Consider the following 256,945-nt stretch of genomic DNA (forward strand, 5'->3'; position numbering starts at 1 on the left):
TTGGGTTACAGTTTCAAAACTTGTATTTAACCCTACGAAGATTTCTCTCAATGAACATAGTTCTGTGTTGAAGTGGCAACTCTTCTCCTTAGAGGCTTCCAGCTCTGTAGTAAGCCTGTGAACCTCTTTCTGAGATGCTTCCAGTGCTGCGTCAACTTGAGCCATGAAAGTCTGGTACTGGGCAGAATCAGCGTAGGCCTTCTCCAGCTTACTTGACAAGATCACCCTGTCATTCTCCAACTGATATTTTTCTTTTTCCCAGTCACCCTCTGCTTTTTCCAGCGCTAATTGCATCCTTGACTTTTCTTCTATCAATAGTCTCTTCTCCTCTTCTGATTCATGAAGTCTTTTATCTCCTTCACTGGCTTGGACAGAGAAGTTCTTACTCATTTGGTTTATAGTTTCAAACCTACTATTTAACTCTTCGGAGGCGTCTCTCATAGAACGTATATCTGTTTTCAAGTAGCATCTCTCCTCCCGAACGACTTCCATCTCTTTTTTGAAGTAGCAAATCTCCTCCTGGGAGACTTTAAGCTCTGTATTTAGCCTGTCAATTTCCTTCATAGAGCTTTCCAGGAATTCGTTACTTTTAGAAACGAGGCGCCGATTTTCAGCAGCATCAGCATATGCCTTCTCCAGCTCACCTGACATGACATCCAGGTCACTCTCCAACTGGTGCTTTTCTTTTTCCTGGAGAACACACTTACACTGGCGACACACTTTATTCGAGCTCGGCTAGTCCCACGAATTCGGGTATACCCGGGTGTATTGAGGTTTGTGACTGTTTTCTGCCCGAGTGCATTGAGGTATTTTCCAGGCAGGGATTGAAGCATTTTATTCCCGCTGGCTGCAATACTGCACAGTATATATATATATATACTGCATTACAATTCATGAATTTATGCCATCTGGTAGACACGCGAAGCATTGCAGCCTATTAAATCCTAATCATTATCATTTAACAGATCAGCCGCCCGTCAGCCAGGCATGAACCCAGGCTGGGAAGGCAAACGCAACGGGGCTTGTCAGAGGTCTGGAGCGGCGCATTCCAGGTATCTGCCAGGTACATACTGGGTATTTGCTCGAATAAAGTGTGTCGGTGCAGTAGCAATTGCTGAGGATAGACAGCTCTGTAGTGCAGCCTTGGCTTCTTGCTCCTTATCTAAACGTCCATGAAGACAATCAATCTCTTTTCGTGCAGATTGAAATGTCTGAGTTAGGGCATCTTTTCCTTGATTAAATACATCGTTCTTTTCTTCCACTATTCTTGGGATAAATCTGTGAGTTGCCTTAAACTGCAGCATATCTCTTTCATCAAATGCAGACTCTGGGGTTAAAGGTTCATCCTTAGTTTCAACTTCCATAGTAATACCTCCCTTCTTTTTCTTCTTCTTCCTTGCTTTGAGAAGTTCTGAAGAATCAGTGGTACTGTGTTCACATTTACTGCTCAAGACTGTTTTTTGAGTGGGAGCCATAATTTCAGACATGGGGAAACCACACTTCCCAAGAAACCAGTAAAGAGGAAATGTGTCTTTAAAGCAGAAATATTAGAATGAACAACAGAAATATTAGACACAGAGAGACAAGATAGGAGAGCTGACCCTTTTGAGACCTTAGCATAAGTCACGGAGATATCACACAGAGAAACCTGCAGTTAAATCTGAAACTTTTGACATCAGACATAGGAACATCAGACAGAAAAACCTGCAGTTACATTTGAAACTTTAGACATCAGGCGTAGGGATATCATACAGAGAACCAAACTTTAGGGGAACTTGCAGGTAAACCTGAAACCTTAGAACCAATCATAGGAAGAACTACAGATTGCAGAAAAAATCACAGTATGCAGTAACAAAATAATGGATGCACTGAAAATGTCTTTTGAAATGGGAACCCTGTGAACAGCAGTGGTCCAACCAGGGATGCAGAGACGAGCCTTGTCCAGGGAATGAAAAGTCAGAATCTAAAAAGGTGGCAACAGGTACTGCAAGGGTTAACCCAGGCACTGCACAAAAGAAAAATCTCAAAGAAAGGTGCACTAGTCTCTGCAGCAACAGTTCTAGTCTCAGATTTTTTTTTTTTTCGTTATGAACGCAATAATTCTTGCAGAACACTTAGCAGCAAAGAAAACCCTTCCCAACTGGGATTTCCAAAAAAGAAACGAAAGTACTTATCTTCAACCATGCGGATGTGGTCTGCTGCAGCAGGCAGGAAAGGGTGGAGGCAGAAGAAGAATCTGTTCCAGCGAGGTCCAGAAGTGGCCTTTGCTTTCTGTCACGGGAGACTCCTGTGGTGGGTAGGATCTCGGTGGCCGGAACAGCACGAGCGTAGTAGGGGTCACAAGCAGGGGTCCAAGGCAGGCGGCAGGTAGCGAAGTCAGGTACAAGCAGAGGTCCGAGGCAGGCGGCAGGTAGCGAAGTCAGGAAACAAGCAGAGGTCCGAGGCAGGCGGCAGGTAGCGATGTCAGGTAACAAGCAGAGGTCGGCAACGAAGAGACTGGAACAGGACAGGGGAGCAAGGACAGGTCTGGGGTCAGGGACTGAGAACAGGAACAAACAGGGACAAGACAGATTACCAGCAAGGGCTTTTACTGTGAACAGACTTCTATAATACAGGTACAGGTACAGAAACAGATCAGGATCAGAGGCATGTGCATAGGAGTCTGACTTCAAGCAAAGGCAAAGGAAACAGACAGGAAGCAGAAGCTATAAAGGACAGAGACAGGAGCAACAAGAAGACAAACAGGCAGACAGAGGAACCCAGAGGAAACAGAAGACAGCAGCATTCCCGGTGGACAAGTATATGTACTGCAGGCTAGATCAAGACATTGAGAGTGGCAGCAGACCCGGTGGCCAAGCATGGGTACAGCAGGCTAGAGAATATGACACTTGTCTTTATTCAATTTGTTTAAAAAATGGATTGAAATTTCTACAATATTAGGGAAAACAGCATGAAAGCATGGATAAAATTACAAGCTACACATTCTAATGGGAAAAATACACACATGACTTGTCTAAGGTTATATTGAGAATATTATTGTTGTAAGTATATCTTTATATTGCACCATCCAGGTACATAGCGCTTCACAGCAGTAATACATGTGACATAGTATTATACTGTAACACACAATGGTGTAACCCCTCTTTCCTTCATCTCGGACTACAGAACCTGTTACTGTACTGAGGTGGGGGCCCGAGTCCAATAACTTGGGTTTTAACTCTTTTATAGTGAGTGGGAGCCAGGAGTAATTTAGACACAACACATACTGTAAAGACTTAGGACAAACTTTATATTTTTATATCTATAAGTTTGAACAGGGATACACACACAACCACACAGTGGCTACAATCCTACCCAAGATTACTAGTACTGGGCTTCTGATTTTATATATTAAAGTCACTGCATCTGAGTTCACATACTCTGTTGATCAGACAAGGTGTTTGCACAAGAACACTTTCGTTGGAGCTCTTGATTCAATAAATATTAGATGCAGGCCTGTGATTATTTTAATTACTGTGATAACATAACCTTTGTTCCAATGCAAAGGAATCTCTTTCACTTTGGGTCTTTCCTTATGGGCTGTCTGACTCCTGATTTTCTTCCTCTGGGCTGGGCAGTGCTCACTGAGGTGGGTCACTGTGCTTTTATACTGGCCAGCAACTCCACCAGTCTCCTCGCTCCATGGATCTGTCAGGCACTTGCAGAATACTTTTGCAAACACCCTCAAACTCCAAACTCTCTCCAGCTCTGACCCTCACAAAATGGCTTTCTCTGAGACATACTTGACATACTTGAAAATGAGAGGTAACTCTCAATGTATTACTATCTAGTAAAATATTTTACAAATAAAATCAATGTTTCACTCTCTTACTGGTTGATCCCAGTCACATGTCCATTCATGAGCATAACTGTTAAAGGGACAATGTCCTGCATAGCATAACAAAGAAAGGGGCAATGTCATGTGCTGCTTGCAGGCACAGGGGGTTACAATGGGAAAAGGCTCTTTTATGCCAGAACGATGAGTAACACATTTCTTTACTAGAGGTATTATATTATACCAATATCAGAAGAAGAGCCCTCCCTCCAGCTTTACATGATGTATTTTCCTTTCCTCATTGCCAGGTTTCCCAGTGGTTGTGCCGGAGAGGTTGGAGATTAAGTCAGAGACAGAAGAGGCAGACACTGGGGATAATCTGATCCAAATAAAGAGGGAAATAGATGCATGTCCTGTTGGTGGTAAGTACCCTTACACCCTCACATGTCTTTATTCAATGTGTTTAAAAATGGACTGAAATTTCTACAATATTAGGGAAAACAGCATGAAAGCATGGATATAATTACAAGCTACACGTTCTAATGGGAAAAATACACACATAACTTGTCTAAGGTTAAATTGAGATTATTATTGTTGTAAGTATATCTTTATATTGCGCCATCCAGGTACATAGCGCTACACAGCAGTAATACATGTGACTTAATAATATATCAGATAATGGGGATAAGCTCTACATACAGAAAAGTAGCAATAAGACAACAAGACACTGCCCTAAAGAGCTTACAATCTAAGTGGTAAGTAGGAAGAATTTAGAGTCCGTTGGAGGATGTTCTGGTAACTGGTCAAGGTCGGTGTATATGAGATGTATAGTATGAGCCAGAAGTGATACCCATAAACTTCGTTAAAGAGGTGTGTTTTAAGATAGATCTTAAAGGTGGAGAGAGGATGCAAGTTGGATATTGAGGGGAAGGGCATTCCAGCCATGTCGGTTAGAGAGTGAGACTGGATTTAGGCAGGAGAGGACTTCAGATACAAAAAGGGTATACAGAAGACGTCTTTGAACAGAATGCAAGAGTCGGGCAGGTGTATAGTGAGATATTAGGTCTGGGATGTAAAGAGGGGCGGAAGAGTGTATACAGTAGCCTTAAAAGAAACAGGGAGAATGTTGCAAGTAATACAGGATTTGATAGGAAGTCAGGAAACGGATTTCACCAGGAGAGATGCTGAGACAGACTTAGGACCGAGTAAAGTGATTCTAGCAGCAGCGGAGGGACAGAGGAAAGGGTGTTTCGTTACAATGTTACAGGGGGGAAAACGACAGATTTTTAGCTACATCTTGAATGTGAACGAGTCAAATGTGAAATTTATTTATAAATAAAATGACCAGGAAATAATACATTGAGAGTTACCTCCTTGTTTTCAAGTATGTCCTGGGCACAGAGTTATGGTGACAATACATTGCTACATTAATGGAACAGAGATTTATACAATCAATTTACAGACATTTAGTGGACAGTTGGAGATCATGATTATTGGTGTATGTAACATTTACAGACAAGATTACAATGTGCGACAGCTGAAGTCTGAAATTACTTGTGCTGGAGGCGGTTTTGAGAGTCTCTGGTAGGTTGTTCCAGACGTGCGATGCACGGTAACAGAAAAAGGAGCGACTGTATTCCTTGTTGAACCTTAGGACCGTGCATAGTTTTTTGGAGTCAGATCTCAGGTGATAAGAGCTGTGTGTGGTAGGGTTTTTAGATAGCCGGATAGCGTGTTAGTGTTAGGACATGTGATATTATGGTCATGACTTGAAAGTGGCTCGCAGGCTTATACGCTTTGGCCAAAGGGTTAACTAAATGACCCTTTTTTCAAGAGATATATAGGTATTTCACTGTGTATTTTTGTCACATTGGATGTTGCTCTGGACTTCTTTGTTTCTTGTTTTATACAATTAGCCATGTCCAGTAGCACTCCTTTTGACACACATATATATATATATATATATATATATATATATATATACATACATACATACACAGTGGTCGACAAATCACCAAAAAATCTAGTCGCCACACAAAAAAATCTACTCGCCACCTAGTACCAAACGTGTGCTGCTTGGGCCAATAGGAGCTCGCCACGACGTTAAATCCACTCGCCTGGGGCGAGCAAATGTATAGGTTTGTCGAACACTGTGTATGTATATATATAATATATATATATATATATATATATATATATATTAGTGGTAATTTTGGGGGGTTTCTGAGAGCTTGCTGGGTATCTGTGTGTTTGTTAGCCGGGTAGCTTGCCAGAAAGTATTTGAAGGCAAGAAAGGAAAAATGTATTTTGCGTTTGGACTCAAGGGATAGCCAATCTAGTTCATGGAGTATTTTTAAATGATGTGTGATATTAAATTGTAGTACAAAGTGGCATATTGTGTTGTAGAGTGTGTCTAGTTTATGCAGGGGAGGTTTGGGGTGCTGTACCATCTACTATGTCTTAGGGTTGGGCGATATACCGTTATATCACAATAACATAATTTCCCGGTGTTCCAATATGGGAGATTACCTGTTATCGCGATATTTTGTGATGCCGGTGCAGTGAGAGCAGCTTTGAAGCTGCCGCTTTGCTGTCTCTGCCTCTCTCTCTCCCGGCGTCCTCCTTGTCCCTCCCTGCTTCTAAATGCTGACTCAGAGGGAGCTGGAGTTTCGAGCAGCATGGGGAGAGAGAGCATGTGAGAGCAGCGGCTGGTGTGAAAGGTACTGTAGAAAGTCCTCGCTTTTCTTTTGTTAACCCCTCCACACCCCCTCCCTCTAGGGGACTTAACCGCTTCCTCTCTTTCGACCCTAAAGGACCTTGAACCCCTTCCCCCTTGGGACCATTAACACCTTCCTCACCCCCCCCCCCCATTGGCACTTAAACCCTTCCTCTTATTCTCCCCCCACCCCCCTGGGCACTTAAATCTTGACTCTCTCCATTGGGCACTTGACCCTTCCTCTTGTCCCCCTGGAACTCTTAAACCCTTCCTCTCTTTCTCATTGGGACCCATAACCCATTCCTCTCTCCCCCTCCCCCCCCCCCACTGGGACTCTTAACCCCTTCCTCTCTCTCCCTGGAACCCTTAACCTGTCCAATTCCATACCTGCACTTCACCCTTTCTCACCTACATTGCTTCCATCTCTCTCACCCTTTATGAAAATGTAAAACATTTATTAAACCAGATTTTTCGACAATTCTTGATTTGTCAAAAAGTTTGTTAAAAATATATTAAACATGAGTGAAATGTGTCTTTAAATGGAGGGAGGAAGTGGACGTTAGGGAGATGAGCAATGTAGGTGAGTGAGGGGATGAGGGGTATGTTAGGGAGTTGGGAGCAGTGTAGGTGAGTGAGGGGAGGAAGAGGATGTTAGGGAGATGGGAGCAGTGTAGGTGAGTGATGGGATGAAGAGGACGTTAGGGAGATGAGCAGTGTAGGTGAGTGAGGGGAGGAAGATAATGTCAAGGAGATGGGAGCAGTGTACAGTAGATGAGTGAGGGGATGATGGTGATAGGCGCAGTGTAGGTATGAAAAGATGAAGTGTAGGCATGGATATTGTTTGGTAATTAAGGTTTCTTTGTTCTAATCTAAAGAAAATGTATTTTGAAAACATATTTTATTTAGATTTACTACAACATTTTCAGACTTTTTATTTGAACAAATTTATTGTGACATATATCGTTATCGTGATAAAATTTTGGAATATTGTTATCGTGGAGAAACTTTTTATATCGCCCAACCCTACTATGTCCCCATATAATTGGCATTAGGGTCTTTCATTAGTACTCTGCATCTACCATATTTGCCTGGGACGCCCCTCATAGCTTAACTGGCTTTGTGTTTGTAGAGGGAGAAAGGGGGTGGCCCGGTATTAAAGGGGTTGCACCTCATATGGCCATCCCCTGACCTCACCAGAGAGACAAGGGGTTAACTGGACTGCGGTCCAGGGATGAGGTTTGCACCTTATTATACCTTGAAAATGTATGTTCCCCTGTTCCCATGTTTCATTATGAGCATGTATATTAATGTTTTAAAGTGCATTTCTGTATCTCCAATTCTGGAGGTCGCAGAGAGTTCATATTTGGCCAATATGTGGAGTCACTGTAGACATTAAAAACTGGCAAAGGTCGACCCACTGAGCCCACCAGAATGGAACTTATTAATATGTGTAGATATTAAAGTGTATATGTATTTTATTTTGGATCTGTTTTGAAAATGCAGACGCCATTTGCTAGGCTAATAAATCATGAAGGGCAGACTGCTGAGTAGCCTAAGCACGGTGATCAAAAAGTAACTGCCTTGATTGTTACCCAATGTCTAGGGATTAAGTATCAGTCAATCAACAAACTCTGCCAGTCTAATTGTTACCTGAGGGCATGGGTTAGTCTGTTAGTCTGTGTCTCCACATTAGAGAGTGGATACAGATAATTGTTCACCAATAGGCTGTGTTCAATGTTAAGAATAGGGTTGCACAGGTATATAAACTGTGTCAACCCTACAGTTTTGAGTTGTGCTGGATTGCTGGAGTTGTGCTTCTGATTCCATCTTGAATGTCACTGGACTGCTGGAGAATTGCTAGTGGATACTTCTCCATCCCCCAACCCTAAGTAAGTGTTATCTTCTTGCCTGTTAATTGTACTAAATTGCTGTGTTCACCTTATTTAAGGAATAAATTATATTTTATTATATCTAAGCCTCGTTCAGTTCAACCCAGATATTTGGTGTTCATTATATCTTGTCATAAGCTACAGTGACAAGCTCTATAATTAACTGGTGGCAAGCGGTGGGATCTGAACTGAACCTGTATTACAGTGTACGGTAATTACCCTGTAATATAGTGGGAACTCGAAGGGAATTGCGAGTTCCTGGGACTAAAGATATTGAACACACAGTAGTGCAGCAGTTAACACAAGTTGAAACACCACCTCACTGCTGCGACTGAACCATGAGCGAGGCTGAAGGCTCATCCAACATGTGGACCTGAGCTCAGCTGAAGGACAAGTGCCGTGAATATGGACTGCCCTATGAGAACCAGGAGGTCGCAGACAAGGTTGACACAATCGGTGACTATGAAGCCCGGCTTGCAGAGCCTCAGGATACGGCGCGGCGGCGGAATCTCGGGGAGCGAACGAGTGCACCTCCCGGGAGCAGTGCAACAGGAGGGGTACTGGTTGCTGCGGCTACCAGTCCATTCACCCCTGAAATGTTGGCACTAATTACTGCATGGGGAGACAGAGGGACACCGGAGGAGCGGCTGCAGTTTATCACTATGGCAGTGAACAGATCTGCTTATTGCCACCCTGTCCAACCCAACACAGATGAACTCAAGCTGGACCAGCACAGTCTCACCAAGTTCGTGGAAGGTACTGATCAGATCGACAGTTTTTTAAAGAAGTTTGAGACACAGTGTCGGCGGTACAAAGTGCTTCCCCAGCAGAGGGTTTCACGTTTGGACCCCTTACTGTCCGACTTGGCTAAGCAGACGATGATGGCGCTTCCAGATGAGTATGCTGATGACTACGAACACCTGAAAGAACTGTTATTGTTTCAGTATGGTTTTACCCCTGAAGCCTACCGGGGTAAATTCCTGCAGGAAGAGAGGCAGCCCCAGGAGTCCTATGTTACCTACGTGACCCGCATGGCTTTGTACGGGATACGCTGGGTGGAGGGCTATGAGGCACGGACTTACCAACGCCTGCTGGACCTCATCTTTCAGGAGCAGCTCATGCAGCAGTGCCCGCCGGCGGTGAGGGCTTGGGTGTACGACAAGAAGCCCAAGACTTACCAGGAGGCGGCGAGGCTTGCAGACGACTATGTGGCCAGCCGAGCCCTGATGACCGCCAAACCAGTAGCCAAGGCGGCGGTGGCGGAGGCACCGGTCAGAAAGTCTGCCAATACCCCCCAATGGACTCAGAGGCTGCCTGCGGGCAGCAGTCCACTGCAGGCGGGGGAGCTCCGGCACGAGCGCCGGTGCTACAACTGCAACCGCCCTGGTCACATCAGACCAAATTGCCCGGAACCCCTGCGTTCCGGCGGACCCCATCAGGGGAAACGCACCCCAGCTGCAAAGCCGGTAGCCCGCGTGCGGGTGGCTTCCACCACCGACTCCGGACCGGTCCTGGAGACAACTCCCAGCGAGACGTCCCATGCCACACCTGTCCCGGTTTCATCGGTGCCTACAGCCAGGAGCGGAGGACATCTCAGCACGGACCTGCAGCAGACGGACGGCCGGAGCAGACATCTCACCCCGGTTACAGTCGGTGACCGGCAAGCAGTCGGCTTGCTGGATTCAGGAGCTGCAGTGACCCTGGTCCGACCTGATATGGTCCGGCCAGAGGAATTGATCCCAGGCCCTGGGATACAGATCACTGTGGCCGACGGAGAGCCACGTTTCTTGCAAGTGCCCAGAATCTTTTTGGATTGGGGGGAGGGCCAGGGTGTGCGGGAGGTGGGGGTTTTACCCTGTTTGGATGCCTATGTTCTTCTTGGCAACGATCTGGGACCGATGACCTGCACCTATGACCGAGTGCCCAAGCCCGCTGCAGTGCCGGTTGTTACCCGGAGCCAGACAGCGGCAATGGCGGCGCCAGTCCCCCAGCCTTTGGGATCAACGTTAGCGGAGGGCGCAGAGGAGCCCGGGGAGGTAAGCCAGGATCAGTTGCAACCACAGACTGACTTACTGTTTCCCCTCACCCTTCCCCATTCTCCGGACAATGACATGACTGGGGGGTGGCCAGAATTAGGAGCCCAGTTTAGGGAGGCAGTGAAGGCAGACCCTACCCTGGCCAGCGTGAGACTTCGGGCATCCGAATCTCAGGCAGGGGAGGGCACTGAGCGCTGCCTATGGTATAAGGACTCCTGTATAGAGAAGAAGGGAACCCAGGGATAGAGGAGGGATTGACCGGTAAGCGACAGCTAGTAGTGCCCCAGGGGTACCAACAGCAACTGCTACGGGTAGCTCACTCTATTCAGTTAGCGGGACATCAGGGGGTCAACAGAAAGCGAGCCCGGTTATTACAGCGTTACTACTGGCCGGGGGCATCTCGAGATGTGGGCAATTTCTGCCGCTCTTGTGATGCCTGCCAGCGAGTGGGTAAGGCGGGCGACCGTATGAAGTCACCCCTGAAACCCCTACCGATAATAGGGGAACCCTTCCAGAAAGTAGCGATGGATCTTGTAGGACCCCTTATGATTTCTAGCAGGCAGGCAAACACTGTGGAGCAGGTGGAGATAGGGGCACAGTTGAGTGCTAGGCAGAAGGGAGAAGCCAGGGACATGCTAGCTAAGTATGGGGCCCTCTTCACTGACATGCCAGGGACCACACATCTCACAAAACACCCAGTGCTCACAGGGGACCTGCGGCCTCTGCATAAGCACGCTTATAGAGTGTCAGCAGAGGTCAAGACCAGTATGGAGAGGGAGATAGAGGAGATGCTGACCCTATGGGTTATTACTCCGTCCCAGAGTCCTTGGGCAAGTCCGGTAGTCCTAGTTCCTAAGAAGGACAAGACCACCCGGTTTTGTGTGGACTACCGCTTGCTCAACGCTGGGACGGTGTCAGATGCCTATCCCATGCCCCGCATGGATGAGTTACTAGATGAACTCGCGGGGGCAAAGTATCTGACCACCGGAGGCTTCCGGTGACGTCACCAGGAATGGTCGGGTAGGCACTGAGCTCCGTGGACCCGCTGCATAACCTGTATTAAAGCAATACACACCACCCGATTTTCACCCCGTTTTTTTGGATCAAAACAAGGGGGAAGGTATCAAGAATGTCTGGGAAAGGAAAGAAATCCACAAATCAAGGGGTTTCAAAGTACTTCTCACCACAGCAGAGGAGAATGGAAGAGCCGGCAGAAAAACAAGATGGCGGCGGGCCACGAGGCCCATCTGCTGCAACGAGTGCTCGGAAACACACTGAAGAGACCCCAGCATCAGGGATGCCAGTAACCAGGGAATATATGGAGGAGCTGTTTGCCGAAATGCACACTAAACTTCACCAGTCCCTACAAATTGATCTAAAGGAGGCAGTGAGGGGCATCAGGGAGGAAATCTCTACCCTGACAAAGAGAACAACGGACACTGAGGCAAAGGTGGAGGACACCTGGACAAAACAAGCAGCTGCAGAAGAGGAAATAACACGCCTAGGGGAGGAAATAGCAGCTTTAAAAGAAAATCAGGAGGAGCAAGAAAACAGGGACAGACGCCAGAATATACGCGTCAGAAATGTCCCTGAGACAATTGCCCCCTCTCAAGTTAAAGCATACATAATGGAACTATTTGCACTGATCTGTGGAGACATCCCAGAGAAAGACCTGGAGATTGACAGGGCCCACCGAGCCCTGGGTCCTAAATCAGACGACCCCAAGAGAAGAAGGGACATTATTGTAAGGCTGCACAGCTACTCCTCAAAAGAAAGGATCCTTGCTGCCAGCCGAGAAATGGAATCCCTAACCTTCCAAGAGGAAAGCATACAACTGTATAGTGACCTCTCAAGGCAAACAGTAATCCGGCGCCAAGAGCTGAAGCCTCTGACCTCATTCCTGAGGGAAAAAGAAGTGAAATACCGATGGGGGTTCCCCTTTAAGTTAACAGTAAATAAAGGAGGAAGGTTTTTCACTATACGACACCCCAAGGACATGTTGCCGTTTGCCCAGGCCTTGGGTCTGACCCCCCCTCCATCGTGGCTGGAAGTCCCCCCAGCCAGGGGTCGCAAAGAAGACAGAAGTGGACCAGCAAGAGCCTCTGAAAGGATCGCGGCCCTCCAGCAAAATGTGCCAAGAAATAAATAAAGTGGCGAATAAATAAACTTTCAACTTACCTGATTGATCCGGATTGTCCTGAGACCCTGAAACCACTGTGCCCCGAACCCCAGACCTGGAAAAAAAAAGTACCGCAGCTCCCCTGCGATCCCAACGCCCCTGAAGACGCCTGCCTTCTGACTGAACCACCAGGTTCCCGCGCCTGGCTCCCCCGCGCGAGAAGAAGGGACATCGCGAGAGTACCTGACTCCCCACTGATCGCCGAGGCCGACGGAAGCGACGACAACCGGGAGGGCCACGGCCGCCCTGAAGAAGCCCAGAGGAGACGGTACAGCGGAGGGATCTTTGCTGAAGAGCTCCTGAGGCCCACTGGAACTGACCCCCGGACCCCCGTCAACCTCGGTAATGCGGTCCCAAATCTGCCGACTGGCCGGGGAAACCCCTAAACGGGTCGCCCGGCCGGACGGGGGAGGGTCCTACATACCACAGCCCCGACCTGAAGCAGCAGCCCACCTGGAGCAGAGACAACAGATGTCGGAGACCCCAAGGCGCAGGGCGACAAGTCCACTCTCCAGACAGTGATGAGCCCGAGGCGGCGGAGGGTTTGTGGGGATGTTTAGGGGGGGGGGACTTCTCTGCTGGCGTTGAGTCCCTGGAAACGGTACAAGCGGGTCCTTTCGGCCCCCCCGGTCCCCTCCCCCCCCCCCGGTCCCCTCCCCCCTCGGTCTCCCCCCCCTCGGTCTCCGCCCCACGGTCCAACTGTGTACATACCCCGATCCCCCCCCCCGTCATAAAGGCACGCAAGCAGTAACCTCCCAATATCAGAAGTGTACAAATCAGTGCACAACACACTCGGTATAGCCCTCCTCCCAGTTCAGCTCCTACCCCTATCCATCCCTCTCCCCCCCCCCCACCCCCACCGGCCCTTATTCCTCCCCCCCGGCCATGGAGGGGGGGAAGTTATTAAGGTGTTAAAAGGAAGCTGCAAACAAAAAATAACACCACGAAAGGGAGCTCTATCTGGTGAACCCCCCTCCCTTGCCTGCCCCCCCTCTCCTCCCCCCTGTCCTGCAGAATTTTTATGGAAAATGCTGAGGCTCCCTGATTGGGAAACAAAAGAGAATCGCAATGGGATTTATGTAAGGTGAAAGCAAAAGTTAACTGTGTCTGTGTTTCTAGATAAGGCCCCACATGGTATGGTGGCCAGTTGTTCACATTTATAAAGCTAAGTGTTATGCAAAATGTTTACCCTGACAAATATCCGGTTTTTAAAAGCATATAAACTAACATGATGTGAACATAGCTCTGCCCTCCCCCCCTCCCCCCCCTCTCCCCCCCCTCTCCCCCCCCTCTCCCCCCCCTCTCCCCTCTCCCCCCCCCTCTCCCCCCCTCTCCCCTCTCCCCCCCTCTCCCCCCCCTCTCTCCCCCCTCTCCCCTCCCTCCCCCCCTCTCCCCCCCTTCCCCCCCTCCCCCCCTCCCCCCCCTTCCCCCCCTCCCCCCCTCCCTCTCCCCTTCCCTCCCCTCCCCCCTTCTCCCCTAGACCCGGAACTACCTCCCACGGGCCTTAAGCCCAACAACCGGCTAGTAGACTACCGGTTTATATTTTTACTAGGCCACTCAGAAGCCTAGTTTCTTTTTTCTATCCTTTCCCAAAACCCCCCGCTGATGCTGTCCCAGCAGGAACCCCTCCTCCCTCTCTATCCCAGTCCCGGTCCTTCCCCGTCCTCCCGTCCTCCCCCTTGCCCCTGGGGGGACGACCCAGGTCCGGAAACACGGCCCCACATCCTAAAGGAAGTACTCAGGCAGACCCTCGTTGTTGGGAAAAGCGAGGCCCTAAAAAACTTCGCTGATAAAAGCCCCTATGGCTAGCAAATCCGCAATCAAATTGGTCTCCCTTAATGTAAAAGGCCTACAAAACAACAGAAAAAGACGATTAGCTCTTCAAGAAATGAAGAAGTCTGACGGAGATATCATTTTCCTCCAGGAGACGCACTTTACATCCCAAGATCCGCCCAAAACATTTCAAAATGCATTCCCCTTGGGGTTTTATTCCTCATTTAGCAGTAAAAAAAGGGGAGTAGCAATTCTAGTCCGCCAAGGAACCCCATTCAATTTAACAAAAACAGTCATAGATCCAGAGGGTAGATTTTTAGTGGTGTATGGTACACTCTCGGGCACGGAAATCGCTCTAGTCAACCTATATGCCCCGAATGAAAACCAGACAGTATTTCTGAAAAAAGTGTTAGAGGATCTGGACCCAAAATACTTGTCATCAGTGATAGTGGGAGGAGACCTGAACATGGTCCTTAACCCATTAGAAGATAAATCACTCATCCCAGGCCGACCACACCCACCCCAATCCTTAAGTAAGGGGAAGAGATTCAGAGAGATACTAAAGGAATTTTCCTTAATGGATATATGGAGAACCCAGCATCGGGGCCAAAGAGATTATACGTTCTTCTCGGCACCTCACCAGACCTATTCGCGCATTGATTACTTCCTTGGATCCAGGAACATTTTAGAGGCCTCCGCAGGCTCTGACATAGACCCAACAACCTGGTCAGACCATGCGCCAGTCACCTTAACTCTATCGGTCCCCTTTGTAAAAACATTTTCCTACAATTGGAAGTTGAATGACACACTATTAAATTGTCCAGAGGTAGAGAGGAAGATCAAAAAGGCCCTTAAGGAGTACTTCACTAACAACTATGGCACGGTCTCATCACCTGCTATACTATGGGAAGCTCATAAAGCAGCAATCAGAGGTGATTTTATCTCGATTGCCTCCCATAAGAAAAAAACTAAGGCAAAAATAATAAAAGATCTAACAGAGAAAATAACCAATTTGGAACAACAACATAAAATTAACCCCTCAAAAAGAATATATAAAGCACTGACCTCCACTAGAAATGAATTAAAAAACATTCAGCTAGAAAGTGTGGAAAAAGCCCTCAAATGGACTAATCAGAGATATTACGACAAGGGGAACAAGGCCGATAGATTGCTAGCTTCTAAGCTAAGAGGTGTACAAAAGAGATCCCAGATCACGGCGATAAGAAGCAGGTCTGGGGAGGTGCTATACAATGAGAAGAAAATAGCGGACGAATTCACTAAATTCTATACTAAACTTTACAATTTGAAGACTCAAAAGGGGGCCTCAGAGTCGGCAAAGTCGGAAGCAATCTTAAGCTACCTGGCTGACTGTGATCTCCCCAAGTTGACGGAGGAAGAAAATTCCCACCTCAACTCCAAAATCACTAAAGAAGAACTGATATCCGCAGTAAAGGTCTCTAAAATATCCAAAGCACCAGGCCCAGACGGCTTCTCCAATACCTATTACAAAAGGTTTCTCCCAGTCTTGACCCCACACTTGCTGAGCCTGTTCAATTCATTCCTGGAAGGGAACCCTATCCCCTCATCAATGTCCCTAGCTAATCTGGCCATTATCCACAAAGAAGGGAGAGACCCAACACAGTGCGGAAGCTACAGGCCCATCTCACTTCTAAACAACGACCTGAAACTTTACAGTAAAATCTTGGCGAATCGGCTGAACCCCATTCTGCCAAGACTAATAAACACTGACCAGGTAGGGTTTGTCCTAGGGCGTCAAGCCTCAGACAACACCAGAAAGATCTTTGACATTATTGAACACGTCCACCTCACCAACTCCAAGGCAATGTTACTAAGTTTAGATGCAGAGAAGGCATTTGATAGAATCGATTGGCTTTTCCTTACCAAAACGTTGGAGAAATTCGGCTTTAAAGACACATACTTAGAAGGAGTAAAGGCGCTGTACCAGAATCCGTCAGCAATAGTAAAACTGCCAGGAGGAAATTCAGAGAGATTCCAAATACGAAATGGTACAAGACAGGGTTGCCCCTTGTCCCCCCTCCTCTTTGCTCTCACCATAGAACCTTTGGCGGCTAAAATTCGAAGTAACATAAATATCCAGGGCATAACGATTGGAAAAACAAATTACAAAATATCCCTGTTCGCCGATGATATCATCCTAACGCTAACCAAGCCCCAGACCTCCCTCCCCAACCTCCAAAAGGAGCTTGAGGACTTTGGGGGCATATCAGGATACAAAATTAATAGTGATAAATCAGAGGCCCTAAATCTCAGCCTAACAGAGCCAGAAGTGAAATTAATTAAAATAAACTTTGCATATAAATGGAGCCCCTCATACATTAAATACCTGGGAGTGAATGTATCGAAGGACTACCAGTCACTATATCAATGTAACTACCCAGCTCTCTTTGACAAAATCAAAAAGGATTTGAGCAAATGGGAAGATTACCAGATATCGTGGATCGGAAGGATGATTTCTCTCAAAATGAATATACTCCCAAGACTACTATATTTTTTTCAAACCCTCCCGGTCCATGTCCCCGGCTCAGAGCTCAAAAACATCCAAAACAAGATGTTCCATTTTATTTGGCAAGGCAAAAGACCCAGAGTAGCCCGCTCAGTTCTACTGTCACCACGGGGGAGAGGGGGTATGGGAGTCCCAGATATCCAAAAATACTATCAAGCCGCCCAACTAAAGCAAACGGTACTATGGAACACAGACCCAGCCCAAAGACGCTGGCTCCAAATAGAAACATTCTACTCTAAAATGCCTTCTCTGCCAGCATGCCTATGGAGTATGGAAAGAGAAGACATGCCACCGCGAAAATTTAAATTAAAAACGGCAAGACACACTTGGGAAGTCTGGCTAAAAACTAAACTCAAATATAAACTCACTTCTACGGGGTCACAACTTACTCCAATATTTGATAATCCTAAATTCCCCCCGGGGTGTGCGTCAAAACAGTTTAACCAACTAAAGTCAAAAGGAATAAAGACATTGATGGACATAATGTGTCTAGGAAGTCTCCTAAGCTACCGGGACCTAAAAGCAAAATATAAGATCCCGAATTTGGATGCGTTTAAGTACCTCCAAATTAGACACTTCGCCCAAAAGGTATCTCCAAACCCGGAATTCCCCTTTCCCACTAGATTCGAGAGATTATGCAAGCCCGATTCAGACCAAAGGGACTAATCTCCAAGATCTACTCGGAAATGGAAACAAGGGAGGGACCTCCTCAGCATGATTACATGCTTAAATGGGCCGCTGACCTGAATATAACAATTGAGGAGGAAGATTGGGAAGAAATCTGGGGAGCGGCCACAGAGACATCCATCTGCACCACCACAAAGGAAAATATTTATAAGGTACTCTTCTACTGGTACCTTACGCCAGCGAGACTAAAACAAATCTACCCTCTGGCATCGGATCTGTGCTGGAGAGGCTGTGGTCAAAGGGGGGACATGGTCCATATATGGTGGACATGTCCAGAAATTAAGAAATACTGGACTACGGTCCAAAATTTAATAAAAGAGGTCACAGACCTCGAGTTACCCATTGAGCCGCTGACCTACCTACTGGCCAGACCAACTGAGGAAATTGGTCGTCCAACTAGGAAATTGATCTCCTTTATTCTCACAGCGGCAAGATGTGAAATAGCGTCTTCCTGGAAGAAGGTAGCCCCCCCTACTAAGGGAATGATAAAAAAAAAGACTCAACGAAGTGATGCTTATGGAAAAGCTTACGGCCTACCTAAAGCAAAAAGCTAATTCATTCGAAAGAGTGTGGGAACCGTGGCTGTCACTATAGGACGAGGGTCCCCCTCGGGTCAAAACAGGACCCCCCCCCCCCATGGAGATCTAGCAGCCCTAATAACTGGGACGCAGGACGCCCAGAAGAAGGAATACTCCTCTCCCCTCCCTCCCTGTTCCTCCCCCCCCCATACAGGTTCCCCCTCTCCCTTTCCCCCACTTTGGTACTATACCAAGCTTCCCCCTCTTGGGAAGTGCTCCTTAGGGGCAAGCTGCCTTGCCCCCCCCCCCGACAAAAATTGAAAATGGCGTCATGTATTGGGATGAAAAATGTTGTCATTTGTATTCATGTAACTGTGTACCTACCCAATAAAAAAGTTTGGAAAAAAAAAAAAAAAGTATCTGACCACCATGGATTTGGGCAAAGGCTACTGGCAAATCCCACTGACCCTGGAGGCTAGGGAGAAGTCAGCATTCATCACTCAAAGTGGCCTCTATGAGTTTTTAGTGATGCCATTTGGGATGAAGAATGCCCCGGCTACCTTCCAACGCTTGGTCAATAGGTTACTGGAAGGGATGCAGAGCTATGCCAGGGCTTACTTAGATGACATTGCTGTCTTTAGTAATTCCTGGGACTCCCACTTAGGACATGTAGCTGCGGTGCTGGATAGGATCAGGGAGGCTGGGCTCACCTTGAAACCCACTAAGTGTATGGTAGGGATGGCAGAGGTCCTGTACTTAGGGCACAGGGTGGGTGGAGGACACCTCAAACCAGAGCCAGCCAAGGTAGATGCCATAGTTCAGTGGCCTGTTCCAAAAACCAAGAAACAGGTCATGGCATTTTTGGGCACCGCAGGGTACTATAGGAAGTTTGTCCCACAGTACAGCGCCGTGGCCAAACCCCTGACTGATTTGACTAAGAAGCAACTGCCTGTGCTTATCACCTGGACTCCTGCCTGTGAAACTGCTTTCCAGGCACTGAAAACTGCGCTTGCTGGGGCCCCCATACTGGCTGCACCAGACTTTACCAAACATTTCCTCATACAGACTGATGCCTCGGACTATGGCATTGGGGCTGTGTTGAGCCAAGTGGGGGACGACGGTAGAGAGCACCCTGTGGTGTACCTCAGCCGAAAACTACTCCCCAGAGAGGTGGCCTATGCCACCATTGAGAAAGAGTGCTTGGCCATTGTGTGGGCACTCAAAAAACTCCAGCCCTATGTGTATGGAAAGGCTTTCACGGTCCTCACAGACCACAACCCCCTGAGTTGGCTGCAGAGGGCATCAGGGGAGAATGCAAAGTTGCTAAGGTGGAGCTTGGCCTTGCAAGAGTTTGAGTTTACTATTCAGCACAAAAAGGGTAGTGAAAACAGCAATGCTGATGGACTTTCACATCAGGACTGTCCCTCTGAGACTGAGTTCGTTAAGGGTGCCAGCAGTGCCCCACTCCCCGTTAGGGCCAGTGGGCCACAGGTCACCCATTAAGAAGGGGAGGTGTAGAGGGAGAAAGGGGGTGACCCGGTATTAAAGGGGTTGCACCCCATATGGCCATCCCCTGACCTCACCAGAGAGACAAGGGGTTAACTGGACTGCGGTCCAGGGATGAGGTTTGCACTTTATTATACCTTGAAAATGTATGTTCCCCTGTTCCCATGTTTCATTATAAGCATGTATATTAATGTTTTAAAGTGCATTTCTGTATCTCCAATTCTGGAGGTCGCAGAGAGTTCATATTTGGCCAATATGTGGAGTCACTGTAGGCATTAAAAACTGGCAAAGGTCGACCCACTATCCCACCAGAATGGAACTTATTAATATGTGTAGATATTAAAGTGTATATGTATTTTATTTTGGATCTGTTCTGAAAATGCAGACTCCATTTGCCAGGCTAATAAGTCATGAAGGGCAGACGGCTGAGTTGCCTAAGCACGGTGATCAAAAAGTAACTGCCTTGATTGTTACCCAATGTCTAGGGATTAAGTATCAGTCAATCAACAAACTCTGCCAGTCTAATTGTTACCTGAGGGCATGGGTTAGTCTGTTAGTCTGTGTCTCCACATTAGAGAGTGGATACAGGTAATTGTTCACCAATAGGCTGTATTCAATGTTAAGAATAGGGTTGCACAGGTATATAAATTGTGTCAACCCTACAGTTTTGAGTTGTGCTGGATTGCTGGAGTTGTGCTTCTGATTCCATCTGGAATGTCACTGGACTGCTGGAGAATTGCTAGTGGATACTTCTCCATCCCCCAACCCTAAGAAAGTGTTACCTTCTTGTCTGTTAATTGTACTATATTGATGTGTTCACCTTATTTAAGGAATAAATTATATTTTATTATATCTAAGCCTCGTTCAGTTCAACCCAGATATTTGGTGTTCATTATATCTTGTCATAAGCTACCGTGACAGTGTTTACTTTAGCTCAAAATTCATCATATGTCCCATCTCGCGATTTGTCACTGTGTGCTATCCCTCTCAGTGATTGGTCTGTAGGTAACCAATCACACAGCGGCATCAGCCGTGCCCACACACAAGTGACGTAATTACATCCCGCCCCTATTTCCTATTGGAGGATGTCCAGCCAGGACCCCTGCATTACGCAGTTAAGAGACTGGAACGGCGTACTACTGGCACATCCTTTGACAATGCGCCTATGCGAAATGGCCGTTTGGATAGCTGACCGTCTCCACAGGCAATCTGTTTGCTGCCTTACCAGCTTTCTTCACCAGGCATGGAGAGTGAGCCGCCCGCTTCCACGGACTATTCAGCGACGATACCGCAAGTACTCTAAGTGCACTGATGTTACCGTAGTCAGTAACTTAAATTTATATTGGGACACACGTTTTGTGAAGTATGTTAAACTAAGCTTATGTGCTGTACACATCGCTTTGTTATATCCAACACTGACGAGTTCTATATCCTACAGTGATGGCGACTGTCGATTCTCCACCTCCCTCTGATACACACTAGCGATTTCCCTATTTAAGGAGACCGCCATAGTGACACATCAAGCACACCTACCTGTCAAAATTACTATACAGGGGGGTCTCGCTGCTGGCTAATATTCACTTTTAGTAAGTCTTTATAGGCTTATGAGAGTCCTTTTGTGCACACCATTTTTATTGCTACTTTACTACTTCCGCATCAGTACATAAGGCTAGGGACACAGTAGGGACAGCCACCTACCTACCTGTCCTAACACTTTATAGCCTTAGATGGGATATTAGTAGCCTTTAGCAGTTAGATGGTGCACAGCTTTGTGCATCACAGTAGCTTGTTTGCCAAGCACAGGACTTCTGTACTAGGTCTTGTGACTCTGTATGATTGTAGCACACCACTCTTATCCAAGGTGGCTGCCAGTGCCTTTTTATCCAGCAGTTACACATGTTCTGTCACCTAGGGAGTATAGTTTGTGTGCACACTATTCCTATGGCTCACTAGCCACCTCTCTACCAGCATCTTAGGCTAGGGACACCCACCTGTCCGACCACCCCATAGCCTTAGCGGTAGGGCTATCAGTAGGCTTATGCTTCGAAGCAGTGCACCCTCATGCACATCATTATTTTGCAGACCCCACCTGGGAAACTCCCTTACTAGCAGTGGTCGTAACTGGGAAATTCTATATATACACTTAACCAGACACCAGGCTGAAAAATTTATTACCCAGTCCATTGAATTTAATCATCATTTCAGGTACTATTGTGTCCAATATATACACTTACATACTGTATATACACTTTGCCGGTTGTGCTGACTATCTAGGCTCCCATTATTAGAGTTACATTTTCACTTTATTGACATAGCACAACTTATTTTTTAGGCAATTTTAGTACTTATTTTGTTCCAATCTGGTCCAATATATTTTAATTACATACCGAATAAATTTGGTTTTAATTTACCAATTTTTCACTACATATAGGACTCCTTGATAAAGAACACTTGGTGTCCGAAACGCGTAGGAGGATTCTTTCCACCTCCAGGGGTGATGTTTTTTGTTACTGTGCTGAATAAGGGCCGTTCTATACAGCATGCGGCCGTGCGTTCCTATGCGAACGCGCGTGCACGTGCCACATGCTCTCCATGTATATAGTGCCGGGAGCTGCAGGTAAATGTATATGTGTGTGTATGTGTGAGTGTATGTGTGCATGGGTTGTGTGAGTGAAATGAAGTTTAAGTAAGATATTTTTTAAATAAAAAAAAAAGTTTAATATATATATTTTTTGTGTAATCATTTACCCCCACACACAAACACGCATCCACGCATTAACGCATACATACATACATACATTTGAGTGCGGGTAGCGGCGCGAAAAAATGAATTTCTTCATCTTCGCCGCTGTCTGTCGGCTCCCCTCTCCCTGCCGTGCAGGCGCGTGGCCCTTGTGTAGAAGAGCTGACTCACGTCAGCCAACTAAAAATCCACGCACGTGCACGGCGTAGCACGTGCCAGGCACCATAGAACGTGCCTAAATAGACTTTTATTCTTCACACCACCTAACTCCCTGGCAGTGCGCTGTTTTCTCTTTTTCTCTACCTCTGGATTATCGCATTGACGGCTGGCACGCCACCCTGGACCCCTTTAGACTGAAGGAGTGGGTAAGAACTTTCCAATGTATCTATCTAGTCATGATCATATATGGATGGGTACCAGCATTTACGGTTTTCCTCCAATGAGGTTACATCAAAGTGATTTCAAGCATTATTGATTGTTCCCTTCAGGAGAAGTGATTTTGTCATTGCACTGGTCACTCACAGATCATAGTTGATTATATACCCACTCCGTAGTACAGTCTTATATGGGAGCCTTTATTGAAGGATTTATTACACGGAAGTTTTACCCTTTTTGGAGCACCCATCCCCCACATTTTCTGTACATGTAGTACCAGTCTATTGTCTGACTGTATATCTCTGTCAAGGGAGACTCCTGTGGCGGGTAGGATCCCGGTGGCCGGAACAGCAGGAGCGTAGTAGGGGTCACAAGCAGAGATCAGAGGCAGGCGGCAGATAGCGAAGTCAGGTAACAAGCAGGGGTCCGCGGCAGGTAGCCAAGTCAGGTAACAAGCAGAGGTCGGCAATGAGGAGACTGGAACAGGACAGGCAAGCAGGGACAGGTCTGGGAGCAATGACTGAGAACGGGAACAAACAGGGACAAGCCAGATTATCAGCAAGGGCCTTTACTGTGAACAGACTCAGGTACAGGAACAGATCAGGATCAGAGGCAGAGGCATGTGCATAGGAGTCTGACTTGAAACAGAGGCAAGGGAGGAACAGGAAAGGGAGGTTATATACTGTATGCAGGCTGAGAGGGAGCACAGGTGCAGAGGTGTCAGGTACTGTATCAGAGTCTGGAATGTTCCTAGTTTAGCAGCAGCAATCCCGGTGGACAAGTATAGGTACTGCAGGCTAGAACAAGACATTGAGAGTGGCAGCAGTCCTGGTGGCCAAGCATGGGTACAGCAGGCTAGAGAATATGAAATTACTCCCCCCTCCCAAGAGCGTTTTCCGGACGATCATCCAGGCTCTTCCCGGAGGCCTTGATGAAAAGTGGACTCAAGGTGACCCACCTCTGGTGGTTTGTCAGCGGGCAGAGGGTACTCCACAGGCACATTGAGTGCTGCAAGGAATCTCCGAATTAGTGCGTTCAACCCAAAAGCAGGGGCAGAGACATCAGGAATGTGGGCATCAAGGACGGATGCAGCCTTTCCACATGAGTCAGTGGGGACACAGAGTTGGCTCACCATGGTCTCCTCTTGCGACTGCCGTTTCGTAGCATCACCCAATGAAAGACCAGCTATTTGAGTTTTCAGCTCTTGAAGCTGTCCTTCTGCACTTCTTTTCCCACTCAAAGCAGTTGTCAGTTCAGCTTCTTTGGAGTTGAGTCGCGACTCCATCTCTCCCAGCTGACTTAGAACAAGGCTTAAATGTGTTTCTTTTTCTTTATTTCTGACCTGTAGCTGCCGGTACTCCTCATAGACTTTGTCCAGCTGCAGCCAGGCCTTCTCATGAGCTGTGTGATTCAACACTTTGCAGGCATCAGTCATCCTGACCCCACAGCGCAGTGTCAGGCCAGCCACTTGACGGACGGACACCTCCTCCCTCTCTTTTTTGGCAAGCTGTGTCTTGAGCTCAGCGATCTGCGCCTGTAGCGCTGTGAGATACTGTGATGTATGTTCAGCTGTCAGCTTTAGCTCTTTCATTTGTAGGTGTTGTTGCAATTTCCACTCCTCAGTCAGAGATCCCTGGTTAAGTGCATCCTGCAATTCTCTTCTCAGGGCTTTCATCTCTTCACTGTGATCATGTTGAGCTCGCTTCCATGCATCCCTCATCACGTCTTGGAGCTCTGCAAATTCCTTTGCTATGGTCTCAGCAGCTTGTCTTTTCCAGGTCTCTTTCTCTTGGGTGTACTGGCTGTTAGGGATGGAGCAGTGTTTCTGCTCCTCTAAGTCTTTCTTCAGATCCTGGACCGCCTTGTGCTCCCTCTCATACAGGGTTACCTGGGCTCTAAGCTCCTCCTCAAGTGAGGCAATGGTTATGCTCAGTGTGGCCTTCAGCTTTTCATGCTGCTCTTTGGGAACACACTGGGTACTCAGATACTCTTGCAGCATTTTTACCTTGTAGGCAGTCTGGAAACATTCTTCCTGCAGAACTCGCTGCTTTTCCTCAGCATTCACCCATTTCTCTTTCGTGTCCTGCAGATGTATATGCAGTTCTTGCAGCTGACACTGTAGCATATTTTCTGCTTGTGTGCGCTGCTCCAGGGAGACACGTTCTTCTTGCAGCACTCTCTCTGTATCCTGCAGTGCTGTCTGCACGTCTATTTTTTCCCGGGCCAACTGTTTCTTCTCCTCTCCTAATTCATTGAGTTTCTTATCTCCTTCGCTGACTTGGACATAGAGATTCTTGCACTCTTGGGTTACAGTTTCAAAACTGATATTTAACCCTTCGAAGATTTCTCTCAATGAACATAGTTCTGTGTTGAAGTGGCAACTCTTCTCCTTAGAGGCTTCCAGCTCTGTAGTAAGCCTGTGAACCTCTTTCTGAGATGCTTCCAGTGCTGCGTCAACTTGAGCCACGAAAGTCTGGTACTGGGCAGAATCAGCGTAGGCCTTCTCCAGCTTACTTGACAAGATCACTCTGTCATTCTCAAACTGATATTTTTCTTTTTCCCAGTCACCCTCTGCTTTTTCCAGCGCTAATTGCATCCTTGACTTTTCTTCTATCAATAGTCTCTTCTCCTCTTCTGATTCATGGAGTCTTTTATCTCCTTCACTGGCTTGGACAGAGAAGTTCTTACTCATTTGGTTTATAGTTTCAAACCTACTATTTAACTCTTCGGAGGCGTCTCTCATAGAACGTATATCTGTTTTCAAGTAGCATCTCTCCTCCCGAACGACTTCCATCTCTTTTTTGAAGTAGCAAATCTCCTCCTGGGAGACTTTAAGCTCTGTTTTAAGCCTGTCAATTTCCTTCATAGAGATTTCCAGGAATTCGTTACTTTTAGAAGCGAGGCGCTGATCCTCAGCAGCATCAGCATATGCCCTCTCCAGCTCACCTGACATGACATCCAGGTCACTCTCCAACTGGTGCTTTTCTTTTTCCTGGAGAACACATTTAGCAATTGCTGAGGATAGACATCTCTGTAGTGCAGCCTTGGCTTCTTGCGCTTTATCTAAACGTCCATGAAGACAATCAATCTCTTTTCGTGCAGATTGAAGTGTCTGAGTTAGGGCATCTTTTCCTTGATTAAATACTTCTTTCTTTTCCTTCTTCTTCCTTGCTTTGAGAAGTTCTGAAGAATCAGTGGTACGGAGTTCACATTTACTGCTCAAGACTGTTTTTTGAGTGGGAGCCATAATTTCAGACATGGGGAAACCACACTTCCCAAGAAACCAGTCAAGAGGAAATTTGTCTTTAAAGCAGAAGCATTGGAATGAACAACAGAAATATTAGACACAGAGAGACAAGATAGGAGAGCTGACCCTTTTGAGACCTTAGCATCAGTCACAAAGATATCATAAATGCAAGGAAAAACAGAGAGAAACCTGCAGTTAAATCTGAAACTTTAGATATCAGGCGTAGGGATATCAGACAGAGAACCCTGCAGTAAAATCTGAAACTTTTACACATCAGGCGTAGGGATATCATATAGACAGAGAAAAATCTGCAGTTAAATCTGAATCTTTAGAAATCAGGCATAGAAATATCATAGACAGCAGGAAACTACTACAGAGAAAACTTTCAGTTAGATCCAAAACTTTTGACATCAGACATAGGGAATATCAGACAGAGAAAACCTGCAGTTAAATCTGAAACTTTTGATATCAGGCGTAGGGATATCACAGGTTGCAGAGAAACAAACTTTAGGGGAACTTGCAGGTAAACCTGAAACCTCAGAACCAATCATAGGAAGAACTACAGATTGCAAGAAAATCACTGCATGCAGTAACAAAATAATGGGAGCACTTTTGTCTTTTGAAATGGGGACCCTGTGAACAGCAGAGGTCCAACCAGGGAAAGCAGTAAATCAAGGTAACCGTCTTAAATAGAAATGTGAGTCTGAAAATCTGCAGTGGCCCACCCACAATGCAGAGACAATTCTTGTCCAGGTAATGAAAGTCTGAAAATAACAAAAACAGGTACTGCAGGGAGGGTTTTTTTTTTGTAAAAGGGAATTCTTCTCAGGGAGAAAGTGGCACAAAAAGCCCTGCAGAAACCTTTGCAGCAACAAAACCTTCAGGATCCCAACTGGGATTTCAAAAAACAAACAAAAAAAGTACTTATCTTCCTCCAAGCGGATGGGGTCTGCTGAAGCAGGAAGGCAGAGAATCTGTTCCAGCGAGATCCAGAAGTGGCCTCTGTTTTCTGTCACGGGAGACTCCTGTGGCGGGTAGGATCTCGGTGGCCGGAACAGCAGGAGCGTAGTAGGGGTCACAAGCAGAGATCAGAGGCAGGCGGCAGATAGCGAAGTCAGGTAACAAGCAGGGGTCCGAGGCAGGCGGCAGGTAGCGAAGTCAGGTAACAAGCAGAGGTCGGCAATGAGGAGACTGGAAAAGGACAGGCAAGCAGGGACAGGTCTGGGAGCAGGGACTGAGAACGGGAACAAACAGGGACAAGCCAGATTACCAGCAAGGGCCTTTACTGTGAACAGACTCAGGTACAGGAACAGATCAGGATCAGAGGCAGAGGCATGTGCATAGGAGTCTGACTTGAAGCAGAGGCAAGGGAGGAACAGGAAAGGGAGGTTATATATGCAGGCTGAGAGGGAGCAGAGGTGTCAGGTACTGTATCAGAGTCTGGAATGTTCCTAGTTTAGCAGCAGCAATCCCGGTGGACAAGTATAGGTACTGCAGGCTAGAACAAGACATTTAGAGTGGCAGCAGTCCTGGTGGCCAAGCATGGGTACAGCAGGCTAGAGAATATGACAATCTCTTATTAGACAGGGCATTCTCCCTCCACAGATCTTGAGTGCAGTATCAAGGGACTTATCCGGGTGGTAGTATCTTTGCTCCACCCGGTGTTTCTTCTTCTCATTGTCCAATATACAACCTATTCTAACCAGGAGGTTAGCGTACTCCCTCCATTCTGGTGTATCTCCCTATATTTTAATCCCCATTCTTTAAATTATTGTACTATTCAAAGAATTTGAATGTTATGGGAGACGGAGCGGGTCAGTGAGTAAAGACACTGAGTAACCTGGTTCAGTTCCCGGTGTCAACTCCTTGTGACCTTGGGCAAGTCACTTTATCGCCCTGTGTCTCAGGCACCAAAAAAATAGATTGTAAGCTCAACGGGGCAGGGACCTGTGCCTGCAAAATGTCTCTGTAAAGCACTATGTAAACTAGCAGCGCTATACAAGAACAAACTATTATTATTATTATTATTTATGTTTACATAATACAATACTTATCCGGTGAAATCTCTTAGTTCATTAGCTATACTTACATAGCACCTCCATGTTGGTGATATTGAGTTCATGTATTCGGGGTCTTTACTGGATCACTGGCCCGTGTGGACCTAATGGTACCCAGTTAGTTTTGTTGTATTAGTGTTTATTCTCTCCCTATTTCACCGTTCACTCTACATAATAGTATTACCACATTCCTGGAGAGCTGGTATCCCATCTATTCTCAACTATATGTCCCCATATAATTGGTATCAGGGTCTGCTGGGCAATGCGCTTGTTCCTATAAAGTACACCTAGTTTGGCATAGGTTTTGGATGTCAAAATATCAATGTGTAACCCAAATGTTAAGTTGGTGTTAAGCCAAATTTCAAGATACAGCTGAACCCCATCATAACGTGGTGCTCGGGGGCCACAGAATGAGACCGCATTATAAAAAATGGTAGTGACAGGGACTACAGTGGTGTTAGAATTGGTTCTGATCTGCAGCTCTGTCATTGGAAGTTTTAGAAATGTAGCTTTAGTCACAAATACCATCGATACAGTTTTTTGTCTGTATTTAAAAACAGTTTGTTTTAGTTACATAGTAAATGAGGTTGAAAAAAGACATGCGTCCATCAAGTTCAACCTATGCTAAAATAAGACAACAGATACTTTATCCTATATCTATACTTACAATATATTGATCCAGAGGAAGGCAAACAAAAAACCCCAGTGACATATCATCCAATGATATCTCATAAGGGGGAAAATAAATTCCTTCCTGACTCCAAGAATTGGCAATCGGATTATTCCCTGGATCAACATACTTCTCATGTATACTTATTTGGTATATCCCTGTATACCTTTCATTTCTAAAATGATGTCCAACTTTTTTTTGAAAAAATCTATTGTATCTGCCATCACAGTCTCCGTGGGTAATGAATTCCACATTTTAACTGCCCTTACTGTAAAGAACCCTTTCCTTTGTTGCTGGTGAAATCGCCTTTCCTCCAACCTTAAATGGTGAACCCGAGTCCTTTGTACTGCCCTTGGGATGAATAGTTCATTTGAAAGCTCCTTGTACTGTCCCTGATTATATTTGTATAAAGTTTTCATATCCCCTCTTAGACGCCTCTTTTCTTTTTTTTTGTTTCAATTTTTTTAATTGTTTTTCGAGAGAATGACATCATATAACATGTTTTAACATACATCTGTTACAACTTCATATTTTACAGCGAGAAGAAATATTAAACATTACTTTACAACATTAATAGCATTTTGTTGTCTTCATTTCTTACATATTAATTTTCATCTGTTGTTTTCTACAGAACTTTTGTTATTTTGTTTTCAATTTTTACAACATATTGGGGAAGCAGCCGCTTCCGGACATATCTCTCTCAGAGAAATTCAAGAATAGTGGAGAGAAAAGCAAGAAAGAAGAGGGCAAGGAGGGGGATGAGGAGGGATAAGAGAGAGAGGGGGAGGGCTGTCTTATTGACTCCAGACTTGTGTGACCCAGTTATTCATTTGTTAATTGTCTGGCCATACTGACCAAACCTTATGAAATTTATGCACCTTTTGACTCAATTGTGCCGAGAGGAGTTCCATTAATCTTATTTCTCTAATACGTCTCAATACTGTCTGCTTGGAGGGGGCGTTTATCTTTTTCCATGCTGCGGCAATCGAGCAGCGGGCTGCTGTGAGGACATGACTTATCATTTTTTTCTCTTGGGGTTGTAGGCCCTCTTTTCTGAAGCCAGGGTCACGTTTGATGTGTGAATGGCTCCCGATAGCATTAACTCAGTTCCCTTTTAAATCACTCCAAGCCCTGTAATATTTCCTCCACTTTATTGGGAAAAGCAGCAGAACACAGATACTTGTGGATGGTATGTAGTGGTGATTATTAGTTAGAAACCGGTAAAAAGAGATGGCCTCACCATGGGGGATGAACAGAGAAGGGTCTTGTACTCACTGTCTCCAGGGTGGAAAAGGAATTGAGGGGCAGTATGGGTAAAGGGAATAGCCTTGGGACAGACTATCTAGACCAAACAGGAGGGGGGGCAGACTAGCCCATTCTGGTGAGGATCACAGGGGCTGCAGTAGCAGCTCACTGCTTTCATGCTCAGAGGCAAGAAATGCAACATTGTTGCAATTTACACAGGCACAGTATGTGTGTGCAAACTCCATGCAGCTGAGAATAAGATCTGACAGGCAAAAGCTGCAAAGGAGAGAGGGGGGTGAGTCAGAAATGTGGTTCTTGTTCTATGACACCCTCTATTGGTTTAGACAGCACCTGGGTCAACGGGTCCACCTCTATCTCCACCTCCAGGAGCTCTCGTATCATTGTTTGTATCATGATTCAGAACCCCTGAATTTTTGGGCAATTCCACCAGATGTGAGCCATGTCTCCTTTTTGCCCGCATCCTCTCCAACACAAATCTGAGGACCCGGGAAAGATCTGGCTCAGCCTATTTGGGGTTAGGTACCAATGGAATATAATTTTGTATATGTTTTCTTTTATAGTTGTGCAAATTGATGTTTTAGATTTCGCTTCCCAGATATCCTCTCAGTAGTCTCTATCTAAATCTAGGTTTAAGTCTTCTGCCCATTTTAACATGTAGCTATGCTTAGCTTGTGCTGCAGTTGACGCCAGGCCCAAATATACTTCAGAAATCAGACCTTTGCAATAATAGCCTCTTCTATATAATCTCTCAAATTTTGTCATAGCCGAAAACACTGAGGGCCTTATTCAAAAAGCCTCGATAAGGCCCTTATCGAGCACTTATCGGCCAAAATGGGTACTCGTATTCAGATAGCCTTGATAAGTGCTTGATAACGGCCTTTATCGACGCAAAATTTTATCACCATCCGAAATTCGCCAACTGAGTGGCGATCAGCCGCTTATCGACCATTTTCGAAGGGTTGATAAACTCGCGCGATTCAGAGACCCGCGAGTCGGCTGTCGCGGCCTATCGCAGCCCTAAAAGGCGTTCTTCTCCCCAAATCCAATTCACCACAAAAATTTTGGTCAATTGGTGGGGAGATGCGTCGATGAGCAGCGATGTGTCGGGACTTAGAAAAAAACAGGCCCCTTTCCTGCCTCGGATTGATGCCGGGGGTCTCCGGAGCTGATAGCCATTAATAGCAGCAATAACAAGCGAGAAATGCCCCCCAAATATTGTCATAATAATGTATTAATCTGTACCCTAAAGAGGTACAGATTAATATATTATCAGTCAATGTGCCTCTCCCAAAAAATCAAAAAACACATCCAAAGATTAAACCTGTAAAAAGAGACATTTGCAAACATTGAATATATTACTTACCATTAGAAGCGGTGGCCCTCCGACTCCCGGGGAAACAGGAAGCTCACGTACCTTGAAGGCCTCCAACAGCATCCGATGCCATCCGCCATGAAGATCCGGCTCAGGTACCCCAATCTTATTTTTTCTTTCTTTAATCACCTTCTTCTATCTTCATCTGTCACCATTTCTTGTTCTTCTTTATCTTCTTTCTTCATCTGTCAATCCAAAAAAACCCATGTTAAATCCCAGCCGATGCTGTCTCGTCGGCTTATTGGGCTCAAATGAGGCGTCACGGCCTTAAATGTGGCTTGTGATGTCACATTTACCCTCAAAATGGTTAACAGCCACCTGATTGGCTGTTAAAACCATGTTCCGACTTAAATTTTTTTTTTGCCGTGACTAAATCCAAGATGGCGGCTGTGTCACAAGCTATTTTAGCCAATCAGAGTGTGGAATTGGTTCACACGATCTGATTGGCTGAAATACTATGTGACGCCGGCCATCTTGGATTTAGTGACGTCATCTTAAAGGCAAATGAAGCACAGCCATTCTGATTGGCTGGCATCATTCCCTTTAAGTGACGTCATGTCCAAAAAAAAAATTTAAGTCGGAACATGGTTTTAACAGCCAATCAGGTGGCTGTTAACCATTTTGAGGCTAAATGTGACGTCACAAGCCCTATTTAAGGCCATGACGCCTCATTTGAGCCCAAGAAGCCGACGAGACGGCATCGGCTGGGATTTAACATGGGGTATTTTGGATTGACAGATGAAGAAAGAAGATAAAGAAGAACAAGAAATGGTGACAGATGAAGATAGAAGAAGGTGATTAAAGAAAGAAAAAAGAAGATTGGAGTAACTGAGCCGGATCTTCATGGCGGATGGCATCGGATGCTGTTGGAGGCCTTCAAGGTACGTGAGCTTCCTGTTTCCCCAGGAGTCGGAGGGCCACCGCTTCTAATGGTAAGTAATATATTCAATGTTTGTAAATGTCTCTTTTTACAGGTTTAATCTTTGGGTGTGTGTTTTGATTTTTTGGGGGAGGCACATTGACTGATAATATATTAATCTGTACCTCTTTAGGGTACAGATTAATATCTGTACCTCTTTAGGGTACAGATTAATACATTATTATGACAATATTTGGGGGGCATTTCTCGCTTGTTATTGCTGTTGCTATTTTTCATTGCAGTTTATTATGTGGATGTGATTGTTTGTTTGTTCATGCTTAATGTAATAAAAGGTTTGCGATTGGTGTTCGCTTGTACTTAATGTTATATTATGTTAGCTAATGTGTTTTATCGTTACTTCAGAGATTGTTTTAATTTATTTCTTTGTCTTTTAATGGTTACATTCATTAATGTTGGAGTAATTCATTGTTTGGATTGGTTAGTGTTACTATTCATTTTGAGTTAGTTTAGGAATTAATTGGTTTGATTGGGTAATGGTTTAATTAATTCATTGTTGATGTAATTGCTTCTATTGATTGGATTAGCTGGCTACTGATTTTATTTAGTGACGTGTGATTTGTTGGAGTTTAGTTATGTTTTATTACTGTGTGTCTTGTGTATTACTGTTTTGTGATTAGGGTGCCCATTGAGTGCTATTGAGGCTTATCATGCCCATATTATTATTATAGGGGTATGATGTACCACTATACTACTCAATGGGTATAGGGTGGGTATAGTCAGTCTGGGGTGGGTGCTTAGGCCTACCGGGTCAGGGTGGGTTAACCCCTTAATGACTATAGCGGTTAGTAACTGCTAAGGTGAATAAGGGGTTAGGGGCCATTAGAATGTATTTATTTTGTATATATGCTTTCTGGCAACGGAGGACAGAGGGACCTGCTGTTGTGGTAAGTATAACTTTATTTATTTATTTTATTTATGTATGCTAATGCAGTGTTTAATAATGGGCAAATAATCTATTATCCATATCTGGATAATAGTTATTTTGCCCATTACTGTACTGTATGGGTTTGGGCGGAGGGGGGGCATGTATTGATGTTTTAAAAAATATTTATTAATATACATTTCTTTAATAGTGTAGAGGTGCAGGGGGTCTCCGGAGCTGAACCACGTTGGTTTTATGTCCGGGGACACCCTGCTTCCCGAGATACAGGCACCTTTATGGGGTGCCGGTATCCCTCTGCATTGAAATGTCCCGCGTCACGTGACCGGGACATTTCCTTGCGTAGGAGATACCGGCACCCCATAAAGAGGCCTGTATCTCGGGAAACAGGGGGTCCCCGGACATAAAACCAGCGTGGTTCAGCTCCGGAGACCCCCTGCACCTCTACACTATTAAAGAAATGTATATTTAAATAAATAATTTTCGGGCGACATTTCCACTGTGAGAGGTGGCTCTCTCAGAGCAGCTCTCTCTGCAGCAGAAATGAATCGCCGGTTTAGGCCTTTTCAGAGGCTCGATGCTGTCGCTGGCAGCAACTCGCCCATTTTGGGAATTTTGCTATCACTGGTAATCGAGCCTTTCTGAATACCGTGATAGCAACGCCCAAAAAACAGTCATTTTAAATTCCCTGGCGATTTTTTTTTTATCAACCCTCTCTGAAAAAGGCCCTGAGTCTTTTGAGACTGTTTGCAGATAGTGTCGAATTTGTAAGTATCCAAATACTGGTAAATTTGTAATTTGATGTTTTTTCTCCAAATCTGGGAGTGCAAGGATCTTAGCTGTGGATACAAAATCATCAGCTATTGCCATCCTTAGCTCTTTATATTTACTAAGTCCCTTTGGGAGGCAGCCTGGCATAAACTCTGGGTTGCTAAATATGGGGGTCATTAGAGTGGGGGACAATGCCAAATGGTATTTCTCCTTATTTCTAGACCATATCTTCCACGTACACCTCATTGCTCCCAGTTTTAATTTATCTACTAGGCTCTCTATGGGGTCTAAAGGATTGCTGGCAGAGAAAGGGGTCCTGCATAGGTAGACTCAATCCCAAGCCAACAACTTGTAGTTGGGTCGTTATTCCACATTATGTAACTGTATTTAAAAAAACATGTAATTGTTATCATAACTCTGTGCCCAGGACATACTTGAAAACGAGAGGTAACTCTCAATGTATTACTTCCTGGTAAAATATTTTATAAATAACAATATTACTTGTTTTAGTTGGGCCGCCAAATAGTATTTAGTAATATCCGGGACTCCCAGACCTCCGCAATCTTTTGGAACTAGCAAAATTGTTCTAGCAACCCTTGGTCTTTTGTTTTTCCAGATGAATTGAAAAATTCTATTCTGGATATTTTTAAGTTCTGCTAATGGAATGTCTATTGGTAGCGTCTGGAAATAATATAAGAGTCTCGGCAGGATATTCATTTTAACTGTGGCTATTCTTCCTAGCCAAGATTCGTTCCAGCTCTGAAGATCTTTTCTAATCTTTTCAAAGAGGGGAGGATAATTATATTGGTAGGGACGTATAAGAGCTCATTATCTGTATTCCCAGATATTTAATTTTTATCGAGCTCCATTTATAATTAAAGTTTGCCTGTAGCAACTTGATTTCTGATGCAGTTAATGTAAGATTCAGTGCCTCCGACTTGTCCGTGTTAATTTTGTATCCCGAGATGTTACTAAATTGGTCTAATTGGGATTGCAAATTCGGGAGGGACATCAATGGGTTGGACAGGGTTAGAATAATGTCGTCGGCAAACAGGGATATTTTGTAAATTGTCTCTCCAATTTCAATACTTTTGATGTTCTTTTTGGCTCTAATTGTCGTTGCCAGGGGTTCTATGGAGAGGGTGAATACAAGCAGAGATAGGGGGCATCCTTGTCGGGTATCATTAGTGATTTTAATGGGGTTTGAGTCTCCTCCTGGGAGTTTCACTACTGCTGTGGGAGTTTTGTATAGGGCTCTGATCCCCTCTAGGTATTGGCCCCTAAATCCAAATGTTATCAAAGTTTGATCCAAAAAGTCCCACCGTATCCTGTCAAATGCTTTCTCTGTATCTAAACTCAACAGGATAGCCTTCGTGTTCGAGAGGTGTACATGGTCTATAAGGTTGATAATTTTTCTGGTATTATCAGAGGCCTGTCTTCCCGAGACAAACCTGACTTGATCTATATGAATTAGGCTGGGTAATATTGGGGTGAGTCGGTTTGCCAGGATTTTGCTAAAAAGTTTTAGATCCGAATTAAGGAGGGCTATGGGGCGATAGTTACCGCATTGTAATGGGTCTCTCCCTTCCTTGTGTATGATTGCCAGATTTGCTTTTGACATTGTTGTCGGGATATCTGCTCCCCCTAGAAACGAATTAAACATATCCAGCATATATGGGGCTAGTACCTTCTTAAATTTTTTGTAATACTGATTTGAAAAGCCATTTGGGCCCGGTGTTTTACTAGCTTTTAATTGAGCAATGGCTTCTAGAAGTTCTTCCTGCGTTATGTCCTTGTTCAGTTCTAAGATATTGTCTTCTGTGAGTTCTGGAAGTTTACACTTCCCCAAATACTCGGAGATAGCCTCAAATCCAGATGATCTATTCTTTGGAAAGTTTAAATTGTATAATTTAAAGTAGAATTCAGAGAATTCTTTTGCTATTTGCTTCTCGTTATGCGTCTTTTCTCCTAAACTGGTTTGAATAGCTGAGATTTGCGTTTTGGTTCTCAGTCCTCTAAGTTTGAACGCCAATAGCCGGTCGGCTTTGTTACCTTTGTCGTAGTATTTTTGTTTGGTCCACCTTAACACCCTCTCCACTTCATCTAGTTGTATCTGCTTTAATTCAGATCTGGTTTTATCTAATACTTTAAATAGTTTTTTTGAGGGGTTATCTTTATGTTTCTGTTCCAGGGCCTGTACTTTTTCAGTTAATTCATTATATAATTTTTGCTTAGCTTGTTTTTTATGTGATGCTAAGGAAATGATAGTCCCTCTTATTGTGGCCTTATGGGCTTCCCGTAGCATTGCTGGTGACTCTACGGATCCCTTATTCAGCGTAAAATATTCTCTGAGTTTTTGTTCAATCTCTATTTCTACATCCATTTGGTTGAACAGAGAATCGTTTAGTTTCCAATTGTATTGATTGCTTTTACTGAAGGGGAGAGAGTATTAGCGAGACCGGAGCGTGGTCTGACCATGATATTGATCCTATGTCTGACTGAGAGGATGCCTGGAAAACATCTTTGGTTCCCAGAAAGTAATCAATCCTTGAATAGGTCTGGTGCGGGGGAGTAAAGAACGTATAGTCCCTCTGTCCCTGGTGCTGTGCCCTCCAGATATCTATGAGTGAGTTCTCTTTTAGGATATTTCTAAAGTCTTTAGCATTTTTTTCAGTAATGCGTGGGTGTGACGTTCCTTGCGCACTTGTTCTGTCTAGTTCTGGGGTGACTATCATATTCATATTTCCTCCTATCAGTAGTGTGGTTCTTGGCTGGGGGGATATGTTATCGCATAAGTCCCTTAAAAATTTTGCTTGTCCGTCATTTGGGGAGTATACATTCACTAAGACTATTTCTACCCCAGTGAGCGAGCCATATAGAATTAAGTATCTGCCTTCTGGGTCTGATACCGCTTTTTTAGGGTGAATGGTGTATTATGTTTGAATAATATAGCTACCCCTCATTTTTTTGTTGTGCAAGACGCGTAATATCCTTGGGGGTAGTCTTTTTGAAGGTGTTTGGGGGAGATGTGGGGTTAAAATGGGTTTCCTGAAGGAATAGTATATCTCCTTTTCTTTTTTTGAGTTCCTGCAAGGCAAGCCTTCTCTTTATTACTGAGTTTAGCCGCTTTACGTTAAGGGACACTATCTTTAGGGGTGTTTTACTTGCCATTTTTCCTTTTTTTTTTTTTAATTTTTTTTTTTATTAGGCAATCATATTTTTACAGAGTGTTGACAATACAGTAATGCAGAGTATGGGCCTAATACATCTTTTTTCTTTTTTTTTAACTGAAGGGAAAGAAGAAAGGCTCAACGTCCCCCCTGGCCTTAGTTGGTCCATCGGGGCGGCGTGAGTGTAGAAACAGAAAAAGGGGATGGGGAGGGGAGGGGAGGGGGGGGGGGGAAGGGGTACGACCAAGACAGGTCTTACTCTCCTACTCCTTGTCGGCTCTTGGCTGTGTCGTGGCATTTTATCTACTTCTGGGTTATTATGGGTGAGTTCGGCATAACAGAGTCATATGGGTTTCCCATGGGTCCCAGATTTTATTAAATGTGAAGGAAGACCTTTTCAGGAAGGCTGACAGTCTTTCCATGTCCTTTACTGTTTGTACTCTTTGTATTATTATTTGTTTTGAGGGAGGAGACACCTTCTTCCAGGCCGCAGCCACCGCACATCTAGCCGCCGTTAGGATGAAGGAGACTAATTTTCTCGTTGGCCGGTCCAGGTAGTCTAAGGGCCTGGCCAACAAGTAGGTCAGCGGGTCAATAGGTATTGTGAGGTCTGTGACCTCCTCTATTAGTTTTTGTGTTGTTTCCCAGAATTTCTGAATTTCCGGACATGACCACCATATGTGGGCCATGTCCCCCTTTTGACCGCAGCCTCTCCAACATAGGTCGGATGCCAGTGGGTAGATTTGATTTATTCTAACTGGAGTAAGATACCAGCGGAACAGTATTTTATATATATTTTCTTTGATTGTAGTACATATGGAAGTTCCTGGAGCATTTTCCCAAATACTTTCCCAGTCCTCTCGGTCTATAACTATATCCAATTCTGCAGCCCAATGCTGCATATAATCATGAGTGGGGGGATCTGTGGCCCTTTCCAGTTCTATACAAATTTGTGTTATTAGACCTCGTTGGTGGCCTGCTTCTCTGCATAGCCGCTCAAATCCTGTGAGAGGGGGAAATTCCAACGTTGGGGACAATGTTTGGATAAAGTGCCGAATTTGTAGGTACTTAAAAACATTTAATCCTACCATTTCATATCTGGTTTGAAGATTTTGATAGCTCAGGAACTTCCCAAAGCTCAGGAGGTCGGCTACCGCCCTGATGTTTTTGGTTTTGAATTGGTCGAATTGCCTGGGCTCACATCCAGGAGGAAATTTTGGATTTTCGTGAATTTGTATTAGTTGAGATTGGGGTGTGGTGAGCTTAAATTTGAGTTTGCATTTCGCCCAGGTCTCCCAGGTGTGTCTCATCGGGCCTAATTTGAATTTGCTATTCTGCATGTTCTCTCTACTCAGTGACCAAAGGCAGGCCGGCAGTGAAGGCGTCCCGGCATATTGTGTCTCTATGTCTAGCCAGCCATATTGGTGTGGGCTCGCGTTCCAGACTACCACCTGTCGCAATTGGGCGGCTAGGTAGTACTTTGTGATGTCCGGGACACCCATTCCTCCTCTCCTCCTTGGAGCCAGGAGGACTGTTCTCGGGACTCTGGGTTTTTTACCCTGCCAAATGAATTGGAAGATTATTTTTTGGATGTTTTTCAATTCTGAGCCAGGGATGTGGACCGGGAGGGTCTGGAAATAGTATAACAATCTAGGGAGAATATTCATTTTAACTGAGATCATCCTCCCGATCCATGATATTTGGTATCCTCCCCATTTCCCTAGGTCTTGCTTTATTTTTTGGAACAACGCCGGATAGTTATGCTGGTACAATGTTTGGTAGGTCCTCGATATCTTGACTCCCAAATATTTGATACAAGAGGAGCTCCAACGGTAGTTAAAATTTAGTTTGAGGAGTTGCACCTCTGGCTCTGGCAGGCTTAGATTCAGGGCTTCTGACTTATCAGTATTTATTTTATATCCCGAGATTTTTCCAAAGTCTCGGAGTTCTTTTTGTAGATTGGGGAGGGAGATTTGAGGATTGGTAAGGGTTAGGATGACATCGTCTGCGAATAGGGATATTTTGTGCTGCCTGTCTCCAATTTCTATTCCCTGGATGTCTCTATTGAGTCTTATAGCCGAGGCCAGTGGCTCTATTGTAAGTGCAAAAAGGAGAGGAGATAGGGGGCATCCCTGTCGAGTTCCGTTGGTAATCTCGAATCTCTGGTTATTGCCCCCTGGTAATTTTATTGTTGCTGACGGGTTTTGATATAATCTACGGACCCCCTCTAGATATGCGTCTTTGAAGCCGAATTTTCGCATAGTTTGGTCCAGGAATTGCCAGTTTATTCTATCGAACGCCTTCTCTGCGTCCAGGCTTAACAGTAGTGCTTTGGTCCCTGTGAGGTGGACATGATCGATAATATCGATTATCTTCCGAGTATTGTCTGAGGCTTGTCTGCCTGCGACAAATCCTACTTGGTCTATGTTGATTAATCTCGGTAAGATGGGGTTCAATCGGTTTGCTAATATTTTACTATACAATTTGAGATCACAGTTGAGTAGGGAGATTGGGCGATAGCTTCCACATTGCATCGGGTCTCTACCTTCCTTATGTATTATAGCTAGATTGGCGAGAGACATTGATTGAGGGATTTGGTTCCCTTCCATAAAGTGGTTAAAGGTGTTTAGGAGATGCGTGGAAAGAATGGGCAAGAACCTTTTGTAATAGACGTTGGTGAACCCGTCAGGGCCAGGAGACTTTGTGACCTTCAGCGTTTTGACCGCCTCTTCCAGTTCCTCTTTTGTAATCTTGGAATTGAGGACTGTGTTTTCCTCCTCTGTTAGTGTGGGGAGGTGGCATTTGTCTAGATATTGCTTAATGAGTTCTGGAGCTATTGGCTCCGGTCGCCCATTTTTGGCTCTTAAGTTATAAAGAGCGGTATAATAATTTGTAAATTCTGTTGCGATTTTGTTATCGCTATACTGAATCTCACCAGACCTACTCTTGATCGCCGTTATTTGTGATCTTTTTTGTACCCCTCTTAATTTGCTGGCCAAGAGCCTGTCGGCCTTGTTACCCTTATCATAGTATTGTTGATTGGTCCATTTGAGGGCCTTTTCAACATCCTCCAGCTGAGTTTGCTTAAGTTTTGCTCTGGCTGTTAATAAAGTTTTGTATAGTTTTTTCGAGGGGTTGGTTTTGTGGGCCTGTTCTATTGTTTTAATATTGTCCGTTAGTTCCTTGATTAGGGTTTGGCGGGCTTTTTTCCTGTGGGATCCGATGGAAATGAATTTCCCTCTGATAGCTGCCTTATGGGCTTCCCACAGGATTGCTGGAGAGGAGACTGTTCCTGTGTTGAGAAGGAAATAGTCCTTAAGTGAGGTTCTTATTTCCCTCTCTATTTCGGGATGGTTTAATAGGGAATCGTTCAGTCTCCAAGAGTAATTTGTTGTTTTCTCAAAGGGTATTGAGAGCGTCAGGGTGATTGGGGCATGGTCGGACCACGTGATTGAGCCAATGTCTGATTCAATGGTTGCCGCCATCACGTTTTTGGTGACCAAGAAGTAGTCAATCCGGGAGTAGGTCTGGTGGGGTGCTGAGTAAAAGGTGTAGTCTCGCTGGCCCTGATGTTGGGATCTCCAAGTATCTACTAGGGAGAACTCGCTTAGGATATCCCTGAACCTTTTCCCTGTGATTTGGGAGTGGGTTGTACGGGGGGGACCCTTTGTAGTTGATCTGTCCTCGGTGGGATTTAAGACCATGTTTAGGTCTCCTCCCACTATCATCGACGACAGATATCCTGGGTCAACGCCCTCGAGAACTGATTGTAAGAATTCCGTTTGGTTCTCGTTTGGTGCGTATACATTGATCAGAGCAATAGCCGAGCCCGCTAAAGAGCCATATACCACTAGGAATCTACCCTCTGGGTCCTCTGTCGTTTTGGTATGATTAAATGGGGTGCCCTGCCTGATTAGGACAGCTACACCCCTCTTCTTACTACTAAATGATGCAAAAAAGCATGTTGGGAACACTTTTTTGAATAAATTTGGGGGGTCTTGTGATGTGAAGTGGGTCTCCTGCAGGAATATGATGTCTCCTCCTGATTTTTTTAAGTCCTGTAAGGCTAGTCTGCGCTTTCTATTATTTTGTAACCCTTTGACGTTCAATGACCGAACCTTAATGGGGGCCGTGGTCGTCATTGTGGGTTGTTTGTTTTTTGCTGTGTGGGGTCTTGGGACCTCCTCCTTCCCACTGGGAGGGGTCTTGCATGTGGTTGTTGGGGGTTTGTCGTAGTTAGTTTTTTGTTTTCCCTAGGGGCGGGGTGGGGGCTCTTTAGACTTCGTTTGGAGGGTGGGCAAGGCCTGTCAAGGAGGGGGGAGGGGTGAGGGGGGAGATGGGGGGGGAGGGGGATAGATCTGCTGGGACAGAGCCAGCAGATAAAGAAGAGATAGAATTTGGGCCCTGTCGGGTCCCAACATGTTGCTGCCAGGTCTCAATGTGACCGGCATTTTGGGCAATACGTGCCCTACTGGGGTGGGTCCGGTGCAACAGTGGCTTGTGCGCAACAGGGTGGTCCGGACCTTTTGTTGCTGACGTGATGCGCCTTGCCCCTCTCAACCCTTTTGTTCTAATTCTACGATCTATCCTATAAAACTTTGAGCGGGGACAGGGTTGATAGGGGAGGGAGGGGGGGGGGAGTGGAAAAGTCCTCAGGGGGACTAAAGACGTGTGGGAGGGATGGGTAAACCTTGTTCAGGAACCTTGTGACATTGGTCCTCAATGTTGGGCTCTGAAATAAACAACCATACTGAACCATTTCAATACCCTTGGGTATCTTAAACACTGTAACAACCATTAATGTATAACATTTTCATTTCCCTATCATGCAGTGACGAGCTATTTTGTTCCTGCGAGCTCGCAGGATGGGGCCCTCGCCAGGGGCACTCGGTCAGTGTCGCCCTTGGGCGTTAGGTAGAGCAGGCTTTCTTGCCTCCCTCTTTAAGCTCTGTTGCCAGCCCTCGTGTTTCCTTCTCGGAGTGCTTAGGCTACCTTGTGAGTCGCGTGCGGTGGGGTGGGGGAAGGGCGGGCTCGGGGAAGGGGGGGAGGGAGGGGGGCAGGGGAGGTGGGAGGGAGGGAGGGGGGGAGGTGGTGGGAGGGAGGGGAGGGACAGAATGGTGAGGGAGGGTGGGCAGTGGAGGGAGGAGGGGAGGGGGAAATGGGGAGGAGAGGTGGGTAGGGGGGGGGGAACGGCAATGGGGAGGGGGAAGTGGGGAGGGACGGGGGGAGGTCGCGCGCCACCCGTGCGGGTCAAATAGGGACGCTCCCTTCTGTTCGGTTTCATGCTCCGCCTTGGAGGCTTCTTATTGTTCACTCTCTATTGCCCCCCCAGGGGTCGTATCTATTACCCATCTCCTTCTCTGTCAACCTTGTGACCTCCTAGGTGGACACTCTATCGATGGCTTGATGTGGCTTGGGCCCTCTGGTTAGGTCGTGTTGTTTTCTTATAGGCCTTTCGTCAGGACAGGCTGGAGAAGTAGGTGAGGTGGTAAGGGGGGCCTCGGGCGGAAGGGGGAGGGAGGGTGGGGGGGGAGGGTGGGGGGGGCGGAAGGGGGAGGGAGGAGAAGGGGAAGGGTGGGGCAGGGAGGGGGGGAGGAGAGGGGGGGCAGGGGGTGGGGGAGAAGGGGGTGGGGGGGAGAAGGGGGTGGGGGGGAGGAGAAGGGGGGGGTGGGGGGGGGGGAGAAAGGGGGGGGATTCTTTTCTCGCTGCTTTTTGGGGGCCGCGTCCCCTCTCTTAGGCTTTTGTGTCGCATGTTTACAACATTGTGTATAATCTGGACTTCGATTCAGGCCAGCTCGAGGGAGGAGTTGGTAATTGGCAGAGGTACATGCATCTTCTTCAGGTAAGGGGGGGGTGGGGGGGGGAGGTGCCGGGGGGAAGGGGGGGGAGGAGGGGTGAGAGGGGAGGGGGGTGGGGTGTAGGGGAGAGGGGAGGGGGGGGGATAGGTGGGGAGGGGGTGCCTGCATCTTCTTTAATATAGCCTCTCCCTCCTTATACACTGTGAGGTAGGCAGAGCGGTATACATGCTTGTTACATTTTGATAGATCTTCCACATACAGCGAGTCTTAACCTGTCATTTTGTGTGCTTTGCCGTAAGGGGTGGGCCCCGCTGCGGCTCCCAGGCCAGCCCCGGCGTCCACCAGCCTAACACCTTAGGTAGGCTCCCTATCGAATATAGTTTCTTATTGGGTATGAGGGGAAAAAGGGGGGGGGGAGGAGGGGGAGGGAGTAGGGACATGGGGGGGAGCACGGGAACACAAGGGGGGGCTAGCTCCGGTAGCAGTTGTTGTGCTAGACATGTCTGTGCTCTGGTTTAGTGGCAGGTAGGCCGCCAGTGTGATCAGAATAGGCCCTCAGCTCATTGGCCGTGGGGGTCTGTCAAACCATGCCAGGCGCCTGTCTCTTTAAGAGCTCTGGTTTCGGGGCTTGTGGGGCGCTGTACTCACGATTGCGGGGGGGATCAGTTCTCAGTCTCCGCCTTTCGGCCTTTTACCTCCGCGGGCAACAGCTCCGCGGCCTCCGTCCTTAGGCCTCCAGGGACTCCCCCCCCCCCCCATGGGCAGGAGGGGGATCCGGGAAGTGGCCAAGTGGGGACGCAACACGAGGGGGGGACAGGCGCAACCCCCTCCAGCCTCCCCCCCCCCCCACACGCCCACCGAAACCCCCCCGCCCCGAGGACCGGGCCCGGTAGCTGATCCGGGGAGCCGGGGGGATCCCGGCTGCGTCGGCGGCCATCTTTCATCTGCCTCTCCTCTGTTGCTCCCCCAGGAGCCGATGGATCCTTCCAAAGATGGCCGCACAGCTTGCTTCAAGGGCGTTTGGTGCTTAGGGGTCGTATGTCCATTCCGTCCGTCTGGCTTCGGGTCTCCGGGGCCTCCGTCGCCCGCACTGCAGGGTAGGGTCTGATTAGGGCTGAACTTACAACTGGGAACAAGGGAACAAAGGTAAGTCCTGAGCTTTTTATCTCTGCTGCAGCCGTTGACCTGCCAGGCGCTGCGATGCTCTCACAGTGGGACCGTCAGCGTCCCTGCTCTGGGTCTCGGATGTGTCTGAGTCCCACGCCGGGGGGGGGTCGAGGCCCACAGCTTTGGCTAGGCGGGTCATCTCTGTGGGGTGCCTGATTGTGAGGAACTTCCCGTTTCGGTTCACGATCAGTTTAAACGGGAAGCCCCACTTATATTTAATCCCTTGGTCTCGCATTAGTCTGGTTAGTGGTTGGAGGTCTCGTCGCTTGTCTACCGTTATCTTTGACAGGTCATTATAGACCTGGAGATGGTCGTCCCTGAATGTTATAGGCTCTTTTGCTCTGCTGGCCTGCATGATCTTTTCTTTGACCGTGTACCGGTGGAGACGTGCTATGACGTCTCTTGTCCTGTTTGGGTCGTCTGAACGCGGTCCTAAGGTGCGGTGGGCCCGGTCCATCTCCAGGTCTTTTACTTCCAGATCGGCGCAGAGAGATGTGAACAGGTCAGTGAGATATGCCTGCAGCTGGCCGGGGAGGACAGACTCAGGGATGCCTCTTAGCCTGATATTCTGCCTCCTATCACGATTTTCGTGATCCTCCAGAGTGTCTTTTAGAGTGTTTATCTCCCGTCCCAGCCTGAATATCTCGTTCTCTGCGACCGATTGTGCCTGGTGTGTTTCCCCCATTTTTACTTCCAGAGCGGTCGTGCGTTCGGTTAGGCCAGTGATTTCTTGGCGCAGTTCCGTTACCGCTGCTCGCAGATCGCTCTGGATGGACACGTGCAGGCTATCCAGCATGTTTTTCATCATGCCTTGGGTAAGGGTAGCTTCAGGGTTAGGCGAGTCCTCTCCTTGATCGCGATCCTGGGCCTGTGGCCTTGTGCCTCGTGTGTTTGAGGTGCCGGCGCCATCGTGTGATTTGCCGGCCCCCTCAGCATGTTTCTGTGAGGGGGAGAAGAACTTCGTAACCCCTTGTGCGGGTTGCGTTTTTTGCTTGGAACTCATCCCTGCTTGTTCCGGCAGCAGTTACTGGGATTTTGGGGGTCTGGGGGTTGGGGGGAAAGGCGCTTTTAGCTAGGTTTGGTTATCAGGGTCCACGGAGCTCCTGTCTTACACAGCCATTCCTGTTGGCGTCCTGGACACGCCCCGCCATTTTTCCTTTTTTAATTGGATAAGTTCTTGAAATCCCTCCACTTTCCCAGGGTAGTGGGGCGACCTACCTTCTTCCCTTTCGTGCATGTCTAGGTGAAGTCCTTGCGTCTTATTGGCGTCTGTAGTTTTGGATCTTCTGATCTCTGTGTGCACTGTGCTGGGGGTGGTTGACTTGGAAAAGGGCTGACTGGACACCTGGGGAGAGGGAGACAGAAGGGCAAAAGAGAAGAAAAAGAAAAGAGGAAGTGGGCGATAACTACGCCCTAACCTAGTAACCCCCACCATGCTAAGGGTGAGGGGGACGGGCATATTGCCCTCTGGAGACTTCACCATGAGTCGCGTTCCGGTATCTACCAAGGATGTCATGGAGCCCCTCAGCGGTATTCAGAAACCAATCATAACCGCATATGGCACTGTGAAACAATAACTTAACACTTTATGTAACCAAATTTCACCTTTGAAGGGTGTAGAAAACTTAACATTGCTCAACCTAATGTATAATTTCTATGCTTTCACAATACTCTACAACGACGACCGTCTCTCTGCTGATCCTCTTTACATTACACCTCCTGTGTCGGCTGTTCTTCTTTATTCATCCTGCGTCGGGTTCCTTTGCGATGCCAGGCGTTGGAATATCCTTGGCATTTTCGTCATTCCTTGTCTGGGCTGCTCTTCCTCTGCTCCCTCAGATGTCGCTTCATCCTCAGTATGTAGGAATCTGGAGCCATCTTCCATGTAGGACACCACGTGCATCTTCCCTCCAGCCTGTGCCATCAATTTAAAGGGGAAGCCCCATCTGTATCTCACTTTGTGATCCCTTAATTTCTGTGTAAGGGGCCGCATTTCCCTTCACCTGTCTATTGTTGTTTTAGACAGGTCGCTGTAGATTTCCAGGTGGGTATTACGGAATTGGACCTCACCTTTTTCCCTGCTGGCTGTGAGCACTTTTTCCTTAGGTGTATAGGAATGGAAACGTATAATGACGTCTCTGGCCCTCTTAGGATCTTGCAATTTCGGGCCCAATGTCCTGTGTGCTCTATCCAGCTCCAATTGTTCCTGCTTCAGCTCAGGGACCAGATAGATAAACAGGTCTTTCAGGTACGGCTGTAAGTGAGTAGTCTCTATCGCCTCCAGGATATATCGCACGCGGAGGTTCTGGCGCCGGTCTCTATTTTCCTGTTCCTCTGCATTCTCTTTTAGGGAACGGATTTTGTAATTTAATCTGTTTATTTCGTCCTCTGCTTTGGAATAGGTGTGTTCTATATTCTCCACTTTTTTTTGCAGAGTGTCAGTTTTCTCTGACAAAGCATTCATGTCTGCTCTGAGTGAGTGGACAGCTTTATTAAGATCCTCCTGGAATCCCTACCTCATTCTCAGAAATAAAGCCTCTAGGTAATCCCTGGTTACCTCTGGCTGTTCTCCTCTGCTCCCCTGCTCAGGCATGCTGTCGGGCATTTCTGTGGAGGTCGTCCGGCCGCCATCTTGGATCGACCGTCTCTAGCTGGGGCTTTATGCGACGGCATGAAAAAGCCTTTTAAAGTTGTTTGCGCAGGTTCTTTCTGCCTTCCGATCATCCCCTGGGTGTTGCGCCGTGCTCCAGTTTGTTTTTATTACTTTATTGGTCCGATTGGCGCTATTTTGAGGCCACTACACGCCGGAGGGCTCCGGAACTCTCTCCCTAGCAGACCATGCGTGCTGACCGTCACCGGAAGTCCACCTAGACGCCTCTTTTCTAATGAACATAAATCTAATTTAGCTAGCCTCTCCTCATAAATTAGATTGTCCATCCCCTTTAATAATTTGGTGGCTCTTCTCTGCACTCTCTCTAGTTCCATAATGTCTTTTCTGAGGAGTGGTGCCTTAAATTGTACTCCATATTCAAAGTGTAGTCTTACTAATGTTTTGTAAAGGGTCATCATTATGTTTACTTCCCTTCCATCCATTGCTCATTTAATGCCAGATAAAATCTTTTTTTTGCCTTTGCAGCTACTGCCTGATGTTGGGCACTATTGCTAAGCCTGCTGTCTGCCAGCACTCCTAAATCCTTCTGCATCAAGGATTCCCCTAATTTATCCCCATTTAATTTGTAAGTCACCTGTTTATTCTTGCTTCCCAAATGCATAACCTTACATGTATCTGTATTAAACCTCGTCTGCCATTTACCTGCCCACGTTTCCAGTCTCTCCAAGTCCTTCTGGAGAGAAATTACATCCTGCTCTGATTATACTACCTTACACAATTTAGTGTCACCAGCAAAGATGGAGACTTTGCTCTCGATGCCAATCTCAAGGTCATTAATAAACAAGTTAAAAAGCAGGGGTCCCAGTACCGATCCCTGAGGTACTCCACTCTCGACTTTAGCCCAACCTGAAAAAGTTCCATTTATGGCAACCTTCTGTTGTCTGTCCTTTAACCAGTTTTCAATCCAGGTGCATATATTATTTCTGAATCCAATTTTCTTTATTTTGTACACCAACCTCTTGTGTGAAACCGTATCAAAAGTCTTTGCAAAATCTAAGTAGACCACATCAACTGCATTACCCTAGTCTAAATTCCTACTTACCTCCTCAAAGAAACAAATAAGGTTAGTTTGGCAAGATCTATCCTTCATAAATCCATGCTGACTATTACTAATAATTTTGTTTTCCATTAGGTATTCCTGAATATTATCCCGTATTAAACCTTCAAGTAGTTTCCCTACTATTGAAGTCAGGCTTACAGATCTGTAATTCCCTGGTTGTGATCTAGCTCCCTTTTTAAATATAGGCACCACATCTGCTTTACGCCAATCTTGTGGTACTGAGGCTGTGGAAATGGTTTGGCTATTACTGAACTTAACTCCTTGAGAACTATTGAATGTATGCTATCAGGGCTAGGTGCCTTATTTACTTTCATTTTATCAAGCCGCCTATGAACTTCTTCCTCGGTTAACCAATTGTTCATTAATATGGAGGTTGTGGCTTCCTCCTGCGGCACTACTATTGAACTTGATACTTCCCTGGTAAACACAGAGGCAAAGAATTTGTTTAATACCTCTGCTTTTTCCTTATCGCCAATAATCTGCCTGCCCATCTCACATTTGAAAGGGCCCTATATTTTCTTTTCTGATTTTTTTGTTATTAAGGTACTTAAATAACTTTTTAGGGTTGATCTTACTTTCTATTGCAATCCTTTTATCATTATTCATTTTTGCTAATTTAATTGCCCTTTTGCAATTTCTGTTACATTCCTTATAATTCTGATACGATGTCTCCGTCCCTTCTGACTTAAAGAATCTAAACGCCTTCCTCTTCTTGTCCATTTCCTCCCCTACCTGTTTATTTAGCCACATTGGTTTTGATTGATTTCTTTTATCAGTGTATACCCTTGGGTAATAAGTATAAGTGTGCTAACAATGTTTTAGAGACTGCCCATTTATCTTCTACATTTTTCCCTACAAAAACATCATCCCATTGTATTACTACTAGATTAGACCTCAGTTTATTAAAATCTGCCTTTCTAAAGTTTAAGGTCTTTGTTGAACCCAAGTAATCTGTTTTTTTGATAATGTATTTCAAATGAGACCATGTTATGATCACTGTTAACAAATATTCAACATTTGGGTATTACTTCTACATTGTTTGATATTATGAAATCCAGTATTGCCCCTCTCCTGATTTGATTCCTCAATAATTTGGGTCATATAATTGTCTTTAAGCACCCACAAAAACCTGTTTCCTTTTGCTGTAATGCTAATCTCATTGCCCCAGTCTAAGTCTGGATAATTAAAATCACCCATTATGCAAATATGACCCAGTTTTGATGCCTTCTCCATTTGCAAAAGTATTTTAGCTTCCTCAATCTCACAGATATTTGGTTGTTTATAGCATATCCCTACAAACATTTTCTTTTCTTTTACCTCCACTGCTAATTTCTATCCACAAGGCCTCTACATTTTCATAATTCCCTTCATAAACATCTCCTATAATTGTATTGTATGTCTTTATTTATATAGCGCCATTAATGTACATAGCGCTTCACAGTAGTAATACACAGGACAATCATATAAATAACAACTAATATAAATAACAGATCATGGAAATAAGTGCTTCAGACATAAAAGTAATATTTAGGAAGAGGAGTCCCTGTTCCGAGGAGCTTACAATCGAATTGGTAGGTAGGAAGAACGTACAGAGACAGTAGGAGGGCGTTCTGGTAGGTACGTCTGCAGGGGCCAAGCTTGATGTATCATGCGTACAGTATTAGGCATGTTCTATAGTGCCGGGCGCGGATTATTAGTTTGCTGACGTTAGTCAGCCTTTCTATAAAAGGGCTGCGCGTGCGCACGGCAGGGAGAGGGGAGCCGACAGACAGCGGCGAAGATGAGGAAATTCATCTTTTCGCGCCGCTGCCTGCGCTCAAGTGTGTGTGTGTGTGTGTGTGTGTGTGTGTGTGTGTGTGTGTGTGTGTGTGTGTGTGTTAAAAAATTAATAAATATATATAAGTTTTTTTTCTTTAAAAAAATCTTATCTAGGACTTACTTTCACTCACACAACCCATGCACACACACATACTCACACATACTCACACATACACACACATACACACACATACACATTACCTGCAGCTCCCGGCACTATATACAGGAAAAGCATGCGGGACGTGCACGCGTGTTCGCATAGGAACGCACGGCCGCATGCTGTATAGAACAGCCCTAGCCACGCAGCTACCCATATGCTTCTTTAAGCAAGTGTGTCTTAAGGTGGATAGAGAGGGTGTTAGTCGGATGTTGAGGGGAAGGGCATTCCAGAGGTGTGGGGCAATCAGTGAGAAAGGTTTAAGGCGGGAGAGGGCTTTAAATACAAAGGGGGTAGAGAGAAGACATCCTCGAGAAGAACGCAAGAGTCGGGAGGGTGTATAGTGAGAAATTAGGGCTGAGATGTACAGTAGGGAGGGGCAGAAGAGTGTAAAGCTTTAAAAGTGAGGAGGAGAATTGAGTGTGAGATGCGGGATGTGATCGGAAGCCAGGAGAGGGATTTCAGCAGGGGAGACGTGGAGACAGATTTAGGAAAAAGTAGAGTGACTCTTACAGCAGCGTTTAGGATAGATTGTAGGGGAGACAGGTGAGAGGCAGGAAGGCCGGACAACAGGAGATTACAGTAATCAGGATGGGAGAGAATGAGTCAGGTTTTAGATCCTGTTTAACATATAAACATACTCCACCTCTTCCATTTGCTCGATCCTTCCGACAAAGGGAATAACCCTCTAAATTAACTGTCCAGTCATGAGTTTCATCCCACCATGTTTCAGTAATGCCTATGATATCATACTGCTCCCTTGCAGCTATTAATTTAAGCACACCCATTTTATCTGTCAGGCTTCTTGCATTAGCAAGCATGCATTTAAGTTGTTTTTCAGTCTGTACTATTATCTTATCTGCTCCTTCCTTTCTGTGCCAATTTGGTTTCGTCTTTAGAAGTTTTCTAGTATTATCTGTATTTACTATGGGTGTCTCGCTGCTTGTCAAACTCGCACTTGCCCCCATTCTACCTCCATACCACCTTGTTTCCTCATCTATTCTATTTAGTTTATCTGTTTCATTCCCCTCCCTCTCCATCCTAGGACTTCCATTTAGTCCTGTTGTCAGAGCTGTCCAGGTAGATGTCCCATAAGGTCCAAAAACGGAGCACAGCAGCATCAAAAAGTGGGGCCACAGACCAGAGAAAACATTAAAAACGATTTATTAAATAACAAGTGAGGGGTACAGGGTAACTCTGACGCATTTTGGGACGGGGTCCCTTTGTCAAAGAGTTAATAGGCGTGACGTCACTGTTGGGGGCGGGGGATCACGTTTTTAACAGGGAGTGTGCACAGATGCCTATTAACTCACCTGGACTGCTTTGAAACTGGCGTGAGGCACGCACCACCCAGGGATGAGCAGCTGTATTGTGAGTACTTACCTGTTAACTCCAAGGGTCATGTTGTTCATGCAGGTTGTTTTATTGGGAGGGTAGGCATGACCATTATGGTATATATATAGGTCTGTCACCACCTCATAGACACTATTGCATTGTTTTATTGACAGGAGTTCAATGGTTACAGGTGTATAACAAGTCTCACACAGCTCTTATTATAGCTCATTCCTTTATGTGTGTTTTCTTCTTTGTATGACATTTACATACTGATGCTTTGGTGCAATTCAGCCCTGATTCTGGGACTGGTTCCCTCTTACCCTGTTGTCAGAACTGGTCAGTAAAGGATCAGTGCTTAATGTAAGTATTATAGTAGCCTGGTTCTAAGGAGTGTAATGGTGTTTGCTCAGTGACCCAAGCTCATACAGTATGAGCCCTATCTCCAGGAATCCCACCCATGTTACATAAGGTGTAGTGTGGTGCACCTGCTGGCTTACAGAATTCCTGAGTCTCCCGCGATGGTATAGGGGAGGGCATCAGGACTGGCTTATGAAGTATTGCTGAGATATACTCACTCATGGTACAGCGCCTCCATCTCTTGCAGACCCCCAGCGTAGTAGGGAGGAGTCTCTGAAAGAGAACCTCTTTGTGCACCTTCTTCCCGAGTGACTCCTCAGGACAGAAGCATTCTTTATCTTTGGCATCCTTTATTAGAACCAACACTGGCCGACTGCCCATCATAGCGGCCGGTCTCTAGCCACACATAGTAGGTTGCCAACCCAAAAGAAGTCCCTGGACACCTTTCCTAGTTGGGGCCCTAGAAGCTGTCCTTGCTCTTCCCTTACTCCCTGGTGGAGTAAGGGGAATAGCCTGCCTCACCTCTCCCCTAAGGGAGGGCCACAAAACCTGCCAGAGCCCTGCCAGTTTGCTGGGTCAGACTAGTCTCACTCATGAGGGGTGAGACACTAACTAAATTCAGGAAGTGCTGTATATTAAATAGATTTAATAGGCACCACCCCTGTGTCACCGTAATTGGATACAGAGCCTGATGTCACTACCTTCACTAAATAATACACAGCAAAGAGTGTGAGGGGAAAACCCCATGATTACTCCTGGCAACCTGCCCTTACCAGGGATTATTGCACAGGAGGAGAAAGACATATAACCCCAAAACTACACAGGGTTACAGGAGCAATTTGAACCAGGCTACTATAATACTGTCCACACATTAGGATTAGGGTGCACAGTGTGTATCCTTAGTATGCAACGTATATTTAATACTTTCCATTAAGCACTGATCCTTTATTGACCAGCTCTGACAACAGAGCTGGTGTCGGGTCAGTGCGGCATCTATCTAGTGTACATCAATACCGTTACCTCCATTGAGCATTGATCTCTATTGACCTACTCTGACATTAGAACTGGGTTTGGATTAGTGCGATATTCATACAGTATTTTATATTACCGTTTATCTCCACTTGAGCACTGATCTCAGTGGATCAGTGCGTTTATCTACCTCATGTATGGTCATCATGGTGATTTTGATTAGTTTATCCAGCCACACCATACCTGTGTAGTTCTGCTTATTGGAGAGGCACATGAGCTTGACTTTACACTCAGTCAGCTCGTTTTCCTATGGTGTGATTGGTGGTGTTGTGAAGTATCACTACACTGTACTAGTTCTGGGGTTCTCCTAATACCTACATCACCGCAATACAGTTACTAGTTTTGCCTAAGTTCACTCTGGACAGTGGTTGATTGTTATCCACTTGTCCATCACTGCCTGATACATATTGATGTTCAGCTGCAATACTATATTATAGATCCAGAGCATTTACATCAGTGTTCATATCTATAGGATCGTAGCGTTTAATATTCATTTTTAATACCCTTTATTTTACGTTTGGATGATATACAGTTTTAACTATTTCATCTCACTTCCTTTTGTATGAGTGCCCATACGAGGTTTCTTCCCTGCTTGGTTGTTCTATAGTAATTACTTACCTAGGGAGCACCTGCAACATACATTATTTCTGGCAGCTGCGGGGGTTATACCATTAGTTCACGTCCTTGATGTATATTGATCCAGATTATTGGGCTTTTGCGGGTCTTGTTTGCCTTGTGCATCTATTCCGCAGGCATCTTTAGTTATTAAAATCCTTGGTAGTGCCAGTTACTTTGTAAGGCTACGTTCCCAGTCACTGCGTGCACGCGAGCACCTGGCGAAACATGCAACAGTTTCAGCCGCGACCTGTGGTCTGCGTTTGTGCTTCCAGTGAAGAGCAGGAGATCCGACGAGGGGGCGTGGTGGGTGCGTGGCCATGACATAACGCGGCTGGTTCACCCTCAGTGGCTGAACCACCGCTGTGACAAAGCCAATGCTCGGCCGCCACGCCAAAAGACAAAAATCTTGTTTTTTGGCCAAGGTGGTCGCACATTGCGCCTTGTGTGTGTACGCACACACGCCGACTGGGGCCTGCCCCATAAAAGACTGTACCTTGTGTGCAGCGCACACGCCGTGGCCACTGGGGACCTAGCCTAACCTTGTAACTTTTCCACAAGGCAGCCATAAAATGGTAAAGTACAATAAGGTTGGTTGTAACCCATGGAAGGTGTATCCCCCGTACTCTTATTCTGCAGAGCTGGGGTATCACAGAGTTTTACAAACTCTGGAAATAATCAATTGCAGGATCGGGGTCAGGTATTAGGTTGTTTTGGTACCAAGGGCAGTTGGGAAGGTCAGCCAGAAATTATTGTGGGTTAAAGTTTGTAGATTTTCGAGCGAGTAGAACTTTAGGGTTTGACGAGTTGTTTGATTTTTTCCTTACACAATAAACTATTGCATGGCCACTTACAATGTCAGGTAGGAGATACCAGAGTATTGGCTTCTGTTTGGACAAGAGGATAGAATACAATCTTTCAAGAAGGGTTGCCAGATTTTAGGTTTGTCTGTGTGGGTTGGAAATTAGTTGGATTAAATTTAGTGACTGGAATTGTGCCCAGATGTTGTTGTTTTTAGGGTCAAGTCAATTGAGGTTCAAATCCCCAAGAACTAACAGCTCACTTATCCCATTCAGAGAAGACATTGTGCCAAGAAAGAGGGATATCAGTCAGGGATTGTAGTTGGGATTTAAGGGGGCGGTAGATACCAGCAATAATAATGGGCTTAAAGAAGGGGAGACACATTTTACCAACTAGCCTTTCAATAGATGGGCTTGAGGGGCAATTTACAAGTGTAAATTGTAAGTAGTCTTCAATATAAAATAACACCCCTCCTCCTTTCTTTGACCTAGCTTTCTTAAAAATGGAGTATCCCTGAATGGAAACATCGAGGGTTTTAAGAGTTTGGCATGTTTTGGTGAGAATTATGGCTTTAAGCTTATGTACAAGGCACCATGCCCTTAGTTCATCCAGTTTGGGCATCAGGCATTGAATATTTATATGGGCGTCTCAATGTTCCAAATTGACAAACGGGGTTCATTTTATAATAAGCAGTTTATTGCACAGTATGATCATACTCATTCAAAAGTCTACAAGACTCTCTCTGCTAGGGAGTGTCCAGGCAGCAACCTTTATACATATTTGGTTCCTTTGTCTAAACTGTTACTAGGCAGATTACACTAACCACTCCTTAATTCTTAAACCAATCATCTTGCAGATCGTTAAACTTAGTTTGAACTGGCCTCAAACAGCTATGAATAGGTTCCAGGTAGCATCTCTCACTAGAAATTTGGGCGTTACTTTAGGCACAGTCGTAAATCTACTTGGAAGCGAAAAACCTCCCATCTATACCAGACATGGGACTGAAGTGAAAAGGGGGGGGCTGGGTTGAGTTCAATATGCCCTGCTAAAGAGATTAACAGTATAAATATACATTTTAATAATTGTTCGCAAGCTGTGATGTTTGCCATTAGAGTGAGTGGTGCTGGGTGTACGGGTTTTCAGCGTGCGCCACCAACATTCCGTAGATAAAGAAAGGCTTTTGAGTAGTCCAGGGTGGATGATTACATTGGGAGTGGGCCAGGAGGGGGGGGAGGTTACAGTGGATAGAGAAAGTAACTTTACTTGAGGCCACAATAAAGAAAAGAATTGGGGTAAGTAGCAGGTTAATTTTCAGAAAGGACTGTCCAGTGCTCAGGGAAAAAGACGCGTAGCTCAATAGTAGAGTGTATATATGTGCATTGCTTGTAGACGGGATTTATAATATCACCAGCAGATATATCTGAGGCCACATATGGAGTTCATATACTCACCTTCCCGGGTCCTCAGAGGGAAACTGCTTACTTGCCTCTAAATGGAACCTGGGGTCGTACAGATGCAGCGGCCATTATTCAAACAAATCACGCGGTGTATACCTCGGAATACCCATGTGATGGTGCGCGATCTCTTCCAACCGTACCGCGTTAAGATGCGAGTGCATAAAATGGCATTTTAGTGTGGCTTTTAAACACCTGAAATTGACACAGTGGCACAGTACTGTATACATTACAATTCATTCATTTCATTGCATTTAATTGCACACAATCCATGACATTCAAACAAAGCAACCGCGATAAACACTTGTGCCTGGGGTGATTGGCTGTGTTAATGCCGCGTGGAGTACAGCAGCGCACACGAAAACGGCGCTGTGATTTGTTAAAATAATGGCCGCTGCATCTGTAGGTGGACTGTAGGGTCCTTGCCCCGTATGCAGTATAAAGTCGTCATCACTATAACACCGTGGTCTTAGCTAGCAAAAGATCTCACGCGATGTGATCCGTGAGATATCTTGCTAACAGGGACTCTAGACTATTTGGAATTCCTGTATCATCTTCAAAAAGGTAGAAAGTAAAAACTTTACTTTAGAAGAGTTGCAGCTTGCTTGTGATACTGGGTCTGTGATGGTACTGCCAACAATAATGTAGAAGGGGTCAGTATGGCCAGGCTTGGGAGGACCTCTCTCTTTCTCTAACGTGCTAACTTTGAATCCGCAGAGGGCCGTCCATGATTATTATTGAGGTTTCAACATTGGGAGCACCAAAAACTCCAACGTGTTCAGCACTCGGTGATAATCTTCATCACTCAGGGTTAATAATTAAATACAATCGGTGACTTCTCCCCTCAGGAATCGGTATAAAGTATTTCTTTGTAGTGATATCACAAGAAGAGGTTCTACTCCCAGCTTTACATGATGTATTTTCCTTTTCTTCTTTGCAGGTTTCCCAGTGATTGTACCAGAGAGGTTAGAGATTAAGTCAGAGAGAGAAGAGCTGAACACTGAGGATCATCTAACCACAATGAAGAGTGAAATAGTTACATATCCTGTCGATGGTGAGTACCTCTACATACTTTTGTGTAGATTAAGGTTATCTAGTACCAGGTAGTTTGGTCACCTTTCGGGAATATTCAGGGTTAATTACCTCTCATTGGAAGTCCTTACAGTAGATATGCTGGGTGTTCTAGAACAAGCCACATGCAGCAGAGGTAGAGGAGCAATATGGCTCTCTCTCAAATAAGTATAAAGGTTGGAAATGCAGAGTTGTGGGTCTCTGACCATCAATGGATGGGATGTAGCGCATTTGGGAAAACTCGCACCCTCCTGCAGCCCCAGCGATCTGTGAACTTGGCTGCAGGTGATTGGGGAGGAGTGGCATACGTGTCACGAAACTGGTTCGCCCGCATTGGCTGAAGCACTCAGGTGACGTGGACGTTAAACGGCCATCACTTGAAAAGACAGAAAAGTTTGTCTTTTGAAAACGTGGTCGCGTCAGCGCTCTCCATAGTGCGCCAGCGCTCTCCGTAGTGCGTCTGTGCATGCTACTAAGGGTGCACTCATTGGGAATCAGGAAGTTGATCTTGACGTGCGCACGCCAGCGCCACCATGCATACTATAATCCTATCCTTGGGCCACGTCCAAGTAACCTAATCTGCCTGGATACTGTTCTAATGACTATTTAGAAGAGTTGAGTTGTGCTTGTGTGAGAATATGGACAAGTCGACTATTGAAAATGTGATTTCTGAGGGTTACAAAACCCTATACCAATTACTGGCAACCTGATAATACCAGGGTTTACTGCCAGCCCGTTGGGCAGGAATATCAATGATAATTTATGGAGAGAAATTTCTGATGTATTGTTCATTAATTGTTAATGGATTTACTTTTATTTTTTTAACAAGTTAATGGCGTTATCAGGCTGTAAGAAACAGCACAGGAATTATAGATAGTTAATGGGTTACCGGAGCTGTAAAAAACAGCACATGGAAAGTTAATTGCTTATCGCTACACTCTCCCTCTGGTGGAATTCCCATGTTCTCACTAGGAACCGAATTTGGTGTAACCATCCTTCAGTGATGAACCTACAACACATCATGGTATAAACACAACCAATAACATTGGTATACAGTTAGTGATACCGATATGTCCACACAGTAGGTTCTTAACCCACACATCTTTAATGGTGATGAGATAACATGGGTTTACTCCCAACACGGAGGATCTCTTTAATTGTAGTGTCTAGGGTCTGGTTTCTTAACAATCCTGCCCTCATGATCAGCCACCTGGACGAAATACACCCTCACAGGACCATTCTCGGGGCTATACTCCACCCTGTCCATGAAGATATTTTCCCCTATGCTCCAGACCCTCACCACACACCCTCTCTTCAGTGTAAAAACAGGAGTGGCTTGTTTTAGATCTCAAATATTCTATGATGGCTTGCCGGAGCCAGGATTGTCTGTTAGCCTCTATCTCCCGCATGATAAGCTCGGTGTAACGCGTAGCTCACCACAAACTTAGCGCGACCATGGTGTTGAAGTAAGGAATTGAGTAACGCCAACCCACAGCCACGCGTGCGCGCCTAGAATGTAGATTGGTCGTGCAAGCCAGGTCAGGAGTATAGATGTGAGAGTAGTAGAGGGTACTTGCCGGATCAGGATTGGAGAGCAGCGGATCGTCGGGGTCTGTAGCCAAGTTCAGGATTGGAGAGTAGCGGATCGTCGGGGTACGTAGCCAGGTTCAGGATTGGAGAGTAGCGGATCGTCGGGGTACGTAGCCAGGTTCAGGATTGGAGAGTAGCGGATCGTCGTAGTACTAGCCAAGGTCAGGATTGGAGACTGGTGGAAGGTCGAATGATATCCAGATTAGGAGTAGAGAGGTGTGGAGTCAAAGGCACGTAGCAGGGTCAGGCAGCAGCAGGATCAACAGACAAGGCAAGGCAGGAGACACAGGAACAGAATGCAGCAAGGCATGGCGTCACACAAGACTATGCTCAGCAATGAGTGTCTGGAGCAAGAGGGTATATGAAGGGGGATCCTCCAATAGATGGAGAGCCAGAGCGGAACCAGGAAACCGAATCCTATAGGCTGCTGGTGCACACAGGTGTGCCCTATGATGCAGCCAAATCAGAAATGGAGGCGGGGCCGTGCGTGTGCTGACCCGTGCGCGTCACAAAAGAGGCAGGCATCGGGACGCCCGAGCAGGCGTTGGGAGAGCCTGTTGGGTCGGTTCTGGAGTACTTGCTGCTGTGGGGTCTTTCCCGCCAACTGCCCCCTTCGCGGAGCTGGTCATGTGTGCCCATGGCTTAGGGTCCCGAGCCTTGGTGGGGGTATGGAACCACAGGATAACCTCTTGCACTTGATCCATTAGGTCTTCAAAGTTAGGAGGATTCTCCGTAGAAATGGTGCCGCTGATCTTAGTAGCGATCGGGTGTGTAGGCAACGCTCCCAGCAGAAATTGTTTGGTTCGAAAGTCATCTAGATCGGACGCTTGGATGACCTTCTTTGAGATCAGGGTCCATTGTGCCAATTGAAGCCGTCGAAGGAACACCGATTAAATCTTCCCCCTCATCTTGTTTGAGGGTGTGGAACTGGGCCAGTAAAGCAATGGCATCGTCCTTAGTGCCGTCAGCTTTAGTTAAGGCCAGGATAAGGGCTTGGTCGTCGGCCTCCACCTAACACTCACGTTACAACTGAACTATATTGGCGGCCGGGGGTCGCAGGCATGCCACGATCCGCTGCCTCTTGACTGCATCAGAGCAGGACCATTCTGGCAACACTTGTACCGCATAGTCTCTCCACTCCTCAAACTCTTCTTCCAAAAACATAGGTCGCACTCCAGAGATCCTTTAGCTTGCGGTAGTGGTGGGCTTGTAGCTAGTAGCTGCATTGCCTCTCCGAACGCAGGTTCTCCCTCAGAGCCACAGCCGCTGTGGCCAGATTGTTTGCTTCGCCGGGACTTTATACTAGCCTCACTCTTGCAGGGGCCTCCTGGGGAAGGGGGAAGGTCAGTTCCTACGTCCAAGTTAGGGACCAGCCCTGGGCTAGGGTCCTTCATTTTGACTATCAGCGTGAGGTAGATAATAGGACACCCACTGGGTAGGGCTTGTGACCCACCCTCCTCGCTTAAATCACAATGTGCGTTAATTAGGATCATGCTCCAGGTAGATGTGAGGTCCCACTTTTGGCCAAGGGGCTGAGCTGTGGAAACCCTTGCAACCCCCACAGGGCTAGGCACACGTATGAATGGATATTGTCCGGGACATGGCCAACGCTCACCACATGGCAGGGAGGTACCTTGAACTCCATGGCCCACTGGTGGACCTCCTGTCTTGACGGTACAAGCATGGTAATACGTTGGTTTAATTTTAGTTCAGGGCACCCCAGGTCTGAATCTCAGTAGCGCCTCCAAATGTAACACCCCTTCCCTACCCCTAAGGGAAACTGCAGGCGTTATGCACTACGGTGCTACCTGTTGGCTTACAGGGGACTAAGCCTCCACATGTGGGGAATCTGAGGTGAATGGGTGCAGCGCCTCCACCCGTGAGGATCCCAGTGTTGGTGGGATAGCTCATCATGGGAACCGATATACCTATACTGTATACCCAGAAATCACACTCACACAGGTTATGCAATACATCTTTACTCTGATCCCACAGTATAGCAACAGACACCAATGTGCAACACAGCAATGCAGTACAAATACAATAACAGTGCAATAATAGTCCTGGGGTAGCTAGCCCCAATAGTACCTAGGGTGCTCGGGCACCTGTAACCCAGTGTCCTGCGAGCAATCCATCCCAGTGAATGTGAGGGCAGCACTTTCCTCTCCCCTTGCATTGGTGTAGCGTACCTTCCTGGCTTAAGGTCCAGCCAGGCTATGAGTCCCAGCGAGGGCAAGAACAGCAACAATGTCCCACATTGCGGGATCTCCAACACAAGCCCCTGACACCTTAAGGTTCTTTCTTGTGGCCTCATGGAAATGTTACTCTATCCATTACAATCTCCTCCCTCCTGGCCCACACCCAATATCATTATATACCCTGGATTATGCAAAAGCCTTGCACTATCTACTGAATGTTGGTGGAGAACTCTGAAAACCAGCACACCAACCACCGCTTACTCTAATGGCAAACATCACAAATTTACAACTTGCAAACAACTACTCATACTGTTACTCTCTATAGCAGTCCCATACAACAGAGAGTACCCCCTTCAAATTCCAAAAAAGTCTATCTGTCGCCCATATAAATATCCAGAGCCTGTTGCCCAAATTGGATGTACTAAGGGCATGGTGCCTTAGGCATAAATCCAAAGCCATCGTTCTCACAGAAACATGGCTAACCCTAAAACCCTCGATGCAAATATTGCCATTCACGGATACTCCATTTCTAGGAAAGATAGGACAAAGAGAGGAGGAGGGGTGTTATTTTATATTGCAGACAACTTACAATTTACGCTGTTAAATTGCCCCCCAAACCCACCCTCTTTTGAAATCCTAGTTGGCAAAATCTGCCTCCCCTTTTCTAATCCCATCTTGGTTGCTGGCATCTACCGCCCCCCTAAAGCCCCTCTCATTCCCTGACTGATATGACCCAGTTTATTGGCTTAATTTCCTCTCTGAATGAGAAGAGTGAGCTGCCAGTTCTTGGGGATTTCAACTACAATTGGCTCAACCCTAAAAACAAAATCCAGATACAACTCAAGTCACTTAACCTAATATTTATTTATTTATAAAATATTTTACCAGGAAGTAATACATTGAGAGTTACCTCTCGTTTTCAAGTATGTCCTGGGCATAGTTAACATGACAAATAATACATGGTTACAAATACCGTTACATAATGAGCAGGGTATACATTATATACAAGACATTGCATGCACAGTTAAAGATAATTTGTATTATGGGCGTATGAAACAGTTACAGACCACATTAAAATGTGTGACAGCCTTAGATTTTAAAGAATTAAAATGGTGGTGGATGTAAGAGTCTCTGGTAGGTTGTTCCAGTTTTGGGGTGCACGGTAAGAGAAGGAGGAGCGGCCGGATACTTTGTTGAGTCTCGGGACCATGAACAGTCTTTTGGAGTCTGATCTTTGGTGATAGGTGCTGCATGTGGTAGGGGTGAGGAGCTTGTTCAGGTAGCTGGGTAGCTTGCCCATAAAGAATTTAAAGGCAAGACAGGAAAGGTGAACTTTGCGCCTAGACTCGAGTGATGACCAATCTAGTTCTTTGAGCATTTCGCAGTGATGTGTGTTAAAGTTGCATTGGAGAACAAAACGACAAATTGAGTTGTAGAGGGTGTCAAGTTTGCTAAGGTGGGTTTGAGGTGCCGAGCCATATACTATGTCTCCATAGTCAATAATTGGCATTAGCATCTGCTGTGCGATACATTTTCTGACCAGGAGACTTAGGGAGGATTTGTTCCTGTAAAGTACCCCTAGTTTGGCATAGGTCTTGGTTGTCAGGGTATTAATGTGCATCCCGAATGTTAAGTGGGAGTCAAACCATATGCCCAGGTATTTAAAACTAGTAACAGGAGTTAGGGTGGTGTTAGTGTTGGTTGTAATCTGGAGCTCAGTCGCTGGAAGCATTACAAATTTAGTCTTGGTCCCAAACACCATTGTTACAGTCTTGTCAGTGTTTAAAAACAGTTTGTTTTGGGAAATCCAGTTTTCGAGTCTGAAAAAGTCAGACTGAAGCATGTGTTTAAGGTCAGAGAGGCTATGGCTGTGTGCATATAAGATTGTGTCATCTGCATACATGTGTATTGAGGCTTCCTGACAAGCTTTGGGAAGATCATTGATGAACACTGAGAAGAGTAGGGGCCCCAGAGCAGAGCCTTGCGGAACGCCAGGGGTGATAGCCAGGGGGTTATAGTTAGAGCCAGAGATGGACACATGTTGGGATCTACCTGATAGGTAGGACTGAAACCAGTTTAAAGCATGCTTCCCTATTCCAGAGCTCTGGAGTTTGTTGAGTAGGATAGCATGATCAACAGTATCAAAAGCCTTTGCAAAATCTAGGAATACTGCACCAGTGAGTTGACCCTGTTCCATTCCACACTGGATTGTGACCCCTAGGCAGCGTGCTTGGGCTACTGGGTGAATGATCGTAGTTCCAACAGTAATGTGGAAGGAGGTAGTAGGGCCAGGTTTGGGAGGAAGTATGAGGAGCTCTGTTTTAGCCATGTTGAGTTTAAGGCGGCGGAGGGCCATCCAGGATGATATAGCAGAGAGACATTCAGAAACTTTGGTTTGTACAGCAGGTGTAAGGTCGGGTGTTGAAAAGTACATTTGTGTGTCGTCAGTATGGAGGTGATAATTAAACCCAAAAGATGTTATTAGGTCACCTAGAGAGAGTGTGTACAGAGAAAAGAGGAGAGGTCCCAGGACAGAGCCCTGGGGTACCCCCGCAGAGAGATCAATAGAGGAGGAGGAGGTGTTAGCAGAAGAGACACTGAAAGTACGATGGGAGAGGTAGGATGAGATCCAGGATAGAGCTTTGTTCCGAATACCAAGAGTATGGAGAATGTGAAGGAGAAGAGGGTGGTCCACGGTGTCAAATGCTGTAGAGAGGTCGAGTAATATGAGCAGAGTGTTATGACCTCTGTCTTTGGAAGCATGGATGTCATCAGTTATTTTAGTGAGGGCTGTTTCCGTGGAGTAAGCAGTGCGGAAGCCAGATTGTAGAGGGTCTAGGAGAGAATAGGTGTTGAGAAAATGGAGCAAGCGAGAGTATACAAGACGTTCAAGGAGTTTAGAGGCAAAAGGCAGGAGGGAGACAGGTTGATGGTTAGAAAGACAGGTAGGGTCAAGCTTTGTGTTTTTGAGTATTGGTATGACTGTTGTATGTTTAAAGGAGGATGGAAAGGTTCCAGAGCAGAGGGAGGAGTAAAAAATGTGTGTGAGCGTAGGGATTATAGTAGGAGCAAGAGGTTTTAGGAGATGGGAGGGAATGGGGTCAAGAGGGCAAGTGGTAGAGGTAGAAGAGGCGATCAACAGCGACAGATCCTCCTCTGAGACAGTGGAAAAAGAGTCAAGGAAGGCAGGAGGAGAGTTAGGAAGAGGTGTAGGATGGGAGGAAGAAACAGAGGGGATGTTCTGACGTATGGATTCCACCTTTTCCTTAAAATAGTCAGCAAAGTCCTGAGCGGAGATGGAGGAAGGAGAGGCAGCTGAGGGTGGTTTGAGTAGAGTATCAAAGACAGAGAACAGTCGGCGTGGGTTAGACTTGTGCATGTTGATTAGTGAAGAAAAGTAGGCTTGTTTAGCTTGCGAGAGGGCAGAGTTGAAACAGGATAGCATAAATTTGTAGTGAAGGAAGTCTGCGAGAGCATGAGATTTCCTCCAGAGGCGTTCGGAGGAACGAGTGGAGGAACGCAGCATGCGCATGTGGGAATTTAGCCAGGGTCTAGGGTTAGAAGGGCGAATGCGGCAGAGAGAAAGCGGGGCATGTAGATCAAGAGAGGAGGACACGGCAGAGTTGTATTTTCTAACCAGGTTGTCAGGGTCTGTAGCAAAGCTAAGAGAGGAGAGGGAGGAGCGTAAAGTGGACTCAAAGTCAGGTAAGTGAATAGAGCGCAGGTTTCTGCAGAACCGGGGGGTAGATGAAGGTGGAGAAGGGAAGAAGCGAGATAGAGAGAATGAGATGAGGTGATGGTCAGAGAGAGGAAAAGGGGAAATGGAGAAATCAGAGAGAGAGAAGTTTTTAGTGAAAACCAGGTCTAAGTAGTGGCCATCCTTGTGGGTGCTGGCTGCAGTCCACTGTTGAAGGCCAAAAGAAGAGGTTAGAGAAAGAAAGCGGGAAGCCCAAGGGAGAGAGGGGTCATCAATGTGGCAATTGAAGTCCCCAAGGAGAAGAACAGGGGAGTCTGAGGAGAGAAAGAAAGAGAGCCAGGATTCAAAGTGAGAGAGAAAGGCAGAAGGGGGATGAGTAGAGGTAGGTGGGCGATAGATGACCGCCACATGAGCAGGGAGAGGAGAGAAGATCTGGACAGTGTGAACCTCAAAGGAGGGAAAAGCAAGAGAGGGGGGAATAGGAAGGGTTCGGTAACGGCAGAGAGAGGAGAGCAGGAGCCCCACGCCTCCACCCCTGCCATCAGTGCGCGCAGTGTGGGAGAAGGAAAGGCCACCGTAGGAGAGGGCAGCTTCCAGAGCAGAGTCAGACAGAGTGAGCCAGGTCTCAGTTATAGCAAATAGGAGCAGAGAGTGAGAGAGAAAAGTCATGCACAGAGAGGAGCTTGTTAGAAAGGGAGCGAGCATTCCAAAGGGCACAGGAGAAAGGGAGAGAGGAGGGAGGGTGGCAGGGGATGGGTATGAGGTTGGAGGGGTTGACACCAGAAGGAGTAGAGGTTGCAATTGGCAGGCGAGGACGAGCGCATGTAGAAATAAGGCACGGACCAGGATTGGGAGAGATATCCCCAGAAGCAAGGAGGAGAAGCATGGATAGAAAGAGGATGTGTGAGGTTGATTTGTAGGGGTGTGTTTTAGTGCAGGGTGTATAGCTGTGTGGTGACAGAGGGTGCAGGTAAGAAAGGAGTTCATGTGAACTGAGAAGTGGGGAAGAAAGGAGAGATGGAGATATATGAATAGAGTTAGAGACATAAGGAGACTGGTGGAAGGAAGTGCATAATTTGAAAATGAGTGAGGTTACAGCAAATACAAAAAATAAAGGCGACATCACAGCAATAGTTAAGTGTTGAGATGTGAAGTCTGTGATAGATGATATCCTCCTTTCCAACGTAGATCAAATGCAGGAATCGGAAGCAGTATGTGTTGGCCACTTTTCCACTTCTTTTTGAACTTCCTTTTTAATCTTCATAACTACTTCAAACATTTCTACTTAAAAGCATATCTGCTTGGGAGCAGTGTATTATCACTTCTGTACACTTGAACAATTTCACAACCTGTATCACTTTGCAAGTGCACCTTATTAACACTTAAAATGTTCTTTCTTAATATTTCACCATTTTTATTTAGTGTGCAATACTGTTGCAGGGTACATGCAACCACACACGCGGGTTCTCTTGATAAGGCTTATTTATTGAGCCTTACAAAAAATACAACACATAAAAACAAAATAGCTTCTCTTCAGCATACAAAAACAAAATACTGTCTCTTCAGCATAGAAACAAGGCAGCTTCTCTTCAGCATGCAGGACACAGATAGTTCATCAAACATGTACTTTGCAAAACAGACCTTATAGCAGTAATCTCTTCAGCCTTTCAGTCCTGTCTCCTGACCAGCTAGCCTACATGTGTGTACAGCCTGGGGGTTTTAAAACACCTTGATTATACAGTTGGGGTCAGACTAATTAAGCAGCCCTTCTCAACTGAAACTTAACCTCGTCACTGCTGCACTGCAAGCCTAAACATAGGTTTGCCAGGTATACAGTATGGCTGGTGACGTTCATTCACCCTGTCACAAATACATTTGTCTACTATTTTTCTGCCCTACAGAGCATACACTCTGGAATGGAATAATTGGAGACTTACAATACGAGCAAGTGCCATCCATATACAACATTTTAAGGGCGCAAGAAAGTGCAAGGACTAGTCACAGACCCATACTAAGCAAATGCTTCATTGAAGAGATTATGATTCAGGCGCCATTTGAAGATGGGTGGAGATGGGAATTGGTGGAGTCTGAGGGGGAGGGTGGCACAGTAAGGAAGATAGGTTTTAGATGTGAGAGTACTGTAGAGACAAATGGGGCATATAGGAGACAGTGTTTACTAGAGCTGGAAGGGGTATGGCAGGAGATAAGAGCTGAGATGTAAGAGGGTATGACAAAAAAACACTGGATTGCGCTCTAACACTCCCAATAACTGCTCAGTGCAATAAACATATATAATCTTATATAACATATAACATATCTACTATATATTTGTGAAAGCACTGTATGTTTGTCTGCATGGCCTGTGTCCCTAGGGGAAATCTCATTGGTCCCTTGGGCCGCCCGCCCCCGCACCTCTCATTGGCCTGAGGCGGAGTGACGGGCCAAAACACAGGCCACACACACACACAAGGCAAAACACACACACACACCCACACACCCAACCACACCTCTCTCCTCTCCCCCCCCCCCCCCCATCACATTCACCTCCTCCTCTCCCCGCACACACAGAGCACGCGGCTCTCCCCTCACCCCCCCCCCCCCCCACACACACAGAGCACACGGCTCTCCCCTCACCCGGCGCTCTCCCTCACCCCCCCCCCACACAGAGCACGCGGCTCTCCCCTCACCCGGCGCTCTCCCTCACCCCCCCCCCCCCACACACAGAGCATGCGGCTCTCCCCTCACCCGGCGCTCTTCCTCACCCCTCCCCCCCACACAGAGCACCCGGCTCTCCCCTCACACAGGCCTCTCCTCCGGCTGTCTCCGCCTCTCCTCCGGCTGTCTCCGCCTCTCCCCGTGAGAGGCCAAGCACCTCCTCACCGGAGCGTCTCAGCCTCGCCGCGGAGGAGCCGGAGCAGGGCGGCCGGTATCCGGGGGAAGAGGAGTGCGGCCATGTGCAAGATGAGTACACGCAGGGGAATGGCTTATTTAACGCGTCCCTTGCCCTCCCTGCCCCCCTGCCCTCCCTGCCCCCCTGCCCTCCCTCCCCCTGCCCTTTGCCCCCCCTGCCCTCCCTCCCCCTGCCCTTTGCCCCCCCTGCCCTCCCTCCCCTTTTCCCCCCCTGCCCTTTGCCCCCCCTGCCCTCCCTCCCAATGCCCTTTGCCCCCTGCCCTCCCTCCCAATGCCCTTTGCCCCCTGCCCTTTGCCCCCTGCCCTTTGCCCCCCCTCCCCCTGCCCTTTGCCCCCTGCCCTCCCTCCCCTGCCCTTTGACCCCTGCCATTTGACCCCCCTGCCCTTTGCCCCCCTGCCCTCCCTCCCCTTTGCCCCCCTGCCCTCCCTGCCCTTTGCCCCCCCCTGCCCTCCCTCCCAATACCCTTTGCCCCCCCTGCCCTCCCTCCCAATACCCTTTGCCCCTGCCCTCCCTCCCAATGCCCTTTGCCCCCTGCCCTCTCTCCCCCTGCCCTCCCTCTCCCTGCCCTTTGCCCCCCTCCCCCTGCCCTTTGCCCCCTGCCCTCCCTGCCCTTTGACCCCTGCCCTTTGACCCCCCCTGCCCTCCCTCCCCCTGTCCTTTAACCCCTCCTGCCCTCCCTCCCCCTGCCCTTTGCCCCCCCTGCCCTCCCTCCCCCTGCCCTTTGCCCCCCCTGCCCTCCCTCCCCCTGCCCTTTGCCCCCCTGCCCTCCCTCCCCTTTGCCCCCCCTGCCCCCCTCCCCTTTGCCCCCCCTGCCCTCCCTCCCAATGCCCTTTGCCCCCTGCCCTCCCTCCCAATGCCCTTTGCCCCCTGTCCTTTGCCCCCTGCTCTCCCTCCCCCTGCCCTTTGCCCCCTGCCCCCCACCCCCCTGCCCTTTGACCCCCCTGCCCTTTGACCCCTGCCCTTTGACCCTCCCTCCCCCTGCCCTTTGCCCCCCTGCCCTCCCTCCCCTTTGCCCCACTGCCCTCCCTCCCCCTGCCCTTTGCCCCCCTGCCCTCCTTCCCCCTTCCCTTTGCCCCCCTGCCCTCCCTCCCCCTGCCCTTTGCCCCCTGCCCTCTCTCCCCTGCCCTCTCTCCCCTGCCCTTTGCCCCCTGCCCTCCCTCCCCCTGCCCTTTGCCCCCCCCTGCCCTCCCTGCCCTTTGCCCCCCCTGCCCTCCCTCCCCCTGCCCTTTGCCCCCCTGCCCTCCCTCCCCTTTGCCCCCCCTGCCCCCCCTCCCCTTTGCCCCCCCTGCCCTCCCTCCCAATGCCCTTTGCCCCCTGTCCTTTGCCCCCTGCCCTCCCTCCCCCTGCCCTTTTCCCCCTGCCCCTGCCCCCCTGCCCTTTGACCCCCCTGCCCTTTGACCCCCCTGCCCTTTGACCCCCCTGCCCTTTGACCCTCCCTCCCCCTGCCCTTTGCCCCCCATGCCCTCCCTCCCCCTGCCCTTTGCCCCCCCTGCCCTCCCTCCCCTTTGCCCCCCCTGCCCTCCCTCCCCCTTTCCCTTTGCCCCCCTGCCCTCTTTCCCCCTTCCCTTTGCCCCCCTGCCCTCCCTCCCCCTGCCCTTTGCCCCCTGCCCTCTCTCCCCTGCCCTCTGCCCCCTGCCCTCCCTCCCCCTGCCCTTTGCCCCCTGCCCTCCCTCCCCCTGCCCTTTGCCCCCTGCCCTCCCTCCCCCTGCCCTTTGCCCCCTGCCCTTTTTCACCCTGCCCCCCCTCCCCCTGCCCTTTTCCCCTTTGCCCCCCTGCCCTTTGCCACCCTGCCCTTTGCCCCCCTGCCCTTTGCCCTCTTGCCCCCCTCCCTCCCTGCCCCTCTTGCCCCTCCCTGTCCTTAGCCCCCCCGCCCCTCCCTGGCCTTTTCCCCCTCCCTGCCCTTTGCCCCCGCCCTCCCTGCCCTTTGCCCCCATCCCTCTCTGCCCTTTGCCCCCGCCCTTCCCTGCCCTTTGCCCCCTCCCTGCCCTTTGCCCCCGCCCCTCCCTGCCCTTTGCCCCCCCCGCCCCTCCCTGCCCTTTGCCCCCGCCCCTCCCTGCCCTTTGCCCTCCCTGCCCTTTGCCCCCCCACCCCTCCCTGCCCCTTTGCCCCCCTGCCCCTTTGCCCCCCCACCCCTCCCTGCCCCTTTGCCCCCCTGCCCCTCCCTGCCCCTTTGCCTCCCTGCCCCTTTGCCTCCCTGCCCCTTTGCCCCCTGCCCCTTTGCCCCTTTGCCCCCCCGCCCCTCCCTGCCCCTTTGCCCCCCCGCCCCTCCCTGCCCCTTTGCCCCCCCGCCCCTCCCTGCCCCTTTGCCCCACTGCCCTTTGCCCTCCCGCCCTTCCATGCCCCTTGCCCCCCCCCCCGCCCTTCCACGCCCCTCCCGGGTATACCAGCTAGTATATATACATATACACACCAAGAGCATGACCTAGCGCAAGGGGAGACAAGAAAGAAAAAGAACAAAGGGTAGTATGTCTTAAAAATTAACCCCTTAATTGGTAAGATATGCACTCACAGCGTTTCTTGCAATTCGAGCCTTTTATCCACTCTGGGATCTGCATACAGTCTTCTGGGAACGTTCTTGGATCTTTTTCTTCAGACACCCAACTAACACGTCCTGCGGGGATGGGGAGGAGCAACCCCGCTACCACATCCCGCCCGGTGGCCAGTAGGAGCATAGGGGACAGAGAGGAGCACCTCCACTACCACCTCCCGCCTCGTGGGGACAGGGAGGAGTGACAGGGACGGGGAGGAGCAACCCCGCTACCACCTCCCGCACGGCGGGCAGCGGGAGAGCCGGGGACGGATGAGCACCCCCGACGGGGACGAGCGATGGGGAGGAGTACGGGGATGGGGAGGAGCACCCCCGCTATCACCTCGCAGGGACGGGGAGGAGCACCCCCGCTATCACCCCAGACTTCAGAAAGTTTCAAAAGTCTTGACCTATGTATTTCTCCAAACCCCAGGGGAGCGATGATGAAGGCCATGTAAAGAAAAACATTACATACAGTAGTGCAATAATGCTAAACACAGTGAAAGTGAAATTATAAAAGGGAGCTCCAAAATTCCTACTCACAATTGAGTAGAAGTATAGAAGCAGTAATCCAACCAGTGGCAATGATGTCCCTGGATGGTGTGTGGTAGTAGGATCAGCAATAATAAGAAAATGAGTAATGGGCAGAGTAAGTTTATGGTGTGGCTTTGTGGTAATAAAACAAGGAATAAATGCTGCACACCACAATATAATAAAGAGACTGATACAGCTAACGGTGCTCCCTTCAATGTACGATCGGCTGCGGCAACTTTCTTGCACTTGACAAAGTCCTATTAGGTCAACACGTTGTGTATGCTTAAATACAGTAAATGTTCACTTTTTTTTAAATCCGTGTGCCTCATCTCCTATTTTCATTGTGTGGCTTTGTGGTAAGTCGCAATCTCACCGCTCTACCGCCCGCGCATCGTCTTGTTCCCCTGGCGTCACTTCCAGTCACATGAACTCACCCGCTGGAGCCGTCAGGGGATGCCTCTCTCTGAGTCTTGCTGCAAGCCACGCTCTTCGTGTTTCGCCATATGCAAATGACGGCATCCTCCTGAGAATTTTGGAGCTCCCTTGTATCATTTCACTTTCACTGTGTTTAGCATTATTGCACTATGTAATGTTTTTCTTTACATGGCCTTCATCATCGCTCCCCTGAGGTTTGGAGAAATGTAAGAGGGTATAGAAGAGGGTAGAGTCTTAAAGGAGAGAAGGAGAATGTTATTAGTAATGCAGAGTTTTAATTGGAAGCCACTGAAAAGACCTCAGGAGAAGTACAGCAGAGAGAGACCAAAAAGAAAGGGATATTATTCAAACCACAGTGTTTTTTGTTTTTTAAATAAAAGTAATAAATTGAGTATAGAGTTTGAATGAGGGAAGGCCGGAGAGGTTAAAGTTGCAATAGTGGGGATATGAGGGTATGCATGAGCATTTTAGAAAAGGGCAGATTGTGGAAACATAGCGGATGGAATAATGGCAATATTTTCAACAGCCTGAATGTGAGAAGGGAAGGGAGGAATCATATATTAAACCAAGGCTGCATTTTTGGCAAATATGATTAATAATCATTTTAATGTGTCATTTTTGGACTGTGAGACTTTATGGAGCAATTGGGGCTGGTTTAGGTGCCTATGTAGACTTCTCCAACCTATCTTTACATTATAGATTTGTTTGGTTGGGTTGATATCATGTACACTTAGATAATCAGTACAGTAATAAATAATTATATAATGTGTATCAAAATGAATTCAGTGTGAGAGCTGCCAGAAAGAAATGTCAAGTCTCTAGGACCACAACCAGTCATTGGGGGCCACTGGATGTCCAGGGCCACAATTTTAAGGCCGTGCGTATAGAGTGAAGAGAACATTTTGCTAATTTAGTAGCGATAAAGTAAATTATGCAGAATATTTTGGAATGGTAATTTGTTTTCAGTCATTTATTTACAGATTTGAAAACATTTAAGTTCTGTCTTTTTTGTTTCCTTCTGTTAGAGAACTGCCAGAATGAGGAGCAAAACTGGAGCCCAGATATGTCCAGAAGCGGTTTGACCCACAGCAGCCCAGAAGTGCCAACAAAACATGATTCCTGTCCCATGTTGGATAAGTGCAAAGAACCAGTGCCCCATGATGGTGAATTTACCGGCCTTGTACAGCATACAGTACAAACTGGGTCTAAGAATGGGTCAAGCAGAAGATATGAGAGAGATGGACAGCTTTTTGTCTGTTGCGAGTGTGGTAAAGGCTTCTCATTAGATAGGGAATTTCTCACACACGTTTGTGCCAACACTAGGGAGCAACCCTTTACCTGTACAGACTGTGGAAAAAACTTTTCACTGAAGCAGAATCTCCTTTCACACCAGAGTATTCACACAGCGGACAAACCTTTTAATTGTACAGAGTGTGGGAAACAGTTCAGTACTAAGAGGTACCTTCTCGATCACCAGAGGATTCATACAGGGGAGAAACCGTTCACATGCACAGAGTGCGGAAAAAGATTTTCACAGAAGGGCAACCTCCTCGCACATGAGAGGATTCATACAGGGGTAAAACCGTTCCCATGTTCAGAGTGTGAAAAAAGTTTTTCACAGAAGAGCAGCCTCCGACAACATGAGAGGATTCACACAGGCGAGAAACCGTTCACATGTACAGTGTGTGGAAAAAACTTTTCACTGAAGAGGAACCTCCTCACACATGAGAGTATTCACACAGGTGAGAAACCGTTCACATGTACAGAGTGTGGGAAGCAATTCAGTATTGAGAACAATCTGCTTTATCACCAGAAGATTCATACAGGGAAAAAGCCTTTCACATGTACAGAGTGTGGAAAAAGTTTTTCTTGGAAAAGCCACTTCCTCATACATGAGAGGATTCACACAGGGGTGAAACCGTTCACATGTACAGAGTGTGGAAAAAGCTTTTCAGTGAAGCATAATCTCCTTTCACACCAGAGTATTCACACAGCGGACACACCTTTTAATTGTACAGAGTGTGGGAAACAGTTCAGTACTAAGAGGTACCTTCTCGATCACCAGAGGATTCATACAGGGGAGAAACCATTCACATGCACAGGGTGCGGAAAAAGCTTTTCACAGAAGAGCAACCTCCTCACACATGAGAGGATTCATACAGGGGTGAAACTGTTCACATGTACAGAGTGTGGGAAACAATTCAGTATTAAGAACAATCTGCTTTATCACCAGAAGATTCACACAGAGAAGAAACCTTTCACATGTACAGTGTGTGAAAAAAGATTTTCATGTAAAAGCCACTTCCTCGCACATGAGCGGATTCACACAGGGGAGAAACCGTTCACCTGTATAGAGTGTGGGAAAAGCTTTTCACAGAAGAGCAACCTCCTTATACATGAGAGGATTCACACAGGGAAGAAACCGTTCACATGTACAGAGTGTGGGAAAAACTTTTCACTTAAGAGCAACCTCCTTACACATGAGAGGATTCACAAAGGAAAGAAACTGTTCTCATGTACAGAGTATGGGAAACAAGTCAGTATTAAGAACAATCTGCTTTATCACAAGAAGATTCATACAGGGAAGAAACCTTTCACATGTACAGAGTTTGGAAAAAGCTTTTCACTGAAGGGAAATCTCCTTTCACACCAGAGTATTCACACAGCGAACAAACCTTTTAATTGTACAGAGTGTGGGAAACAGTTCAGGGCTAAGAGGTACCTTCTCGATCACCAGAGGATTCATACAGGGAAGAAACTTTTCTCATGTGCTGAGTGTGGGAAACAGTTAAGTACTAAGAGGTACCTTCTCGATCACCAGAGGATTCATACAGGGGCGAAACCATTCATTTGCACAGAGTGCGGAAAAAGGTTTTCACAGAAGAGCAACCTCCTCGCACATGAGAGGATTCATACAGGGGTGAAACCGTTCACATGTACAGAGTGTGGAAAAAGCTTTTCATCGAAGAGCATCCTCCTCACACATGAGAGGATTCACACAGGCGAGAAACCGTTCACATGTACAGTGTGTGGAAAAAACTTTTCACTGAAAAGGACCCTCCTCACACATGAGAATATTCACACAGGCAAGAAACCGTTCACATGTACAGAGTGTGGAAAAAGCTTTTCATGGCAGAGCAACCTCCTCACACATGAGAGGATTCACACAGAAAATAAACTGTTCACATGTACAGTGTGTGGAAAAAGCTTTTCACAGAAGAAGAACCTCCTCACACATGAGAGGATTCACACAGGGGAGAGACCGTTCACATGTACAGAGTGTGGGAAAAGCTTTTCACTGAAGGGGAATCTCCTTTCACACCAGAGTATTCACACAGCGGACAAACCTTTTAATTGTACAGAGTGTGGGAAACAGTTCAGTAGTAAGAGGTACTTTCTCGATCACCAGAGGATTCATACAGGGAAGAAACTTTTCTCATGTGCTGAGTGTGGGAAACAGTTAAGTACTAAGAAGTACCTTCTCGATCACCAGAGGATTCATACAGGGGCGAAACCTTTCACATGCACAGAGTGCGGAAAAAGCTTTTCACAGAAGTGCAACCTCCTCGCACATGAGAGGATTCATACAGGGGTGAAACCGTTCACATGTACAGAGTGTGGAAAAAGCTATTCATCGAAGAGCATCCTCCTCACACATGAGAGGATTCACACAGGCGAGAAACCGTTCACATGTACAGTGTGTGGAAAAAACTTTTCACAGAAAAGGACCCTCCTCACACATGAGAATATTCACACAGGCGAGAAACCGTTCACATGTACAGAGTGTGGAAAAAGCTTTTCATGGAAGAGCAACCTGCTCACACATGAGAGGATTCACACAGAAAAGAAACTGTTCACATGTACAGAGTGTGGAAAAAGCTTTTCATCGAAGAGCATCCTCCTCACACATGAGAATATTCACACAGGCGAGAAACCGTTTACATGTACAAAGTGTGGAAAAAGCTTTTCATGGAAGAGCAACCTCCTCAAACATGAGAGGATTCACACAGAAAAGAAACTGTTCACATGTACAGTGTGTGGAAAAAGCTTTTCACAGAAGAAGAACCTCCTCACACATGAGAGGATTCACACAGGGTAGAAACCGTTCACATGTACAGAGTGTGGGAAGCAATTCAGTATTAAGAACAATCTGCTTTATCACCAGAAGATTCATACAGGGAAAAAACCTTTCACATGTACAGAGTGTGGAAAAAGCTTTTCGTGGAAAAGCCACTTCCTCATACATGAGAGGATTCACACAGGGGAGAAACCGTTCACATGTACATATGAAACCGTTCACATTTCCACACATGAGTGTGGAAAAAGCTTTTCACTGAAGCAGAAAGTTCTTTCACACCAGAGTATTCACACTGCGGACACACCTTTTAATTGTACAGAGTGTGGGAAATAATTCAGTTCTAAGGTATCTTCTCGATCACCAGAAGATTCATACAGGGGAGGAACCTTTCACATGCACAGAGTGCAGAAAAAGCTTTTCACAGAAGAGCAACTTCCTCACACATGGGAGGATTCACACAGGGGAGAAACTGTTCAGATGTACATAGTGGGGAACCATTCAGTATTAAGAACAATTTCCTTTATCACCAGAAGATTCATACAGAGCAGAAACCTTTTACATGTAAAGAGTTTGGGAGAAGCTTTTCTCTTAATTGCAACTCCGTCACATATCAGAGGATTCATACAGGTACTAAATTTATACAGGTGATACATTTGCTTTTTCAGATTAGTGTTGGGCAACATACTGGCGGCATAGTAATGTCGTGCTAATAAAAGTGGTTGGTAACTCGATACTTACCATTATTTATTACCATGATATTTATATATGCCGACTGTAGACAGCTAAGTAGGGATGGGTCTGACAGTAAAAGGAGGGGGCAGGTCTTTCAGAGAGAGGAGGGGGTGGGTCTGCCAGAGAGAGTTGTGAATTAATTTCTGGAATAGAGAGAAAGGAGTGGGGGTAGGTCTAGCAGACGAGTGATGGTAGGTCTGGCACAGAGCGAAAATTGGGTGGGTCTGACAGCAAAGTGGAGGCTGGTCTTGCAGAGAAGAGTGGGGGCGGATCTGGCAGAGAGAGGAGTGGGACTGAGTCTTGAAGAAAGAACAGTTGGGGTGGATCTGGCAGAGAACAAGGGGGGTGAATCAGTCAAAAAGGGTGGATTGGGATGGGTCGTACAGATAGAGCAGTGTGCTGGCTGCTCGGCCAGAGAGGAGGATGAAGATCTGACAGTGAGGAGTAGGCCAGGTTTGGCAGAGAGAAGGGTGGTTTACAGTCTGGTAGAGAGGAGTTGTGGTTGATCTGACAGAGAGAGAGCAAGAAGTAGGGGCAGGTATGGAAATGAGAAAGTAGTAGGGGTGGGTATGGTAAAAAGAAGTGGGGATGGGAAAGTATCAACAGAATTCTGAGGGACACAGATACAAATTGAAAAGTGACCCACGAATCAATTCTCTGAGTTATTGAAAATAATTTACATATCTAGTAAAGGAGAAGCCGAAATTCACAATATTCTATTTCATACTTAAGATCCATAAAAATTTAACAAATCCTCCTGGAAGAACGATAATATCGGGTATAAACTCCCTAACCTCCAATCTTTTTGAGTACATCGATGTTTACCTACACAAATACGTTAAGTCCCAGAAATCATACTTAAAAGATGCTACTAGTATATTAATTGCGTTGGATAATTACAAATGGGAGGAAGGAATGATACTAGCTACATGTGATGTGACATCTCTACACTTCCATAGGACATGAAAAGGGGTGTAGAGCCATGAAAAATGTATTATACAAATATGTTGAAATAAGGAAATAGAATACGGGGAGCGCAAGAGAAAAGAATATAAATAAACAATGATCAGTGACATTTTTAGACCAATTAAATCAAATAAAAAATAACTCTCAGGATAGTGGGAGTGTGTAATATTTTTTATTTTTTTTGCTGTACTCATCCGGCTATGTGTGAGACTAACTCACAAAGTAGGTTCTTTGTACACTGGAGTGTCTCCTTCCCTCAGCTATAGAGTTGTCTTGTTCATTCTCTGTGTATAGTATATACACCAACACCCGGCATCCTCATTATAGATCCAATAAGGATGACCGATAGCCGCAGGGAAAGTATAGAAATGCAGTTTAATAATTTAAAATAAGAGTAACAAGTTACATGTAAAAACACACCTCCGGTACATGCAGTCGCTTCCAGCCCCCGTTTCCTTGTGGGATTGTGGGCACAGAGCATGATGGAAATGGATTATAAATATAAATGCAAGATATGAAGACTTTCTTAAACAAATTAGTTCTTTATATTTCTTTCCCTGGATGAATTGGTAATCAATCATATATGTGGTTTTTTTGAAGAGATAAGACTACACGGGGAGATGGAGTGGCTCAGTGAATAAAGATACTGACTGGCACTGAGCAGGGTAACCTGGTTCAATTCCCAGTGTTGGCTCCTTGTGACCTTGGGCAAGTCACTTTATCTCCCTGTGCCTCAGGCACCAAAAACATAGATTGTAAGCTCCACAGGGCAGGGACCTCTGCCTGCAAAATGTCTCTGTAAAGCGCTGCGTAAAAATAGCAGCGCTATACAAGAACATGCTATTATTATTATTATTACACCATTGTCATCATTAGAATTTATGCAATAAATATGCACACACGGCCGTGACAACGGTCTGTTTGTGTTGCTGTTGGAGCCCAGCCTATCATGAGGAGTACACGGAAGATTTTAAGTGCCTAAGGTCTGTTTTTCTTGTGCCATTTAGCTTTCCTAGAACCTCTTCCTTCCTGTTTCAACTAGGGCTTGTGTACTTGGGTGTTTACACCCCTTACTCCTACGTGGCTAGGGCTCTGTTGTATTATATTAGTGTCATTTTAGACAGGTTTTATTATGTATTTCTGATATATGTATGTTTGTATGATGAACTATTTTCTTTGATATAAAATATATGTATTCATTTTGGCTTCTCTTGGTTTCATTTTCATGCGCTCCTATTTTTGTTTTTTGTTTGCCGAGTATGTCCCGCTGATCATGGGAGACTAGGAGCTGCGGGGTGAAACCGGGTAGCCGAGAGGGTGGTCGTTTGGAGGGACAGCACGCTCAATACATTTTCTACTAGAAGTTTGAAAACCCCTCTAACTTTGAAAAGATATGTGCAGTAGGAGCATATCGGAAGGGTCTGATCTCGGGGATCTACAGTACATGGGACTAGCACGTGCCTTGACCCCCGTCAACCATAGCTATATGCTTAAGTGGACTGCAGACCTCAATATAGAAATAGATAGAGAAGACTGGGATGATATCTGGGAGGCTGCAACAAAAACCTCAATTTGTACCACCATCAAGGAAAATATCCCCTCATCCCCCTCTCTCGCTCCCCTCTTTTTTCCTCTCTCCCTTTTAACTATCCTTACTCCTCTTGAAAAGGAGAGACGGGTGCACATCCATAGACACACCCCATCCGGACGGAGAGGTGGACGATTCTCTTGGATCCTAACAGGTTACGCGGAAGCTCTAATAATGTCAATTTGTTCAAAAATACCCAACGACTTCTGTACCAGCTTGTTGTGTTATGATATGATGTACCCTACCCTCTAAAAAAACAATAAAAATATTTTGGGGGAAAAAAAAAGAATATCATGCTTAAACCAGAACACATTTAAATATGTTTACATCTCGGTTTCAAGATCTATTATTTATTTTTATTTATTTATAAAATGTTTTACCAGGAAGTAATACATTAAGATTTACCTCTTGTTTTCAAGTATGTCCTGGGCATAGAGTTAAAAATAATAGATTGTTACAAATACAGTTATATAAATGAACAGGATATACATTATATACAATACATTGCATGCACAGTTAGAGAAGATGTATATTATAGGCTTATGAAACAGTTACAGACCAGATTAAAATGTGAGACAGCCTTAGTTTTGAAAGAACTTAAACTGGTGGTGGATGTGAGAGTCTCAGGTAGGTTGTTCCAGTTTTGGGGTGCACGGTAAGAGAAGGAGGAGCGGACGGATACTTTGTTGAGCCTTGGGACCATGAACAGTCTTTTGGAGTCTGATCTCAGATAAGTGCTGCATGTGGTAGGGGTGAGGAGCTTGTTCAGATAGATGGGTAGCTTGCCCGGAAAGTATTTGAAGGCAAGACAGGATAGGTGAACTTTGCGTCTAGACTCGAGTGATGACCAATCTAGTTCTTTGAGCATTACGCACTGATGAGTGTTGTAGTTGCATTGGAGAACAAAACATCAAATTGAATTGTAGAGGGTGTCAAGTTTGCTAAGGTGGGTTTGGGGTGCCGAGCCATATACTATGTCTCCATATTCAATAATTGGCATTAGCATCTGCTGTGCGATACGCTTTCTGACCAGCAGGCTTAGGGAGGATTTGTTCCTGTAAAGTACACCTAGTTTGGCATAGGTTTTGGATGTCAGGGTATCAATGTGCATTCCGAATGTTAAGTGGGAGTCAAACCATATGTCCAGGTATTTAAAACTATTAACAGGAGTTAGGGTGGTGTTAGCGATGGTTCTGATCTGGAGCTCAGTCACTGGAAGCTTTAAAAATGTAGTCTTGTTCCCAAATACCATTGTTATAGTCTTATCAGTGTTTAGAAACAGTGCGTTTTTTTGGATATCCAGTTTTCGAGTCTCAAAAAGTCAGACTGAAGTATGTGTTGAAGGTCGGAGAGGTTATAGCTCTGTGCATATAGGATTGTGTCATCTGCATACATGTGTATTGAAGCTTCCTTACAAGCTGTGGGAAGATCATTGATGAACACTGAGAAGACTAGGGGCCCCAGAACAGCCTTGTGGGATACCACAGGTGATATCCAGAGGGTTGGAGTTAGAGCCTGAGATGGACACATGTTGGGATCTACCTGATAGGTAGGATTGAAACCAGTTTAAAGCATTAGGCTTATTCTCTGCCTTTTAACACTTTTGTATGACTAGACATATTGGCTACTACTATCCACTATGCGCACTGTTGTGTGTCACTGGTGATGGGTATATATATATATATATATATATATATATATATATATATATATATATATATATATAAAGAGAAAAAAACTGCTGCGCTAGCTGGAATACCAGACAACAAATGGTGACAATTGCACAATGATGTTATACCGGAGGGATACACTAGTTCCTGAGTGAACAATATTACTGCTATGGATAAAACATAAATAAACATACAACACAAACAAGAGGGAGGGAAAGGGAAGGGGGGGAGGGATAGGAAAGGGGGGGGGGTAAGGGAGAGAAGGGGAAAAAAGCCCAAAAAGATGTGAACAAATGAGATGAAAAATAAGTGTCTATAAACAGCTACTGGGTGTCGCTGCCAGTCCTCAGGAAAAAATCACCTTCCTCTTGATCTGTAGAACGAAAAGAAGACAGTGCGGCTCCCATAGCGTAATACTGTATTTTAATAATAAAAATATGTGTGCAGATAGATCACGGACACTTACATTGTGCAAGATAAAATAAGACAGTGATATAAAGTCTTTATTATTAACCGATGGAGCCTCCGTAGATAAATAACTTGTGTGATGTCCAAACCACTCCTGCCGTGGATACCAGGAGGGTGCGCGCGCACCCAGTCTCCCCCTGGCTGTAAATCCCGCGAGAGTGTGTGACCACCAATACCACAGGATACTGACACAGCAGTCAGACTTCCTGCATCGATGTTTCAAACGTGATAGAAACGGACCGGCTCCAGTGCGAGCGATTGACTAAAATACTCAGAATGAGAGTTGTATGATAAAAAGTCCAATGCTAGCTCACGGCAGGAGTGTGTTGGACATCACACATGTTATTTATCTACGGAGGCTCCATCGGGTGATTATAAAGACTTTATATCACTGTCTTATTTTATTTTGCACAATGTAAGTGTCCGTGATCTATCTGCACGCATATTTTTATTATTAAAATACAGTATTATGCTATGGGAGCCGCGCTGTCTTGTTTTCGTTCTATATATATATATATATATATATATATATATATATATATATATATATATATATATATATATATATATATATATATATATTAATTGAAAGAGTCAACAGCGCCTGGATGTGTACTATCCTTACAGTAGACTCCTGACAACAAACAGACCGCCACAAATATTAGCACAGATGACCTGTATAAATACAATTGTAAAGAAATATTCTTTAAAATATAGGAACACAGATGGTGGTCTTAAATTGATGGTGAGTGTGTAAAAAATATACAAAATAATAAAAAAAAAATGTATATATATTGTGTGTTAAAAAATACACTAAATAAAAAATGAACTATTGTTGCAAAAAACACTAAAACAAATGATTTTTAAAATGCAAAATGATTCGGTAAAACGTATTAATCAAAAAAATAACAAAAAAAATAATCAAAAAAGGTGTACAAAATAAACTAATAAAAATATGTGTTTTCCACAAAAATTGTTGATGATTTTGTATGGAGATTACAACATCCGGGCTGCTTCTTCTTTGGGGTCAGCAACCTCCCAGCAAATTCTATTGGAGAAACAAGAGAAAAAGCGCCCGATCCATGTGTAAAATCTGGTAACAACATTTTAATAAAAAATCACAAGACAAATGCACACTCACAATTTGTCAATGCAAGTAAGCATTGTATGGGTAAACCCATGCGCCAACATGTAGCGGCTCGCCGAATGTTTGCTTCAGTACATCAGACCTCACTGCTACCAGTGCATCACAATCAGATGTCCCTCTGGAAATTCAGGTATACAGTCTGTTGTTCCAGCGGTTGGTGTTAGATGCTGTGTGTGGCTCAGGGAACGTGCATCTGCTGCCAGGAGAGGGAGGACATTCACTGAGCCACACACAGCATCTAACACCAACTGCTGGAACAACAGACTATATACCTGAATTTCCGGAGGGACATCTGATTGTGATGCACCGGTAGCAGTGAGGTCTGATGTACTGAAGCAAACATTCGGCGAGCAGCTACATGTTGGCGCATGGGTTTACCCATACAATGCTTACTTGCATTGACAAATTGTGAGTGTGCATTTGTCTTGTGATTTTTTATTAAAATGTTGTTACCAGATTTTACACATGGATCGGGCGCTTTTTTTCTCTTGTTTCTCCAATATATATATACATATATACACACATAATTTATATCCTATTGAACTAGTGACATGTCAATTTGTATTGTTTAATTTTTTTGATTTTATCTTTATTTCCATTTTTACATGTTTCTATGGAGAAATTAAGGAAAAATAAATCGTGTATTCTACGTCTCCTATGCAAATTAACTGTCTATTTTATGTTTGATGTAAAACAACTGTGGGTAGATTTAGATTAGTAAACTATCAAGAGTTAGTCATACCCTAGGATAATTAATTTATTATAATGAGCATAACTGTTTATTTTTATGGTGTTATCGTTGCATTTTTATAGACTATAGGGTCTTTTTAGTTAATCTCTTCCATTTATTATTTGATGTATTAAATGTAATATTTGTGTATAATATGATGTTTCACATTGGATTTTGAGCATACATTATTGTGTAAACATTTCAATGCTCGTGTCCCCATACTTTGCGTCCTATTCTCTGCTAGATCACAGTGCAAGATGGGAGGTTCTAATTAGATTAAGGGTATTTATATATTATGGGTGGAGATCATTACTCCTGATGAAGTAGTTCTCGCAAAATGCGTAAAGTTTTGGAGCCTGTCGGTGATTGCAAAGGACGTGGAGAGAAACAACAGCAGTTCCCCCTTTCCTCTTAACAGCTGAAACCGAAAACCAGAAGTGATGGAAATGGACGTACGGACGCAACTGGTGCTCACAGAGCTGGTGGTGAGACTGCAGCCCACCCGGCTCCCGGGACTCCATTTATGCATTACATGCCTGTTTTTATTCTCACTAATGTAAGTCATGAATGTGGAGGGTTTTTTGGTACAGTACATTAAACAGTTCATTTTCTGACTACACTATTGCTCTGTCACTCTCTTCTTGAGCACATTGGAACCACCCACACTACAAACAGAACAAACCGCAGGGCTGAGGTGGGGATGTTAGAGAACACTGACCAACAACCGTGCAATCGCGTCCTGATTGCAGAGTTGTAGTCGTGTAGCTGGGCCAGGGTAGGAGAGGTCAGAATAGTCGTGGTACTCGCCGTGGTCTTGGATAGAAGTCGGATGGTCGTTGTGCGTAGCTGAGGTCCAGGGGTCAGAGAAGGTAGAGGCCCAGGTACAAGCTGAGGTCAGAGGTAAACAAAGACAAGGCAGAATGCAAAGCAACAACAGGTTTCTTGAGGCAAGCACACGAAACATAAACACTGGGTTTATGCTCATCCAATTTGCCTCAGGGCTGGCTGAGCATATAAGGAGCAGGGAGCCATGGGGAAGGTGCCTCAAGGCTGTGAGTCGCATAATTATAGGTAGGCTGTGTACTGACAGGCAGGGGTGGAGTGTATCACAGCTGTGGAGTAATTGGCAGCTTTAAACCCTTGAGTGTCCCTTGTATTGCGATGCCAACGTAAAGTGGGAACAGTGACATCCTCTGTTGCGTCACGGGGCGTGGGGGCGGAGTTTAAGTCTGGTCCTGGGAGGAGTACTGCGGCGCTTGCACGAGGTGTCACCGAGGTGTCTTGCACGGGGCAAACCGAGGTCCAATCCTCGCAGTACCCCCCCTTCAGAGGTGACCGGGCATCCCAGGGATTGCTTGGAGGGAATCTTGTGGTGAAAGGCCCGAATGAGCCTTGGAGCATGGAGTTGGTCCTTAGGAATCCACAAACGCTCCTCGGGACCGAAGCCCCTCCAATGGACCAGTTTCTGCAGCTTCCCTCTGGTGATCCTGGCGTCCAGAATGGTCTGGACCTCGAATTCCTGCTGACCTTCAACCAGGAGAGACTCAGGAGGAGGCGTTGAAGCCGGAAACTGGGAATCCAGGACGAAGGACTTGAGGAGACAGGTGTGGAAGACTGAAGGAATCCTCATGGAAGCTGGCAACTGTAGCCGGTAGTCCACCGGATTGACCTTCTCGATGACAGGAAATGGGCCAATAAATCGAGGTGCCAATTTTGCTGTAGGAACCTTCTGCCGGATATTCTTGGTGGACAGGCATACCTTTTGCCCTGGATTGTAGGTAGGTGCTTCATGGCGATGCCGGTCGGCCTGCTTCTGCGTGGAGGTTGCCTTTCTGAGATTCTCCTGAATCATTCTCCATGACTCCTGTAGATGCAGAATCCTTTTGTCCATAGCTGGTACCATGGATCCAGGACCTGCAGTAGGAAGAGCTGAGGGGTGGAAGCCTGTGGGGATAGGGGGTTAATCAGGCCACTAATAAAGGCATTACCCACTAATACCCGGCTGATTAATCCTACATCGCATTGGGACTGAAGGGGTTAGCTGTATGTGCACCACACTAATATGTTTTCCCCTACACCATCTTTATTGTCCCAATTTTGCAGCTCAAGCCATAGCTGCAGTAATAGAACTGTATGTAAAGTGTGCCAATTGGTTTTGCGACACAAGGGGGAGCTGCAAGCGCTAAACTAGGCGCTGATTGAAGAAGCGTGCTTATGTATGGGTGGCCGCTTTGAAGTATAGGGATAGCTTTCTAAGCCCTAGACCTCGCAACCGTAAGGTTAATTGATTAAGTGGTTTGCAGTCTAGCTGAAGTGTTTTTCTGTCAAAATGTATCAGTTACCTTGTTAGCTTCTTAACTTGAAAGGGGGAAAGTATATTGGCGTAGGAAGTAGGTGAAACCGCAAACCACATCATAGTCCGTTCAATTAAGTACAGTAAGCTGACTCGCGCTAGGAGTGAGCTAGCACTCTAATTTTTGGAGTGCAGCTAGGAATAAAGAAACCATACACACACATATAGTTTATAGTAGTGGCATAAGCAGAACATACTTTTATTAATAAACTGTATTGTACTGATGGTTTTAAATGTAAAGACGGGAAGTTTTTTCTGTCAGCCCGGGAATAAATCCTTAAACATGCAAATATGTTAAGGATGAATGAACTGAGGGATTTTTTCATGTCCGTACTTCAGAGACACCCTGCAGAGTGGGTGCCTCAATATCTATGAGAAGTCCGGAGTTGAAAAGCCTCAGCAATCCTAGGTGATAGGATGGGTGGGATATTGTAAGTGCCAGATACTGGTGTAAAGTATGGGTACTTCACACTTGTTGGATAAACCCCAGACTTACTGCTTCCAGGGAAGGGGTTGGACCCGGTATGCTAAGGAGCTGAGGTGTGAGGGTAGCGCCTGCTCCATGCAAACCGGGACGCAACTTCTTCCCTTTCTGCAAGGTACTGGCAAGTCGGGGGTAGGTGGGAGAAATGTTCCCATGTGCGGGATTGGTTATGCATGTAAGGTATAGGACCCTCAACCCTATAAAAATGCCTGCTGGCCAGTCCCTAACAGTTCCATCTAAGATTCACCTGATTCAACTAAGAGAAACGTCCAAGGTTTAGCGTCAGCGGTTCCGGAGTGTGAAGGGTTAACCTACATCACAACGAAGATTTACATCCTCTTCTGGAATTCATTACAGCTAAGGGTTCTCGAACGAACCCTGTAAGGACTGAATGAACGAAATTAGCGGAGATACAGGGTTGGCAACTTGTGCCCCTAGCCAGGAACTGCTACACAGATCCTTTTGCGCACCCACTTGCATGCGTGCAGGGCTGCCCAGAGACTTTGTTTCGTTCCAAGGACATTTGTTTTCGTTTCCCCATCCCAGTAAGTGTTTTATTAAGTGTATATTGTGAAGATTTGTGAGTCTGTCTGAAAATAAATAAATTACCATTTATTTTACTCAACTTGTGTGCTCGGGGCAGAATACTGGTATTAATTTGTGTATAAGTCTTGGTCTCCCGTGACACAGCTGACGTTAGAAAGGAATGGTGAGTCCTGAGTCGACTCATTACGCAAATTGTAATGAGAGAATTCACTCCACGGCAAGAGATCTACACAGTTGTCCTAGGTATCGGAAATGAAGTAGCGGATGAACTGTTCCAGTGATTGATTCATCCGCTCCGTCAATAGTCTGAGGATGATAGCCAGAAGAAAAGTGAAGGGAGATCCCTAGTTGTTTGCAGAAGGCCCGCCAGAACTTTTAGGTAAATTGGGAACGATCTGACATAATGACTTGGGTGTCACGGGAGACCAAGTTTATCAACACATTTATACTGGGATCGTATGATTGAAGCAAGGAGGTCAAATAAAGGAGGTCAAATAAAAGAGGTCAAATAAATTTTAATTTATTTCACGAAAAGACATACGCACAATGTTCCACAATTACAGTCAAAATACACTTACTGGGAAGGGGGTAAACGAAATAATTTGTTTCCAGAACGAAATCTTGTAAAATAAAGTCTGTAGGAGTAATTTCCAAGGAGCGGAAATTACTCGTGAAATCCTTGGTCCGTTTTCAAATCTGCCGCTGCATTAATGGCACTTGGAATCTTGTTGAAACTTTTGAAGCTTGATGAATCTCAGGTGAATCTGATTCCCGATGGGCTACAGAAATTCTTTTAGGGTTCAGAACCCTATACCTAACAAGTGCAGCCAATCTCAATGTGGGAATAACTTTTCCCACCTATCCCGGAGTTGCCATTACTTTAGAAACCTGCCAGGGGTGGCTTCCTATTCTGCTAAGGGCATGCGCCAACATAGCGCCTTTGCCTCTTAGCATATGGGACCCAACCACTTTACCTGACGACAGTAAATCTAGCCTGGGCAACCATTTGCCAATGGCCCGGACTTCACATTAGGATGGGGGTACTTGGAATACCCCTCCCAATGTGACACCTCAGAGACTCTGAGCCTTTCAAATCCAGACTTTTGCACACATTGTGGCATCAAGCCAGCGGGATGCCTTAGAAGTCCAGAGCTGCATATCCTCCTCTCGTTTACAGTGAGTCACTACATGCATACTAAGTAGAGTGATTGTCATGGTATACCAATGCTTTTAACACCTTAATACCCGGATCCTTTGACTGAGCAAAGCAGAAGATAAAATAAATTGTCATTTATTTACACAATGAACACAAACAGCTTGATTTACAAAATACTACGAAAATACACTTACTAGTTGTATTGTATTGTATGTCTATATTTATATAGAGCCACTAATGTACATAGCGCTTCACAGTAGTAATACATGTGGTAATAAAATAAATAACAGATAATATAAATAACAGATCATGGGAATAAGTGCTTTAGAGATAAAAGTAACATTAAGGAAGAGGAGTCCCTGCCCCGAGGAGCTTACAGTCTAATTGGTAGGTAGGGAGAACGTACAGAGACAGTAGGAGGGAGTTCTGGTAAGTGCGTCTGCAGGGGGCCAAGCTTTATGTATCATGTGTTCAGAATATCCACAGTGCTATTCATATGCTTCTTTAAGCAAGTGTGTCTTAAGGTGGGTCTTAAAGGTGGATAGAGAGGGTGCTAGTCGGGTACTGAGGGGAAGGGCATTCCAGAGGTGTGGGGCAGTCAGTGAAAAAGGTTTAAGGTGGGAGAGGGCTTTAGATACAAAGGGGGTAGAAAGAAGACATCCTTGAGAAGAACGCAAGAGTCTGGATGGTGCATAACGAGAAATTAGGGCTGAGATATAAGGAGGGGCAGAAGAGTATAAAGCTTTAAAAGTGAGGAGAAGAATGGAGTGTGAGATGCGGGATTTGATCGGAAGCCAGGAGAGGGATTTCATGAGGGGAGATGCTGAGACAGATCTAGGAAAGAGTAGAGTGATTCTGGCAGCAGCGTTTAGGATAGATTGTAGAGGAGACAGGTGAGAGGCAGGAAGGCCGGACAGCAGGAGGTTACAGTAATCAAGACGGGAGAGAATGAGGGCCTGAGTCAGAGTTTTAGCAGTTGAGCAACAGAGGAAAGGGCGTATCTTTGTTATATTGCGGAGGAAAAAGCGACAAGTTTTAGAAATGTTTTGAATGTGAGGGGCAAATGTGAGAGAGGAGTCGAGTGTGACCCCTAGGCAGCGTGCTTGGGCTACTGGGTGAATGATTATAGTTCCAACAGTAATGTGGAAGAAGGTAGTAGGGCCAGGTTTGGGAGGAAGTATGAGGAGCTCTGTTTTAGCCATGTTGAGTGTAAGGCGGCGGAGGGCCATCCAGGATGATATAGCAGAGAGACATTCAGAAACTTTGGTTTGTACAGCAGGTGTAAGGTCGGGTTTTGAAAAGTACATTTGTGTGTCGTCGGCATAGAGGTGATATTTAAACCCAAAAGATGTTATTAGGTCACCTAGAGAGAGTGTTACGATGTTATATCTGGTTACAGGAAAGATCTTTACCGCATGATGAATCTTAGATGGATCTTAGGTGAATCTGTTAACTGCGGGGCTGCACAGCTTCTTTTATGGTTAACATTCCTATCTCTAATCTCTGCAGCCAACCTCTGCATGGGAACTAAATATTCCCTACTTTCCTGGAGTTCGCCAGTCCTGCGTAGCCTGGCACAAAGCTTCAGTATCACAACTGAGCATGTGCGACAAATGCCATCTTTCCCCACTTGGTATGCTAGACCCCCTGCCGGCTCAGTGCCAGGGAGTCTGGACCGAGCAGCCATTGGCCAGGATGGCTTTTTGAAGTTCTCTTCCTTCACCCTTCTTTGCTAACAAAAGGTTCAACACCTCTATGTCCTGGATGGCCTTTGAAGTTCGAGTCTAAATTATGCATTGCTTACTCACTGGGATTTCCTGCGATCACTTACACCTTAAGTGTTACCTCATGTTCTGGAAGCCTGAAGGAAAATCCCTTTATGTCTATAATGTTAAAACAGTTAAACTAGGGTAACTTTAATTCATCAATTTTTTATAAGGCTTTATAAAAATTGCATGATAACCTTTTCAAAATTGCAGCGCTAACCTCAAAACTCAGCACTCTAGGAAGCTCCCAGCCAAAGTTAGCTCACTGCTTATACGCTCTGAAGCAAGCTGCCATTTTTTAAAAACGTTTTTTCCTTTCTGCGGTTGGCAGCGAAACACTGTTGCAATGCACACACATGATACACAACTGATACATTAGTTCTTACAACACTTATACAGTTTCAATCACGGGATTAATGTGGTCCCCTTATACCTAGCGGGACACACACAGACAATTATAACACATTCACAACACTGCAGCCTGCGGGCTGCAGAGCTGACATTCTACATGTTAATTTGAAAACCCCTATAACTCTCTTCACCTTATATCTGGTGAGAGAGGGATGGAACCCTTCACTGGTTTCTGGGATTTGGGCATACCCCGGGACCTGTAATGTAACCCAGTTTCATGTCCAGTCTTGCTGCCCTGGTTTGTGCTGAAGCAGGGAGATTTGGCAGGGAGCTGCAAACTGCTTTCTAGGGAGTATTTTATCCGGTGGTCTGTGTTCCTCATGTCCTCAGGAGTCTGGAGAGATTCCTGCGTGCATGTTTCGAGGTAACCCGCAACATTGGCACCCTGCTACCCCAACACACCCTGACAACATTTTACTGTAAAATCATCCCTGAAACTCACGCCTTGCACATCTCCGCTGGTTAGCACTCGTGGAACAGTAAAAACTCACACATATCTTTATTACACCAGCAGTTAGATACCACAATTGGGTTGAAGAGCTGACACTCACAATTCCCCAATAAGGCTCAGGGGCACCCAGCCAGGCCAAATACCTTTATTAAAGGCCTAGGTACCCCTTCACCGTCATACCTCCCCACCTCAAAGTGTAGGCGCTGGCACAATCGTCCCATCCGGCGGTTTGATGGATGGCACAGCTCTTGAGGTTAAATGTTCAACATGACTGTCCTTGCGGTATAGTCCATCTGCACTGCCGTGCCCACTGCCCCCCTCCCATACTGGGCTGAGCACAGCACTGATGCCAAAATCTGATGCATCTGTCTGCACCCAAAACATTTTAAAGACGTCTGGTGCAGCTGGTATCATAGCACAGGTCAGTGCGGTCGTTAATACCTGGAAAGCAACTTTGCAGACGGGAGACCAGACCACCAGTACTGAGAGTTGCTTCTCTGTCCAGTCAGTCAGGGATTCAGTCACAGCACGGGCTGTGGGACAAATGTTCTGCAGTAGCCAGCGGTGCCCAGAAAAGTCAGATGCCCTCCACCCACCCTGTGCCCTAGGTACAACACCTCAGCCATCCCTACTAAGCACTTTGTGGGTTTCGCAGTAAGCCCTGCTTCCCTTATTCTAGCTAGTCCTGCTGCTACCTGCACTAGCTGTAAATCCCATGAATGACTACATCCAGCTATCTCCTTCAGGTATGCCCTTACATACTTCTGCACTCCCTACAGTAACTACTGACCAGGCATCGGAAGGTAGCCAGGGCATTCCTCATCCAGAGTGGCATCCTTAAAACCTCACAGAGGCCACTAGGAGTGATGAAGGCTGACTTTTCCCTAGCCAATTGGGTCAGGGGGATCTGACAGTACCCTGTACTTAGATCCCTGATAGTCAGATACCTTGCCCCCGCGAGCTCATTCATGATGGGCATGGGATAGGCATCTGACACCGTCCCTGCATTGAGCTGCCGGCAGTTCCCACAGAAGCAGGTGGTCCCATCCTTCTTAGGTACGGGGACTACTGGACAAACCCAAGGGCTCTGGGACAGTTCACTTACCCCTAGGGCCAACATCTCACCTACTTCCCTCTCTATACTGCCCTTCACCTCTGCAGACACCTGGTAGGTATACTTACACAGAGGACGCAGATCACCTGTGAGCGCAGGAGGATCTGTACAATGTGTCCTGCCTTTCTGGTCCGAGAACAGAACACTATGCTGTTCTAACCTAGCCCTGGCTACTGCTCCTGGCTGCCTACTTACCCGGCATCCTAACTCAGCTAGCACCCCTCTAGGATAACCTATCCTAGCAAAGATGCCTAGCACTGCCTTAGCTACTCTCTGAAACAGTTTCCCCATTACCGGTAACGAATTCAGTAGTATCCGTACACAATCACACGCTTTACACTCTGGCAGGGAAGGCATCACTGGGGTGGCAGAAATCTGCCCCTGCCCCTGATGCCTCCGGCCAGGAGTAATGCTGCAACAGCTGGGTTCTCGTCTGAGTGACACCCTGATGCCCCGCTAGTGTAATGGAGTGGGCTCCTGCAATACTTGCTGCCTACACTTCCTGGGTACCACCAGCCATCTTCTACCTGTCCAGGCTCTATCTAACCCGGTAGATCCTGGCTCCCTACCCCAGAGCCCGCTGTGCCACAGCAAGTGGTCTGACCCCCCACCTTCCTGAGACTCGGACGCCCGCTGTCTCATACCTTCTAGGCTGGGGTCAGCTTTCACCACATCCCTAAATTCTGTTCCTAACACTAGCCATCCACCCTAAGTCAGTGGGAACAGAAACAGGTAAAGGGAACAGTAAGTCAGTCTCTGGTCGCAACTCAGTCTGGCTTACCTGTCTGGCCTCCGCAGAGACCGCTGGAATTGTTGGTCCCAAATGCAGGGGGACAGGGGTTGGTTCTGCTGTGATCCCTGATGTCTGGCTCCTAGTGGTCGCTGCAACAGGAGCCAGCTCTGCTGTGAACACACAGGTTACATGCCCCAGGTCATTGCCAAGCAAAACTGCGGCATCTAACCCAGGAAATACCCCCACCTCCCTCATGCCATGACTGGCACCCCAATCCAAAAAGACCCGGGCAACCTGGAGTGACTGCGGTCCTCCATCTGGCATGGTCACTTGCATCCCAGTGCCTGGGAGCAAATCCTCTGGTCGGACCATATCAGGTCAGACCAGGGTAATGGTGGCACCAGAGTCCAGCAAGCCGTCCGCTTGCCGGTCCCCAATGGTCACCTTCCACAGATGTTTCTGCCGGACATCACTGGGCTGCATCCTGACTGATGCAACCTGATGTCCCTCTGTCTCCGCTGCTGGTTCTACACGTGCCTCTCAAAAAATGTCATGTACCTGTTTAAATGCCCGTGTGCCAAGGGCTATGTGGGGGAGACCACTCAGAGGGTAAAGGATCGGATCGGACAGCATAAGGTGGCTATACGTAGATGTGACCCTGAAGCCCCAGTAGCACATCACTCCACACAGACTGGGCATACTGTGAGTCAATTAAGGTACCAAATAATCGATGGCATTAAACAGGGACGACGTGGAGGTAATGTGCAGAAATGCTGTTTCAGAAAGAGTCAAGGTGGACAAGGACCTTGGGTACCATGATCCCATCAGGGATGAACAAAGATCTCAATATGAGTTGTTTCTTTTAGATGTCCGGTGTCCATTTATACACATAAGATGTCATACACTCTTATTTCCCGAGTATGCCCGGTTACCTACAGTAATGACTCAAGTTCTCCCTACATTTTTGGGGAATGTGACTGTGGTGAGGGGTCCCTATGTGTATGTTGTCTGTGCACGTTGATCCGTCCTCTGCTTATGAGAGGTCTCCTTTACCTCTGGCCTGGCGCCTTGGTATATAGTTCCTTGACCTTATGTTTTGGGGTCCTTTAAGTAGACACTTGGATACATATTGATTCTGTTTTCCTTAAGATGAATCCTACGCTTACACTATTAAATATTAGTAATCTTTATTACAAGATGGCTAATTTTAGTTCATATTATGTTTATATTTTAATATTTCATTTGTATATGGTAAATCTGCATTAATGGTGTGGTATGTTTTCTACTTTACATCACTTCTTGTGAGCACCATTGAGGTATACAGCCTACAAGATCAAACCTCTAACAGAACCTGAGTATGCTGTGCACAGTCATAGGATTGTTACATTCTGCAGCTGTGTAGCAGCATTTAAAGACACATGAAGCTTCACTGCTCATACACAGAACTGTCACGTCGATTCAGCAGGCAGAAGGAATTGCAGCACACAACACGGAGCTCTAATCTCCATGGGGATTGCATTTGTTTACACAAGCAAGGAGGATGCCGGCTGTGGTAGCAGGAGGACTCGATTCACCAGCTGTTGGGGATTATTCATTCTCTGACGTCATCAGGGCTTTAAATACCCAAGAGCTACAGCACAGTTAGCTACAAACTTTCACTGGTGATAGCTGCAGGCGCATTTGAGCACATCCCTGTGGACTGACTGGTTTGCATGTTGCTAATTTACTTTATTGATTATCTGAACGCTTAGACCTGCATTTACTCTGGTGTTGCTGGATACACTGTTCCTTTTTGCCTTTTTCTTCTGACAATTGAGATCTGACCCAGGGTTAGTGGAGGACTGTATTGTTAGTAGGTTCAGGGATATTGCATCTTTTGACTTAGACATTATATATCACAGGATTAGTGGAGTTTTTTCTTGTTTTTATTTTGGGCATTTACAGGTGCTTATGGGTTTAGGGGCTAGGGAAGTACCCTTTGTCCCTCTGGGACATAGGGGAACGGGCTTGACGAATGGTTAATTCCCGAAACGTTGCCTCCCTGTACTACCTCTATATACTGTCACGGTAGCTTATGACAAGATATAATGAACACCAAATATCTGGGTTGAACTGAACGAGGCTTAGATATAATAAAATATAATTTATTCCTTAAATAAGGTGAACACATCAATATAGTACAATTAACAGACAAGAAGGTAACACTTACTTTGGGTTGGGGGATGGAGAAGTATCCAATAGCAATTCTCCAGCAGTCCAGTGACATTCAAGATGATATCAGAAGCACAACTCCAGTACAACTAAAAACTGTAGGGTTGACACAGTTTATATACCTGTGCAACCCTATTCTTAACATAGAACACAGCCTATTGGTGAACAATTATCTGTATCCACTCTCTAATGTGGAGACTAACAGACTAACAGACTAACTCATGCCCTCAGGTAACAGAGTTTGTTGATTGATTAATACTTAATCCCTAGACATTGGGTAACAATCAAGGCAGTTACTTTTTGATCACCGTGCTTAGGCTACTCAGCCGTCTGCCCTTCATGACTTATTAGCCTAGCAAATGGCGTCTGCATTTTCAGAACAGATCCAAAATAAAATACATATACACTTTAATATCTACACATATTAATAAGTTCCATTCTGGTGGGCTCAGTGGGTCGACCTTTGCCAGTTTTTAATGCCTACAGTGACTTCACATATTGGCCAAATATGAACTCTCTGCGACCTCCAGAACTGGAGATACAGAAATGCACTTTAAAACATTAAAATACATGCTTATAATGAAAACATGGGAACAGGGGAACATACATTTTCAAGGTATAACAAGGTGCAAACCTCATCCCTGGACCGCAGTCCAGTTAACCCCTTGTCTCTCTGGTGAGGTCAGGGGATGGCCATATGGGGTGCAACGCCTTTAATATCGGGCCACCCCCTTTCTCCCTCTACATATACCCACTTACACCCCCCTTTTTGTGCTGTTTTGCCCCCACCCCGACACATACACAATCCCCATTTTTTTACAACTTGTCTCCCTTGTATATCCTTCCTTCACACACGTTATAATTGATTATACCTATATGTTTATGTTCTATATTTGTGACGTTGCATGTTTTTTGATTAATTTGTGTTTTCATTAAAATTTACTTATTGGTTCATACTGGTGATTTCAATTTTTCCATTTAGGGAGTGCTGGACTATTTCAGTATTGTGTATTGTGTTTGAGAGGGTTTGGGTCCTCTCTTGTCCACGGCACCCGCATTATATATCTACTCTATATTGTGAGTGCTTTTTATAATTTTGTGTTACAGAGTCCAGCAAGCCGTCTGCTTGCCGGTCCCCAATGGTCACCTTCTGCAGATGTTTCTGCCAGACATCACTGGGCTGCATCCTGACTGATGCAACCTGATGTCCCTCTGTCTCCGCTGCTGGTTCCTGGGGGTCAAGCGCAGATCTCTCCGTCGACGTCGCTCTGTGGGTTGATTCTGTGGCTGAATTTTACTCCTCTTGCACACGTGCGACTGGAGAGCAGCTGCAGAGCGTTGCCCCTTATAGGTTTAGTGAAAACACTAGGGTTAGGGAGTGATCACAAAACCACACCAATTGAAACGAAATAATGGGTGAATATATGGTAACTTTGTGTTTTCCTTCCCCCTCTTTTTCTGATTCACTTTTTAGTTCACAGTTTGCACCCACCTTTTTGATTACCATATATTCACCCATTATTTCGTTTCAATTGGTGTGGTTTTGTGATCACTCCCTAACCCTAGTGTTTTCTCTAAGACTATCTTTTGGGGTACTCTGATTAACCCCTTCTAGGGAGTGGATCCAATTCACACACATATCATGGCTGGTTACCTCACTAGTGGCATGGATATTTCTGGCTGGCAAGATGAGGCCAGAAATGTCTTTACTAAAACCACACATGAAACATCAGCTGCAGGACAAGATATTGTTAATTATTTTCGCAACATCTCGCAATTATTACGCACACAGTCAAAAGTCTGGTGGGAGATCACAAGCTTGCAGAGCTATCTTGATTCTAACATGATTCCATGTGGCCTTAGACTTAGATTGTGTCCTGCTTATTATATCACGTCCCAGGATTTCATAAAAAAATGGGAAGATGTTCTATCTAGATGTTCCTACGCGCTTATGGATCTCCTTATTGACCATGAAAAGTCAAGATTAGACGAGACAAATAAAGAACTTGATGTTAATCTCAAAGACTTAAGCAAATATAATCAACTTAAAGAATTTGAAGAAATGGAGAAAAAATTGGACACTAACATGACTAAGTTTAGACAGGAACTTAAAGATAGAAAACACACAAAATATATACATGACACTAACGATTATGAGCAGGGCACTGTCTATCGATATCCTACTAGGTCTAGGCGTAGAGGCAATTACTCTGATTATTCCTCATCAGAGACAGATGCCTCTGATAGTGAACAGACGAGCTTTAGACCCAAAGGCCAAAATAAAGGCAGGGGGATCAAGGGTACCAAAGACACGCAGGTTGGTTTTTTAGCTCAGGCCCTCCAAAACGCAAAACCAGGAGAGGAAAAAAGAAGTTTGCGAACCACCACCAAAAAAAGCTAAAAGACACTCAACCCGTGACTGAAGACTCTGTAGATAATGATGCCTTGCAAATTTTCAACCTATCCAGCCATTCCTTCAGTGAGTTCCAATTGAATCTATTAAAGAAAGGTTTATCCTTCTCACCCACGTCAGACTTCAATCTATTTGAGACAAGAAAAAAAGGGGGGAGATGGGGGAGCACTGGTGAAAATCTGATAAATAACCTAAAAAGGTTGTGTAATGCTCTATGACAATGTCAAGGGTTTTGAGGGTGTAAAATAAATTTTAACACTCACACGGCCTTGTGCGAATGCTGTCGCATCAAGGTATCTTTTGGGCTCCCTTTTCTTTCTTCTCTTTCTTCTTGCGTCTCCTTTCTGTCTTCTGGATTCTTTCGCCGCCTTGCGTCTGTAATTTCCTTCTCCTACTTCTTTGATGTTCGTCACACCCTCGGAATAAAAATACACGCAAAATGTATGAGCAAACTGTGATTGTATCAGGAAGGTATCAGGATGTATAGCAAGAATATAAATAAAACACTCACACGGGCATGTGTGCGTGCGCTCTAGGGGATGGTCTCTTGGTCTTTATGGGGCAGTCCCACTTCTTAATGTGAAGTTAAAGCTCTAAAAACAGAAAGTTAAAAGGCCACACCTCAGTTAAAAGGCAGAAACAAAATAAAATGTTACTACTCACACGGCCAAGTGTGAGTGCACACTTGGATATGGTATCTTTTGGTTCTCCTTCTATGGTCCCAGCTGGGAGAGGTCCACTGGTGCTAGACGTGGGTCCTCACCCCCCCCCAAATGGGTCAAAAAGGTCTGAGCCCGAAAGATTCAAGGCTAAAGTCTTTATTAAATGGACAATAAAACAACAGAACACAGCTAACTCAGTCCGTGAGTCACTCTGTGGAAAGGTAAAAAAGCCAGTCTTTGGAGAATCGAGCAGGGCTTGTGGTGCTGCAGCTGAACTGCCTCCGCGTCCGGATGTAGCGCTGCACGTCCGCGTGTCCCGCTCCCGACGGTGGCTTGGTAGGACCAAAATTATTGATAATAATTTTGGTCCTACCAAGCCACCGTCGGGAGCGGGACACGCAGACGTGCAGCGCTACATCCGGACGCGGAGGCAGTTCAGCTTTTTTACCTTTCCACAGAGTGACTCACGGACTGAGTTAGCTGTGTTCTGTTGTTTTATTGTCCATTTAATAAAGAATTTAGCCTTGAATCTTTCGGGCTCAGACCTTTTTGACCCATTTGGGGGGGGGTGAGGACCCATGTCTAGCACCAGTGGACCTCTCCCAGCTGGGACCATAGAAGGAGAACCAAAAGATACCATATCCAAGTGTGCACTCACACTTGGCCGTGTGAGTAGTAACATTTTATTTTGTTTCTGCCTTTTAACTGAGGTGTGGCCTTTTAACTTTCTGTTTTTAGAGCTTTAACTTCACATTAAGAAGTGGGACTGCCCCATAAAGACCAAGAGACCATCCCCTAGAGCGCACGCACACATGCCCGTGTGAGTGTTTTATTTATATTCTTGCTATACATCCTGATACCTTCCTGATACAATCACAGTTTGCTCATACATTTTGCGTGTATTTTTATTCCGAGGGTGTGACGAACATCAAAGAAGTAGGAGAAGGAAATTACAGACGCAAGGCGGCGAAAGAATCCAGAAGACAGAAAGGAGACGCAAGAAGAAAGAGAAGAAAGAAAAGGGAGCCCAAAAGATACCTTGATGCGACAGCATTCGCACAAGGCCGTGTGAGTGTTAAAATTTATTTTACACCCTCAAAACCCTTGACATTGTCATAGAGCATTACACAACCTTTTTAGGTTATTTATCAGATTTTCACCAGTGCTCCCCCATCTCCCCCCTTTTTTTCTTGTCTCATTTGTTGAAGGATCCTGGGTAGATCCTTTATTGGGGTTTTTAGAGTCACAGGTGGAAAAGAAGCAGAGGGACACCTTGCCTACTACCAAGGTTGCTATATCCCCCTTTACTATACCTACCATCTCCCTAGGTAGCGCCCGGGTTTTTGTTCTCCATTCAATCTATTTGAGTGGGTTAAGGATTTAAACCTATTTGGAAGACGCCTGCTGCTACACAAATTCTACGCTAAGCGCGCAGCCTCGAATCCAAATTTACTCACTGATGGTCTGAATGCACAAGAAAGACAAGATGTTGTGGATCTTTGTCAACTCTTTGATCAGAATATCTCACCTGATAATGACATCACAGGTCCATTTACACACCTGAAACCTAGGAGTCACTTTACCCCTCCGATTACCACCTGTCCAGCTGTTGAATTGTTTGTCGCCTGCGTAACCAGGGACCTGGAAGCCGAGCCAAAACATTATAAGTCTGTCAATAATCTTACATCCGACGATCAAATCGGCCTAAAAGAACTGATGTCTGACAAAGCATACACAATTAAACCATCTGATAAAGGTGGCAATATCGTAATTCAAGACACTGAAGCCTATGTTAGTGAAAACATGAGGCTTCTTAGCGATAAAGATTGTTATGAGACCCTTGACCATAGCCCAACGACAGAATATAAATCAGAACTGTTAGACATTCTACAGAATGCCCTTGACACCGATATGATCAGCCGAAGTGAGTTCAACTTTATGTACCCGAAGTCACCCACGGTGGCGACATTCTATACCTTACCCAAGGTACATAAAAGATTACGGTCCCCCCCCTGGTCGCCCAATAGTCTCGGGCAATAATTGTCTGTCCGAGGGCAGCAGCATTTACTTAGACAAAGTTCTAAGGGATTTCGTCATTAGTCTCCCTTCGTATGTTCAGGATACGAAAGATACACTAAAGAGACTAGATGGGATCCATGTTACATCCGAGACCATTCTTGTGAGTCTAGATGTAGAATCATTATACACTTCCATTGTTCACAAGAATGGTCTTAATGCTGTCCAATACTTTCTGTCGACCAGGGACCGTAGATTCAACAGACACAACTCTTTCGTTCTTGATCTACTGAATTATGTTCTAACACATAATTACTTTGTTTTTGACGGGCTTTATTACCACCAGACCCAGGGTACCGCTATGGGCACTGCTTGTACCCCTACGTATGCCAACTTATACCTGGGCTGGTGGGAGCGTATCCACGTTTTCAATGAGGATTTCTCTGTGTACACTGACCACATTTCCATGTGGATAAGGTACATAGATGACATTCTGCTCCTATGGGAAGGCTCCACTCAACTACTCCATGAGTTTGTGGAGAAATTAAATACTAACACTCTGAATTTGAGGCTCACGACTGTGCTAAGTACTACCTCAATAACATTCTTAGGTCTGAACATATATATTGATGGTGAACGTAAAATCCAGACAAAGGTTTATAGGAAAAGCACAGCGACTAACAGTTTGTTACTAGCCCAGAGCCAGCACCCTAGAAGCCTCATTAGTGGCATCCCCATAGGCCAGTATCTCCGACTTCGGAGGAACTGCTCCACGACTGAAGAATTTATAGTACAATCTAAAGAACTTCGGTCTAGATTCCTCAACCGTGGCTATCATATTAAAACATTGAACAAGGCTTACCATCGGGCACTACATTGCGATAGGGCTTCCCTTCTGTCTAGAAACAAGTCAAAATCTAAGGACAGAACAATTAGAGTCATTGGCACCTTTAACAAACGTTGGTGGGCCATTAAAAAGATATTCGCCAGACATTGGCATCTCTTACAGGCCGACGATGATTTGGCACAGGTTATAGGCCCCAGACCCATGATTACCAGCAGGCGGTCCAAAAACCTACGGGACTCATTAGTGAACAGCCATTTTCAACGTTCCAGAACCACTACTTGGTTGAGCCCTGTGAAGGGCATGTACCGCTGCCAAGGGTGCAAAGCATGCAGACACATAAATGTGGCCAAAGTATTCGCCAATCATGACAACACATCACATTTTTCTGTGGACAGTTTCATCAACTGTCGGACTTCCAACGTTATATATCTTATCACATGCGAGTCTTCGCGCATGCGCGGTGCATATACTCCGATTTTGCAACTTTTACTCTAAGTGCCCACGCATGCGCAATATGCTTTATTTTGGGTTGTTGGATTTTTAGAGTCCGCGCGCATGCGCATTGGACTCTAATTTCGCCGATCAATGCCATACTACTATAGAAGCCTAAAAAAAACCTAAAAAACGCTCGAATCAACTCAAAAATTCAGCACTACTGTTGTTAAATGTGTGGGAACGGACACAGATGTTTTAATCAGCATTTTTTAAGTTTGATGGGTTTAGTTTGTTAACTGACCAACTGCGCATGTGCAACAGCTGGCAATTGTTCAATCTGTAATCAAGGTACTGTTTGGGTATATAAGGGTTCATTCTTCCTCCCCCCAGCAAATTTGTCCCTGAGGAAGCTCCTTTGCTGGAGGGAAACGCGCGTTGGACGTGCAATATTGTCAGTCTCCTACTTGGAGCTGCTTTTATGTAGTGTTCTGTAGTCTCCTGGCTCTATCTATGTAGATCTAAATTGGTTACCTTTACTAACACTCAGTGTGCAAACCTTCCTGCTTTCTACATGACATGTTCATTTGGAGTGTGCTGTATAATGATTCACTGACCAAAATGCTGTGAACAATTGCTTCACTATGCTATGAATCATTTACCCTCCATTATCACACTATCAGTAGCACTTCTATACCTAGTGGATGGTTATACATCCTTAAACCAACATCCCTAAGTGCTCTGTGGTTTATAAGTCCAAGCAGGACTGCAGTATTTTCGTGATACAATCATTCACTGAGTCTGTTAGTCATATTTATATATATACACATGTACCTGGTCTCATAGGTGTCCCAGAGGGGTTTATACCCTGACTATTAGCGTCTTGTGTCCTGCTATCTCGAATACAATTTGCTGTCTGAGATTATTCCAACGCACATTCACTGACACGGACGCTTGTTCTTGATAATTTAATTTATTTTTAATGCACAATACACAAAGATTTGGTAACATATGTTTTATGTAAATATATTAAAAGTTAAATTTTAAAATTATGTAGGAGTGCAGTATAGTGAATTCTTTTAGGAGACACATCCACTTTGTGTTTTCCTTCCCCCCCTTATAGGTTTCACTGAACCTGGCACGGTCTGGACAGTCAGGTCTAATGTGACCGACTCTATTGCAAAGATAGCACCTCCTTTCATGCTTGAGTTCTACAGGCTTGGAAATGCTGTTTGCTGCTGCATGCTGATGTACCCACTGAGGAGTTTCCTTGGGTCCCCTGGCTGGCATAGCTGGTCTTTTAGGAACACCATTCTCATCCATCAGGGCACGACTGCAAATAAACTCATCAGCCACCCGGGCAGCTTCCACATGGGTCTTAGGTTTATGGTCAAAGACCCATGCCCTCACGTCCGAGGGACACTGCTGCAGAAGCTTCTCTTGGAACATTAAGTCCAGTAACGTGTGGTACTTTGTAGTGCCACAATCCTCCACCCACTGAATACTCTGGCGTTCCATGTGGACACCATAATTCACATAAGACTCCTGAGGATAGCGTTCCACGATCCTGAACTTGCCTCTGTACGCTTCTGGGGTGAGGACATACCGCAAGAAGAGCAAAGCCTTCACATGCTCATAATAATCCTGATCCTCTTGTGGGATAGACTGCAGGGTTTCCTTTGCCTTGCCCGACAGCAATGGATGCATTCGCAGCACCCATTCCCGTTTTGGCACCCTGTAGCTCAGACACTGTGTTTCAAAGTCAGACAAAGATCCATAAATTTTGTTTGGGCCGCAGACAAATCTATTGAAGCTGTGGTGATTAACTGGGGGAACAGCCTGCTCTCCATTGACCAATTGAGAGTGAGGGGTTACTTGTCCATGAATAGCTGCCAGCATGCGAATCAGCTGTAGCGTTTTCCCCCCATGAGGCAAGAAGTGCTGTTAGTCCAGAGTTAGGGGATCCCACAAGTGCAGGAACAATTGGAACTGTAGGCACAATGACTCCCGCAGCCCCCAAACCCAGTCCTACACCAATATCCCAGTGAGCATCCTCTCCCTCCCCATGTCCATCTTCCCACAGGACTGGAATCATCTCATGTATCCTGGGCTGAAGTGTGATCACTGTTGCTGCAGCTGCAGGAACAGGCTCCATGCCCTTAGGATATGCAATGCCTGCTTCATGCCTTTCCAAATCTTCCCCAGTTGCACCTTTGGCCGACCAACCATCGGTAGCCAAAACCCTCACACCGGACAACGATCTGGGCACGATCCCAAGTCCTGAATCGTCCTGCTCGCTTGTCCATGCTTCACCAGCAGGCAAAAAGGTATGGGGACAAAGGGTGACTGTATTTGTCGCACTTTTGTAAACCGTGTGCATGCTACCTTTTGCTTTGGGAGCTTGCAACTTTCAGGTCTCCCTCTATGCTTTAGGATCCCGCAAGATGCTATATCATAGACTCAATCAGATCCCACCACTGCCCACAGAAAATAGCCTGTCACGGGAGACCAATGCTTTTAACACCTTAATACCCGGATCCTTTGACTGAGCAAAGCAGAAGATAAAATAAATTGTACTTTATTTACACAATGAACACACATAGCTTGATTTACAAAATACTATGAAAATACACTTACTAGTTACAATATTAAATCTGGTTAGAGGAACGATCTTAGATGGAACTCTTTACCGCACAACGTATCTTAGATGGATCTTAGGTGAATCTGTTACCTGAGGGGCTGCACAGCTTTTTATAGGGTTAACATTCCTATCTCTAAGCTCTGCAGCCAACCTATGCATGGGAACTAAATATTCCCTCCTGTCCTGGAGTTCGCCAGTCCTGCGTAGCCTGGCATAAAACTTCGGTATTGCAACTGAGCATGTGCGACAAATGCCATCTTTCCCCACTTGGTATGCTAGACCCCCTGCTGGCTCAGCACCGGAGAGTCTGGACCGAGCAGCCATTTACCAGGATGAAAGGACAAAAGAACAGGGCGCACAACGCACATAGTGAAGTACAGTAAAAAAAAGTGAAATTTTACTAAAGGGTAATAAGTTCTGCGTACATCAGAAAGAATAAAATCAAGCAATGGATAATTGGGGTTACCACACAGAGGGATGGCTGTAAACGTTGTTCTTCAACTGATGTAGGGGAAGAGACAGGATACCAGCGGTCATCAGTCCAAACAGGAGACCCCTTGAATCCGTAGAGTACACTCCCTCTGTCTCAGGGTGAGTAGATGGTAGGTAAACAGTACTAAGTCCCGCACACACTTAGTACTGTTTACCTACCATCTACTCACCCTGAGACGGAGGGAGTGTACTCTACGGATTCAAAGGGTCTCCTGTTTGGACTGATGACCGCTGGTATCCTGTCTCTTCCCCTACATCGGTTGAAGAACAACGTTTCCAGCTGTCCCTCTGTGTGGTAACCCCACTTATCCATTGCTTGATTTTATTCTTTCTGATGTACGCAGAACTTATTACCCTTTAGTAAAATTTCACTTTTTTACTGTACTTCACTATGTGCATTGTGCGCCCTGTTCTTTTGTCTTTTCTCCAGTTCTAGGGGTGTTGAGCCACCCCTCAAGAAAGGCTGCAGATGCATCTTTAGTGTTCTATACCTACAAGGTCTATAATATTGTTTATTTCCCACTGTATTCACTTTGTATGTCACACCATGTATTAGCTGCGCACCATCACTCCACTTTTTTGTATTTACCAGGATGGCTTATTGAAGTTCTCTTCCTTCACCCTTCTTTGCTAACAAAAGGTTCAACACCTCTATGTCCTGGATGGCCTTTGAAGCTTGAGTCTAAATTATGCATTGCTTACTCACTGGGATTTCCTGCCATGCATTTTAAAGCATAGTACTTACACCTTAAGTGTTACCGCCTGTTCTGGACGCCTGAAGGAAAATCCCCTTATGTCTATAATGTTAAAAGTTAAACTAGGGTAACTTTAATTCATCAATTTTTTATAAGGCTTTATAAAAATTGCGTGATAACCTTTTTAATGGTTTTACCTCAGCAGCGCTAATCTCAAAGCTCAGCGCTCTAGGATGCTCAGAGCCAAAGTTAGCTCACTGCTTATATGCTCTGCAGCAAGCTGCCGTGTTTTAAAAACTTTTTTCCTTTCTGCGGTTGGCAGCGAAACACTGTTGCAATGTACACACGATACATAACTGATACATTACTTGTTACAACACTTATACAGTTTCACTCAGGGTATTGATGTGGTCAAAAACAAAAATAAAAACCGGGCGCTTCTCAAACTAGGTGAATATTAAATAATTAAATAATTAAATAGTTATACAATATACGTGACAGTGATGTTCAATAAATAATGAATACACAATTTGTGTTTAGTGACCTTCACCAATATGTGAAAAAATAGGAATATTAATGTGCAATACAATAATAAAAAAGCAGCTCTACACCCTTTAGGCGGACTGTCCAGGTCCAGATGGTTCTTGTGCAGGTTTTCAAATTTGAGCGGAGCGCTGTGTGACTCGTGAATATGAAAAAGAAAATAAATATAATAGTGCAGATGGTACAACAATGATGGTCTGAATATAAATGTTCTCTGTAATAGTTGTACTCACAGATTACAATATAAATATAGGCGTATCAGAGACCCTTCTCTCTCTGATGGGAGCCCTTTAATGGATACCCCTCAGAGTGGTGTCTTGATACAGGAAGCTTGTAGTGTAGATAGTCAATTATTCTCCCAGGGGTATGTGGAAGTAAAAGAGAGAGCGCACAATAGAGTAGTATAGTCTAAATTGTATTAGCAGCAATTGATTAATATATGTATAATACACTCACATTTTGAAATACAATAATGTTCGAGGGAGAGGATAGCTGTGGTTGGAGAACGCCGGTTTCTCCAGGAGCGGCGGAGCCCTTCCGCATACGTCACGGATACCCTCGTCACGTCCTGTGTCGTCTTGGGTCAGGGCGAAAGAGGCTGCCTAGTGTGTCCGTCTCCTGGTGGTTTGCCAGCAGTTGTCTACAATGATCTCCTCAGCTCAATCACCTCCCACAGCGGGTCGATTCTACGCGTTTCGCTGTAGCTTCTTCAGGAATCGAATTGGTTAACCCCATAGGTCCTCCCTTATATATATAGTCCATCATCAATTTACAGAGGGCTAATCAGGGGGTCCTATCAGCTGATTGCAATTTCATGTCTAATTTACATATCGTGGATAATGGAGGTGTATGTCAGTTTTTTAAACAGTACAAACAATAAGAAATTCATATTCTCTAATACAATTAATACAATTCTATTACAACAAATAAAACAGTTTTATTTTAATTAATTCATAATATATTAAAAATATTTAAAACAAAGAATGATGTAATAAAGAGTATATAAAGGAATATATAAAAAATTTTTTATTGATGTGGTCCCCTTATACCTAGCGGGACACACACAGACAATTATACCACATTCACAACACTGCAGCCAATACGGGGCTGCAGAGCTGACACTCTACATGTTAACTTGATTTATCTCTTCAAACAGGTATGTGTCACTGAGCTGCATTCTACCAACCAGAGAAATTAAGATTTAATTGGCTTTTGGGGTATGTTTGTGAGCTGACACCTATCAATTGAGAGAGAAATGATAATCTAATTAACTATTTAGTATGTCTGAGTTGATTAGACAAACCCCTCCCTTAAGTGTTAGTCAAATGCATGTGAATACGGTACTTAAGTCACTGTTGCCTGGCTGTGAGCCATAAGGCTGTGTAACATCAAAAGCGTCACATCATAAGTGTACATCAAAAGTGTCTACAAGAGTTAATTTTGGAGTTGAATTTGGAAGTGAAGATTGGAGGAAGATCTGGACTCTGCTTTACAACTTTGCCACTGTGAGACATTAACTTTTAGCATCTGTGATTTATTTGTACACTTTTATCCTCCAGTACCTTGGAACTCTCTCCTCCCACATCTCACTATGCCCTCCCTATTTCTTTTTCCGTTTACTGTTTCCTCACGCCTTTGTGAGCGTTTCTGTTCTCTACAACATTCCCACTCCCCACTGCACCATTATTTATACACCTCTCTCCCAACAACTTCTTTACCCCTCAATAAAAAACACCCACACAAATCCTCTATTCACGCCCTCTATCTACTCCTTCCTGCTGCTGGGGATCTCCCCTAAGCCTGAAGCCAGACATACACACCTGATCTCACTCATGCCTTCCTGCCACCTCTTCCCCTGTAAATGGTGTTAACCTTTTCATTTAACACTGACCTTGCTTAAATTTTACCCCACAAATCAAGCCATCTCAATAGCCTGCACTCATGGCTATTGTCCCACACTCAGTCACTCCTACAGCCCATTGTGACTAAGCACTGCCATCTACAGCACTTACTCCCTCACCTGCTGTCTCTGTAAGTTTCCCATTAAACCTTTTAGATTGTAAGCTCTTTGGGGCCGGGATTTCCTTTCCTATTGTCTGATTTTGCTGCACTTATTGTATAATTATAATTCCCTATACTGTATTCTTTGTGAAGCGCTGAGTACACTTTTGGCGCTATATAAATAAAGACATACAATACAACTTAAAAACCCCTATAACTCTCTTCACCTTATATCTGGTGAGAGAGGTACGGAACCCCTCACTGGGTTCTGGGATTTGGGCATACCCCGGGACCTGTAATGTTACCCAGTTCCCTGCCGGGTCTTGCTGCCCTGGTTTGTGCTGAAGCAGGGAGATTTGGCTGTGAGCTGCAGACTGCTTTATCCGGTGGTCTGTGTTCCTCATGTCCTCAGGAGTCTGGGGAGATTCCTGAGTGCATGTTTCGGGGTAACCCACAACATTGACCCCCTGCTACCCCAACCCACCCTGACAACTTTTTACTGTAAAATCATCCCTGAAACTCACGCCTTGCACATCTCCGCTGGTTAGCACTCGTGGAACAGTAAAAACTCACAAATATCTTTATAACACATGCAGTTAGATGCCACAATTGGGTTGAAGAGTTGACACTCACAATTCCCCAATAGGGCTCAGGGGCACCCAGCCGGGTCAAATACCTTTATTAATGGCCTGGGTACCCCTTCACCGTCACAGTGCTATAATAAATGAGTGTTTCCCTGTCTCTAGTGTTCTGAATGAAAGTACAACTATTTCTATCATGTTTAATACACTCATTTAGGGGAACTTTCATTCATCAATTTTTATGAAACGTTATAAAAATCAAGTTATGGTAGTTTATATGTTTCTGTCTGAACTATGCACACGGCAACTTTCAGAACGCTAGGAGCTCAATCGGATCCAACCGCTGCCATCAGTTAATAGTTTGAAAAAAGTTTGATGAACGCTTAGACACACTCCCCAGCTCTTGATGTTTTCACCAGAGCGGGACTTAGAACATACTTCACTCTCGCCACCTTATACATGTTGGGAGAGACTCCGAACCCTATACTGAGTTCTGGGGGTTTGAGCATATACCGGGGACCCTTGAATGTGATTTATTTCCCTGCCCCATCTTACTGTTCTGGTCTGTGCTAAAGCCTGTCACAGGAGACCAGGTTTATCAACACATTTATACATGGATCATTCGATTGAGCAAAGCAAGGAAGTAAAATAAATTGTAATTTATTTCCCAAAAGACATACACACAATGTTCCACAATTACAGTGAAAATACACTTACTGGGACGGGGGCAAACTAAATAATCTGTTTCCAGAACGAAATCTTGTAAAATAAAGTCTGTAGGAGTAATTTCCTAAGAGCGAGAAATACTCGTGAAAGCCTTGGTTCGTTCTCAAATCTGCCGCTGCTGTAATGGCACTTGGAATCTTGATGAAACTTATGAAGCTTGATGAATCTTAAGATGAATCTCAGGTGAATCTGATTCCCGATGGGCTGCAGGAATTTTTATTGGGTTCCGAACCCTATACCTAACAAGTGCAGCCAATCTCTCAGTGGCAATAACTTTTCCCACCTATCCCGGATTTGCCCATACTTCAGAAACCTGGCATGGGTGGCTTCCTATTCTGCTAAGGGCATGCGCCAACCTAGCACCTTTGCCTCTTAGCACATGGGATCCAACACCTTTACCTGGCGACAGTAAGTCTGGCCTGGGCAACCATTTGCCAACGGCCCGGACTTCACATTAAGATGGGGGTACTTGGGCTACCCCTCCCAACCTGACACCTCAGATACACTGAGCCTTTCAATTCCGGACTTTTGCAGACATTGTGGCATCAAGCCAGCGGGATGCTTTAGAAGTCCGGAGCTGCACATCCTCAGCTCATTTACAGTGAGTCACTACACGCATACTAAGTGGCGTGCTATAATAAATGAGTGTTTCCCTGTCTCCGGTGTTCTGAATGAAAGTCCAACAATTCTTATCATGTTTAATACACTAATTTAGGGGGACTTTCATTCACCAATGGTTGTTTATATGTTTCTACCTGAACTATGCGCACGGCCAGTTTCAGAGCGCTAGGAGCTTCTTAACAGATGTTAGCAAAAGCTGCTTTTTATTCTCTAAGTGTTGGACTTAAAAACATTTTCCCATTTTATTTTACTGTGTAAAACAGGTCTACATTCTACACCATTAACTTAGTAAAAAGTGACCCAAAATATTTCAAGTCCTGTGTGTGTGTGTGTTTTCCATCAAACTGCCTGCACGTTTATTCTCAGAGCTCAATGGGCTTCCTAACAACTAGCAGAAAAGTTGTACTTTTGAAGAACGCTTAGACACACTCCCCAGCTCTTGATGTTTTCACCAGAGTGGGACTTAGAACATACTTCACTCTCGCCAACTTATACATGGAGGAAAAGACTCTGAACCCCTATACTGAGTTCTGGGGGTCTGGGTATATACCGGGGACCCTTGAATGTGATTCATTCCCCTGTCCCATCTTACTGTTCTGGTCTGTGCTGAAGCAGGGAGACCTAGCGGTGAGCTGCGTAAATGCTTCCTAGGGAGGATTATGTCCAGTGGTCTGTGTCTTCATGTCCCCAGAAATCTGGTAGGATTCCTGGGTACATTTTTGGGGTAGCCAGCAACTCTGGTCCTCTTCTACCCAAACACACCCTGACAACACTTTTACCGTAAAATCCACTCTGAAACTCACGCCCTGCGAATCTCCACTGGTTGGCCCTCCTGGAACAGTAAAACACACATAAATCTTTTATTACAATTCAGTTCCCATGCCATAACTGAACAAAATTAAACTGTCTTGCTCTTCGGGAGTTGGTCTCTGCACCCGTTGGTGTCAATAAAGTCACTAAGGGATATGGAGTGAGGGTGCAATAAGTGACCTCTGCTGTGACCAGAGTTGGAGGGTAACACCCTTACCTATATAGAAGCTCCGGTCTGGGTCCTGCTCTCCTCTGCTCCTTGAAATCCCGCGTGCAGCCTTCTATGAAGATGAATGGCAAGAGAGAAGATCCGGCGCCACTGCGCATGACAAAGATCCAAGCTACGTCCGGATGAATTCAAAAATCTTTATTGGCACATAACACACAAGGCTACACCATGATCTCCCCCTCAACGCGTTTCACGCTATGGAACAATGCTTCGTCTTGGAGTGGGGAGACGTGGTCTGAGCCTAAACATTTAAATTAAAAAGCCCGCGAAAAACGGATTCATTATTAACCCCTTCATATAAAATGCCTTTTCAAACACTAGCAGCAATAGTAATCAGTTAATAATACATGCTTGTATTTACATACTCACTAGTAGAGCAGTGATTGCTTTATGGACAGGCCCTTAGGTAGGGACTCTGCAACATTATCTATTTGGTAGTCAGGGAATCAGTGCTACGCAGCCCTGCAAGGTGGGTTCTAGGATCAGAACACCACAAAAGACACAGAGACTATACATACAGTGATATTATCCACGCCGGAATTCACCCCACGCGGTGGCGGGTGACGACGTCGGACCGGACGGTTTCCCTGTGTATTCTGCGATAACCGGGTGCAGGAGCCCCCGGCAGGTATCGTTCTACAAGTGCACCAACACTGTATCTGTACTGGTATATACCAGTTTTTAACTGCTCTAGGTTATATAAGCATATGCTTTGATATTTTAACCCCTTCTGGGCTTATTTCACATAACACTAGTATGCTATAGAGACTTAGCTTGACGTGGTTAGCAGGCTTGGCATTATTTGATCAAAGGATGTATACCTAAAGTCTCCTTTTTTCTTATAGGTAGTTACAATATATATATATATATATATATATATATATATATATATATATATATATATATATATATATACTGTGTGCACATTTGCATGTCATTTCCCAGAATCCCTTGCTGCAGTGGAAGTGCTGTATGCTAGGTGATAATGGGGAAAGGCGGGGTTGCAGACCTGCCTGAGACATGCAGATGAGCATACAGCTATATTTGCATATTTGCTTTCCTGTGGAGGGTTTTTGTCACTTTTTTTACTCACCATAACTTAACTCAGTATTATGGTTTGGCCTATCCCATAAGCCTCTCTTGCATTCCCAGTAAAATCAACCCCACACTGATGAGACCCATCAAGGTCGAAACAGCTGTCTGTGGGTGGTTTTCTGGGTATGCACCTTAACCCTGGCTGTGCTCAAAGCTGTGACCATGCAGCAAGCTTAAGCCTATAGGGAACCATGTTAAAAATGGTTATTGAGGCAAAAAGTGACACTGTGTGCACATTTGCATGTCATTTCCCAGAATCCCTTGCTGCAGTGGAAGTGCTGTATGCTAGGTGATAATGGGGAAAGGCGGGGTTGCAGACCTGCCTGAGACATGCAGATGAGCATACAGCTATATTTGCATATATATATATATATATATATATATATATATATATATATACTGTATATATATACACACATACACACACAAATATAACCGCATCAAAAAACCTAATGAGGTAGCTACTGATCAAAAAGGCCAAAAAATATGCAAAAATGAAAGCAAATGGCGGTGCTATGGGAGAAAGTATTATGAACACACAAAAAAGAACAGAAAGTCCCAATGAAAAGCACTCTGACCAAGAAAAATATAAATTAAATGCAAAAGGGTTTTATTAATCATGGACAAAAAGAACACATAGAACATACTAAAATAGACATACAATATAAAAACAATACCAGACGTGGAAAACACAGTCTAACTCAAATCCCAAAAATATGCATTTTTCTTGATCAGAGTGCTTTTCATTGGGACTTTCTGTTCTTTTTTGTGTGTTATATATATATATATATATATATATATATATATATATATATATATATCTGCTATATATTTGTGAAAGCACTGTATGTTTGTCTGCATGGCCTGTGTCCCTAGCGGCAATCTCATTGGTCCCTTGGGCCGCCCGCCCCCGCACACCTCTCATTGGCCTCACACACTCACACCACCCCCTTGGCCCGCCCCCCACACCTCTCATTGGCCTGAGGCGGAGTGACGGGCCAAAGGTCCAAAAAACACACACACACACACACACACACAGTGTCACACACACAGTGTCACACACACACACACACACACACACACACACACACACACACACACACACACACACACACACACACACACACACACACACACACACACACACACACACACAGTGTCACACACACACACCTCTCTCCCCTCCCCCATGCCCTGTGCTGCCTCTCCCTGCAGCTTCCCCCCCCTCCACATGCCCTCTGTCCGGCTCCCGTCCGATCCCTGCCCCTCCGTACCAGATGACTGCAGGGTCCGTCACCCGGCCTGCACGAGGAAGATGCTGCCGACTGCAAGGTAAGCAGCTTCCCCCCCCCCCCCCACACATTCCTTCATCTCCAGCCTGATCCCTCCGTACACACACACACACACTATATATATATATATATACACATACACAGAGACACACACAGACCACACACACACACACACGCACACACACACACACACATGTAGACACACACACACACATGTACACACACACACACACACACACACACACACACACACAGTGTCACACACACACAGTGTCACACACACACACACACACACACACACACACACACACACACACACACACACACACACACACACACACACACAGTGTCACACACACACACACACACCTCACCCCCCCCCAAGCTCACCCCCCCCAAGCTCACACCCCGGCACCGCTACAGTCAGCGGGGGAGCGGAGCGAGCGCCCGGGACACAGCGGGGGAGCGGCCACAACACGGATTGGTGAGGCAGCATACCCACGGGCCTCGCCGCACGCTCCTCGGCACCGCCTCACCTCTCCCACCCCCCCTCACAGCAAAGCCCAGCCTACCCGGCGCCGCCTGCAACGCTCCTCGGCACCGCCGCCTCACCTCGAGGCGGAGGCCAGCGGGGGGGGGGGGGCTCCCGCCAGCCATGCAGGAGGGACCCCACACATACCCGTGCTGCTCACTCCCCCTCCACATGCCCCGTGCTGCTCACTCCCCCTCCCCCCTCCACATGCCCCGTGCTGCTCAGTCCCCCTCCCCCTCCACATGCCCCGTGCTGCTCACTCCCCCTCCACATGCCCCGTGCTGCTCACTCCCCCTCCACATGCCCCGTGCTGCTCACTCCCCCTCCCCCCTCCACATGCCCCGTGCTGCTCACTCCCCCTCCACCCTCCACATGCCCCGTGCTGCTCACTCCCCCTCCACATGCCCCGTGCTGCTCACTCCCCCTCCCCGCTCCACATGCCCCGTGCTGCTCACTCCCCCTCCACATGCCCCGTGCTGCTCACTCCCCCCTCCACATGCCCCGTGCTGCTCACTCCCCCTCCCCCCTCCACATGCCCCGTGCTGCTCACTCCCCCTCCACATGCCCTGTGCTGCTCACTCCCCCTCCCCCCTCCACATGCCCCGTGCTGCTCACTCCCCCTCCACATGCCCCGTGCTGCTCACCCCCCCTCCACATGCCCCGTGCTGCTCACCCCACCTCCACATGCCCCGTGCTGCTCTCTCCCCTCCCCCATGCCCTGTGCTGCCTCTCCACTCCCCCCTCCACATGCCCCGTGCTGCTCTCCCTGCAGCTTCCCCCCCTCCACATGCCCTCTGTCCGGCTCCCGTCCGATCCCTGCCCCTCCGTACCAGATGACTGCAGGGTCCGTCACCCGGCCTGCACGAGGAAGATGCTGCCGACTGCAAGGTAAGCAGCTCCCCCCCCCCACACATTCCTTCATCTCCAGCCTGATCCCTCCGTACACACACACACACTATATATATATATATATATATATATATATATATATATATATATATATATATATATATATCTCTCTATGCATACATATATATATATATATATACACATACACAGAGACACACACAGACCACACACACACACACACACACACGCACACACACACACACACACACACGTAGACACACACACACACACACATGTACACACACACACACACGTACACACACACACACACACATGTAGACACACACACATGTAGACACACAGATGTACACACACATGTAGGCACACACACGCACACGTACACAGACACACACACATACACAGACACACACACACACATAGACACACACACACGTAGACACACACACACACGTAGACACACACACCTATACAGACACCTATACAGACACACGTATACACACAGACACACGTATACACACAGACACACGTATATACACACACACGTATACACACAGACACACGTATACACACAGACACAAGTATACACACAGACACACGTATACACATGTATACACACACACGTATACACACGTACACATACACGTAGACACACACACACACACACACACACACACATGTAGACACACGTAGACACACACACGTATACACACACACGTACACACACGTGTACACACGTATACACACAGACACGCAGACACACGTAGACACGCAGACACACGTAGACACGCAGGCACACGTAGACACGCAGACACACGTAGACACGCACACACACGTAGACACGTAAACACGCAGACACACGTAAACACGCAGACACACGTAGACACGCAGACACACGCAGACACACGTAGACACGCAGACACACAGACACACGCAGACACACGTACACACGCACACACACATGTACACACACACACACGTAGACACACACACGTAGACACACACACGTAGACACACACACACGTAGACACACACACACACGCAAGTAGACACACACACACGCACGTGGACACACACACGTACATGCAGACACGTACACACACACACACATGTACACATATACTCACACACATGTACACGTACACACACACACATGTACACATACACACACACACGTATACACACACACACACACATACACATCATGTATACACACACACATGTATACACACACACATGTATACACACACATGTATACACACACATGTATACACACACATGTATACACACACACAAATGTATACACACACACAATGTATACACACACATGTGTATACACACATGTGTATACACACACACGTGTATACACACACAAACATGTATACACACACACAAACATGTATACACACACAAATGTACACACACACAAACGTAGACATACACACACACATGTATACACACACACTTATACACACACACACACATACAATGTATACACACAAACATGTATACACACACACGTGTGTATACACACACACACTATCCCCAGCACCACCACATCAGCACACCGGTATCCCATGCCCCCCCAGCACACTGCCATTCTCGGCTCCCCACCATTCCCAGCCCCCATCAAAACCATCAGCACCCACACATTGGCACCTTCCCCATCGGCACACCCACACCCGCACCCCCACATCAGCAACAAACCCTCCCAAATCAGCACACCGATACAATCACCATCAGTACAGCCACAGAAGCAGTACCACCGCACACCGCCATGGGCCGCGTGGACCACTCCCCACCCAAATGCCACCCCCACACCACAAACATCCCGGGCAACGCCGGGGCTCTCAGCTAGTATATATATATATATATATATATATATATATATATATATATATATATATATATATATATATATATATATATATATATATAGTTTTATCATTTTATGCCGCCAGGAGACATCCTGGATCCACCAGTTGGGCACTGTTGCCCCTGGTGGACTGAATGAATGTCTAGATGCAAGCACCCTGGTGTAGCCTTGTTCCTCCTTTACTCCCACTCCTTGGGGTCTTGGGTTGGACTTGAATACACCTATATTCCTCTGCTCCTCTTTTTCCAATATGTACATTATATAGTATAAAATAGTATAAACATATATGCAATTACAGTTTATACATCCATGTTCTTATAGCACAATTAGATACATAATAGTGGTTATATTTATATATGTTTCCTACTCTCTTATCCTTTGAATTGTTATATTAAAATGAACACAATTTGAACTCTATATAAATGAATATTTACACACATTAAGAGTTATAATCACAACTTACTTCAAACATTCACTTGGTGTTAGGTTTAATTTAATACTTTTAATTTTATTAAAGAATATTCGCAATTAGATTTTTGTAATCACAATTAATGTTTATTGATTAGTGACATAGTTACACTTAATTGGATCAGGCATTTTTCCTTTTCTTTTCATGGATCTCTAATTTATCAACAATGTTGTTAAGATATGATATATTTATAGTTATAACAATTTTTTCTGATTTCTTTTTATTTTATTTAATCATTACACATGCCCATTTATATTTCCTTAAGATAAGTTTTATCAAGTTGTCCCCCTAGAAAAAAGAAACTTTCTTCATGTAAAACATTTTATATTTTTATTTGTGGAAATTTTATGTATAATGCTTTGTTTTCATCATTACCCTTGGTCATTTATCTAGCATCATGTTTATTTAATTATTTATTTCTTTATCCTTTAATCCTTCCATAGTCCCCTCCCTATACATTTGTATATGTTTTTACTTCGTGCCAGCTTTCATCCACCTAAGGCATAATCCTGATGTGATACTGTAGGTTCATAGTTCAAATGAGTGAACCTATCAAGAGACACGATCGAGTTACTTAGTAACCAGTGGACATAAATCTTCAGTGAGGGCATGATCTATTAGCAACCCTTTGAGAAAGTCACAGTCACATGACGAAACGCGTCAGGGGACGGAACCGCGTCATCACGCAAGCGCATGACGGGCCGCATCGAGCGCAGATTCACATTGCGGCCAGCTAACATTGGAGTTAGTACCCGAACTCAAAGACGGCATTATTGATTTTAAGGAACCTTTCGACACCCGCACCAGAGAACATCTTCCAGCAGCTTCAAGTGAGAGTTGGACTGTAGGTTCTGGATGCTGAGTGACCAGAATTGGCGGTGATATTATCACACACTGCTTGATTTTAAATTTACCCTTGTGAGTAAATTTTCTACCCCCCCTTCCCTTCCCCCCTTTCCTAATAAATGTACTGTATTACACTATGGGGCATGCGCTCTCTCTTCTTTTTCTCCAATAGGTATTATTTGGATGTGGTACATCCTGAGAGCTGCCGGAGATCCCCTCATACCAGTACTATTCTTCCAATTAAGGACTTCCATTTAAAGGTTTTTATACAAATTGTTTCTTTCCGCATTGTGGCAGGACGGCCTCGCGGCGGGGTCAGTAAGACTCTAGACACGATGGGAAACGTTCAACTATAGTGGTTTATTAGCTACAACCAAAATAAAGTACGGGTGCACTGTCCCTTTAAAAAACTACTTTCTAGAAAATAAAGCCTGTTCCCGTTAGGGAAACTAACTCACTTCTTGAGCCCTTACTAACAGGACAGCCAGCTAATCTGGTCATGCCCAAAACATATACTACACAAAGGATAACCAATAAGCATAATAATAAAGTCTTATCTGTAATGCAGCTCCAACAGCAAACAGGAACACGGTTCCGGGGAGCAGGCTGTGTCCAGCTCGCAGCAATCTGTATCGGTATCTTTATCCTGGGTTGGGGTCCCAGCTGGTCCCAGCAGCAAAGCTCCTCACAGGACTGGGGGACCAGATCAACAGCAACGGCTTCCCAGCCGGGAGAGTTCTCTCCACATTCCTGTGGAAAAACAAGCTCACCTTGTGTGAGCAACTTCCTGCTTTTAAACCTGCAGTCTCTCAGGCCTCCTGCTTAATTAGGCTGCAGGTGTATGCTGATCTCCAACTGTAGGTTAACTGGTTTAGTGCTGGAAAGTACACACATCCTCCATTCCAGCTTACTGAGTCAGTGACTCTGTCACATATCCCTCCCCCCAGCGAAACATTGTCCTGTGGAGCGGCCCGTGCACCATTCCCGTGCACCAGCATCTTTGTCGAAAATGTCTGACATCGGCCCTTCCCCCCACCCCCCCTTTTTTTTTCTTGCCTTCCAATTTAGGCATTTTCTTTTTGGGGTAATTACCAGGCCATCTGGGTTTGAGGACTGGTACCTCACTATCTCCTTGTGTTGTGCCAGTTTAAGGTTGATGCTCTGCTTTTGTTGTGTCTCTTCTTGCAAAGGTTCCTGAGCATCCTGCTGTCTGTTAGCTCTCTCTGCCAGGACTCTACGCCACGTTGTGACCTTGACCTGCAAATCCTGAAGATGCATCGTTCTTTTGTGCTCAGAGTCTCCCTGATCCTGTAGAAGAGCATTGACCTCCGTCAGCTCATTGCATACACTCGCCAGTGACTGTTTGGCCTTCTCTTTTGGACCTTTCTTCCTCAGTGTACCTTCAGTGTTGGGTTCCACACCATTTATCTTCAGTACTTCAACTTGGTCGGGATTCCTATTAACCTGAAGTACACCCCATGGCACCTCTCTTTTACGGTCAGCAGACTCATAGGCTTGGGCCTTTCTGTCTTGACTCTTTAACTTACTCTGTTGGGAGATTTGCTGGACCATCTGTGCGGTCTTTCTCCCCTTATGATCACGGGCACACTTCCGTCTCATTCGCGGCTGTCTCTTCACAGTGGCTGCCCTCATGGCAAGGAATCCACTTTGTGTTCCCTGGGCACTGTAGTATGATTGGATTCTTACTGTGCTAGTGCATCGCAATTTGGCCTTCGCAATCCGTGCCTTGTGGAAAATAGACTGTAGTTCTGCAACGGTCTCACGGTCATGCTTCCTGGAGTGCCTCCCTTGTTTTATGTCTACCACCACCTTTCCCTTGGACTGCTTCAGTGACCCAAACGTCTGTCTTGGGGTTGTAAGCTTTTCCTCCAGCTTCATCAGAGAAACCTCCTGCTGGGCAGCCGTAGAGTCCAACGTAGCATCCCGCTCAGTCTTCAGAGCCTCAAGCTCCTTGACTAGGTCACACTTTTGTTTCTCCGCCATCTTGCGGCCAGCAAACTCAGACTCATTGTCCTTCTTCAGGTCTTGAAGCAGTCCTTCTGCCTTTCTTCTTTCACTCAGTGCGGCTGCTAGTTCATCTTCGTTAGAATTGAGTCGCGATTCTACGTCTCCTAGCAGACTCAGAGCAAGGCTTAAATCTGTCTCTCTTTCTTTATTCTGGACCTGCAGCTGCTGGTGCTCCTCCCAGACCTTGTCTAGCTCCAGCTGTAGCCGGGCCCCCTCATTGGTCGTGTAGTCCAGCCGCTTGTGGATATCAGCCATCTCGGTTTCATGGTGCAACATCAGGCAGGCCACCTGACGGACGGACACCTCCTCCGTCTTGGCGCGCTGCATCTCGTGCTCAGCCATCTGCATCTGCAACTCTTCAATCTGATGCTGCCAGTCCCCTCTCAGGGCCTTCACCTCTTCCTGGTGCTTACTCTGGGTTTGCATCAACGCCTCCTTCATCTTTTTGAGCTCTGCAGTTCTTGTTGCTAGGATCGCTGCTGCTTCTGTTTCCCAGGCCTCTTTCTCCTTGGTATACTGACTCATTGGGATGACACTGCCTCTCTGCTTCTCCAGCTCTTACTTCAGTCTTTGGACCTTCTCATGTTCCCTCTCACACAGAGTCACCTGGCTTCTAAGCTCCGCCTCCAGCGATGCTCTTGTGGCGCTCAACGTGATCTTCAGCTGCTCCAGGGCGAGGCATTCTTTTTCCAGCATTTTCTCTGCATTCTGCAGAGCAGCCTGTACTTCTAATTTTTCTTGCGCCAATTGCGTCTTCACTTTCTGCGCTTGGTGAAGCTTCTCAGTCCCATCACTGACCTGACCAGTCAGGTTTAAAACCTCTTCTTTCAGGTTTATATTCTCCATTTTCACAGTCTCTATATCCCTTAGGACCGTCTCATTGGCTTTCTTCAAAGTACCCAGCTCTGCAGTTAGAGAGTGGCCCTCCTAGCGTGAGAGCTCCAGCTCTGTTTTGAGCGCACAAGCTTCTTGGTGAGAAACTTCTAAGTCTTTAATGAAGTTTTGCACATCTCTCTGGGACATCTTATAGCATAATCTCCAGTCAGGACTTGTTCTCTCTGATTCCAAGGTACCAATTGCGGTGTTGGCCTTATCCAAACTTGTCGTCAGCTCCTCCAACTCACTCCGTAAGAGACGCTCTGTTTTCTTTAATGCCTCATACTCAAGTATAGCTGGGAGTATACACCTCTGTACCTCGGCGTTCGCTTCTCGCTCCCTATTCAATTGCTCCTGCAAGACATCATAATCACGGTGGGCAGTTTGTAGTGCAGAAATTAAGGCCTCCTTGTCCTGGATCAAGGATTCAGCGTCCCTTTGCTCCTTTTCCTTTGCCACCCTTCCCGTGACAATTCTGCCCATCACTCCGGTCTGCAACACATCTCGGTGGCTTGCTGACTCCTGTTGTCCTGATATCGCAGGCTCAAGTGGTTCGGTCACTTCCTCTGTGACTTGAAAAATATTTTTCTTTTTTCCTCTTTGTTTTATTAGTTCCAGAGACATCAGTGGTACTGGGCACACACACACTGGTCACTTTTGCAGCTTTCATCTGCGGGTACGTCTCTCTTCTCGGGGCCACATATGCGTCATCATCATAATCATCATATGGCCTGAAGGGACACTGTTTTGTATGGTTATGTACATTGAAAAATTGACACTTGATGGCGGCCATTTTAAAACCCCGTTTTTTTTCCCCACACCCGACGAGGCAGACTTTGCACAACACACGTAAGTTGTACGTGCTTTACAATCTTTGAACCTTCTGAGTTCTTTTTAGGGCAACATCTTTGCCAAAATTCATTTTCATTTTCTTTTTATACCAGACAGGGCAAATTTTACACACAGCACTTGCTAGCTGCAAATTCACGCGCTTCAGCAAAAGGCATTAGCTCTACACAGCAATCCTTTCATACCCGACGGGGCAAACTTTACACTCAGCACTTGCTAGCTGTAAATTCAATGCTTCAGCAAAATAAGGCATTTTTTTCCCCCGCTTGAGTTAAGTGTCTCAACACATCTTCATCTACTGACCCCCAGAGGCATAGCGTCCCACTTCTGACACCACCTGTGGCAGGACGGCCTCACGGCGGGGTCAGTAAGACTCTAGACACGATGGGAAACGTTCAACTATAGTGGTTTATTAGCCACAACCAAAATAAAGTACGGGTGCACTGTCCCTTTAAAAAACTACTTTCTAGAAAATAAAGCCTGTTCCCGTTAGGGAACTAACTCACTTCTTGAGCCCTTACTAACAGGACAGCCAGCTAATCTGGTCATGCCCAAAACATATGTTACACAAAGGATAACCAATAAGCATAATAATAAAGTCTTATCTGTAATGCAGCTCCAACAGCAAAAAGGATCACGGTTCCGGGGAGCAAGCTGTGTCCAGCCTCGCAGCAATCTGTATCTGTATCTATATCCTGGGTTGGGGTCCCAGCTGGTCCCAGCAGCCTAGCTCCTCGCAGGACTGGGGGACCAGAGCAACAGCAACGGCTTCCCAGCCGGGAGAGTTCTCTCCACATTCCTGTGGAAAAACAAGCTCACCTTGTGTGAGCAACTTCCTGCTTTTAAACCTGCAGTCTCTCAGGCCTCCTGCTTAATTAGGCTGCAGGTGTATGCTGATCTCCAACTGTAGGTTAACTGGTTTAGTGCTGGAAAGTACACACATCCTCCATTCCAGCTTACTGAGTCAGTGACTCTGTCACAGCATGTATTTTATATGTATTTGATGTGTTGTCTTAAATTGTAGTTCACTACTAGGAGCACAATATATGTTATACCTTTATTAACATCATTAGTATATATATATATATATATATATATATATATATATATATATATATATATATATATATATACAGTGTTCGACAAACCTATACATTTGCTCGCCCCGGGCGAGTGGATTTAACCCCCGGGCGAGTAAATATTGGCCCAAGCAGCACACGTTTGGTACTAGGTGGCAAGTCGATTTTTTTGTGTGGCGAGTAGATTTTTTGGTGATTTGTCAACCACTATATATATATATATATATATATATATATATATATATATATATATATATATATATATAATTTTTATTTCTTTTTTAGATTTTCAAATATATATTTTTCATTAATTTTCACATCACTTCAACACGTCATTTTGGCGCTACTTTCAATCCCCCCTTTTTTCCCATATATATACAGTGTTCGACAAATCACCCAAAAATCTACTCGCCGAACCAAAAAATCTACTCGCCACCTAGTCCCGCCCCAAACCCCGCCCCTAGTCCCGCACCCGCCCCTAGTCCCGTTTTGACATAAACGTATTTATTGTATTACATTATACTACAATTAGTCCTTGTTGCGTGTGTGTGTGTGTGTGTGTGTGTGTGTGAATGTTCCGGCACCCCTTAACCAGTGTCTGGACGCCTCGCTTCACAATATTTAAAGCAGCAATCCCGCCTGGGATCTTACCTGACCCGCAGTCCCTCAATGTCCAGGTACCCTCATTCCCGCAATGTTATACATTGGAGGGGAGGTGTTCTCTACCTGTCTTCTGGGTTAGGCTGCGTCCATAGAGGGACAGGCCGCGCTGAGCCGTGCGGACGCTCCACACTGAGCCCCTGCATCCTCAATGAGGATGCCTTGAGAGGGGGCTTACGCGAGCGTCCGCAGGCGTGCGGAGGCTTTGGAGTTTTCAGCCGAGCGCCAAGCTGTTTTTCAGCGCGCTGTCAGCTGAAAACATCCAATCAGCCTTAAGCAGCGTCAACGTCACGGCGCCGTGACGTCAACGCTGTGACATTGACGTCAGTGCGTCGCGGGCGATTGGCCCAGCAACGTCACTGCCCCGCCTCCAACCACCTCCCTCCGGCTCCCTTCGCGCACGCTGGCTCGCCTGCAAGTCCGTGGAATCGCGCTGACTGAAGCAGGCGAGCCTCAGCGTTAGCGCGCCTCCGCTCTCCTGAAGCCTCTATGGCCCCGGCCTTTGGGGGGATTCCGATGTCTAACGTGTGAAGCTTGAGTCAGATCTGGAAGAAAGCAGTATAGGTTATTTTGGTGTAGTATAGGGCAGTTAAGATATATAGGGTAAATAAGAGATCCAGACAGAGTGTGAGACAGAGAGTGTGGGTGAGAGACAGAGAGAGTGTGGGTGAGAGACAGAGAGAGTGTGGGTGAGAGACAGAGAGAGTGTGGGTGAGAGACAGAGAGTGTGGGTGAGAGACAGAGAGAGTGTGGGTGAGAGACAGAGAGTGTGGGTGAGAGACAGAGAGTGTGGGTGAGAGACAGAGAGAGAGTGTGGGTGAGAGACAGAGAGTGTGTGTGAGAGACAGAGAGTGTGGTTGAGGGACAGAGAGTGTGGGTGAGAGACAGAGAGTGTGGGTGAGAGACAGAGAGAGTGTGGGTGAGAGACAGAGAGAGTGTGGGTGAGAGACAGAGAGAGTGTGGGTGAGAGACAGAGAGAGTGTGGGTGAGAGACAGAGAGAGTGTGGGTGAGAGACAGAGAGAGGGTGTGGGTGAGCGACAGAGAGAGGGTGAGAGAGAGACACAGAGAGAGAGGAGAGAGACACAGAGAGAGAGGTGAGAGAGACAGAGAGAGAGGTGAGAGAGGTGAGAGAGACAGAGAGAGAGGTGAGAGAGACAGAGAGAGGTGAGAAAGACAGAGAGAGAGGTGAGAGAGACAGAGAGAGTGTGAGTGAGAGACAGAGAGAGTGTGGGTGAGAGACAGAGAGAGTGTGGGTGAGAGACAGAGAGAGTGTGGGTGAGAGACAGAGAGAGGATGAGAGAGAGTCAGAGAGAGAGAGGTGAGAGAGACAGAGAGAGGTGAGGGACAGAGAGAGTGTGGGTGAGAGACAGAGTGAGAGTGAGAGAGAGAGAGACAGAGAGAGAGACAGAGAGAGAGAGGTGAGCGAGACAGAGAGAGAGAGGTGAGCGACACAGAGAGAGAGAGGTGAGCGAGACAGAGAGAGAGGTGAGAGAGACAGAGAAAGAGGTGAGAGAGACAGAGAGAGTGTGGGTGAGAGACAGAGAGAGTGTGGGTGAGAGACAGAGAGAGAGAGGTGAGAGAGACAGAGAGGGAGAGGTGAGAGAGACAGAGAGGGAGAGGTGAGAGAGACAGAGAGAGAGAGGTGAGAGAGACAGAGAGGGAGAGGTGAGAGAGACAGAGAGGTGAGAGAGACAGAGAGAGAGAGGTGAGAGAGACAGAGAGAGAGGGGAGAGAGACAGAGAGGGGAGAGACAGAGAGGGGAGAGTGGGTGGGTGACACACACACACACAGAGGGTGGGTGACACACAGAGAGAGAGAGGGTGGGTGACTGACTGACTGACTGGGTAGGTGACTGACTGGGTGACTGACTGACTGGGTGGGTGGGTTGACTGGGTGGGTGACTGGGTTTAGGTGACTGACTGGGTGGGTGGGTAGATGACTGACTGGGTGGGTGGGTAGGTGACTGACTGACTGACTTTAGGTGACTGACTGACTGGGTGGGTGGGTTAGATGACTTACTGACTGGGTGGGTGGGTAGGTGACTGACCTTTAGGTAGGTGACTGGGTGGGTGGGTGACTTGGGTAGGTGACTGACTGGGTGGGTTAGGTGACTGACTGGGTAGGTAGGTGACTGACTGGGTGGGTAGGTGACTGACTGACTGGGTGGGTGACTGACTGGGTGGGTGACTGACTGACTGGGTGACTTACTGACTGGGTGACTTACTGACTGGGTGGGTGACTGACTGGGTGACTGGGTGGGCGACTGACTGCCTGGGAGAATTTAGCCCCCCCCAGCCTGTCTCTCTACTCTCCCCCCCAGTCTCTCTCTCAGTCCTCTCCCCACTCCAACTTGTCTCTCTCTCTGCTCTCTCCTCACTCCAGCCTGTCTCTCTCTCTGCTCTCTCCCCAGTCCAGCCTGTCTCCCCCTTGCATCTCTGTTCACCTCCCCCCTTACCTCCGTTCACCCCCCCCTTTACCTCTGTTCACCGCCTCCCCTTTACCTCTTTTCACCGCCCCCCCTTACCTCCGTTCACTCCCCCTTTGCATCACCGTTCACCTCTCCTGCACGTCGACCGCTCTGCGGGGCCTAAACGGGAGGCCGCAGCAAGAGCGGAGCGAGGCGCCTGCTGCAGGGGAGGGGGGAGGGGGAATAGATCTGGGACCCGGCAGCCCGACATGGCGCTGGTGGCGCCGGGTTCGGTCCACCGCAGCCTCCCGCCCCGGCTCTGCAGTGGGTAGTGTGGGTAGTGTGCATGTCCCCCCCCACCCCCCGGTACCTGCTCGGGCCCGGCCCACTGCAGCCTCCCGGAATAGCAGCCCCAGCTCTGCAGGGGATGGTGTGAGTGTGCGTGTGCGTCCACCCCCCCTTCCCCCGGTACCTGATTGGGCCCGGCACACCGCAACCTCCCGCGGAATAGCAGCCCCAGCTCACTAACACACACACACACACTACAAGGAACGGAATGAACACACACAGACTACAAAAAACAGAGCCAGAAGTCCCACTCACCAGAGGTATGTGGGTATCTGGGGCCTGTGGGCGACATCGAGGTCTGCGGGTGACATTGGGGGGCCTGCGGGGGACATCGGGTGACATTGGGGGGCCTGCGGGGGACATCGGAGGGCCTGCGGGGGGCATTGGGGGGGAAATTGAGTATGTGGAGGCATGCGGGGGACATCCGCACGGCCACACCAACCTCCCCGATGGGAAACGTGGCTGGACGGAGACGCGCTGGATCCAGCAGCCAACTTTGCTTGCGCGCGCGTCCCCCACCGGCTGCATCCATGGGGACGGAAGTCAGAGCCCTTGGCAGCAAGCGGGGATCGGGGGCAGGGGAGGGGGGAGAGAGAGGCTGACCAAGAGCTGCCAGCCGGCCCTCTTCCCCGCGTCAGACCAATCAGGGAGATGAATTATTTATTTATTTATTAAAAAAAAAAATTTGAAAATTTTGGCGCGAGCAGGGGAATTAATAGAGCCGCAGCACGGCTCACCAGCGGCCTAAATCCACTTGCCATGGGCGAGTGGTTATTATTATTTGTCGAACACTGTATATATATATGTATATATATATATATATAATCCCAATTGATTGCTATCCCAAAGGGAGAAGCGCAGGGATTCACTTTTTGTATTACTGTACAGCACACCGCTGACCACGCCTAAAGGGTGGGGTATCACTTGAGGACACTTACGTGGTAGAGTGGCCAAGGGCCTCGGACAGTATAAAGGACACATGTGGGGACACGGTGGGGGGTTGCTCCCTGCGAGGTGCATTGGCTAGTTGTACCTCTAGGGGGAAAGGGGCATTTCATGTCAATAACCCTGTTACAATAAAGGCCTGCTGCACATCTATATTAGTAAAGGTTATTGTTATATGCTGTGTAGTATTATTATTTGTTCCTGCACTGGGTTATCCCCAATAATAGGGATCCCGTACAGGTGGAGGCGCTGTCATCTAGTAGTTCAGGTGTATCCCAGGCTCTCAGTGGCGGAGGCTCAGATCTCTGTGAGCCAACAGGTAATATCAGCACCCGTAGACTCTTCCCATAAAGGGGTAAGAGGGCTACACACATTACTGTATGTGTTTGGTGGTGAGGGGGGAGGGGTTGATTTATTTAAATGTAAGACATGGGTTTTTTTTTTTACATACAGGGTTGGCACCTTAGCTCTGCGGTGACCTATAGAGACCACCTGAGGACCCCCGGACGCCCACGAGTACCACCTGCTGACCCACGGGGTACACCTGCGGGGAAGAACCGTGGGCCCCACAACTGTGGGGGCCTCACAGACCCACAGGGACCACCCGAGGGCCCCCGGACTCCTGTGGGAACCACCTGAGGGCCTGAGACACCTGTGGGGATGACCTGGGGACCCCCAAACATCCGCAGGCCCACCCGTGGACCCCATTTTGGCCCATGGTGAACCTGCAGGGACCACCTGGAGACCCACTGCACCTAGCGGGGACCACCCAGAGACCCCCAGACACCGGTGGGCACACCCCTCTGGTGCACTGTGGGGCCTGCGGACACCCGTCGGGACCACTAGGGACTACCGTAGGCCTGGGGTATTAACCCTGTATGTAAAATAATAAATTATGTTTTTATGGGGGCGGGGGGGTCACAGGGGGTGGGTGGGTTATGTAATAATGTTTATTAAATATGGTAATGTTTATTGTGGGGCCTAGGAGAGAGGTAGTGGGGCTGTTATGTGTACTTTTTTTTTATTGTGGGCAGTGGGGGGGGGGGTGTGAAGGGGGTATTGTCCCCAAGGGTGGGTGGGTAGGTCTCCCTGGTGGGTAGTGGGTGAGGGAGGTTAGGCTTCACGGGTGGGTAGTGGGGGAGGGTGGGTTAACCCCTTAATTACTGTAGTGGTTAATAACCGCTAAGGTGATTATTGGTTAGGGGACATTAGATTGTCTCTTTTTATTCTTGTGTATTTTTTGAAGCACCAGAGGGCAGGGACGGGGTGAGGAGGAGATGGCCTTCATTGTGGGTGCCTGGCAGGAGTGAGTGCAAGATGTATTTATTTTATTTCTGATGCTTCTTGTATTTGAAACGGGCAAATGCATTATTATCCATATGTGGATCATAGTAGTTTTGCCCATTACTGCACTGTATGTGTTAGGAGGTGGGGCGGGGGGGGGTATTTATTTGAAAGTATTTATGTATTTTTAATTTTTTTTTGGGGTACTGCAGGCAAGCAGGGACCTCCGGACACCCGCGGGGACCACCCGAGGGCCACTGCCGGCCTGTAGTATAATTCCTGTGCATAAAAAAAAAATGTACTGTATGTTAGGGGGGTATAGGGGTTGTCGGGGGCACAGGGGGTGGGTGGTATATTTTATATAGTAATGTTTATTGCCGACCTAGGAGGTAGGTAGTGGGGCTGTAGTGTGTATTGTTTTTATTGTGGGTAGCAGGGGTTGGTGAAGGGGGTATTTGGCCCTTGGTGGGCGTTTAGACTTTGCGGGGTAGGTAGTGGGAGGGGTTAACCCCTTCATTACTTTAGCGGTATTAACCGCAAAGGTATGAAGGGGTTAACTCCACCCGCAGTCCCCTCACAAGGCCTAAACCCCCAACCATGGCCAAATACCCCCTTCACCCACCCCCGCTACCCACAATAAGCCTGTCACGGGTGGTTAACCCCATAATTGCCTTAGTGGTTAGCCGCTACGGTAATGAATTGGGCTGTAAATGCATTTTTCCTGCCTCGGATGCATGCCGGGGGTCTCCGGTGCTGGTATTAATAGGTATCAGCTCCGGAGACCCCCGGCATCAATCCGAGGCAGGAAAAGGGCCTGATTTTTTTTTTTTTTTATCAATCTTTTTTTATTGGCATTGACATTTACAGGAATGAGTACATACTTTTCAGTAACATAAAATTGTTTAAGTTCGACTTTATTGAGTGCATGCTAGCCAACATTGTTTTTTAATAGTAGGGGTTAAGGGAATGGAGGAGGGGAGGGCTGGGGGGGGCTGGGAGAGGAGGAGGGTAGACAGACAGAGGGGGAGGGGGAGAGGGAGGGTTGGAGACTGGGAAAGGCAGGGGGTGCACGGGGGGGGGGGGGGGGGGAAGTCCCCCTTGGCTCGTCTACGTCTCCCACCTTTGGGATCTGGGTTATTCCCTTCACTAGGGTTTGCGCTTTATGTCTTTATCTGAAGCCCTGGGGGCCTATCCATGGGTCCCATGTGTTCCAGAACTGTGGCATTTTTTTTGTGCAGCATAGCTGTTAATTTTTCCATAGACATTACTTTGTCCACTCGCCTTATGACTGTGTTTCTTGCAGGGGCTTTGACCTGCTTCCAGGCTGCTGCTATTGAGCACCTGGCTGCAGTCAAGATTGCAGAGACCAGTCTACTCATGGGTGGGGGTAGGTCGTCAAAGGGTTTACTCAGCACCAGGGACAGTGGATCTAGGGGGAGAGGAATTCCCGTTGTCTCATAAAGCAGCGTCTGGATCCTAACCCAGAACCTCTGAATCTCCGGACATGTCCACCAAATATGGGCCATGTCTCCCTTTTGACCACATCCTCACCAGCACAGGTCTGGGGGGCCGGGGAAGATCTGGCTCAGTCTAGCTGGGGTCAGGTACCATTGGAATAGAATTTTGTAGATATTCTCCTTTGTTACTGTGCAGATTGAGGTTTTTGCTGCCATCTCCCAGATATCCTCCCACTCCTCATTGTCAATTTGTATATTTAAGTCCGCAGACCATTTTTGCATATACAGTAGTGGTGGGTCGGGGATTCTGATGCTGACTCTATCCCTATATATGTCAGAGATTAGGCCTCTTTGATACCTGCCTTTAATGCATAGTATTTCAAATCTGGTGGGTGGGGGAAATTTGGAGTTCTGCGAGAGCGAGAGCAAAAAATGTCTAATTTGTAGGTATTTGAATAGGTGGAGGTGTTGAGCTTGGTATTTGTCCCGTACCTCCTTAAATGTTAGAATCTCTCCATTTTTCAGCAAGTCTGCAACCAGCCTTATTCCAAGCGAGGTAGTACCTGACCACATCGGGGACCCCCAGACCTCCTCTTAGTTTGGCTGATAACATTACCGATCTGGGGAACCTCGGTCTCTTGTCATTCCAGATAAATTGGAACATTTGGGCCTGTACATTTTTCATGGCTGTTAGTGGGACGACTACGGGGAGTGTTTGGAAATAGTACAACAGCCGAGGTAGGATGTTCATTTTGAGGGAGACTATTCTCCCGAACCATGATATTTGATGTTTTTTCCACGACTCTAAGTCTTTTTTAATTTGATCAAATAGTGGGGGGTAGTTGTATTGATAGAGGGATCCATGGGAGCTCGAGATTCTTATTCCTAGGTATTTGATGTATGTGGTGCTCCACTTGTATTTATAATTGGACTGCAAAAGCTTCCACGTTGTGTTTGGGAGGGATATGTTAAGTGCTTCTGACTTGTCTATATTTATTTTATAGTCAGAGACTGTTCCAAATTGGTGGAGTACCTTTTGTAGGTTCGGGAGGGAGATGTGGGGGTCAGCGAGGGTCAGGATCACATCGTCTGCAAATAGGGAAATTTTGTATTCCTTTGTGGAGATCAAAATCCCCTTGATGCCCTTTTCTTGTCTAATTTTGGCTGCCAATGGTTCAATTGTTAGGGCAAATAGGAGTGGGGATAGCGGGCAGCCCTGTCTGGTCCCATTTCTGATTGTAATTGGGTCTGATAGTCCACCTGAAATTTTTACATATGCTGTGGGGTTTTGGTAGAGGGCTCTAACACCCTCTAAATAGGGACCACGAAAACCAAACTTTAGCATTGTTTGGTCTAGGAAGGACCATCGGATCCTGTCTTTTTCCGCGTTGAGGCTCAGGATCATTGCATTGGTTCCTGTGAGATGCACGTGGTCGATGATATCCACTATTTTGCGGGTATTGTCGGAGGCCTGTCTTCCTGACACAAAACCTACATGATCTGTATTAATGAGACTGGGGAGAATTGGGTTGAGCCTGTTTGCTAGTATCTTGCTGTAAATTTTGAGATCTGAGTTAAGTAGGGATATTGGCCTGTAGTTGCCACAAAGGAGCGGGTCTCGACCCGCCTTGTGGATAATTGCTAAATTTGCTGCAGTGATGGTAGCGGGGATTGGCTCTCCTTGTAAGAAAGAGTTGAACATGTCAAGCAAGTAAGGGGACAGAGTCAGAATGAATGTCTTATAGTAAGTGTTAGAAAATCCGTCCGGGCCCGGAGTTTTTGCCGGTTTGAGGGAGCTAATGGCTTCGGTTAGTTCTTCTAGGGTAATGTCTTTATTTAGTTTATCTAGTTCGGCCTGTGAAAGGGAGGGGAGGGAGCACTCCTCCAGGTATTTCGAGATTGTCTCTAAGGGGGTCGGATTTTGGCCCAGAGGATGTAGGTTATACAGTTGAGAGTAGTAGTCAGCAAATTCTTGTGCTATTTCTTTTTCGTCATATGTGATTTTCCCTGATTTTGTGCGGATTTTGGATATTTGTGACTTTACTCGTATGCCTTTAAGTTTCGAGGCTAAAAGCTTATCGGCTTTGTTTCCTTTATCAAAGAATTTTTGTTTTGTCCATCTTAGGGCCCTTTCTACTTCCTCTAATTGTGTTTGTTTGAGAGCTGCTCGCGTTTGGTTTAATTGCTTTAGTATTTTTTTGGATGCTGTTGTTTTGTGTTGCTGCTCTAGGTGTTTGATTTTATCTGTTAGTTCAGTTTGGAGTTTAACTTTTAGTTTTTTTCTTATTGGCCGATATCGAGATTAATTCTCCTCTAATTGAGGCCTTGTGTGCCTCCCAAAGCATAGCCGGGGCCGAGACCGTACCTGCGTTTATCTGGAAAAAGGAGGAGAGTTTGCGTCTTATATTTGTCTCTGTCTCTGGGCAGTTGAGTAGGGAATCATTCAACTTCCATTTGTAGGGATTATTTTTGACAAAGGGTAGGGTGAGGGTGAGTTCTACTGGTGCGTGGTCAGACCAGGTAATTGGGCCGATATTGGAGTGGGAGGAAGCCTGGAGTATGTTATTGGTACCCAGAAAATAGTCTAACCTCGAGTAGGACTGATGAGGGGCGGAGAAGAAGGTGTAATCCCTTTGACCCTGGTGCTGAGCTCTCCACACATCGACCAGGGAGAATTCTTCTATTATTTCCCTGAATGTTTTTGCTTTTTTTTGTGATTGGATCATGTAAGCTGTGCCTTGAGTTGCATTGGGTAGGTCTTTTGGAGTTTTTGTTTTATCTTGTGTGTGTGAGGCGACCATGTTAAAGTCTCCTCCTATAATTAAGGAAGAGAGTGCCTGCTGTTCCAGGGAGTCCAGTACTTTTTTGAGGAACTGGGTTTGGGGGCGTATATGTTCACCAATGTTATGGGTGAACCTGCTAGAGTACCCCGGAGCACCAGGAATCTTCCCTCTGGGTCTGATTGAGTGTGAGTTAGGGCGAAGGGGACATTGTTCCTTATTAGGATAGCTACTCCTTTCTTTTTACTCGGGGAGGATGCGTAGAAAGCCTGTGGGAACAGGCTCTTGAATGTATTTGGGGGAACTGGTGAGTTAAAGTGTGTTTCTTGCAGGAAAACGATGTCCCCTTTTGTTTTTTTTAGTTCCTGGAGCACTAGTTTTCTTTTTTTATTTGAGTTTAGTCCCTTTACGTTAAGCGTGATTAATTTTATGTCTGTCATTTTGTGGCGTGCTTGTTTTTCGGAGCTCTGAGCTCCGAGGCCCTCTGTATTCCCACAGTGAGGGCTGCGAGTCCTGCGAGCCTTAGGTGAGTTTGTGTAGGCGAGTGGGTTGGGGGGGGAGGGGGGAGGGTGGGGGGGAGGGGAAGGGAGACACAATAGGGAGGGTGGGGGTCATTGGGCCTTCAGATGGCCCTAGAAAGTAGGCCTCTCCCCTGTGGGCGAGAGAGGTACGGGGTTTATTACCCCTAGAGATCCTTCCAGAACTCAGAAAACGGTCGGAGACCGGAAAGAGGCTCCCACACCCTCTGTGTGAAAACGTACTTAAAACCACTTCTATGGCGACCACTTAGTGTGGTGTCCTATAAACATTTCTAAACATCATCACATAAACCTTGGGAAGAAACAAAACCTTTTTTAAGACCTCTATTTTGTCGGTCAACATTTATATAGTCTATATTGTTATGTTGTGGGCGTTCCATATTTATCAACCCGCTTTTTGGATACTCCGGGCCCGGAGTTAGCCCCGTCTCCTCTAAATGCTATTTTCCACTTCTCCGCTATAGAGGTGCGTCGTTCCTCTTCAAGACGGTGGGATAGGATGGGGGGGGAGGTTGGGGGGGAGGAAGGGGGGGGGGCTGGGAGGGGCTGGGGGGGCTGGGAGGGGAGAGGGGGGAGGAAGGGGGAGGGGAAATGGGGGGAGGGGAGAGGTGGGGGGAACAGGGGCGGGGGGAGGGGAGAGGTGGGGGGAAGGGGAGGGGGGTGGAGGGGGATGGAGGGGGGGAGGGGGGCGAGCGGGGATGGGGGGAGGGAGAGGTGGGCAAAAAAAAGGGGAGGGGAGGTGGGGGGAGTCTCTGGACAGGATAAGGATGTCTGTCTGGTTTGTCTTAGCTCAGGATCGTGTTGTTCCCTTTCTGTCTTTGCATGTATCTTGTCATTGGGGGGGGGGAGGGAGAGTGGGGGGGGAGGGGAGGGGGGGTTGGGCAGGGGAGGAGGAAGGAACCACTTGTCAGGGGGTGGATGCCTATCTGGCTTGTCTTATTTAGGAGCCCATGTGGGCTGGGTAGACGTTGTGTTTTTTTTTTTATTAACCCTTTGTCTCTTTTCTTTCTGACAACTTGTCCGGAAAAACACAACATTTGGCATTTATCATATGACATTTGCATTTTCTTATCATCTGATACATATATCCTATTGCTAGGGGGTACATTTGCTTTTGTCTGCTTATCAACTCTATTTCTTACGTGAACAATTGGCATCTTACATATATCATTTGCATTTACAAATTGTCTTCTGCTTATATCTTATTTCTGCGTAGTCCATTTGCTAGTATCTGCATTACCTCATTGTTTTTTGTTATGATCATTTGGTTTCTACCTTACCACATTTGCATTTTGCTTTTGATTGTTGCTTAAGGCTAGACAATAAAAAACGGGGGGATCGGGAGTGAGGATGGGCAGGTAGCGGGGGGGGGAATGGGAGAGAGGGGAGCGGGGGAAGGGGAGCGGGGGAGCAGGGGGGGAAGGGAACGTGGGGGGAAGGGGAGCGCGGGGGGGGGGAAGGGGAGCGCGGGGGGGGGGAAGGGGAGCGGGGGGGTATGTAAGGGAGTGATATAGGGGTTGCAGGTACATCATGGATAAACAGTATATTCATTGCTCTTTCAAACTTGGCTAACTTTCCCCCGCTAGGCTGCTTTTAAAGAGCATATTGACAAAAGTCCGGGGGGGGCTGGGAAAAGAAGGGTTTATACGACCTGGGCTCCTCGGGCCTTGAAGTGGCAGGCCTGTCACTGCGTCCCATCGTCCTGTGAGAGGGGGGGGTATGAAGGGGGACAGGGGGTCTACCCTTTCTGTTCATACAGGGGGCTGCGTCCTCTGTTCGTGCAGGCGTGTTGCAGGTGCGTCGGTTGGCTTCGCTTACTGCGCCCGTGGAGGGTGTCAACAGGACCTCAGTTCACTCCGTAGGTCAAGGTGGTGCTTGTCCTCCTTGGGGGGGGCTTGCCGGGTCAATCAGCTCGCTACCTTGGGCCGGACTTCGATCGAACGCTGACCGGCCTGGACGCGGTCGACCAGGATATCTTCTGGCGCTCCGATGAGGTGAGTAGTGAGAGCTTTTCCTCCTCGATGGGGTGGGGGGGATATTAGTTCGCTGATGGGGTTTGTTGCGGGATCGCGGGGCAGGATGTGTGGGTGGGGGGGGAAGCAAGTGGGTCGTGGGGAGTGGGGATAGAGGGGGGAGGGGAGTATCAAGGGGGGGGGATCTGGGAGGGGGGTGGGGAAAAAAAAGGGGGGGGAGTGTGGGAGGGGGGAGTCAGAGGGTGAGGGGGGGTGAGGTGTCTGACCTGCGTTGGTTAATTGCTGGGTAGTGGGATTGGAGGTGCGGGCGAAGCTTCAAGGAGGAGGGGGGGGGCAAGTTTGTAGAATAGGTTCCATAGGCGAATCGGTGGTTGATGGGGTGTACTTGCTTCGGGTCAGCGAAGGGCTGGGGAGACGTCGCTTCTCTCTGCTTTTTTTTTTTTTTGGGCTGCTTTCATAATTCGTTGTTCCCTTTGGGGGGACCGCCATCGTGCTTCAGATGGTATGTCCGTTACTTAGGGGCCTCTGTGTTCTTCTGATTGGCCAGCCTTTCAGAGGCCTGGGAAACCTCGATCTCATCATTGTTTGTGGGCGACTTGGCTGTGGTCTGTTGTCCTGTTGCTGACTCAGCCCCAACGCTTTTAGGAACGCCGGCGAATCCTTTGGTCTGGAAATTGTGTGGTGACGTCCATTCTTCAGGACGATCAGCTTAAAGGGGAAACCCCAACGGTAGGAGATTCCCCTTTCTTGTAGTATGTTCCTGAGGGGCTTCATTTCTTTCCTTTTTTCTAGCGTGGATCTGGATAGGTCGCTGAAGATCTGTAGAGGTATGTTCTCCACTTGGATATCTCTTGCTCTCCTGCTTGCAGCCATGATCTTCTCCTTGGCTGAGTATGCGTGGAGCTTTATGATTACATCCTTGCGTCGTTCAGGGTCCGCAGGTTTGGGGCCCAGCGCTCTGTGCGCCCTGTCCATCTGGAGATCATGCTCCGACAGGTCTGGGGCTAGTTGTAGGAATAGTTTGCGAAGGTAGGCATGAAGCCCCTCGGCGGTGATCGTCTCTGGTATGTTCCTGATTCTCAGGTTTTGCCTTCGGTCCCTGTCTTCTTGTTCTTCCAGGGCGTCTCTCAGGTCTGCGACTTCTTGGCCGAGTCGAGTCTTATGACTTCGTCCTCTGTTGCGTGTTGTGTGCCAACTACGTCTGTGACTTTGCGTTCCAGCGCCTCAGTGCGCTTAGATAGCCCATGTATTTCAGTTCTCAGGCCTTCCAGCGCCCTGTTCATGTCCGTTTGGATTTCTTTGCGTAGCTCCTTATGCATTCTTTGGAAGAGGGCTTCGAAATAGTGTTTGTTCAGCCCCGGTTCTTGTAAGTCTGCTGCGCCTGAGTCGGGGGCTAAGTCCGTTAGGGCCGCATGGGCTGCTTCTTCGGCGCCATCTTGGGAGTCCCCGCCCTGTTCAATGGGGCGGTGCGCGGGGGTAAAGTATTTTGTGACTCCTGGGCCTTGGGTCCCTTTTGGGCGGGCCGGCATCTTCCCTAACGCCTGCTAAGTTGTTTGTGCGTTTTTTATGCTTTTTTTTGTGTGGTTTGGGTCGCTCGATCATGCAATTTGCTTGTGAGGGTGGCGGGAGCTCCTCGACTATCCGACCATGTTCCCTGACGTCACCGGAAGCTCTCCAGGGCCTGATTTTTTCTAAGTCCCGTCTCGCCGGTTCTTCCCACCTTCCTGCCAACTTTTGGAGCCGGGACAGTTTGGAGAGAAAATCTCCATTTTAGAGCGGCGAGTAGCGGGGGAAAGCTGATCGGGGCTACTAGAATTCAGCGAGTTTAAAAAAGTGGAGAACAGCAGCGAAAAGTGGCTTTTCGCTGCACGTCTGCCCCCCAAAAATATTCACCCAAATAAATCGCTGACTTTTTATCTTCTCACTGTTTACTGAATTGTAGCAGGCATTTTTGGTGAGAAGCTGCCGAAAAGTGCCTTTTTGCCGCTTACTGCATGAGGCCCAATATGTCTAATGCAGGGTTTTTCAACAGGGTTTCCCTGGGCATCCCTAAAGGGTTCCCTGTCATTTTCAGGTCATTTCAAATTGTGCCAAATGCAGAAAAAATTACAAAGCGTCTGATTAACCTCTTCTATACCACATATGTCTGATCGCAGACTCACTATTAGAGAGGGTTGGGATCCCTCAGAATGTCACAATATAATTACAGGGTTCCTTAACCAAAAAAAGGTTACACACTGGTCTGTGTATCAGCTCCTGTCTGTGTAAATGCAAATTGTGTCTGCACAGAACAAGCAGGGGAGGTGTGAGCACAGGCAGAACATCACAGCAAGCAGGGGGGGGGGGGGAGAGGAGGACACAGCTAGCAGGGGAGGGACACAGGAGGGAGGGGGGGGGGGACACAGCTAGCAGGGGGAGGGGATACAGGAGGGAGGGGAGGACACAGCTAGCAGGGGGAGGGACACAGGAGGGAGGACACAGGAGGGAGGGGAGAACACAGCTAGCAGGGGGAGGGGACACAGGAGGGAGGGGAAGACACAGCTAGCAGGGGGAGGGGACATAGGAGGGAGGGGAGGGGACATAGGAGGGAAGGGTGGACACAGATAGCAGGGGGAGGGGACACAGCTAGCAGGCGGAGGTGTGAGCACAGAGATTGCAGGGAATAACCGGTCTGTTTATTTTATAAATAAATAAATAAAATAAGAGACTTAACCTTCCCAGGTACAGACAGGGCTGTGTTATCATGCAGGAGAAATGAGCAGCTGCTGAGGGGCTGATAAAGGAGGGGCAGAGGATAAACGGGGCAGTAACCCCCCATAAGGGTAGTGGGACTGTCCTCTTCTCCTACACAATAGGAAGCTTCAGACATTCATTAGCTGCTCACATCCCGGCCTCCTGAGACCTGCAGTCTGGGCAAATAGCCACTAATGTACTGGGCAGCAGGGGACTGGGACCAGTGAGGGAGGAATACAGGGAGTAATCACAGGCCGGCAGGACTCACTCACAAGCAGCAACAAGGTAATCATGAGAATATATTAATATATCTGCTTAATCCCTATTTATGTTTTCTTTATTTGTATGTATATAATATTAATCTGCCTTTAATATAGCGCTTTTCTCCCAATGGGGCACAATTACAGTATAGCACATAGTATTATTACAGAAGCAGTCCCTGCCCAGATAAGCTTACACTCTATGTTTTTGGTGCCTGAGGCACAGTGAGATAAAGTGACTTGCACAAGGTCACAAGGAGCCGACACCAGGAATTGAACCAGGTTCCCCTGATTCAACCTCAGTGTTATTGTTTACATGGTGCCGGTACTGCTGCTTGTTCAGGATTCAGACCCCGGTGAGAGGCAAAATGACTGTACATAGTTACACTATCCCGCGGGATTGTATCCCTATCAATAGGGTGACCACCCGTCCCCCTTTTGCCGGGACAGTCCCGGTTTTTCGAGAGCTGTCCTGGTTTCCTGTGTGTCCCGGAAATGTCCCGGTTTTTCCTCCACGTGTTCCCGGTTTTTTTTTTAGCATCGCTGGCGGTGCGCGAGTAAGCTCCGGTGCGCAGTGCGCCGTGCGCGAGTCTGCGGCGGCGCGGAGGAGTAGACTGAAGCAGCCCGGCTGGTAAGTATTTTTTTAAAAATTTTTAATGGTCCCCCCCACCCCCCCCAGCAGTTTCCTACCTTGTTGGCCAATCCCCTGCATCCCGGCATTAAGCCCCACCCCCGGCATCATCCTTCACCAAGGCCCGGCATGTGGGAAGGGTGCCGTGGGGGGGGGGGGGGGGGCAGGGCCTGGGGGCGGGGGGCAGGGCCAGCGTGCCTGTGGGGTTCAGGATAAGCGTGCCTGGGGGCAGAACCAGCGTGTCTGGGGGCGGGGCTTCCTGCGGCAGAGCACACGTGGTGTGTGTCTGCCCGCGCCTGGCTCCTCTTGCGCGGTGTCTCCCCCCCACTGCCCGCTGGGGTGATATGAGGTGGGTTTTTGATCCGTTGCCTCCTGTCCTGGCGCTCTCTTCCCCTACGGTCCCCTTGGTGCGGGAGATGGGCGCGGGGGCTGGCAGTGGTGGCTGCGCGGTGTCCCCCCATTCTGCCCCGGGAACCCGTGGCTGCCCGCCGGGGGAGGGGGGGCGGCAGTTTGTACCTTTGCGTCCCGGCGCTCCTATCCACCCCCCCCCCTTGGTGCGGGAGATGGGCGCGGGGGTGGGTGCAGGGGGAGGCGGGGAGCCGCCTGCTCGTGGCTGCCTCTGTGTGTGTACCTATGTGTGTGTGTGTACCAGTGTGTGTGTGTGTGTGGGTACCAATGTGTGTGTGTGGGTACCAATGTGTGTGTGTGTGTACCAGTGTGTGTGTGTGTGTTTGTGTACCAGTGTGTGTGTATGTACCAGTGTGTGTGTGTGTGTGTATACCTGTGTGTGTGTGTATACCTGTGTGTGTATGTGTGTGTGTGTACCAGTGTGTGTGTGTAACAGTGTGTGTACCAGTGTGTGTGTGTGGGTGTGTGTGTGTGTGTGTACCAGTGTGTGTACCAGTGTGTGTGTGTGTGTACCAGTGTGTGTGTGTACCAGTGTGTGTGTGTACCAGTGTGTGTGTGTACCAGTGTGTGTGTGTGTACCAGTGTGTGTGTGTACCAGTGTGTGTGTGTACCTGTGTGTGTGTGTACCAGTGTGTGTGTGTATATGTGTGTACCAGTGGGTGTGTCAGTGTGTGTGTGTGTACCAGTGGGTGTGTGTGTGTACCAGTGTGTGTACCAGGGTGTGTGTGTGTACCAGTGTGTGTGTGTGTACCAGTGTGTGTGTACCAGTGTGTGTGTACCAGTGTGTGTGTACCAGTGTGTGTGTACCCGTGTGTGTGTGTGTACCCGTGTGTGTGTGTACCCGTGTGTGTGTGTGTGTATATCCCGTGTGTGTGTGTACCCGTGTGTGTGTACCCGTGTGTGTGTGTGTTTACCCGTGTGTGTGTGTGTTTACCCGTGTGTGTGTGTGTGTACCAGTGTGTGTGTGTGTGTACCAGTGTGTGTGTGTGTGTACCAGTGTGTGTGTGTGTGTGTACCAGTGTGTGTGTGTGTGTGTGTGTGTACCAGTGTGTGTGTGTGTGTACCAGTGTGTGTGTGTGTGTGTGTGTGTGTACCAGTGTGTGTGTGTGTGTACCAGTATGTGTGTGTGTGTACCAGTGTGTGTGTGTACCAGTGTGTGTGTGTGTGTACCAGTTTGTGTGTGTGTATGTACCAGTTTGTGTGTGTGTGTGTGTGTACCAGTGTGTGTGTGTCTCCCTCTCTCCCTCCCCCTGTCTCCCTCCCCCTGTCTCCCTCCCCCTGTCTCCCTCCCCCTGTCTCCCTCCCCCTGTCTCCCTCCCCCTGTCTCCCTCCCCCTGTCTCCCTCCCCCTGTCTCCCTCCCCCTGTCTCTCTCTCACCCTCTCTCTCTCACCCTCTCCCTCTCTCACCCTCTCCCTCTCTCACCCTCTCTCTCTCTCTCTGTCTCTCTCCGCCTCTCTCTCTCTCTCTCTGTCTGTCTCACCGTCTCTCTCTCTGTGTCTCTCTCACCCTCTCTCTCTGCCTCTGTCTCTCTGCCTCTCTCTCTCTGTCTCTCTCTCTCTCTGTCTCTCTCTCTGTCTCTCTCTCTGTCTCTCTCTCTGTCTCTCTCTCTGTCTCTCTCTCTGTCTCTCTCTCTGTCTCTCTCTCTGTCTCTCTCTCTGTCTCTCTCTCTCTCACTCTCTCTGTCTCTCTCTCTCTCACTCTCTCTGTCTCTCTCACTCTCTCTGTCTCTCTCACTCTCTCTGTCTCTCTCACCCTCTCTGTCTCTCTCACCCTCTCTGTCTCTCTCACCCTCTCTGTCTCTCTCACCCTCTCTCTCTCTGTCTCTCTCACCCTCTCTCTCTCTGTCTCTCTCACCCTCTCTCTCTCTGTCTCTCTCACCCTCTCTCTCTCTGTCTCTCTCACCCTCTCTCTCTCTGTCTCTCTCACCCTCTCTCTCTCTGTCTCTCTCACCCTCTCTCTCTCTGTCTCTCTCACCCTCTCTCTCTCTGTCTCTCTCACCCTCCCTGTCTTTTCTTAACTGCCGTATACCTACACCGGAGTAACCTATCCTTCTTTCTTCCAGATCTAACTCAAGTTTCACACGGGAGACCTCGGAAGACAGGTAGGGTACACCTCCCCTCCAGTATAGTACCTTGAGGGACTGCGGATTGTGAAGAGGGGGCATCCTGACACTGGTTAAGGGGTTCAGAATCATTCACATCTGGCTTTTTTTTGTTCGATTAGTGAGGTCAACACACACACACACGTAACTATGTAACACGCACTAATGGTAGTAAAGTATAAGTGTACTACAATAAATAAACTGTTATGTAAAAAAAAAAAATGTCCCGGTTTTTCATTTTCAAAATCTGGTCACCCTACCTATCAAGAGTCTCTGATAATCGATAGGCCTGGTCCCAGACCGCAGGCCGCAGTAACCACGTGGCGTCTGTCTCCGCCGTGCAATGTCTAGCTATAGCACTTCTGGGGAAGTGTCCCTAGCTATGGCCTTCCCTGTAGCATCCACAAGCTGAGGGCAGTTGGAGCCTATAAGGGGGTCTGTTGCTTAGTTTAGGGGCCACTGGCACCCTGAACACATCCTTACCCTTCTATGACCCAGCTCCGGCTGGCGTGGCTCTCGGCGTGCCAAATGTAGCAATCTTAGGGCAGGGGATTTCTGCAGCCCTATTGGCTATTCTTCGCCCCCAGACTAACAGCCCTTGGGGCTGCTGGGGGTTGTAGTCTCTCCTTTTGGTAATGGCCGCCGCTACTATATGCCTACTGTGCATGCGCAAAGTGTACCAATATGGCCACCGCAACTTGCTTCCCCATTGCGCATGCGCGACTGGTCTACTGCGCATGCGCAAGCATTGGCAAGATGGCAGGGCTCAAGCGACCCACTTGCCAGCTGTCACGCTCCCTGCACGCCTTCCTTACTAGCCGCAGTCTCACCGCAATGCTCACTACACCGGAGTGCCTTCCGCAGCCAGGTACAAGGGACCAAGGGGGTACACGGGGACCTGACTACATTTGTATTTACAGTATATTGATCCAGAGGAAAGCAAACAACCCCCCCCCCCCAGTGACATATCATCCAATGATTTCTCATAAGATGAAAAATAAATAAATACAAGCAGTCCTCGTTTTACAACGCTTCGTTTTACAACGAAAGACTTATCCAGCGCTATGCAATGCATACCTATGTTCATTTTTACAACGCCAAAATGGCTTATCCAACGCTCTTACGATGCTATGCAACGTTGTGTGTGTGTGTATATATGTGTGTGTGTGTGTGTATATATATATATATATATATATATATATATATATATATATATATATATATATATATATATATAATACCCACATACACATAAACAACGTTGCAAAGCGTCGTAAGAGCGTGTTTATATATATATATATATATATATATATATATATATATATATATATATATATATATATATATATATATATATATATATATATATATATATATATATATATATATATATATATATATATATATATATATATATATATATATATATATATATATATATACACAGTGGTCGACAAATCACCAAAAAATCTACTCGCCACCTAGTACCACACGTGTGCTGCTTGGGCCAATAGGAGCTCGCCACGATGTTAAATCCACTCGCCCGGGGCGTGCAAATGTATAGGTTTGTCGATATATATTTATATATATACAGTGTTCGACAAACCTATACATTTGCTCGCCCCGGGCGAGTGGATTTAACCCCCGGGCGAGTAAATATTGGCCCAAGCTGCACACGTTTGGTACTAGGTGGCGAGTAGATTTTTTTGTGTGGCGAGTAGATTTTTTGGTGATTTGTCAACCACTGTATATATATATATATGTATATATATATATGTATATGTATATGTATGTGCAAATACAACTGTATGCTCATCTGCATGTCTTAGGCAGGTCTGCAACCCCGCCTTTCCCCATTATCACCCAGCATACAGCACTTCCACTGCAGCAAGGGATTCTGGGAAATGACATGCAAATGAGCACACAGTGTCACTTTTTGCCTCAAAAACCATTTTTAACATGGTTCCCTATAGGCTTAAGCTTGCTGCATGGTCACAGCTTTGAGCACAGCCAGGGTTAAGGTGCATACCCAGAAAACCACCCACAGACAGCTGTTTCGACCTTGATGGGTCTCATCAGTGTGGGGTTGATTTTAACTGGATATGCATAAGAGGCTATGGGATAGGCTAAACCATAATACTGGGTTAAGTTATGGTGAGTAAAAAAAGTGACAAAAACCCTCCACAGGAAAGCAAATATGCAAATACAACTGTATGCTCATCTGCATGTCTTAGGCAGGTCTGCAACCCCGCCTTTCCCCATTATCACCCAGCATACAGCACTTCCACTGCAGCAAGGGATTCTGGGAAATGACATGCAAATGAGCACACTGTCACTTTTTGCCTCAAAAACCATTTTTAACATGGTTCCCTATAGGCTTAAGCTTGCTGCATGGTCACAGCTTTGAGCACAGCCAGGATTAAGGTGCATACATTTCCCAGAATCCCTTGCTGCAGTGGAAGTGCTGTATGCTGGGTGATAATGGGGAAAGGCGGGGTTGCAGACCTGCCTAAGACATGCAGATGAGCATACAGCTATATTTGTATATATATATATATATATATATATATATATATATATATATATATATATATATATATATATATATATATATATATATAATATATATATATACAGTGTTCGACAAACCTATACATTTGCTCGCCCCGGACGAGTGGATTTAACCCCCGGGCGAGTAAATATTGGCCCAAGCAGCCCACGTTTGGTACTAGGTGGCGAGTAGATTTTTTTTGTGTGGCGAGTAGATTTTTTGGTGATTTGTCAACCACTGTATATATATATATATATATATATATATATATATATATATATATATATATATATATACTATATAATATATTATGTTATTTTATATATATATATATATATATATATATATATATATATATATATATATATTACAGTATGTACACTATATAATTGGTGTAAGCTGCATATCTTATTGTCTGCGTAAAATATTTTGTGTATTTTAGCATTAAAAATGCCTTCAGGAATGGAACCTTTCATTTAAACAGTGTTCCTATGGGAAAACGTGTTTCGCTTTACAACGTTTCGCTATCCAACACCATTTTGAGTAACGCATTGTGTCGGATAACCGAGGACTGCCTGTAATGGAAGATTTCTCACTGGATCAACATCCTTCCCATATTTGTGTAACCCCGGACCCCGCTGGTGTTTCGTTTTCCCCGCTTACCTCCGCTGCAGCGGGGAACTGGCTGGCAGGTGGGAGGAGGCTGTGAGGGGTGAGAGCATCGCCACGGCTCGCGGCGGTAGTTGGCTAGGGCGCTGTCATCTTGCACGAGTTCACGCATGCGCAGAGTGGGCAGCAGCGGCCATTACAAGTCGCGCAGGAGCTAGCGGGAGCGCGGCTGACAGGCAGGGAAGGTTCTGCGGGGACTACAGCCACCAGCAGGCTTAGGGGCATGTAATAACATGACGCCAGGGAGCCAATCGGAAGGCCGAATTCCCCTGCTACCAGAGAGATGCAATTTGAGCGCTGTAAGGAGCACACCAGTCAAGACCTGGACCTTGAGGGTGCAGGTAGGGTCCATGGAGCTGTGCTCCAGGGACTAGGCCAGAAGTTGCCCTCAAGGGCCCAGTTAGTCCCCTGAGACACAGTAGAGGAACTTATTTGTAATAACTTTTGTTTGTTATTTGTAATTAACTTATTTGTAATTGCTGTAGGGAAGGCCTTAAGGTAGGGGCCCTTCTCACCATAGCATTAGTGTGAGAGATGCTGCAGGGCACTGCCTGAAGGAGAGTGCAGCTTGCTATCTGAGAGCAGATCAGGACTGCATATCAAGCAGAGACTGCTTTAAGGTGCCATCCGGCTGGAGGCCCCTTCAGAGAAGTCAGCCTGAGGATCTAACCAAGAGAGGAGCATCAGACCTTGCCGCGGAACCACGTCATGGGTCTACACAACGCTGCGGTTTATCCTGGTCTGGACAAAGACCAGGGAGGTATTTCAAAGGGCACCACCGGGCCCCAACACAGGGAAGCGCACTATCCCCTCACACACTTTGAGAGAGAGACACTCAGTGGTTAAGTGCCATTAGACATTCAGTGATTTTTGGGACATTCACATGCACTGTGTATTATTGGGTCATATGCTGGGGCTGTGTTACTGGTTATGATATGGTACATGCATTATATGAGTTAGTAAATACTGTTCTTATACAAACGTGTGTAATTACTGTGTATGTTGGTTCCGGTGAGGGAATACTCCCACCACGCTGGGATCCCTCGCCAGTGGAGGCGCTGCACAGTGTATTAAGTGTATCCCAGGCTCCCAGTGGTGGAGGCTCAGGCATCCTGTTATCCACACAGGAAAAAGCAGCACGGGTAGTTTCAGTACCTAGGGGTTACAAGGGCTACATTTGCTCCTTGTACACCTTTCCTTCCTAAAAATGCCCCTTTTTTTTAAAGAGATCTGTTGTATCTGCCATCAGTCTCTACTCTACACTGTCTAGCCCTCTTTCTCCTTAATAAAGAGTCTACCGGTACTGCCCGTTACCTGTTGGCTCACAGAAGGCCAGAGACTCCGCCACTGGGAGCCTGGGGTGATGAGATGTCCACCTTGGTGCAGCGCGTCCACCTGAAAGGGATCCTGACACAGCAGGGTAAGCCCCTCCAAGGAACAATACCATTAATACACACACGTCTGTATATAATAACAACCTTTACTATGAACCATGAACAGTACCCTGTACCACACAGTATAACAACACCAGCTCTGTACCACCCACGTGTGTCCCCAAAGTACATTAGGTGCTAGGCACAAATAACCAGATGTCCTTTTGCCCCATGTCAGGGCCCACCCAAAAGTGTAGGGAGTAGTGCTACCCCGTGAATTGTTGGTGCACTTTGTTGAGGTACCTGCCGAGTACTCCAGTACTCAGGGCGGCCGACTTAGCGAAGAGGATCCGCTGATCCAGCGTCGTCATCATCCGCCTCTGCATTAGGTCTCCGGTAGGGGGGTCCCACCTTTAAGAGTCTCTGTATGTAGGGGGTCTGGTCCCAGACCACAAGCCGCAGTCACCGCACGGCGTCTTCTTCTGTGTCCCTGACACTACTCAGTAAATGGGAAAGGGTCCCTATCTAAGGGGCCTTCCCTAAGGGGGGATACACTAGGCCTAGTCTCAGAGCCACTGGCTCTGAGACACTACCTGTCTGATCCAGCTCCCTTCCAAAACTGCCTCGAGGTCCCAAGCGCGCTAATTGTATCTACTTCTTTTGCCGAGATCTTGGGACCCTATTGGATGTTCGAGCCATATGCTCTGCAGCCCCTGAGTCTTCTGGGAACTGTAGTTCCCTTGCGGAGACCTGAGTGTAATGGCTACCGCTATCCTGACACCTGCATGAGGTGGAGCAAGATGGCCGCCGCGCACTCCTATCCTTTCTGTGCATGCGACTGTGGCAATTAAAGATGGCGGCGCCCTTACTGACGTCCGCCCCGGAGCTTCCCGGCTACCTTGTCCGCCCCTCTGCCTCCCTGCCGCAGCCCCCGGAGGTGTCCTTAAAGCCGTCCCCCTACCGCAGCCAAGAGTTTAGAGGGGTTACAACTGTATGTAAGAATTGGATAACAGCAACAGAATTTGACCCGGTTAGCCAGTCCAGGGGCACAGTATGTCTTATTCAGGATGACTCTCAGGATCAATACGCATGGCTTCAGTTTAGGCAAACTTAGCCAGATCCTACAGAGGAGACATTATCACCTTGTACTAATGAGTTAATCCACTGGAACCCTAATGGCTGGACACACATATAATACATACACAGACAATTCAACACATTGCAAATAAAAATAGGTCCCACTGCAGTCCCTCTACTTGTGCTGGATGGAGGTACATTACTTGCAATAAAGGCCTATGAAAGTCCCCCTAATCCAGGGGTTCGCAAAAGTTTTCCCTGCTAGAGTCCCCCCTCCTTACTTCCGGCATTCTGATGTCGCATGAACCCAGGGCGCCATTTGACGCTGTGTTGCCATGGCGACGCATCGCCAGAATCCGTCTGAGCCAAGGTAAGGGAAGTTACAGAGGCCTTCACCGTTCCCCGGCATTAAATTTAAATGTCATCAGGAAGAGCGCGGGGCCTCTGTAAACGCCGCGCCCCCCAAATTGTGCACACCTGCCCTTATACAGGGGTGCGTAAACTGGGGGTTGCGAGATTTTTCTGGGGGGCGGTTGTTGCAGAGGTCACGTGCTCTTCCCCAAAGCATTTAAATGCCGGGGGATCGCGTGAGGCCTCTGCAACTTAACTTACCGGGATTCGAAAGCTTGGTGTGACTCTTCACTATGGCAACGCAATGTCAAATGACGCCGGCAAAAGAGGTAAGAGGTGGAGCAGGCAGGGGGGCGCAGCTTCAAAAGTTTGGTACCCTTGCACCTAATCTATGCAATTTAGCACACACATACACACCTGGTCTTAGAGGAACGAAAACCTGTCAGGTCCCGAAGCTCTAAGTGATTTAAGATGTTTAATTGCTCTAGAGACTTCTTCTGCGGTGAAGGGGCTGTTTAGAATATTTTTGGAGCTCTCTTGAGAGCTGTAGGAGTCTCACATCTCTCCAGAATCCTTCCTGCTGATCTAGGTTAATGTTTGGATGATTATAAAGGTCTGCGTAGCATTTATGCAAGAAGTCTGCTATTTTTGGATAAAAAAAAATGCAGAAGAGACTTGACTCTTTAACACGTTTCGTGGGAACTTTGTCAGAGTTGCGATTAGACGTTTACATCCGTACTCGTTTTTTAAACTCCGCTTCATTCATTCAATTGTGTTTGTAACTCTATTACTATCTAGATATCCGTGCACCGCCTCTTCTGCATTTATATCCTCCTACATACCTGGGCTGGAACACTCTTGCTCAAGGGACAGATCCACGGCTGCTCCACTTCTGACGACATCTTCATAGTGAGTACTCGCGTAGTGCCCAGGCTCCTAGTCTCTGTGTGACACAAGTTTAGTGGGGGTTGCGGGATATCGGGGTTGGTAGTTTGTCGGGTCACTCGCCACACAGTGAACGCTCCGATACTTGGATCCCTTCCCCCGCCACATTCACCCCAGCATCCTGTTTTCATGTCCGCATTATTATATCAGGCTCTGGAAATCCGTCAAGCCTTCTCCACGCGGCCTGCGACAAGCAGCTGGGCTGACGGAGAGAGAGGACACTAAGAAGAACCAGCGTTCCCTTGCAACTCCACCCAATTCTATGTGCGTTTGACCTACCGTTCTGTCTGTGTAAGTGCTTTACTTCCCCCTACTTTTTTTTCTTTTTTTTTGTATTAAATTGTATTGCACTATTTTTGCTTTTTCTTTTTCCCATACATTGGTTGCTTGCAGCACCATATCTACAGTATACTCCCCATTGATTTACCTTGCTCCTCAAACATGTGAGTGGGAGATTCACCCTCTTTTTACTTCACATCTACCTCCTTTGTCATGGTTTTTGTGTATTGTTGTGTTTATTACACACACTGGTGATCTTGCGCATTGTTTTCCTGCTATATTTCTGTGTTGTTTAAAAACATTTTCTCAGAGCTGCAGTTTCACTAGAGATTTTTTTGAATATATATATATATCTTAATATATAAAATCGAATGGTTAGTGCTATCTGCGGTGAATCTGATTGGTCCTCAGCCTCTGGCCAATCAGATTGCTGTGTGTGACGTCACACACACACACACACACACACACACACACCTCTCTCCCCCTCCCCGCTCCAACTCACCTCTCCCCCTCCCCGCTCCAACTCACCTCTCCCCCTCCCCGCTCCAACTCACCTCTCCCCCTCCCCGCTCCAACTCACCTCTCCCCCTCCCCGCTCCAACTCACCTCTCCCCCTCCCCGCTCCAACTCACCTCTCCCCCTCCCCGCTCCAACTCACCTCTTCCCCTCCCCACTCCAAATCACCTCTCCCTCTCCCCGCTCCAAATCGCCCCCTCCCCAGCGGCATCACCTCTCCCCCTCCCCAGCGGCGCTCCAACTCACCTCTCCCCCTCCCCAGCGGCGCTCCAACTCACCTCTCCCCCTCCCCAGCGGCGCTCCAACTCACCTCTCCCCCTCCCCAGCGGCGCTCCAACTCACCTCTCCCCCTCCCCAGCGGCATCACCTCTCCCCCTCCCCGCTCCAACTCACCTCTCCCCCTCCCCAGCAGCATCACCTCTCCCCCCTCCCCGCTCCAAATCACCTCTCCCCCTCCCCGCTCCAAATCACCTCTCCCCCTCCCAAGCGGCATCACCTCTCCCCCTCCCCAGCGGCGCTCCAACTCACCTCTCCCCCTCCCCAGCGGCATCACCTCTCCCCCTCCCCGCTCCAAATCACCTCTCCCCCCTCCCCGCTCCAAATCACCTCTCCCCCCTCCCCGCTCCAAATCACCTCTCCCCCTCCCCGCTCCAAATCACCTCTCCCCCTCCCCGCTCCAAATCACCTCTCCCCCTCCCCGCTCCAAATCACCTCTCCCCCTCCCCAGCGGCATCACCTCTCCCCCTCCCCGCTCCATATCACCTCTCCCCGCTCCAAATCACCTCTCCCCCTCCCCGCTCCAAATCACCTCTCCCACCTCCCCGCTCCAAATCACCTCTCCCCCTCCCCGCTCCAAATCACCTCTCCCCCCTCCCCGCTCCAAATCACCTCTCCCCGCTCCAAATCACCTCTCCCCCTCCCCGGCGGGGGAACAGGCAGCTGCCACGCGGCGCCTAAGATGGCGGCGGCTGGCAGGACACCCTTCCTCCCTCGCGGCGCCGAGTCAGAAGATGGCGGCGCCCGGAAGTACAGGTAGGTGTTGCTCCCCCACCTCCGGCGCCAAACGGAACTGAGAAAGGGCGCATCAACTGAGACACACGTGTGTGTGTGTCTCACTATCCACTGCCCCCCCTCCTGTCCACTGCCCCCCCTCCTGTCCACTGCCCCCCCCTCCTGTCCACTGCCCCCCCCTCCTGTCCACTGCCCCCCCCTCCTGTCCACTGCCCCCCCCTCCTGTCCACTGCCCCCCCCTCCTGTCCACTGCCCCCCCCTCCTGTCCACTGCCCCCCCCTCCTGTCCACTGCCCCCCCCTCCTGTCCACTGCCCCCCCTCCTGTCCACTGCCCCCCCCTCCTGTCCACTGCCCCCCCTCCTGTCCACTGCCCCCCCTCCTGTCCACTGCCCCCCCCCTCCTGTCCACTGCCCCCCCCCTCCTGTCCACTGCCCCCCCTCCTGCCCACTGCACCCCCTTGAGAAAGGTCCTATTCCAGGACCGAAACGTCGGATTGGGTGACTTATCTTTTTTATTCAGATGCCCAATACAGTTTTTCATGATTACTGAACCGAGTGCAGTCTTTCTTTACCGGACGAGAGAATGGTAATGTTGTTGTTTTATATATATATATTTATTTATTTAGGTCACTTTACATTGTATGTGTGTGTATTTCACTATTTATATTTATTAGGATCTTATATTATTTGGTCCCTAATATATTGGTTTAAATAAGTAATTAGTTTGCGCTTGTCATTATTTGCACTTACCCATTTATTATGGACTGTTGCTCCAAAGGGCAGACGCACTTACCATAACACCCTTCTACTGCCTCTGAAAACTCTCCCTACTTACCCCTCAGGTTGTTACCTCTTCGGGGCAGGGACCCCCTTTCCTATTGTTATTGTCATGTCTGAAGCGCTTATTCTCCTTATGTGTTTTATTATGTCACGTGTATTACTGCTGTGACACGCTATGTACATAAATGGTGCTATAAAAATATACATACATACTGTGGCAGGACGCCCTCGCAGCAGGGTCAGTAAGACGTCAAACATGATGTTAGGCTTAATGGTCAGGCTTAGTGTTTTTATTAATCCTCAAATATCGCTAAAAAAGGGTACACCGAACCTTTAAAGGCAAAATAAAGCATAAAATAAAATCTTATTACCTTTAGGGAAACTAACTAAATACCCTGGCCCTTTCTAACTGTGCCGCCAGCTATGCTGGTTACCAACCCAAAACATATGCTGCAAAACAGTCCAACAAGAAATATAACAGTCTTTATGGAAAAGAAAGATATAAAGTTCTTATCTGGCGTTGCAGGGGATTTCCTCCCTGGGCCTCTGTGTAGCTCCTTCAGCAAGCCCGGAACGCCGGTTCCGGCGAGCAGGATGTGTCCAGCCTTAGCAATCTGTATCATGGGTGGAAGTCCTAGCTGAACCCCTCAGGCCTGCTTCCTGCAGACCTAGAGTCCAGAACAAACATGGTCCCTCCTGGTTGGGAGAAGCCTCTCTACACTCCAGGGTGGAAACTAGCTCATCTGTGCAGGGTACTTCCTTCCTTTTAAACCTTCATTTAGGAGTGATGGCTTAATTTGTTCCAGGTGCAGCAAGCGCCCACAGTGGAATGTAACCTCCTGCACACTGGAACCTACACACTCCACCAGCTCTCTAGTCCACAAGGACATTGACTCTGTCACAATACATGCATCATATAAAGATCTCACTGTTTATTTATAAAATGTTTTACCAGGAAGTAATACATTGAAAGTTACCTCTCGTTTTCAAGAATGTCCTTGGCACAGAGTTATGATGACAGATACATGGTTACCAAGACATGGGTACATTTGGTGAACAGGGTTATACATTATATATAAAGACATTGCATTACATTAGGTAAACAGGGTTATACATAAAACATGAAGAGATTTGCAGTTAATAAAAATAAGTTGTAGGCGTATGTAACAGTTACAGACCACATCAAAATGTGAGACAGCTGTAGTTTTGAATGAACTTAGATTGGTGGTGGGTGTGAGAGTCTCGGGTAGGTTGTTCTAGTTGTGAGGTGCATGGTAAGAGAAGTGGCTGGATACTTTGAACCTTGGGCCCATGAAGTCCCTTGGAGTCAGATCTCAGATAAGTGCTGCATGTGGTAGGGGTGAGGAGCTTGTTCAGATAGACGGGTAGCTTGCCCAAGAAGTATTTGAAGTCAAGACAGGAGAGATTAAATTTGCGACTTGTCTCAAGTGATGGCCAATCTAGTTCTTTGAGCATTTTGCAGTGATGTGTGTTTGTGATAAAGGCAATCTATTTGCCGAAACGTTGGACCTTTGGTGGCACAATAAACTGCACCTTTAGAAAGACCGTGTGCCTGCTTCCATTCCTTTGTTTGTCATGGTAGACCAGGTCTTTTAACACCATTTATATTTAAGGGATCAATCACAGGGCAAAACCTCGGAAACACAAGAACACAACATACACAAATATACACACAGGGGTCTAGGGAATGAGATATACCTTTACTAGGTGCAGGGGCCCACTTCAAATGGGTTTACCCTGTTCTCTTCTCTGCTTCAGGATATCAGAGTGCTGCACACAGTAGCCACTTTGACATGAACCTTCAGCTGGTCACAGTCCATCTCCACACTCCTTCCCAGAGTGTCTCTCAGATGGCCCTCTCCACACTCCTTCCCAGAGTGGATTAGTGCTCTGATCAGCTGTGTTCCTTATATACCCCTTGGTGGCTATCCTTTAACAATGAGCAATGGTAGCCAGCCAAGAGAAACAGTGCCTGGGGCTCAGACCTTGTTACTGATTCTATTAACTAGTGCCCTTCCTTTGTTCTGATCATATCTTTTCTGTAGAACAGTTCAGCTAAAAGGATTTACAGAATCTCCCTCCATAGAAATGACTGGCACATAACTTCATTTACATTTGCAGGGCTAACATGTTAATTCCATCACCACACAATACCAAACTACTGTATCTAGTTGGGGGGAATTGCTAACACAGACATAAATACAGACATAAGGTAATTATGTAAAAGAAAGACTTCGAATTACAGCTATCCCAAATCACATCACAGCACAATGTTGATTCACTGGGGGATTGCATTTACAGGGAATAAAGAATACAGGCTTTGAAATACATTCCCTGTTCTCCCCCAGATATTAAATTACATTTGGCTGAAATAAGCCTTACATAGCTGGACAAGTTATCCAAGTTACATGGATTTAGGGGTAAATAGCTGAGATTTCTCTTTATTAGGTTCCCCAGCTAACCCTACTGTCACAGTGTTGTAGTTACATTGGAGGACAAAGCGACATATTGAATTGTAGCAAGTGTCTAGTTTGCTAAGGTGAGTTTGGGGATTATACAGAGGTCCTGGTGCGGATCAAAGTCCGGGTGATAGAGGTCATTAGGGACGATTATACAATCCTTATATAAGTTATATCAAGTTCAAAGGTTGGTTCTTAATTCTCCAAAGGAGCTTTTCTTTGGCTAAATAAAATTTGCTGAAATACATTTATAAATATGTCATACTGTTCTGTGGTATTGCAGGATGTTACTGCCAGGTACAAAGAGGCTGAATGAAGGTGACTGAAATTGAAGAAAATGAGCAGATGAGGGTGGGAGGGATCAAACCCCCCTATTTAATGTGGTTAGACGTGGGGTCAGGTGAGGGGAAGTTACTGCTCTGTTTCTTCTGCATTACCCACTTCTCACCGTATCAAATAGGAAAAGGAGACAGTGTCAGTATGGAGCAGAACTGTTGGACCTGAGAGGGTATAGAGGTTGTTTATCAAAGTCTCCCTGGACTAGAGAAAACAGCACTAGATTTATTGAAGATAAAGGCCCATATGTAGTATGCCGTCTTCTGCTGTTAGAAACCTTAGGTTTGAAAGGTTATACCAAGTTCTGTATATTTGTTCAATAAAAACAGATCATACACATGACCTTTCTTCTGTTTCTCATTTATACAGGCACACCTGGCATCCCAAAAATATACATCAAGGAACCTCCTACTGTATCTCTGCACTCCCAGAGGAGCACTGCCCCCTACCAGCATGGATCCACGCTTGTTAAGTGAGTACGGGAGATATTTTGGTGGCTTTGAAATCTGCAAGGAGGAAATATCTGGTTATTTTTACATTATGCGAGTCAAACACCCAAACTAATCTTGTTTTTTCTTCTAGATCCACCAGCAGGTAAGATATAATATGTCCAGCTATTTTAGTCATTTTGTCCCAGAAGGGTGAGTAACACATTTCTTTACAATAGGTTTTATATTATACCAATATCAGAAGAAGAGCCCTCCCTCCCTCCAGCTTTACATGATGTATTTTCCTTTTCTTATTGCCAGGTTTCCCAGTGGTTGTGCCGGAGAGGTCAGAGATTAAGTCAGAGACAGAAGATGCCGACACTGAGGATAATCTGATCACAAACAGTGAAATAGATCCATTTCCTGTTGGTGGTAAGTACCCTTACACCCTCACTTGTCTTTATTTAATTTGTTTAAAAATGGACTGATCCCTTTCCCACAAGCCGGATCGATGGTACAGCCCAGTGGACATGGGGGGCCTTCATTATGCCCCAATTTGTCCTAGTATCTTCTCAAATGGACTAGAGACTATATATCAGTTCCCGCAGCTCTGTAATGCTATTTGCACATGAACCCTTCCTCGCTACATCTCCCCCTGCGATAAGGTCGGCTCCCCTCCCCCCTAACGGTGTTCTAGTAATGTGACATATATGTCTTCGGTTTGTCTTACTACTGCAATGCAATGGGGTCTCGACCCAGAACATATATGACTAGCGCTATACGAAAAAAAAAAACATTTCTTAGGCCCATGTTTTACTACTGCGCTGCAGAAACATTCGATTTGTGAATACGCAGGAACAGCCCTACTGTGGGAAACCCAACCCGCAGCCAGAATATGCTCTCTTCCCCCCCCCCTCCCCATTCTCTCCCTTACCTCCCCCCCCTCCCCTTTCTCTCCCTTACCCCCCCCCTCCCCTGCGGGCTGCCTGAGGGCTTCGGTTTAAATGTCGCCGATATGTGATTTGATTTGCAATGTAGATGTGTAAAGACCTAAAACATGCATGAATGTCTCTATATCCATAAACCCAGAGCCCGTCTCAACTGAGACCTCTGCCCCCCCCCCCTGCCTGCTCGGGCCACTGCTGTTGATACTCCTCTGCCGCCCCCTCCCCCTCTCTCCCTCCCCCTCCCCCCTCCCTCCCCCTCCACCCCTCGCCCCTCCCCCCCCCTCTTCCTCCCTCTCCCCCCCCAACCCTCGCTCTCCCCCTCCCTCCCCCTCCCTCCCCCTCCCCCTCCTTCCCCTCCCCTCCCCTCTCCCCCCTCCCTTTCCCCCCCTCCCCCCCCTCACCTCCCCCTATCCAGGTGCAATACTCTCTATATAGGATTTAGGAACAATGTAAGAACACCATATAGGTCTGTGAGTTGGATGACTACTAATGTGACCCCCCCCCCCTCCCCCAGTAGCTGCGAGCACTATATAGGCACTGTATAAGTTTGTGATTCCGCTGTGCGCCGAGGTGTTCCCCTCCCCTTCCCTCCCCCCTCCCCTTCCCTCCTACCCCCCTCCCCTCCTACCCCCCTCCTCCCCTCCTCCCCTCCCCCCTCACCCCCCCCCCATATATATGCAATACTGTCTATGTAGGACTCAGGAACAATGTATGAGCATTATGTATGTCTGCGAGTTTGATGCCTATTAAGGTGCCCCACCCCCTCCCCCAGTGGCTGGGAGCACTGCATTGGCACTGCATAAGTTTATGTTTCCGCTGTGCTCCGAGGTGCACCCCTTCCCTCCCCTCCCCCTCCCCTCCTCCCCCACCCCTCCCCTCCCCCGGATACCCAGGGCCAAAATTGCCCAGAACCAGATACCTCACAAAACTGGCGAGTTACCTCCCTTATAATGTTATGTACTCTTGCCTATGAACCACACACAGCCTTCCCTCCAAGTTCACCTCCCCCCCCCTCCATCAAACAGCGAGGGTGTTGGACCTCGCTTGCTGACCCCACCCTGTGTTTGACGCCCCGGAAAGTTCTCCAGGGGTTTTTGCCCCCTTCCCTTGCCACAATGGTGTCGAGCGGAATCTCTTTTGGGCTCCCGGATAGCCCACTTTCTTTCTTGCCCTTTTGTGTCCTCCCCCCCTTCCTCCCCTCCCGCCTCCCCCCCCAGACCTCTGTCAGAGGCCCCCTCAGGGTTAACCTGAAGTCCCCCCCGCCCCCGTGCCCTAAGGTTCTACTCTCCCCCGACGTGGGAACAACTCTGGGCCAGGGGTTTACCCCCTGGATTCATCCCCCCCCCCTAATGGCGACAATTAAAGTCATATCCCTCAATGTCAAGGGCCTCAATTCGGCCCGAAAACGCAAACTAGCCCTACAAGAACTAAAAAAAACTAAAGGCGACATAATCTGTATCCAGGAAACACACTTCAATACCCCAGACCCGCCTAACACATTCAGACATACGTTCCCCCAAGCGTTTTACGCATCCTCCCACAACTAAAAACGAGGTGTGGCTATACTAATTAAGAATAATATCCAGTTCGCCCCAACAAAGGTAACTAAAGACCCAGAAGGAAGGTATTTACTACTCCAAGGGACACTGTCAGGATCCCCTATAGCCATCCTAAACATATATGCCCCCAATGAAAATCAGACCCAATTCCTCCAGAACCTCCTGGGGACATTAGACCACTCAGTGCTTTCCTTTCTACTTCTTGTCGGAGACGCTAATATGGTCCTAAGCCCAGATCAAGACAAATCCTGTCAGTTAGCGACCCCGCACTCTGCCCAGATACAGAAAAAGGCCAAAAGGTTTCGTGAAATCCTGAAAAACTATTCCCTGTCGGATATCTGGAGGGCCCAGCACGTGGGCCAGAGGGACTACACCTTCTTCTCAGCCCCCCATCAGTCTTACTCACGGATCGACTACTTTCTAGGCACCAATAATGTTCTCCAGGCATCCTCCCACTCTAACATAGGCCCAATCACTTGGTCAGACCACGCCCCTATCGAACTCACTCTCTCTCTGCCGTTCGTCAAAACCTCTGCGTACAAATGGAACTAATTTGAACCAAGGGGAAAAGCAGGCATTGTTATCTTTAAAGAAAAATTCCACGATAGTTATCAAGAATGCGGATAAGGGAGGGGCCGTGGTGGTGCAGAGTAGGACTGGCTACCTCAAGGAAGCTTATTGGCAACTTGGGGACACCACTACCTACTCTGTACTACCAGGGGACCCCACTGAAGGGTTTATGGAAGTTTTCAAAGAATTGTTAGAAGTTGGAGAAATCACATAAGTCCTGAGTAAAACAGAAAGCGTTTACTTATGGAATCCATACCCTACCATTCCTGTCTTTTACCATCTCCCAAAGGTCCATAAAACATTGGTCGACCCTCCGGGGAGACCAATCGTGTCGTCTATTGGATCTTTGGGAGATGGTCTCTCCAAATATATTGACCGGTTCTTGCAACCATTTGTGAAGGGGTTGTCTTCCTACCTGTTGGACTCGGGGGACCTGATTAAAAATCTTGGTTCAGTCACCTGGGGCCCTCATTCCATATGGGTTACCATGGATGTTACCTCTTTGTACTCAGTCATCAAACACGATCAGGGGGTGGCGGCTGTCAACCATTTCATCGGGGGTCCAGATAGCAATCAATTTCACACAGCGTTCATTATAGATTCTATTAATTTTTTACTCACACACAATTATTTTCTTTTCGATCACAAATTTTATTTACAACAACAGGGCACAGCTATGGGCACGAGTTTTGCACCGGTGTATGCTAATTTGTTCATGGGGTGGTGGGAATCACAGTTCATTTTCACGAGCACTAATCCACATCGGCAGTTTGGATGACTACTAACGTGCCCCCCCCCCTCCCCCAGTAGCTGCGAGTACTATATAGGCACTGTATAAGTTTGTGATTCCGCTGTGCGCCGAGGTGTTCCCCTCCCCTTCCCTCCCCTACCCCCCTCTCCTCCCCTCCTCCCCTCCCCCTCACCCCCCCGCCCCATATATATGCAATACTGTCTATGTAGGACTCAGGAACAATGTATGAGCATTATGTAGATCTGCGAGTTTGATGCCTATTAAGGTGCCCCACCCCCTCCCCCAGTGGCTGGGAGCACTGCATAGGCACTGCATAAGTTTATGTTTCCGCTGTGCTCCGAGGTGCACCCCTTCCCTCCCCTCCCATATCATATCCCTCAATGTCAAGGGCCTCAATTCGGTCCGAAAACGCAAACTAGCCCTACAAGAACTAAAAAAAACTAAAGGCGACATAATCTGTATCCAGGAAACACACTTCAATACCCCAGACCCGCCTAACACATTCAGACATACGTTCCCCCAAGCGTTTTACGCGTCCTCCCACAACAAAAAAAACGATGTGTGGCTATACTAATTAAGAATAATTAAGAATAATATCCCGTTCGCCCCAACAAAGGTAACTAAAGACCCAGAAGGAAGGTATTTACTACTCCAAGGGACACTGTCAGGATCCCCTATAGCCATCCTAAACATATATGCCCCCAATGAAAATCAGACCCAATTCCTCCAGAACCTCCTGGGGACATTAGACCACTCAGTGCTTTCCTCTCTACTTCTTGTCGGAGACGCTAATATGGTCCTAAGCCCAGATCAAGACAAATCCTGTCAGTTAGCGACCCCGCACTCTGCCCAGATACAGAAAAAGGCCAAAAGGTTTCGTGAAATCCTGAAAAACTATTCCCTGTGGATATCTGGAGGGCCCAGCACGTGGGCCAGAGGGACTACACCTTCTTCTCAGCCCCCCATCAGTCTTACTCGCGGATTGACTACTTTCTAGGCACCAATAATGTTCTCCAGGCATCCTCCCACTCTAACATAGGCCCAATCACTTGGTCAGACCACGCCCCTATCGAACTCACTCTCTCTCTGCCGTTCGTCAAAACCTCTGCGTACAAATGGAACTAATTTGAACCAAGGGGAAAAGCAGGCATTGTTATCTTTACAGAAAAATTCCACGATAGTTATCAAGAATGCGGATAAGGGAGGGGCCGTGGTGGTGCAGAGTAGGACTGGCTACCTCAAGGAAGCTTATCGGCAACTTGGGGACACCACTACCTACTCTGTACTACCAGGGGACCCCACTGAAGGGTTTATGGAAGTTTTCAAAGAATTGTTAGAAGTTGGAGAAATCACACAAGTCCTGAGTAAAACCGAAAAGTCCATAAGACATTGGTCGACCCTCCGGGGAGACCAATCGTGTCGTCTATTGGATCATTGGGAGACGGTCTCTCCAAATATATTGATCGGTTCTTGCAACCATTTGTGAAGGGGTTGCCTTCCTACCTGTTGGACTCGGGGGACCTGATTAAAAATCTTGGTTCAGTCACCTGGGGCCCTCATTCCATATGGGTTACCATGGATGTTACTTCTTTATACTCAGTCATCAAACACGATCAGGGGGTGGCGGCTGTCAACCATTTCATCGGGGGTCCAGATAGCAATCAATTTCACACAGCGTTCATTATAGATTCTATTAATTTTTTACTCACACACAATTATTTTCTTTTCGATCACAAATTTTATTTACAACAACAGGGCACAGCTATGGGCACGAGTTTTGCACCGGTGTATGCTAATTTGTTCATGGGGTGGTGGGAATCACAGTTCATTTTCACGAGCACTAATCCACATCGGCAGTTTATCACATTTTACAGGAGGTTCATTGACGACCTCATCATGATTTGGGAAGGTGATATAGACACGTTGCACAGTTTTTTTGAGTATATTAATTGTAATGATAATAATTTGATATTCACCCACAATTTTAATGAACATCACATTGACTATCTGGACCTTCGGTTATTCATTGACATGAATAGAGAAATTCAAACAGAAGTTTTCAGAAAACCAAATGCTAGAAATATGTTGTTAAGAGCAGACAGCTGCCACCCTCCTGCGGTGATAAAAGGTATCCCCAAAGGCCAATTCCTCAGACTGAGGAGGAACTGCTCAACTCATGAGGGTTTTGCCCGTCAGTCTGGGGAGTTGAGCCAGCGATTCCAACAGAGGGGGTACAACACTAAAAATATAACCAGTACCCTTCAGGAAGTGGCATCTGTAAATAGGGAGGATTTATTATACCCCCCGCAGGTTGACCCAAGAGCAGATGGAGCCAAGGATAAAAGAGTACAGTTATCAAATAAGGTGTATGGAAATCGTACAAAATACCGAACCCCCAAGGATGTGCCCCTCATAATCACCCAATACAATAAGTGCAGTCGGCAAGTCCAACAAATTATTAGGAAGTATTGGAATATTTTGCTTCTGGATGGGAGCCTCAAAGATTGTGTAAAGGAAGGACCCCGGTTTGTGTACCGTAGGGCCAAACTATAGCTATGTATGTGTCTCCAAGTTATGTAGCCTCATCCCCGACAGGGAGGAAATTTATCACTAAAGGTTCATACAGATGTGGAGGCTGCAAAATGTGCCAATTCGTGTCACCTGCTAGAAATGTCTCAGCCTCTCCCAACAGTAAAAAAATCCCTATCAAATCATTTATTAATTGTGACACTCAGTATGTCATTTACCTGTTGACCTGCGGGTGCGGGATTAACTATGTAGGGAGGACTACGAGATCTTTGAAATGCAGAATACTTGAACATATCAGACTGATTAAAAAACGGGACTGGTCGCATCCAGTCTCGAAGCATGTCTCTCAGTGTGAAAAAGGGGCATCAAAGGTCTCACTGTTAGAGGCATTGAATAAGTATTTGCTAGTGAGAGAAGGGGCGATCTGCTCAATGTTCTAGATCGCAGGGAGGCATATTGGATATTTATGCTTCAAACAAGAACCCCCTGCGGTCTGAACATCGAATGGAATCTCAGCCATTTCCTCAAATATCAGTAGAGGGGGAATAGTTTTTTGATTCTGTAAAGACCCCACTGTTGCTTGACCTCATGTACTGTTTCTTTGAATTAGATACTGTTTCTTTGAATTAGATACTGTTTCTTTGAATTAGATATTGTTTAAGGATAAATTGATTTGGATCTTAGATTTGTAGATGGTCCATACTATATAATGTCATACGATTTTATACTTAAATTGATTTTTTTGTGTATTGAATATAGTGATAATAAGTTAGTGATATTGTTGATTCATCCTTCCATATTTTCTTTACTCCATGGGGAGTTCATCAGATGATTTTATTCGATCGATGAGTGTCATTTAGTTGACTTTTTGTGGTTAATTAAAACATGTTTGTTGTTCATTTTATATAAATTGTGTGGTCACTAAAATGTTTCTGTACTTAGTGACAACGTTTTAAACTTTTGGTATTGTTCGTTATACATGGAGCAATTCTTGTCATATACCCAAGATGTATGGGGTTTCTTGCAACCATTGGGACATAGCAGTTCTTGTTTAAATGATATATTGTTATTCTGGTCGAGATAGGTTGCAGCTAGCCTGCTTAGTATGCTATGCTTTGGGCATTTCAACGCCTGCTTGTGGCATCGCGTGGAGTCCCGGAGGGTGGGCGTGCCTTCCGAACAGCCAGCTTTCCTATTGGTTGGTCGGTGGCGCGCTTGGACCAATCGAGGCTCTTGGTGACGTCACGGGGGTGGGACTTGCTGTCCGTTCACAAGCCTGATTCGGCTGTTTTTCCCTTGGTAGGCAGGTGTGTGGCGGCACAGAGTTAACGCGTTCGTACCCACAGGCCTCTGGAGCAGGGGCGCTCGTCATGACATCACGTGCATAGACCTTGGGCCCTGGAGTGGTGGCGCTTGATTTGACGTCACGCGCATGCGCATTGGGGAGCGACCCGATCCCAACAGGTTTGTGATATTTTAGTTGATTAAATGAGGGGGTATATAAGACAATCAATTGCTCCATAGACCAGACTCCTTGATAAAGGACCTACCGGTCCGAAACGCGTAGGAGGTGCGTTTTTGTCCCCATGGGGGTATCATTGTTACCAGTCATGTACTGAAATAAAGGACATTTACTTTTATTCCACCTGGCTCCCTGGCTGTGCGCCATTTGCTGCTGTTTGTTGCTGTTCTCGGATTTACCTTCATGGCTGGCACGCCATAACTACCTGCTTTGGATTACACAGGAGTGAGTAAGAGACATTATTTTTGACTTCAATAGTTGAGTACTTGGATGCTATATTTCCCTTAGTGACTCACAGGTCATTTCATACATATACCCACTCCTTATCCAACATTGGAGTTCTTATGTACTTATTATTCTATTGAATCAAGTGTCACTGGGTGGAGCACCCCATTTGTTTTTTTTCACGTACAAATGGAAACTTAACGATTCGCTCCTTAATGACCCACAAACGGTGGTCAAAACGATCAAACAAAAACTAAGCAATTTTTTCCAAATAAATAAAGGCTCGGTCTCCGCAGCAGCAATGCTCTGGGAAGCGCACAAAGCCACCATCAGAGGAGACCTTATCTCTTTAGCCTCCCATAAGAAAAAATTGAAACAAAAAGCTCAAAAAGAACTCACTGAAAAGATTCTGGCCCCAGAACACCAACATAAGCAGTCCTCCTCGAAAAAAGTGCTTAGAACCCTTGATAAGGCAAGATCGGAACGAAAAGTACTGAGCTTGACGAGGTAGAGAGAGCGTTGAAATGGACTAACCAGAAGTTCTATGATAGGGGCAATAAGGCGGACAAGCTCCTGGCCTCGAAATTAAGAGGCATTAGGGCTAAGGCCCAGATCACGAAAATCAGGACAAAAAATGGTCAGATAACGTATAACGAAAAAGAAATAGCGCAAGAATTCGCGGAATTCTATACAGACCTACAGTATACAATCTTCACCCCCCCCAGTCAGAATCACGATAGTGCCAAGGCGGCCTCGGAGTACCTAACTCAATGTAACCTTCCATCCCTCTCATTGGAGGAGCTTGAGTTCATGAACCAGGACATATCCCAAGAGGAGCTTTCTGAGGCCATCTCCTCACTTAAAATAGCTAAGACACCCGGGCCAGACGGGTTCTCCAACGCTTATCATAAGAAATTTGCAGCATCCCTTTCCCCTTATCTCCTGGAAATGTTCAATTCCTTCCTCCAAGGAGAACCGATCCCAAGCACTATATCAGCATCCAACCTGGCCATCATCCATAAGGAGGGTAGGGACCCGCTTCAATGCGGTAGTTACCGCCCGATATCCCTACTCAATACGGACCTCAAGCTTTTCAGTAATATCCTGGCAAACAGACTAAACCCTATTCTCCCCAGATTGATTCATATAGACCAGGTGGGCTTTGTGTCAGGAAGACAGGCCTCTGACAATACCCGCAAAATTATTAATATTATTGACCACGTGCACCTCAAACAGTCCCGGGCCCTGATTCTAAGTCTTGACGCCGAAAAGGCTTTCGACCGAATCAAATGGTCCTTTCTCGACCAAACTATGCTCCGGTTTGGTTTCTCAGGCCCATTCCTCGAAGGGGTGCGAGCCCTCTATACCAACCCCACCGCTCTCTTAAAACTCCCAGGTGGGCTCTCCAACCCAATAAAGATCAAAAATGGTACCAGGCAAGGTTGCCCCCTATCCCCCTACTATTTGCCCTGTCCATAGAGCCACTAGCTGCTAGGATCAGAGCTGAACCCAGCATAAAGGGCATTCCAATCGCAGACAGAGAATACAAAATATCCCTGTTTGCGGATGATGTTATTCTAACCTTGACTGAACCGCACACTTCCCTCCCCAACCTTGAGAAACTGTTGGACCAATTTAGTCGATTGATTACAAAATAAACACGGACAAATCTGAGGCCCTCAACATCTCCCTCCCAGACCCTACATGGAAACTCTTACGAAACAATTTTAATAACTCTCATATCAAATATCTAGGGATAAAGATAGCGAGCTCGTACAGCTCATTGTATCAAGCCAACTAACCCCTCTCTTCCGCCAGATCAAGAGATACCTCGAGGCCTGGCATGCCCATCAGATCTCTTGGTTTGGAAGAATTGTGTCCAGCAAAATGAATATCCTCCCCCGATTACTCTATGACTTTCAGACCCTCCCTGTCCCTGTCCCACCAGCTGAATTGCGGAATATCCAAGCCCACATTCTCCGCTTTATTTGGCGGCAACGAAGGCCTAGGGTTCCGAGATCGGTGCTTTTGGCGTCAAAGACGAGAGGGGGCCTTGGGGCCCCGGATGTAGTCAGATATTACCAGGCGGCCCAGCTGAGGCAGGCGGTGGTATGGAATAACACCCCGACCTCTAATTGCTGGTTAGAAATAGAGACGCATCACGTGTCCCCCACCCCCCTCTCGGCTCTACTATGGTCTCAGACCCACAAAAGCAGAAAGCCCCTGAGATTCGACCTCGGGGCAATGAGGTGCACGTGGTCGACATGGATTAAAACCAAAGGGAAACATGGCCTAGCTTCATCCCCCTCACAACTCACCCCTATTTTCGGGAACCCGGACTTCCCACCCGGCTGCTCCCGTACCCAATTCGGCCAATTTCAAGGCCTAAATATCAGAGTGATTGCGGATCTGCTGGAAAGTGATGAGGTCTTGCCCTTTCAAGAATTTAGGAATAAATTATCGTCCCCCGACCTCCCCATATTTCAATACCTGCAGATTAGGCACTTCCTGAGCGCCCAATCCCCTAGCCTAAAATTCACAGCGCGTTCCAGATTCGAGACCCTATATCTCAAAGGGGAGTATCAGAAGGGCTTAATCTCTGAGGTATACAAAATATTGGAGTCAGCCCAATCCCCCCCCCCCACCCACTCCTATATGCAAAAGTGGAGCGAAGACCTAAACACCCCCATAGACCTGGAGGACTGGGAGGATGTCTGGGAGGCTGCTACCAAAACATCAATTTGCTCAGTCACGAAGGAAAATATCTACAAAATCCTATTCCAATGGTACCTGACCCCAAGTAGACTGAGCCAGATCTACCCAGGCACCTCCGAAGTGTGCTGGAGGGGATGTGGTCAAAGGGGTGACATGTCCCACATTTGGTGGACATGCCCGGAGATCCAGAGGTTCTGGACCCGGATCCAGGGCCTCCTGATTGAGACTTTGGACTTAGAGGTCCCCTTGGACCCCCTGACCTACGTGCTGGGGAAACCAATTGAAGACCTCCCTGCCCCTATAGCCAGACTTTCATCGGCGATCCTTACGGCCGCCAGATGTTGCATCGCTGCGGCCTGGAAACAAGTTAAGGCCCCCTTCAGGAGAACAGTAATTACAAGGATAGACGGGGTCATGAACATGGAGAGACTGACAGCAATGCTGAGGCAAAGAATGCCTCAATTTTATAGAACCTGGGAGCCTTGGCCAGGGTCGGGAGCCCCGACACTAGTGCAAGCCCTACTGCAACACTAGAACCCTTACTACCGAGGGCCGATGCGCCCCCCCTTGCCACAATTCCCCCCTCCTTCCCCTCACCCCTCCTCTCCCTGCTTTTTCCCCATGTCGTTCCCAACTATCTACCCGCCCCTCGTCATCCCCTCTCTTTTCACCACTGTAAATGGAAAATAGGTTTATTGTGTGTCTCCAAATGCCTCCCTATTATGTGCCGGTAATTTGTTTCTTTGCAAACTGTTCTGCCATGTTGTGATTGTTATACCTGTCAGTGCATCAAAAGACACCAATAAAGGAAAAATAAAAAAAAAATGGACGGAAATTTCTACAATATTAGGGAAAACAGCATGAAACATGGATAAAATTACAAGCTACACGTTCTAATGGGAAAAATACACACATGACTTGTCTAAGGTTATATTGAGAATATTATTGTTGTAAGTATATCTTTATATTGCGCCATCCAGGTACATAGCGCTTCACAGCAGTAATACATGTGACATAGTAATATAACACACAATGGTGTAACTCCTCTTTCCTTCATCTCAGATTACAGAACCTTTTACTGTAGTGAGGTGGGGGCCTGAGTCCAATAACTTGGGTTTTAACTCCTGTAGTGAGTGGGAGCCAGGACTAATTTAGACACAACACATACTGTAAAGACTTAGGGCAAACTTTATATTTTTATATCTACTATTTTGAACAGTATACACTCAACCACACAGTGGCTTCAATCCTACCCAAGATTACTAGTACTGGGCTTCTGATTTTATATATTACACACTGCAACTGAGTTCACATAACCTGTTGATCAGACAGGGTGTTTGCACAAGAACACTTTCGTTGGAGCTCTTTGATTCAACAAATACTAGATGCAGGGCTGTGATTCTTAGGCTGGGCTTATAGTGACGGTGACATCACGCTGCGGTCGCTGGTAAAATCAAATTGACCCGACTTCCAGCGACCAAGCCGTCGCGCTTACTACAAGCCCACGCAACGGCTTTAATACATTTTGTTTTGAAGCGCCGTTGCTGTCACTATAAGCGCAGCCTTATAATTACTGTGATAACATAACCTTTGTTCCAGTGCAAAGGAATCTCTTTCACTCTGGGTCTTTACTCATGGGCTGTCTGACTCCTGATTCTCTTCCTCTGGGCTGGGCGGTACTCCCTATGCTTTTATACTGGCCAGCAACTCCACCAGTCTCCTCACTCCATGGGTCTGTCAGGCACTTGCAGAGTACTTTTGCAAGCACCCTCACACTCCAAACTCTCTCCAGCTCTGACCCTCACAAAATGGCTTTCTCCATGACATACTTGAAAATGAGATACCTGTCAATGTAATACTTCCTGGTAAAATGTTTTATAAATAAATAAATTCAATGTTTAACTCTCTCACTGGTTGATCCCAATTATGCACATAACTGTTAAAGGGCAATGTCCTGCATAGCATAACAATTAAAGGGGCAATGTCATGTGCTGCTTGCAGGCACAGGGGGTTACAATGGGTTACAATGGGAAAAGGCTATTTTGTGCCAGAAAGGTGAGTAACACATTTATTTTACAAGAGGTGTTATTTTCTACCAATATCAGAAGAAGAGCCCCCCCTCCCTCCAGCTTTACATGATGGATTTTCCTTTCCTCATTGCCAGGTTTCCCAGTGGTTGTGCTGGAGAGGTTGGAGATTAAGTCAGAGAAAGAAGATACCGACACTGAGGAACATCTGATCACAATAAAGAGAGAAATAGATCCATTTCCTGTTGATGGTAAGTACCCTTACACCCTCACATGTCTTTATTCAATTTGTTTAAAACATGGACTGAAATTTCTGCAATATTAGGGAAAACAGCATGAAACATGGATACAATTACAAGCTGCACGTTCTAATGGGAAAAATACACACATAACTTGTCTAAGGTTATATTGAGATTATTGTTGTAGGTATATCTTTGTATTGCGCCATCCAGGTACATAGTGCTTCACAGCAGTAATACAGGTGACATAGTAATATAACTCATAATGGGAAAAAGCTCTACATACAGAAAAGTAGCAATAGGAGAAGGAGTCCCTGCCCTAAAGCGCTTACAATCTAAGTGGTAAGTGTCACGAGAGCTTGCGACAGGCTGTAATTTTACACCAAAAACTATATATATAAATATATATATACCTGGGTTTGAACTGGGACGAGACTTAGATATGATAAATAGAATTTATTCCTTGATAAAGGTGAACACAACAGATTATACAATAACAGGCAAAATATAGACACTTACGTAAAAGATGAAAATAATGAAAACAGTCCCATCTGAACTGGCAGTTTCATCCAGCAATCAGCCCAAGACATTGCATGGCGACCAAAAATGAAGACAAAGGATAGATGGGAAACAGCAGGTTATAAACCCTTTGTCCCTCTATCTGTAACATTAAGACCCTGGGATTGGTTTGCAATTATCTCCAGCCAATCTTTGGTGGGGGAACACATTTTAGGACAGGCCCCCCTGCTAGCTGGCACATCTGCAGTAGAACTCTGGGGGGTCTCAGACTTAACCAAAAGTTCATATTTACTGCAAATCATTGCATAACTTCCGCTCCGTAATACATACAGTCAGGTGAGATATATTACTGCATTCTGGGACACCTGACGCTCGTAGGAAGACCAAAAATTACATTGTAATATGAACATTAATAGAGATATTAATATCTGGCATTTAGCAGCAGTTACATATTCAATGTTTAGACTTCCCAAGATCGGCTTACTCTCGCCAATACACTTATGTAATTCTTAGCCGGGTCAGCCAAGGACATCTCATAGTATCCTTATATTTAATAAAGTTACTCACTTTTGATATCCTGTTGGGGAATACCTTTTGCTGGAAGGTGTGAATAACAAACCCTTCCCTTCCTTTTGCCTGCTTCCCGCATAAACAATTCCCCTGGGAAGCCAGGCTCAAATCTAGCAGGATATCCTATTTAGCATCCTACTGGCCACGTCAATAAACCTTTTGAAGTGGGCTTTTGCTTTTCGCATAACCAATTAGGTCAGTTACCTATTGATCAGGGCGATGTATCACACCTCTCTGTTGATATACACTTCCAGTGAATACTCATATGAGGCACCATTTGGCTCCTTACGCATTACAAAGACAGGCATTCTGCCTGTACATTAGCACACCATTATTAGCATTCTGCTTGTGTATTTCAAAAACTGCAAAAAGTCACTTTATCAAAAATATATGTCCCTCTTATGACAAAGTTATATTTTTAATATGTGTGTACTTGGGGGGTGACCCGGAGGCTGTACCCCAAGGCTCAGGGTCCTGGCTTACTCCGTTACCAAAATACCAGTTTTCAGGTAGCTGTTTATTCAGCACTGCCTTTTGTCACCAACCTGGGTTTAAATCCCAGGACAAAATCAACTGCAGGGCAGTTTTAAAACACAGAGAACCAATATTTAGGCAAACGCTTGCATTCCCCCATCTGCATCTATCATGTGGGGTTCTAAAACCTTCTCTTTTCACATTCAACTTCAATTAACCCTTTGAAGTCCAGATTTCCTTAAAGGACATAATACAGTGGGATTTCCTTAAACTGTAGCTCATTAACCCCTTAAGTCCCAGTGGGTGGGTTATGCAGACCCTGATCCAGCAACAACATCATTTACACAGGGGAATAAGCATTTTCATGTTATTTAGCAAGGGTTAAGTCACAGTTCTGGGCCTCAGCCCAGTTAACCCCTTGTCTCCCTGGCGAGGTTAGAGGGGGGCCCTTGGGGAGTAACCCCGTTAATCCCGGGCCAAACCCTCACTATCGTCACAGTAAGTAGGAAGAATTTAGAGTCCGTTGGAGGGTGTTCTGGTAACTAGTCAAGGTCGGTGTATACGAGATGTATAGTATGAGCCAGAAGTGATACCCATATACTTTGTTAAAGAGGTGTGTTTTTAAGATGGGTCTTAAAGTTGGAGAGATAGGATGACGGTTGGAAATTGTGGGGGATGGACATTCCAGCCATGTGGGTCAGAGAGTGAGACTGGATTTAGGCAGGAGAGGACTTTAGATACAAAAAGGGTATACAGAAGACATCTTTGAACAGAACGCAAGAATCGGCAGGAGTATAGCGAGAAATTAGGTCTGGGTTGTAAAGAAGGGCAGAAGAGTGTATACAGTAGCCTTAAAAGAGACAGGGAGAATGTTGCAAGTAATACGGGACTTGATAGGAAGCCAGGAAAGGGATTTCACCAGGAGAGACGCTGAGACAGACATAGGATCGAGCAAAGTGATTCTAGCTGCAGTGTTTAGGGGAGATGAGTGAGAACAATACAGGAAAAGAACCAGGCGCTTACCTTGAGTATTAGATCAATAGGTGCTTACAATACAGCAATAAAATCAACAATGGCTCTCCTTCAGGTGTTTAGAGACAGCCTTTAGATCCCTTCTGCTTCAACCCCAATAAAGGGATAATCCAGAGCCCTTACACAGAAGCAAAAAACAGACAAAATAGGTGGAGCATGGGATTAGAGAAAAGTGCAATCTACAGACGGTATGCAGCTAACAATATTCTGGTGTGGTGGACAAGGGGCAAAGTCCACAGGATAATAATATACTTACACGGCCGTGTGTAAGCAAAAATATTGATTGGTATCTGTGGTAGATAAGTTGTAACCCTTCCGAGCGCTGGTAAAGTGAGTCAATAAAGTATAACAATATATATACTCACATGGCCCAGTGTGAGTAATTGTGAAGGGTAGGTATCTTTGGGGTTAACTTAACCCATCCACTTGTAATGACCGGACTTCAACAGGAACTCACTTCCCGGTTTTAATCGTCAAACAAGGTCTCTCCCCGGTGCCGTGATGAAGGGGGACAAGTGAGGCACGATTTAAGTTTGGGTTAAAAAGTGACATTTATTCAATATATACAGAAAATGAACTCACATACACAAATAGTTAACCCCTGGCCTTCCCACGTAGCCCAGGATCAAGCTTCAGCAACCAGTTAGTCCGATCCCGCGTCCGGGGTGCAGGAAGATGGAACTGCCCTGCTCGGCTGTAATGGCGGCTTTGCGATCTGGCTACGGAAGCCTCCGTGGGACACAAACAGCTACTAGATCAAGCAACGCGTTTCGCCGAGTAATCGGCTTCCTCAGGCTCATAAAATGACGTAGGGAGGGTCGGGTCAGTTTATATAGATCCTCCTGCGTTCTTAATTAATGATTGGAATGGGCTGTTTGACTCAAACCCTTAATTACATTGAATTTTACATAACAAATCTCAATTCATTCCTCTGCAAATATCCTGAGTCTGAGTTATTCTTCAGAACCCATTTTGTGCATAGTGAATAGCTAATGCTTGCTGGTTAATTAATAATTTAATGAGCCTTAAGGTCCTCAATGATTATAAATGTACAATGTTACCAAAAAAGAGTACACAGCTCCTTTGGAACTTGGTCATTACCATAGTAGTGAATAATTTGTTAAGTACACCATGTAATTCATCTCACTTCCTATTAAAAACATCCTAAAATAACAATTTTATACAAACACCTCTAAAATCACCTTTGATGTTCCAACCATAACTGTTGCAAACTTTCAACTCATATTAAAATCTAATAGTTAATAACATAATAGAACATATATAAATAAGTTAAAACACACTCAAATTTTTTTTTTTAAATACCTATATTGCATTTAATACATATTCTGTGACATGGCATTGTAATTGAAAAGACATCTCCAAATTGAGGAATATTAAAAAAAAAATATTTAAAAAAATAATTTAAAAAATATTTAAAAAAATATTTAGATCTGAAAGAAGGGGGGGGGGAAAAAACACAATAAAAAGGGAACAGTTAAATATGATATACAAAACATTGGTTATTTAATAACACAGTAGAGCCTTTAATCTGACTAATTTCTTAAAAAGAGAGAACACTGTATTCTGTTGTAGATCAAAAATACAGTATCCAGATAAGTTTAATTGAATGCTGCAATATCCAAGTCAACATTAAGAACTGTAGGGGATAAGGACTTTAGTCGGTAAATCCAGAACGTCTCCCTCTGTCGGAGACGCCTTAATCTATCGCCCCCCTCCAGTTTTCAGTGACCACCTCTAGACCTCTATAGAGTAGTCCTGATTGGTCCCCCCCACATGATTTTGAATGAAATGTAAGGGCACACTGTGGGTAGTCAGGCCTCTCCTTATGTTGCCTACGTGCTCCAGTATGCGGACCCTTAGACTCCTTGAGGTCCGGCCCACATACTGTAGTCCGCACGGGCACTCAAGCATGTATACCACAAAAGATGTTCTGCAATTTATGAGTTGTCTAGTTTTGAAAATCTCCTTGGTAACATTAGAGCAAAAATGTGTTTTATCTGTCAATGCATGTTTGCAGGCTTTACATTCAAAACACTTGAAGAAGCCCACTGGTTTTGGTAGCCAGTTCTTACTCTGGGTTTCTGATTCTGAGATGAGTGAGAAGCAGGAAGGCTGGACAGTAGAAGGTTACAATAGTGGACACGGAAGAGAACGAGAGCCTGTGTTAGAGTTTTGACAGTAGAGGGACAGAGGACAGGGCGTATCTTTACAATGTTACGCAGGAAAAAACGACAGATTTTTAGCTACATTTTGAATGTGAAGGAGTCAAATGTGAAATTTATTTATAAATAAAATGACCAGGAAGTAATTCATTGAGAGTTACCGCCTTGTTTTCAAGTATGTCCTGGGCACAGAGTTATGGTGACAATACATTGCTACATTAATGGAACAGAGATGATACATTCAGTTTACAGACATTTAATGGACAGTTGGAGATCATGATTATTGGTGTATGTAACATTTACAGACAAGATTACAATGTGCGATAGCTGAAGTCTGAAATTACTTATGCTGGAGGCAGTTTTGAGAGTCTCTGGTACATTGTTCCAGACGTGCGATGCACGGTAACAGAAAAAGGAGCGACTGCATTCCTTGTTGAACCTTAGGACCGTGCACAGTTTTTTGGAGTCAGATCTCAGGTGATAAGAGCTGTGTGTGGTAGGGTTTTTTTTAGATAGCTGGGTAGCTTGAAGGCAAGAAAGGAAAAATGTATTTTGCGTTTGGACTCAAGGGATAGCCAATCTTGTTCATGGAGAGTTTTTAAATGTGTGTTATTAAATTGTAGTACAAAGTGGCATATTGTGTTGTAGAGGGTGTCTAGTTTATTCAGGTGAGTTTGGGGTGCTGTACCATCCACTATGTCCTACAGTACGTTTGGGCGACATACCGTTATATCACGAGAACATAATTTCCTGGTGTTCCAATATGGGAGATTACCTGTTATCGCGATATTTTGGGATGCCGGTGCAGTGAGAGCAGCTTTGAAGCTGCCGCTTTGCTGTCTCTGCCTCTCTCTCCCCGACTCGTCCCTCCCTGCTTCTAATTGGTGACTGAGAGGGAGCTGGAGTTTCGAGCATGTGAGAGCAGCGGCTGGTGTGAAAGGTACTGTAGAAAGTCCCCACTTTCCTTTTGTTAACCCCTCCACCCCCCATTCCTCTAGGGCACTTAACACCTTCCTCTCTTCCCACCCTAATGGACCTTGTACCCCTTCCTCTCTTCCCCCCCCTGGGACCCTTAACACCTTCCTCACTCTTCCACCATGGGCACTTAAACACTTCCTCTCACTCTTCCCCTCCTCCACCCCTCTGGGAACTTAACTCTTGACTCTCCCCCCCAATCAAACTTGTTAAACCTCGCTGTTGGAGAAAATCAGAGCCCTCTCTTAAGGACCTTCAGATGATTCTCAGTAAGAGTGAGGTTGGAGAGGTTGATAATCTGTAGATCATCAGACCCACATTGAGTATTCAATATCTCCCTCCCAGGGGACGTCTGCCCCTGTGATTGAAACCTCCCCATAGCTTCTCTTTTGGCTTTATGTCCTCCCCTTATCGTAGATCTCGAGAATTTGCCCGTGTGTTGTACCGGGTGTTCCCTAAAAAAGGAACCTGGGGAGCAGAGAATATAGTACGCGGTGTACTTGCGTGTGTGGCCTGGGTGTGTTGATTTATCTTTATCACCCTCGTTCTCGCTACCCGAACACTCCCACTCGGTAGAAGAGTCAAGAAGGTTCACGCTCACTGGCTTTTTGATCAAATTGAAGTTGAAGATCTTACCCTCTTTAAAATCTTTACTGTCTCGTTGAAATTTCTTCTGCTTTCTAATTTTAATGTCCTGTTGAAAGCGATCAATGTTGTTTTTAAGTTTCAACTCCAACTTACTAAACTCACTATGAGTTTGCCAAAGAGGTATGTCGGCAAACAGTTTGTCTATTGCTTCTTTAGTGGCTGATAATCTCTTTTTCTCATATGTTATGAGTAATTGCAGTAATTTTTTAGAGCAGGGTACTCTCCAAGTTTTATTAAAACTCATCATTTATGAGGTGCGATGGGCCAAGCATTATTGCTTACAGCTTATATCTGCCTGTTAGCATTTACAGTCATGTTGGTACTCAGATCAGCAGTACTATGCTGGGATGTATGAGATATTATCTGTGATATATGCTTATATAGTTAATGTGTGTATACCACTTGGGTGTTTCTTGCGGAGCCTACAGGAGCCTACAGCCCTGTGCTAACGTTCCACCTGCATCCACTACAATTGGTCTTCCGTGATCTGTGGGCTGTCTATGCAAGTCAGTCAGTGGGTTATGTGTACAGGCATACCCCGGTTTAAGGACACTCACTTTAAGTACACTCGCGAGTAAGTACATATCGCTCAATAGGCAAACGGCAGCTCGCGCATGCGCCTGTCAGCACGTCCTGAACAGCAATACCGGCTCCCTACCTGTACCGAAGCTATTCACAAGCGGGGAGACTATAGAACCTGTTACAAACGTGTTATTTACATCAGTTAAGCACGTATATGACGATTGCAGTACAGTACATGCATCGATAAGTGGGGAAAAAGGTAGTGCTTCACTTTAAGTACATTTTCACTTTACATACATGCTCCGGTCCCATTGCGTACGTTAATGCGGGGTATGCCTGTACTCCTTTATTCACCCATCTACTGTCTGTGTTCCTTTTATACATAGGATAACACGGCTAATGTGTAGGGTGAGCAGTGGTTACTTACCATCATTATTGGATGTTTGAGTATTTACACGTGCAGGTTCTTATTAGTGGTTCTAGGCAAGAATTACGCTACAATCACAATTGATTTTATTCACATGGTTCGTTGTTGGTACTGTATGTGACGTTCATTAGAAGCATTTGTCAGCAAGTTGTTATTCGATTTGTCTGCACCTACTTACCTGAGCTTCTACAGCAAGCATGTCAAACTCGCGGGCCGCATGCGGCCCACAACCAACATATTTGCGGCCCAGCTCGCCGATATTTAACTCGCGCTGCGCGCGCTTTCTGCAAGGGGGAAAAAAAAAACCTGCCCCCTCTCCCGATTGGCTGGCGCGTGTTGGCACGCTGCCAGAATTTTTTTTTGGCCCGGAGCAAGCTCTATCCGAGCTTGCATAGAGCAAGTCAGGTGACTACTGCTCCATGCCTGCCTTGTTTCCCCCTTGCCCTCCTGCTCCGATTTCCTCCCCCATTCCGATTTGTGTCTGTGTGTCTGTGTGTCTGTGTGTCTGTGTGTCTGTGTGTCTGTGTGTCTGTGTGTCTGTGTGTCTGTGTGTCTGTGTGTCTGTGTGTCTGTGTGTCTGTGTGTATCTGTGTGTGTGTGTATCTGTGTGTGTGTGTGTGTCTGTGTGTGTGTGTGTGTGTGTGTGTGAGTGTGTGTCTGTGTGAGTGTGTGAGTGTGTGTCTGTGTGTCTGTGTGTGTGTGTGTGTGTGAGTGTGTGTGTGTGTGTGAGTGTGAGTGTGTGTCTGTGTGTGAGTGTGTGTCTGTGTGTGAGTGTGTGTCTGTGAGTGTGTGTGTGAGTGTGTGTGTGAGTTTGTGTGTGTGTGTGAGTTTGTGTGTGTGTGTGTGTGTGTCTGTGTGTCTGTGTGTCTGTGTGTCTGTGTGTGAGTGTGTGAGTGTGTGAGTGTGTGAGTGTGTGAGTGTGTGAGTGTGTGAGTGTGTGAGTGTGTGAGTGCGTGTCTGTGTGTGAGTGCGTGTCTGTGTGTGAGTGCGTGTCTGTGTGTGAGTGTATGAGTGCGTGTCTGTGTGTGAGTGCGTGTCTGTGTGTGAGTGCGTGCCTGAGAGACAGAGAGAGCGCGCGGCGTGCCTGAGAGACAGAGAGAGCGCGCGGCGTGCCTGAGAGACAGAGAGAGCGCGCGGCGTGCCTGAGAGACAGAGAGAGCGCGCGGCGTGCCTGAGAGACAGAGAGAGCGCGCGGCGTGCCTGAGAGACAGAGAGAGCGCGCGGCGTGCCTGAGAGACAGAGTCAGAGATGCCAAGTGTTAGGAAGAAAACATAAATTTTATCGTTCTTTTTTTTTTTTTTTTTTTTTTTTTTTTTATACTGCAATTTTCATAGAAACTTAGGTTTATTTTGAAAAGTAAAGTTTTTGTTTTTTCGCGGCCCACCTAAACTTAAACCTTGTTTATTTGGCCCGTGTTAGCCTTTGCGTTTGACATGCTTGTTCTACAGGACACCTTGCCGGTTGTGCTGGCCACTCGGCTATCATCATTAGAGATACATTTTCACTTGATGGATATAGCACAACTTATTATTTTTAGGTCTTTATAGCACTTGCTCTGTACAAATCTGGTTCCGATTTATTTTACTATATACTTAATAAATTTGGTTTTAATTCACCCATTCATCACTACACTACCGACACACTTTATTGAAGTGTGGTCGGTACCGCAAGCCGGGAAATCTCCCGGCTTGCTAGTGGCCGCCCCTCGGCGTGCCGCGCGTCATAGACGCGCGGTCACGCGTCATCGGGAGCGTACGCCCCCTGCACGCGTGTCCAGGGGCTCCCCGAGGGAGCCCTGGTGTCCCGCGATCGCGGGACAGCGGCAGGGGGTTCCGGAGGACCCGGCGGACCCGGCAGCGGTAGGGAGAGCGCCCCGATCGGAGGGTGCTCTTCCGCTGCTTCGGCGTGCGCCCGTCACACTCGGGCGCGCGCCAGGCTACTGCTGCGGCACAGAACGGGCAAATGCTCGAATAAACTGTGCCGCAGCAGTACATATCGGACCAGATTATTGTCTCTGACTGTATATTTCTAATTAGACAGGGCACTCTCCCTCCACAGATCTTGAGTGCAGCATACAGGGACTTATGCGGCCTTTGCTCCACCCGGTGTTTCTTCTCCTTGTTGCCCATTTACTTACCCTTTTGCACCGATCCTTTTTTTTTTTACTTTTGGTCAATTTAGGTTGAGCGTGTTTCAAATCTTTTTGCTGTGCAGAGAAGCTTTAAGTCTGCGAGGGGTGTGGGGGAAGGATCTCACAGAGTCTGGAGGAACCAGCTCCCTTCTCTCCTCCCCCCCCAGCGGAGGTACAGGGAGGGAGGGAGAGGTGTGTGTGTCTGTGTGTAAAAGTGGCAGACTGAGGGGACAGTGTCTGTGTGTGTCTGTGTGTGTCACAACAAATAGATGAATTCACCTGATTTGGTATATGAACATATTGACAGCCCCAGAAACCTATCCTACCACTGGTTCCTGAGGAGATTTTTGAGAACCGCTGAAATAGGGGCCTTTTTATTTGATGTCACTGCTTGTGACAAGTCTTGCTCAAAGTGCTTCTCTTCCCTCGTTCCACATTAAGTGCGTCTCCATGGTAACCGGCGTCAGATGACCCCGCAGGGTGACGTCACGTTGCCATGCTGACGTGACGTCACTTGACCCCGCGGGGTCATTTGATGCCGGAACCGTGGATGAGCAAGGGGGAACAGGCGGAACAGGCAGCCCACAGCGCGCACACAGCACGCCACACAGGGCGCACGCAGAGCACTCAGAGCCGACAGCACGCAGCACAATCCCATAAAGAGGAGGTAGGAGATCTTCAGCCTCTGTCCTATTCAATTATATTCTTCTGTTCTATATTGCTGCCAGATCTCAATGGGTTTGTGTTTTGTGTGAAGTCATGTCATACTTCCCAAACTCTAGTTAGAAGATTCTTCTTTTTCTGCTGTGGAGACCTTTGCTCTGAATTCAACTTCGTTTTTATTGATTTTTATTGATTTGTGGCACTACTATATGGCTACAGTGGGTCAATGAACTAGAGTACAGAAAGAATACATCTCCTGTGTGGGGTCATGCTAATTGACTAGGTTTTGCTACAATGTCGGTTTATTGTCTGATACAAACCAAAAAAGTCTTGGCTCCTCTAGTGGTTACTACTACTGAGTCCATGTAAAGTGTACTACTGTACCTCTTAATCTTATGCAGGTATACTGACACTATTACCATGGCAGCAAAGCCTTTATTAATGTTTTGCCCCTAGTTCACTTTTTAGGCATATGGAGTATTAGGTAAAGATTAGGTATATTTGTTCCTTTGTCTGGATCCAGAGTAAGTGTGTTCAACCATAAATGGGTAAAGGGGTTAGGGCTGGCAGATAAATACTGTATTTGTGTATTCTGTTTAGCACATACTGTAATTATTATTAGTGGATGGCCATGTGTGACCGGGAGCCACGCTAACACCGTGTTATAAGCGATCCGCATTATAGTGGATCGCGCTATAATGGGGTTGAGCTGTGCTTAAAAGTAGCAACAGCGACTAGAGTGGCATTAGAATTGAGTCTGATTTGCTGCTGTGTCGTTGGAAGCTTTAGAAATTTAGCTTTAGTCCCATATACCATCTATACAGTTTTGTCTTTATTTAAAAACAGTTTGTTTTAGTTACATAGTAGATGAGGTTGAAAAAAGACATGTATCCATCAAGTTCAACCTATGCTAAATTTAGACAACAGATACTTATCCTATATCCGTACTTACAGTATATTGATCCAGAGGAAGGCAAACAAAACCCCCCCAGTGACATATCATCCAATGATATCTCATAAGGGGAAAAATAAATTCCTTCCTGACTCCAAGAATAGGCAATCGGATTAATCCCTGGATCAACATCCTTCCCATGTATACTTATTTGGTATATCCTGTATACCGTTCCTATCTAAAAAGATGTCCAACCTTTTTTTGAACAAATCTATTGTATCTGCCATCACAGTCTCTATGGGTAATGAATTCCACATTTTAACTGCCCTTATTGTAAAGAAAAAAGTTTCCTTTGTTAAAAAATCGAAACAAAGTGGCAATCCATACCTGATTGGAGTGTCTAAGCTTGCTTGTAGAAAACGGACTTTAAGTGCATAATAGAGTAATGTATTTGCTAGGGAAAAACTGCTCATGCAGGGGAGGGTTTGTTTGTATTTGAGGTCCTATTGGTGGATAATATAGTCAGAGCCTATGATAACAAGCACTGACTAGTTCTCCACCTATGGACCAGACCCCCTCCCTTCCTAAGAGCTGAGTATAAACTGTATCAACAATCCAATTCCCACAGTTTTTCAATCTTGATGCAGGATAAAGGTAAACAGAAAGTACTCACAGTGTGATGCAGTCCACATCCGTGTGCATGCCTCACGCTGAAGGGGTAGATGCAGGGAATCCGTGTGGATACAAAACGGAGCAGTGCCGCAGTAAATGTAAGGGCTGTGATACCAAACTAGATTAAATGTAATTTATTGAAATATGTGACAACATGGATGGAGAGAAAAAAAGGGTTACTCTAACGCGTTTCACATATCTGACGAAGCGCTGGAAGATGTGTGAATCGCGTTAGAGTAACCCTTTTTTTTAATCTCCATCCATGTTTTCAATAAATTATTTTAAATCTAGCTTGGTATTGCAGCCCTTACATTCATTGCGGCTCTGCTCCGTTTTGTATCCACACGGATTCCCTGCATCTGTTTCCTTTGTTGCTGGTGAAATCTCCTTTCCTCCAACCTTTAAAGGGTGAACCCGAGTCCTTTTGTACTGCCCGTGGGATGAATAGTTCTTTTGAAAGCTCCTTGTATTGTCCCCGAATATATTTGTATATAGTTATCATATCCCCTCTTAGACGCCTCTTTTCTAATGTAAATCTAACTTAGCTAGCCTCTCCTCATAAATTAGATTGTCCATCCCCTTTATTAATTTGGTGGCTCTTCTCTGCACTCTCTCTAGTTCCATAATGTATTTTCTTAGGATTGGTGCCCAAAATTGTACTCCATATTCAAGGTGTTGTCTTACTAATGCTTTGTAAATTGGCATAATTATGTTTACTTCCCTTCCATCCATTGCCCGTTTAATGCAAGATAAGATCTTGTTTGCCTTTGCAGCTACTTCATGACTTTGGGCACTATTGCTAAGCCTGCTGTCTACAAGCACTCCTAAATCCTTCTCCATCAAGGATTCCCCCAATTTATCCCCATTTCATTTGTAAGTCGCCTTTTTATTCTTGCATCCCAAATGCATAACCTTACATTTATCTGTATTAAACCTCATCTGCCATTTACCTGCCCACGTTTCCAGTCTCTCCAAGTCCTTCTGAAGAGAAATTACATCCTGCTCTGATTCTATTATCTTACACAATTTAGTATCATCAGCAAATATGGAGACTTTGCTCTTGATGCCATCCTCAAGGTCATTAATAAACAAGTTAAAAAGCAAGGGTCCCTGTACCGATCCCTGAGGTATTCCACTCACGAATTTAGCCCAACCTGAAAAAGTTCCATTTATGACAACCCTCTGTTGTCTGTCCTTTAACCAGTTTTCAATCCAGGTGCATATATTGTTACGAAGTCCAATTTTCTTTATTTTGTACACCAACCTCTTGTGTGAAACCGTATCAAAAGCCTTTGCAAGATCTAAGTAGACCACATCAACTGCTTTACCCTGGTCTAAATTCCTACTTACCTCCTCAAAGAAACAAATAAGGTTAGTTTGGTATGATCTATCCTTCATAAATCCATGCTGACTAGTGGTGTATCGAGTACCCGGAATTACCCGGTACCCGGCGTTACCCGGCCCATTTCCAGCTACCCGGACATTACCCGGAACCGGCTAGAGAGAAGTGGGCTCGGCCGGGTAATACCCGGCGTCGGGTAATGTCAGGGCAGCTGGAAATAATCTTTCATACTTACCTTTCCGAAGACATCTAGGATCAGCAGCAGCAGTCCTGTGACGGTGTCAGCATCGGAGGTGTCTTCAGCCGGCGGGGGAGCTGCAGGAATCGCTCCCACAGGCGGCTGTCAAATAGGAACGCTCCGTCTCCTGCTCCGGTCACGTGGTTCCCCGGCAGCTCACACAGACACTGCTTACCTGCTCCGGTGCTGTGGAAGTGATTCCTGCAGCTCCCCCGCCGGCTGAAGACACCTCCGATTCTGCCACTGTCACAGGACTGCTGCTGCTGGTCATAGATTCGCCGCTACCCTGCAGGTAAGTGCCAAACCGGGTAACCGACCGGGTGCAACCTTACATTTTGGCCGGGTACCCGTTACCCGTTTTTTTTTTTATCGAGGACCTGGTCCAACACTAATGCTGACTATTACTAATAATTTTGTTTTCCATTAGGTATTCCTGAATATTATCCTGTATTAAACCTTCAAGTAGATTCCCCACTATTGAAGTCAGGCTTACAGGTCTCTAATTCACTGGTTCTGATCTACAGTAGAGGCAGCGATTATTCTAACAAAAACCAGTGGTAATTCCCCAAAAGACCCAGGTACATTCTGAATACATTTCCTTAAACTAGCCCCAGCATTTTTGCATTGATTAATGGCCTATCAGATTAACAGCGGGGGTCCCTGGCAGTCCCATTCAAACTGAATTGGAATACCAGGGATCCCTGCTGTGTTAATCCTATGGGTCGTTAGTCAATGCAGATATGCCTTAAACGTGCCTCAAACTAGCCCAGAACATACCCAGCACATACCCAGCACATACCCAGAATGTAACCCGGCTAGTTTAAGGCAAATGTTAGAATAAGCGTTGCCTCTACTGTAGCTCCCTTTTTAAATATAGGCACCACATCTGCTTTACGCCAATCTTGTGGTACTGAGGGTGTGGAAATGGTTTGGCTATTACTGAACTTAACTCCTTGAGAACTTTTGGATGTATTCCATCGGGGCCATGTGCCTTATTTACTTTAATTTCATTAAGCCGCCTATGAACTTCTTCCTCAGTTAACCAATTGTTCATTTAATATAGAGGTTGTGGCTTCCTCCTGCGGCACTAGAATTTAAATTGATTCTTCCATGGTAAACACAGAGGTAATGAATTTGTTTAATACCTCTGCTTTTTCCTTATCTCCAATAATCTGCCTGCCCATCTCACACTGAAAGGGTCCTATATTCTATTTTCTGATTTTGTTGTTGTTAAGGTACTTAAAAAAACTTTTTAGGGTTGATCTTACTTTCTATAATAATAATAATAATAATAATAATAATAATAGCATGTTTTTGTATAGCGCTGCTAGTTATACGTAGCGCTTTACAGAGACATTTTGCAGGCTGAGGTCCCTGCCCCGTGGAGCTTACAATCTATGTTTTTGGTGCCTGAGGCACAGGGAGATAAAGTGACTTGCCCAAGGTCACAAGGAGCCGACACCGGGAATTGAACCAGGCTCCCCTGCTTCAAACTCTCAGTGCCAATCAGTGTATTTTACTCACTGAGCCACTCCCTCTCCCTATTGCTATCCTTTTTTCATTATCCATTTTTGCTAATTTGATTGCCCCTTTGCAAGTTTTGTTTGCATTCCTTATAATTCTGATACGATGTCTCCGTCCCTTCTGACTTTTATGAATCTAAACACCTTCCTCTTCTTATCCATTTCCTCCCCTACCTGTTTATTTAGCCATATAGATTTTGACTTATTTCTTTTATACTTATTACCCAAGGGTATACACTGATAAGTGTGCTTTTCTAACAATGTTTGAAAGACTGCCCATTTATCTTCTACATTTTTCCCTGCAAAATTATCATCCCAATGTATTCCTTGTGGATTAGTCCTCAGTTTATTCAAATCTGCCTTTCTAAAGTTTAAGGTCTTTGTTGAACCCAAGTAATCTGTTTTTTGATAATTATTTCAAATGAGACCATGTTATGATGATCACTGTTACCCAAATGTTCCGGACTTTAATATTTGCTATTACCTCTGCATTGTTTGAGATTGCCAAATCCAGTATTGCCCCTCTCCTGGTTGGTTCTTCTTTATCGTTTCAGTAATGCCTATGATATCATTTTGCTCCCTTGCAGCTATTAATTCAAGCTCCCCCATCTTATCTGTAAGGCTTCTTGCATTAGCAAGTATGCATTTAAGTTGTTTTTCAGCCTGTACTATTTTATCTGCGCCTTCTTTTCTGTGCAGATCTGGTTTAGTCTTTTGAAGTTTTCTAGTATATTATCTGTATTTACTATGGGTGTCTCGCTGCTTGTCAAACTCGCACTTTCCCCCATTCTACCTCCATGCCCCTTGCTATTTCCTGATCTACAGGCATACCCCAGTTTAAGGACACTCACTTTAAGTACACTCGCGAGTAAGGACATATCGCCCAATAGACAAACAGCACCTCACGCATGCGCCTGTCAGCACGTCCTGAACAGCAATACCGACTCTCTACCTGTACCGAAGCTGTGCGCAAGCGGGGAGACTATAGAGCCTGTTACAAATGCCTTATTTACATCAGTTATGCACGTATATGACGATTGCCGTACAGTACATGCATCGATAAGTGGGGGGAAAAGGTAGCGCTTCACTTTTTCAACCAAAAAAAATTGTTTTTATTGAGAGCATGGTACATTCACAACAATGTCTGCCAACCCAATGTCATACATAAATGTCACCACACGTCCTCCTTTATTTAACTTGCACCAACACTGACGCACTGGGGAGACGCACTGACAAACAAGACCTTAGACAGGGATACAAAGAAAAAAAAGGAAGGGGGGGGGCAGCAGACTCCAGATGATTACGTTCTCCGACAAGTCGCAGGGGGGGCTCACTGTTATCGGCCCCATGGAAGAGGTTCAAACCTACGGTTCCACGCCTGCATCCGCCCATATCTCCATGTTCGGCCTATCTGTCCCGTTTCTCTATCTGTCTGGCTTAGCGTCAGATCCCGTCGCGTTAGTTTGTATAGGTCCCTTAATTGTCTCTCCGCATCAGAGGAGAATGCGTCCGTTACTATTAAAGCAATTTGTTAGCGGCACTGACCCCCGGGATATCTATTTGGGCCAGCCACGGCGCCCCCATACTTTTAGGAAATTTGTGCCGCTCTCATTAACCAAACTTGTTAACTGCTCCATCCGACAGACATACCAAATTCTATTCCTGATTTGTGGGATATTGGGTACTTCGGGCTGTTTCCACAATGCTCCGATTTCGCACCTCAGGGCGGTTGCAAAACGTGCAATTAATTTGTGCGCCGGTCTGTTTAGCCTCTGGTTGCGTCTGGCCAGCAGGAACAACCAGGGGTCCAAAGGGACCGTGCAGCCGAGAATTCTCTGGAGCCAATTCCTGATGTCTTCCCATATCGGGACTAACTTGGGGCAACCGAACAGCATGTGTAGCAAGTCTGCCTGTTCCCCACATTGTTTGGGGCACAATGGGGGGTAATCTTTGACAAACTTTGATAATCGTAGTGGGGTCAGGTACCATCTCATTAGGCATTTATATGCATTCTCCTTTAATGTGGTGCATATAGAACTTTTAGATGCTGCTGTAACTATATGGCTCCAGTCCTCGTCCTCTAACGTCTCTCCCAAGTCCCGTTCCCAGCTGGCTCTGTAACTCAGCACCACGTCGTCGTCAGTCGCTGGGGAGACCACCTCTCTGTATATACCAGAGATAAGGCCACTGGTGTCTGTCCCTCTGGAGCAGAGCTGTTCGAAATTAGTGCGCTTAGGGCGATTTGGGAATTTAGAATAGAATGCTCTTAACTGGAGGTACCTAAAGAATTCTGAATTTGGTACTGTTTTTTCAGATTTAATTTGCTCAAAAGATTTGATTGAAATTCGTCCCTCCAGGTGTAGTAGCCGAGTATAGCCTTTTTGTCTCCAGATTGTGAAGTCTTTTAATTTGCAGGCCCGGAGCGAAATCAGGGTTTCCCAAAATGGGGGTCATCAAGGAGTGTTGCCGTGTAAGGGCAAATCTATATCTGCTCTTGTCCCATACTGCTAATGAGCTGCTGACTGCGGAGAGCGGTGTACTTATGGTTTTATGCACCCTTTTTGGTAGCCAAATTAAGTCCTGCAGTGCCACCGGTGCACAGCAGTCGGACTCTAGTTCCACCCAGCGTTTTAGCTTCGGTTGGGTGTGCCACTGAGTAATTTGGGATAATTGGGCCGCTCTGAAATATGATAAAAAGTAAGGTACCACTAACCCTCCTTGTGATGTGGGCCGAATAAGTGTGCTAGTTTTAATGCGTGGCGTTTTATTACCCCAGACGAATTTCACCATTGCAGACTGCAGCCGGAGGATGTCTTCCTTAATTATAGGTATCGGAAGGGTCTGAAAGAGGCACAGAATCCTGGGGAAGAGGTTCATTTTAAGCGTCTGGATTTTGCCGATCCATGATATTGTGTACCCTGCCCATCTCCTGAGATCCTCCTTCAGTGTCCGTATCAGTCTGGGATAATTTGCTTTATAAAGGGTGTCAAATTGTTTCGTGATATTTACCCTAGATATTTAATGGAGGAGGTTTGCCATTTGAAATTAAAGTTGACCATAATCAGTTTTTCGGTGACTTTTGGTAAGTTTATGGCTAGGGCTTCAGATTTAGCTTGGTTGATTTTGAAACCTGATATCGTATTGAATTCCCCAAGTATACTAAAGACATTTGGTAGAGAGGTGAGGGGCTGTGATATTAACAATATCACGTCATCAGCGTACAGGGCCACCTTATGCGACTGATCTCCTATTTGAATGCCTGTTATGTCTGGGCTGCGGCGAATATGTGCCGCCAGGGGCTCAATGCAGAGTGCAAAAAGAAGGGGCGATAGGGGGCATCCCTGCCTGGTGCCACTCTTTATCAGGAATTCCCCCGACGGGAAGCCCTGTGCCTGACCTTCGCCGTCAGTCCCTGGTATAGAGCCAGAACTGCCTCTAACATTCTCCCTCCCAGGCCAAATTCCCCAAGTGTCTCCCTCAAGTAGGGCCAATCAATTCTATCGAAGGCTTTCTCTGCGTCAAGACTAAGCACCATCAATGGGATTTGTTTCTTTTGGGCCAAATCGATGAAATCTATGATCCGTCTAGTGTTATCTGATGCCTGTCTCCCGCATATGAACCCTACTTGATCGGGTGGACCAACTTCGGCAACACCTGATTAAGGCGGTTAGCCAGTAATTTTGAAAAGATTTTGGTATCTGAGTTAATCAGTGAGATGGGTCTATAGCTTTTACAGTCCGCTGGGTCTTTCCCCGGTTTGGGGATCACTGAGATAGACGCCTGGAGCATCGAGCCCGGGATGGGGGCACCGTCCATAAATGAATTACATAGCTTTAGGAGGTGAGGAGCCAAAATGTTACGGAATTTTTTATTATAGAGATTGGAGAAGCCATCCGGGCCTGTGGCCTTGGATGCCTTCAGTGACTTCATTACCTCCAGAAGCTCCTCTATATATTGAAATCTGCCTGTAGTGCGTCCCTCTCCTCTCTAGTCAATTTAGGTAACTGAGCGTCTTTTAAAAATGTCTTTAGACGTGCTTGCGTGGTTGCATTGTGGGCCACTTTCGCACCGTCATACAAGGTCTCATAATATGATTTAAATTCTTCTACTATCATTTTGGGGTCAGAGGTGAGATTCCCCTGTGCCGTCCGAATCGCCTGAATTTGGGAGACTTGGATTCTGTCTCTAAGCTTATTGGCAAGTAGGGTATCTGGCTTGTTGGCCTTTTCATAACATTTCCGCTTGGATCAGGACAGCTCCTTCTCAGCACGGGAAGTTAGCAGTAAGTTTAGTTTTGGTGTCCATCAACTGCTTAAGGGTTGTTGCATTTTTGTTATCTTTGTGGAGGGAGGATAGGACCGTCAATTCTGATTTTAATTGGGTAATTTTTTTGTCCTTTTCCCTCTTTCGCTTACTCGTGATCCCTATGAGCTCTCCTCTTAGAGTAGCCTTATGGGCTTCCCATAGGGTGGACTGTGAAACCACACTTCCTGTGTTCTCCTGAAAGTATACCCTGATTCTATCCCCCACTTTTTGTGAGATTTCGGGGATTTTTAACAATATTTCATTAAGTTTCCAGTTCGCTCCTTATCTATCTAGACTGAATCCCGTGCACCGCAGCTCGACCGGTGCATGATCCGACCACGAAATATCGTGGATTCCCGAGTGGGAGATCTGTGAAACCATTCTGCTAGACACAAAGAGGTAGTCAATCCTACTGTATCTGTCGTGAGGGTGGGAGTAAAATGTGAAACCTTTTTCGTTATAATGGTGCTCACGCCAAACGTCTAAGAAATTGTTGATTCTCAGTCCTCTGTTCGAAACTGTCCTGATTTTCGACCGGCTGTGGCCCTCAGGGGTACACCTATCCAGCAGCGGATCAAGGGTCTGGTTAAAGTCCCCTCCCAGGATAACACAGCCCTGTGCCAGTTTGCTGAGTACGGAGAAGAACTTCTCTAGAAAAGCCTGCATTATCACTTCGGGCATATATATTTGCAACCGTGAGCGGTTGACCCTGTATTTCCCCTAGAATGATCAAGTACCGGCCGTTCTTGTCTTTTTTGACAGTCTGGACTGTTAGTGGTAGTCTATCATGAAATAGTATTGCTACACCTCTTTTTTTCTTTTTAGCGGAGGCCTTGAACCATTTTTTATATTTATAGTCAATGTATTTCGGGGAGCTGTCTTTGGAAAAGTGTCTCTCTTGTAGCATTAGTATGTCTGGGTCAGTCTTTTTCTAGTCCGTCATGGCCAGCTTTCTCTTCCCATGGCTATTAAAGCCTTTCACATTATGTGAAAGGATCACAATTTCCCTACCCATGTGTGGCTATCCAAACCTTTCTCTTATCGCTAGCCTTCTGGGACGTCCTGATGAGTAGATGTGCCCTGCACGGTGATTTATTTCTCGAGCCCCGGCTTGTGCTTTCCATACTTCTTGGCTGTAGCCGAGAGAAACACAGGTAAACACACAGGGGGAACATTATAGACACTTATCTCAACACATAAAATCAACTTTACTGAACATCCGGCAAATGGGGAAAATCCAACTCCCCCACTCGCCTTCTCTGCCTCTCCTGGACGTTCAACCTGGGCGGAGTCCGGGATAGACCTCCCTCCCCCTCTACCGCCCCTCATAGCTGGCCCAGTGGGGACTTTCATGGGCCACATATAGAGTATCCCCCTTGTGCCCATGTGGAGACTCATGCAGCACCCTCCCCCCCTCCCTCTTTACCTGAGCTAAGTTGAGCTTCAAACCAACTCCGCTTCAAACTTATTTTTAACATTAACCTTAACATTAACCCGTTAACTATGGATGGTCGACTTCCCTATTCTCCTGCCGCTGGTACTTCGTCATACTGTATTTCTCGTCTGCCCCCACCTCTGCGTCTAGCAGCTGTGATGCCTAACAGCCTCCTGTTACCCTATGTATGCCTTCTGACCCTCCTTTGAGGACGTTTATATACCGCTGTGTTACCTATTTCTTGGGTGTTGTAGACCCCTTCTATTCTATGGCTTGTGGGTCCGCTGCCCCCTATTTCCATGTGGAGCTCTTGGTGGGGGGGCTACTGATCGTGTTTTGGCCTCGCTCGCCCTTCTCTCCTTTCTAACCTTTCATCTTCCTGTCCCCTCCTCTGTTATTTAATGCTTCTCTACTACTCTTATCACTCTTATGCCGCTCCCTTAATCCTTGTCTGGGACCGATAGTGTCCCACTCTATTGCGGCTCGGGTTCCTAGCTGTTGTCAGAGTGCGTCCATGTTTTACTGCCACCTCCCGCGAGATCTCGGACGCTCCCGTCGCCTCCGGATGACGATCCGTGATTTTGCCCCTCTGCCTCCTCCAAGATGGCGTCCGTTCCATTTCCTGTGACGTCCTTCCGGTGGACGCCATTTTCCCTGGTGAAGCCCGCGAAGGAAGACGTCTCCTCACCAGGTCTCCTGCCAGGACAGGCTCTGCTTCCGGGAAGATGCCATGCGGACTAGCTGTTGCTGCAGCGCCATTTTTGTCGTCATGCATTCCACTGCCGTCCGCCATTCTGTCTCCAGGTAAGTGCTTTATGTTGGGGATTTTTGCTTTTGTCCTTTCCCTCTTTTTTTAGGATTATCGAGGGCTTCTTCGGGTTAAGGCTCGTGTGGGGGTTCCGCTTGTTAGTTCAGTGTTCGTGTCGGCTGGGGATTTCGGTTTAAGGTAAGTTTCTTTGGGAATGTCGGTACAAGGTTACAAAACTGGGCAAACTGTAACCCAATAACTTTTATTTTTAGTGTGTGTTCACTAGTGTATAGTTCAGGGCCCTTCGGTATCCACCGGGTCTCAGTTGGTTTTGGACGCACCGGCTGTCCTCCATTCCGTCTCGTCCGGTTGGTCCCTCCTGGGGCTTCTTGCTGGGCCCTCCTTCACCCCCAGTTTGTTAAAGAAGTCCTCGCTTTCTTCGATTTCCCTCATAGAGATGGCCTTCCCGTTTTTTATTACCAGCAGGCCAAACGGGAAGGTCCATCTGTAGCGGATCTCCCGGTCTCTTAGCACTTTGGTGACTGGTTGTAGCTTCCGTCTTCTGGCCAGGGTGACCGGAGAGAGGTCTTGGAACAGCTGCATGGATGTGCCTTCAAACCTGCAGGAGCCTTCAGCCTTAGTTTTGTGGAAGACAGCATCCCTGGTCTTAAAATGGTGTAACCTGGCGATCACATCACGCGGCTGCTCCGTCGCTGCAGGGCGGCTTCTGAGGGCCCTGTGGCAGCGGTCCATCGTTAATTCGGCAGCTGACAGCTCCGGGAGCAGTGATTCTAGCCACCTGGTCACGAATCCCTCTACATCAGGGATGCCGCGGACTTGGATGTTGTTGCAGCGATCCCTGTTCTCCGCGTCTTCCTGCCGGTCCGTGAGTTCGTTGATTTGGGCCTGCATGTATGCTGCCTTTTTGTCGGCCTTTTTTATGTGCTTTGAGGTGGTCACCTTTTTATCTTCTAGGGCCCCAGTTCTTTCCCCCAGGCCGTGTACTTCCTTTTTCAAATCCTGCATCTCTACATGAATTAGCGCCTTCATGTCCTGATAGAGCCGGTCAAAATCACACCAGCGTACCGGTAGCTGGGCCGATTCTCCTGGGGGGTCTTCCTCCTTTTCTGATTCTGAGCCTGCTGCTGATTCCGGCGCCATTTCTGTTCCGGCGCTCCGTGAGGCAGGTCGGCCGAGATATCTTCCTTTTTCTTTTTAGGGTTCATCGGGGCCATCGCTGGGCGGGGGTTGCCGCCGTGCTTCTGTGTTATTTTCTGGGTTTTTTTAACGGGTCGTTCGCAGCTTTTTTATTGCTTTTTGGGAGGTGGGGGACGGAGTTTATGCTGCCATCCACCTCAGCCTCGCGCATGCGCCTCCGGTAGTGCTTCACTTTAAGTACATTTTCGCTTTACATACATGCTCCGGTCCCATTGCGTACATTAATGCGGGGTATGGCTGTATTCTATTTAGTGTGTTATCTGTTTCATTTCCCTCCCTCTCCATCCTAGGACTTCCATTTAGGAAGTCTAGTATTTGTCTTGAAAAATTAGGTTGAATCACGTGTTGAAGGTCAGTGCGGTTAGGGCTGTGTGTATATAAGATTTTGCCATCTGCATACATGTGCATTGCAGCTGACCTTACAAATTGTAGATAGATCATTAATGAAGACTGAAAAGTTTAGGTGCCCCAGAACAGAGTATTGCGAAACCCCACAAGTGGTATGCAAGGGATTGGACTATAAATTGGAATCTACCCGATGGGTCTGAGTGAAACTAATTTAAAGCATGTTCCCCTATTCCAGAGTACTGAACCTCGTTTAACAAGATAACATGATGATCAGTATCAAAAGCCTTTGCAAAATCTAGGAATATTGTACCAGTTAGTTGTCCCAGTTCCATTCCACACTGAATCTCATATGTATGTATGTATATCTTTATTTATATAGCGTCAAAAGTGTACTCGGCGCCTCACAAAGAATACAGTACAGGGAATTATAATACAATAAGATCACCAAAATCAGACAATAGGAAAGGAAATCTCTGCCCCGACGAGCTTACAATCTAAGAGGAAATAAGTGCCATAGGTGGCAGTGCTTGGCCACAATGGTTGGTAAGAGTGACTGTGGGTGTGGGATACTAGCCATTAGTGCTGGCTATTGGAATGCTTGATTTGTGGGGTGAGTTTTAAGGCGGGTCATTATTAAATCAGAAGGTTAACACGCCGCTGTGACATAGCCAATGCTCGTCCGCCACGCCAAAAGACAAAAATCTTGTTTTTAGGCCAAGGCGGTCGCACATCGCGCCTTGTGCACGCATACACGCCGACTGGGGCCTGCCCCATAAAAGACTGTACCGTGTGTGCGGCGCGCACACCGTGGCCACTGGGGACATAGCCTAACCTTGTAACTTTTCCACAAGGCAGCCATAAAATGGAAAAATACAGTAAGGTTAGTTGTAACCCATGGAAGGTGGATCCCCCGTACTCTTATTCTGCAGAGAAGGGGTATCACAGAGGTTTAAGAACTCTGGAAACAATCAAGTGGAGGATCGGGGTCAGGTATTAGGTTGTTTTGGTACCAAGGGCAGTTTATAAAGTCAGCCAGAAATTATTGTGGGTTAAAGTTTGTACATTTCCGAGCGAGTAGAACTTTAGGGCTTGACGAGTTGTTTGATTTTTCCTTACACAATAAGCTATTGCATGGCCACTTACAATGTCAGGTAGGAGATACCAGAGTATTGGATTCTGTTTGGACAAGAGGATAGTATACAATCTTTCAAGAATGGTTGCCAGATTTTAGGTTTGTCCGTGTGGGTTGGGAAATTAGTTGGATTAAATTTAGTGACTGGAATTGTGTCCAGATGTTGTTGTTTTTAGGATCAAGCCAATTGAGTTTCAAATCCCCAAGAACTAACACCTCACTCATCCCATTCAGAGAAGAAATTGTGCCAAAAAAGAGGGATATCAGTCGGGCATTGTAGTTGGGCTTTAAGGGGACAGTAGATACCAGCAATAATAATGGGCTTAGAGAAGGGGAGACACATTTTACAAACCAGCCTTTCAAAAGATGGGCTTGAGGGGCAATTTACAAGTGTAAATTGTAAGTAGTCTTCAATATAAAATAACACCCCTCCTCCTTTCTTTGACCAAGCTTTCTTAAAAATGGAGTATCACTGAATGGAAACATCGAGGGTTTTAAGAGTTTGGCATGTTTTGGTGAGAATTATGGCTTTAGGCTTATTATGTACAAGGCACCATGCCCTTAGTTCATCCAGTTTGGGCAGCAGACTTTGAATATTTATATGGGTGTACAGAGCCCTTTTGTCAATTGAAAGGGCCATTTTCAAGGGTATAGGACTGAGGTGAAAAGGGGGGGCCTGGGTGGAGTTCAATATGCCCTGCTAAAGAGATTAACAGTATAAATATGCATTTTAATAATTGTTTGCAGGTTGTGATGTTTGCCATTAGACTGAGTGGTGCTGGGTGTACTGGTCCGTCAACATTCAGTAGATAAAGGCTTTTGAGTAGTCCAGGGTGGATGATTACATTGTGTGTGGACCAGCAGGCGGGAAGGTTACAGTGGATAGAGAGAGTAACATTTACTTGAGGCCACAATAAAGAGTAGAATTGGGGTAAGTAGCAGGTTCATTTTCAGAAAGGGTTACCAAGGACTGTCTTGTGCTCAAGGAAAAAGACGCCTAGCACAATAGTAGAGTGTATATATAAACATTGCTTGTAGACAGGATAAATACTATCGACAGCAGATATATCCGAGGCCACATATGGATTTCATATACTCACCTACCCAGGTCCTCAGAGGGAGACTGCTTACTTGCCTCTAAATGGAACCTGGGGTTGTAGATGGTCTGTAGGGTCCTTGCCCTATATGCAGTATACTGTGGTCATCACTATAACACCGTGGTCTTAGCTAGCAAAAGATCTTATGAGATCTGATCCATGTGATATGTTGCTAACTGGGACTCTGGACAATTTGGAATTCCTGTATCATCTTCAGAAAGGTAGAAAAGTAAAAACTTTACTTTAGAAGAGTTGCAGCTTGCTTGTGATACTGGGTCTATGATAGTACTGCCAACAATAATGTAGAAGGGGGCAGTATGGCCAGGCTTGGGAGGACCTCTCTCTAACATGTTAAGTTTGAATCCGCAGAGGGGCCGTGCGTGATTATTATTGAGGTTTCAACATTGGGAGCACCAAAAACTCCAACATGTGTTCAGCACTCGGTGATGACCTTCATCACTCAGGGTTAATAATTAAGTACAATCAATTACTGCTCCCCTCAGGAATCGGTATAAAGTATTTCTATGTAGTTATATCACAGGAAGAGGTTCCACTCTCCGCTTCTTTACATGATGGATTTTCCTTTTCTCATTGCCAGGTTTCCCAGTGATTGTACCGGAGAGGTTCGAGATTAAGTCAGAGGAAGAAGAGCTGAACACTGAGTATCATCTAACAACAATGAAGAGTGAAATATTTACATTTCCTGTCGATGGTGAGAACCTCCGCATACTTTTGTGTAGATAAAGGTTATCTAGTAACAGGTAGTTTGGTCACCTTTAGGGGATATTCAGGGTTAATTACCTCTCATTAGAAGTCTTTAGATATGCTGGGTCTTGTAGAACAAGCCACATGCAGCAGAGGTAAAGGAGCAATATGTCTCTCTCTCAAATAAGTATAAAGGTTGGAAATGCAGAGTTGTGGGTCTCTGACCATCAATGGATGGGATGTAGCGCATTTGGGAAAACTCGCACCCTCCTGCAGCCCCTGCGATCAGTGAACTTGTCTGCATGTGATTGGACATGCGGCATACGCGTCACAAAGCTGGTTCGCCCTCATTGGCTGAAGCGCTCAAGTGACGTGGACGTTAAACGGCCACCGCTTGAAAAGACAGAAAACTTTGTCTTTTGAAGACGCGATCGCGCCAGCGTTCTCCGTAGTGTGCACGCGCACTAAGGGCGCACTCATTGGGAATCAGGAAATTGATCTTGATGCGCGCACACCAGCGCCACCATGCATACTATAATCCTATTCTTAGGCCTCGTGCATAGTGCAAAATACGCAGCGAGCTACATAGCTCGCGCTACAAACAAATGTGTGTATTCCAAAGCGCATGGCCATAGTGAGCGCGAGCTTGCACGTGAGATACAAGGATACAAAAAGCAGAGGAGACAAACTTGTTTGCTATTGCAGCAAGATGGCCTGGTCATGTGAGCAGCTAACATCCAATGGAAATTTAAGTAAGCTATTCTGCCTGGATACTGTTCAAATTACTTTTGAAAAGAGTTGAGTTGTGCTTGTGTCAGAATATGGACAAGTCAACTATCGAAAATTTGATTTCTGAGGTTTACAAAACCCCATACCAAAAACTCCTCCATTGACTTCAATGGAGAAAATCCGCTCTTTCTCTCGGGCGCCATCTACTGGCCGGTCATGATATAGGGCCAAAACTGTCTCAATCTCCATTGACTTGTATGGGGATCCAATGGCGACCTATGGGACCTTGCCGGCAGGTGCTACATGAGCATGGGGAAAGGGAACCAGAAGTAATAGCCATATACATCATTATCCCTTGCCCTCCCGACCTGTTCCCAGTGTAACCTGCGTGGTGCAACACTCTACACGTGGGAACATAATAAACCAGGGGAATACATGTGGGTTTAGAAGCAGGCGAAAATGTATACTATAGGTACATTTCTGGTTAACCCCTCAATTCCCAGACGGTTGAAGGGGGTGCCTAATTGGGGTGACCCCTTTATTACTGGCTTGGCACCCCTCGACTGTCACATATACCAATTGCTGGCAACCTGATAATACCAGGGTTTACTGCTAGCCCGTTGGGCTGAAAAATCAATGATAATTTATGGACAGAAATTTCTGATGTATTGTCCATTAATTGTTTTAAAAAAAATATACAAAAAAATTCATTAACAAGTTAATGGCGTTATCAGACTGTAAGAACCAGCACAGGGATTATTGATAGTTATTCGGTTACCGGAGCTGACAGAGGTATAGTCACACTCACTCTCCCCCGGAGAGAAGAGCACATGGGAAGGCCCCAATCTCAGGCTCCCAGTTGTGTGACCTGCCTTTCTCAGAGGGGAAGAAACAACTCTAACTTGAGGGCGGTCCTGCCCTTAAGTACAACCAGAAAGCTGGCGACCCTTTGTCCCAGCTACAACAGGCTGTACCACCCCCTGCTGTCACTCAAGTGCAATACCAAAGATGTGGGGGAAAACCCCATACAAACTACCGGCAACCTGATAGTACCAGGGTTTACTGCTAGCCCATTGGGCAGAATAGTAGTTAGGGGGAACCCTGCTACATAAGCAAGTTGAAGCCTATTTTTCAGCTCTACTTAAAATTCTCTGCTGTGATCTATATATGTAAAACTGAAAATCTTGGTTGTGTGTCTGTTGACAATTTGATTGGTCCGTCTGTCCGTCTGTCGGTTCACCCGCCCTCCCACGGCTCTCATTGCCCCGTGTGTCCCGCCCCCCCACGGCTCTCATTGGCCGGTGCGCTCTAACCCAGGGGTCCCCAACCCCCGGCCACACTGCTTCTGCCTGAGGTGAGGAAATGCTCCCTGGTAGGGGTGCTGGCTGTTGATGCTGCTGGGGGGGAGGGTAGGTTAACAGAGACGGCTGAGTATTTACCCCCTCCCCCATGTCCGTTTTGCCCCCAAGTTCCGTTTTGCCCCCCCTCAGCTCTGTTTTGCCCCCCCCGCTCTGTTTTGCCCCCCCCCCCAGCTCTGTTTTGCCCCCCCCCCCAGCTCTGTTTTGTCCCCCAAGCTCTGTTTTGCCCACCCCAGCTCTGTTTTGCCCCCCCAGCTCTGTTTTGCCCCCCCAGCTCTGTTTTGCCCCCCCCAGCTCTGTTTTGCCCCCCCCAGCTCTGTTTTGCCCCCCCAGCTCTGTTTTGCCCCCCCAGCTCTGTTTTGCCCCCCCCAGCTCTGTTTTGCCCCCCCCAGCTCTGTTTTGCCCCCCTAGCTCTGTTTTGCCCCCCCAGCTCTGTTTTGCCCCCCCAGCTCTGTTTTGCCCCCCCCAGCTCTGTTTTGCCCCCCGCCCAGCTCTGTTTTGCCCCCCCCCCAGCTCTGTTTTGCCCCCCCCCAGCTCTGTTTTGCCCCCCCCAGCTCTGTTTTGCCCCCCCAGCTCCGTTTTGCCCCCCCCCCCCCCCCCCCCAGAAGCAATGTCCCTACGCGGAAGCCATGTCCCATTAGGAGTTAAAACTGAAAACGGTCCTGAGGAAACAAGAGAGTCTCTCATCAAATCATGAACTGCATGCACTTTGCGGGGCTTCCGATGTGGCAAAACAAGTTAATCCAAATACATTCTCATGGAGGTTTGATACGACCGTGGTAGAAGCAAAATTTGTGAAGTATCTTTTTTTCCGTCTGTGTCCTTGCAACAAAGCATGCTGCAGCAGGTTAGATTTGACCTGTGTGCTTAAAACAGTATATTAGTATCTAGGTAAAAATATTAAAAATATATACTAGAAGTAAAAATGCGATTAAGCTGATTACCTCTTCATCTTCGGAAGAAAAGAGAAAACACGAAGTAAAATAACAAGGATTATTATCCCTAAAATAAAAAAACAATAGTGGTTTCAAATACCCTAGGATTCCAAACACATTTCCTAGTACACTAAAAATACCTTTACCAGTAGTTTGTAGGCTGGTACCTATGTTTGACAAGAAATTGCCCGTAATTGGCCAAAAAGTTTTCAGTGACTCACCTAGTGTAGTTAACCACTGTGGAAAATCACCTGGGTGTAAATCAACACGTAGTTATTCACTGTGAACTCTTTGTAGGAGAGTATGCACCATATCATGTGTGAATCCTGTAGTTATCTTCATGTTCTTTAAATGTGCCAAATAGGCTGTCATGTGAGGAAGTCTTAGTGTAATAGCTGGTACCTGGAAATGTACGGCAGATGTAACTGTCTTATGTAACAGAGGTGGAATAAAGGTAGTACCAAACACTGTATACTTCTATTAACTGTGACAAGTGATGCCTGAAAAGGAGGTATGTCGCAATCCTCTTCTGTAGACAATACTATGATGTAACTCCCATTATCTAGACTGTGAATTAATGTAAAAGGAGTTTGAATTGGTGTCGCAGTTATTGGGCAGTTGCTACCTTGCATTTGATCATTGCAAGACATGTGCTGTATGATGTCTTCACATACTAAATAACCTTTATCAACACATCGTATAGTGCTGATGAAAAATTCACGATCACATTTCACAGACATGTACTGAAATGGTTGAGCAACCTGCACCTTTGCGAAATAAGACCTTGTGTGTGTGTTAAGTGTCCAAAATTAAGCAGTTCCCAATTTGTTGTATAAACATCTCCTGGGATAAATAATTCGTAGTACACAAAAACTTCCCATAAAGAGTCATCAGGATTAGGAACCAGTCTGTGGTTTTTTTCTCGTATGTCATAAACTGTGGTTTGTGAAACATATGCTAGGATCTCAGATTCTTTTGGACTTAAATTGAGATTCTCTGTGATCCATGTCAGATTTAAAAGTGATATGTCAACCTTGTGATTTTGCAATGTTAACCTTATAGAAGTGATGTGATTAAGAATAACCAAAGCTTTGATTTCTTCAGATAACACTGTAATGTTTGAAATTGTGTATGAAACAAATGTTATCGGATGATCCCTTAACACCAAAATACCTCTCCTCAATTCTTCATCATTTGAGTCAGAGATTTGGCTTATAACAGAAACAGAATCACTCAGCAAGTGTCCTGTGGTGATAAGAATATCATCGTTAGTAAGCAATTTCCTAGTAGATGATTTACTTGAAACCTTACATTCATTCATGAAATATGTATCATTTTGATAATGCACTATGGTATTAATTGTAGCATTTGTACCCCACATTGCCTCTGAGTAGGGCATGTTAACAATATTATGTGTGGTGCATGTGTCATATTCACAGGGTTTATCATCTGGAGCTATTTGTACATTCTTCTAATCGCTCATTGCCCTGATTACCGTGTGTACGTTAATATGTAAACTATCATTGAGACATTTCTGGAACGGGGAGTAGACTTTATAATTAGGTTTCATAATCACTATACGCTCCACACACCAAAAACCTCGTAACTCAGAAAAATGTAAAAATCCTTGATCAATCATTTTTGGTTGCCATTTAAAATAGCCTTCCGTGAGATTGTAATAAAAAGAACAGGGAGTACACCCGTAATTGAATACTGTATTGTCCTTATCACAGATTCCTTCATCGATTTTAATTTCTCCAATGTGATACCACACGCATTCTTGAAACCTTTATATGAATGGCTGTAGTATGTAGTATTGGTAAATGTTGCAAAGCGTGGTTGAGTACAAGTGTCCCATGCAGTAGGTCCACGAAACAACATACCATCACCTTTTATATTCCATTCTTTCAGAAGTGCTGCTGTCTGTAGCTGTCCAGTTTTATAATCTTCCATCACATCTTGAAGTTTGAGTAACAGTTCATCAGCGGTTGTGGATGGGTCCCACCATTCTGAGTAAATACTGTCAGAGCAGAAAACAGCAGAATTATAGGATCTTACCCCTCCAGGTATTCTGTACTCTTCTTCTTCAGCACCTTCCCAGAATGCCACTCTAGGATCAATCTGTCCGTTCGGAACAAGTCCTTTCTGAGTATTCTGACCTGTATTCAGATAGAAAATAGCGTATTGCTTATACCTTATTCAGGGGTGAGCAAACTTTTTATGCCGAGCCCCCCTTTTCATCCATAAAATTTCTCGGGCCCCCCCTGCCTGATGTAATCAAAATCACGTGAAAAAAAAAAAAAACCTTTATTAAACGGTATACAATATAAATCCAAATATGTTTAAATACTTACATATTTCAACAGCTCGCGCTTGCAAAATTAGGCTGCGTCCACGCTGCCGCTGAGAGCGGTGACACCAACTCTCCAAGCATGAGCACAGGGTGTCCTGCATAATTTTGCAAGCGTAGATCGGGGCTATTTGTGTGTGTGGCTGTGTGTGTGTATTGACTGCTGCTGAGCGCACTTCAAAGTCAATTTTGTTTGACTCCCCAAGCGCCAAGCTTGGGAGAGCGTACGTGCACAAAGGCAATACTTTGGGGGGCCTTCATGCACCTCTTTGCTACCTCCCTTCCCTCTCCCCCCCCCTTTTTTTTCTTCCTTCCCCTCCATGCTTTTTGTCTTGCTATCCCCATTGTCATCCAAACTCCTACCTACAGTATTATTTATTTTTTCCCGTTTTCAATGTTGTGTTTTCACTTTCTTTTTTATTAGTTCTGTACATTCATAGTATGAGTGATATAGGTGCAGCCTACCCTTTCACTTGCAGAGGATCGCAGCGAAGCAGGTTGCCAGCGGAGGAGAGCAGGAACACAGCACTATTGCAGGGCAGACACCGAAGGAGGGGCGTTTGACTTCACCGTGCTCGGGCGTGCTCCTCCCCGTACCTCCGAAGCCCCTGCGCGTGCGCTCGCACACCATCACGTGGCCGCCACCTGCATTATCCTGTTCAGCCACCCGCACACATCTTCGGCTGCCCGCCCGTGCACATCTTCTTGGCCGCCCCTCGCGCACAGCTTTTGCGTCCTCCCGCGCACAGCGTCTGCCGGCCCGTGCACCCAGTTTTCGTCGCACGCCGCCTGCGCCCCCCTAAATAATCTTGCGCCTCATTGCCCCCCCAGTTTGCGCACCACTGCATTACAACACACACTCTCTCAATCAATCACCACATACACACACTCACCACATACACTCAATCACCACACACACACACACTCACCACATACACTCAATCAATCACCACACACACACACTCAATCCCCACACACACACACTCAATCCCCCCACACACACACTCAATCCCCCCACACACACACTCAATCCCCCCACACACACACTCAATCCCCACACACACACACACTCAATCCCCACACATACACACACTCAATCCCCACACATACACACTCAATCCCCACACACACACACTCAATCCCCACACACACACACTCATTCCCCACACACACACTCAATCCCCACACACACACACTCAATCCCCCCCGACACACACTCAATCCCCCCCCCCCACACACACACACAATCCCCACACACACACACTCAATCCCCCCCACACACACACTCAATCCCCCCACACACACACACACAATCCCCCCCGCCCACACACACACAATCCCCTTTCCCCCCCCACACACACAATCCCCTTCCCCCCCCCACACACACACACAATCCCCCCCACACACACAATCCCCTTTCCCCCCCCACACACAATCCCCTTCCCCCCCCCCCACACACACACACAATCCCCCCCCACACACACACAAACTCGATCCCCACACACACTCAAATCACCACACACACACACACAATCCCCCCCCCCCGCACACACACTCAATTCCCCCCCAAACACACAACCAATCCCCCCACACACACACACACAAACTCAATCCCCCCCCACACACACACTCAAATCCCCCCCACCACATACACACTCAAATCCCCCACCACACACACTGAAATCCCCCCCCACCACACACACACACACACTCAAATCCCCCCCACCACACACACACACTCAAATCCCCCCCCACCACACACACACTCAAATCCCCCCCCCACCACACACACACTCAAATCCCCCCCCACCACACACACATTCAAATCCCCCCCACCACACACACTCAAACCCCCCACCACACACTCAAATCCCCCCCCCCACACACTCAAATCCCCCCCCCACCACACACACTCAAATCCCCCACCCCCACCACACACACACACACACTCAAATCCCCACCCCACCACACACACTCAAATCCCCCCCCATCACACACTCAAATCCCCCCCACCACACACTCAAATCCCCCCCCCACCACCACCACACACTCAAATCCCCCCCCCCCCCCACCACACACACACACACACACACACACACACACACACACAAACACACACACACTCTTTCACGTAGGGGGGCGACATGCTCCGATCCCCCAACCCCCAATGCTGCTGAAAACTGGTGCGGGAAGCAGACAGGAAGAGAAGGAGGGCTGTCTGTGTGCAGAGAGAAGCCCCGCCCCCTCTGCAAGACACAGACACATAGAAGCAGCAGCACGGAGCTTCAGGCCGCCCGTGCACAGCTCTGCCCGCCCCCAGGTTTCCCTGCAAGCAGCCCGCGCCCCCCCTACATAATCTTGCGCCCCCCAGTTTGTGCACCGCTGCCTTATATTGTCCATGGTTACACCAGGCCGAGGGCAATGATCAGCTTTCAGCTCCTTCGTTGGCCATTTACGTGTTCCTTGAAAGTCAATGAAATAGCAATGTCCATATTCAGCATAACAACGTTGTTCACGGTAGCTCTGCTGTTTCCAATGGTCATGCAGGGGTAGATTATATTTCAGGCTCGTAGATTGCAGCTGTTGCATCTGGGCATTCAGATGTCGTGTCACCAGTTTCCTTCCTTCTGGCGTAGTGATACCAGCCTCTTTAGCTAGCACAGTTGAATCAAGCAGCACAACCTGTGAAATCCCCAAAGTCTTTCGTTTCTGGATGATAGGTTTATGAAACGGCTTCCAATACACACCTTGAGGTATACCCACCGACTGTACCTCCACCGGTCTCAAATCATAGTGAAGTCCTCGTTTCACGATTCTGGAGTCTGGTGTGGTAATACCGTGTGCAGCTGTATGTTGCCAGTTGATGATCTCGCCTTCTTGTTTAGTCACAAAATGCCATTGTAACCTGAAAATAACACTGGCGGATATTTCTAGAAAAGCAAAACAGATTGAGAGACACAAAATAGTCTTAAACAGTCTTTTCTTCGTGATTACCTTAGCCATTGATTGATGGGCCTCCCGGAAAATATTGCGTTGACCGGGAATGGCAGGTAACACATATGTATGTCTTTGGTCACGGTCAGGGAAGTCGGCTTCAGCTTGTTGGACCTCACCTGCGTGATTAGTTTCCACATCCTGTGGCCGTGCAGTCTGTGCTTCGAGAGACTGCAGCTCCATCGAATTCTGTGCCAGATATGGTGTCTCCTCCATCTTTTACAGTTTTTTCACTGCAGTGAGCTGTGGGTTTAAGATTGTCTATACTCACAGTCCTTTCTTTGCCTTTAGTTTCTTTGATAACAAAGGTACGCTCGTTTAACTTTTTCAGTATCGTGGTTGGTTTCTTCCACTTAGGCCGCAACGGCTTTACCTTAGCAACCCTCTCCTGGACCAAATGTCCAATCTGCGGCGTCCAAGCTTTAGGATTACGAGGTGTGTGGGCTGTATGGGAAAAAGAATCCCTCAATTCTTGTACAATTAATATTTGTTCGAGTCTCCCTGGGACAGAAATAGAATCATTATTAAATTGTGTATTCATAGGAGTACCATATAACAGTTCATGTGGTGTTTTACCAGTTGTTGTGTTAGGAATATTATTTAGACCAATCTGGACCGAAACCAAAAGTGGGTACCACTGTGTATGACGATTAGATAGCATTTTGGTTAAAAGTCGTTTCACCTCGTAATTTTTGCGTTCGACCATACCTGAAGACTCGGGATGGGACGGCGAGCTGTAGGCCCATTCAATACCTAATATTGCTGCCCATTCCTTGGTTTCTGTTGCAGTAAAAGCAGGTCCACCATCGGATTGAAAGGCCTTGGGCTTAGCGACGCTTACTAAGGAGTTGAAACAATTAATCGTAGAGCTAACTGTCGTGCTACGAATGGGGTATAACCACGTAAACCTTGTACAAGCATCAACACAAACCAAAACATGTTTGTAGGAATGTGATGGAGGTAATGGTCCAATATGATCTAAATATATTAAATCAAACGGCTTGCTCGGTATTGCATTAATAATAAATGGTGGTGTCTGATGATTAGGACTGTTTACCAACTGACATGGTTTACAGTTTCTTAAAACTGTCTTAACCGTTTTTCTCATATTCGGCCACCAATATTTCTGTTTGTGTCAACAAAACGTTTTCTCTCCCTAGGTGAGGGTGTCCCACACTATCATGTGCTTGCATAGCTATCTGCATTCTGCTTGCTAAAGGGGGAACAATGAATTCATTAGCATCAATTACAACCATACAATTATTGTCGACCAGTTAATATGAGTATTTTTTAGGATAACCAGGTGGATTAGGCCTGGTAGTATCCAGACAAGCATACAACTCTGCATCGAGACTGGCTGACTTTGACTGTGCCCTTGTCAACACTTTGTTAACGGCAAATTTTTGACTTACAGTTTGCGCGAGACTATCTTCGAACTGGTTCCCCATAGTATGAACCGAAGAACCAAGCGATCTATGCGCTGGCTCATGTACAATTTCAATATCAGGCTTATGATCAAAATAGGCAGCAATGGCCTTCAACTTAGCAATGTGTGTTAGTGGTTTTCTTTTGGCATTTAAAAATCCATTTGATTTCCATATTGGGAGATCCTGCAGTGCCGACCGTGCTAAGTATGCGGAATCTGTAACTATAAGTACATGTCCTTTAACTGTAAGTGATTCTTTCATAGCAAAAGCTAAAGCGTGAATCTCTGCAAACTGTGCAGAGTGATCTCCTATAGGTAATTGCCAACTGTGCAGCAGATTCATATCTGCATCATATTTAGCAATTCCTGAACCTGCAGATTTATTTACTCCTTCTTTGCTTGAGTCTACAGCTGAACATCTGTGTAGAAAATGCATGTGTAATAATTTGGGTGTGGCTGTGTTTCCCATCTCACTCCTTCAAAAGGGGATGGCAAATCATCCAGTGTCGTTAATGTTTTGTCATGCACAAAATGTATTTGCGGATCTTCTATGATAGTATACCACTTTAACCAACGGCTTCTTAACGCCTTCCTCTCCGGAATGGTCTGTTTCTGCAATGTTGCTAGTGAAGCTACTGAAGTGTATATATAGATATCCTGTCCCTGTGCCAAGTCTCTTGATTTCAGCACTGTAAGTGTAACCGCTGATAACAATTTCTCAAGCGGCAAATATCTTTTCTCTGTATTTGTGAATACATAAGATAGAAGTGTAATTGGTACAGCTTCCATTGCATTGTAAATTCAAATGTATGCAGCTAGTGGTGAAATGTTTACATATGCTGACAATGGTTTTGCTGGGTCGCGCTGCGCTAAGTAGGAAGCATCATTAACTGCTGCTAATAACTTTCGCAATGCCTCATCCTCAACAGTTAACCATTTAAAAGGTGTTTTCGGCCTAGTCTGTTCTGACTTAATCTCGCGTGATATTGCCTGATGCAATGGTTCAATCAGCACATTAAAATCTGGGATAAACGTCATTGAAAAATTCAGTAACCCACTAATGCTCCTTAACTGTTTCAGTGTTTTTAGGAACACTGATGTTTGAAACTTTTTCTCTGTAATTATTAGAAAGGCCTCTGCCATTTTCAGCTATTTCAAAGCCTAAAAATGTCACACTTTCTCTTGCAAGCTGTGATTTTTTTAACGAAACGAGGTAACCAGCCTCTGTCAATGTAAGCAATACTTCTGTCAGGACTTTAAAATGTTCTGATTCTGTGTCATGTGACAAAAACACATCATCCACGTAAATTTCAATATTCTCAAACTTAGACAATAGTGAGATTACGTCTGCTGTGAACAAAGCTGGACTATTCACGAAACCTTGTGGTAAACGTGACCAGATTAATTGTTTACCTTTCCAGGTAAATGCCGTTAGCCAATAACTATCAGGTGTGATTTGGTGCGACCAGTACCCGTTGCTTAAGTCAAATGCGGTTTTAAAGCGTTTACGCTGTAATCCGCTTAATATTGAAGGTGAATGTGTGTTCTGTGCTGTCACTGAAGGTGTCACTTTATTAATTTCCCTATAATCTAACACCATTCTCCATGTGCCGTCTTTTTAGGCACAGGATATACTGCAGTATTCATTTGACTGAACTGCTCAATTAGTACCCCTTGTTTAAGCAAATCATTGATTACAATTTGTATGCTTGGTAAGGCGGCATGATTAATTTTGTATTGGGCCTGTTTATTTGGAAGGGTAGGACATGTATTAATGTCATGTACAATACCTTTCCTTAAACCCACTTGATTTTCCCATTGTTGAAAAATATACTTATGTGTCATTAACCAATTATATAACTTTGCCTTCTTAATAAATGCACTGTTATTAACTTGGTCTGTGATGATTGCATCCAAGTCTATTTTCACAGTCAACTCTGCCTGTGGTTTTGTTGCCATTTCCTCTTTTATTTGAATGAAGGAAGCGACATCCTTAAAAGCAATTAGAAAATCACAACCTAAATTAATATGTTCAACTAATTCGACATAAGTGTTTCTACCATTGATTTTTAATTCTAAATAATACGAAGGATGAGTACCCTCTCCTTCAATTGTCTGTATAGTGATATTTTGTACATAATCCTCATCAATTAAAATATCAGTTCTTACAAGAGATATTTCTGCCTGTGTGTCTAAAAAGCCATCATAAACATGTCCCTTGTATTCAATGAGTACAGTAATTTCAAATTACTTATTCCCCGTAAGGCTCTGTAGGCAGTTGTGTAACTTTGCCCACAGATTTCTTTGTGTTTGCCGGAGTAGCAGCTTGTTTTTTAACCTCGCGTTGACAGTTAGTCAGTCCGGAGGTCTGTGTATTATAACCTGTGCGTTTGTCACGAAATCTGACCTCGCTACCTTTGTTTTGACCGTAGCTGTCGGGAGTCCTAGTGTACTCTCTCAGATTACAGTAGAGGCAACGTTTATTCTAACATTTGCCGTAAACTAGCCGGGTTACATTCTGGGTATGTGCTGGATATGTGCTGGGTATGTTCTGGGCTAGTTTGAGGCACGTTTAAGGCATTTCTGCATTGACTAACGACCCATAGGATTAACACAGCAGGGATCCCTGGCAGTCCAATTCAGTTTGAATGGGACTGCCAGGGACCCCCGCTGTTAATCTGATAGGCCATTAATCAATGCAGAAATGCTGGGGCTAGTTTAAGGAAAGTTTAAGGCATGTATTCAGAATGTACCTGGGTGTTTCCTGGGTTTTTTGGGGAATTGCCACTGGTTTTTGTTAGAATAAGAGTTGCCTCTCCTGTATATCTGGACCCCCCACCCTCATAATGAGGTGGCTGTTCATAATGTGTAGTTTGTGGTGTTTGTGCAGTAGGAGTATCTTGTCTCTGACTTTGAGTTTGATAACCCCTATTGTCTGACTTCCAGTCTCTCTGAAAATTACCTTTTCTGTCCCACTGTTCGTCTCTAGGATAAACTGGAGTCTGATATTGATTGTATGATCCTCTCCACTTTCTGTTTTGTTTAGGAAAGTTTCTCCCCTTGTCTGTATCAGTTTGGTCAGACTTCCTGCGTTCTCTCCTGTCAAAGTTTTTCCTACGAGAGTATACGTATTTTTGAATATTTCAGGAACCCTTTCTGCTTTTTGTTCTACTGGTAAACCTTGTATCTGTCTCTCAAGGTCTAACAGCAGGCCCTGGCCCTTAATGAGTGCCTTTAAACAACCCCAAACAATCTCATGGTTGCATTGTGTAAAACGTAGCCCTAAAATATAAGCAGCCACTATTCCACTAGTTTTATTAACCTGCCCTAGCGTATCTGCTAGTGATGAAATAGTAACCTTCCCATGAGATTTCTCATACACATTGCTGATGACTGTATCCCAGTCTCGTGCTTCAGCTAATGTGATTGACAAACCTGCCGGGAGCAAAGCATTTACCAAAGCAAGCTTTTGTTGTGGTGTGGGTGTTGGATAAACTCCATCTAATGAATGTGTTCTCTCATTAAGCCATGCAATGTCTTTTGGATTAGTAGGTAATTGACCAATTGTTGCTTTAATATTGGCCATATGAATACAGATTTGGACCCGAGCTGGCGCGTCAATTAACGCTTGAGCTCCTCTTGTTGCTAAGAAGACGTTAATAATTTCTCTTAGCAGTGTGATTTCTGCAGTAGCATTAAAACGCTCTGTCGCTACATCCCGTGCAGCTTGTGTTAACTCAAGTAATGTAACAGGTGTAAATATGTGTGTGCGATTTTCTCCCCATTTTGCACCAGAATTAATGGGACCATGTCGGTCTATGCCTGTAGCAATTACAGGCTGATGCCCCAAAATAACAGTCGCTGCATTATATGTCAAATTAATGATCGTATGTGTCAACGGGTTATATGCCTGTTGTATGTATTGATATGTGACTGGATCAGCTGTAGTATCTACTGTTATATAGGAGTATCTAGCACCGGGTCCCCATGGACCAAATTGAATTTCAAATGCGAGAGTTTCAACATCAATCAGATTTCTCTGATATTGATTTCTCATTAAAACATTTAGGTCTGCAACTCGTGCAAAATCCCTGACAGCCATGATATATGATTGAAATTTGAACCAACTCTATTATAAAGAGGAAATAGCATACACGTGTACTTCAAAGATTAAATGGGTAACATAAGATTTATGACTTATTTATACAACTCATGAGTATCAATCACGTATGGGCGCCAAATAATCTGGGCTCGATGCCAAACTTTCTTCTCCCAGGTAATGCCTCGTGATAAGTTATATTCTGCACTAAGCAGAAGCACTCATCGCGATGTTTCACCTGCAGAACTTCAGTCACACACCCTTTATGTGTCAGGGTATTGTGAGATTATTATAAAGAAAGGTCACTCAGAGTTTGTATAAGATAAGGTTTGTTGTTTATTGTATTACAACAAAATAACCAGAAAACATCAGAAGCAAAATTGCAAAGAATGAGCTAACAGTAAGCTAACAATCCAATCTAATTATGCAGAGATTATTTATTTAGTATGCCGGTCATACTCACGAAGCCCAAGATATTATGATAGGTCACGCCAATCTCACTATGTCTCGTCAGTGTGGCTTGCCACTTCGGTTCTGATCTTTAACATGGCGTTACGCTAACTTTTATTGTGTATTTCGTATATGGCGTACGTGATGTACGAGTGAGTGACACGTGAACATCTTCTGTGGCTACTGACGTGTGTTACTGGCATTTACAGTTTGACCACAGCGTGTTTACAACTCAAACAACTTCTGCTTTTATGCGTAAGTACCTGTGTCCCAACGACATATGTCCCAACACTATATCCTGGCCACTTCTTAGCAGAACAAAGAATCCTAACTGCAAAAATTCTAGTAACTGATATTATTTCCAAGGCAAGAAAAATAGCTAATATTCTAACAGTATGCTCTAAGCTGTACTAAGACATATGATTATACTATATATGTACCTTATGCTACATGTAACCTATAACAATTATGCTATATATACCGTATGCTACCTGTAATCCATAACACTCCGTTTTGCCTCCCCCAGCTCCGTTTTGCCTCCCCCAGCTCCGTTTCCCCCCCCCCCCCCCCGCTCCGTTTCCCCCCGGCTCCGTTTCCCCCCCCTCGGCTCCATTTTCCCACCCCCCCGGCCCCTTTTCCCACCCCCCCGGCCCCTTTTCCCACCCCCCCTGGCTCCGTTTCCCAACCCACCCCTTCCCCGGCTCAGTTTCCCCCCCCCAATGGCTCCGTTTCCCACCCCTCCCCCGGCTCCGTTTCCCACCCCGTTGCCACACCAGCTCCGTTCCCCCCCCCCCAGCTCTGTTCCCCCCCCCTGGTTCCGTTTCCCACCCCTCCCTCTGCTCCGTTTCCCACTCCACCCCTCCCCCGGCTCCGTTTCCCACCCCACCCCTCCCCCGGCTCCGTTTCCCACCCCCCCAGCTTCGTTTCCCCCCCCGGCTCCATTTCCCCCCTCCCCCCCAGCTCCGTTTCCCCCCCCGGCTCCGTTTCCCCCCCGGCTCCATTCCCCCGGCTCTGTTTCCCCCCCCCGGCTCTGTTTCCCCCCCCCGGCTCCGTTTCCCCCGGCTCCATTTCCCCCGGCTCCGTTTCCCCCCGGCTCCGTTTCCCCCCCCCGGCTCTGTTTCCCCCCCCCCCCTTGGCTCCGTTTCTCCCCCCCCTTGGCTCTGTTTCCCGCCCCCCCCGGCTCCATTTCCTCCCCCGGCTCCGTTTCCCCCCCCCTAGCTCCGTTCCCCCCCCCTGCTCCGTTCCCCCCCCCGGCTCCATTTTCCCCCCGGCTCCGTTTCCCCCCCCCCCCCCCGGCTCCATTGTTCCCCTCCCCCCCGGCTCTGTTTTTCCCTTCCCCCCGGCTCCGTTTCCCCCCCCCCCCCGGCTCCATTATTCCCCTGTCGTCCCCCCCCCCCCCGGCTCCGTTCCCCCCCCCCGGCTCCGTTTTTCCCCTCCCCCCGGCTCTGTTTCCCCCCCCCCCCCCACCGGCTCCATTTTTCCAATCCCCCCGGCTCCGTTTTTCCCCTCCTCCCCCCCCGGCTCCGTTTTTCCCCTCCCCCCCCCCGGCTCCGTTTTTCCCCTTCCCGGCTCCGTTTTTCCCCTCCCCGGCTCCATTTTTCCCCTCCCCTCCCCGGCTCCGTTTTTCCCCTCCCCCGGCTCCTTTTTCCCCCTCCCCCCGGCTCCATTTCTCCCCCCCCCCCCGGCTCCGTTTTTGACCCCCCTCCGCCCCCCGGCTCCGTTTTTGACCCCCCATCTGCCCCCCGGCTCCGTTTTTGACCCCCCGCCCGGCTCCGTTTTTGACCCTCCCCCCGGCTCCATTTTTGACCCTCCCCCCGGCTCCGTTTTTGACCCTCCCCCCGGCTCCGTTTCTCCCCACCCCCCACCCCGGCTCCGTTTTTGACTCTCCCCCCTCCCCCCCCGGCTCTGTTTTTGACCCTCCCCCCTCCCCCCCCGGCTCTGTTTTTGACCCTCCCCCCCCGGCTCCGTTTTTGACCCTCCCCCCTGTTCCCCGGCTCCGTTTTTGACCCTCCCCCCTGTTCCCCGGCTCCGTTTCTGACCCATTCCCCCCCAAACACACACAGGGACGGACACACAGTGACGGACACTGACACCCCCTTCCTCCCTGCCTTTCCACCCCCCGCCCCTGCCTTCCTTTCCCCGCCTACCCCGCTTTCCCCCACCTTCCCTCCCGCCCCTGCCTTCCCCCCTTGCCCCTGCCTCTGCCTTAACCCTCGCCCCTGCCTTCCCCCCCCTGCACCTGCCTTCCTCCCCATGCACCTGCCTTCCCCCCCTGCACCTGCTTTCCCCCCCCTGCACCTGCCTTCCCCCCCGCACCTGCCTTCCTGCTTCTCGCCCCTGCCTTTCACCCACCCGCCGCCCCTCACCCACCCGCCTCCCGCTCCTCACCCACCCACCTCCCGCCCCTGCCTTTCATCCACCACCCGCCCTCCCGCCCGGGCTTTTCAACCAACCGCCCTCCCGCCCCTGCCTTTCAGCCCACCCGCCCTCCCTCCCCTGCCTTTCAGCCCATCCGCCCTCCCGCCCCTGCCTTTCAGCCCACCCGCCCTCCCGCCCCTGCCTTTCAGCCCACCCGCCCTCCCGCCCCTGCCTTTCAGCCCACCCGCCCTCCCGCCCCTGCCTTTCAGCCCACCCGCCCTCCCGCCCCTGCCTTTCAGCCCACCCGCCCTCCCGCCCCTGCCTTTCAGCCCTCCCGCCCCTGCCTTTCAGCCCAACTGCCTTTCAGCCCACCCGCCCTCCCGCCCCTGCCTTTCAGCCCACCCGCCCTCCCGCCCCTGCCTTTCAGCCCACCCGCCCTCCCGCCCCTGACTTTCAGCCCACCCGCCCTCCCGCCCCTGCCTTTCAGCCCACCCGCCCCTGCCTTTCAGCCCTCCCGCCCCTGCCTTTCAGCCCACCCGCCCTCCCGCCCCTGCCTTTCAGCCCACCCGCCCTCCCGCCCCTGCCTTTCAGCCCACCCGCCTTTCAGCCCCTGCCTTTTAGCCCGTGCCTTTCAGCCACCCGCCCTCCCGCCCGTGCCTTTCAGCCCGTGCCTTTCACCCACCCGCCCTCCCGCCCATGCCTTTCACCCACCACTCGCCCCGCCCTGGCTTTTTAGCCCTGGCTTTTTAGCCCTGGCTTTTCCCGCCTTGCCGCCCTGGCTTTTCCCGCCTTGCCGCCCTGGCTTTTCAAACCCCCCTGCCTTTCAGCCCTCCCGCCCCTGCCTTTCACCCTCCCGCCCCTGCATTTCAACACCACACCCCTGCCTTTCACCCATCCGCCCTCCCGCCCCTGCCTTAAGCCCACCCGCCCTCCCGCCCGTGCCTTTCACCCACCACCCACCCCGGCTTTTCAACCACCCACCCTCCCGCCCCTGCCTTTCACCATACTGCCTTTCACGAACCCGCCCTCCCGCCCCTGCCTTTCACCCACTCGCCGTCCGCCCTCCCACCTATCACACACCCGCCGCCTCACACCCCTGCACCCCACAGCAGCTGCCCGTACTCGACAGACACCTGCCGCCTCTCACTCACCCGACACACACCCGCCGCCTCTCACCCATCCGAGACACTCGACACACACCTGCCGCCTCCTGCCCTTACGCACCGACATCACTGACAGCCGCTGCACGCACTCACCAGACACCCGCCGCCTCACACCGCTCACACCCTAGCGGGAGCCCCACCCAAAGCCAGCACTCATTACCCACCTGCCAACCGTACTGAACACCCACCCGACGCCTCACACCCACTCACACCCTAGCGGGACACACACCTCACATTTTTACATGGGTGGTATGCTTGGACATGAGCAATGGTAGCAGGGGGTATGCCCATGGGCTTATCTGTCTGTGGTCAAGTCCCTGGGTTTGGGCCTACCCCAACCTACTACGGGCTGTGCCAAAGGAATGTGTGGGTTCGCAGGTTTCTTGCGACCCCGGCTCGTAACCTTGCACATGTACTGCTCCATTTCTTGCCTGTAGAGTGCGGTACTCACCGGAGCAGTCTCAGCAAAGTCCTGGTCCGATCCGGCAGTCGCCTCTGTAGTGACATCATCGCTGGTTGGTCTCCTGAGATCACGGTACAGATCCAGGTCCCGCACCGGAAGTGCGTCAACATCTGGTTGCTCCGGAAGTACCTGGTGGTCCTCCGCGTAGGAGAAGGCACGGAAAGGCACTTCCTAGCTCGACACCTCCATCGGAGCCTGCAGGGAGTAAGGGAGTGGTGCCTCACTGCTCTGCCGGCTCTGGATGGTTGTCTGGTCCTCCGGATCAGCCGCAGGTGCCGCCTTTGCCTCGCTGGAAGCTACCTCGGGCGTGGGGCTCCTCCGCTGCTGCGGGCGCACCAGCGCTTGCCGTGTGATCGTCTGTTGATTGGGACTTCGCTGTCGATCAGCTCTACAGGTGGGAGATTCTTCCTCCGCAGCCTCGCTGAGGTGAAGAGCCGCCGAGCGCAGCACGACGGATCCTCGGCTACTGTTGTCCGTCGAGGGCAGGGACACCTCAGGGTGCAGACATGGATGCACTTCGCCATCGCTCGTGGCAATCGTCCGGAAGTGTTCCTGCTCCCGCGCCACCAGGGAACACGCACCAACCTCTCCCATGGTAGTCACCTTACCCGGTGGTCTTGGTCTTTGGGTTCCCAGTTCTGGAACCGGGGCGCACGGTCCCCCCCTGGAGCGGAACCACTGCAACCTCACCATCCTTGGTCTCTGTGCGGACCACATTGCTCGGCATAACTCCCAGGTCCTCTGTCATTATGGTGGCAGCGGTTAGTAATGCCACAGGCTGCATGTAGTAGGCCCCACACGGTGGGCATGTTGCGGTGGGATTGGCATCTCTGCCGGGGTATTCGCACTGCGGGCAGAGGCACTTCATGAAATACCGGCCTTCCACCTCCACGACTAGGAAGCCTCCCTGTAGCTGGTACTTTGAAATGTGGCACTCTGCCATAGTTGCAGTAAACAGGTGTATTAGGAAGTAAGTGGAAATTATCCGCCTCAGCCAAATAGAGTATGCTTGTATATAGCTCACTTAATGTATCATATCATGCAATTTTTTAAAGCAGGATGATTAGCTTTCCTAAAACACTTTAAAGTAACTGGGGTAGGGAATTTATCCCTGTAGACACATAGAGAGATATAAATGTAAATACTTCTCCATTCATACACACTTTATAGAAAGAAAAGAAAACGAATGAATAAAATAAATGAATTATACATACAATATTAACATATACAATTAACAAACAAACAGTAGAGGCCTCATACTGTAGAACCCACTAAGGCTTGAACCCCTATCCAAGAACAGCAATGCTAAAGTGCACCAAATGCAAACAGTCATTGATACCTGAAGTATACTTGATTGAGTGACTGAATTGAAAAAGCAACCCAGCCACCCAAAATGCCAAACTGCCAGTACCAACAGCAATCATTAAAACGTATTTAACATATATGTATATGTATATATTACAAACATTACTTGTAATTCTTAGTCTACTTGGCCAAAAAAGCTCCAAGGTCAAAGTCGATGTTAAGACCATTGGGAGACAATGTTTTTAATTCATATATCCAATATGACTCACGTTTACTAATCCCATTTATTCTGTCTCCTCCTCTCCAATTTCCTGGATATGTTTCAATTGCCTGACAAATGAGGCCTTTAGGGTTCTGTTGGTGATGAACTAGGAAATGGTGCGACACACTGAGTAGTGAGACCTCTCCTGATGTTATACACGTGCTCATAGATGCGCCTCTGGTACGATCTCCCTGTGCGGCCAACATATTGTAGCCCACAGGGACATTGTAACAGATAGATGACAAACACAGCGTGGCAGTCAATAAAAGAACTAATATTATAAATCTGGTGTTACATTGGACATAAACATCACTTGATTTTTACTGTATTTGCAAGCTGTGCAGACCGTACAGGTGAAAAAGCCCTTTTTACGGGATGCTGCACCTGATGTGGCCTGTATATTGGGTCAACTAGGTGCTATCCTTGATTGTAAATTAGATGCTTTCTTAAAAACAATAGAGGGCTTGGGGGTTTGTTTTTAATGTTAGGTTTGTTTGATCTGTGTTGGTCATTTTTGCCTAGGCAGCCTCACTTTTAAGCAAAAGTTATAGTAGTCACTGTAGTATCATTTATATTACATTTAAAATTTTTTGAGCATTAGCGCTGTAGACACTTATTTCTTTTTTCTAAACCAGACATGGCTACACTCTGCCCCCTCCCCCCCCCCCGGACCGGGGCGGACTCATGGGCAGGTGATTGCCCATTACACTAGTCAGCCTACCGACTGGCACCAATGTTCCAGGGTGTCTTGTGAACCCCCCCCCCCCCCCCCGACTTTTGGAAGTGAAATTTCTTTAGCGGCGTGAATGCAGTTGGTTGAGGCGGAACTCGGTGGTGACGAAAGTGACATCACTCCTGGGAGAAGAGACCGTCAGTGTTGCCAGCTTCTGCCAGGAGGAGTCACCACTGGACGGACACACACATCACACAACCCCCTCCCTCTCCGAGATCTTGGCGCTCTGGCTCCACTGGGAGGAGGAAAGAGGGAGTGGCGCTGTTTCGGTCCGGTAACGGGGAGTAGGGGGGGATTGAGTGTGCCGTGTCCCCAGCAGCACTGCGTCCCTGCAGCCCCCCCCCCCCCGCAGTGAGCCTCCAAACACCCCTGTGTACCCGTACCTCCACCAAGCAGGACACCGCTCCGTTTGGAAGGGGCTCACACATGGCCGTGTGAGTATATGTTTACAAACTTATATACCCATCCCCTGATCCCTGAGTGAGGTTCTGCTCACTGCAGGGCTGCTACAGTCTTGAACAGTGTCTTATGTATTCAACATTGCCTGACTGACATTGTGTCATATATCTTTATATATCCATTGCATATTTGCGCTCACCACCTCCTCCATTCGCTGCTCTGGGGCACTCCGGCAGAAGCCACCAGCACACACAGCTGTGTCTGTAGCTCCGACGGGGTTAGGTGGGTGAAGTCAGGAGAGAGGGTGGGGGGGCAGGACCCTCAGAATAACACACCACACAGAGAGACACCTATACACTGACTGATCCACACACACACGCATTGACTGACACTGACACACACACACACACACACACAAGGAATTCACAGTTATTAAAAGTATAGAAGTGCAAATAGCTAAAACATGTGTTCTAAGTCAAACTTCATTGCGTTTTGGCACTGAAATTGTATTTTGATTTTGTTATTAAAAACATCACCATTATAAATACAAATTCTGTGACAACAATGACAAAAGACAAAGAAGTTTCACTTAAAATGCGCGTGCTCGGCACACACACTCCCCCCCCCCTTTCTGTCTTCCCCACCCATGTCACCACGGTACCAATTATACTAAAATCTGGGTTCCTCTGCCCCTACGCTCTATCAAATGGCTGCTCCAGCTGTCCCGAACCAAAGCTTGTTCTAGAGTAGTGGCTCAGCAAAAACAAACCCTTAAGTATCTAACTGATGGCTAACTCCTTACTTACCAAGGTCATTTCACTTAATGTGAAAGGCCTTCAATGCAACAGAAAACGAAGACTTGCCCTTCAGGAGTTTAAAAGGGCAAAGGGGACATCTTGTTCCTCCAGGAAACCCATTTAAGCACACAAGACATGCCCAACACATTCTAAAATACCTTTCCGGCGGCCTACTTCTCCTCTTTCCGCAGTAAGAGAAGAGTGGCCATTCTCATTAAACAAGGTGCTCCATTCAAAACAGACATGGTGATCACAGATCTAGAAGGTAGGTTCCTAGTAGTCTATGGATCCCTTGCAGAATCAGCACTGACACCAACGTCTATGCGCCAAACGATAACCAGGCCGAAGTTTTAAGAAAGTTCCTAGAAGCAATCAACCCTCAATATCTCTCCTCTCTAATTCCCGGAGGAGATATGAATATGGTTATTTCACCAGATTGGGACAGAACCACAACAAAGGGTCAAATGCACTCAACACTAATTCAAAAAAACTCAAAAAAGTAGTAGTAAAGGAGTTCTCTTTAGTAGACGCCTGGAGAGCAGACCACCAGGGCAAGAGAGATTATACCTTCTTCAATCCACATCAGACGTACTCCAGACTGGACTATCTCCTGGTTACCAAAAATATTCTTAAAGCATCTACCCAGCCCAACATCGGCCCAATCACATGGTCTGATCACGCCCCGATTGAACTGACCCTATTGCCTCCATTCACCAGAAGCAATTCCTTCCACTGGAGGTTAAATTAGTCACTGCTAAACCACCCAGAAATTGTGGAAAAAATTAAGAATTCAATAGATGACTACTTCAATATAAATAATGGAACTGTGGAGAATCCCTCGACACTCTGGTCAGCCCATAATGCCACAATAAGGGGGGTCTTCATATCGATAGCCACACACAGAAAAAAAGGTGTCAAATAAAAAACATACAAAGAGCTGTCAGAAAAAATTATACGAAGGAGAAACAGGTGCGCAAATCACATCAGGACATGGAAAAGAAAGTGAAAAAACAAAATTGTGCAATATTGTTTACTCCAACAGATAATTTCAATGCTGGAAGTTCTATAAAATTTGCACTCACGTATTTAACGTGAAATCAGAGCGTTGTGGTTATTAAAAGTTACCAACTTATGTCTCCAGACAGGTACTCCAGATCCATATAGAGGGGGGGGGGGGAAATCCATACACAAAAAAGGGGAAAGCAAAAAATAGTATAGTACTGTTTTTAATGTTAAAAACACAAAGTATTCCACTTCCATAAGTGCCTTTGTTTGAGAGCATTCAGACCACCCTGGGTCATATATTCAGATAAGGATATTCACAGCAACAGCCTCCGCTCCACGGCCGTCACAGCAGGTACTGGGCTGACTAAAGTTGTCCTCCACTCTGGATTTCATCAACAAGGGCTTCTTAGTAATCACTGATTCACCGATTACTCACTGGGTGAATCAGTGATTACTAAGAAGCCCTTGTTGATGACATCCAGAGTGGAGGACAACTTTAATCATAATATAAAAAAGTTTGTTGTATTGCACCGGCTCCAACGCGCTGACATCACACGTCCCGCATCACTTTTTTCAAACCAGGAAGTGACGGGGGATTGGTTACAGCAGCGCGAGGATCAGGTATTTAAACACACTCCGGTAAGCTGTTTTTATTCACCTTGATAAAGGGCCACAAGCCCGAAACGCGTAGGTGTTCTGTTTGTTTCGTTTTTTTGATCCATTAAACTTGTTTATTATGGGAACGCACCTCTGTGTTTTTCAAGCTAACAGTGGAACCATTGCTTCGTTTTTCCCCCTTCTTTGCATATTGATCTACATGAACGGAGGCACAGTATACCCCAGGACATGTGGACTTTAAGGCTCCTCAACCACGTGAGTTTCAACATTCAATGTGAGTCCATTCCACTCTCCTTTTCCTACAAGTGGCTGTAAGGATTATTGTTCATATACCCCATGTTATTGCCATGATGTTGTTTTGATGCTGGACACCGGCAGGTGTGTATTGTCCTTACCTCAGTGCCTGTGGGACTATATTTCCAGTTACACATCTACTAGGCCTGTGGGAGTATTATATCCTAGCCTCATTTATTATTTTCTTTGGAGGGGTACTCCACCAAAGACCTCAGCTGAAATCACAATATTAGCTGCCTTTTGTTTCAGAGCACCATACAACCTTGTCTGTTTCTTTAGTGGGGAAGGCCTGCGCATACCGGGTATAATGATCTGTCACAATCAACACGTTCCCGATGCCTCTGGAATTCGGCTCTATACACAGGAAGTCCATGCATACAAAGTCCATGGGACCAGAACTTTTCAAATGGCCCATTGGGGCTGCGTAGGCAGTGTTTTTCTCTGGACGCACCGCAGACCTCTTCGGCAATGATGCTCCGCAGCCTCTCTCTCATTTTCAGCCAGTAGAACCTGTCTCTTATGAGTCCGAACGTTTTATCTATGCCCAAGTGTCCATGGTAATGTAACGACCTCAGCACCATGTATTGCAGCCTTCTTGGGAGCACTAGCTGTCTCCTATCTGGATGGTCATAGAAGGTTACCACTTGGTATAGCAATCCATTATCCAGTTAGAATTTGTCCCATTCCTTCACGAGAAGGCCGACTGTATGGCCGGGAGCACACTTAATTAGGGGGGGGGGGTTCTTCTGTACGGCCCTGCGCAGAGGCCCACACACTGGATCTGGGCTTCGATGACATCCTTCCAGTGTATTTTGGATCCTTTCACCATTGACAAGGTCTCAGGGTAGCAATAGGCAGCCAGGAGCGCATTTGATTGATAGCCCAATGAATCCACCACCCTCAGTTCAGAGAAGGCCACTTTCCCTTCCGAAATGGCCACGGTAGAACACATGGCTCGAATTCTGGGACCCGGTATTTCTTCCCACTCTTCGTCCTCGGACACAGGGCTCAATCTGGACTCCCTGGACAGGGCGTCGTCCCCAATGTTCTTGGGCCCAGGCTTGTACTTTAGGGTGAAGCTATAGTTGGACAGGGCGGCCAACCACCTCTGGCCGGTGGCATCCAATTTGGCAGAGGTCAGTATATAGGTAAGTGGATTTTTGTCCGTCCTTCAAAGGATACCCCGTAGAGGTAGTTGTGGAGCTTATCCACAATGGCCCACTTCAGTGCCAGAAATTCTAACTTATGGACGGGATAGTTATTTTTGCTCAGTCAAGCTACGACTCGCGTAGGCGACAGGTTGCAACCCAGTAGCATATTTCTGGTGAAGTACTGCTCCTAGTCCATCGAAGCTGGCATCCATGTGCAACACATACGGTTGGTCTTGGTCAGTGTAGGCCAACACCGGGGCCTCGTGAGACATTTCTTCAACTGCACAAAAGCCTTCTTGCAATCTGGTGTCCATTTTGCACCAAATGGGGTTCTGGGCTTTCTGCCAGGGCTCCTCAGGTTAGATCTTCAATAGATTGTTCAGGTCTTTGGAGATAGAAGCATATCCTTCAACGAATCTCAGATCGGAATCTGAGATAGTACCCGCAGAACCCTAAGAAGAAGCGGATCGCCACCATGTTCCCGGGGTGAGGCCGGTACACCACTGCTTCGACCTTGGTGGGGTCATTCTCCACCCCTTTGGCGGACACAATATGGCCCACATAGGTGACGGAGGTACGGACGAATTTGCACTTGTCCAAGTTCAACTTCAGACCTTCCTTCTGCAACCGGTCCAGGACCTTCAGAAGACACTCCTCATGTTTCTCCAGTGTCCGACTGAAGACCATAATATCATCCAGAAAGACCAGGCACTCTCTGGGGTTCATGTCCCTGATGGTCTTCTCCATGAACCGTTGGAATGTGGCGGGGGCTCCACAAATTTATTTATTTATAAAATGTTTTACCAGGAAGTAATACATTGAGAGTTACCTCTTGTTTTCAAGTATGTCCTGCCTTGGGGCATCCGAGTGAACTGGTAGAACCCTAATGGGCATATAAACGCTGTCTTCTCCTGGTCTTCTGGACTCATGGGCACCTGATAGTACCCGGACTGCAGTTCCAGAACGCTGAACCACCGACTGCCGGGCAACATACCCAACATCTCTTCAATTGGAGGTAGGGTATATTGATCTTGGATGATCCGCCAGTTGAGGGTTCGGTAGTCCACAAATAATGCACAGAGCCAAGCGAACAGTCAAGCGTTTTTTCCATTCTGGCGGTATGGATCAATCCCCAAAGTTGAACTGTAGCGCAGGGTCGGTCTCTTGCGCGGAGGCTGCGTTCACACAAGCCAAGGGTTTCACATCTGTCGGGGTATATTTTACCCAGCTCTTGACCGAAATCCAGCTATATAGGGTGCAGGGAGATGTTCTGAATAGACACGGCAAACAGGCGAGGAAGTGTAGCATTCCACTCCATTACCTCCGGTACCACCTTCCATCTTCCCTTATCTTCTTCGGGGTCCAATTCCCAATGGGAAGTACCAGTCGCTTCCATCATCACTAGGGTAGCTGGCCTGGGCCATGACATTCTGTACTCCCCCTGGTAAAATCTCGGTCAGCCCCTTTTTCAGATTGAAGAACCGCCCACATCGAACAGAAATTCGGTGGCATTCTTCCTTTAAAGCCAGAGGAATCCTCATGGAGGACAAGGATATCTCTCCCGCTTCTTTGAGAAACGCCCGGTACAACGATCGCATCACGTCTGCGTTGGTTTCCAGAATAATGGGTGCACTCGGGTGTTCTCCGGGTTCTGGACATATCAGTGCTTCCACCTCCATGGGATGGACCACGTTGTTATTGAGTTGGGGTATGTTCATCTCTACCTTAATCACGCCATTGATCGGGTAAATCTGGCTACTGAGGCCCCATAGGGTCATGGTCTCTCCGCAGACTTCAGCGGTGGACTGAACGGTCGTAGAAGAATCAGTAGACAATGGTCACCTAAGACCCGGTGTCCAATAGGGCAAAAGCTTAGATTCCTTCGATTAGTACTCAGATCAGTGCTGTGGGGCCAATTCGACTGGAGAGGTCAGCAGGGAGATCCTTTTCAGGACTTGCAGGTGCCGCACTCCTCCGGTCATCGGGCGACTGAACCTGTGTGAGTAACGAAAGTCAAGGCCACTGACTTGGTAGTTACCTTCTGAGGGCAGTTTCTCCTTATATGTCCCTCTCCTCCGCACTCCATAGCAGTGACAGGTACATTCGAGTCCTGGACTGAAAAGAGCCTGGCTTCGGGACGCCCGAGCAGGAGTTGGTAGAGCCTGTCGGGGCAGTTCTGGAGTAGTTGCTGCTGTGGGGTCTTTCCCGCCAACTGCTCTCTTCGCCGAGCTGGCTGTGTCTGCACGTGGCTTAGGGTCTCGAGCCTGGGTGGGGGTATGGAACTGCAGGATAACCTCTTGATCTTGCACTTGATCCATTAAGTCTTCAAAGTTAGGAGGATTCTCCGTAGAAATGGTGCAGCTGTTTCCAGTTCTTGGCGATTGTGCATCTAGTAGCATTTAAAATTTGGGAGATAACTTTGGCTTCATTTTTTATTTTGGTTGGTCGCTGGTTTTCCTAGTAGTATATGAAGAGGGTCATGCGGAACAGTGATCCCCATGACCCTTTCTATAAGGGCGAATACTTCTCTCCATGTTGTCTGGATTTTAGGGAATGACCAAAATATATGCAATATATTCCCCATTTCACCACAGCCTCGCCAACACAATGGGGTAACACCTGGGAGAAAAGAGTGTAGCCTAGTGGGGTCATGTACCACCTAAATATTAGTTTGTAAATGTTCTCTTTGATCACAACATATGATGAGTTCTTGGAGGCAGCCTCCCATATGTCTTTCTATATATCAAGATCCAAATCTGTATTTAAATCTTTCTCCCAAGAGATCATATATTCGTCAGGGATCTGTTTGCTTTTAGTGGGAGTTACATTTTTGTAAATCGTAGAAATAATACCTATAATAATAATAATAATAATAATCGCCAAGAACTGGAAACAAACTACCCCTCCATCTTTGAGCCAAATAAATAATAGGGCATATAGTTTATATGGAAAAACTTTCAGCAAATCTGAATGACTCCACCTTTCAATTTGCAGAGGTTTGGGACCCTTGGTTTTGCATGGCAGGTATATCCCCATATCTAGATTAAAATATTCTGAATGTTTTGATTTATGTTGTATTAAAAAATGCTATTCACTATGCTATATATGTACAAATGCTGTCCCCTCCCCCCCTTTCCTTAACCTTCCCCCAAATGTGATATTACCAACAATCTGTATCTATGAACCCCCCAATCCCCCTTTTGTCTTTTATGTACCCTTTCTCCATAATCTTTGAAAACTATTCAATAAAAATTCAAGTAAAAAAAAAAAAGAAATGGTGCAGCTGATACTAGTGGCGATCGGGTGTGTAGGCAACGCTCCCCGCAGAAAATGTTTGGTTCGGAAGTCATCTAGATCGGACACTCGGATGACCTTCTTTGAGATCAGGGTCCATTGTGCCAATTGAAGCCGTCGAAGGAACGCCGATAAATCTTCCCCCTCATCTTGTTTGAAGTTGTGGAACTAGGCCAGTAAAGCAATGGCATCGTCTTAGTGCCGTAAGCTTTAGTTAAGGTCAGGTCTTGGGCGTCGGCCGCCGCATGACTCTCACGGTACAACCAAACTATGAACGAGAAGAGTGAGCTGCTAGTTCTTGGGGATTTCAACTTCAACTGGCTTGACCCTAAAAACCATAAAATCCAGATACAACTCAAGTCACTTAACCTATCACAACTCATTTCCCAACCCACACGGACAAACCTGAAATCACATAACCATTCCTTGCTAGACTGGATTCTCTCCTCAAACACCAGCAGAATCCAATCCTCTGGCATCCTTCCTGACATTTTCAGTGACCATGCAAAAGTGTACTGTGTAAGGAAAATTAAAACGCCCCATTCAAGCCCTAAAGTTCTCCTCACTAGAACATTTAAAAACTTTAACCCACAACCGTTTCTGGATGACCTTACCAACTGCCCATGGCACAGAATCGATTTAATTCCCGACCCTGATTCTGCGCTCGACTATTTCCAATCCGAGTTCTTAAAACTCTGCGATACCCATGCTCCGTTACGCAAAATAAGGGTACGGGGGGCCCATCTTCCATGGGTTATATCTGACCTTATTGCACTCTACCCGCTCAGGGATACCTTGTGGAAAAGCTACAAAGTAACTGGCACTACCAAGGAACTCAATCACTACAGATGCCTGCGGTACATGTGCACAAGGCAAACAATGCACGCAAAAGCACAATATTACTCTGACAATCTCCACCAAAATACATCAAACCCAGCTAACTTCTGGAAGGTTATCAACAATATATTCCAGCCTCCTAACCATCAACAACCAAGTAATATCACTAAGTGGGATATTACTCTGACAAACCCCACTGACATTGCAAATGCATTCAATGATTAATTTGTGGGGTGTGCCACTAACTTATTAGCAAAACGCAGCCCAGACCACAAACCTGAATCTCATCCTGGGAGTGCCCACATAGCCCCACCCCCTCCCAACACTGCCCACAATTTTCAATTTGGCCCAGTGTCTGAAGAGGAGATTACACAAGCGCTCCTCAAACTAAAACTAAGCAGCCAATGCGGACCTGACTTACTACAATCTAGGTTCCTACGACTTAGTGCCCCAGCCATTGCCAAACCAATTGCTTCCATAGTCAACTCTATCCTGTCTGCAGGCCATATCCATAAGACCTGGAAAACTGCCAGAGTTGTCCCAATCTTCAAAAGTGGGGACAAAAAAACTGTCTCAAACTACAGACCAATCTCACTTCTCCCAATTCTATCCAAAGTCATGGAAAATGTGTCCACTCCCAATTAAGCGATTACTATACCAAGACAAATTTCCCTAGCCAATTCCAATCTGGCTTTCGTCCCAAACACTCCACTGTAACTACCCTGCTAAAAGTTTGCAATGAAATCCATTGTGGAATGGAGCGGGGACAACTCAGTGGTGCAGTATTCCTAGATTTTGCAAAGGCTTTTGATACAGTTGATCATGCTATCCTGCTTAACAAACTCCAGAGCTCTGGAATAGGGAAGCATGCTTTAAACTGGTTTCAGTCCTACCTATCGGGAAGATCCCAACATGTGTCCATCTCAGGCTCTAGCTCCAACCCCCTTGATATCACCTGTGGTGTCCCGCAAGGCTCTGTTCTGGGGCCCCTACTCTTCTCAGTGTTCATTAATGATCTTCCCACAGCTTGTAAGGAAGCCTCAATACACATGTATGCAGATGACACAATCCTATATGCACACAGCCATAGCCTCTCTGACCTTCAACACATACTTCAGTCTGACTTTTTGAGACTCGAAAACTGGGTTTCCCAAAACAAACTGTTTTTAAACACTGACAAGACTGTAACAATGGTATTTGGGACCAAGACTAAATTTTTAAAGCTTCCAGCGACTGAGCTCCAGATTAGAACCAACGCTAACACCACCCTAACCCCTGTCACTAGTTTTAAATACCTGGGCTTATGGTTTGACTCCCACTTAACATTCGGAATGCACATTAATACCCTGACAACCAAGACCTATGAAAAACTAGGGGTACTTTACAGGAACAAATCCTCCCTAAGTCTTCTGGTCAGAAAGCGTATCGCACAGCAGATGCTAATGCCAATTATTGACTATGGAGACATAGCATATGGCACGGCACCTCAAACCCACCTTAGCAAACTTGACACCCTCTACAATTCAATTTGTCGTTTTGTTCTCCAATGCAACTACAACACACATCACTGCGAAATGCTCAAAGAACTAGATTGGTCATCACTAGAGTCTAGGCGCAAAGTTCACCTTTCCTGTCTTGCCTTTAAATTCTTTATGGGCAAGCTACCCAGCTATCTGAACAAGCTCCTCACCCCTACCACATGCAGCACTTATCACCTGAGATCAGACTCCATAAGACTGTTCATGGTCCCAAGGCTCAACAAAGTATCCGGCCGTTCCTCCTCTTACCGTGCACCCCAAAACTGGAACAACCTACCAGAGACACTCACATCCACCACCAGTTTAAGTTCTTTCAAATCTAAGGCTGTCTCACATTTGAATCTGGTCTGTAACTGTTTCATTCGCCCATAATATATATTTTCTTTAACTGTGCATGCAATGTCTTGTATATAATGTATACCCTGTTCATTTATGTAACTGTATTTGTAACCATGTATTATTTGTCTTAACTCTGTGCCGAGGACATACTTGAAAACGAGAGGTAACTCTCAATGTATTACTTCCTGGTAAAATATTTTATAGAAGAAAAAAATGTGTGATGCTCTCAAGACAATTGTGTAGTTTAAAAAAATATATAATGAATTGGAAGACAACCTGTTGATATGTATATGTCCTATTGGATCAGGTAATCAGCTATCCCACAAGGCAATGAGGTAAGGATAGTTACCAGTTTATGATCCCTGGATATTGATTGAGGCAAAGCTGGAACGGACTCACTTGGGAAAGCAGATTCCACGATGAAAAGAAAGTCCTTGTAGATATCCAGCACCTCCAGGTTGAATGTGCCTCCGTTGTAGAAATCTTCACAGAAAGGGAGAGGGAAAAGAACGGAGCACTATCTCCAATGCTGTAAAAAACAGCCAATAAACCACAGGGTATGCGTTCCCAAAATAAAGCTATTTAATGGGTCAAAAATCAGTTACAAAGCACACCAACGCGTTTCAGACCTTAGTGGTCCTTTATCAAGGTGAATACACAATTTCTAAAAAGAGTGTGATTTATACTTACCCCAAAGCCGCGCGGACCAGTCGCGAAGACTTCCGGGTGCGTCACGTGTCTCGGGTGCTGACCACGCGACCTGCGACGTCATCCCGTCGGTTGCTGCAGTGGGGGTGCATAGCCGCACCAGGCGCGCGACGTCACTACGCATAGGCTCGTGTGGGGGGAGCATGGCGTCTGTGTAACTGTCCACAAGAACTGCCAGTGCTCCTCCCTCCGCCTAGATGTTACAGTGCGTGTGACGTCACCACGTCGCGCGCGTGACGTAAGCACGTCACAATGACTCCCATTGCTAGGCAACTATGTCAACTCGGCTCTGGGGAGGCACAATTCAATAGAAACAACTTTATTAACATAGACAGTAACACTCTCCAATCAACAGTGAAAATAAAAACAAGAAAAGACAATAAAAAAATGATTAAAACATAATGGTAATTTTTTAAAAAACAACATATCATGAAGGCAATTGATCAATATATGATCAGTCCATGATTGAGTGACAACCTTGGAGAAAATAATTTCTAACACAAAATATGTTTGAAAGAGGGGTACTCCTCCAGTGGGCAAACAGAACTTAAGTATCGAATAGAAGTTAATATCTTTTTTTATAATCAACCTTAAGTGTTCAAGGATACGAACTTTGAGATTTCTTATAGTCCTTCCTATATATTGTTTGCCGCACCCGCAGCTTAACAAATACACTACATAAGTGGTATCGCAATTAATAAATGAATTTATATGATATCTTTTACCTGTTTGTTTAGAACAAAAATCTGTCTTGCTATTCATATGTCTACATATCTTACATTTAGAGCAAACATAACTGCCCTTAGGTAATTTAACCATTGGATAAAAAAAGATATTAACCATCCTGTATCCCAACATTTTAGTAATTGTAGCATGGGCGATTCTACCAACATGTCCTTCATGGGCATTGAGCATGTGCCGAACCCAATTAGAGGGGGCAACAGATTAAGTATTTTGAATAGAAGAGAGCTTTACTGGATATTCACCCTTCAAACCCGTATCCCGTATGGTCTAAATTCAGACTGGGATATAGGTTCTCTTCTATTCGATACTTAAGTTCTGTTTGCCCACTGGAGGAGTACCCCTCTTTCAAACATATTTTGTGTTAGAAATTTTGTCAGCAGCACGTGCACAGATTATGTAGTTCAGTTAGTTACAAACCCTGGATAGCGTAATTACATATACAATATAGAATATATAGCCGTAAAAGATTTCATCTCTATATGTGTATTTAAATAATCATTCGCTATGTAACTGGTTTGCAATCCTAAATTCAGTCTCATTCCCTCATAGGTTCAGAACTTACCTGTATTATGGTAATGTTAAGTTGTTTATGCTAAGACATACTATTATCCATAAAAGTTTCTGACACTCGAATTGAAATTATTTTCTCCAAGGTTGTCACTCAATCATGGACTGATCATATATTGATCAATTGCCTTCATGATATGTAGTTTTTTTAAAAATTACCATTATGTTTTAATCATTTTTTTATTGTCTTTTCTTGTTTTTATTTTCACTGTTGATTGGAGAGTGTTAGTCTATGTTAATAAAGTTGTTTCTATTGAATTGTGCCTCCCCAGAGCCGAGTTGACATAGTTGCCTAGCAATGGGAGTCATTGTGACGTGCTTACGTCACGCGCGCGACGTGGTGACATCACACGCACTGTAACATCTAGGCGGAGGGAGGAGGAGCACTGGCAGTTCTTGTGGACAGTTACACAGACGCCATGCTCCCCCCACACGAGCCTATGCGTAGTGACGTCGCGCGCCTGGTGCGGCTATGCACCCCCACTGCAGCAACCGACGGGATGACGTCGCAGGTCGCGGGGTCAGCACCCGAGACACGTGACGCACCCGGAAGTCTTCGCGACTGGTCCGCGCGGCTTAGGGGTAAGTATAAATCACACTCTTTTTAGAAATTGTGTATTCACCTTGATAAAGGACCACTAAGGTCTGAAACGCGTTGGTGTGCTTTGTAACTGATTTTTGACCCATTAAATAGCTTTATTTTGGGAACGCATACCCTGTGGTTTATTGGCTGTTTTTTACAGCATTGGAGATAGTGCTCCGTTCTTTTCCCTCTCCCTTTCTGTAAAATATTTTATAAATAAATAAAATAAATAAACTATATTGGCGGCCGGGGGCCGCAGGCATGCCACAATCCGCTGCTTCTTGACTGCATCAGAGCAGGACCATTTTGCCAACACTTGTACTGCATAGTCTCTCCACTCCTCAAACTCTTCTTCTCCCAACAGTGTAGGCCACACTCCAGAGAAAGCCTTTAGCTTGCGGTAGTGGTGGGCTTGTGATGACTGCAAGTTTGTCAGCCAGTAGCTGCATTGCCTCTCCGAACGCAGGTTCTCCCTCGGAGCCAGAGCCACTGCGGCCAGATCGTCTGCTTCGCTGGGACTTTATGCTAACCTCACTCTTGCAGGGGACTCCTGGGGAAGGGGGAAGGTCAGTTCCTACATCCAAGTTAGGGACCGGCCCTGGGCTAGGGTCCTCCATTTTGACTATCAGCACGAGGTAGATAATAGGACACCCACTGAGTAGGGCTTGTGATCCACCCTCCTTGCTTAAATCACACTGGGCATTAACTAGGACCATGCTCCAGGTAGAAGTGGGGTCCCACTTTTGGCCCAGGGGCTAAGCTTTGGCTAACCCAGGCAACCACCCCAGGTCTAGGCACACGTATGAATGGATATTGGCTGGGACATGGCCAACAGGCCACCACGTGGCAGGGAGGTACAGATAGAACTGGCAGAAGTGACCTGGAACTCCACAGCCCACTGGTGGACCTCCTATCCTGACGGTACAAACATGGTAATACTTTGGTTTAATTTTGGTTCAGGGCACCTGAGGTCGGAATCTCAGCAGCGCCTCCAAATGTAACACCCCTTCCCAACCCCTAAGGGAAACTGCAGGCATTATGCACTACGGTGCTACCTGTTGGCGTACAGGGGACTAAGCCTCCACATGTGGGGAGCCTGGGGTGAACGGGTGCAGCGCCTCCACCCACGAAGTTCCCAGCGTTGGCGAGATAGCTACTCATGGGAACCGGTATACCTATACTGTATACCCAGAAATTACAATCTCACAGGTTATGAATACGTCTTTACTGTGATCCCACAGTATAGCAACAGACACCAATGTGCAACACAGCAATGCCATACAAACACAATAACAGCTCAATAATAGTCCTGGGATAGCTAGCCCCAATAGTACCTTGGGGCTCGGGCACCTGTAACCCAGTGTCCAGCGAGCAATCCCTCCCAGTGGATGTGAGGGCAGCACTACCCTCTCCCCTTGCATTGGTGCACAGTACCTTCCTGGCTTAAGGTACAGCCAGGCCATGCTTCCCAGCGAGGGCAAGAACAGCAACAGGGTCCCACAAGGCGGGATCTCCAACACAAGCCCCTGACACCTTAAGGTTCTTTCTTGTGGCCTCATGGAAATGTTACTCTCTCTATCCATTGCAGTCCCCTCCCTCCTGGCCCACACCCAATATCATTATACACTCTGGATTACGCAAAAGCCTTGCACTATCTACTGAATGTTGGTGGAGAACTCTGAAAACCAGTACACCAACCACAGCTTACTCTAATGGCAAACATCACAAATTTACAACTTGCAAACAACGACTCAAATTTCTACTCATACTGTTACTCTCTATATCAGGTGATTTTGAAGTTAACCCAGGCCCTCCCTTTTCAACTCTGTCCCATACAACAGAGAGTACCCCCTTCAAATTCCAAAAAGGTCTATCTGTCGCCCATATAAATAACCAGAGCCTGTTGGTCCAAACTGGATGAACTAAGAGCATGGTGCCTTATGCATAAAACCCTTGATGCAAATATCGCCATTCAGGGATACTCCATTTCTAGGAAAGATCGGTCAAGGAGAGGAGGGGTGTTATTTTATATTGCAGACAACTTACAATTTACGCTGTTAAATTACTCCCCAAGCCCAAACTCTTTTGAAATCCTAGTTAACAAAATCTGCCTCCCCTATTCTAATCCCATCTTGGTTGCTGACATCTACCACCCCCCTAAAGCTCCTCTCAGTCCCTGACTGATATCACCCAGTTTCCTTGCTTCATTTCCTCTCTGAATGGGAAAAGTGAGCTGCCAGTTCTTGGGGATTTCAACTACAATTAGCTCAACCCTAAAAACAAAATCCAGATACAACTCAAGTCACTTAACCTAACGCAACTCATTTCCCAAACCACACGGACAAACCTGAAATCTCACAACTATTCCTTGCTACACTGGATTCTCACCTCAAATCCCAGCAGAATCCAATCCTCTGGCATCCTTCCTGACATTTTCAGTGACCATGCAAAGGTGTACTGTGTAAGGAAAATTTAAACCACTTCAATCAAGCCCTAAAGCTCTCCTCACTACAACATTTAGAAACTTTAACCCACAACAGTTTCTGGCAGACCTTACCAACTGCCCTTGGTACAGAATCGACTTAATTCCCGACCCCGATTCTGCGCTCGACTTTATCCAATCCGAGTTCTTAAAACTCTGTGATACCCATGCTCCACTATGCAGAATGTGATATAATCATTGTATACAATAATGATTACTTTGTGAGGTGTGCTACTAAATTATTAGCGAAATGCAACCCAAACCACAAACATGAACCTCATTCTGGGATTACCCCTATAGCACCACCCTCTCCCAACACTGCTCACAATTTTCAATTTGTCCCAGTATCCGAAGAGGAGATTACACAAGCATTCCTCAAACTAAAACTAAGCGGCCAATGTGAACCTGACACTGCAATCTAAGTTCCTAAGACTTGGTGCCCCAGCCATTGCCAATCCAATTGCTTCCATAGTCAACTCTATTCTGTCTGCAGGCCATATTCCTAAGACCTGGAAAACTGCCAGAGTTGTCCCAATCTTCAAAAGTGGGGACAAAAACACTGTCTCAAACTACAGGCCAATCGCTCTTCTCCCAATACTATCCAAAGTCATGGAAAAATGTGTTCACTCACAGTTAAGTGATTACTACAGTATACCAAGACAAATTTCTCTAGCCAACTCCAATCTGGCTTTCGCCCAAAACACTCCACGGTAACTACCCTGCTAAAAGTTTACAATGAAATCCAGTGTGGAATGGAACTGGGACAACTCACAGGTGCAATATTCCTAGATTTTGCAAAGGCTTTTGATACTGTTGATCATGTTACCCTGCTTAACAAACTCCAGTGCTCTTGAATAGGGAAGCATGCTTTAAACTGGTTTAATTCCTACCTATCAGGTAGATCCCAACATGTGTCTATCTCAGGTTCTAACTCCAACCCCTTGTGGTGTCCTGCAAGGCTCTGTTCTGGGGGCCCTACTCTTCTCAGTGTTCATCAATGATCTTCCTACAGCTTGTAAAGGAGCTTCAATACACATGTATGCAGATGACACAATCTTATATGCACACAGCCCTAGCCTCTCCGACCTTGAACACATACTTCAAAAAATGACTTTTTGAGACTTGAAAATTGAATTTCCCAAAAAAACTGTTTTTAAACACCGACAAGACTGTAACAATGGTATTTGGGACCAAGGCTAAATTTTTTAAGCTTCCAATGACTGAGCTCCAGATCAGAACCAAAGCTAACACCACCCTAACTCCCTTTACTAGTTTTAAATACTTGGGCATATGGTTTGACTCCCATATAACATTTGGGATGCACATTGATACCCTGACATCCAAAATCTATGCCAAACTAGGTGTACTTTACAGGAACAAATCCTCCCTAAGTCTGCTGGTCAGAGAGTATCGCACAGCGGATGCTAATGCCAATTATCGACTATGTGGAGTATATTGCTCGGCACTCCAAACCCACTTTAGCAAACTTGATCTATATATATATATATAAGTCTCAAATAATGTTTGTGTGTGTGTATGTCTGCAGGACAGCTCATTGGCCTGCGGGCCAGGCAGGGAGAAGAGACACACGCACACTCTCCTCACACCGTGACCACGTGCACCTCTAACTGACCACACACACACACACGGGAAGGACAACACCACTTCCGCCGACAGCCGCCTCTGCCCCACCACCCTCTCGTAGCAGCGCCTCACCTCCTTCCCACCCGCCGCCGTCACAGCTCTGCGGGGGAAGGGGGGGGCAACCACCGCCGTCGCCAGCCGCCTCTGCCACACCACCGACCACCCCCTCTAAGCAGCGCCTCACCTCCTCCCCACCCGCTGCCGACACAGATCCTCGGGGGGGGGGTCGTCACCGCCGCCGTCGCCTCTGCTCCACCACTCCCCACCCTCTCAGCAGCGCCTCACCTTTCCACCCGCCGCCGACACTAGCGCGACACCGCCAGTCAGCGGGGGGGAGAGCGAGTCAGGAGAGAGTGGGTGGGGGAGAGAGCGAGTCAGCGGAGAGGGAGTCAGGAGAGGGGGGGAAAGGGAGTAAGGAGAGGGGGGGAGAGGGAGTCAGGAGAGAGTGGGGAGAAGGAGTCAGGAGAGGGAGGGGGGAGAGAGAGTCAGGAGGGAGAGGGAGTTAGGAGAGGGGGGAGGGAGTCGGGAGAGGGAGTCAGGAGAGAGGGGGGAGAGGGAGTCAGGAGAGAGGGGGGAGAGGGAGTCAGGAGAGAGGGGGGGAGAGGGAGTCAGGAGAGGGGGGGAGAGGGAGTCAGGAGAGGGGGGGAGAGGGAGTCAGGAGAGGGGGGAGAGAGAGTCAGGAGAGAGGGGGGAGAGGGAGTCAGGAGAGAGGGGGGGAGAGGGAGTCAGGAGAGAGGGGGGGAGAGGGAGTCAGGAGAGGGAGGGGGGGAGAGGGAGTCAGTGGGGGGAGTCAGGGGGGAGGGAGTCAGGAGAGAGGGAGAAGCCCACACATAAATACATACTGACTGACACACACTCACTGACTGACACACACACACTCACTGAATGACTGACACTCACTCACTGACATACACTCACTGACTGACACACACTCACTGACTGACACACACTGACTGACACACTCACACACTGACACACTCACTCACGGACACACACTGACACACACACTCACTGACACACACACTCACTCACTGACACACTCACTCACTGACACACACACACACTGACTGACTGACACACACACTTCCCCCCTCAGTCAGCTCAGCTGCCAAACACATGGAGGCCACGGAGATGTAAACAGTGTGTGGGGGGGGGGCGGATTTGTGAACGGGAGGGAGGGGGTGGGAAACAAAGCATTGAAGGGGGGAGGGGGTGAAATAGAGCATTGAATGGGGGGGGGGGAATCGGACCTGTGAACACTGGGAGGAGGGGGGCGCAGCTGTGATGAGGGGGGGAAGAGAGTGGAAGGGAGTTGAGAGGGAGGGAGGGGGAGCGAGAACATTACATCCCGGGCAACGCCGGGTATATCAGCTAGTACCCTCTACAATTCAATATGCTGTTTTGTTCTCCAATGCAACTACAACACACATCACTGCGAAATGCTCAAAGAACTAGATTGGTCATTACTTGAGTCTAGGCACAAAGTTCACCTTTCCTGTCTTGCCTTCAAATACTTTCTGGGCAAGCTACCCGTCTAACTGAACAAGCTCCTCACCACATGCAGCACTTTTCTGAGATCTGTCTTCAAAAGAATGTTCATAATCCCAAAGTTCAGCAAAGTATCCGGCTGCTCCTACTTGTCTTACTGTGCAACCCCAAAACTGAAACAATCTATCGGAGACCCTCACAGCCACCACAAGTCTAAGTTCTTTAAAAACTAAACTAAAGCTATCTCACATTTGAATCTGGTCTGTAACTGTTACATACGCCTATAATATATACAGTATTATCTCTTACTGTGCATGCAATGTTTTGTATATAATGTATACCCTGTTCACTTATGTAACTGTATTTGTCATCATAACTCTATGCCCAGGACATACTTGAAAACGAGAGGTAACGCTCAATGTATTACTTCCTGGTATTTGACTCTGCCTATTTGACTCTTACATCTTGTAAGTAGTTAATTCATTAGAGCCAAGTCATTTGAAGGCTTTTTTCCACGTTGCCTTTTTTTGCTGCACTTAAATTTATTTTTGTTTCCTCCCCATGCTCCCCGTGGATTTTGTGTGTTTTGCTGTTACTTCCTGGTAAAACATTTTATAAATAAATAATAAATGAAAATTTCCCTTGGAGTAAATCACATTCTTGGTGACGGAACTGCAGTCACAGAAGTGACGTCACTGCTGGCAGAAGAGGTCATCAGTGTTGCCAGCTCGGCGCTCATGCAAAGGCCTCCCGCGCACGGTACGAATGCACTGGAGACGTTGCCGCCGGCTCGGCGCATCTGCGCAGTAGGCGCCGGCTCAGTGTGCCGGCGTCCACAGACACTGCACTGGCACAGACGCAGCACACACAGAGATACACGCCCACACACACACGGGGATTTCAGTTACTATACATATAGAAGTGCAAATACTGTAGGTAAAACTGAGGCCGGGGGTGTATGTGCCGCGAACACACATTCTAAGTCAAACTTCTTTGCGTTTTTGTCACTGAAATTGTGTTTTGAGTTTTAATTATAAACATCACCATCACAAATACAGTACAATATATGTGACAAAACACAGTCGTTTCACTTAAAATGCGCTTGCTCAGCACACACACACTTTTTTTTGCTCAGCACACACACACACACACACACACACACACACACACACACACACACACACACACACACACACACACACACACTATTTTAAAGCATATTTTTTTTCTTGGCTTTCTTATATGTCCCTTGGTGATCTGGTCCTGTATTATGTACTTTGTAGACATGTACTGTAGATCAGCAAAAGCAACATCTGATTGGTACTCACTGCTGTGCTGTCTCATCCCATGAATGCGATTGTTGCACCCCACTCACACAGACTGACATCTTATTGCATACAAAAGAAGCAATATTGCGGGAAGCAGCACCTTTGTCCGATTTCCTCCTATGCAGTGTGATGTCTGTTTGCAATTTGTCACATGCTCTTTTTGCTTTGGTGAATCTGATGACAGATATAATTACACAATAAAAAACATAATAAAACACAATACAGCACAGTATATCTGTTTTAACCATTTAGTTACCAGTAGGTATTTTAATTGGGTGGGTTTATCACGACCAAGTACCCCTGATGAAGTAGCTACGGAATGCACTGAGTACCTTGTGTTACTCATGTAACTTTGTGACATTCCTCTCTATCGGGGCACCATCTCAGACTGCAAAGAACAGGCTTTTGGCCGCTCACGGGACGGTTCCTAGACATTTCTGTGGCAGATTCGGTGGTGATGTCATCAGTGTATGTCCCAGAGCAAGCCGCCCGAGGTGAATGGAGAGCGATGATAATTTTCCCTAGCAGTCTGAGTGGCGTGTTGCAGCGCCTGCAGTCGGTCGCTGGACTGCAGGTGTTGCTGCCTGAGGATTGTAGCATCAAACATTGCTCCGGGGATCGCGGATTCATCTACCTCTGACTGCCATTGTGTCCTGACCGGGTGCCAGCACGAGGGTCTCTCCATTCTGGGAGAGCTCATCTTGATGGTGTTTATATTATAATGCATCGTTTAACTTACCTTCTTGTACGTGCATATAATACCATCTTTTTCATACCGTTAATATCATTTTTAATACTATACTGAGAGTTGTGCACTGTTCTCCTTTTTTGTATTCATACTAGATTTCTGAGGCTGAGCCATCAGCTTTGATTAGCAGCAGACACTATTAAGGGAAGAATTATATGTATATTTTTTACTGTATAATTGGTGTAATTCTAATAATATCTTTTCAACATGTATTATCACTTCTGTACAGTTGCACAATTTCACAACCTGTAGCACTTTGCAAGTGCACCTTATTAACACTTAAAATGTTCATTCTTAATATTTCACCATTTTTATTTAGTGTGCAATACATTTGTCTACTATTTTTCTGCCATACAGAGCATACACTCTCAATGGAATAATTGGAGACTTACAATACTACGAGCAAGTGCCATATACAACATTTTAAGGGAGCAAGAAAGTGCAAGGACGAGTCACTGGCCCACACTAAGCAAATGTTTCATTGAAGAGATTATGTTTCAGGCGCCATTTGAAGATGGGTGGAGATGGGAATTGGTGGAGTCTGAGGGGGAGGGTGGCACAGTAAGGGAGATGGGTTTTAGATGTGAGAGTACTGTAGAGAGGAATGGGGCATATGGCAGACAGTGTTTACTAGAGCTGGAAGGGGTATAGCAGGAGATTAGAGCTGAGATGTAAGAGGGTATGGAGGGAAAAAAAACATTGGATGGCGCTCTAACACTCCCAATAAGTGCTCAGTGCAATAACCAGAAATATATATATATATAGCTCAACCCCGTTATAGCTCGATCCGCTATAACTCACACTGCATACACTCACAGCACACACTCACAGTCCCCCCCCCCACCTCTGGTGTTAGCTGCTGGGGGATCGGAGTGTGGCTGGCAGGGGGGATCGGAGCGTGGCTGGCAGGGAGGGATCGGAGCGTGTCTGGCAGGGGGGAGATCGGAGCGTGACTGGCAGAGGGGGATCGGAGCGTGGCTGGCAGAGGGGGATCGGAGCGTGGCTGGCCAGGGGGGGATCGGAGCGTGGCTGGCCAGGGGGGGTCGGAGCATGGCTGGTGGGGGGATCAGAGCGTGGCTGGCAGGGGGGGATCGGTGTGGAGCTGCTGGGGACATGAGGCAGGCTGCTAGGGAAAGTGCGAGGGTACACGTAGGGCTGCTGGGGTACGTGTTGGGCTGGCGGCCACCTCTTCCCTCCCCCCTATTGGGCGCGCGGCTCTGGTTATAGCGTGGTCGGATCAGGTGGCCCCCTAGGACCGCGCTATAATGGGTTGAGCTGTATTAGGCGACAGCTGTGCCCTGCCCTGCTATTTTCACACCACTTATAATGACTTAAACACACACACACACACACACTGGGTTTTGTTTTCAGATGCACAATTGTTAAATTTAAGTTATAAGTTAATATTAAACAGCTTGACCTAATGTGTAACCAGCTAAATTATTGAAGATATTTTTTATGTTGTATAATGTAAGCATTATCCACTTCATTCCTTTTTCTAACTCTCACAATAAGCTTTGAATGATCTGTAAATCTTTTTTATCTGTAAATCTGTAAATCTGTAAAGAACAGGCTTTTGGCCGCTCACGGGACGGTTCCTAGACATTTCTGTGGCAGATTCGGTGGTGATGTTATCAGTGTATGTCCCAGAGCAAGCCGTCCGAGGTGAATGGAGAGCGATGATAATTTTCCCTAGCAGTCTGAGTGGCGTGTTGCAGCGCCTGCAGTCGGTCGCTGGACTGCAGGTGTTGCTGCCTGAGGATTGCAGCATCAAACATTGCTCCGGGGATCGCGGATTCATCTACCTCTGACTGCCATTGTGTCCTGACCGGGTGCCAGCACGAGGGTCTCTCCATTCTGGGAGAGCTCATCTTGGTGGTGTTTATATTATAATGCATCGTTTAACTTACCTTCTTGTACGTTCATATAATACCATCTTTTTCATACCGTTAATATCATTTTTAATACTATACTGAGAGTTGTGCACTGTTCTCCTTTTTTGTATTCATACTAGATTTGTGAGGCTGAGCCACCAGCTTTGATTAGCAGCAGACTCTATTAAGGGAAGAATTCTATGTATATATTTTACTGTATAATTGGTGTAATTCTAATATCTTTTCAAAGTGTATTATCACTTCTGTACAGTTGCACAATTTCACAACCTGAATCACTTTGCAAGCGCACCTTATTAACACTTAAAATGTTCTTTCTTAATATTTCACCATTTAGTAAGGAAGACTGTGTTGACTAGAGCTTGAAGGGATATGTCAGAAGATTAGAGCTGAGATGTAAGAGGGTATGACAAAAAAACACTGGATTGCGCTCTAACACTCCTAATAAGTGCTCAGTGCAATAAACATATATATATATATATATATATATATATATATATATATATATATATATATATATATATATATACCAATGTATTCAGTATATTAGATTAAAAAATATATAAAGTGATAACTATATATATAATCAACTGAAATAAAGTGCACAATATAATAATCACATACCACCAATACGTGAAAATAATAAAATGGGCAAACAGACCTTAAAACAGACTGTTTCAAAAGTCTTGACCAATGTATTTCTCCAAACCCCAGGGGAGCGATGATGAAGGTCATGTAATGAAAAACATTACATAGTGGAATAATGCTAAACACAGTGAAAGGGAAATTATAAAAGGGAGCTCCAAAATTCCTACTCACAATTGACTAGAAGTATAGAAGCAATAATCCAACTAGTGGCAATGATGTCCCTGGGTGGCGTGTGGTAGTAGGATCAGCAATAATAAGAAAATGAGTAATGGGCAGGGTAAGTATATGGTGTGACTTTGTGGTAAGTCGCGATCTCACCGCTCCACCGCTCTACCGCCCGCGCCATCAGTCACTTCTGCATCCATCTTGTTCCTCTGGCGTCACTTCCAGTCACATGAATTCACCCGCTGGAGCCGTCGGGATGCCTCTCTGAGTCTTGCAGCAAGACACGCTCTACACGTTTCGCCGAATGCAAATGACGGCTTCCTCCTGAGAATTTTGGAGCTCCCTTGTATCATTTCACTTACAGTAATAAATAATTATATAATTTGTATCAAAATGAATTCAGTGTGAGAGATGCCAGAAAAAAATGTCAAGTCTCTAGGACCACAACCAGTCATTGGGGGGCCACTGGATGTCCAGGGCCACAATGTTATGGCCATGAGTATAGAGTGAAGAGAACATTTTGTTAATTTAGTAGCAATAAAGTATATTATGCAGAGTATTTTGGAATGGTAATTTGTTTTCAGTCATTTATTTACAGATTTGAAAACATTTGAGTTCTGTCTTTTTTGTTTCCTTCTGTTAGAGACCTGTCTGAATGAGGGGCAAAACTGGAGCTCCAATATGTCCAGAAGTGGGTTAACTCCTAGCAGCCTAGAAGTGCCAACAAAACATGATTCCTGGCACATGCTGGATACGTGCCAAGAACCAATGCCCAATGATGATGAATTTACCGGCCGTGTACAGCACATAGTACAAACTGGGTCTAAGTATGGGTCAAGCAGAAGATATGAGAGAGATGGACAGCTTTTTGTCTGTTGTGAGTGTGGCAAAGGCTTCTCATTAGATAGGGAATTTCTCACCCATGTTTGTGCCCACATTAGGGAGCAACCCTTTACCTGTACAGACTGTGGAAAAAGCTTTTCACGGAAGGGGAATCTCCTTTCACACCAGTGTATTCACACAGCAGACAAACCTTTTAATTGTACAGAGTGTGGAAAACTGTTCAGTACTAAGAGGTGCCTTCTCGATCACCAGAGGATTCATACAGGGGAGAAACCTTTCACATGTACAGAGTGTGGAAAAAACTTTTCATGGAAAAGCCACTTCCTTGCACATATGAGGATTCACACAGGGGAGAAACTTTTCACATGTGCTGAGTGTGGGAAACTGTTCACTACTAAGAGGTACCTTCTCGATCACCAGAGGATTCATACAGGGGAGAAACCTTTCACATGTACAGAGTGCGGAAAAAGCTTTTCACAGAAGAGCAACCTGCTCACACATGAGAGGATTCACACAGGAATGAAACTGTTCACATGTACAGTGTGTGGAAAAAGCTTTTCACTGATGCGGAATCTCCTTTCACACCAGAGTATTCACACAGAAGACAAACCTTTTAATTGTACAGAGTGTGGGAAACGGTTCCGTACTAAGAGGTACCTTCTTGATCACCAGAAGATTCATACAGGGGAGAAACCTTTCACATGCACAGAGTGCGGAAAAAGCTTTTCACAGAAGAGCAACCTCCTCACACATGAGAGGATTCATACAGGGGTGAAACCGTTCACATGTACAGTGTGTGGAAAAAACTTTTCACTGAAGGTGAGTCTCCTTTCACACCAGAGTATTCACACAGCCGACAAACCTTTTAATTGTACAGAGTGTGGAAAACAGTTCAGTTCTAAGAGGTACCTTCTCGATCACCAGAGGATTCATACAGGGGAGAACCCTTTCACATGCACAGAGTGCGGAAAAAGCTTTTCACAGAAGAGCAACCTCCTTACACATGAGAGGATTCACACACGGGAGAAATCGTTCACTTATACAGAGTGTGGGAAACAATTCAGTATTAAGAACAATCTGCTTTATCCCCAGAAAATTCATACAGGGAAGAAACCTTTCACATGTACAGAGTGTGGGAAAAGCTTTTCATGGAAAAGCCACTTCCTCGTACATGAGAGGATTCACACAGGGAAGAAACCGTTCACATGTACAGAGTGTGGAAAAAGCTTTTCACTTAAGAGCAACCTCCTCACACATGAGAGGATTCATACAGGGGAGAAACCGTTCACATGTACAGAGTGTGGAAAAAGCTTTTCACTGAAGGGGAGTCTCCTTTCACACCAGAGTATTCACACAACGGACAAACCTTTTAATTGTACAGAGTGTGGAAAAACGTTCAGTACTAAGAGGTACCTTCTCGATCACCAGAGGATTCATACAGGGGAGAAACCTTATGCATGCACAGAGTGCGGAAAAAGCTTTTCACAGAAGAGCAATCTCCTCACACATGAGAGGATACATACAGAGAAGAAATCGTTCGCATGTACAGATTATGGGAAACAATTCAGTATTAAGAGCAATCTGCTTTATCACCAGAAGATTCATACAGGGAAGAAACCTTTCACATGTACAGAGTGTGGAAAAAGCTTTTCATGGAAAAGCCACTTCCTCGTACATATGAGGATTCACACAGGGGAGAAACCGTTCACATGTACAGTGTGTGGCAAAAGCTTTTCACTGAAGCAGAATCTCCTTTCACACCAGAGTATTCATACAGCGGACAAACCTTTTAATTGTACAGAGTGTGGAAAACAATTCAGTACTAAGAGGTACCTTCTCGATCACCAGAGGATTCATACAGGGGTGAAACCGTTCACATGCACAGAGTGTGGGAAAAGCTTTTCACAGAAGAGCAACCTCCTCACACATGAGAGGATTCATACAGGGGTGAAACCGTTCACATGTACAGTGTGTGGAAAAAGCTTTTCATGGAAGAGCAACCTCCTCACACATGAGAGGATTCACACAGGGGAGAAACCGTTCACATGTACAGTGTGTGGAAAAGACTTTTCACTGAAGGGGAGTCTCCTTTCACACCAGAGTATTCACACAGCGGACAAACCTTTTAATTGTACAGAGTGTGGAAAACAGTTCAGTACTAAGAGGTACCTTCTCGATCACCAGAGGATTCATACAGGAGAGAAACCATTCACATGCACAGAGTGCGGAAAAAGCTTTTCACAGAAGAGCAACCTCCTCACACATGATAGGATTCACACAGGGAAGAAATTGTTCACATGTACAGAGTATGGGAAACAATTCCGTATTAAGAGCAATCTGCTATATCACCAGAAGATTCATACAGGGAAGAAACCTTTCACATGTACAGAGTGTGGAAAAAGCTTTTCATGGAAAAGCCACTTCCTCGTACATGAGAGGATTCACACAGGGGAGAAACCGTTCACATGTACAGAGTGTGGAAAAAGCTTTTCACTGAAGCGGAATCTCCTTTCACACCAGAGTATTCACACAGCGGACAAACCTTTTAATTGTACAGAGTGTGGGAAACAGTTCAGTACTAAGAGGTACCTTCTCGATCACCAGAGGATTCATACAGGGGAGAAACCTTTCACATGCACAGAGTGTGGAAAAAGCTTTTCACAGAAGAGCAACCTCCTCACACATGAGAGGATTCATACAGGGGTGAAACCGTTCACATGTACAGTGTGTGGAAAAAGCTTTTCATGGAAGAACAACCTTCTCACACATGAGAGGATTCACACAGGGGAGAAACCGTTCACATGTACAGTGTGTGGAAAAAACTTTTCACTAAAGGGGAGTCTCCTTTCACACCAGAGTATTCACACAGCGGACAAACCTTTTAATTGTACAGAGTGTGGAAAACAGTTCAGTACTAAGAGGTACCTTCTCGATCACCAGAGGATTCATACAGGGGAGAAACCATTCACATGCGCGGAGTGCGGAAAAGGCTTTTCACAGAAGAGCAACCTCCTCACACATAAGAGGATTCATACAGGGGTGAAACCGTTCACATGTACAGTGTGTGGAAAAAGCTTTTCATGGAAGAACAACCTTCTCACACATGAGAGGATACACACATTGGAGAAATCATCGTTCACATGTACAGAGTATGGGAAACAATTCAGTATTAAGAACAATCTGCTTTATCACCAGAAGATTCATACAGGGAAGAAACCTTTCACATGTACAGAGTGTGGAAAAAGCTTTTCATGGAAAAGCCACTTCCTCGTACATGAGAGGATTCACACAGGGGAGAAACCGTTCACATGTACAGAGTGTGGAAAAAGCTTTTCACTGAAGCAGAATCTCCTTTCACACCAGAGTATTCACACAGCAGACAAACCTTTTAATTGTACAGAGTGTGGGAAACCGTTCAGTACTAAGAGGTACCTTCTCGATCACCAGAGGATTCATACAGGGGAGAAACCATTCACATGCACGGAGTGCGGAAAAGGCTTTTCACAGAAGAGCAACCTCCTCACACATAAGAGGATTCATACAGGGGTGAAACCATTCACATGTACAGTGTGTGGAAAAAGCTTTTCATGGAAGAACAACCTTCTCACACATGAGAGGATTCACACAGGGGAGAAACCTTTCACATGTACAGTGTGTGGAAAAAGCTTTTTATGGAAAAGCCACTTCCTCGCACATGAGAGGATTCACACAGGGAAGAAACCATTCACATGTACAGAGTGTGGAAAAAGCTTTTCACTTAAGAGCAACCTCCTTATACATGAGCGGATTCACACAGGAAAGAAACCGTTCACATGTACAGTGTGTGGAAAAAGCTTTTCACAGAAGAGCAGCCTCCTCACACATGAGAGCATTCACACAGGGGACAAACCATTCACATTTACAGAGTATGGGAAACAATTCAGTATTAAGAACAATCTGCTTTATCACCAGAAGATTCATACAGGGAAGAAACCTTTCACATGTACAGAGTGTGGAAAAAGCTTTTCATGGAAAAGCCACTTCCTCGTACATGAGAGGATTCACACAGGGGAGAAACCGTTCACATGTACAGAGTGTGGAAAAAGCTTTTCACTGAAGCAGAATCTCCTTTCACACCAGAGTATTCACACAGCGGACAAACCTTTTAATTGTACAGAGTGTGGAAAACAGTTCAGTACTAAGAGGTACCTACTCGATCACCAGAGGATTCATACAGGGGTGAAACCGTTCACATGCACAGAGTGTGGGAAAAGCTTTTCACAGAAGAGCAACCTCCTCACACACGAGAGGATTCATACAGGGGTGAAACCGTTCACATGTACAGAGTGTGGAAAAAGCTTTTCATGGAAAAGCCACTTCCTCGTACATGAGAGGATTCACACCGGGGAGAAACCGTTCACATGTACAGAGTGTGGAAAAAGCTTTTCACTGAAGCAGAATCTCCTTTCACACCAGAGTATTCACACAGCGGACAAACCTTTTAAGTGTACAGAGTGTGGGAAACAGTTCAGTAGTAAGAGGGGCCTTCTCGATCACCAGAGGATTCATACAGGGGAGAAACTTTTCACATGTGCTGAGTGTGGGAAACCGTTAAGTACTAAGAGGTGCCTTCTCGATCACCAGAGGATTCATACAGGGGAGAAACTTTTCACATGTGCTGAGTGTGGGAAACAGCTCAGTAGTAAGAGGTGCCTTCTCGATCACCAGAGGATTCATACAGGGGAGAAACTTTTCACATGTGCTGATTGTGGGAAATCGTTCAGTACTAAGAGGTACCTTCTCGATCACCAGAGGATTCATACAGGGGAGAAACTATTCACATGTGCTGAGTGTGGGAAACCGTTCACTACTAAGGGGTACCTTCTTGATCACCAGAGGATTCATACAGGGGAGAAACCGTTCACATGCACAGAGTGTGGAAAAAGCTTTTCACAGAAGAGCAACCTGTTCACACATAAGAAGATTCACACTGGGGAGAAACCGTTCACATGTACAGAGTGTGGAAAACACTTTTCACTTAAGAGCAACCTCCTCGCACATGGGAGGATTCACATAGGGAAGAAACTGCTCACATGTACATAGTGGGAAACCATTCAGTATTAAGAACAATCTCCTTTATCTCCAGAAGATTCATACAGAGCAGAAACCTTTCACATGTAAAGAGTGTGTGAAAAGCTTTTCTCATAATTGCAACTCCCTCACACATGAGAGGATTCATACAGGTACTAAATTTATAAAGGTGATAAATTTGCTTTTTTGGGCAACATACTGGTAGCATAGTAATGTCGTGCTAATAAAAGTAGTTGGTAACTCGATAGTTACCATTATTTATTACCATGATATTTATATATGCCGACTGTAGAAAGCTGAGTCGGGTGTGTCTTTCAGAGAGAGGATGGGGTGGGTCTGCCAGAGAGAGTTGTGATTTAAGTTCTGGAATATAGAGAAAGGAGTGGGGGTAGGTCTAGCTGAGGAGTGATGGCAGATCTGGCACAGAGCGAGAATTAGGTGGGTCTGACAGCAAAGTGGGGGCTGGTCTTGCAGAGAAGAGTGGGGTCGGGTCTGGCAGAGAGAGGAGTGGGACTGAGTCTTGAAGAGAGAACATTTGGGGTGGATCTGGCAGAAAACAATGGGGTGGATCTGGCAGAGAACAAGGGGTGGATCAGGCAAACGGGTGGATTGGGATGGGTCGTACAGATAGAGCAGTGTGCTGGCTGCTCGGCCAGAGAGAGGTGGATGAAGATCTGACAGTGAGGAGTAGGTCAGGTTTGGCAGAGAGAAGGGTGGTTGACAGTCTGGCAGAGAGAAGTGGTGGTGGGTCTGACAGAGAGAGAGCAAGAAGTAGGGGCAGGTCTGACAAAGAAGTGGGGGCAGGTGTGGAAATGAGAAAATAGTAGGGGTGTGTATAGTAAAGAGAAGTGGGGGTGGGAGAGTCTAACAGAATTCTGAGGGATACAGATACATATATCAAATTGAAAAGTGACCCCACAAATCAATTCTCTAGTGAGTTACGAGAGCTACTCATAAGGTGAAAAGATATCAGGATCTTAAAGGAAAAAGAATTTACATATCTTTTAAAGGAGAAGCCGAAACTCACAATATTCTATTTCATACCTAAGATCCATAAAAATTTGACAAATCCTCCTGGAAGTACGATATTATCTGGTATAAACTCCCTAACCTCCAATCTGAGTAGATTGATGTTTACCTACACAAATACGTTAAGTCCCAGAAATCATACTTAAAAGATGCTACTGGTGTATTAATTGCGTTGGATAATTACAAATGGGAGGAAGGAATGATTCTAGCTACATGTGATTTGACATCTCTACACTTTCATAGGGCATGAACAGGGGTGTAGAGCCATGAAACATGTATTATACAAAGATGTTGAAATAAGGAAATAGAATACGGGGAGCGCAAGAGAAAAGAATATAAATAAACAATGATCAGTGACCGTTTTGCACCAATGAAATCAAATGAAAAATAACTCTCAGGGTGGTGGGAGTGTGTAATATTTTTTATTTTTTTGCTGTACTCACCCGCCCATGTGTAAGACTAACTCACAACAATTTATGCAATGTTAAAATGAATTTGTATATACAGTTTCATTGATATTACAAACTAGGTGAAAAGTTCTAATATTCATTCTATTTTTATATTGTCTATGCCAGTGATTTCCAACTTTTTTTGTTTGGAGGAACCCTTGAAGTATTTCGAAAAATCTCGGGGAACCCCTATGTGGCTGACACATATTAGGTTCGACAGGGGTCAGTCACAACATTTCACACCTCATGAGCCACCTCTATTTCCCACCATCTACCCATGTTTTTCTCTCCCATCCATCTCACTAACTCCCCCCTCCCGCCTCGCATCTATTTATCCCTTGCGTCTCACTCTTACTCCCTCTTTTCACTCACTCCCTCCTGCCCCCCTCACTTCTCTCACTCGCCCCTACCTTCCGTCAATTACCCCACGCTCTCTCAATCCACCCTACAAAATACAAAAGAAAACACCCCCAGGGGGGTCTGTGGTCCAAAGGAGGAACCCCTGAGACTGCTTCAAGGAGCCCCAGGGTTCCACTAAACCCTTGTTGGGAATCACTGGTCTATGCATAGTCTTGACGAATTGCATGTTTTTTTGTGATTGCAAATCCTTTTGTTTTTATATCCTTAAGTGGTCTGAGATGTCATAAATCATGCAATCATTCTTTGCTTTTGAGTCGGTTATAGGCTTAATAGGATGCATGAGGGTTAAGGTGATTGATTTATCTAAATCACAAATCCAACCAGAGCCTTTTTTTTTGCATAGAAATGTTCTTGGGGTTGTTCTGACAAATCTCTCCAATTATGTCATGTGAATGAGGCTATAATTCTTTAGCTTAATGATTTGTTTTTATACCTTTTTATTTGTCAGTGACAGACTATTGCAAATGAGACAGAACAGTATGCAACAAATGTATTCGGTTCTTATGTTATTGTGATTCTGTAACTATTTGCAATTTGTTTCTTGTAAAGTGTTTGTGAATGTTTTAAATGAACTGTGTGGGTGTTCAGGTGGACGTCAGAACCGGTGGCTGATTGGTTTAGCTTGCTCTGACAGGACATGACCAATTCACTTCCGGGTTCGCGTTACACTTAAATACTCTGAGCTGAGGGTTACACAAATAGGGACCTTGATAAAGTGCCTGTTTTTGCCTCTTTTTTATGGTCAATTAAATGTAATTTTGAAGTTACCCTCTCTACTTTGCCTTTGTTCGGGTGTTGCGACGCCAACTTTCGCTTATGTAGAGGGAAACTTTTTGGATCCAATAACTTAAGACCCTGGTTCCCCTAGGACTCAATGTGGATACATATTTTGGAGTGTTCCTTTCCTAATCCATTGTCAGCTAGGATTTGTGTCTTATCCGTAAGGGTAACAAGATGGACACATTATCCAGTTCTAGCAGTCCATAACCCCATGTTTTAATATGCTGCTTCCAAGTGTACTAATTTCGGACTCCGTGTATGACATTGAGTTTCCCTTTCTTTTTTTAAGCATGTACACTATACTATAGGTATATTGTATCAACTCCTGAAATACCTTTAATTGGTTTTCGGTAAAAAAAAATTCGGTTTTGCGGCACCAACATGAAATATGAACAGTGACGTTCTCCGTTGCATCACAGGATGCGGCGCGGGGGCGGAGTCTAGGTCCGGTCTTGGTAGGAGTACGGCGGCGTGCAGCGCACGCGCAAGGGGTGTCACCCAACAGCTCACAGGACACGTCACGGGCGGGACCGAGGTCCAATCCTCACAATTTTTGGGGAAAACAAAAAGGAGGGGGCAGGTTTGAGAGAGGAGGAGGTGGGTCTGCCAGAGAGAGGTGTGAATGAAGGTCAGGCTAAGAGAGAGAAAGGAGTGGGGGTAGGTCTAGCAGAGAAATATATGGAAAAAAAAGGCAGCACACAACTCTGATAGTGTAAACATATTATTAAAAAGTGATCAAATATATGTTGCAAGTATTGCACATACAGAATTCAAGCAGGGCATGTTTTTAAAGCAGGGCATGTTTTTTGTAAATGTAACCATTATCACCAAACTGTTGGCTCCTTCCTCATCAATGACTTCCGTTGGTATCTCTCGACTTGATCGTCTGTGAGGAGCGTCCTCTCGCCTGGATGTAGCCGTCTCTATGAAGCTTGGTTGATCTTACTAGCCATTAGTGTGGGTACCATTGGCCTTAACCTGTTGGCTGAGAACGCTGGCAGGGTTAATACTTATTGTGTTACATTATCTGTTAATAAAAGTTGTGACCTTTTTTCCTTCCAGACCTTTGTTGTGTGTTTATTTATATGTACCATTATGGGGATGTACAGTATATACAGGGATGGGGGAAGATTCCTCACAGACTCCAAGGTCCTGTGAGTCTTTTATTTGGGAAGACAGAATGCAGGAGGGAGTGTTCAGATTAAGCACTTTACAGCTCAATGTCAGAACGGGGGACTCTGTGTGGGAAACAGGGAGCACTTGTTAGTGTCTCTGCTGTAACTTGGAAAATAAATAGTAAAATCAGAGCAGAAAAGTAAAAGCGCACAACTCGTAGTGTAGTAAATAAAATTAAAAAAAAGGAAAATAACAATCTTGTAATTAGGTAAGTTGATAAAGGGGGTGGAGTAGTTCTCCAAGACAGGGCAGATTATGACAGAATAGAGAAACAAGGGGAGCGCAGATCAGCGAAAAACAACACACTCTATTCTATATAGAAGTGGAATAGGTAAATTATTAAAAGGTGGTGAAGTGGGATAGATAAATATCTCCAAGTACTCACACGGGCCTGTGTGAGCAAATGCCTCTCGGGGCTAAACTCTGTAGAAGGTACTTTCTCGGAGCCACACGTCTTCCCCTTGACTGCTGGTGAGTGCACGGATCCTCAGGATATTCAATTACCCCCAAAGTGAAAAAGGGAATCAAAGATAGGAGTCAGTCTATATACTGATAACAGCTAGTGGGAGGATATTGAATAATCTCCCTGGGGACAATGAATGGGTAAGATATAGCAAGACAAATACTCACATAGGCCTATGTGAGTTAAAACCCATAGGGGTTTAACTCTAGGAGAGTAGGTCTGCTCTTCTTTGTGCAAGCGACAGCCACTGTACAAGTGGCCCCAATCACTCCCAAGATCCCACCAAAGGAGATGGACAATCCGAATATAATAAGTAGTAATTTAATGGTAAAAAGTTTTAAAATCACATACAGTAAGGTCGGCAGGCAAAGACAGTCAGTGCGGGTGCTCTCCTTAATTGCGACTCCTTCACTCCGGTATCTGCAGCCCGTCGGAGCGTTGGAACGCCAGATGGTGTCTGGAATGCAACCCCTTACTTCCTGGCTACGGAAGCCTCCAATGGACAAAAATCGAGCAACGCGTTTCGCTTGACAGCAAGCTTCCTCAGGCTCTATGGTTCAGGATGTCTCTTAGTGGTTTAAGTACCCTCAGTCATCCGGAAGTGGGTAGGACCAACAAATGTCCTAATATTGCAAGTAATGATATGATGCGATTACCATGTGATCATAAATGATTAATAAATAAAAGATCTGTGTATACTTGGTGGTTAATGTGCATATATAAACATATAGTGAACTAAATAAGCTAATACATAAATGTGAATAACTACAGTAACCCGGAAGTGAATCAGACAACTCATGACTTTACCATGCATATAATAATATGGTTTAATGTGCTATCTAAATACCAAAGATAGTTAATGTGTATATATAGAAATATGATGAACTAAATAAACTAACTTATAACGTGTATTTTATAAAAAAAATTAAATAGTGAAGTTTTATCAAACTTAAGCCTAGTGTCCTCATACATGAATTGTAACCTTTCTATTCTGACCAAAACTGATTACAATAATCATAGATAAGGAATTCCAAATTAAAAAATCCATATCTTTTTTAATTTGCATCTATTTGTGATTTATATTTGCCCTGTGTTTTTTTTTTTTAAACATTTTTATTTGGAAATAGGCAAATTTACAGGCATATATCACAACGCAATATCCTAATACACATTGGTTTTCCATTTTTCCGTGTTGAAGAGTAAGGGGAGGGGTGGTACCGCCAAGGGTGGCGCGACCTCTGGGTCACAGGGTGACCAGGGGAGCGAGAGGTCTGAAAAATAGAGGGGGGGTGTGTTATATTATGCTTTAAATGTATTTTTTATCCTTATTAAATTGATTTATGTCCTATGTTAAGTACCGCTAGGATTCCTGCTGCTGCACAGTCCAGAAAGTTAAATGGGGCATAAGGGGTTAAGGTATCCCTGCAACATACCAGGAGTTCCTAGTATAAAGGTGGGATGCCAGTTGTATGCCCAGGTCACCCTTTATCCAGTATAGGGTTCAGGGGATACTCCAGCTAAGTTACAAAGCTGAGAGTTTTTGGTAAAATAACAGGTCGGGTTTTTACAGGGTGTTAGGGATAAGGCTAGTGAGTATAAAACAAAAATTGTGAGGCGCTACTTATGAAGGTGAAAATATATATATATATAGATCAAAAATACTGTGTTAAATTACAAAAGTGCTCAAATATAATGAAAACTGGCCAACTTTGCTGCTCAACCCTCTTAGGAGAAGATCCAATTCTCTCCTATCTGGAATGGTGTGGAGAAACTTGTGGGGAGCGCAGGTGTCACCATATACATGTAAGGGAAAAGAATAATAAAATAGTGTGGTATGTCTAAATAAACACAACAACCTAAGCAGGAATCATGAATGGGAACTCACATTCTCCCAGTGGTAATACAGCCTTTAAATAGCAATAGATGCAGTGGGTAGATTCAGCAATGTGCAGGGGGGTCTTGCTTGTACACACTCCCTGATGGTAGCAGGACGAACCCTCAAAGGCAATGAAATAAAGACAATTCTAGTGCAACACTGTATGTTCACTATGGATATATTGAAAAAGGCAATTGATATTGCACTTACATGATCAACATGTGCTTAGACACGTAAAAATTGATGCGCAGCATAGGTGTACTCCATCCACCCCACTCCCGAGGTCGCGTCGCGTCACTTCCGGTCCGGCACATCGCGTCACTTCCGGTTTCATCGGCGAACACAGAATGGATCCTCACGGGTTCTGGGGCTTGTATGGCACTCTTTTGAACTGCTGCTGGTTCACTCAACGCGTTTCGCTGGCATGGCAGCTTCGTCAGGAGTCCGATCTGAAGTGTAAGCTTCTTTGTCCATGTATGCGGTACTGCGATGGGGACCAGATTTGCACCAAGCTATGCAAATTTATTTATGACCATATGGGAGTCGGACCATATTTGGTCTTCCCATGGATTTGGTGCAAATCTGGTCCTCTGGAAAAGATATATTGACGACGTACTTTTTATTTGGAATGGCGGTGAAATTTTATTGAAAGAATTTTTGGACTATAGTAATACTAATACTAACAATTTTAATTTAAAATTTGTATCTAATTTTAGTAAAACAAAAGTGGAATTTTTAGACCTGGAAATCTATATTGAAAATAATGTGATTTTAACTAAAACTTTTTTTAAATCAGTGGATGGCAACAACTATATATTAAGGAATAGTTGCCACCACCCTAGGTGGATTTCCAATGTTCCTCAGGGGCAATTTATGCGGATAAAAAGGAATTGCAGTAAGAAGGAAATTTACGAGGAACAATCTCTTGTACTTACTAATAAATTTCTTGAGAACAATTATAGCCCTACATTAATTGAAGAAGCAAAATCTAAAGTCGACTTGCTAGACAGGAAACTTTTAATTAAACCAAATGTGAATAAAATAAAAAGGACAGAGTTGGATTTACAACCAGTTTTATGACTCAATATAACAGGGATGCATACAAAATTAGAAATGCCCTGAAAAAACATTGGCACATTTTACAAAATGATCCTATTTTGGGCAGTGTATTACCTGCAATGCCAAATGTTTTATTCACTAAAGCAAGTAATTTAAAGCAGAAACTAGCACCAAGTGTCCTGAAGATTAAGAAGGAACACACACACACTAATAATTGGCTTAAACTCCCAAAAGGTTTTTATACATGCGGTAACTGCAAGATATGTGATTTTTGCTGTAAGGAGGCTAAAGATATTTTTAAATCAAATACCACCAATGAGGTTTTTAACATAAAACAATTCATAAATTGCAATTCAGCATTTGTTATTTATTTGCTGGAATGCAGTTGTGGTCTTCAATATGTTGGTCAAACCACTCGTGCCCTGAAGGTGAGAGCTCTGGAACACATGGGCAATATAAGACGTATGTTGGACACACACAGTGTCCCAAAACACTTTACTCGTTTTCATAGATCTAATTTAAAAGATTTAATGATAAAAGGAATTGAGCATGTCCCATTAAATTGGAGAGGCGGGGACAGAACTAAAGAACTAATTAAAAGAGAGACATTCTGGATTCACCGGCTAAAAACGTTAATTCCAGATGGGCTGAACTCAGATATAGAAATCAGTGTTTTTATATAAATAATGTGTGTCCAAATACACAGGTCCAGCATTTTGTTACATCCAATCAATCTTAGTATAATTTTAATAATATTTTATACAATTTTTCATGATGAATTTTATGATAATGACTCGTTACATTTGGATATATATATATGTATTTTTTAAGATTTAATCAACCCTTTTATTTATTTATATGTATTTATCTATATATTTATGTATTTATATTGGGTGCACTAACTTGTGTTTTTCCACTCTTCTCTCCCACACCGCTCTACTCAATTTAATGCACAAATCATTGCTGAGTGGTATATATGACACCAATGCATTTACAAGCACATAACATAAGGAATATACCCTTTGGTGCAGCAGTTAGCTATTTACCCTTCTCTCTGTGAACCAGTTAGTTCTTCTATGTATTAGTTAGTTTTTAGTTAGAACAGTAGTTATATATTTATTTATTTTGTGTATTAAGATTTTAAGATGTTTGTATTAATAAAACGATGTCATTTTAATGTATTACACATGGTTATTAGTATCCACGGTTAGTCCCGCCCATCAGCCAATCACAAATCACCATTCTAGCCAATGGGAAGCGGAGAATTAACCATCCATCCAATCAGAACCAAGTAGGGGCATATATACATGGACAAAGAAGCTTACACTTCAGATCGGACTCCTGACGAAGCTGCCACGCCAGCGAAACGCATTGAGTGAACCAGCAGCAGTTCAGAAGTGTGCCATACAAGCCCCAGAACCCGTGAGGATCCATTCTGTGTTCGCCGACGAAACCGGAAGTGATGCGATGGGCCGGACCGGAAGTGACGCGACCTCGGGAGTGGGGTGGATGGAGAACACCTATGCTGCGCATCAATTTTTACGTGTCTAAGCACATGTTGATCATGTAAGTGCAATATCAATTGCCTTTTTCAATATATCCATAGTGAACATACAGTGTTGCACTAGAATTGTCTTTATTTCATTGCCTTTGAGGGTTCGTCCTGCTACCATCAGGGAGTGTGTACAAGCAAGACCCCCCTGCACATTGCTGAATCTACCCACTGCATCTATTGCTATTTAAAGGCTGTATTACCACTGGGAGAATGTGAGTTCCCATTCATGATTCCTGCTTAGGTTGTTGTGTTTATTTAGACATACCACACTATTTTATTATTCTTTTCCCTTACATGTATATGGTGACACCTGCGCTCCCCACAAGTTTCTCCACACCATAGTGAGTATAAAGTAAAGGTTCTCATTCTATCCCTCGCACCATAAAAGGCTTAGTTATTTTAGCCAAGTAAAGTGTAAAAGCATTTTTTATTAAAGTGTACATTTAATAAAGGTATATATGTTTGATGCACTGTATATGAGCTGAGGGATTTCCAATTCTCTGACCCCAGAGATCAGATGGCTACCAAACGGGTGCCACGCTGTCTGCTGAGGTCTGTACATGAAAGGCCCAGAGAATGCCCCAGGTGTGAAAGCTGTTCAGACAGGAGATTGTGATTCCAGTCCACATCCTCAGATCACACGGATACAATATGCATGTCCATTTGGTCTTCCAGCCTGGTCGGAGCCCTCTTACCGTGGGGGAGCAAAGGGGGGAAGCAGGGGAGAGAGGCCATGAGTCACCTGCCCCTGTGTTCAGTCAGATGTTTAAGAAACCCCGTTTAGGATACTGGGTTGTCTCAGATTGGTTGCTAGGGAAATCTCTCATGCTCCTGATAGGAAGATAGGTTTTCTGTGACTGAACCTGAGAGGTTTTAAAAACCCTTACTCAGCTCAGATTTTCAGTACTCTAAGTCTATCTAAACGTTTTTAAGGGTCTCTCAAGATTCTAAGGGGCCTATGCAGTAAGCGTTCATAAGCCACTTATCAGCCACTTATCGCCCAAAATGCCTACTGCTATTCAGTAAGCGGTGAAAAGTGGGTGATAAAAGACTGAATCGCTCAAAAAAAATTGGTCATAAAAAAAAATCACAGAGGCTTATCACCGCTTTTCGGCATGTTCATAAACTCACACAATTCTAGTAGCAGTGATTAGGCTATGAACAGTGAGAAAACCTCTAACAGCGCTCAAAGGAGATAATAAAGTGATAAGTGTAAAGTGACTTAAACAGTGATAAATATACTAATATTGTGCAAATAAATAGCCAATAAGTGCAATATGTGAAATACAAATAAATGCTGCTCAAAACCCTTAGAAGGATGGTCCACAGGAATCCCTCTTGCTGGAACTTTGTGGAAAGGAAAGGGGAACGCAACTTGTTCGATGGTGAATATGTGGAATAGAAAATGATACAATAGTGCAACACAGTCTCTGTAGGAATTACTTCAAACTCAGTTGATCTCTATAAATTCAGAACTCACATTCTTTCATAAGTAAACAAGCATTTAACCCAAACTGATGTGGGTAGTGTGGAAATTCGTGCAGGTTCTCTTTCTCTCTCAGGGTTCTTGGGGATACTTTGATTCTCTCAGATTGCCATGGTATCAGCCATATATATGGGAGAATGGAAAGCCAGACATAGTGTGTACCGTACAAAATATAGACACTTTAATTGCTAAAAAAAAACATGGTTGTATGCTTACATCAATAAAAATTGTACCAGACACATAGGAAAAGCGAACTCTGTGTCCCAATCCTCACCCCCTCTGCCCGACTCTCTCGTCGCGTCACTTCCGGTTCACCGGCGTCTCACTTCCGGTATCGCGGCACGGCTGAAATTCACCGAATGAAGGGGAATCTGGAGTGCAGATCGAGTGCTGGTGGGTGGCGACAGCAGGGCGCTTCCAACTCTATGCGTTTCGCTGTCATCGCTTCATCAGGAGTCTATGATTGGCTTCTCATTCTTCCGATTTATAGCAGTTCCTATGCTTTCATTGGTCGATGGTTCCACCTATGAGCCCCATGATTGGTCTATGCTTAGCCAATGGGAGCACTGTATACGAGTATATTACAACATTCTGACGCATCATAATATGCATATATATACTATTTGATCGCAAGATACAATACAAAACATCTTCTATCTCTAATAAAATTGTTACACACAAGTCTATCTTTTATTTATATGGTGTGGCCAACATCTCACACCATCCAAAGGAGATCGTGATCATTCTAGTGGAAATAGACAATTTACTTTAGTCTAAAATGATGAACAATACCAATTATGGCTATAAGAATATCTCTCAATATGTGTGGGAAAAAAAGGGGGAAAGGGAAGAAGAAAAACAAAATGTAGTGCATGGACACATATCTAGAATCTTTCTTACATCTATTCTATTGTAATTATAGCTAAAAAAGCAAACATTATATAAGTATCTAAAATATAAAAAATACTATATAAAATGGAAATATTATCTTTAACATGGTATAGTTAGGGTGAAGGGTTACAGGAAAGCGGCAATGTCTAAATCTACATTCCTGGAAGGTTGAGAATTTGATCAGTGATCACCTTGACACATTTTATTTTGAATTTTAATTTTGTGCACTATTTTATCACAGATTGGGTGTGGTTAGCGCCGGTAACAAATCACTTTAAGTTCACCTAAATATACATTCATGCCATCCGGGCTCATGGTTTTCATCTTATGTATTCAGAATGTCTCCCTTTGTGATACGAGAGACACCCTGTTGCCGCCCCTCCAATGAGCCTTCACCCTCTCTATCCCTCTAAATGTCAGACCTTTTGGATTGCTTCCATGATGTAACTCAAAATGTTTAGGTACTGTATGGCTCTGTAATTTTCTACGTATGTTACCTATATGTTCTAATATTCTAGTTTTTAGTGGGCGGGTGGTACGGCCTATGTATTGTTGTCCACATGGACATAAAATTAAATAGACTACAAAAACCATTGTACAGGTAATGAAATCTGTCGTACTGAATTTATCCTTTGTCGTGTTTGAATGAAAATTTATTTTCTCATTTGAACCATATTCACAGGCCCTACACCTGCCACACTTATGGAAACCTATAGGAGATTTCCGCCATGTAGTACTTGAAATTTTTCCTTTCTTAAAAGTGCTTGGAGCTAGTCTACTTTTTAGATTGTTTGCTTTCTTAAAAATAACTTGTGGTCTTTCTGGTATCTCACTTCCTAGGATTGGGTCATTTCTAAGGACATGCCAATGTCTAAAAATCACATCTTTGATTTTCTTTGCTTCTCTATTGTATTGTGTAATAAATGTTGACTGGAAGTAAATCTTCTTTTTTACAGGTCTTCCATCGGTTAATTTTGGATGGAGAATTTCTTCCCTTTGTAACTCATTTGTTCTTATAACTGCTTTTTCTATGTTACTTTCACAATATCCATTTTCTCTAAACTTTTCTATCAGAATTTCTGACTGTTGTTTATACAGTACATATCGTCATCTGTACAGTTTCTTTTGATCCGACATAGCTGTCCATAGGGGATATTTGCTAACCATTTAGGATGGTGGCAACTTGAGTTATCAATGTAATTGTTAGCATCTACTTTTTTAAAGAGGTTTTTAGTTTTGATAGCACCATCTTCTATGTATATATGTCTTTCTCCTTTTCGACCGGAAGGGCCACTCTTCCGTGGGATAGGGTTCATTACAGGAACGCCGCATCTTGTCCTCCATTTTGGGGCTATCAGGTGTATTTTTCTTCCTGACCTCAGGAGGCGCTATTGCAGCTGTTGCCAGTGTATTTGCTAGAACCCAAATTGTGGTAGTCCTACAGGTGGGCATATTTTGCTTGAAAAAATCTGAGCTCTCACAGGCATCTCTGTAGACTTTTACTTTCCTTTGGTGAGTTTTACAATATCAGCAGTACTGTGCACACATTCTCATCAGTGATACTGGCTGCGCAGTTGCCAAGTAAAACTTCTGTACCTCCCTTGAGTCTACAGCGTATTGCTTGCTGCTGCAGTTCCTTGGCTCGTTGGAAAACATAGTCCTCTGGCTGCTGCCCTTTTTCTGGGGCCACGTAGGGGCAATCCTCGTCATCTGAATAAGGCCTGAAGGGACACTGCTCCGTGTGGCTTGGCTCTTTACACCAGGAACATATTTTCTTCCCCATTCTTGCAGAGTCTGTATTTGACTTCATCTGGGCGGCCATTTCAAATTCCCAGGGTTTTTTTTCCCCCTTAGGTGTACTCTTCACCTTGACCGATTTGGCACTATTTATTTCACACAATGCTGCCTTTCACATAGTGTTGCTGCCCATTTCCTTGCTTCAGCAAAGGCATTTGCTTTACACCAATTCGTTGCTATGTGCAATGCCTCCGCTTCAGCAAAAGGATTTGTTTTTCTGCTTGAGTTCAGTAATTTTCAGTCTCATCTTTGGGTATTATGGCATTCACTCTTCACACTTTGGGTGCATGTTGTACTCCCAAGATACATAGACAGACTTTACTTGCAGAAAAAAAAATATTCTCTTTTTTCCCCCACTTTTTTTCACTCCCGGCAGGGCGACTTAACACTCAGCAATTGGCTTTTACACAGTTCAGCAATTCCTTTTTTTTTAAAGAAAATAAACAAAGCCTAGCTCCTCTGGAGCGCTAACTCACTTCTTGAACCCTGACTATGGCTGGAAGGCAAAGCCCCTTTATCAAGAACCATATTACACATTATTGTGATAGGCAAGTAAGGTTTACCTGCTTCAGCACAGTCTCTCTCTTTCCTTTTGGGATTGGGGAAAAGAGTCCATCTGTGGTTTTGTGGCTTTCTTTAGTGCGGTGTTGTCCTTTAATTCTGGTCTCTGCGGCAGGTGTATCTTTGTTTTTGTTGCTCAGGTTGTTTGCAAGACTGCATGCAGGCAAAAATCACAAAAAAAATTCAACTTCAAGGGCCACCTCTCATCCCTCTTCTGACACCATATGTAAGAGACGTGTGCAGAGGTACGAAATAGAGACTGGTTTTAAGGTGAAATTAAATAAGGCTTTTATTGCGCCTGCTTCTTTAACACAAGAAAATCATCAAACGTATGTAAATAAGAGGTCAAACAAAGCTTCTGTTCCACTTGGGAGTATTTCTAGTTAAACATATGCAGTTCACAACTCCCTTTAGATTAGCAAGTTTCCCAGCCCCAAACATATATTTTGATATGTGCAGATATACAACAGTCTTAGAAAGTAAAGCTTATCTGTCTCTCTGAAAGATAACAGAGCATATTGTGCTCTAGGAAACCGGTGCTCAATTTTCAAAGTATTCATTCATCCCTTCGCTGTGCACCGGTTTGTCCCCTGCTGAGGAGTTGTTCATATCTGTCTCTCTGGTAGCTGTAGGGGGGAATCCTTCTCTGCTCTCCTGGTGTAGCCTTTTTGTCCTAAGACACATTCAGCTTTCAGGTTTTAGAAGTGTTCTCCCCCTTGTTGTCTTGCGGTCTGGCTGTCAGTATACAGCTGCTCAAGACCTCTGTCCCTTCCTGTCTCAGCCCACGTGTGAGCTCAGGAGTCTCCCCTTCCTGTCTCAGGAGGAGCCATTTCTCTAACAAACCTCCAATCAGCCAGGTGCTGGTCAATTAACCAGCACACTGCTGGATTAGAGGCAAGTTTTCTGAACAGGGATAAGTCCCCTGTTACAATGTCCTATTGAATCGCTCTGGTAGAGCGTCTCCCTCCGGATGGTACAGCGTTGTTCGGGACTTGGTGATGTTAAGGATTTTGAGTCGTTCCCGAATAAGTTTACTCTCAAAATCCCTGCCTTGATTGGAGTGCAGGCGGTTGGGTAATCCATAATGCACAAAATACTTCTTCCAGAGGATCTTCGCCACTGTGATTGCCTTCTGGTCTTTGGTGGGGAAGGTTTGAGCATATCGTGTATAATGGTCCGTCATGACCAGCATGTTACAGATACCTCTGGCGTCAGGTTCGATGCACAGGAAATCCATGCACACCAAGTCCATGGGGCCCAAGCTTTTCAGGTGAGCCATTGGTGTGGCTTTGGTAGGGAGAGTCTTGCGCTGGATGCACGTTGAGCACCACCGACATTGTCGTTCCACTGACTTGCGCATCTGTGGCCAGAAAAATTGGTCTCGGACTAACCCAAAAGGTCTTCTCCACACCGAGATGGCCATGTTCATCGTACAAAGCTTTCAGAACCATATATTGTAGGTTTCTGGGGAGAATCAGTTGTCGTCTATCCGAGTGGTTGTGGTATTGTACCACCCGATAGAGTGTGCTGTTGTCAATCTTGAATTTGTCCGCTTCTCATATGAGGATGGCGACCATGTCGCTAGGGGCATGTTTCCGAATTGCAGGCTTGTTTTTCTAGATGGCCTGATGGAAAATGTCAGCCACGGGGTCCCGTATCTTAAATTGTACCATATCCTTCCATGTGATGATCTTGTTCGGAGTGATGTTCATTCCTTCTGGAGTAAGGTATGTGGCGGGGATGGCCATGGATTGGCAGCCCAAGGAATCCGTGATCCTCAGCTCTGAGAAGGCCACTTCCTTTCCCATGACAGCTGCAGTGTTGCACATAGCTCGCATCATGGTCAAGAGATCTCCCAGATATCGTGCAGAGTGGCGTTTAGTCCCGGTCTTTGGGACAAAGCATCAGCACCGATATTCAGGGGCCCTGGTTTGTTCTTCAGGGTGAACTTGTAGTTTGAGAGAGCTGCCAGCCATCTGTGGCTGGTGGCATCCAGCTAGGCGGACGTTAATATGTTGGTTAACGGATAGTTGTCTGTCCATACCTTGAAGACTACACCGTATAGGCAGTCATGGAGCTTGTCCACGATTGCCCACTTGAGGGCAAGGAATTCCAACTTGTGGACTTGTGACTTCCGGGTCAGCTTAAGCGAGCACGGGTTCCTCTGTTAGACTTTTTTTCAATCCAATAAAAGCCTTCTCACAGTCGGTTGTCCATTTATCATCGAAAGGCTGTCTGGTGGAGGTGGCTTTTCTCCCTGTGTCCTCCGGGTATATTTTGAGGAGACTGTTGAGGGCCTTGGCCTTACTTGAATACCCCTCCACAAAGGGGTGATAATAGTCACAGAAGCCGAGGAAAGAGCGTAGCTCAATGATGTTCTTGGGTCGCGGCCAATTCACCACAGCTTCCACTTTGGCCGGATTCGTGGCGATCCTATCGGTTGACACAATGTGTCCCATGTTGGTCACAGAGATATGGCAGAACCAGCGCTTGTCCAGGGACAGTTTCAGGCCTTCTCGACCCAGACGGTCCAGCACTTTTAGGAGCCATTCTTCATGTTCTTCCAAAGTCTTACCAAAGACGATGATATCGTCCACGTAGACCAAGCATTCCTGAGGGTTCATGTCGCCAATGGTTTCCTCCATTAGGCGCGGAATGTCACAGTGGCCCCACAGATGCATTGGGGTATGCAAGTAAATTGATAGAAGCCCAGTGAACATACGAAGGCCGTCTTCTCCTGGTCTTCTGCACTCATCAGTACTTGGTATTACCCAGACCTGAGCCACTGGCTCCCCGTCAGCGTGTTGAGTTTCTCCTCTATTCTTGGAAGAGTATTGGTTGGGTACGGTGCGGTTTTTCAGCGTTTTATAGTTGACACACAGTCATACC

At 46.2% G+C, this 256,945-nt stretch overlaps 2 protein-coding genes across 7 annotated transcripts in view; both read left to right on the forward strand.

The window, feature by feature from the left end:
- Positions 1-77,354, forward strand: part of LOC142488330 (uncharacterized) — a 109,076-nt gene extending 31,722 nt beyond the window's left edge. Inside the window, exons 4-6 of the mRNA XM_075588706.1 lie at positions 4,123-4,236; positions 56,357-56,470; positions 71,405-77,354. Of these exons, the coding sequence (XP_075444821.1) occupies positions 4,123-4,236; positions 56,357-56,470; positions 71,405-74,478 (3,302 nt within the window). The 3' untranslated portion in view covers positions 74,479-77,354. The remainder of the gene's footprint in view (positions 1-4,122; positions 4,237-56,356; positions 56,471-71,404) is intronic.
- Positions 77,355-135,516: 58,162 nt separating this feature from the next.
- On the forward strand, positions 135,517-243,179 carry LOC142488324 (uncharacterized). 6 transcript variants are annotated; one of them, XM_075588691.1, is made up of 8 exons: positions 135,517-135,913; positions 145,849-145,959; positions 146,146-146,286; positions 151,766-151,868; positions 151,979-152,256; positions 164,807-164,920; positions 190,601-190,714; positions 235,245-243,179. In XM_075588691.1, the coding sequence occupies exons 7-8, from the start codon at positions 190,681-190,683 to the stop codon at positions 240,524-240,526; spliced, it is 5,316 nt and encodes a 1,771-aa protein (XP_075444806.1). In that variant the 5' UTR covers positions 135,517-135,913; positions 145,849-145,959; positions 146,146-146,286; positions 151,766-151,868; positions 151,979-152,256; positions 164,807-164,920; positions 190,601-190,680; the 3' UTR covers positions 240,527-243,179. The 6 variants fall into 6 exon arrangements, with proteins under 6 accessions (XP_075444806.1, XP_075444805.1, XP_075444808.1 ...); XM_075588690.1 differs by having other exon boundaries at positions 151,766-152,256; XM_075588693.1 differs by lacking the exon at positions 146,146-146,286.
- The last annotated feature ends 13,766 nt before the right edge of the window (positions 243,180-256,945 follow it).

This window comes from Ascaphus truei, chromosome 2 (assembly GCF_040206685.1).
Source record: "Ascaphus truei isolate aAscTru1 chromosome 2, aAscTru1.hap1, whole genome shotgun sequence".
NCBI classification, from domain to species: domain Eukaryota; kingdom Metazoa; phylum Chordata; class Amphibia; order Anura; family Ascaphidae; genus Ascaphus; species Ascaphus truei.

Excerpts from the sequence above, each read along its gene's own strand:
- LOC142488324 (XM_075588690.1), top strand. The coding sequence starts at position 190,681 with ATGAAGAGTGAAATATTTACATTTCCTGTCGATG. Across the intron at positions 190,715-235,244 it reads ATTTACATTTCCTGTCGATG|AGACCTGTCTGAATGAGGGG; the intron begins GTGAGAACCTCC and ends TCCTTCTGTTAG.